At 45.8% G+C, this 215,813-nt stretch overlaps 1 protein-coding gene across 3 annotated transcripts; it reads left to right on the forward strand.

Annotated features, from left to right (window-relative positions):
- Positions 1–33,572: 33,572 nt before the first annotated feature.
- SCAMP4 (secretory carrier membrane protein 4) lies at positions 33,573–154,765 on the forward strand. 3 transcript variants are annotated; one of them, XM_077273035.1, is made up of 7 exons: positions 33,573–33,718; positions 68,981–69,022; positions 87,977–88,105; positions 89,480–89,636; positions 93,411–93,512; positions 124,397–124,514; positions 153,569–154,765. In XM_077273035.1, the coding sequence occupies exons 2-7, from the start codon at positions 69,016–69,018 to the stop codon at positions 153,743–153,745; spliced, it is 690 nt and encodes a 229-aa protein (XP_077129150.1). In that variant the 5' UTR covers positions 33,573–33,718; positions 68,981–69,015; the 3' UTR covers positions 153,746–154,765. The 3 variants fall into 3 exon arrangements, with proteins under 3 accessions (XP_077129150.1, XP_077129168.1, XP_077129159.1); XM_077273053.1 differs by lacking the exon at positions 33,573–33,718 and adding an exon at positions 33,736–33,766; XM_077273044.1 differs by lacking the exon at positions 33,573–33,718 and adding an exon at positions 33,989–34,008.
- The last annotated feature ends 61,048 nt before the right edge of the window (positions 154,766–215,813 follow it).

Genomic DNA, 215,813 nt, shown 5'->3' on the forward strand with positions numbered 1-215,813 from the left:
TCTGTACAGCGTTCATGTTTATACTGTCACTGGTGATCGCTTCGCTACCTGTACACTGACACTATACATAGAGCATTGGTGTATGTAATATATAGGTAATACAGTCATCACCAGTGACATTATACACAGGGGCTCTGTATATAGTGTCAGTGTACAGATAATACAATGATCACCGGTGACATTATACAGTACACAGGAGCTCTGTATATAGTATATAGTGTGCAATGTACCTGTAATACAATGTTTTACCACTGACGTCTCTAGTTAAAGTAATTCATCTTCACTTTTCTTCTTCATCCGGTGTAGACCTCTATCACTTCACTTCTTCCAGATAGGACTTATCTCTTCAGAAAATAAGACACAGTTATCTATAGCTGACCACTTCTAGAGCACATTCCCACTTTTTCCCTGACTTCTACACTACATAGAAAGATGAAGAAAAAAGTGACATAGTGTCTCCCTCCACAGTAACAGGACCTCCCTTTTGTTTCCTTCATGGAAGATAATAAACTCAAAAGTACAGTAAATTATATTACAGCAGTAATAATGTCCCTCACTTGACAGCATAAACCAATAATGTATGTTCCTCATTCTGGCACCCATACAGCAATTACAGTTGAAACCAGAAGTTTACATACACTATTTAAAAAGACACATATGCATGTTTTTCTCAATATCTGACATGAAATCAGAATAAACCTTTCCCATTTTAGGTCAATTAGGATAACCATATTTACTAATATTTGCCAAATACCAGAATAACGAGAGAGAGAGAGAGAATGTTTTAAGGCACTTTTTTTTACTTACTGTAAAGTCAAATGTTTACATACACTAACATTACTATGCCATCAAACAATTCTGAACTGCCCATATGATGATAACATGTAAAAGAAAACTGGATCCGCGCTACAGTGCTGCAAAAACAACTCGAAATATGCACTAAATATACGCTTAGATAATGCACAGTAGATAAATCCCCAGAGGGATGATTGCTTCAATGCCCAGTAATACACAGGACACCTAATGTGTACAAATACCACGACCCGCTAGTCAGAGCTGCGACCTGAACCAGCATCAGAGATGTACCTGGAGAGCCAGTGAAAAAGATGCCGCACTAACCGTTATGATCCAGTACCCGGTAAATGATGATGGAGGTGGGTCCGGTAGAAGGTGGTGTCCTGTCGGGCTGGTGTGCGGGCAGATGGACGAAGGAGCAGGGTGCCGTGCGGAAGAGCTACGCAGTACGCCGTACTTTCTCCAAGCTCAGTGACGTCACACGCTGAGCCTTGTGCCAGCGAGCTCCTCCCTTGGTCAGCTCCCGCTCGTATCCAGGGACGCTACCGGCCGGAGTTGTCCCTGGCTCTGCGTAGCTCTTCCGCACGGCACCCTGCTCCTTCGTCCATCTGCCCGCACACCAGCCCGACAGGACACCACCTTCTACCGGACCCACCTCCATCATCATTTACCGGGTACTGGATCATAACGGTTAGTGCGGCATCTTTTTCACTGGCTCTCCAGGTACATCTCTGATGCTGGTTCAGGTCGCAGCTCTGACTAGCGGGTCGTGGTATTTGTACACATTAGGTGTCCTGTGTATTACTGGGCATTGAAGCAATCATCCCTCTGGGGATTTATCTACTGTGCATTATCTAAGCGTATATTTAGTGCATATTTCGAGTTGTTTTTGCAGCACTGTAGCGCGGATCCAGTTTTCTTTTATATTGTATTCTCTTACTGACAGTTGTTCTGTCTTGGTTCCTGCGGCTCAGTGCCTCTGGGAGGTAGCGCTGGTGTATTCTTTTACATTATTTTCTGATGATAACATGTGTTTGGAAGCTTCTGATAGTTTTTTTTTGCAACATCTGAGTTAATTAAAGACAAATCTGTGGATGCACACCTGAAACACACTGCTTCTTTGTGTAGCATCAAGGGAAAGTGCCAAGAAATCAGCCACGATATCAGGAAGAGAACTGCGGACTTGCACAAGTCTGGCTCATCCTTGGGTAGAATTTCAAGATACCTGAAGGTGCCTCATTCATCTGTACAAACAATTATAAGCTAGTACAAACAAGACAGGAATGTCCAGCCATCACACCGCTCAGGAAGGAGATGGGTTCTGTGTCTCAGAGATGAACGTGCTTTGGTCCAACATGCACATATCAACCCAAGGACAAAAGCAAAAGACTTTGTCAAGATGATGGCAGAAGCTGATAAGATCGTGTCAATATCCACATTGAAACGAGTACTGTATCAATGTGGGCTAAAACACCACTCTGCCAGGAAGAAGTCATTACTCCAAAAGAAACATAAAAAAGCCAGATTAATGTTTGCAAATGTGCACAGGAACAAAGACCTTAATTTTTGGAGACATGTCCTGTGGTCTGATGAAACTAAAATTGAACTCTTTGGGCATAATGACCATCGTTACGTTTTTAGGTAAAAGGGAGAAGCTTGGAAGCCTCAGAACACCATCCCTATTGTGAAACATGGGGGTGGTAGCATCATGTTGAGGGTTGTTTTGCTGCAGGAGGGACTGGTGCACTTCACAAAATAGATGGCATCATGAAAAAAGAAGATTATGTGATAATACTGAAGCAACATCTCAGGACATCAGCCAGAAAGTTAAAGCTTGGGTGGAAATGGGTCTTCCAAATGGACAATGACCTGAAGCATACTGCCAAAATGGTGTAGTGCAGCGGGGTTGGTGCAGTGCAACAGTTAGGCAGGGATCACATGCAAGTTCAAAGCAAGAGTTTTTAATGTCCAAAGCAACTCACAAATGGAAAGCAAATGGTATCCTCTGGATCACAGCTGGGGTGTCAAAACAGTCCATATCCGAGACCTGTTCCATGGGTGACTGCACCACCGTGTCATGCTGAGGGGCACTAGGTGTTTGCTTCTCTTGGCTCTGTTTTACCTCACACAAGTCGGCTGTGCAGAGCCACCTGCTGTGCATTAAAGCAAGCAAACACTTGCACACCCAACCTTTTGATGCAGCATTTTTAAATGGAATCTGTGGCTATGGGCCACTTGTAAGACCCAGCTGGAGGGAGCGAATGACCCACTACCATCCTGTAGTTTGCTCCATAAATAATAGCCCATGCCGGGTTTTCTTAAATCTGCTTTGCGCAAATGTCCAAGACCAAAGTTACTTTTATTCTGCACTGCAATCACAGCTATCTCTGTGATTGAAATGCACTCCAGTGGCCTTAATATGCTTCCATGCGTATCCTGGAGGATATCGGCCCTCGCATGTGATCCCCCTCACTGCCTCAAATATCACCCCGTTCTGTTCAAACTTTTGGGGTTGAACATTTGCCACCATACAGGGTGTCCGTGACAGGACATCTGCTTTTCCCTGCGACTTCCCCGCCCGATATTCCACTGAAAAACTGAAGTTTTGTAGGGACAGGAACCATCTGGTGACCTGAGCATTCCTTTCCTTTGTATTTCTCATCCAGACAAGGGGTGAATGGTCCATTACCAAAAAAACTGATGCCTGAGCAAATAGCAGCGTAGAGATTCCATGGCCCATTAAATCGCCAAGCACTCCATCTCCACTATGCTATCATTTTTCTCTGCTGTGGTCAGTTTCCTGATCAAGTAGGTGACTGGATGTTCATCCCCGTTCACCTCTTGCGACAGTACCGCTCCTAGGCCTACCTCTGAGGAATCTGTTTGCACGATTAAGGTTTTCATGAAGTTGGGGCTGATGAGGACTGGTTGTCCACACAATGCTGACTTCAGGGACTAGAATGCTTCCTCTGCTCGAGGATTTCACCAGACCATAATTGACTTCTTACCCTATTACAGGTCAGTTAGGGGTGCTGATTAGTGATGAGAGAGTGTGCTCGTTACTCGAGATTTCCGAGCATGCTCGGGTGTTCTCCGAGTATTTTGGGCGTGCTCAAAGATTATGTTTGAGTTGCCGCAGCTGCATGACTGTGGCTGTTAGACAACCTGAATACATGTGGGGGTTGCCTGTTTGCTAGGAAATCCCCACATGAATTCAGGCTGTCTAGCAGCTGCAAATCATGCAGCAGCGGCGACTCAAACATAATTTCTGAGCACACACAAAATACTCGGAGAACACCTGAGCATGTTCGGAAATCTCAAGTAACGAACACACTCGCTCATCACTAGTGCTAATCTCCCAGAAAAAATTGGGTATAAACCGGCGGTAGTATCCAATGATGAATAATGAAAAGTTTGGGCCAGTTATGGATGGCCTCAACCATGTTTATTTGGGGTTTGATAACCCTGCAACCAACCACGTATCCTAAGTACCGAGCTTCCGTGAGTACTATCACATATTTTCTTGGGTTTGCTGTTAACCCCGCGATTCTGAGAGAATCCAGCATGGTTTGTACCTGGGACAGGTGGGTATTCCAGTTGGTACTAAAGATGACTATGTCATCTAAATATGCTGTCATGTACTTCCGATGAGGCTCTAACACTATGTCCATCAACCTCTGGAATGTGGTCAGAGCCCCATGTAATCCAAAAGGCAAAAAGACATAGTGATAGAGACCCTCTGACGTTATAATTGCGGTCTTTTCTTTTGCTGATTCTGTCAGTGGGACCTGTCAGTAACCTTGAGATGAGATTGAGCATGGTGAAGTACTGGGCCCCCCCAGTCTCTCAATTAGCTCTTCCACCCAGGGCATTGAATAGAGGTCAAACATTGATACCTCATTCAATTTCCTGAAGTCATTACAAAAGCGTAATGACCCCTCTGGCTTCGGAATTAGGACAATGGAGCTAGCCCACTCACTCTGGGATTCCTCGATAACTCCTAACTGGAGCATTTGCTTCACTTCAGCCACGATGGCTTGCCTCCGGGCCGCTGGCACTCAGTAAGGTTTCATCTGTACCCTTACCCGAGGTTCAGTGACAATGTCGTGCCACAGCATCGAGGTCCGACCTGGCAGTTCTGAGAATAGCTCTGTATTCTTTTGCACCAAATCTCGAGCCTCCCATCGCTGCCATTTTGTGAATGCATCATTTATCTTAAACTCACCCCCGGCCATGTCCTTGGCCAGTGACAGACGGTTCCCTGTTGGTACAACTGAGGTCACCTCCATGACCAAACATTCCTGGTCCATCCAGGCTTTTAGCAGGTTTGGTATAGTTGTTCTGGTTTTCTCTTTCCAGGCTGGTAAACTCTATAATTCACTTCTCCCACCTACTTCTGCTTCTTTAAAGGTCCTGACCATGGCTCTTTTTTATATGTGTGGCTTTGTTCGGCCTGGGCATCCATCAGATGCTCCTTTACTATGGGTCTCACTGCCGCAATCCGGTCCTGCATGCGTGCAACATGCTCGATTACACTCCGATGCAGATTTGGCTCCTGTTCCCACGTCTCCTTAGCTATGTCCAGAAACCCCCTAGGATGCCTGTCATACAATAGCTCAAAAGGACAGAAACTTGTGGAAGCCTGTGGTACTCTGTGGATAGGGCAATAACATGTCCTTTCCACCAACCAGTCGGTTTGTGGGTGGTACACCAATGTGCATAGCTGTTTAATCTGGAGCAGCTTACATATCTCCTTGGTCACCTTGGACATAAAAGGAGTCCCCTGATCTGTAAGGATCTCCTCTGGTAGCCCAAGGAGATAAAACATTGCAAACAGCTCGTGGGTTATTCGTTTTGCCGAGATGTTACGAAGGGGTATCGCCTCTGGGTAGCGCGTGGCGTAGTCCACTACGACTAGAAATTGTTGACGGCCATGGGTGGATTTCACAATAGGCCCCACCAGATCCATTGCTATCCACTCAAAGGGTACCTCGATAATGAATAAAGGCACCAATGGACTTTGGAGCTTCATAATGGGTGTGGTAAGTTGGCCCTCGGGACATGACTCACAATACCTTTGTACCTCAGCATAAATCCCGGGCCAAAAGAACCTCTGCAGAATATGTTCTTGGGTTTTCTTTACCCCTAAGTGTTCTCCCAGCATGTGTGTGTGTGCCATCTCTAGCACGGCCTGAGGGTACGACTGGGGCACCACTAGCTGTTCTATCACGTCATCTCGGATTTTATTAATCCTATAAAACAATTCTGGTTGACAGCCAAGTGGGGAAAAAACATTTCGGCACCTGGGTGCTGAGCCACCCTATTTATTTCCACCACCCTTTCTCGTGCCCAGGCCAAGGTGGGATCCTGTAGTTGAGCTATCCCAAACATTCCCACAGACACTACCCGCTCTGGGATCGAGGGAGTCTCCTCGACCTCTCCTGCCAATACCTCTAAGGGAAATCTATCGGGGTTACACTCTGCCCCTAAGTTGGTGACCCCTACGGCAGGTATCCCTGACTCAGGATCTACGGGTTCCATGCCCTGAATAACCTTTACCCTAGAGGGTTAACTCTGTTCTCCTACAGGGACCAAAATGAGTGAGTCAACACAGTCCCATAAGGAAGGGTCTTCACCACTCCCACAACACGTTTTATCTCCCCACATGGAGTGGAAAAAACAACCTCCACAGACGGGTCCTCTCGGAGGTCCCCATGTACACACACCACCCCCACCTACCAACCATTGTGGTTGTCCCTGGCAACTAGTGACCCATGGACCAGATTCACTAAGCTCCCCGAGTCCAAGAGAGCCTCCGTCTGGTACCCATTGACGTGTTCCTGGCACAGTTGGGGTTCACTGCATGCAGTGCCTGTAGATGCGCTGGGCATATATAAAGACCCTGCGCATAAACTCGCAGTCCATAGGTTCAGCCATCAGGGGGCAGTTGGACACCACAGCCCTTGGCATTGCCAGTACCTGATAGTGGAGGCACCGTTAGTCTTAGAGACTGTTTTGGGGGAAACTGGTCTCCTGCCATTCTCTTTCCGGGTACCCCCTTAGTATGGACTCAGGGCCGACTATCCCCAGCAAGGGAACGTGACCCTTTTCCCGGCTCCTGGGCTTGCAGAGTCCGGCGTGACAAAAGCAATGGGGCAGAGTCCTGTATAAAGTCTTGAGTGGCTGTGTACCACTCAATCAGTCCAACCACCTGGTAAAGAGTGCCCGGGTCCCCTTGCCCCACCCAACACTGTATGGCTGCAGGCAGAGCTTTCACCAGTCGGTCAACCACCACTATCTCCACCATCTGGTCCAGAATCAAGGTCTCAGGCTGGAGCCACCTTTTCACAGGCTGCAGTAAATCATAAACCTGAGAACGGGCAGGCTGGGCTACCACAAAAGTCTGTGATAGAAATGTATACATTTCATATAGATCTCACTTGCATATATACTCATATATAGTCATATATACTCACAACTAATACATACACTATAATCAATTGCTTAACTTGACCCCATGAGCCAGACCAGCTCAAACCAGACAGTTCCTTGGTAGACACCAAAAACAGGAACCAACACCAGATGTCTTAAACTAATGTCTAGATTTTTGCTGAAATAGCAGGAAAAAGGTGACATCTACTTTTAGAGTGCTAAATCAGCTTGTTGCTAGGCCTTAGCCAGAATATTTTATGTATTCAGACAACCAATAACATAGCAGTTTAATTGTATGTTAATTAACTAACCACCTTCTTTTCTTTTCTGTATGCACCTATAAAACCATGTATGAACGATTAACCGCCGGATATATTGGTGGAATGTTATTCTGTCACCTTCGTGCACAGTGTCATTCTTCCTTGAGCGCTCAATATATTCCATCTGTTTGGGAACGGCTGCAGCACACACAGGGACAGATTCATCCCAAACCAAATTTCCATAACATCTGGTGCCCAACGTGGGGCAGTGGATGAAACGAATGGGGACCCTACTGACCGGAAGGATGAGGGTGGCGACCGCGGTTCACGGGATGGAGACTGTAGCTCCATCAGAGTTAAGTAAGAAAATCTTGTCATCTTACCTGAATGTCCCCTGTGCCCAGTCCAGGCCTATACCTTTTGCCGGTTAGGTGTGGTCACCCCCGCATTCCCAGGTAGTGTAAAAAGTCCACACCCGTATCCTAACCCTGGGATATAAGCCAAGGTGTCTGCTGTGTGCCGTGTATGTGCTTTATGTCTGTGTAGATCCGGGAGATAGTTGGAACAGTGACTGTTTTGTTTGTGGTTGCTGGGAAACAGATAACAGGAAGTCAAATCGCTCGATAAGTTATCACAGATTCCCGTGCATAGGAGGGACAGGAGCTCCCAGATGTCCAGGTTCAGATGGTGATAACTTAGAGGGCTTCCACAGATTCACGAAAAGGGGGGTGGAACGGAGGGTGGTGACAACCGGAACGGAGGGTGGTAGACTTCCCACCTGTCATGCAGGCAGCCCAAGCATTTCAGTGCTCTGTGTTACTGACAGTTATCTGTTACCAGGACAGCCTGCACGTGTTACAAAATAATAAAGAGGGCATCGAATTCTCCCGGACATCTGTTTATCTGTTCTTGTTCATGTCACGTACTGTTGCTTTAAATGCATAAAGTTGCAAAAGAAAGTTTTTTTCTCTTATCCACATTTCTCCTTTTGCTGTTAGCAGGGAAATATCCCTTGTAAATCACACTGTCACATCTGTTTTTGCTCTGTTTCCTGTTTCTGCATTCTGAGATAAGTGCTAGCTACAGTGAAGGAATTTTGAGGAAGTGAAACTGAGTGATATCTGTGACTACTGTTGTGAGATACCTGTTTTTAGATATGTGACTTTAGTGACTTTGGATACACCAGCATAAGAAAGGGGAAGTGGGTGTGTCTGACTGCGTCTGAGCACCGACAGAGGTGTTAGAAGTTGTACCATCCTTTTGAAGTTGTTTTGAAGTTTTTCTCTGCTTTTGAAGTTTTTTTTCTCTCCATTCCCTTTTTTAAGTGTTACTGTTTGTATTTTTGTTCCTGCCATGGGGAATAAGGTGGCCAAGAAGCAGGAGGGCCTCTTACTTCCCGAAGAGAAAACAGCCCCAGAGAGCGGCAGAACAAGAAGGTGTTAAATATGTGAAGAATTACAGGCAGCTCATGAAAATGTGAGATATCCACCAGGGAGGCAGACTTCAAGCTGCAGAATGGCATAACATTTTGAAAAGAAAGAAAGGGAAACTAGCGGATGCTAACATGTTGCACGCTGCAAATGCATGGTTTAAGGTAGCAGCAGAGCTACATCGTCTAGGAAGCACTGAAAGATATGTGAACCAATCAGGAAGTGATTTTTATGTGTACAAGATGGGAAAAGATGTTCAGCCATCAGCACCTCCGCCATACGGGGACAGGAGATATTGGACTGTGCAGTCTGCTCTCAGCAGAATCCATTGTATAGGAAGACTTACGCAGCATGTGGTGCACCCCGCTCATCCCTACAGGGAGAAGTCATCATTGTTCCAACCATGCCATTTCAGGTTGCACCGAAGGGGAAGGAATTCTCTTCTTGTCCCCCTCCTCCATCTTTTTCATTGCTATCACCTCCTCTTTCTTCTCCACACCTTTCTTCACCCCCTCCTTTGTTACTCCCCTCTCCTCCCTCTTCATCACAATCTTCACCTCTCTCTCCTCCTCCTCAATCTTCACCTCTCTCCTCCTTCTCTTTCTTCACCACACCTCTCTCCTCCACTTCCTTTCTTCTCCGCACCCTTCATCTCCTCCTCCCTCTTCATCTCTTTCTCCTCCAACTCTCTCTCCACCTTCTCTTTCTCCACCCTCTTTCTCCCCCTCCTCTTTCTTCTCCACACCTCTCATCTCTACCTTCTCTTACTTCTCTGCGACACCTATCTCCTTCCTTTTTCACATTCTTCTTTTTCTTCTTCTTCTTTGTTGCCAATCGGGCAAATGCCAAATTTTAAACAGTGTCTCTGTATCCAGTGCTTACAGCACAAGGCACCTTCTATGTGCCAAGTACAGACCAGCCTTTGCCAGTCATGATATCGGGGGAAGAAGGTGACAATGCCCACAGTACAGTAGGCAACCCCCAGACACATCAGGCAGAGGGCAGCTCAGGCCTGGATGCAGAGGGGAGGGCAGACACCCTCACCTGCTGACAAGGTACAAACTCAGCATCGGTCAGAGCTGCCAACATTTACACCATCATGGAACTGTAAGCCTAATCCAGACATCCTCACACAAAAAGGCAACTTCTAAGACCAAATATCAGCCAGTCCTTGACCCCAGTATGCTCTATCACAACTATTCCTCTGATGAGGAAGGAGACAGAACATCATACATGCAGCCTAGTACTAGGAAAAGAAACCCACCAAGAATGCAGGGGCAGATAGAAGCACCACCATTACACTATGTGCACTTCATCCCACGTCAGGTGACCAGCATTCTGAACAATCTTCCAGACCCAGAGATGCATCCCATGCCATTTTACAGAAGAATGCAGCAGAACCAGCGGACATATGCAGCCACCTGGAATGATCTCTGGGCCGTAATGGAGATAAAAGCAGAAGATGCATTCTGGCCAATCATGAAGGAACACTTCAAGCTTTCAGCAGACTTAGATGTACAGGCCTGGGAGTCAGGGCCGAAGCTGATTGAACAACCCAGAGTGGGTCAAAGGCAGGTTCTCTGGACAGGCCCTCAGCTTACATGACATGAGCCAGGAAAAGACAGAGTCTGTGGAGAAGTTTCATGGGAGAGTAATGCAAGTTTTCCAAGACTTGGGCTTCACCATTCATGACCAGATACACAGGCAAATGTTGGCACAGGCCTTTGTGAATGGACTAAGAGCCAATCAGGAAACCACTGATAGTGACAAGGCTCGAGTACAGGTCCATAGCAAGGGACACTCTGCTCACAGTAGCCAAGGGGATCGAGTCCCCACCAGGAGTACGGAAGACGGCCCCTCTCATGGTGGCCGCATACCCTGATGAGCCACCACAGTATAAGGACAGAAGAAGTGTCAAATGTTACAACTGTGGCAGATTTGGCCATTTCCGGAACCAGTGCAGAGCACCTCCGCAACACAAGACCCTGCCCAGAGGAACAGGCCAAGGAAACAGCACAGAAATCAGTGAAGTACCCCGTCCATGGGACAGGCGCAAGCCAGGTCTGCAAGACACCACGCTCCTGACATGTAAAACCCCATCTGCAGGACCAATACCCCAAATTACCCTGAAAGTGGATGGCGCTGTCAGTTCTTTTCTTGTGGACACTGGTGCAGCCAGAAGTGTGATGATACATGTGGTACTCCCTGACCCTACCTGCCTATCAGAATCCTCTGTGTTTTGCGTGGGCATTGATGGTCAAGTCAGACATTCTCAGCTTACAAAGCCTCTGAGCGTGTTCACTCAGCCAGGACACTCTATCCTGTCCCAGTTTGTGGTGTCAAGGACCTGATCACTCAACCTGCTGGAGGCAGATCTACTACAGAAGCTGAAGGTGGCACCATGACACTTTCCTCACCCTTGACCCAAGAAGAGTCAGTCATGCTGGCGGCCTTACAGGAACCTCACACAACCGATGCAAGCCTACCTCAGGAGGTACTGGACATGGTACACAAGTCTATGGTCCAAGGGACCCCAAGATGTTGGAAAACTTAAAGTTGCCCCAGTACGGGTATCACTCAAGCCAGGCACCCCATACCCTCGTAAGGCCCAGTATCCCCTGTCCATAGCCCAGTCAAGCTGTCGCTGACCAACTGAAGGTCTTCCTGGAAATAGGGGTCATTATTCCCTGCACGTCGCATTGCAACACCCTGCTTTTCCCGGTCAAGAAGAAGGAGACTGTGAAAGGAGAGCCAGCCAAGTTCAGAATGGTGCATGACCTGAGGGCTGTGAACGAGGCTACGGTTTTTGAAACACCAGTTGTGCCAAATCCGCACACTCTGCTCTTAAATGTGCCTTCCACAGCAACAGTGTTCACAGTGATCGACCTGGCTAATGCTTTCTTCAGTGTTCCCCTTCACCCGGATGCCCAGTTCCTGTTTGCCTTCACACACCAGGGGGCACAGTACACATGGGCAGTGATGCCCCAGGGGGCTCAGAACAGCCCCTCACAATTCACCAAAAAGATGTCCACAGTCCTCGCCAACTGGATCACAGAACATGCAGAAGTAACCCTGCTACAATACGTGGATGATCTGCTCCTTTGTGCAGTTGACTTTGACACATCTAAAGCCCATTCAGTGTCTCTACTACTCTACCTGGTGACGAAACACTGCAAGGTCTCAAAGGACAAGGTCAAGTGGTGTCTAAAGCGAGTTACGTCCTGGGACACTGTATTGCTCACCAGACGAAACACCTGACAGATGACCAGAAGACCACAGTGGAGAAGATGCCCCCCCAACGACTCCAAAGGTGCTACAGGCCTTCCTTGGTCTAGTTTCATATTGCAGGACCTGAATCCCTGATGCCTCAGTCCTAATGCAGCCTCTATATGATTGTGTCAATGCAACCCCATTCCTCCTGTCAGATGCAGCTTTCAGCTCGTTCAAGAAGTTAAAAGACTCTGTAGTCTCAGCGCCAGCTCTAGGCCTACCTGACTAGGAGAAGCCATTCCGTCTCTACCTGATGGAAAAAGAAGGTCATGCTACGGGAGTCCTGACACAGGTTCATTGGGGAAAGCAGAGACCTCTAGGCTACTTTTCAGCTCGCCTGGATCCAGTTGCAAGGGGAGTCCCCTCCTGCATGAGAGCAGTATTTGCAGCACACGCCCTCCTGGACAAGACTGCTGACATCATTCTTGGACATCCACTGGAAATCCTGGCTCTGCATGACATCTCAGCAATCCTCAACCAAACCCAGCCGAAACATCTCTCCACCACCAGACATCTTTGTCTCCAGTGCTCTCTACTCTTGCCTGACAATGTCACCATCTCCAGATGCACAGTCCTCAACCTGGCCACTCTACTTCCACTCCCAAGGGGGGATGCGGATACGGAAACTTCAGATCAAAATCTGCGTGATACCTTTTACAAGGATCTGGATTTGCTCCGGACTGATGACCATGATTGCTACAGCATCATGCAACAGGAAACAGCATGATTACCCAATGTGGCGGATGAGCCAATGAACAACCCAAAGTTGTTCCTCTACGTAGATGACTCCAGATTTGCAGATGATGAAGGAAGATTCCACACGGGATGTGCAGTGACCAGCAATCAAGAAATCCTGTGGTCCAGAAGTCTGCTGCCTAGCCTGTCAACCCAGGAAGCAGAACTGATAGCGCTGATGAAGGCCTGCCAGATTGCAAAAGGCAAAACTGTGAACGTATCTACGGATTCAAGGTACTCGCATGGCATAGCACATGACTTTGGACCCATCTGGGCTGCAAGAGACTTCATCACAGCAAGCAGAACAACTGTAACGCATCATGGAGCCATCAGGACCTGCTGGACGCACTTCAACTTCCAAAAATGGTGGTAGTACTGAAAGTCAAAGTGCATGGAAAACTGAACACAGTAGAGGCACGAAGCAACAACATGGCGGATATGCAGCCAAGGAAGCAGCCAAAGGAAGACAATATGGAAAAGTGGGAGAGGTCGTAGAGCCAGACGGCTACTACATGGCAACTGAGGATGAGACACCAGACAAGATGACATCCTGGGACCTGCTTAAGAAGTTGCAGGAGCAAGCTCCAAAGGAGGAGAAGGAAAGCTGGATATGGAAGGGGGCAAAACATCAAGAAGGAAGGGTATAATCAATTTACTACAAACCCTGTTTACCCTGAAGCATGTGCCCTATAGTGGTTCAATGGGCACATGGGCTCACACACAGATCAAAGACACAGATGAATGATCTGATAGGTGTCTACTGGTTCGCTCCAGGGATCTCAACCCTAACAGCCAAATTCACTTGCAGCTGTTTGACCTGCGGCAAATGCAACCCTGGAAGACTGGAGAAAGTTCCCACAAATCATCTTGCCAGAGCACTGTAACCCTTCCAGAAAGATCCAGATCGACCACATCCAGATGCCGCCAAGTGGAGGTTTTGAATACGCCCTTGTGGTCGTGGACGTGTTCTCGGGATGGCCAGAAGCTTTCCCAGCAAGAAACCAGTTGGTAAAAACTACTGCAAAGAAGCTACTCTCAGAGATAGTGTGCAGACATGGGGTTCCAGAAGTGATAGAGAGTTATCAGGGACCTGAAATTACAGCAAACCTCACACGGGAGATCTGGTCAGCAGTAGGGTCAGATTAGGCCTACACACTCCCTACCACCCTCAGAGTAGCGGAAAAGTGGAAAGACTGAATGGGACACTTAAGAGCAGGATGTTGAAAGTTGCCAAAGAGACAAACAAACCATGGAATGAGACACTCCCAATTGCACTATTTAGTGTAAGGCACACTCCCCGAGGCCCAGAAAAGCTGTCACCATATGAGATTCTGTTTGGGTCTAGCCCTAGGTTAGGTGTATTCTTTCCCCAGCAGTTGACTATGCAGTATGATACTTTGTCTGCTTTGTCTGTTCACTGGCTGATGTCCATTCTCGAGTTTTCTCTTCGTTGCCAGATCCAGAATCGGTCCCCAGTACGCACTCCTTGAAGCCAGGAGACTGGGTGTTGGTGAAGAAGTTTGTGAGGAGAACACTTGACCCCAGATTTGGCGGTCCTTTCCAAGTGCTGCTGATGACACCAACCTCTGTGAAACTAGAGGGAAAACCCACTTGGATCCACGCATTGTACTGCAAGAAGGCTCCCGTACCAGAAGACACACCTAAGCCAGAGTGATCCTGTATATTCTCTGTGTGATACAGGTTCTGGGCGTGGGAGCACCCTGTGCACCGCATATGGGAGACATCACCAAAGATGGGGCCTACACTATTTTCTGGTTTCATACATCAGCCCACATAATCACATACCTGTTTGATTACTGTGATGTAGTATACTGCCCACTCACACTGCTGGACAGATTGGGAAATGGGAATCAGTATATTTGTGTTGTGGATGACTATTGGGGAGACAAATGTGATTACTGGGGGGCAGTAGCATGGAACACTGGAGAAATTTGGGGATACAAGCCCCCATCAGCCCTAGCCAGGAAAGACAAAGATGGCAAATCACTAACTGACCGCATGCGCCTTACAAAGCAGGCCTATAGGAGAGGGTGCAACACCAAGGGAGAATGCAACCGACTCATACATAGCATTGAAAATCCATCCCCAGGCGATGCCGGTACCAATGTATTGAGTAGTACTTGGTCAAATGATGAGCATCGTCCCCCCGTACAGTATTCTGGAAAATTCAAGCTGGCAAATATAGCTGACAAGCCCAATATACCACAACAGACCCCCAGTAACGTGATGGTACTGACAGATCCAACTTATGAGGAAACTCTAGCAGTAGAGACAGGGTTTGCTGAAACCAATTACTGGCTAGAATGGGTGTGGTATACAGCCCAATAGCATAAAGGGAGCGGCTGTTATGCATGTGCCGGAGCCAGACCACACCTGGGCACAGTGCCACTTAATATTCCAGAATCCCAACAGGCCTGTTTCCTCAGTATATACACTAACTCATCTGATTCTGCATCCTGTGAAGACTGGAAGTCTAAATACCCACTCATGACTAAAGATACACCCCCAGGGACAGGAATATCAATCTACCCTGGTAAGTACGCCTGTTACACATGCACAGGGACTGGCAGGAATGTAAAAAACTTCACCCAGGGGTTCTGCTCAGAATACAGTACTACCACTGTTAACCTAGCCAATCATCTGGTTTCCCTGGGTGACATATATTGGATCTGTGGTGATATGAAAATACGTAGTAGACTTGAAGGTGTTTGGGTAGGCCAATGTGCTCTGGCAAAACTCCTGATGCCCTTCCACCTTTTTCTCTACACCCATGAGTACTCACCCAGTACTTTGCTGAAGAGACCAAAAAGAGAAAGTGCTCCTAAAGGCAGTTTTGATCCACATGTTTATATAGACGCCATAGGTGTGCCTAGGGGGGTGCCTGATGAATACAAGGCCAGACACCAGGTTAAGGCAGGATTTGAGTCATTATTGCCGATAATAACTGTAAACAAGAATGTTGATTGGATAAATTACATCTATTATAATCAACAGAGATTTGTCAACTACACCCGAGATGCTTTAAAAGGTTTGGCAGACCCGTTGGGCCCCACTTCCATCATGGCATTCCAGAATAGAATGGCCTTAGACATGATTTTAGCTGAGAAAGGAGGTGTCTGCAAGATGATCAAAGACACCTATTGCACCTGCATCCCAGACAATACTGGCCCAAATGGTAAAGTCACAGTGGCAATACAGAAACTCACTGAGCTGTCCGAAAAATTGAAACAGAATTCAGGGGTTACAGATCCTTGGGATCAATAATTTGGGTGGATGAGTGGGTGGCAAAGAATGCTAGCGCAGGTTGGAGCAGACGTACTTGTTGTTTTTGTCCTTGTGATAATTTCTGTTTGCTGCGTAATCCCTTGTATCTGCAGGATGATGGAAAAGACAGTCCATGAGACGACAAATCTGATGCCACTCACTCTCCTGGATTCCGAACCTATCCGAATACAGATTCTACCTCGCCTGCCTGATGACCCCTCTGAACCTGATGACGAATATGTGTCATTGACTGAACAGGCTCCTGAATATGAGACTATGTTTGCACCAAACCCCCGTTAGGGACCGATCTCTTGACCGCCCATTTGCAAAAGACTGTACGGAGTGTGGTGTATGCGTTAGGCATGCATCAGCTCACCGGCAGCACAAAAGAGTTGCAGCGCTTTGGGACAGGAGGTTAGGCTTAGGGCAAGTGATATCTAAGGGGGGATTGTGATGGAAATGTATACATTTCATATAGATCTCACTTGCATATATACTCATATATACTCACAACTAATACATACACTATAATCAATTGCTTAACTTGACCCCATGAGCCAGACCAGCTCAAACCAGACAGTTCATTGGTACTTTCTAGACACCAAAAACAGGAACTAACACCAGATGTCTTAAGCTGATGTCTAGATTTTTGCTGAAGTAGCAGGAAAAAGGTGATGGCTACTTTTAGAGTGCTAAATCAGCTTGTTGCTAAGCCTTAGCCAGAATATTTTATCTATTCAGACAACCAATAATATAGCAGCTTAATTGTATGTTAATTAACTAACCACCCCCTTTTCCTTTCTGTATGCACCTATAAAACCTTGTATGAACAATAAACCGCCGGATATATTGGTGGAATGTTATTCAGTCACCCTCATGCACAGTGTCATTCTTCCTTGAGCGCTCAATATATTCCATCTGATTGGGAACGGCCACAGCACACACAGGGATAGATTCATCCCAAACCAAATTTCCATAACAAGTCTATGAAAACACCTGCTGGGCACGCACATACAGTACAGACCAAAAGTTTGAACACACCTTCTCATTTAAAGACTTTTCTGTATTTTCATGACTATGAACATTGTAAATTCACACTGAAGGCATCAAAACTATGAATTAACACATGTGGAATTATATACTTAACAAAAAAGTATGAAACAACTGAAAATATGTCTTATATTCTAGGTTCTTCAAAGTAGCCACCTTTTGCTTTGATGACTGCTTTGCATACTCTTGGCATTCTCTTGATGAGCTTCAAGAGGTAGTCACCAGAAATGGTCTTCCAACAATCTTGAAGGAGTTCCCAGAGATGCTTAGCACTTGTTGGCCCTTTTGCCTTCACTCTGCAGTCCACCTCACCCCAAACCATCTCGATTGGGTTCAGGTCTGGTGACTGTGAAGGCCAGGTCATCTGGCGTAGCACCCCATCACTCTCCTTCTTGGTCAAATAGCCCTTACTCAGCCTGGAGGTGAGTTTGGGGTCTTTGTCCTGTTGAAAAATAAATGATGGTCCAACTAAACGCAAACCGGATGGAATAGCATGCCGCTGCAAGATGCTGTGGTAGCCCTGCTGGTTCAGTATGCCTTCAATTTTGAAAAAATCCCCAACAGTGTCACCAGCAATGCACCACCACACCATCACACCTCCTCCTCCATGCTTCACGGTGGGAACCAGGTATGTAGAGTCCATCCGTTCACCTTTTCTGCGTCACACTAAGACACGGTGGTTGGAACCAAAGATCTCAAATTTGGACTCATCAGACCAAAGTACAGATTTCCACTGGTCTAATGTCCATTCCTTGTGTTCTTTAGCCCAAACAAGTCTCTTCTGCTTGTTGCCTGTCTTTAGCAATGGTTTCCTAGCAGCTATTTTACCATGAAGGTCTGCTGCACAAAGTCTCCTATTAACAGTTATTGTAGAGATGTGTCTGCTGCTAGAACTCTGTGTGGCATTGACCTGGTCTCTAATCTGAGCTGCTGTTAACCTGCGATTTCTAAGGCTGGTGACTCGGAGAAACTTTTCCTCAGAAGCAGAGGTGAGACTCCTGGTCTTCCTTTCATGGGGCGGTCCTCATGTGAGCCAGTTTCTTTGTAGTGTTTGATGGTTTTTGCAACTTCACTTGGGGACACTTTCAAAGTTTTCTCAATTTTTCGGACTGGCTGACCTTAATTTCTTAAAGTAATGATGGCCTCTCTTTTTTCTTTGCTTAGCTGCTTTTTTCTTACCATAATACAAATTCTAACAGTCTATTCAGTAGGACTATCAGCTGTGTATCCACCAGACTTCTGCTCAACACAACTGATGGTCCCAACCCCATTTATAAGGCAAGAAATCTCACTTAGTAAACCTGACAGGGCACACCTGTGAAGTGAAAACCATTTCCGGTGACTACCTCTTGAAGCTCATCAAGAGAATGCCAAGAGTGTGCAAAGCAGTCATCAAAGCAAAAGGTGGCTACTTTGAAGAACCTAGAATATAAGACATATTTTCAGTTGTTTCACAATTTTTTGTTAAGTATATAATTCCACATGTGTTAATTCACAGTTTTGATGCCTTCAGTGTGAATTTACAATTTTCATTGTCATGAAAATACAGAAAAATCTTTAAATGAGAAGGTGTGTCCAAACTTTTGGTCTGTTTGGTCTGTACTGTAGGTATTAACTCCCAGTTGAGCAAGGATCTCACCTTTTAGCTTTGCGTCCTGGGTGTCCTCCCGACTGAGGTCAAAATAGGTCTTTAGCGTGTCACCCCTTAGGAACGGATCGACCACTTCATGTCAATGTGAAGTTGTCAGGTTCTGCACATGGTCGAAACGTGTCGGTTTGGACCACCAGGGACCCCATTTTCGTGATGCATGTAGCCCAACATTGGTTTTAAAATACGTCTCCAATAAAATTGATGTTTTAATCCCATGAAAATCCACGCTGGAGATTTTTCTATTTTTACTATTTGATCTGGACAACGTCTCTGATCAGGGCGGCTCTGTGCATGGACGAATATTGGATTTCTTCTGAGACTGGTGAGCTGACATTTTTCCTATCTTTTTCCCTATCTTCACAGTGTATTTTAATTAATAATTTCCCCCTCTGAGCCCCTTTAATTAATAATGCCTCCCATCCTAAGCACCTATATTCCCTCATCATGGGCTCCTATGTTCCTCCATCCTGGGGCCCCTGTATTCCTTCATCGCAAGACCATATGTTGCCTCATCTTGGGCCCCTATTTTACCACTAACCTGGGCCCTTATGTCACCCATCCTATGCCCCTATGTCCACCCCGTCCTAAGCCCCTATGCTGCTCCATCATAAGCCCCTATATCCATTCATATACCCTTTTGTGGTTTCATATTCATTAAAATCGCTGCCATTCCATTCGAGGTCGTGTATTGACATCAGAGCATGGCGTATAGCAGACATTCAATGACCACCGGCCTATTAAAGGCTGCCTCTGATAGGCCCGTGGTCATTCTAACGACCGTGGTTACTGGCGGGCCCCCTCTTAGGGCCTGGGCAAAAGTATAAAGTGGGGCCCCAAATGCTAATATATTGCATCATCACAAACATTTCGGTTGTATTTACATGAGCTGAGTTCAGACCGTCAAACAAGCATGATTGACAATATTGAAGTAGTTTAACACTTGTTTCCCAGCCTCTTTACACCAGATAAGGAAGAATGACGGGTACAGAATGATCACTAGTAGATCAATCTGTCCCCATACAGTATCATGTTATCAGCAGCATACAGTGGCTTGCGAAAGTATTTGGGTCCCTGAAACTTTTCAACCTTTTCCCACATATCATGCTTCAAACATAAAGATACCAAATGTAATTTTTTGGTGAAGAATCAACAAGTTGAACACAATTGTGAAGTTGAACGAAATTTATTGTTTTTTTTTATTTTTGTGGAAATTCAAAAACTGAAAAGTGGGGCGTGCAATATTATTCGGCCCCTTTACTTTCAGTGCAGCAAACTCACTCCAGAAGTTCATTGTGGATCTCTGAATGATCAAAAACTGAAAAGTGGGGTGTGCAATATTATTCGGTGCCTTTAACTTAATACTTTGTTGCGCTACCTTTTGCTGCGATTACAGCTGCAAGTCGCTTGGGGTATGTCTCTATCAGTTTTGTACATCGAGAGACTGAAATTCTTGCCCATTTTTGACTGACTGGTTCCATTACTGCACTTGACTGGGGGCCACTGCGGTAGTTTATAATGACTTGCATATAATGCAAAATTTAAAAAAAAAAGATAAAAAAAAAAAAATAATTTAAGTAAACCAAAATTCTAATTTTTATTTAAAAAATTTAAATTTCAGTGTAATTTATGAAGGAAGCAAGAACTGCATCATTCAAATATTGTGAACAAAGTGTAGTTGTGGTACTCCTAGACTCATAAAAGCTCTGTACACAGTGCAAAGCCTGTCAAAAATTACAAGCTGGGTCATCCATACACCCTTGATGGCACCAACTGCAGTGCCTTATAAAAATGTAAGAAAGCGTAGTTGTGGTACTTCTACACTCCGAAAAAAATGATAAGTTCATCCATACACCATTGAAGGCAACATCTGGAGGGCCTCATTCAAATATTGAAGATAAAAACACTTTATGTGCTGCTGTCATCTGGTGACGTGGAAAAGTCGAGACTAATCCAGGCATTTTTATCAGAGTCAGCCTGTCAGCATTTTGAGTAGACAGGCAAAAGCGTCTGTCAGTTATGACCTCCCCCTCTCCACGGTGGCACTAAAAACCCTCTCAGATAAGGCACTAGTGCCAGGGCAGCACAACACCTCCAAGGCATAGAGGAACAGCTCATGCCAGGTGTGCAGCTTTGAGACACAGTAGTTGAAATTCAGAGAGGAATTAGGGAGCACACTGGTTATATCGGTCAGGTATTGCTTGACCATCTTGAAAATCTTTTCCCTCATTGTCAAAAATACCGGGTCATCAGGTCCTGGATGTTGTGATGGTGTCATGAAATTGGACCAGAACTTTGACAGTGTACCCCTGCCTTTCCTATAACTGGTGTGTGTCTCCCTCGCCTCTTCTCCTTGTTTGGACAAGGAAGCTTGCCCACTGTCGCTAGCGTTGTCTGATGAAAATTTTTTCAACATATTTTCCACAATGGCCGCCTCGTATAACACCATTTAAGAAGAGCTTTTCATATTAGGAAGGAGAGATGCAAGGTTCTCCTTGTGGCATGGGTCTAGTGGGGCAAACATCTCGTACTTTTTTTGGCCAAGGTGAATGTAACTTTTTTGGGAGTTTTATATACAAAAGGTAATGTAACAACTAAGCATGTTAACCTCTTTGGATGACTAATTCAACCAAGAAAAAAATTAGAACTTTGTTTTAGTTTTATATACCACCATAATGTAACACTAACCATGTTAAACTATGGATGACTAATTAAATCCATAAAGAAAGAAAAAATTTGAATCCACAAAATTAGATTTTTTTTGGAGTTTAAAATACTACCGTAATGTAACACTAACCACTTTAAACTCTATGCATAACAATATAGCCAATTTTTCACCAACTCCAAAACAATGAATGTGGTCACATGCACGTGTATATTTAGCAATGGACTGCAAAGCCCTAAGCCCTGCCTAGAGGCTGTATTCAGCCACTCTCCCTGCTCCTGCAGATGTCCCTAGGCTAAATGTAGAATGTATCTGATACAAACAGCAAAGCACTGGATTAGCCCTTAGAAGGGCTGTTAGTACACTGCTCAAAAAAATAAAGGGAACACTTAAACAACAGAATATAACTCCAAGTAAATCAAACTTCTGTGAAATCAAACTGTCCACTTAGGAAGCAACACTGTCAATTTGACATGCTGTTGTGCAGGTGGAATAGACAACAGATGGAAATTATTGGCAATCATCAAGACATACTCAAGGAGTGGTTTTGCAGGTGGGGACCACAGACCACATCTCAGTACCAATGCTTTCTGGCTGATGTTTTGGTCACTTTTGAATGTTGGTTGTGCTTTCAAACTTATGGTAGCATGAAACTGACTCTACAACCCACACAAGTGGCTCGGGTAGTGCAGCTCATCCAGGATGGCACATCAATGTGAGCTGTGGTAAGAAGGTTTGCTGAGTCTGTCAGCGTAGTTTCCAGAGGCTGGAGGTGCTACCAGGAGACAGGCCAGTACACCAAGAGATGTGGAGGGGGCCGTTGGAGGGCAACAACCCAGCAGTAGGACCGCTACCTCAGCTTTTGTGCAAGGAGGAACAGGAGGACCGCTTCCAGAGCCCTACAAAATGACCTCCAGCAGGCCACAAATGTGCATGTATCTGCACAAACGGTTAGAAAATGACTCCATGAGGATGGTCTGAGTGCCCAACGTCCACAGATGGGGTTGTGCTCACAGCCCAACACCGTGCAGGATGCTTAGCAATTGCCACAGAACACCAGGATTAGCAAATTCGCCACTGGCGCCCTGTGCTCTTCACAGATGAAAGCAGGTTCACACTGATCACATGTGACAGACGTAACAGAGTCTAGAGATGCCATGGAGAGCGATCTGCTGCCTGCAACTTCCTTCACCATGACCAGTTTGGCAGTGGGTCAGTAATGGTGTGGGGTAGCATTTCTTTGGAGGGCCGCACAGCCCTACATGTGCTCGCCAGAGGTAGCCTGACTGCCATTAGGTACAGAAATGAGATTCTCAGATCCCTTGTGAGGTCATATGCTGGTGCGGTTGGCCCTGGGTTCCTCTTAATGCAGCACAATGCCAGACCTCATGTGGCTGGAGTTTGTCAGCAGCTCCTGCAAGATGAAGGCATTAAAGCTATGGACTGGCCAGCCCATGTGGCTGGAGTGTGTCAGCAGTTCCTGCAAGATGAAGGCATTGAAGCTATGGACTGGCCCGCCCGTTCCCCAGACCTGAATCTGATTGAACACATCTGGGACATCATGTCTCGCACCATCCACCATCACGTTGCACCACAGACTGTACAGGAGTTGGCGGCCTCATCATGATCATGCCCAGGCGTTGTAGAGAGGTCATACAGGCACGTGGAGGCCACATACACTACTGAGCATAATTTCCTTGTCTTGAGGCATTTCCACTGAAGTTGGATAAAAATGTAACTTCATTTTCCACTTTGATTTTGAGCATCATTCCAACTCCAGACCTCCGTGGGATATTAGTTGTGATTTACGTTGATAATTTTTAGGTTTTATTGTTCTCAACACATTCCACTATGTAATGAATAAAGATTTACAACTGGAATATTTCATTCAGTGATATCTAGGATGTGGGATTTCAGTGTTCTCTTTATTTTTTTGAGCAGTGTATAATGGTTCAGCATCAGCACCAGTATCACCATCAGAGGACTCTTGAATCCTGAAACTGTGCACACACAGGCCTGAATAATTACTCTTTCCCTCCAATATGAACTGTCCCTGAGTTGTAAAATGACATCAGTCAGCCTAGTGCTGCGGCGCCAGCACTTTTATAACCTCTGATGAGATAATGCAGCCAGCCAATCGCAGTAATTCCACTACCAAGTTGGCTATGGCATTACAGTGACTGGCAGGCAATCCTTGCTTGCTTATTGGCTGTGTAACATGCTCTAAACATGAGGGGCAGGGATTCCAGCTTCAAATCCAAGCACAAGCCAATGCTTGGCGAGTGCCGAGCACCCAGATACTCGAGTGATAGAGATACTCGAGTGATAGCCGAGTGTCACCGAGCACGTTTTCTCATCACTAATAGCCAAACCTGTCCCTTACTTCATCTTTTGGACTTACTCAGTGGTCCTCCGCAGCCACCCACATAGACGGACATACACTGGACCTGGTCTTCACCCGTCTCTGCTCTCTAACTTCACCACCTCCCCTCTCCCTCTATCCGACCACCATCTGCTCACTTTCTCATCCCTATAAAAGTGAAAAACCGTGGCACAACCGTCTAAGTGCTCAAGTAGGGTCCCAAACCAGTGTATAGAATATAAGAAACTTGGCACTCAACTTAAGATTCTTAGATGCAGCAGTATTTTAATGAAATCATTTAGTAGTACAATCCAGAGGAACGTATCGGTCAAACCATGACCTTCCTCAGTGTCCTAGAAACATACATATGCAATTAGATATCATTATATTGGAATATAACTTACTACAAAATATCATGCAAACTCAAAATAACAGAAATTGGTAGTAAAGGGGAAACCATATAAAAATATCAAAAGATGAAAGAATAAACGAGGACACATATGGAATAAGAGGATCCCATGAATAGGAAGCCTACCCGACTGTTTGGAAGAATTTAGATCTGTTGTGGTTGTGAAATACAGTTGGTCACTTTAATTTAGATAGTCCTGCAGAAAGAGGGTGTATCTTATAAGAAATCCAATTTTGGGGAAAGGTGTAAAATAAATTCATTTCACCCACCTATTTCTATTTGAATGGGGGAGAAGTAGTCAGACTGGTAGTCAAACAGACTGGTGGTGCTGTATTAAAACATAATAATCCATGATAATGTATATATGAATTCCACTATAAATAAAAATAGAATGTCAAATAAAACATTAATAAAGGAGGACCTATTATTTGCGGTGCTATTTCTTTGAATTGAGGTGGGTGGATCCGGTATCCACCGGTTATCCTATTGGCACCATCTAGTATAGAAAGCAGGCTGGTTAGTTGGGCATGAATATACATATTGGAAGAAGATGCAGATTGCTTCTTAGGCTGGGTTCACACTGCGTTAGTGTGACCCGTTTAACGGACTACGTTACACCGCGGCATAACGCGGTGTAACGTAGTCCGTTAACGCCGCCAATGAATGCAATGGCAGACGCATCGCTAGCACACGCCCACAATGGGCGTGCGCTAGCGATGTGCCGTCATTGAGTGACGGACCCTGAAACGCGGGCTGCAGCGTTTCCGGGTCCGTCACTGCTAGCGCAGATAGAGCTCTATCTGCGCTAGCGGGATGCAAACGCCGGCACTTGCGCTAGCAGCAGCCAGTTAGCGTATGTGCTGAACGGGCTGCTGCTAACGCAGTGTGAACTTAGCCTTACCAGTGGTGACAGTGGAGATTAGGTCCTCTGTGGAGTGGAGTGCCCACCGTGGGGAATCTGGGCTCGGACTGCTGTTTATATGCAGCCAGTCTGAGCTGTGGGCGGGAAACCTTGGAGTGCGCGCGGCGGAAGAGATGCAGACGGAGATGACCCGGTCTGTGCTCCGTCGGCAGGAAGTGCATCGCTGTGCATTCCACTGTACTCCTGGTGAGGAGCTTGCTTTCCACTGTCATTGTCACCCAGAAGTGTGTATTCTTTATTAGGAATTTGAGTGGAATATAGCAAAATGTATATTGCTGTGTCCTGCGTATTATATGTTGAACATATAAGGTGGATGGCAAATGTTGAAGAAGAAAATGGGTAATATCTTGTGACCATGGATTATAGTAGTTGGCTAGGTAGAGAGATCCGTAGTGGGGACCAAGGAGACATTTGCAAGTAGGTTTTCAATATAACCGACTCTGTAAAGAGGAACATCAGAATTAATAATACAGCATAAGTAAATAGATCGATCATATGCAAAATATAACAGCTCTATCATATACAATAGAATGAGTAGTCACAGCCAAAATAGATAATGAAGTGGGAACTATCGTAATTCATGTAAAGGACAACAGGTCATATTCCCTATTTAAACCCTTAGGGCTAAGAGTTTGTAGTTCGTGTATCCAGAATGCTTCCCTCTGTTTGAGCATACGTACCCTGTCGCCCCCTCGTCTTGGGATGGGTATGTGTTCCAATACCTTGAACTTTAGTTGGGAAACAATATGCCCTGCTGCATGGAAGTGAGCGGGTAAAGGGAAAAGGAGATTTTTACAGCGAATGGTGGATTTATGTTTGGAGATCCTATCTTTGATAGGTTGAGTGGTTTCTCCAATGTAGACCAGGCTGCATGGACATTTAATGAGATAAACGACGTAAGCGGTATCACATGTTGTGAAATCCCTAATGTTGTATTTCTTCCCCAAATGAGGATGGTAAAAGTTATCGCCTCTCATGACATTATTGATGGCATTGTAGACAGGGGAAGGTACCGGTCTTTGGTATCTGTAAAAATCGTTGGGTGAATTTAGGTCTGGATCCACCAATGTCAGCTCTGACTAAGATGTCACGGATATTGGAAGATCTTTTGAAACAGGGCAAAAAAGGATTACAGAATTCAGGGCTATCTGGATGGGCCGTTTGTAGGATATTCCAATGACGTCTTATAGATTTGTGTAAAATGTGAGCATAAGGATGTAATGTATGGACAAAGGGGATACGATTCCCTGTCTTTGGGAGTTTACTTATCTCTGGGTGCATAGACTGGATGAGTAAATTAGTAGGATAGTCACATTCCTTGAATTTTGAACGTATTTCATCCAACCTTTGTGCATGGCGTGTTGTGTCCATTACAATTCGGTTGACCTGTTGGAATTGTGATTTAGGGATAGATCTTTTCACTGGGGCAGGATGGGAGCTAGTGAAGTGTAATAGACTATTTCTGTCTGTGGATTTCGTATATAGGTCAGTAGTCCGCTTGCCCCCCTCGCCCTTGCATATTAGAGTATCTAGAAAGTTGACTTCTCGCTCATTCTTCGTCATAGTAAAGTTAAGACCTGTCCAGGCAGTGTTGAGGGTATGAAAAAAGGCATCTAGAGTGTCTGGTGTACCGGACCAAATGCAAAAAAATAATGTCTATATAGAGTTTCCAGACAATTGCATGCGTCTGGAACAAGGTATTGCTATAGACAATGTCATCCTCAAATGCGGCCATGTAGCTGTTCGCATATGGAGGTGCTACATTTGAGTACATAGCAGTGCCCTTTAGTTGAAGGTAGAAATTATCTTCAAATAAAAAGAAATTCTTGGTTAAGACTAGAGTAAGAAGTCTCAAAATGAAGTCTATGACTTCTTGTGTCATATCAGTCCTGCATAATAAACGGTGTATACACTCTATGCCCAAATTATGTGGAATGGACGTATGCTTTATGATCTGGAGGAAATCCCCTGTGTCTTTCAGGTAGGATCATATCCCTTGTATAAGGGGAGTGAGAATTTTCTCTAGGAAAATCGAGAGTGGGGACAATAAAGATTCAGTGGAAGCCACGATTGGGCGGCGAGGAGGAGGATCCATATCTTTATGTATTTTGGGCAGAGTATAAAATACTGGTGTGATTGGATGATTTTTGGTGAGGTATTCACACATCTTAGCATCTATCACCCCCCTGTCAGTGAATTCAATGATGATATCTTTAATAAGGCCTCTGATCTGATATGTCGGGTCCCCATCTAATTTCATATAGATTGTAGTGTTGTTTGTCGATGAATTTCCTGTAGGTAATCTTTACGATCCATCACTACGATGGCCCCGCCTTTATCTGCAGGTTTTTTAATGATATTCTTATCATTTTTAAGAGACTGTAATGCCTCAAGGTCAAGAGCAGTAAGATTAGCGGAAAAATTCAATTTGCCTCTCTCTGAATCCTGCCTTAGCTTCTGAAAGGCTTCATGGACGAAGCCTATGAAAGTTTCCAATGCATGTGAGCCCTGTGGTGGTCTATAGGTGGTCTTTGAGAGTAGACCTAATTCCGTTATTGATAATGCCACGTTCTTAGATCTAGTGTCAGGGTTCAGGTTGGGATTGGGGCTAATCTCTCGTGAGGGAGATGATTGTGAAAAATGTACCCGTAATCTAAGATTGCGGAAAAATCTCTGTAATTCCATTTCCATGGAAAACGATCTAAATTTATATGAAGGGCAAAAGTAAAGTCCCTCTGTAGCAAATTGCATTCTGCTATCCCCAATGTCCTAGAAGAGATGTTCACAACCAGCGGACATGTACCTGTGTTGAAATTTCCTCTTCCGTTGTCCTCTTCAGGTCTTCTTCTTCTTTGTTGTCGATGTCGTTGTCCCCAAAAAACGGCCTCGAGTAGGATGCGAGTCTCGTCCTTCATGTTAGGACCCTGACGTAGAGGCTTCGGTGGAGGACCGATTGGATGATCTTGGATAGTTCCTTCTAGTATTGGTCCCTTCTTTCCAACAGTAGACACGATTCTGTTCATAGTCGTCTCTGTCCCTTTGGAATTTCTGTCTCTTCTTATCTTGTGTCCCGTCTATGCTCATCCGTGCTATTCTTGATCTTAGCCTTCAAATTATCGAATTCTTCGGTAGTACTCGAAGATGTTAATTGTGTCTCGATGTTGGCCACTTTTTCTTTGGTGGAAATGATGATTTTTGAAGGTGTTCCACTGTGAGGAGCATAAGGTCAAATGAGCACTTGTTCAATATTGTTCAAATCTAAGACAGAATTCAGGGACATCACAGAAGAGAGTGGGTCGAATAGGAACTCTGAAGCCCCTTGGAATCCATTGAGCCCGCAAATATTCAATGATGGTGGCACAGTGGAGCTCATAGTTGATTAGGTGACGTATTTCACGTTCTAGGTCCCTACCACGTGCCTCTCTTGGAGGGATCTTCAAGAAATCGCTAGAGAGATTAGAATTAGATAGGATCTTTGTGGACTCCTCTGTGTTATAATAGAAAGTTTGGAAAGTCATGATAGCCCTGGTGTTTACACGTAAGGGTATAACCATATAAAAGTGAAAAACCGTGGCAAAACCGTCTAGGTTCTCAAGTAGGATCCCAAACCAGTGTATAGAATATAAGAAACTTGGCACTCAACTTAAGATTCTTAGATGCAGCAGTATTTTAATGAAATCCAGTAGTAGTACAATCCAGAGAAACGTTTCGGTCAAACCATGACCTTCTTCAGTGTACTAGAAACATACATATACGATTAGATATCATTATATTGGAATATAACTTATTACAAAATATCATGCAAACTCAAAATAACAGAAAATGGTAGAACAGGGGAAGCTATATAAAAATATCAAAAAATATCAAAAAGATGAAAGAATAAACGAGGAAACATATGGAATAAGAGGATCCCATGAATAGGAAGCCTCCCTGTCCTCCTCACCAGTCACCCATATCCAGCAACATGCGCACCCCCGCAGAAACCTTGCACACCTAGACACCCACACACTCTCTGACTCTATCCTACCACTGGCATCCATATCCTCACTCCACGACAAAGACAGTGCCACTGCTTTCTACAATGCTACTCTCGCATCAGCTATTGACACGGTTGCTCCTCTCGTTCTTGGAAAGTGTGACGTATCGATAGACAACCCTGGCACAATAACACCACTAAAAAGCTCCGGCAAGTGTCCAGGGTTGCAGAGAGGCATTGGAAGAAAACACATTTGCAAGATGAGTTCACTGCATTCAAACAGGCAACACTCACTTTTAAATCTACTCTCACCTCTGCTGAACAGGCCTACTTCACAACCCTCGTATCTTCCCTATCCTACAACCCCAAACTGCTATTCAAAACCTTTAACTCCCTCCTTCGCCCCCCACTGCCCCCTCCAACCTCCCTCATCTCTGCTGAGGACTTTGCCACACACTTTAAAAATAAGATTGACCAAACAAGACAAATCTTCATTGTTCAACCACCACAACCCCTTTGTATACCAGACCAATGACCAAACCCCATAACCTCCCTATCCAACATCACTGAAGGGGGGCTTGTCTCCTCTCCAAATCGCACCTCACCACCTGTGCGCTCGACCCCATCCCATCCCACCTCCTCCCCAACCTCCCCACCACTCTTATCCCATCCCTAACCCACCTCTTCAAACTATCACTAACTTCTGGCACCTTCCCTTTTGCTTTCAAAAATGCCACAATGACGCCTATCCATAAAAAGCCAACCCTCGATCCAACTGCTATGTCCAGCTATCGCCCAATATCGCTGCTCCCATTCGCTTCCAAACTCCTGGAGCACCACGTCTACGCTGAACTTTCCTCCCACCTCTCATCTAACTTGCTCTTTGACAATCTACAATCTGGTTTCCGCCCCCATCACTCAACTGAGACAGTCCTGACCAAAATTACTAACGACCTACTTACAGCCAAAGCTAACGGACGATACTCTGTACTTCTCCTTCTAGACCTGTCCTCTGCTTTCGACACAGTTGACCACTGCCTCCTACTACAGATCCTCTTCTCCTTTGACATGAAAGACCTCGCCCTATCTTGGATCTCCTCATACCTTTCCAACCCCACATTCAGCGTCTCCCACTCCCACACTACCTACTCATCCCACCTTCTCTCTGTTGGGAGTCCCCCAAGGCTCTGTTCCAGGACCCCTACTCTTCTCAATCTATACACTTGGCCTGGGACAACTCAAAGTCTCATGGATTCCAGTACCACCTTTATGCATGCTGATGACACTCAGATCTACCTTTCTGGCCCAGACATCACCTCTCTGCTGCCCAGAATCCCAGGGTGTCTATCAGCCATATCCTCCTTCTTCTCCTCTTGCTTCCTCAAACTCAATGTGAACAAATCTGAACTCATCATCTTTCCTCCATCTCATAGATCTTCCTTACCTGACCTATCTATCACAATTAACGACATCACGCTTTCCCCCGTACCGGAAGTCCGCTGCCTCGGAGTAACCCTTCACTCTGCCCTGTCCTTCAAACTGCAGATCCAAGCTCTTTCCATCTCCTGTCGCCTCCAGCTCAAAAATATCTCTGGAATCCGCCCTTTCCTCAACCGTCAATCTACTAAAATGCTTGTGCATACCCTCATCATCTCCTGCCTTGACTACTGCAACATCCTTTTCTGTGGCCTTCCTGCTAACATCCTTGCACCTCTCCAGTCCATCCTTAACTCTGCTGCCCAACTAATTCATCTCTCTCCTCGCTACTCCTCCGCTTCCCCCCTCTAAAAATCTCTTCACTGACTCCCATTCCCTCTGCGTATCCAGTTCAAATTACTAATACTAACCTACAAAGCCATCCATAACCTGCCTCCTCCATATATCTCTGAACTAATCTCCCAATATCTTCTCTCACGTAATCTCCAGTCCTCCCAAGACCTCCTTCTCTCCTCCTCACTTATTCACTCCTCACCCAACCGCCTCCAAGACTTCTCCCGAATATCCCCCATCCTCTGGAATTCTTTGCCCCAACATGTCCGACTATCATCCAGATTCGGATCCTTCAGACGGAACCTGAAAACCCACCTCTTCAGGAAAGCCTACAGTCTGCACTAACCCCGCTGCCTCCTCACCACTACCGATGCTACCATCTCACCAACACCAGAGCTCCTGCAACCCTCAACCTATTGTCTCCTTCCCCACCATCCAGTAGAATGTGCCCGCAAGGGCAGGGTCCTCGCCCCTCTGTATCAGTCTGTCATTGTTAGTTTGCTTACTGTAAGTGATCTCTGTAACTTGTATGTAACCCCTTCTCATGTACAGCACCATGGAATCAATGTTGCTATATAAATAAATAAATAATAATAATAACCTAAATGGATTAAAAAAAGAAAAAAAAAAAAAAAACCTATAAGAAACTGAATTCAATTTACATTAATTGCAAAAATATCAAACTATTTTTGGAAAGTGTGGAAGATTTTTCGTTTCATAGGCATCTGACACTATGACAGATTGCAAATGATTTCTACATTTTGCAAAATGTGTTGCCCCTATAGAAATAAATTAAAAATGTATACAAATTTCATGTTATATTTTTTATGTTTTTCCCAGTGTTAAATTTCACGATAACCCCCAGAAATTATAAAACAGCCTGGAACCATAAAATCATTCAAAATATGGTCTGTGAAGCTATGTTTTTTACTTCATCCCTAAAATTAACCCCTTCATGACATGCGTGGCGCATGTCGTGTGCCTCCCTTTGATGTGGGCTCCGGCGCTGAGCCCATATCTTTTCCGGCACATGTCAGCTGTTTTGAACAACTGACATGAGCCCCTAACAGCAGCGGGTGGAATCGCGATATACCCACGGCTGTTTACCCGTTAAATGCCGCTGTCAATCTCTGACAGCAGCATTTAATGTGATCGCACTGGAAGCGTGTCACTAATCCCGCCCATCAGTGACTGTGTCCGATGATCGCGGGTCACTGATGGGTTGGCATGACAAACAGACGTTTCCAGCAGATCTCTATGGTTTTCATAGCCAGATTACTATGAGCACCACACTGTGACATCTGATCATCACCTGTGTGCAGCACAGGCGATCAGAAGATCGCAGCTTCTATTCTCCCATGGAGACTATTGAAGCAATTGAAAAGTAAAAAAAAATGTTTTGAAAAATGCTTAAAAAAAACCAAAAATATAAAAGTTCAAATCACCCAATCATTCGCCCCATTCAAAATAAAATAAAAAAAATAATAAAATACATACCGTATATTTAGTATCGCCGCGTTCAGAATCACCTGACCTATCAGGCTATAAAAATTAATCCGATCGGCAAACGGCATAGCAAAAAAAGTCAAAACGCCAGAATTACGCTTTTTGGTTGCGGCAACATTGCTTTAAAATGCAAATGCAATAACGGGCGATCAAAAGATCGTATCTGCACCAAAATGGTATCAATAAAAACGTCAGCTCGGCACACAAAAAACAAGCCCTCACCTATCCCGAGATCACGAAAAATGGAGATGCTACGGGTCTCTGAACCTAGACATGCTTGGTGTTTAAGCACTCGGAATGACCTGGAGAATCTTAATGGCAGGTCAGTTTTAGCATTTGGTGCACATGGTAAAAAAAAAAAAAAAATTAAAAAAACTTGTGGGATTGCACATTTTTTGCAATTTCACCACATTAAAAAATGTTTTCCCTGTTTTCAAGGACACGACATGGTAAAGCCAGGTGTCAATATGAAAAAAAGTACAACTCATTGCGCAAAAAATAAGCCCTCATATGGCCATAGTGACGGAAAATATAAAAGTTATGGCTCTGGGAAGAGGGGAGCGAAAAACAACTGCAAAACTAAAAAAGGGCTGCAGTGTGAAGGGGTTAACGAATTATTCTCCAAAAAATCAAGTTGTGGATAACCAGCTGATTGCTGGGGGTCCGAACACTGGGACATCCCGAGAGGCGCACATGCACACCCACCGCCTCATTCCTTGTCTATGGGACTGCTCAATACACAATTTCCAGCAGTCCAATAGACAGATGGTCGAGCATGCGCACCTCAACTACAGAGTCCTCATTTCTGGGGGGGCTCAGCAGTTGGACCCTCTATGATCAGCATGTTATCTCCGATCACTTGGATAGGGGATACCTTGATGTTTGGTAACCCTGTAATGTCTGATTGCCTATGATGACGATGCCACAGGACGCTCAGGGCAGGAACTCCACTCCCGCCTGTTCTGTAGTGATGTGACGAGAATGGAGTGAGGAACAGCTCCTCTAGTCTAGTCCTTTCTAGTCACCCCTTTTACTGCACCACTCAGCATCCTGTTACAGTCACGAGCTCAGCCGCCTGCCGCTAAGCACGCCGGGAGGTGTAGTACAACGAACTGGCCAGCGTCACAGTCACTGCCGCCCGGGACTACAAGTCCCGCCTGACATTGCGCACAGGGCGGTGCAAAGCTGGAACTGGGAGAAGCGGTGAGTTGAGCAGATAAGAGAGCACTTATGAGCTCATTAATGCAGCAGGTAGACGAGTGCGTTCACTGTCTGTGAGCACGAGGAGTTTGTAAGCATGCGTACTACTGATGTGCTTTATGGGGTGTCACTGGTGATGGGAGGCATACCTGGCATCGATAGACCAATCCGGGCTAGACATGGACCGAGGAACCGCCATGGACAAAACGTTGCAGCAGACAAGCGCAATGGACGACTCCTAGTGTGACTTTCATCTGTACATGCCAGAACTGTTCAAAACCTCCACTACACTGGTATAGTGTGAGCTCCCACAGTCTCAGTGCCACATTATCACTGGTACACGTGTGAGCTCCCACAGTCTCAGTGCCACATTATTACTGGTACACGTGTGAGCTCCCACAGTCTCAGTGCCACATTATCACTGGTATAGTGTGAGCTCCCACAGTCTCAGTGCCACATTATCACTGGTACATGTGTGAGCTCCCACAGTCTCAGTGCCACATTATTACTGGTACACGTGTGAGCTCCCACAGTCTCAGTGCCACATTATCAGTGGTATAGTGTGAGCTCCCACAGTCTCAGTGCCACATTATCACTGGTATAGTGTGAGCTCCCACAGTCTCAGTGCCACATTATCACTGGTATAGTGTGAGCTCCCACAGTCTCTGCCACATTATTACTGGTACACGTGTGAGCTCCCACAGTCTCAGTGCCACATTATCAGTGGTATAGTGTGAGCTCCCACAGTCTCTGCCACATTATTACTGGTACACGTGTGAGCTCCCACAGTCTCAGTGCCACATTATCAGTGGTATAGTGTGAGCTCCCACAGTCTCAGTGCCACATTATCACTGGTATAGTGTGAGCTCCCACAGTCTCAGTGCCACATTATCACTGGTATAGTGTGAGCTCCCACAGTCTCTGCCACATTATTACTGGTACACGTGTGAGCTCCCACAGTCTCAGTGCCACATTATCACTGGTATAGTGTGAGCTCCCACAGTCTCAGTGCCACATTATCACTGGTACACGTGTGAGCTCCCACAGTCTCAGTGCCACATTATCAGTGGTATAGTGTGAGCTCCCACAGTCTCAGTGCCACATTATCACTGGTATAGTGTGAGCTCCCACAGTCTCAGTGCCACATTATCACTGGTATAGTGTGAGCTCCCACAGTCTCAGTGCCACATAATCACTGGTATAGTGTGAGCTCCCACAGTCTCTGCCACATTATTACTGGTATAGTGTGAGCTCCCACAGTCTCAGTGCCACATTATCAGTGGTATAGTGTGAGCTCCCACAGTCCCAGTGCCACATTATTACTGGTACACGTGTGAGGTCCCACAGTCTCTGCCACATTATTACTGGTACACGTGTGAGCTCCCACAGTCTCAGTGCCACATTATCACTGGTATAGTGTGAGCTCCCACAGTCTCTGCCACATTATTACTGGTACACGTGTGAGCTCCCACAGTCTCTGCCACATTATTACTGGTACACGTGTGAGCTCCCACAGTCTCTGCCACATTATTACTGGTATAGTGTGAGCTCCCACAGTCTCAGTGCCACATTATCAGTGGTATAGTGTGAGCTCCCACAGTCCCAGTGCCACATTATTACTGGTACACGTGTGAGCTCCCACAGTCTCTGCCACATTATTACTGGTACACGTGTGAGCTCCCACAGTCTCAGTGCCACATTATCAGTGGTATAGTGTGAGCTCCCACAGTCTCAGTGCCACATTATCACTGGTATAGTGTGAGCTCCCACAGTCTCAGTGCCACATTATCACTGGTATAGTGTGAGCTCCCACAGTCTCTGCCACATTATTACTGGTACACGTGTGAGCTCCCACAGTCTCAGTGCCACATTATCAGTGGTATAGTGTGAGCTCCCACAGTCTCAGTGCCACATTATCACTGGTATAGTGTGAGCTCCCACAGTCTCAGTGCCACATTATCACTGGTATAGTGTGAGCTCCCACAGTCTCTGCCACATTATTACTGGTACACGTGTGAGCTCCCACAGTCTCTGCCACATTATTACTGGTATAGTGTGAGCTCCCACAGTCTCAGTGCCACATTATCAGTGGTATAGTGTGAGCTCCCACAGTCCCAGTGCCACATTATTACTGGTACACGTGTGAGCTCCCACAGTCTCTGCCACATTATTACTGGTACACGTGTGAGCTCCCACAGTCTCTGCCACATTATTACTGGTACACGTGTGAGCTCCCACAGTCTCTGCCACATTATTACTGGTATAGTGTGAGCTCCCACAGTCTCAGTGCCACATTATCAGTGGTATAGTGTGAGCTCCCACAGTCCCAGTGCCACATTATTACTGGTACACGTGTGAGCTCCCACAGTCTCTGCCACATTATTACTGGTACACGTGTGAGCTCCCACAGTCTCAGTGCCACATTATCAGTGGTATAGTGTGAGCTCCCACAGTCTCAGTGCCACATTATCACTGGTATAGTGTGAGCTCCCACAGTCTCAGTGCCACATTATCACTGGTATAGTGTGAGCTCCCACAGTCTCTGCCACATTATTACTGGTACACGTGTGAGCTCCCACAGTCTCAGTGCCACATTATCAGTGGTATAGTGTGAGCTCCCACAGTCTCAGTGCCACATTATCACTGGTATAGTGTGAGCTCCCACAGTCTCAGTGCCACATTATCAGTGGTATAGTGTGAGCTCCCACAGTCCCAGTGCCACATTATCACTGGTACACGTGTGAGGTCCCACAGTCTCAGTGCCACATTATCACTGGTACACGTGTGAGCTCCCACAGTCTCAGTGCCACATTATCACTGGTACACGTGTGAGCTCCCACAGTCTCAGTGCCACATTATTACTGTTACACGTGTGGGCTCCCACAGTCTCAGTGCCACATTATTACTGGTACACGTGTGAGCTCCCACAGTCTCAGTGCCACATTATCACTGGTACACGTGTGAGCTCCCACAGTCTCAGTGCCACATTATCAGTGGTACACGTGTGAGCTCCCACAATCTCAGTGCCACATTATTACTGGTACACGTGTGAGCTCCCATAGTCTCAGTGCCACATTATCACTGGTATAGTGTGAGCTCCCACAGTCTCAATGCTACATTATCACTGGTATACGTGTGAGCTCCCACAGTCTCAGTGCCACATTATTACTGGTACACGTGTGAGCTCCCACAGTCTCAATGCTACATTATCACTGGTATAGTGTGAGCTCCCACAGTCTCAATGCTACATTATCACTGGTATAGTGTGAGCTCCCACAGTCTCAATGCTACATTATCACTTGTATAGTGTGAGCTCCCACAGTCTCAATGCTACATTATCACTGGTATAGTGTGAGCTCCCACAGTCTCAATGCCACATTATCACTGGTATAGTGTGAGCTTCCACAGTCTCAATGCCACATTATTACTGGTATAGTGTGAGCTCCCACAGTCTCAGTGCCACATTATCACTGGTATAGTGTGAGCTCCCACAGTCTCAATGCCACATTATTACTGGTATAGTGTGAGCTCCCACAGTCTCAGTGCCACATTATCACTGGTACACGTGTGAGCTCCCACAGTCTCAGTGCTACATTATCACTGGTATACGTGTGAGCTCCCACAATCTCAGTGCCACATTATTACTGGTACACGTGTGAGCTCCCACAGTCTCAGTGCCACATTATTACTGGTACACGTGTGAGCTCCCACAGTCTCAGTGCCACATTATTACTGGTACACGTGTGAGCTCCCACAGTCTCAGTGCCACATTATCACTGGTACACGTGTGAGCTCCCACAGTCTCAGTGCCACATTATCAGTGGTACACGTGTGAGCTCCCACAATCTCAGTGCCACATTATTACTGGTACACATGTGAGCTCCCACAGTCTCAATGCTACATTATCACTGGTATAGTGTGAGCTCCCACAGTCTCAATGCCACATTATTACTGGTATAGTGTGAGCTCCCACAGTCTCAGTGCCACATTATCACTGGTACACGTGTGAGCTCCCACAGTCTCAGTGCCACATTATCACTGGTACATGCGTGAGCTCCCACAGTCTCAGTGCCACATTATTACTGGTACATGTGTGAGCTCCCACAGTCTCAGTGCCACATTATCACTGGTACACGTGTGAGCTCCCACAGTCTCAGTGCTACATTATCACTGGTATAGCGTGAGCTCCCACAGTCTCAGTGCCACATTATCACTGGTACATGTGTGAGCTCCCACAGTCTCAGTGCCACATTATCACTGGTATAGCGTGAGCTCCCACAGTCTCAGTGCCACATTATTACTGGTACATGTGTGAGCTCCCACAGTCTCAGTGCCACATTATCACTGGTACACGTGTGAGCTCCCACAGTCTCAGTGCTACATTATCACTGGTATAGCGTGAGCTCCCACAGTCTCAGTGCCACATTATCACTGGTACATGTGTGAGGTCCCACAGTCTCAGTGCTACATTATCACTGGTATAGTGTGAGCTCCCACAGTCACAGTGCCACATTATCACTGGTACACGTGTGAGCTCCCACAGTCTCAGTGCCACATTATTACTGGTACATGTGTGAGCTCCCACAGTCTCAGTGCCACATTATCACTGGTACATGTGTGAGGTCCCACAGTCTCAGTGCTACATTATCACTGGTATAGCGTGAGCTCCCACAGTCTGTGCCACATTATCACTGGTACATGTGTGAGGTCCCACAGTCTCAGTGCTACATTATCACTGGTATAGTGTGAGCTCCCACAGTCTCAGTGCCACATTATCACTGGTACACGTGTGAGCTCCCACAGTCTCAGTGCCACATTATTACTGGTACATGTGTGAGCTCCCACAGTCTCAGTGCCACATTATCACTGGTACATGTGTGAGGTCCCACAGTCTCAGTGCTACATTATCACTGGTATAGTGTGAGCTCCCACAGTCTCAGTGCCACATTATCACTGGTACACGTGTGAGCTCCCACAGTCTCAGTGCCACATTATCACTGGTATAGCATGAGCTCCCACAGTCTCAATGCCACATTATTACTGGTATAGTGTGAGCTCCCACAGTCTCAGTGCCACATTATCACTGGTACATGTGTGAGGTCCCACAGTCTCAGTGCTACATTATCACTGGTATAGTGTGAGCTCCCACAGTCTCAGTGCCACATTATCACTGGTACACGTGTGAGCTCCCACAGTCTCGGTGCCACATTATCACTGGTATAGCGTGAGCTCCCACAGTCTCAATGCCACATTATTACTGGTATAGTGTGAGCTCCCACAGTCTCAGTGCCACATTATCACTGGTACGCGTGTGAGCTCCCACAGTCTCAGTGCCACATTATTACTGGTACACGTGAGCTCCCACAGTCTCAGTGCCACATTATCACTGGTATAGTGTGAGCTCCCACAGTCTCAGTGCCACATTATCACTGGTACACGTGTGAGCTCCCACAGTCTCAGTGCCACATTATCACTGGTACATGTGTGAGGTCCCACAGTCTCAGTGCTACATTATCACTGGTATAGCGTGAGCTCCCACAGTCTGTGCCACATTATCACTGGTACATGTGTGAGGTCCCACAGTCTCAGTGCTACATTATCACTGGTATAGTGTGAGCTCCCACAGTCTCAGTGCCACATTATCACTGGTACACGTGTGAGCTCCCACAGTCTCAGTGCCACATTATTACTGGTACATGTGTGAGCTCCCACAGTCTCAGTGCCACATTATCACTGGTACATGTGTGAGGTCCCACAGTCTCAGTGCTACATTATCACTGGTATAGTGTGAGCTCCCACAGTCTCAGTGCCACATTATCACTGGTACACGTGTGAGCTCCCACAGTCTCAGTGCCACATTATCACTGGTATAGCATGAGCTCCCACAGTCTCAATGCCACATTATTACTGGTATAGTGTGAGCTCCCACAGTCTCAGTGCCACATTATCACTGGTACATGTGTGAGGTCCCACAGTCTCAGTGCTACATTATCACTGGTATAGTGTGAGCTCCCACAGTCTCAGTGCCACATTATCACTGGTACACGTGTGAGCTCCCACAGTCTCGGTGCCACATTATCACTGGTATAGCGTGAGCTCCCACAGTCTCAATGCCACATTATTACTGGTATAGTGTGAGCTCCCACAGTCTCAGTGCCACATTATCACTGGTACGCGTGTGAGCTCCCACAGTCTCAGTGCCACATTATTACTGGTACACGTGAGCTCCCACAGTCTCAGTGCCACATTATCACTGGTATAGTGTGAGCTCCCACAGTCTCAGTGCCACATTATCACTGGTACACGTGTGAGCTCCCACAGTCTCAGTGCCACATTATCACTGGTACACGTGTGAGCTCCCACAGTCTCAGTGCCACATTATCACTGGTACACGTGTGAGCTCCCACAGTCTCAGTGCTACATTATCACTGGTATAGTGTGAGCTCCCACAGTCTCAGTGCCACATTATCACTGGTACACGTGTGAGCTCCCACAGTCTCAGTGCCACATTATCACTGGTATAGTGTGAGCTCCCACAGTCTCAGTGCCACATTATCACTGGTACACGTGTGAGCTCCCACAGTCTCAGTGCCACATTATTACTGGTACACGTGTGAGCTCCCACAGTCTCAGTGCCACATTATTACTGGTACACGTGTGAGCTCCCACAGTCTCAGTGCCACATTATCACTGGTACACGTGTGAGCTCCCACAGTCTCAGTGCCACATTATCAGTGTTACACGTGTGAGCTCCCACAATCTCAGTGCCACATTATTACTGGTACACGTGTGAGCTCCCACAGTCTCAATGCTACATTATCACTGGTATAGTGTGAGCTCCCACAGTCTCAATGCTACATTATCACTGGTATAGTGTGAGCTCCCACAGTCTCAATGCTACATTATCACTGGTATAGTGTGAGCTCCCACAGTCTCAATGCTACATTATCACTGGTATAGTGTGAGCTCCCACAGTCTCAATGCCACATTATCACTGGTATAGTGTGAGCTCCCACAGTCTCAATGCCACATTATTACTGGTATAGTGTGAGCTCCCACAGTCTCAGTGCCACATTATCACTGGTATAGTGTGAGCTCCTACAGTCTCAATGCCACATTATTACTGGTATAGTGTGAGCTCCCACAGTCTCAGTGCCACATTATCACTGGTACACGTGTGAGCTCCCACAGTCTCAGTGCCACATTATCACTGGTACATGTGTGAGCTCCCACAGTCTCAGTGCCACATTATCACTGGTATAGCGTGAGCTCCCACAGTCTCAGTGCCACATTATCACTGGTACATGTGTGAGCTCCCACAGTCTCAGTGCCACATTATCACTGGTACACGTGTGAGCTCCCACAGTCTCAGTGCTACATTATCACTGGTATAGCGTGAGCTCCCACAGTCTCAGTGCCACATTATCACTGGTACATGTGTGAGGTCCCACAGTCTCAGTGCTACATTATCAATGGTATAGTGTGAGCTCCCACAGTCACAGTGCCACATTATCACTGGTACACGTGTGAGCTCCCACAGTCTCAGTGCCACATTATTACTGGTACATGTGTGAGCTCCCACAGTCTCAGTGCCACATTATCACTGGTACATGTGTGAGGTCCCACAGTCTCAGTGCTACATTATCACTGGTATAGCGTGAGCTCCCACAGTCTCAGTGCCACATTATCACTGGTACATGTGTGAGGTCCCACAGTCTCAGTGCTACATTATCACTGGTATAGTGTGAGCTCCCACAGTCTCAGTGCCACATTATCACTGGTACACGTGTGAGCTCCCACAGTCTCAGTGCCACATTATTACTGGTACATGTGTGAGCTCCCACAGTCTCAGTGCCACATTATCACTGGTACATGTGTGAGGTCCCACAGTCTCAGTGCTACATTATCACTGGTATAGTGTGAGCTCCCACAGTCTCAGTGCCACATTATCACTGGTACACGTGTGAGCTCCCACAGTCTCAGTGCCACATTATCACTGGTATAGCATGAGCTCCCACAGTCTCAATGCCACATTATTACTGGTATAGTGTGAGCTCCCACAGTCTCAGTGCCACATTATCACTGGTACATGTGAGGTCCCACAGTCTCAGTGCTACATTATCACTGGTATAGTGTGAGCTCCCACAGTCTCAGTGCCACATTATCACTGGTACACGTGTGAGCTCCCACAGTCTCGGTGCCACATTATCACTGGTATAGCGTGAGCTCCCACAGTCTCAATGCCACATTATTACTGGTATAGTGTGAGCTCCCACAGTCTCAGTGCCACATTATCACTGGTACGCGTGTGAGCTCCCACAGTCTCAGTGCCACATTATTACTGGTACACGTGAGCTCCCACAGTCTCAGTGCCACATTATCACTGGTATAGTGTGAGCTCCCACAGTCTCAGTGCCACATTATCACTGGTACACGTGTGAGCTCCCACAGTCTCAGTGCTACATTATCACTGGTATAGTGTGAGCTCCCACAGTCTCAGTGCCACATTATCACTGGTACACATGTGAGCTCCCACAGTCTCAGTGCCACATTATCACTGGTATAGTGTGAGCTCCCACAGTCTCAGTGCCACATTATCACTGGTACACGTGTGAGCTCCCACAGTCTCAGTGCCACATTATCACTGGTACACGTGTGAGCTCCCACAGTCTCAGTGCCACATTATCACTGGTATAGTGTGAGCTCCCACAGTCTCAGTGCCACATTATCACTGGTACACGTTTGAGCTCCCACAGTCTCAGTGCTACATTATCACTGGTATACGTGTGAGGTCCCACAGTGTCAGTGCTACATTATCACTGGTATAGTGTGAGCTCCCACAGTCTCAGTGCTACATTATCACTGGTATACGTGTGAGGTCCCACAGTCTCAGTGCTACATTATCACTGGTACACGTGTGAGCTCCCACAGTCTCAGTGCCACATTATCACTGGTACACGTGTGAGCTCCCACAGTCTCAGTGCCACATTATTACTGGTACACGTGAGCTCCCACAGTCTCAGTGCCACATTATCACTGGTATAGTGTGAGGTCCCACAGTCTCAGTGCCACATTATCACTGGTATAGTGTGAGCTCCCACAGTCTCAGTGCCACATTATCACTGGTACACGTGTGAGCTCCCACAGTCTCAGTGCCACATTATTACTGGTACACGTGAGCTCCCACAGTCTCAGTGCCACATTATCACTGGTATAGTGTGAGCTCCCACAGTCTTAGTGCCACATTATTACTGGTACACGTGAGCTCCCACAGTCTCAGTGCCACATTATCACTGGTACACGTGTGAGCTCCCACAGTCTCAGTGCTACATTATCACTGGTATAGCGTGAGCTCCCACAGTCTCAGTGCCACATTATCACTGGTACACGTGTGAGGTCCCACAGTCTCAGTGCTACATTATCACTGGTACATGTGTGAGGTCCCACAGTCTCAGTGCTACATTATCACTGGTATAGTGTGAGCTCCCACAGTCACAGTGCCACATTATCACTGGTACACATGTGAGCTCCCACAGTCTCAGTGCCACATTATTACTGGTACATGTGTGAGCTCCCACAGTCTCAGTGCCACATTATCACTGGTACATGTGTGAGGTCCCACAGTCTCAGTGCTACATTATCACTGGTATAGCGTGAGCTCCCACAGTCTCAGTGCCACATTATCACTGGTACATGTGTGAGGTCCCACAGTCTCAGTGCTACATTATCACTGGTATAGTGTGAGCTCCCACAGTCTCAGTGCCACATTATTACTGGTACATGTGTGAGCTCCCACAGTCTCAGTGCCACATTATCACTGGTACATGTGTGAGGTCCCACAGTCTCAGTGCTACATTATCACTGGTATAGTGTGAGCTCCCACAGTCTCAGTGCCACATTATCACTGGTACACGTGTGAGCTCCGACAGTCTCAGTGCCACATTATCACTGGTATAGCATGAGCTCCCACAGTCTCAATGCCACATTATTACTGGTATAGTGTGAGCTCCCACAGTCTCAGTGCCACATTATCACTGGTACATGTGTGAGGTCCCACAGTCTCAGTGCTACATTATCACTGGTATAGTGTGAGCTCCCACAGTCTCAGTGCCACATTATCACTGGTAAACGTGTGAGCTCCCACAGTCTCGGTGCCACATTATCACTGGTATAGCGTGAGCTCCCACAGTCTCAATGCCACATTATTACTGGTATAGTGTGAGCTCCCACAGTCTCAGTGCCACATTATCACTGGTACGCGTGTGAGCTCCCACAGTCTCAGTGCCACATTATTACTGGTACACGTGAGCTCCCACAGTCTCAGTGCCACATTATCACTGGTATAGTGTGAGCTCCCACAGTCTCAGTGCCACATTATCTCTGGTACACGTGTGAGCTCCCACAGTCTCAGTGCTACATTATCACTGGTATAGTGTGAGCTCCCACAGTCTCAGTGCTACATTATCACTGGTACACGTGTGAGCTCCCACAGTCTCAGTGCCACATTATTACTGGTATAGTGTGAGCTCCCACAGTCTCAGTGCCACATTATCACTGGTACATGTGTGAGCTCCCACAGTCTCAGTGCCACATTATCACTGGTACACGTGTGAGCTCCCACAGTCTCAGTGCCACATTATCAGTGGTACACGTGTGAGCTCCCACAATCTCAGTGCCACATTATTACTGGTACACGTGTGAGCTCCCACAGTCTCAGTGCCACATTATCACTGGTATAGTGTGAGCTCCCACAGTCTCAGTGCCACATTATTACTGGTACACGTGTGAGCTCCCACAGTCTCAGTGCCACATTATCACTGGTACACGTGTGAGCTCCCACAGTCTCTGCCACATTATCACTGGTACACGTGTGAGCTCCCACAGTCTCAGTGCCACATTATCACTGGTACACGTGTGAGCTCCCACAGTCTCAGTGCCACATTATCAGTGGTACACGTGTGAGCTCCCACAATCTCAGTGCCACATTATTACTGGTACACGTGTGAGCTCCCACAGTCTCAGTGCCACATTATCACTGGTATAGTGTGAGCTCCCACAGTCTCAATGCTACATTATCACTGGTATAGTGTGAGCTCCCACAGTCTCAATGCTACATTATCACTGGTATAGTGTGAGCTCCCACAACCTCAGTGCCACATTATCACTGGTACACGTGTGAGCTCCCACAGTCTCAGTGCCACATTATTACTGGTACACGTGTGAGCTCCCACAGTCTCAGTGCCACATTATTACTGGTACACGTGTGAGCTCCCACAGTCTCAGTGCCACATTATCACTGGTACACGTGTGAGCTCCCACAGTCTCTGCCACATTATCACTGGTACACGTGTGAGCTCCCACAGTCTCAGTGCCACATTATCACTGGTACACGTGTGAGCTCCCACAGTCTCAGTGCCACATTATCAGTGGTACACGTGTGAGCTCCCACAATCTCAGTGCCACATTATTACTGGTACACGTGTGAGCTCCCACAGTCTCAGTGCCACATTATCACTGGTATAGTGTGAGCTCCCACAGTCTCAATGCTACATTATCACTGGTATAGTGTGAGCTCCCACAGTCTCAATGCTACATTATCACTGGTATAGTGTGAGCTCCCACAACCTCAGTGCCACATTATTACTGGTACACGTGTGAGCTCCCACAGTCTCAGTGCCACATTATTACTGGTACACGTGTGGGCTCCCACAGTCTCAGTGCCACATTATTACTGGTACACGTGTGAGCTCCCACAGTCTCAGTGCCACATTATCACTGGTACACGTGTGAGCTCCCACAGTCTCAGTGCCACATTATCAGTGGTACACGTGTGAGCTCCCACAATCTCAGTGCCACATTATTACTGGTACACGTGTGAGCTCCCACAGTCTCAGTGCCACATTATCACTGGTATAGTGTGAGCTCCCACAGTCTCAATGCTACATTATCACTGGTATAGTGTGAGCTCCCACAGTCTCAATGCTACATTATCACTGGTATACGTTTGAGCTCCCACAGTCTCAGTGCCACATTATTACTGGTACACGTGTGAGCTCCCACAGTCTCAATGCTACATTATCACTGGTATAGTGTGAGCTCCCACAGTCTCAATGCTACATTATCACTGGTATAGTGTGAGCTCCCACAGTCTCAATGCTACATTATCACTGGTATAGTGTGAGCTCCCACAGTCTCAATGCTACATTATCACTGGTATAGTGTGAGCTCCCACAGTCTCAATGCTACATTATCACTGGTATAGTGTGAGCTCCCACAGTCTCAATGCCACATTATTACTGGTATAGTGTGAGCTCCCACAGTCTCAGTGCCACATTATCACTGGTACACGTGTGAGCTCCCACAGTCTCAGTGCTACATTATCACTGGTATACGTGTGAGCTCCCACAATCTCAGTGCCACATTATTACTGGTACACGTGTGAGCTCCCACAGTCTCAGTGCCACATTATTACTGGTACACGTGTGAGCTCCCACAGTCTCAGTGCCACATTATTACTGGTACACGTGTGAGCTCCCACAGTCTCAGTGCCACATTATCACTGGTACACGTGTGAGCTCCCACAGTCTCAGTGCCACATTATCAGTGGTACACGTGTGAGCTCCCACAATCTCAGTGCCACATTATTACTGGTACACATGTGAGCTCCCACAGTCTCAATGCTACATTATCACTGGTATAGTGTGAGCTCCCACAGTCTCAATGCCACATTATTACTGGTATAGTGTGAGCTCCCACAGTCTCAGTGCCACATTATCACTGGTACACGTGTGAGCTCCCACAGTCTCAGTGCCACATTATCACTGGTACATGTGTGAGCTCCCACAGTCTCAGTGCCACATTATCACTGGTATAGCGTGAGCTCCCACAGTCTCAGTGCCACATTATTACTGGTACATGTGTGAGCTCCCACAGTCTCAGTGCCACATTATCACTGGTACACGTGTGAGCTCCCACAGTCTCAGTGCTACATTATCACTGGTATAGCGTGAGCTCCCACAGTCTCAGTGCCACATTATCACTGGTACATGTGTGAGGTCCCACAGTCTCAGTGCTACATTATCACTGGTATAGTGTGAGCTCCCACAGTCACAGTGCCACATTATCACTGGTACACGTGTGAGCTCCCACAGTCTCAGTGCCACATTATTACTGGTACATGTGTGAGCTCCCACAGTCTCAGTGCCACATTATCACTGGTACGCGTGTGAGCTCCCACAGTCTCAGTGCCACATTATTACTGGTACACGTGAGCTCCCACAGTCTCAGTGCCACATTATCACTGGTATAGTGTGAGCTCCCACAGTCTCAGTGCCACATTATCACTGGTACACGTGTGAGCTCCCACAGTCTCAGTGCTACATTATCACTGGTATAGTGTGAGCTCCCACAGTCTCAGTGCCACATTATCACTGGTACATGTGTGAGCTCCCACAGTCTCAGTGCCACATTATCACTGGTACATGTGTGAGGTCCCACAGTCTCAGTGCTACATTATCACTGGTATAGCGTGAGCTCCCACAGTCTGTGCCACATTATCACTGGTACATGTGTGAGGTCCCACAGTCTCAGTGCTACATTATCACTGGTATAGTGTGAGCTCCCACAGTCTCAGTGCCACATTATCACTGGTACACGTGTGAGCTCCCACAGTCTCAGTGCCACATTATTACTGGTACATGTGTGAGCTCCCACAGTCTCAGTGCCACATTATCACTGGTACATGTGTGAGGTCCCACAGTCTCAGTGCTACATTATCACTGGTATAGTGTGAGCTCCCACAGTCTCAGTGCCACATTATCACTGGTACACGTGTGAGCTCCCACAGTCTCAGTGCCACATTATCACTGGTATAGCATGAGCTCCCACAGTCTCAATGCCACATTATTACTGGTATAGTGTGAGCTCCCACAGTCTCAGTGCCACATTATCACTGGTACATGTGTGAGGTCCCACAGTCTCAGTGCTACATTATCACTGGTATAGTGTGAGCTCCCACAGTCTCAGTGCCACATTATCACTGGTACACGTGTGAGCTCCCACAGTCTCGGTGCCACATTATCACTGGTATAGCGTGAGCTCCCACAGTCTCAATGCCACATTATTACTGGTATAGTGTGAGCTCCCACAGTCTCAGTGCCACATTATCACTGGTACGCGTGTGAGCTCCCACAGTCTCAGTGCCACATTATTACTGGTACACGTGAGCTCCCACAGTCTCAGTGCCACATTATCACTGGTATAGTGTGAGCTCCCACAGTCTCAGTGCCACATTATCACTGGTACACGTGTGAGCTCCCACAGTCTCAGTGCTACATTATCACTGGTATAGTGTGAGCTCCCACAGTCTCAGTGCCACATTATCACTGGTATAGTGTGAGGTCCCACAGTCTCAGTGCCACATTATCACTGGTATAGTGTGAGCTCCCACAGTCTCAGTGCCACATTATCACTGGTACACGTGTGAGCTCCCACAGTCTCAGTGCCACATTATTACTGGTACACGTGAGCTCCCACAGTCTCAGTGCCACATTATCACTGGTACACGTGTGAGCTCCCACAGTCTCAGTGCTACATTATCACTGGTATAGTGTGAGCTCCCACAGTCTCAGTGCCACATTATCACTGGTACACGTGTGAGCTCCCACAGTCTCAGTGCCACATTATCACTGGTACACGTGTGAGCTCCCACAGTCTCAGTGCCACATTATTACTGGTACACGTGAGCTCCCACAGTCTCAGTGCCACATTATCACTGGTATAGTGTGAGCTCCCACAGTCTCAGTGCCACATTATCTCTGGTACACGTGTGAGCTCCCACAGTCTCAGTGCTACATTATCACTGGTATAGTGTGAGCTCCCACAGTCTCAGTGCTACATTATCACTGGTACACGTGTGAGCTCCCACAGTCTCAGTGCCACATTATTACTGGTATAGTGTGAGCTCCCACAGTCTCAGTGCCACATTATCACTGGTACATGTGTGAGCTCCCACAGTCTCAGTGCCACATTATCACTGGTACACGTGTGAGCTCCCACAGTCTCAGTGCCACATTATCAGTGGTACACGTGTGAGCTCCCACAATCTCAGTGCCACATTATTACTGGTACACGTGTGAGCTCCCACAGTCTCAGTGCCACATTATCACTGGTATAGTGTGAGCTCCCACAGTCTCAGTGCCACATTATTACTGGTACACGTGTGAGCTCCCACAGTCTCAGTGCCACATTATCACTGGTACACGTGTGAGCTCCCACAGTCTCTGCCACATTATCACTGGTACACGTGTGAGCTCCCACAGTCTCAGTGCCACATTATCACTGGTACACGTGTGAGCTCCCACAGTCTCAGTGCCACATTATCAGTGGTACACGTGTGAGCTCCCACAATCTCAGTGCCACATTATTACTGGTACACGTGTGAGCTCCCACAGTCTCAGTGCCACATTATCACTGGTATAGTGTGAGCTCCCACAGTCTCAATGCTACATTATCACTGGTATAGTGTGAGCTCCCACAGTCTCAATGCTACATTATCACTGGTATAGTGTGAGCTCCCACAACCTCAGTGCCACATTATCACTGGTACACGTGTGAGCTCCCACAGTCTCAGTGCCACATTATTACTGGTACACGTGTGAGCTCCCACAGTCTCAGTGCCACATTATTACTGGTACACGTGTGAGCTCCCACAGTCTCAGTGCCACATTATCACTGGTACACGTGTGAGCTCCCACAGTCTCTGCCACATTATCACTGGTACACGTGTGAGCTCCCACAGTCTCAGTGCCACATTATCACTGGTACACGTGTGAGCTCCCACAGTCTCAGTGCCACATTATCAGTGGTACACGTGTGAGCTCCCACAATCTCAGTGCCACATTATTACTGGTACACGTGTGAGCTCCCACAGTCTCAGTGCCACATTATCACTGGTATAGTGTGAGCTCCCACAGTCTCAATGCTACATTATCACTGGTATAGTGTGAGCTCCCACAGTCTCAATGCTACATTATCACTGGTATAGTGTGAGCTCCCACAACCTCAGTGCCACATTATTACTGGTACACGTGTGAGCTCCCACAGTCTCAGTGCCACATTATTACTGGTACACGTGTGGGCTCCCACAGTCTCAGTGCCACATTATTACTGGTACACGTGTGAGCTCCCACAGTCTCAGTGCCACATTATCACTGGTACACGTGTGAGCTCCCACAGTCTCAGTGCCACATTATCAGTGGTACACGTGTGAGCTCCCACAATCTCAGTGCCACATTATTACTGGTACACGTGTGAGCTCCCACAGTCTCAGTGCCACATTATCACTGGTATAGTGTGAGCTCCCACAGTCTCAATGCTACATTATCACTGGTATAGTGTGAGCTCCCACAGTCTCAATGCTACATTATCACTGGTATACGTTTGAGCTCCCACAGTCTCAGTGCCACATTATTACTGGTACACGTGTGAGCTCCCACAGTCTCAATGCTACATTATCACTGGTATAGTGTGAGCTCCCACAGTCTCAATGCTACATTATCACTGGTATAGTGTGAGCTCCCACAGTCTCAATGCTACATTATCACTGGTATAGTGTGAGCTCCCACAGTCTCAATGCTACATTATCACTGGTATAGTGTGAGCTCCCACAGTCTCAATGCTACATTATCACTGGTATAGTGTGAGCTCCCACAGTCTCAATGCCACATTATTACTGGTATAGTGTGAGCTCCCACAGTCTCAGTGCCACATTATCACTGGTACACGTGTGAGCTCCCACAGTCTCAGTGCTACATTATCACTGGTATACGTGTGAGCTCCCACAATCTCAGTGCCACATTATTACTGGTACACGTGTGAGCTCCCACAGTCTCAGTGCCACATTATTACTGGTACACGTGTGAGCTCCCACAGTCTCAGTGCCACATTATTACTGGTACACGTGTGAGCTCCCACAGTCTCAGTGCCACATTATCACTGGTACACGTGTGAGCTCCCACAGTCTCAGTGCCACATTATCAGTGGTACACGTGTGAGCTCCCACAATCTCAGTGCCACATTATTACTGGTACACATGTGAGCTCCCACAGTCTCAATGCTACATTATCACTGGTATAGTGTGAGCTCCCACAGTCTCAATGCCACATTATTACTGGTATAGTGTGAGCTCCCACAGTCTCAGTGCCACATTATCACTGGTACACGTGTGAGCTCCCACAGTCTCAGTGCCACATTATCACTGGTACATGTGTGAGCTCCCACAGTCTCAGTGCCACATTATCACTGGTATAGCGTGAGCTCCCACAGTCTCAGTGCCACATTATTACTGGTACATGTGTGAGCTCCCACAGTCTCAGTGCCACATTATCACTGGTACACGTGTGAGCTCCCACAGTCTCAGTGCTACATTATCACTGGTATAGCGTGAGCTCCCACAGTCTCAGTGCCACATTATCACTGGTACATGTGTGAGGTCCCACAGTCTCAGTGCTACATTATCACTGGTATAGTGTGAGCTCCCACAGTCACAGTGCCACATTATCACTGGTACACGTGTGAGCTCCCACAGTCTCAGTGCCACATTATTACTGGTACATGTGTGAGCTCCCACAGTCTCAGTGCCACATTATCACTGGTACGCGTGTGAGCTCCCACAGTCTCAGTGCCACATTATTACTGGTACACGTGAGCTCCCACAGTCTCAGTGCCACATTATCACTGGTATAGTGTGAGCTCCCACAGTCTCAGTGCCACATTATCACTGGTACACGTGTGAGCTCCCACAGTCTCAGTGCTACATTATCACTGGTATAGTGTGAGCTCCCACAGTCTCAGTGCCACATTATCACTGGTACATGTGTGAGCTCCCACAGTCTCAGTGCCACATTATCACTGGTACATGTGTGAGGTCCCACAGTCTCAGTGCTACATTATCACTGGTATAGCGTGAGCTCCCACAGTCTGTGCCACATTATCACTGGTACATGTGTGAGGTCCCACAGTCTCAGTGCTACATTATCACTGGTATAGTGTGAGCTCCCACAGTCTCAGTGCCACATTATCACTGGTACACGTGTGAGCTCCCACAGTCTCAGTGCCACATTATTACTGGTACATGTGTGAGCTCCCACAGTCTCAGTGCCACATTATCACTGGTACATGTGTGAGGTCCCACAGTCTCAGTGCTACATTATCACTGGTATAGTGTGAGCTCCCACAGTCTCAGTGCCACATTATCACTGGTACACGTGTGAGCTCCCACAGTCTCAGTGCCACATTATCACTGGTATAGCATGAGCTCCCACAGTCTCAATGCCACATTATTACTGGTATAGTGTGAGCTCCCACAGTCTCAGTGCCACATTATCACTGGTACATGTGTGAGGTCCCACAGTCTCAGTGCTACATTATCACTGGTATAGTGTGAGCTCCCACAGTCTCAGTGCCACATTATCACTGGTACACGTGTGAGCTCCCACAGTCTCGGTGCCACATTATCACTGGTATAGCGTGAGCTCCCACAGTCTCAATGCCACATTATTACTGGTATAGTGTGAGCTCCCACAGTCTCAGTGCCACATTATCACTGGTACGCGTGTGAGCTCCCACAGTCTCAGTGCCACATTATTACTGGTACACGTGAGCTCCCACAGTCTCAGTGCCACATTATCACTGGTATAGTGTGAGCTCCCACAGTCTCAGTGCCACATTATCACTGGTACACGTGTGAGCTCCCACAGTCTCAGTGCTACATTATCACTGGTATAGTGTGAGCTCCCACAGTCTCAGTGCCACATTATCACTGGTATAGTGTGAGGTCCCACAGTCTCAGTGCCACATTATCACTGGTATAGTGTGAGCTCCCACAGTCTCAGTGCCACATTATCACTGGTACACGTGTGAGCTCCCACAGTCTCAGTGCCACATTATTACTGGTACACGTGAGCTCCCACAGTCTCAGTGCCACATTATCACTGGTACACGTGTGAGCTCCCACAGTCTCAGTGCTACATTATCACTGGTATAGTGTGAGCTCCCACAGTCTCAGTGCCACATTATCACTGGTACACGTGTGAGCTCCCACAGTCTCAGTGCCACATTATCACTGGTACACGTGTGAGCTCCCACAGTCTCAGTGCCACATTATCACTGGTATAGTGTGAGCTCCCACAGTCTCAGTGCCACATTATCACTGGTACACGTTTGAGCTCCCACAGTTTCAGTGCTACATTATCACTGGTATACGTGTGAGGTCCCACAGTCTCAGTGCTACATTATCACTAGTATAGTGTGAGCTCCCACAGTCTCAGTTGTACATTATCACTGGTATACGTGTGAGGTCCCACAGTCTCAGTGCTACATTATCACTGGTATAGTGTGAGCTCCCACAGTCTCAGTGCCACATTATCACTTGTACACGTGTGAGCTCCCACAGTCTCAGTGCCACATTATTACTGGTACACGTGAGCTCCCACAGTCTCAGTGCCACATTATCACTGGTATAGTGTGAGGTCCCACAGTCGCAGTGCCACATTATCACTGGTATAGTGTGAGCTCCCACAGTCTCAGTGCCACATTATCACTGGTACACGTGTGAGCTCCCACAGTCTCAGTGCCACATTATTACTGGTACACGTGAGCTCCCACAGTCTCAGTGCCACATTATCACTGGTATAGTGTGAGCTCCCACAGTCTCAGTGCCACATTATCACTGGTACACGTGTGAGCTCCCACAGTCTCAGTGCTACATTATCACTGGTATAGTGTGAGCTCCCACAGTCTCAGTGCTACATTATCACTGGTATACGTGTGAGCTCCCACAGTCTCAGTGCTACATTATCACTGGTACATGTGTGAGATCCCACAGTCTCAGTGCCACATTATCACTGGTACACGTGTAAGCTCCCACAGTCTCAGTGCCACATTATCACTGGTACACGTGTGAGCTCCCACAGTCTCAGTGCCACATTATCACTGGTACACGTGGGAGCTCCCACAGTTTCAGTTCTACATTATCACTGGTACACGTGTGAGCTCCCACAGTCTCAGTGCCACATTATTACTGGTACACGTGAGCTCACACAGTCTCAGTGCCACATTATCACTGGTATAGTGTGAGCTCCCACAGTCTCAGTGCCACATTATCACTGGTACACGTGTGAGCTTCCACAGTCTCAGTGCCAAATTAACACTGGTATAGAGCGAGCTCCCAGTCTCAGAGCCATATTATTACTGGTACACGTGTGAGCTCCCACAGTCTCAGTGCCACATTATTACTGGCACATGTGTGAGATCCTACAGTCTCAGTGCCACATTAACACTGGTACATGTCCGAGATCCCACATTCAGTGCCACATTATCACTGTCACATGTGTGAGATCCCACATTCTCAGTGCCACATTATCACTGGCACATGTGTGAGATCCCACATTCTCAGTGCCACATTATCACTGGCACATGTGTGAGATCCCACATTCTCAGTGCCACATTATCACTGGCACATGTGTGAGATCCCACATTCTCAGTGCCACATTATCACTGGCACATGTGTGAGATCCCACATTCTCAGTGCCACATTATCACTGGCACATGTGTGAGATCCCACATTCTCAGTGCCACATTATCACTGGTACATGTGTGAGATCCCACATTCTCAGTGCCACATTAACATTGGTACATTTGTGAGATCCCACATTCTCAGTGCCACATTATCACTCGTACAGTACATGTGTGAGATCCCACATTCTCAGTGCCACATAATCACTGGTACACGTGCGAGATCCTACATTCTCAGTGCCACATTAGCATTGGTACATTTGTGAGATCCCACATTCTCAGTGCCACATTAGCATTGGTACATGTCCTAGATCCCACATTATCAATGACACATTAAGGGTGCTCTGATTTATAAAGGACGTATTATTCTGCAACACTGCATATGCCAATGAAGCTGGTCTAGTCCAGCGGGGACGGCCAGCCTCACACTAGTCCTGCCTTGGATCTTGTAATGTCACCTGTCTGGGTGTGATTGGAAGCATTGCTGCAATCTTTAAGTTGGGAGACCCGCTGATGAAGAGTGTCTCTAATAGTCCTACTTCTTTGACATAAGCGGCACTGCAGATTAAAATTTTGTTTTTTAAACCATTCCATCTGTACTACTTAAGAGACAGAATATATGATGTGTCATAAGTACCGCTATAGTAGTGGGTTTCAACAATTATTGAACTTTTACAAGTTCCATTTAAAGGGGTTGTCCAATGGAAATAAGTTATTTCCTATCCACAGGACAGGCGAGAACTTGTCGATCATTTGCGCTCTATAATTCCCCATGGGGGTGTCAAGCTGTGCACTCAACTTTTTCATGCAGCCCCAGATAATGAATGGAGTAACATTTGAGCATCCGCCCTGCTGGTATATGTTGTAAAGGGGATAAAATTGCCTCATTCTGCTGATCGATGTTGGTCCCAGCAGTCGTAAATCAACTGACCAGTAAGCTAATCGTACAATCCCTTTAAATCTCATTTATTGCTTAATAACACTGTCAAAATAATTGTATTTTCTGAACCCTAATGATGCCAGCATGCAGTGGTCTAACAATTCCACTATGGCACAGTTCTGGGCATTATTTGATTTTGTCCAGAATACAATTCTCTCCCTGAGTACTCCATGTGTACTTTCCTCACTATAAGGCCTCGTGCACACATAGTGTATTTGATGAGTTTTTTTTTTACCTAAGTATTTGTAAGCCAAAACCAAGGGTGGAACCAGGGCCGCCATCAGGGCATTACTGCCTTTACTGGCATACGGGCCTGGTGAGCAGAAGTGAGGAAGGGTGGCACGGACAGAACCCTCCCCTCTTTTTGCTTCGGCTCACCGGATCCCAGGGGCAAGATTATGCCGGTTCAGTAACTGAAAGTGCGTCCTCGTACAAACATTTAGTTAAAATCTATTGCCAAGCGGAAAGCCAATGGCTTCCTGCACTGCAATTGTTAACAGCCGCCAGGTGATCACAAGCCAGCAGCAGATGGCGGTGCACACGTTGCTGGCGTATGATGTTACTGTCAGGTGCCGGCGTATCCACGCCTCAAATGGATGAGGGAGAGGCCGTCGTTGGACACCAGGTAAGGAGAAACTTTTTTTTCTTTTAGTTTTGGTACTGAAATATGGGAAAATGATTGAGACATCATAGGGGGCAGGATGGAGACATCATAGGGGGCAGGATGGAGACATCATAGGGGGCAGGATGGAGACATCATAGGGGGCAGGATGGAGACATCATAGGGGGCAGGATGGAGACATCATACGGGGTCAGGAATGAGACCCAAGGGGGCAATGGTGAAGGATATTTTATTTTTGAAGATACTGTTTTCAGTTAGGGGTCCTGTTACTGTCGGTGTGGCACATGTCACTTTTTCTGTTCATCTGGTGTAGTGACAACACCACCTGAGAGAGGGGATCCATCCTTCAGGAACAGGAAACCTACAGATACAAAAGGGCAGCACCTCTCCCACGCATCAGTTGGTTTCCTGTTCCTGGAGGACAGGATGCCCTACAGATCGTCCATTTCTCGATCATCAGGAATCCCAGGCCGGCTGACCATCCAAGGTAGTGGGGGGGGTCTCTTACCTCGGTCAGTGTGGGGTCCCTGGAAGCGCCACAGTGGGCCCCAGGCAGGGTTCCACGACATTGTGTGGAGCGGGGTCCGGAGGGTGGCCGTCTCCAGAGCCGGCTCCGGTAGGTAAGTATCCCCCCCGGGTCCGTCCTGGTCCTCTTGGTGCCGGTCGTCCTGCGGTCCGGGCTGTCATCTGGCGCCGGCCGGGTGGTGTGCACGGAGCTGGAGTTATGCCAGGCCAAGCCTTGGCGCCGCGCCGCTGTCCTCCTGCACGTCCCCGCGTGTTCATTTGAGCACCGGAAGTGGCTTGGGGAAGCTGCTCCGGGCCGGAAGTCGGGTGCCGGCCGGCCTCTCTTGTGGGCACCGCCAGGTCGCAGCGACGCGGGAGCGAGCACGGTGGGGGCGGGGCGCAGTAGGGAGGACTGTGGAGCATTCCGAATGGGGGGCGGGATCCCTGCTCACCCAGATTCCGGGGGAGGGCTACAAAAAGCCACAAACGCTGCAGGACTGCTTTTGGCCCATTGCAGCAATGGATGAGCCGGAAGCTCCCGTGGTCCAGTTGGAGCAGGAACGTGCCTCAGTGAGGTCCCATGCAAACCCCCAGCTGAAAAATCGAGGACGAAGTGGGCAGCCAAGCCGCAAAAGTTCCTCCAGGCTGAAGGACCCAGCTTGCGCCCCCCGTGATCCGGTACCTACCGCTACTGCTTGGGTAAGAGATCTTCGTGAATGTACCCTGATGCAGTGTTTCCCTTATATTTTCTTTCTCTAGGGGAAGAAATGCTCTGGTAAAATAAAAAACAGGGAATATGCCCTTTGCAGTTGTTACTTGCCAGACGAAGAATATTCTTCAGAGGCCTGTGCCTCTTCTTCTGCATCGTCTTCAGAAGAGGACTCCAACCGTTTTTGCTTGGCCCTAGATCAAATGGACAAATTGGTCAAATCAGTAAGGTCTACTATGGGGGTAGCTGACACGAAACCGGAACTTTCAGCACAGGACCTGATGTTCGGCGGCCTAGACCCAAGGAAATGCAAATCTTTACCACTAAAGTCCAAAATTTGATAAATAGAAATGGAAGAAGCCAGAAAAAAGGGGCTCCCTACCACCGGCCTTCAAACGGAGATATCCCTTCGAGGACCCCTTGGTGAACAGATGGGATAAAGCCCCAAAGCTGGACGCAGCTGTGGCTAAAGCCTCCAAAAAATCCTCCATTCCCTTTGGTGATATGGCCTCCTTAAAAGATCCGCTGGATAAGAAAGCGGACTCATTTCTGAAAGGGACATGGGAAATGTCAGTTGGCGCCCTAAGGCTACGTTCACATTTGCGGTCAGCGCCGCAGCGGCGCCGCATGCGTCATGCGCCCCTATATTTAACATGGGGGCGCATGGACATGCGGTGCACTTGCGTTTTGCGCCGCATGCGTCACTGCGGCGCCCGCGTCCGGGCGCAGAGGACGCAGCAAGTCGCATTTTTGCTGCGTCCAAAATCAATGAAAAAAAGGACGCATGCGGCGCAAAACGCAGCGTTGTGCATGCGTTTTGCTGCGTTTTTGTTTGCGTTGTGCGTTGCGGCGCCGACGCTGCGGCGCACAACGCAAATGTGAACGTAGCCTTAGACCAGCTGTGGCTGCTACATGCACAGCCAGATCCATGATGGTCTGGCTGGACTAGCTTGAATCCCAGCTAGAGGATGGAGCCCCGAGAGAATCCATCCTGAAGTCCCTGCCAATAATTCAGAACGTCACAGCCTTCTTAGACAATGCTTTGGCAGACTCGGCAAGGATGGCGGCCAGGGCCGCAGGACTATCAAATGCAGCTCAAAGAGCTCTGTGGTTGAAGTGTTGGCCAGGGGACATCCAGGCCAGATCCCGTCTCTGCTCCATTCCGTGTGAGGGAGAATATCTGTTCGGCCCAGTTCTGAACAATCTTTTGGAAAAAGCTGGGGACGATAAAAAGAAATTCCTCAGTCTGCCGACCCTTCTCATAGATGTCCCTTCACCAGGAAAATATATTTTCGTAGAAGGTCGTCCAGAGATCGAGGGAGCTGGGATGAAAAAAGGAGAGGTACTGGATTCATGTTTGGAGGTGGGGGGTGCCAGGAAGGAGCATCTCGTGAGGCTAAGAAGCCACCCATATGACTAGCTGCACCGGAATGAGGTAGGCTAACTGCCTTCTACCCGACCTGGTCCCCGATTTCCAATAGCAGCTGGATCCTGGGGTTGATAGCCACAGGACTACAGATAGAATTTTCCTGTGTCCCCCAAAACAGGTTTATGATTACCCCACTCAGATCTTTCCCATCAAAGCTGGCGGCCCTGGAGGCCGAAATTCATGACCTATGCAGCTAAAAGGTCCTGTCAGAAATGCTGGAGGAAGAAAGGGGCAGATGTTTCTACTCCCCTCTGTTCCTAGTCCGTAAACCAGATGGCTCATTTAGGACTATAATAAATCTTAAAGCCCTTAATGAATTTCTGGTCATACGGCTGTTCAAAATGGAAACAATTCCACAATAAAATTGTTGTTTGAAAACTGCTTTATGGTGGTATTAGATCTGAAAGACGCCTACTACCATATACCCATTCATGCAGCTCACCAGCGATTCCTTAGAGTGGCAATTTATTTAGAAGGGTCGGTCCGGTATTTCCAATATGTTGCCCTTCCCTTTGGTATTGCAGTCGCCCCCCGAGTATTCACTAAAGTTATAGCTGAGGTTATGGCCCATCTGCGTGAGTCAGACATTCTGGTGATCCCCTTACCTTGATGACTTCCTTATTATAGGGAAAACAGCGGAACATTGTTTGGAGCAATTACAAAAAGTAATGTCTGCCCTGGAGCGGTTAGGGTGGCTGCTAAACATCAAAAAATCCCGGCTGCAGCCCATGAGAGTTCAGCAATTCTTAGGCCTAATCTTAGATTCCCAGATTCAGGAATGCCGTCTGCCTCCTAAACACCTCCAATAACCCAACCATGTCCCTCAGGAAAGCCTCTTTTGGTCTCTCTCTCGTCCTGTATTCCCGTGGTCCAGTGGGCCTAGTTCCATGCAAGGAAACTACAGGGCGAGGTTTTGTTACACCAGAAAATTTGGGGGGGTTTACCTAGAAGGCCAGCTGACTTTATCCCGAAACGCTATAAAATCCCTCGATTGTTTCCTACTAGCCACCAATCTATCCAGAGGGGTGCCCTGGGAATATAACATAACCTGTATAGTCACCACGGACGCAGGCCCTTCCGGTTGGGGGGCTCATATGGGTGAGGTTTTAGTCCAGGGACTATGGGAGCATCATCAGGTAGAGATGTCTTCTAACCTGAAAGAAATAACAGCAGTGGAACAGGCTGCTATAAGACTCCTTGTGTATCTACAGGGTCATCACGTACGAGTAGCCTCGACAATCAGGTCACCGTGGCGTATATCAGTCACCAAAGTGGGACTCGTTCCAGACCCCTGATGAATGTAGCAGAACGTTTGTTCCAACTGGCAGAACAGCATTTTCTGTCTTTAACCACTCTGCATATAAAAGGAAGAGAGAACACTACAGCAGATTACTCAAGCCGCAATCTTCTAAAACAAGGGGAATGGTCCTCAAAAACCTCCTTCTTTGACCTGATTGTGCAAAAGTGGGGTCAACCAGATTATATTATGCTCACCCAGGGGCGGTCCTGCTGCGGACTGTGTCCGATGGGCGTCACGGTCCGGCGCCTCCTATTTTCATACGATGACGTCCTCTTCTTGTCTTCCTGCCACGGCTCCGACATAGGCGTACTTTGCACTGTTGAGGGCAGAGCAAAGTACTGCAGTGCGCAGGCGCCGGAGAAGGTCAGAGAGTCCCAGCGCCTGCGCCCTGCAGTACTTTGCTCTGCCCTCAACAGGGCAGACAAAGTACGCCTGCGCAGGAGCCGCCGCAAGAAGTCAAGAAGAGGATGTGATCGTATGAAGATAGGAGGTGCCGGACCGCCCCTGGGTGAGTATAATATAACCTGTATTTCTTACCTTTCAGGTTACATCGGGGGCTTATCTACAGCATTACAGAATGCTGTAGATAAGCCCATGATGCCGGTGGCCTTAGCTCATACGATTTTTGGGGTGACAGATTCCCTATAAAAAGGAGAAATCCCTGGTAAAATTTAAACCCTTATAACTTCCTAACAAAACAAAATGTTGGTTCCAAGGTAAACATGTTGGAAATATTACTTATTACCGTATATACTCGAGTATAAGCCGACCCGAGTATAAGTCGACCCCCCTAATTTTGCCACCAAAAACTTGGAAAACTTATTGACTCGAGTATAAGCCTAGGGTGGAAAATGCAGCAGCTACCGGTGAATTTCAAAAATAAAAATAGATGCTCCATACCGTTCATTATGGCCCCATAGATGCTCCATATAAAGCTGTGCCACATATAATGCTCTGCACCGTTCATTATGGCTCCATAGATGCTCCATATAAAGCTGTGCCATATATAATGCTCTGCACCGTTCATTATGGCCCCATAGATGCTCCACATAAAGCTGTGCCACATATAATGCTCTGCACCTTTCATTATGGCCCCATAGATGCTCCACATAAAGCTGTGCCATATATAATGCTCTGCACCGTTCATTATGGTCCCATAGATGCTCCACATAAAGCTGTGCCATATAGAATGCTCTGCACCGTTCATTATGGCCCCATAGATGCGCCATAGAAAGCTGTGCCATATATAATATGCTCTGCACCGTTCATTATGGTCCCATAGATGCTCCACATAAAGCTGTGCCATATATAATGCTCTGCACCGTTCATTATGGTCCCATAGATGCTCCATATAAAGCTGTGCCATATATAATGCTCTGCACCGTTCATTATGGCCCCATAGATGCTCCACATAAAGCTGTGCCATATATAATGCTCTGCACCGTTCATTATGGCCCCATAGATGCGCCATAGAAAGTTGTGCCATATATAATGCTCTGCACCGTTCATTATGGTCCCATAGATGCTCCACATAAAGCTGTGCCATATATAATGCTCTGCACCGTTCATTATGGTCCCATAGATGCTCCATATAAAGCTGTGCCATATATAATGCTCTGCACCGTTCAGTATGGCCCCATAGATGCTCCATATAAATCTGTGCAATATATAATGCTGCTGCTGCAATAAAAAAAAAAAGACATACTCACCTCTCTTGCTGCCCGCAGCTCCTCAGCGTCCCGTCTCGGCGTCTCTCCGCACTGACTGTTCAGGCAGAGGGCGGCGCGCACACTAATACGTCATCGCGCCCTCTGACCTGAACAGTCACTGCAAGAGGACGGGAAGACAGAGCGGCGCCCGGCGTGTGGAACGTGGACAGGTAACTATGACATGCCTGCTCCGGCGCGGTCCCTGGCTCTTTATCCCGGACAGCTGGTCTCCGGGTGCCGCAGCCTCTTCCTCTGTCAGCGGTCACCGTTACCGCTGATTAGAGGAATGAATATGCGGCTCCAACCCTATGGGAGTGGAGTCCATATTCATAACTTTAATGAGCGGTCCCACGTGACCGCTGAACAGAGGACGAGCTGCGGCACCGAAGACCATGGGACGGGCAGGGGGAGCACCGGGACTAGGTGAGTATGCGACAGTCCTCTCTCCCCCTCACCCGCGGACCCCACCGCCGATCATGACTCGAGTATAAGCCGAGAGGGGCACTTTCAGCCCAAAAATTTGGGCTGAAAATCTCGGCTTATACTCGAGTATATACGGTAACTACTTTGTATGACATACTGTATCTCTGTAATGAAAGGGCATTAACATGTAAAATTGGAAAATTGCTACATTTTCACCAAGTTTTTTTTTTTTTTTTTCACAAATAAAAGCAAGTCATATCAAAGAAATTTTACCACTATCATGAAGTGCAATATGTCACGAAAAAACAATGTCAGAATCACCAGGATCCATTGAAGCATTCCAGAGTTATTGCCTCATAAAATGACAGTGGTCAGAATTGTAAAAATTGGCCGGGGTATTAATGTGTTAATCACCTTCGGGGGTTAAGGGTTTAAACACAAGTGTTTACCTATCAAAGTATGTGCGTTATTTAACCCCTTCGTGCCATGCGCCGTACTAGTACGGCGCTGCCGGCACTGCATTAGTGCCAGCCGCAGTACTAGTACGGCGCACCGATCAACGCGGTCTCGCACTGAGCGCCGCGGTGATCGGGTGCGGGTGTCAGCTGTATATGACAGCTGACACCCCGCAGCAATGCCCACGATCGGCGCTATCGCCGATCGCGGGCATTTAACCCCTCTGATGCCGCTGTCAATAGTGACAGCGGCATAGCATAGAGGGGGATCGCGCAGGGACGATGAGATCGCGCTGCTCCGGTGACCTGGAAGGAGTCCCCGGATCCAAGATGGCCGCGGGACTCCTTCCGGGTCATGAGATGACCCTGCTTGCCGGCGCCTGCTGAGAGCTGCTGAGTGCAGGCGCCGGCAAGCCTCTGCAAAGTGCCTGTCAGATTGGTGATCTGACAGAGTGCTGTGCACACTATCAGATCACCGATCTGTGATGTCCCCCCCCCCCCCCGGGACAAAGTAAAAAAGTAAAAAAAAAAAAATGTCCACATGTGTAAAAAAAAAAAAAGAAAAAAAAATTCCTAAATAAAGAAAAAAAAAAAAAAAATATTCCCATAAATACATTGCTTTATCTAAATAAAAAAAAAATCACACAATAAAAGTACACATATTTGGTATCGCCGCGTCCGTAACGGCCCCACCTATAAAACTATATCACTAGTTAACCCCTTCAGTGAACACCGTAAAAAAAAAAAAAAAAAAAACGAGGCAAAAAACAACGCTTTAGGGCTTGTTCACACGATCCTTTTTTCACTGCGGATTTTTCAGGTCCTTTTTTGGGAAAATCCGCAGTGAAAACCCGCGGTGCTTTTCTCCGCGGATTTGTGTCCTTTTTCTACTGCGGATTCCACTGCGGGTTTCCAACTGCAGTTTCCTATTGGTGCTGTTGGAAACCCGCAGCGGAATCCGCAGAAAGAATTGACATGGTACTTCTTTTTTTCTGCAGGCAAATCCGCGCGGAATTGCCTGCGAAAAAAAGGATCACACAGCGGATTTTGTTTTCCATAGGGTAACATTGTACTGTACCCTGCATGGAAAACTGCTGCGGATCCGCAGCTGCAAATCCGCTGCGGATCCGCAGCAAAAACCGCATCGTGTGAACATAGCCTAATTCTCATACCGCCAAACAAAAAGTGGAATAACACGCGATCAAAAAGACGGATATAAATAACCATGGTACCGCTGAAAACGTCATCTTGTCCCGCAAAAAAAAGCCGCCATACAGCATCATCAGCAGAAAAATAAAAAAGTTATAGCTCTCAGAATAAAGCGATGCAAAAACAATTATTTTTTATATAAAATAGTTTTTATTGTGTAAAAGCGGCAAAACATAAAAAAATTACATAAATGAGGTATCGCTGTAATCGTACTGACCCGAAGAATAAAACTGCTTTATCCTTTTTACCAAACGCAGAACTGTATAAACGCCCCCCCTAAAAGAATTTCAGGAATTGCTGGTTTTTGTTCATTCCGCCTCCCAAAAATCGGAATAAAAAGCGATCAAAAAATGTCATGTGCCCGAAAATGGTACCAATAAAAACGTCAACTCGTCCCGCAAAAAACAAGATCTCGCATGACTCTGTGGACCAAAATATGGAAAAATTATAGCTCTCAAAATGTGGTGATGCAAAAACTATTTTTTGCAATAAAAAGCGTCTTTTAGTGTGTGATGGCTGCCAATCATAAAAATCCGCCCAAAAAATGCTATAAAAGTAAATCAAATCCCCCTTCATCACCCCCTTATTTAGGGAAAAATAATAAAATTTTAAAAAATATATTTATTTCCATTTTCCCGTTAGGCTACTTTCACACTAGCGTCGGTATGGGGCCGTCGCGCTACCGACGCATACTGTGCAAGCGCCGCACAACGGGGGCAGCGGATGCTGTTTTTCCACGCATCCGCTGCCCCATTGTGAGGTGCGGGGAGGTGGGGGCGGAGTTCCAGCCGCGCATGCGCGGTCGGAAATGGTGGACCGTCGGCACAAAAAAAGTTACATGTAACGTTTTTTGCTGCCGGCGGTCCGCCACAACACGACGCAACCGTCGCACGACGGTTGCGACGTGTGTCAATACGTCGCTAATGTTAGTCTATGGGGGAAAAACGCATCCTGCAGATGACTTTGCAGGATGCATTTTTTCGCCAAAACGACGCATTGCGACGTATGCAAAAAAACGCTAGTGTGAAAGTAGCGCTAGGGTTAGGACTAGGGTTAAGGCTAGGGTTAGGGTTGGGGCTAGGGTTAGGGCTGGGGTTAGGGTTTCAGTTAGAATTGGGGAGTTTCCACTGTTTAGGCACATCAGGGGCTCTCCAAACGCGACATGGCGTCCGATCTCAATTCCAGCCAATTCTGCTTTGAAAAACTAAAACAGTGCTCCTTCCCTTCTGGGTTCAAAGTTCTCACAACACATCTAGATAAGTTCCGTGGGGGGTCTAGTTTCCAATATGGGGTCACTTGTGGGGGGTTTCTACTGTTTAGGTACATCAGGGGCTCTGCAAATGCAACGTGACACCTACAGACCAATCCATCTAAGTCTGCATTTCAAACGGCGCTCCTTCCCTTCCGAGCTCTGCCGTGCGCCCAAACAGTGGTTCCCCCCAATGTATGGGGTATTAGCGTACTCAGGACAAATTGGACAATAACTTTTGTGGTCCAATTTCTCCTGTTACCCTTGGGAAAAAAAAATTGCGGGCTAAAACATCATTTTGTGGAAAGAAAAAATGATTTTTTTAATTTTCACAGCGCTACATTCTAAACTTTAGTCAAACAATTGGGGGTTAAAAGTGCTCACCACACATCTAGATAAGTTCCTTAGGGGGTCTTCTTTCCAAAATGGTGTCACTTGTGGGGGTTTCCACTGTTTAGGCACATCAGGGGCTCTCCAAACGCGACATGGGTTCCGATCTCAATTCCAGCAAATCTTGCATTGAAAAGTCAAATGGCGCTCCTTCCCTTCCGAGCTCTGCCATGTGCCCAATCAATGGTTTACCCCAACATGTGGGGTATCGGCGTACTCAGGACAAATTGTACAATGACTTTTTTGGTCCAATTTCTCCTCTTACCCTTGGTAAAATAAAACAAATTGGATCTGAAGTAAAAATTTTGTGAAAAAAAAGTTAAATGTTCAATTTTTTTTAAAGATTTCAAAAATTCCTGTGAAGCACCTGAAGGGTTAATAAACTTTTTGAATGTGGTTTTGAGTACCTTGAGGGGTGCAGTTTTTAGAATGGTGTCACTTTTGGGCATTTTCTGTCATATAGACCCCGCAAAGTCACTTCAAATATGAGGTGGTCCGTAAAAAAAATGGTTTTGCAAATTTTGTTGCAAAAATGAGAAATCGCTGGTCAACTTTTAACCCTTATAACTCCCTAACAAAAAAAAAATTATGTTTCCAAAATTGTGCTGATGTAAAGCAGACATGTGGGAAATGTTGTTTATTAACTATATTATGAGATATAACTCTCTAATTTAAGGGCATAAAAACTAAAAGTTTGAAAATTGCTAAATTTTCATAATTTTCGAAAAATTTTTGTTTTTTCACAAATAAATGCAAGTCATATCGAAGAAGTTTTACCACTATCATGAAGTACAATATGTCACGAGAAAACAGTCTCAGAATCAGCAGGATCCGTTGAAGCGTTTTAGAGTTATGACCTCATAAAGTGACAGTGGTCAGAATTGTAAAAATTGGCCCTGTCACTTAGGTGAAAACAGGCTTCGGGGTGAAGGGGTTAAAGAGGACCTAGCGCCCAGTCAAAAGTGGCAATTTTTTGCTCTTCTTTTTTCTTGCGATTATATTTGAAGGGGGTTGTTTTTGTTTTTTAAATCTCCCATATGATTCCAAAGAGATGGGCCTTTTTAGTTTGTGCTATTTTTATGGCCTTTATCAAAGGGACTTTATTACAGGGTAGTAATACAGAGCCACCTAAAGACAAGAACCCCGAGAATCTTCACGGTGGGTCAATGTATGTCGGCTTATAAAAATCCAACCTGTGCATTGAGTTCCCCTCAAATATGAATCGCCGATATGGGTAGAATGTTACCTTCTAGCATCTCCTGAAGTTGAAGCATAATATTCTGGATCTTGCCCCCTCTTGGTGATTCTAATGTCGTTTTGTTGTCGGACGTGACATGACATCTCGCTTCCAAGTCTGAAGAAATAGCACCCTGACAACCACTAACAGTAACTTCAGATTAGAAGAAATTATAGAGTGGGATTTATCCCAAGTGCATTACACTGAACTTGTGAGTCCATGTGAGCCCTTACCCTGTGGGGCTGACATTTGTTGATTATCCATGGGATTCCCTTTGATAGATTTTGAATATTCAACACCCGTCTTAACTGTTGGTAAATATTCAGGGGGATAATAATTTTGCTTTGAAAAGGCTGAAATTCTGGTTCCATAGGCTTAAAATCATGGACTTCAGAGGCTTTAAGTGAGCTTGTACCCACCGTTTTGCTTGAATTCAATCTGTTAAGATTCCTAGAATTGACATTGCCTTCCTGACCAACATAGGGATTGGTGATGAAATTCCTTATCCTTAGGGAAATCTTTTTTTTTTTTCCTCATGAAGGAACATTTTCATAAGCTTTTTGTTCAGTAAAATCCCAAGAAAATATGACCATGAAGAGAGATTACCCAGTTTTTTTGAAGATTTATTATCCATGAGAGACAAGACAGGATATTTATCACTTGTTTGACCTGGGCTCGATATTTCTCCATTGTGGGTGCCACTATCAAAAGATCATCGAAATAGGGAATACAGAGAATGTCTTTCTCTTATTTTCTGCTATTTCTGCCTTGTTCTAGGTAAATATTTAGGGAACTAAAAATATTCCAAATGGCAGGACTTCGTACTGGAATTTACATTTTCCCCTCTGAATAATATTGGAACCCGCAAGAATTTTTGATAATGAGCCTTTATATTCAGGACTGACATAAAGCAGTCCTGAAAAAGAAGGTGTAGTGTCTACCTCATAGTCTCCGTCTTCATTTTTTGTATACCAGATATTTGTATAGACATTTAGGTTTATAATCATTCTTAATTCCACATTTAGTTTTTTTTTCTATAAACAAGTTGGCATGAACGGCAACAGTGTCATCAGTACAATTTTTGCAGAGCAATTTAGAATATAATGCGCATAACTTGGTTTTACCCATAGCACATTCCTTATGCTTAGTTTTTGCGGTACTCTTACTAAGTCTAACAATTTAACATAAAGCCAGCAAAGCTAGAATTAGAAACATGGAATAAAAGATTATTTTGGCTTACAGTCAACCACCCATACCCAGAATACAATGATAGAAGGGGATCAGGGGTCTCAATTAGCTTCTCCTGGACTCTCCATATTTTTAGTCCTTGTAGCCCCAATTGGTGACTGAGACTCACCTGACCATGCCTTCTTATAGTATATGTAATCACTGTGCGGCTAGTAATGATCTGGTCCTCCCATCTAACTGCAAAGTACCACTGACCTGGAGGCTGGACTGGAGTCCCATAAATCGATCTGCTCATCTCTACTGACCAATGATATTCCAGCTGTGCTGAAATTGAAATACCCCTTTTAAGTCAAGTTTAATCTTGTGTGCAAGTACTATGTGTCATGATCCAGTCCGGGGTTTGTTTCTGATTATTCTCTCCCAGGGGTGGTCATGCGGGGTTAATCTTCCTTGCCTCATTTTGGGATCCGTCTATTTCAGTCTGCTGTTACCTGTAAGCAGTGTCAGTTGTAGTTCCTGTCTCTGGCTTGAGCAGCTGACCCATTATACCCTGATTTGTCCTCTGCCCATTTACCTAGGTCCCGTTCCTGTGTTCCCCTGTAACTTCGCTCATTGCAGTTCTCGCTCTCTGTGTTGTGACCCCTTGGTATTTGACTCGGATTGTCCTCTGACCTGTGTGACTGTCTTGCGTCTCTGGCTTTCCTGCTCCCTATTGGCTCTGACTTCTTCGGCTTGTTTCTGACCACGTGTATTGCTGTGACCTCTGGTACTTCATTCCTTCTCTGTTGCTGATCCAGCTTTTTCTGACTACTCTTTCACCATCTAGTGGCTTCTGCCTGCTGCTCTGTTATTTCACTGTGAGTGTACCTGTTTTCCTTCACCCGCACCTCCTGGTGGATGTTGTGTGCTACTGCATTGCAACAGGCATTAAATTATAACTGACCAATTTATTTAGAGGGGTTTATTCATTTTTTTCTGGCTATGGATCCACTGCGCAATCTTGCTGACCAGGTGTCCAGTTTGACGCAGATTATGCGGGAATTGTCAGTGGAACATAGGGCCATACTCAATAACAGAAAGAGTTGACGGAGACTGTTAAAGCTGTGCATGGTGCCACCCCCAATGTCGTCAGTAGGTCAAGCGATTCAATAGATGTCGCCTTGCACTTTCCCGAACAGCAGGCATTACACAAAGTTTGTCCATTTAACTTGGATGCTACTTTGTAGTTGTATTTAACACCCCCCCCCAAAAAAAAAAATCTGAAGTTCTTATGTTTATATTATAAAGTGTATATATGAATGAATGTATTTATTATTCATTCCAATAGGTGTACCAACTTTTAACCTGCTGAAAGACAACAAAATGGAAGGTGAGTGTCACAAACAGTATGGATGACATTATGCAAGAGCAATTAGTGTTTTAACTGGGATAAGATAGTGGATCAATTGCATTTAGAAATTAACTTCTGTTTGTGTGGTCAATATGTATGATCTCCTTCCCCGTCTAAATACAAATTTCACTGGAGGCTGTGATCTGGTCTCTGAAATTGAGTGTTACAAAGCAGTTTTTGTATGTTCACAAAGAGCAGACACACATTTTCCACCTGTATTGTCGGTAAGAATATCCGCGGTGTAATAAGAGTATGTGAATATGCAGCAAAATCTGCAACACCAGAAAAAAAAACCACTTTGTGTTAAGTTTCTGCAAAAATAAAAAAATACTAGCGTATCAATGTGTGCTTCCGTGACTCTATTCTCTGGTTCCCTGCTGGTCTCTGTATAATGGCCTTTCTTTTTATATTATTTAGCCCAATCCAAAATGGCAAATCAGTAGACAAATCGGCATCAAAATATGCACAACATAATGTTGATTTTCTACTTCTGGTATTATTACAGTTTCTTGTGCAGTTCCTCAGTATATTTTCCACAGCAATTCTGCCCTGTTTCCCATACCTGTGACATAGATGTCAGCTAAACATCTGTCTTTCCCAACTTCACTCACATGTTTTTAATGGGGATAGATGAGAAAGCCACTGCCAGAAATATTTGGCGCTTCATGCTTATGCTATTCATCGTCTACCACGCATGCATTGATACATTTGGAGTTGCTAGTTTCTAGTGTATAGGTCTAAGCTCTTATGCCAGGCAGAGTGGCAAAAAAGTGAATGATTAGTGGGGTGCAAGAGCTAGACTTCCATCTGACTTTGATAGTCTATTCTCTCACCAGACATAAAAAAGCGACTGTCCAGCACTTGCTCTCAGGGCTGTGGAGTCTATGAGTCGTGGAGTCAGAGTTTCAGCACATTTTGGTGGAGTCTGAGTTGGAGTCGGTGTAAAATGGACCGACTCCTAAAATATATAATAAATTGGGTACAGTAGTTCAATGCAGTACGTGGGGAATATTTTTATCATAAGAATTTGGGAAAGTTATGAAATGTCATATAAATGTCTGTCCTATTCCTGATCTAAGGTCTAGACTTTTAGCTGAGATGAATCTGTGCTGCAGTTTATGTTCATGATAAGTAGTGAAGCTCCTTCTCTACAGATAAGGGGAAAAATAACAAACACACAGGGAAGGAATGCCTGCCTTTTATCTCAGAACTTCTGGAGTGAACAGGAAAGCAGGATTAAGGCAAGTACTTCTTAAAGCATATCTAAACTTTCAATAAACTGTGCATAAATCAGTACTCCAGTATATGTTGTCTCTGTATTCTTGATGTTTTAGTTTGTTTTTCCTCTTAGCTCATGTTTGGAGAAATTAGCTGCTCTGATGACTTATATACACTATACATAGAATATAAAGGGGAAAAACTAAAATTCAGAAATACAGTAACAGGATCGATGAGGACATATATATTTGTGTGCGTGTGTTCTGCAATATCATTCAGCACAAACATGCTCCCTCCCCTCTTCATAGACTGTGAAGAAATATGATGTGAAGCATTTAGTGAGCTGTACCCTGAGACAAGCCTGACATTAAAAGTTCAGCATAAAGCTATCTAACATATTTTACAACCTTTATACTTATCATCTGTCCTATTGATTTATGCAAAGATTGTTTTATTTATATCCTAAATTATACAGTGCATGATTCCCTATTCTTGCAAGACTTACAATAAACCTTATTTTTTACAGGACAATATTATTTTGAGAGCGAATTTACATAATTACAAAATGTCTAAGAAGCATCTCATGAAGTCAGCTGTATTTGAGCATTTTACAGTGACTCAAGATAAAAAAAAACATTTTGTGTGTCAGTGTATAAGTGACCCAGATGAAAACAAATGTTATGATGCCAAAAACAGGCAGTGATAAAAACGCTCCTTCAAGAGCTTCCAATCTAAGAAGACATTTACAACGCTGCCACCCAGAAGTTTACAAAGCTGTGATTGAAAAAGATCACAGCAGCACCAAGAAACCAGAGACCAGCACTTCCCACCAAGCAAAGGAGGAGGAAAGAGCGTCTTAAACATCAGTTACAAGATATTTTCTAAGTGACAGTTACTGTAACAATGACAGAAGATGTGTTTAAAAGACAGCTCATCGAGCTTGTTGTGAAGGACTGTGTACCTTTATCATTATTTGCACGACCAGCTTTACAGCTGTTAATGGAGAAATGACCCACAAACTTGATGTTTCTCTTGAAAGAGAAAGTATTAGAAAATTAGTGATTGAAGAAGCCCTTAACCAAAAGAAAGATCTTAAAAAGACTTGAGATGCTTTGTGTGTCTTAAAATGGATGACTGCACATGTCACAGAGTGAACTATTTTGCTATCAACGTTTGATATGTTTGTGACAACAAAAAAATTGTTACTAAGACGCTGGCAGTAAAAGATACTAACGCTCTTCACAGCAGCCAGTTTCTCTACACCTTAGTGGAAAAGTTCTGCAAGATTATGAACTCAAAAAAGAACAGGTTGTTGCTATTGTAACTGATAATGCTTCAAACATGATAAGTACAATTAAACTGAAGAATGAGAAAAATGAAGGTGAACAGCAGCTAGAAGAACATTTCACATTCAGAATGTTGGAGATGGTAGGCCACAGTCCTGTACCCATAACGGCAGGGGCGTAACTACCGCGGTCGCAGCGGTCGCCATTGCGACCGGGCCCCGCAGGTCAGGGGCCCCGGGCCGGCAGGTCTGAGCAGGGCCAGGCTGGCCATCGGGCACTTCTGGCAAATGCCAGAAGAGCCGATGCCAGTAGGGGCCGCTGCACTGTTCCTCCCCCGGAACCCCCCCAGTGCCGCCGCCGCCGCATTTAACTATACCGGCGTCTATGACACCGGTATAGTTCAATGCAATGATGGGAGGAGAGAGCGTCACCTGACGCTTCCTCTCCCATCATTCCCCGCTCTGCCTCTGACAGTACACTGCGGGTGCGCGATGACGTCATATCATCGCGCACCTGCAGTGTCCTGGGCAGACTGCAGCCGCCAGGAGCAGCGCGGGCAAAAGGAAAGGTGAGGAGAGTTTTTTTTTTTTTTTCTTTTTAACCGGACTGTGGGGCCATTATCGGGGGGGGGGGGGGATGGGATGAGATGAGATGAGATGTGGGCTGTGCTCTATATACCCCTGTGCGGGCTCTGCTGTATATACCCCTGTGGGGGCTGTGCTGTATATATCCCTGTGCGGGCTCTGCTGTATATATCCCTGTGCGGGCTCTGCTGTATATACCCCTGTGGGGGCTGTGCTGTATATATCCCTGTGCGGGCTCTGCTGTATATATCCCTGTGCGGGCTCTGCTGTATATACCACTGTGCGGGCTCTGCTGTATATAACACTGTGCGGGCTGTGCTCTATATACCACTGTGCGGGCTCTGCTGTATATAACACTGTGCGGGCTGTGCTCTATATACCACTGTGCGGGCTCTGCTGTATATAACACTGTGCGGGCTGTGCTGTATATACCACTGTGCGGGCTGTGCTGGATATACCACTGTGCGGTCTCTGCTGGATATACCACTGTGCGGTCTGTGCTGGATATACCACTGTGCGGTCTGTGCTGGATATACCACTGTGAGGGCTGTGCTGGATATACCACTGTGCGGTCTGTGCTGGATATACCACTGTGCGGTCTGTGCTGGATATACCACTGTGCGGTCTGTGCTGGATATACCACTGTGCGGTCTGTGCTGGATATACCACTGTGAGGGCTGTGCTGGATATACCACTGTGCGGTCTGTGCTGGATATACCACTGTGCGGTCTGTGCTGGATATACCACTGTGCGGTCTGTGCTGGATATACCACTGTGCGGGCTGTGCTCTATATACCCCCTGTGCTGGCTGTGCTGTATATACCCCTGTGCGGGCTGTGCTGTATATACCCCTGTGCGGGCTGTGCTGTATATACCCCTGTGCGGGCTGTGCTGGATATACCACTGTGAGGGCTGTGCTGGATATACCACTGTGCGGTCTGTGCTGGATATACCACTGTGCGGGCTGTGCTCTATATACCCCCTGTGCTGGCTGTGCTGTATATACCCCTGTGCGGGCTGTGCTGTATATACCCCTGTGCGGGCTGTGCTGGATATACCACTGTGAGGGCTGTGCTGGATATACCACTGTGCGGTCTGTGCTGGATATACCACTGTGCGGTCTGTGCTGGATATACCACTGTGCGGTCTGTGCTGGATATACCACTGTGCGGTCTGTGCTGGATATACCACTGTGCGGGCTGTGCTGGATATACCACTGTGCGGGCTGTGCTGGATATACCACTGTGCGGGCTGTGCTGGCACCCAACACCATGTTGCAGTGCAGGAGATTCCTGCAACAGTCCGAGGTGTATCTAGGGGAAGCGGGGCGGGGGAAGGTGGGGGGGTTGCGGGGGCGGGGGAAGGTGGGGGGGTAGGGGGGGGTAGGGGGGGGGCCCCATTTGGAAGTTCGCACCGGGGCCCATAACTTTGTAGTTACGCCACTGCATAACGGAGGAACAAACAGATATTACTACAGAAGAACAGCTAAATGATTCTTTACAATTTAGATGATCTTGTTGAAGCTGCTTCACATCTCTTTCCTATTCATCACATGTGCTGAGTTGTGCACACGCTGCAGCTGGCAATAATAGTCTGTAAGAGGGACATGCTGGAACTCTGATTAGCAAAGTGAAGAAATTGGCTATTGCTGCCAGAACCCCTAAAATTAATTCCATCTTGAAGAGACGTACTGGAAAAGGAGCAGTTGTGGATCAAGCCACTCGGTGGGGCAGCACCTATTTAACGATTGAGCGATTGCTTGACCTGAAAACCTTCCTTGTAGATATGGCCAACCCTCGGGTAACACTACATAAAGGTCAATGGACACAGGTGGCTGAATTGAAGGAATTTTTTCATCAACCATTTACAGTGACTAAAAAGTTACAAGCTGAGGATTTACCTCCTGGCATTTTTATAAAGGAGTGGAAGAATTTGTTGTTTTGCCTGTTCCAAAGAGGAGGTTTAATCGCAGATGGCATTGCTTCAATGAAACGGAGAGAGACACTGCTATTAGAAAATAAAATTCTTCTGGCAGCTGTTTATGTGGACCCGAGTCATTGTATATTGTTGGATGATCAACAGCTTACTAAAGGAAAAGAAGCTTTGATTGAGGTAGGAGTTAGTATGAGTGGGCTACAGGACGGCCAAGAGCAAGAGGACCCGGGTCCTGCCAGTGGTACTGTTGCCTTTCCTTTATCCTCATCAGATGAAGAGTTTGATTTCGACAAGTATTTGGACGACATGGAGCAGGTAAAGCGTTGCCGCAGGAAAAAAAATCCACTGCCATAGAAAACAGATTGACCATATTTCAGCAACATGTTTTACATGCTCTCAAAGTAGAAGAGTCCAATCGTTCATCAAAACTAACTGTGCACAAGGCAATTCCTTTATACTGTGAAATTGTTAGAGATGTCGCCCCATGTGGTTACTGCTTTGCCACCAACCTAAGTTAGTGTAGAGAGGTAGTTCTTTAGCCTTAAAAAAAATTAGGGCAGATTTGAGGTCATCTATAAAGGAGGATCTGATAGAGGCGATACTATTTCTCAGAACAAATTCATAGACTGCACAAATGTTATTCAGTACGTTTTTGTTGAAAACTTTTTTTTACACTTACTGCAGAGTGTATAATAAATTGTAAATATGAAAAAGTTTTTGTTCTAAAGTTGTATTCCAATAAATATATTGTATGTGCTATCTAAATGGCTTGATTATTGTATCATAATAGAAAATATTTAGAATTGAGAGTCCTCAGTAGTTGATACCTTTTAATTGTATTTTAATGGCCATTAAAAGGTATCAATCACTGAGGACTCTCAATTCTAAATATTTTTCTATCTACTGGCTAACACGGTACCAAGATATATATCTTTCCTGTATCATGTATCATAATAATGATTAAAGGCCTGATGTTACGATTTACCACAGTAAATTTGTCACTTAAACTGGAGCCATGCATGAGGGAATTGGAGTCGGAGATTTAGCCTACCGACTCCACAGCTCTGCTTGCTCTGACACCAGGTAAAAATATACATTGCAACCTTGTATTCATATTGTAGGAATTCTCCATATGCTATACAAGCATGTATCTGCATAAATGTACTTAGTACAACCAGGAGAACAGTATGCACTTAAGCTCCTTAATGACTCTACAAATGGCTATGTGGACCCATATACTCTAATCAAAAGGCACTTAGCCAAATAGGTCCATATATGCTAATAGCTTTTATTTTGAGCACTTTTCATTTGTTCTACGTTAAGGTCTCCTACCATTGAATGGGGTTATGATGTATATTTTTTTGTATCCTGATCATACTATTACAAAAAATGACTCTTTATATTTGAATTGCACTGCTTCCGCTGCACCTCTTGTTTAGACGAGGCACCTTTTAACTCCTTCATTTGTTTTTTTTTTAATTTTTAGTAAAATATTGTCTATTTTCTAATTCAGTTTAATCACTCCTTTATTCCAGATCCAGTTGATCTGGATTGTGTGTTATATACATCGATACGGAGTTTGGCCAGGTGGTATGGCCGGTTTCACATTCGCGTTTCTGTGCACAGCTTAGGCCTGCATACTTCTTTCCTTAAGATCTGCATAGATCTGCATGTGTCTTGCGTACCTATATTTAACATTGTGTATGCAGGGACATGCATTGCATGCGGATGCGTCCCCGTGCGTTGTTTTGACGTACCCTTCTGAACGCAACATGCCGTGCACAGAAATGCTAATGTGAAACCGGCCTAAAAAGGTTGTGGACTAATACAGTATGTATGCTCACTTTTTAATTTGCTACAGCATTTCTTCCTCTACCTGTTCAGCTATATTGGGAGGCTTGTAGCAAACTCCAATTAGCAGCTTTCCATTATTGCCATCCCTACACTGGTGTTAAGTTAGATTTAATAAAAATACACACCCAACCACCTTTTCTGTCTTTCCTGTCCTTTCTAAATGTAGTGTAACCCTCTATGTTTGTCATCCAGTTATGGCTTATGTCCTGCCAAGTTTCCGTAATGCCCACCACATCGTATTCTGTTGCTGACATAAGAGTCTCCGGTTCATTCATTTTGTTTGCAAGACTTCTTGCATTCGCCAGTAGACATTTAATACTATTAGCACATTTATTACTCCTTCTCACCTTCCTATGTTCTTTGCATGCCCCAGGCCCCCTAAATCCTCATTGACCCAAACTGTCTTACTCAGTCTACTCTAGCTATCCTGTGGTAGATTGGTTTACTCTGCTGCACGCCGAGGTAGTCACGGGAACACTGCGCCTTTAAGGATGCACTTGGTTTATTAGTTACAGCATAAACCAAGGTTTAAGCACCTTTTTTATTTAAAAATAAACACAGCACTCTGAGCAAAAACAGCAAAAGAAAACAGTAGGCCTTGCACTAGTGAGGGTCAGACCACTTAGGGTTAGCAAGACCACTTAGGGTTGGCAATGTCCTTGAACAAGCACCATGTGCACAAACACTCTCCTGGAGTCTTCTTCTCCAGGCTTTCAACAGCCTAGACTGTTCAGCTATTTAAGTCCAGACCATGTGACTCCTCACCCATGTGGCTGTCACATGACTGTGACATCACCAATGTCCTGTCAGCAAACGTCGGTGCCGATTCTGTTGGTGGAAATACAGTGGACTTTCTCCCCCCGATCTATGAATGTCCACTTAAAAAACAGCCCATAACATAACTTAACCCTCCCAACTCTTACTGTGCTGGAGGAAATAAAACTCTGGATTTCATATCACTGACGTCATTAGACGTAGTGAAACCTATATCCCATCCAGCGTTTTACCAATTACATATTGCCCCCCCCCCCTCTGCTCAAATCTGGGGGGGTGTGGCACCTTCACTTGCTAAACAAGTGAGTCTGGACAGGGCATCTGTGTTCTCATGCATCTTCCCTGGCCTGTGCTCGACATGAAAATTAAAATCTGCAGTGCTAAAAACCATCTAGTCACCCAGGCATTCTTTCCCTTCTTTTCCCTCATCCATCTCAGGGCGCATGATCTGATACTAATCTGAACTTAGGGCCTAGCAGGTAGTGCCTCGGTGTTAATCACCCATTTGATGGCCAAGCACTCTTTCTCCACAATGGCATTGTTCTTGTCACAGGAGGAGAGTTTCTTACTCTGGTATAGGACTGGATGTTCATCCCCATCTATTTCCTGGGACAGCACAGCTCCTAAACCAACTTTGGAGGCGTCAGTCTGGAGCACAAACTCCTTAGTGAAATCTGGTGCAACCAAGACTGGCTGTCTGCACAGGACGAGCTTCAACTCCTGAAATGCCAACTCAGCTTCAGCAGACCATTTGACTATCGTTGACTTTGTGCCCTTGAGAAGATCCGTCAGAAGGGCGGCTATCTTGGCGAAATTTGGGTTAAATCGGTGATAATATCCCACAATTCCCAGAAACACCCGAACCTGCTTTTTGAAGACTGACTGTGGCCACTTTTGGATTGCCTCCACCTTGTCTATCTGTAGCTTTATTTCACCCCTTCTGACCATGTAGCCCAAAGTATTTTGCCTCTTCTTTCCCTAGGGTGCACTTCTTTGGGTTTATGGTAAACATTGCCTTCCTTAGTGCATCCAGTACTGCCTGGACCTTCTGCAGATGATTTGCCCATTCCAGGCTGAAGATAATAATCTCTTGATTTATATAGCGCTAACATATTCCGCAGCGCCTTACAATTTGCACACATTATCATCGCTGTCCCTGATGAGGCTCACAATCTAAATTCCCTATCAGTGTGTTTTTGGAATGTGGGAGGAAACCAGAGTACCCGGAAGAAACCCACGCAAACACGGGGAGAACATATAAACTCCTTGCAGATGTTGTCCTTGGTGGGATTTGAACCCAGGACCCCAGCGTTGCAAAGCAACACTGCTAACCACTGAGCCACCATTCTGCCCCAACCACGATGTCGTCTAAATAAGCGACGGCTTACGCCTTGTGAGGGGCTAGGGATCCGGTCAATAGCCCGCTGGAAGCTGGCTGGGGTTCCTTGTAGACCTAATGGCACTCTGGTATACTGGAAGCATCTATCAGGTGTACAGACAGCCATTTCTCCTTGGCACTTGGGGACAGAAGAATCTGCCAGTACCCTTTCGTTAGGTCCAGGATGGTGATGTATCTAGCTGACCCTAGCTTCTCGATAAACTCATCAACCCGGGGCATTTGATACACGACAAACTTAGACACCTCATTTAGCTTCCTGTAATCGTCACAGAAGCGCCACTCTCCATCGGGCTTTGGTACAAGGACAAAAGGGCTGGACCAACCGCTCTTTGACTCCTCGATAATGCCCAGGCTCAACATTCTCCTCACCTCAAAAGAGATCACCTCGTGGTGACTAACTCTCGGGCTATGCTTCTGGCGGAGGAGTTTCAAAGGGGTACCGCCTCCGGGTACCGTGTTGCATAGTCCATCACCACTAGAATGTAGTGGTGCCCTCTGATGGACTTAACCAGGGGCCCAACAAGGTCCTTGGCAATCCTGTCAAATGGGATCTTTATAATGGACAATATCACTAGGGGACTTCAGAAATGGGACACGGGAGCTGTAAGCTGACAAGTAGGACAGGATCGGCAGTAGTTAATCTCCCTATGATACCCAGGCCAGTAGAATCTCCTAAGGACCCACTCTTGTGTATGGTCTACTCACATATGTTCACCCAAGATATGGGAATGGGCCAGGTCTAATACCCTACGCCTATAGGGACCCAATATGAACAACTGCTCTACCACTCTCTCAGCTTAGTGACCAGATACAGCAGTTCTCCATTTAATGCAAAATGTGGAAACCTGGTGTCAGCCCCGGCTTTTGGGCAACCCCATTTATCACGCTCACATTTTCCAATGCCCATTTTAGGGCAAGATCCCGCATTTGAGCAGTCCCAAAATTTTCACCAGAAATCCCCAGTTCCGGAATCTCTGCCTCACTGGTCACCTTCTTGTCCTTGTCACCAGCCAGGACACAAAAGGGGAACTCATGCACCTCCAACTGCGATGGGGTTTCCTCAGGGTTGAGCTGGCTTCTGTCTGTGACACTTGGTATCCCTGACTTCCCCTACAAGTCCCAGAACAGGCTAAAGTCCCACCCTATTATGACTGGGTGTAGCAAGTCCTTAACCACGCTGACCTCTTGCGACTCAACCCCACAGTTAGATTTTATACTCACTGAGGCAATGGGATAGACCTCGGTGTTTCCGTGGATACAGCGGATGTCCACGTTTTTCCCTGGGACCAACTGGTTGGGAGTGTGGCCCTTATCAGGGTCACCAAGCTCCCTGAGTCTAACAGTCCTGACACCAGCACTCTGTTTATGATCACAGGACATGACTGCGGCCCCTCTCCGGGCTGATAGTCCACAATGCAGGTGGGATATGCATAGTAGGAGCAGTTCCTTCCTAGACTGCAGTCCATCTCTTTGGAGGACAAGGGACAATGGGCGGCTATAGGTCCTGGACCATAACATCTCCAAGAAAGCAAGTCTCTCCCCATGGCACCAGCCTAGGAAGGAAGTGCATGAATCTGTCCATGAAAACCCGCTTGACTATCTGGGCTGGAGTGGAGGATTCTGGCTGTAACCACTTTTCCATGCAGCAGATCAAACATTTGGGATTTAGGTGATTTGTCCCCATAATATGCCCAGTGGGGAACCCTTTGCGCTCTCACTGAAATAGTCACTCCTGCGCGTGACAAAATTTCAGTTTTTAACTAGGCATACGCCTGCGCATCCTTTAGTGTCTAATCATAATAGGCCTTCTGGGGTTCACCAATTAAATAGGGGGCCAGCACCTCTGCCCACTGCTCTGGTGGAAGCTTCTCGCACTCCGCCTCCCACTAGAACACTGTCCAAAATGCCTCCACAGCATCAACCAGGGTCATTTTTTGCATCGCTCGTCTTACCGTCTTCCAGACGTACGTGTCGTCACCTGGACTTGGGGAAGGGACTGCTGGCCTTTCACGAAACTCCTCTGCCAGCAAGTCAAACTGCTTCTGGTACTGCTGATGCATCTACTGTATAAGCAGCTTACTTGTCTCTGGTTGCGCCATTTGTTGCTGCTGTAATTGTTGTTGGTGCTGTAATTGCTGTTACTGCTGGGCTTGAAGCAGATGTTTTAGCAGGTCCTCCATCCTGCCTGACGTCGTACGCTGGCTTGTGGCCGTCCCACGTGATCACATGAAACGCTATCCGCACTTCTAACACCATCTGTAGTAGATCGGCTCACATGGCTGCATGCGAAGGTAGTCACTGCGCATTTAGGGATGCACTTGGTTTATTAGTTACAGCATAAATCAAGGTTTAAGCGCAAAAATAAACGTGGCCCTCTGGGCAAAAACAGCAAAACAGAACAGTAGCACTTGCACTAGTGGGAGTCAGCCCACTCAGGTTTAGCAATGTCCTTGCACAAGCACCATGTGCACAAACACTCTCCTGGAGTCTTAGTCTCCAGGCCCTCAACAGCCCAGACTACCCCTGGCGTTCAACTATTTAAGCCCAGACCATGTGACTCCTCAACCATGTGACTGTCACATGACTGTGGCATCACCAATGTCCTGTCAGCACATGGCGGTACCGGCTCTGTAGGTGGAGATACGGTAGACATTCTCCCACCCACTCTATGAATGTCTACTTAAAAACTAGCATGTCATGGTTCCACCCATCAGTGTGTCTCGGATGCAGTTACTGACAGCTCGGTCGTCCAATCCGGTACAGGGGCATGCTTAGCTGTCAAGTGTGTTGATTGACAGCTCGACTATCCAATCTGTGACTGGGAGGCGTCGGTTGTCTCTAATGCTATGGAAATTTGGTTTGGATAAATCTATCCCTGTGTGTGCTGCGGCCGTTCCCAATTAGACTGAGTATTTTGAGTGCTCAAGGAATGAGACTGCACACCATTGTGACAATAACATTCCACCAATACTGATGATTTATTGTACATACATGGATTTATAATTGCATATAGAAAGGGGTGGTTAGTTAATTACCATATTGTCTAGCTCCTCTGTTATTGGTTATCTAAATATATATGGAATATTGTGATTAATGCACATATGAATGCTGATTAAGCAACTAAAGTGTAGCTCTCTGCATCTAGGACAAAGTTGAGACATCTGATCATCACTTAATACATCTGGCGTTGTTCTGCTTTTGCCTGGAAAACCCCATACAGTCTGTCTGGCTTATATCAGTTTATGTCAGCCAATTTAAGCCATTGAATATAATGTATATATTAGCTGTGAGTATACTTGCAAGTGAGATCTACATGATATATATATTTCCATCACAATAAGTGTTCACTATCCTGAGTGATTGCCATGCTGCTTAACTGAGCTGCTTCTCCCAGACCTCTGCCAGACGAACATTCAGCTTGTGAGGTTTGTGCTCCCTGTGCCTTGAGTTCTGTATGCTTGATCATTTGCTGCCTGACTTTGGACTTTGTTTTGACCGACAGTTTAACTCCTTCTGCCGTGATCCGTTATCCTCCTGGTATTCTTACCTCGGAACTTTACTTGACACACTTTTGTCTCTTCCTTCTGTTTTTGACATACTCTCCTGGCTTCTCCCCTTGGACTCCTTGACCATTCTGACCCACGGCTTGGCCATGAGAAGTGACTAGTCACATTCAATCTACTGGAGCATCACCATTCTTCTGTAATTATGGTTTTCATGCTCATTTTGGTGAATTTTCTGGGATTAGTTCTGAATGCCCTGGGGTGAAGGTCGCTGTACAGAGACTTGGGGATGTCTGGAGGGAGGTTCAGAAGAATATTGGACTGCTCAGATTCACCTAAAAGAAAAGGCAGATAGAAGATGTTCGGTATGTCCTGTTTTTAAGATTGGGGATAAGGTTTGGTTGTCGTTTCTAAGACCATTAAACTTTAAGTGCTATCGGCAATGTTGGGTCCAAAGTTTATTGGTTCATATGAGATCCTAGAAGTGATCAATCCTGTGGCATTTAGATTAAATCTTCCTCCATCCCTTCGCATCACTAACGTATTCCATAAATCCCCATTAAAGGAGTATGTCCCTTCTGCATTGTCTCCCTCACCCCTGCCTCCTCAAGCTTTCAGTATAGGGTGGCCTGGAGTATGCGGTTCAGAGGGTTGTGGATTCTCGGAGGGTCTGTAATTCCCTCCAGTACCTCATTTACTGGAGGGGATACAGGCCAGAGGAGAGATACTGGGTCCCTGCTCGAGATGTGAAGGCCGATCGATTAGTCAAGGCCTTCCATCTAAAATTTTCTGTGACACCTGGGGGTCCGGTGGCCCCCACTAGAAGAGGGGGTACTGTCACAGTTCCACCCCTCAATGTGTATGGGATGCAGTTACTGACAGCTCATCCATCCAATTCAATGCAGGGGTGTGCTGAGCTGCAGTGTGTTGATTGACAGCTCGACTATCCAACCTGTGACTGGGAGGTGTTGGCTGTCTCTCACTATCCTGGGTGATTGCCATGCTGCTTAACTGAGCTGCTTCTGCCAGAGGAACATTTAATTTGTGAGGTTTGTGCTCCCTCTGCCTTGAGTTCTGTATGCTTGATCATTTGCTACCTGACCTTGGACTTCGTTCTGACCATCCGACTGTTTAACCCCTTCTGTCGTGATCACTTATCCACCTGGTATTCTGACCTCGGAACGTTACCCGACCATGTTTTTGTCTCTTCCTTTTATATATGACGTACTCCTGGCTTCTGACCTTGGACCCCTTGACCATTCTGACTCATGGCTTGGCCATGAGAAGTGACTAGCGTCACACAGCACATAACTGAACCCTCGCAACACTAAGGCTATGTGCCCATGTTGAGTATTTGCTTCCAGAAATTTCTGCAAGGTTTCTGCATCTCTTGGCACAAAAAATGCTGCAGCAAAAACGTGCGTTTTTGATGCCTTTTTGTATGTGTTTTTGTACAACAATGAAGGCTTTTTTGAGCTAGAGATATTTTTTTTAAAAAGTTTTGTGATGTAATTTCTTGGTTCAACACTAGCTTTTTCATGCTGATGCAGTGGTATCAGAATAATGGGATTAGGGCTTGGTCTCAGCAGCTGTCATTGACACTTAGCCCTAGGCTTAGTAATGAAAAAGTGTCAGCCCACCACCCTTATTACTAAACCGATAAGTAAACACAAACATACACAAACCTACACACCCATTGTCACCAGCCTATGTAGGATTAACAGAACAAAAGTACATAGGCTGTAACCAGACAACAACTAAACAAAAAAAAATTGTGTGGGCTCCTGCACAAATTTAATAACCAGCAGAGGGAAAGCCGATGGCTGGAGGCCGATGTATATAGCCTGAGAAGGGGGTAAAACCTATGGAGCTTCCCAGGCTATTAATATCAGCTCACAGCTGTATACTTAGCCTTTACTGGCTATTAAAATGGGGGACCTCCCAAAAAATGACGTGGAGACCTCCTGTAATTAATAATCAGCAAAGGCTATGCGGACAGCTGTCGGCTGATATTAATAGCCTAGGAAGGGGTTATGGATATTGCCCCCCAGGCTAAAAACATCAGCTCTCAGTTCCCACAGAAAAGGTGCATCTATTAGATGCACCAATTCTGGCATTTAGCCTCGCTCTTCCCACTTGCCCTGTAGCAGTGGCAAGTGGGGTTCATATTTGTGGAGTTGATGTCACCTTTGTGTTGTCAGATGACATCAAGCTCAGGTTAGTAATGGAGAGGCATCTATAAGACACCTATGCATTAGTAAGCCCATAGTGATAGTGTATAAAAACACAGACATCCAGAATTAAGTCCCTTATTTGAAATAATGAGACCCCTTTAATGAATCTTAATTAAACCATACTTACCGAACGCTAAATCCACCATCGCCTTCGTTACCTGCAACAAAAATAAAATAATAAACCACAGTATTCCTCACCTGTCTGCCGAGAAAATAATCCATAATATCCCATGAAGATCCTGATCACTTTGAGAGCAGTCATCCCAGTAGTGATCCCAATCCTTGTTTTGCATTCAAATATAAGCCAAACAGGCATATATACTAGGATGTGCCAGATCAGGACTGAGCTCCCTGGCACTTTTCTCCCTACCCCTTTTTGTAACATTTTGCCAGCTACATACTTCTCTGTCCTGATCTTCCTCACCTTCATCCTCCTCCATGTCACTGGCCTCAGCCAGTGTAAGCTCAGTGAGCTCTACACTTCTCTCGAGGTTCCCAATGCTCCTGAGTGTTGCCAGCTGCACATTTAGATCCATTACCTGGGCTTCCAAACATGTAACTTGCTGATATTGAGTGCAGTCCTATTTACCCTCAAACTTCTGTTCAAGGCATGCATACATCTCACAAGATGCACATCGTGTAGCATTGTCCATGGAGCACATACTAATGAGAATAGACTGTAATGATAAAAGCAGAAAAACACCAAACTGTGCTCTCGAGTTAAACTATGATACTGTGTTTAATTATGTGCTTACATACGGCCCTGTACTTAAATGCATCCCTCTCTCTGCTCAGTAGCCCTTGCTTGGAGCCCTCCAGCCAGCAATCACAGGTGTTTTCTCCTGACTCCATATATGAATGAATCTTCAATTAGAACAGGGGTGATAGATGCTGCTAGAGGTTTCTATCATTAACTCTCCTGAGAATAGTGTCGAAATCCAAAGTGGTTATTCTTACCCCTGACAGCAGTCATCAAGGAAGTGTTAGGACAGGACACTCCCATAAATATTATACTGTCCCACCACAATGCATATTAGTTAGTTGCAGGAAATAGAAAAAAATCCAGCTCAACGAGGTGGTGAAAAAGCAAAGTCTTGGTACTTTATTCACTTCATATCAAAAAATAGAGGATAAAACAACAGCACAATATAATTAAAAACACTATCTACGCGTTTCTGGTGACATAGCACCCTTAGTCATGATAACTTTAGTGCAGCCTGTTCTATGCTTTTATACTAGCAACCGGTAGGCACACCGGTGCTATGGCTAATTACAAAAGGTAATCTAGTCAAAATGAAAACACATGATAGTGTGTGCAAGCTGCAATTAGTTGCACAAGACAGATAGAAAAAAAGCACAGAAAAAAAACAAAACAAGCAGACTACATGTATACTTTGGCTATATAAAAGGAAATACAGAATAAATATATGTCATTCCATAATAATTCGTTGTTTACAAATGAAGCATGTGGAGTTATGTGACATATAATAATAAATATCCAAAAAGTTTTTGATATATCAAATTCTTTATGAAGTAGCTGGAAGAAAATGATTAGAGCAATGTCAAAATGAAAGACCTGTTGGGTGTTTCATTTATATGTTCCAAGATAATCATTCGGAGAGAATTTTTATTCAAAGAAGATTTTTACACAGGATCTTTTGCGATCTCTAAATCGGAGACCTATGAAAATATATAAATAAATAAAGAATTCTAATTATTGGCATGATGATGGTTATAAGGATACAAAAAATGATTAAAGAGGCAGGTATTAATTTACTGAATAAGAAACCTATGGACTGCATTGAAGACATTCGGGGCAAAAGTAAACGTGAAACAATCACACTATCATGTGTTTTCATTTTGACTAGATTACCTTTTGTAATTAGCCATAGCACCGGTGTGCCTACCGGTTGCTAGTATAAAAGCATAGAACAGGCTGCACTAAAGTTATCATGACTAAGGGTGCTATGTCACCAGAAACGCGTAGATAGTGTTTTTAATTATATTGTGCTGTTGTTTTATCCTCTATTTTTTGATATGAAGTGAATAAAGTACCAAGACTTTGCTTTTTCACCACCTCGTTGAGCTGGATTTTTTTCTATTTCCTGCATTCCTCACGCCTTGACACAGTGTTTCCGTGCTCCGAGCCTCCAGGGACTACAACTATGGTGAGCTGGATTTTTTCTTTTGTCTTCATATTAGTTAGTTCCATCAACGTTCATCTAATTTGTTTGGCCACTTTAAAGGGGTTGTCCTGTCCAAATTAATATGTTTAAAGTCATTCTTTGTGACTGAAGACTTATGATTTCCTCCAGTGCATGCACTGTGCGCTGCAGGGATTCACCAGTTTCTGACCTGGGACCGGAGGATATGTATGAGTTACATATACTCCCGGCCAGGGCCGGTCAAGTGGGCGTGACCTCACTCCATACACTTCTATTAAGCAAGGCGACACCCAGTCTAGTGAAATGGCCGACCAGTGGGAATGGCTGACTAGAGGACGTGGCTTCGCTGCGTACAAGTGTATGGAAGCGAGGCCATGCCCACTGGCCGGGAGTATGTATAATACATACAAACCCTCCGGTCCCTGGTCAAAAACCATCCAATTCCCTCAACACACAGTGCTTGCACTGGGGGGATTCATAAGTCTGCTGTCACACAGAGTAACTGCAGACTTATCAATTTTAGTCAATGATCAGCCCTGCCAGTTGCCTCAAAATAGGACTGTACCAGACCACGGACACCCTACTCTATACAGTACACTTTATTTGAGGTCCTTCATAGTAGGAATTGGACTATCCATGAGGAATACCATCTGGTAGTCACATTAAGGATGTTAGAGAAACAAGGATAAACTTTATAAAGTTCCAACCCTTTAAATAAAATGCACCCTGCTTATATGTGTATGCAAAGTTTTAGGTTTATCCCTGTAGCACTAATAAATTCACATATAGTATATACGGGGGAACGTTTCTCCTTGTGGAGAGTGCCAGGTCTGTGTAAGGAGACTTATAGGAAATTAAATGATCCTCTGGAAATGTAAACATACAAATTACCTCTTCAGAGAGAAAAAAGACTTGAACTCCAGTGCCACCAATTGGATGTAGCAATCCTAAAAGTTAACATTGACACTCTAACAAGCCTTGTCATATGACTTAGAATAAAAGACAAACTAGAAACTCCATTTGCAGACACCTGTTTCTGGGTGTTTGCCTCTCATCAATACAGGTCAGGAGGTTTCATTTGGCTTGGTGGATGGCCTCTGATTGGGGTTCTAACAGGTAACATGCCAGCAAATGTGTCTGCTTTGACTTCTTATCCTAAGTCATGTAGCAAGGCTCATTAAAGGGTTGATATTGACTATTAGAATTGCTGCTTCTAATTGGCAGTGCTGGAGTTCATATCCTCTTCCTTTCTGAAGAGGTTATTTGCACATATTATATAAAATATCTACCGTATTTTTTGGACTATAAGACACACTGGACTATAAGACGCACCCCAAATTTTCAGAAGGAAAATAGGGAAAAAAAATTAATGTCAAATGGGGGTCCATCTTACAGTACAAATTCAGCTTACTGGGAGGATCGGCAGCGCTGGTGGAGCGTGGTCACAGAGGGTGTTCCGGCGTGGATATGACTCCCATCCCAGACTGGTGCTACAGGTTCGGCAGTGCTTGTGGTGTGGGGGCTCCGCCAACATTTTGTGAAAACCCGGAGCCCCCACATATCCATTGCTGCGATGCTGTGGCCTCCGGGAAAATGGCCGCTGAGATCTCAATCTGTGTGTGCGCCGCTTCCGGCAGCCATTTTCCCGGAGGCCACGGCATCGCAGCAATGGAAATAAGTGGGCTCAGGGCTTTCACAAAATCTTGGCGGAGACCCTTCACCACAGAGCACTGCTGAATACATCCGTGCCAGCCTGGAAAGGGAGTGTGATCATCGCCCTGCAGTGTCGGACCGCCGCAGAATCACCCGATTCCTCATGCCGCCACACTACTTGTAAGTATATTCCGACTATAAGACGCATCCCCATTTTTGGGGAAAAAAGTGCATCTTACAGTCCGAAAAATAGGGTATGTGAACTATAACATTATTATGGACAAAAGGCAGAAAATAATTCAGATTTCTATTTTTGCATTGCCTTTAGATCGCAGCAACAATTTTCCTCCATTGCCTAAATTCATCCCTTTGCGTCCTTGTTTCTACCAAAATTTTGAGGAAGACATCCCAGCAGAACACAGGATTTTGGTGCGGAGGATCTACCATCTATGGTTATGTATGTATTGGGAACTGAATCTATACCTGAAAATACTCCTTGGCCTACAATTCACATGGGTGATGTAGTGTAGTCACATTGTTAAATTCACCTCTTGAAACAAACTACTATTCATTTGGAGAGTAACAGAGGCAGGCAGAAGCAATGGATTATAAAAAGATTATTTAGAACATGAAAAGTAAAAATTGTAAAATGCTTGTAATCAAAGTACTATAAAAGTAAAGGTACTTATCCAATTCCTCTTCTTTCTAATGAATGCACCCTTTTTTCATTCTGATTCTTTCTCTGCCAGGACTGATTAATCATTTTCAAATATAAAATTCACAGATAAAATCTTTATTTAGGGAAGACAAACTTTTCCATTACTGAGATAGGAGATGACTTATTACTGTTATTACAGCCATGGCACCTTCTCTGCAGCAAAATCGCATGTTTTATATGCCAATAATGTTTTATTCAAAAGTTATTCAGCTAGAGGAAGGGAAAAAAAAAATCAGTTTGAAAATGGCGCCCTCGGCGCCTGCGCAGTATCTGCTATCTGTGTAGCCGTGATCTGAGAGCTGCTACTGCGCATGCGCCGGCGGCACCATCTTACTGGAAGAGAAAAATAAAATTCCTTCTCCAAGATGGCGCCGCCCGCGCCTGCGCAGAAAATAGTGACACTAACAGTTTGTTTTTTTTTTACAAAATTAACTTTTATTTCACAACTAAAATAATACAAAAGCTGGACATGTTTTGTATTGCCACAATCCTCCTGATGAGAAGAATCAGATTGCTGGGTTCTTTTTACCACACAATGTCTGATGTGAAAACAATTCCAGAACAAGGTCAGAATTGCGGTTTGTTTGCAATCTCGCCATACTTGGAAATATCTTCAAGTTTTTCAGTGCACTAATGGGGTAAAAAAATGGTGTAATTCCAAAGTAAAATCTGTCTCCTAAAAACGCAAGCTCTCATACGGCTATGTGGGCAGAACAATAAGAAAGTATTGGCTCTTGGAAGAAGGGGAGAAAAAAATAAACACTCAGAAACAGAAATTGGCCTCTTTGTGAAGGAGTTATATGCAACAAGTATCAACTTAAATTTACCACTAGCATAAAGTCCAATGTGTCAAATAATCATTCTCACTGGGATATGGAAGCAGATCCGAGTTATTACCACTTAAAGTGACTTGTCAGATTAGAAAAATGGGGTTTGGTCAAGAAGGCCAAAATTGGCTCTGCCAGGGTTGTATAATTTGCAGTTGATCGAATATAAACCAGAAGTTTGTTTATAAATTGTTTCCAATTTATTGCTGTAATTTTCATTAATAGAATGATCCAAGCGCAATTATTGAGATTCTTATGGATTTATTTCTATTTATTTTTTTTTTAGTTTATTGTCTCTCTCTTGCTGTGAATCTTATTGCATGCCTTGCTTGGTGGATTGCTGGAGGTTCTGGAATAAACTTCGGATTAGCTATTTTGTGGCTGGTCATGTTCAGTCCCTGTGGGTATGTTTGCTGGTTTCGACCAGCGTACAAAGCTTTCAGGTGAGTTCTTTAACAGAGCATGTATGCAAATAACCAATATTAGTAGATGCAGAGTAGTGGGTGGGATTATTACAATGTCTTTGACTAAGGCTGTGTTCACACTTTGTGGCCATGGCACTTTTTTTGTCTCGTAAGTTGTGGAACTGCGGCTTCTCTGCTGCAATATTGGCGAATTACAAAACAATGCATTTTTCCACAAGTACTGTAAAAAAATGCAATGTGTGAGCATAGCACAATAGTGACTTGCCAGTCAAATCAAAAAATTAGATGGGTTATGTATGACCAGCATAAGTAGTGTCCTCCACATTTCAGCCCTTGACACAATATTAAGGTATACTTTTTATCCATTCAAAGTTAAAGAAATTAAATATTGATAAAAAAAAGTCCAAATGTGTCCAAAAAAGTCTGATCTATCAAAATATAAAATTATTTAAACAAACAAAAAAGTAAATCGAAACTCCAGAGTTGCAGTTTTTCAGTCGCCACTAATCCCTAAAAAAAATTACAATAAAAAGTCATCAAAATGTCATATGTATCCCAAAATTGATATAAAAACAATTATCACTCAGCACTCCAAAAAAAAATGAAATCCTCACCCATGGAGTAAAAGATAAAATAGCTTTTTTTTGTTTTTCTTTTTTACAAGTCTTAGTTTCTATTAACTATTAAATACATAAGCTTGGTATTGCTGTAATCATACTAAGGGCTTGCTCACGCGAGCATATAGCGAGAAAACGTCATATTGCACTCTGACTAATGTTAGTAAATGAGTCAGTGCTGATCTGCAAGATTTTCCTTAGCTGTAATCGGAGTCAGGAAAAAAATCGCAGCATGCTGTGAATAATTGCCTATATCGGACGGGACTTGCCAATGCAAGTCTGTGGATGCGAGAAAAATATAAGACGGCACACGGATCATCCATATGCCGCCAGATTCTTATGCACACATCTTAACGAAGATGAGAGATAGAATAGATATATAGAAGATGGATAGATATCCTGTAGATATATATTTCACAAGACCTCTACATATTATTAAACTTGTACCCTTTAGTGCCTTTCATGTGTAAAGTGTGTTTAGTCTTGTTTAACTTAATAAATAAAAAATCTAAAAAAACCTATGTGATTCCCCCCTATTTTTGATAACCAGCAAAGGTGAAGCAGACAGCTGTGGGGTTATATTATCAGGCTGAGAAGGTCCCTAGTTATTGGGTCCTTCCGAGCCTATAAATACCAGCCCGCAGCTACTCCAGAATTGGCATATGACAGTAGATGTGCGAATTCTGGCGCTTTGCTCAGCTCTTCCAGATTCCCCCGTGTGGTTACAATCGAGGTAATGGGAGTTGAAGATGATGACAGATGTGCTTTGTCAAAATTCACATCACCAGACACCGCTATTACTAACCCAGTACTCAGAAATAAAAACACACACACAAAGAAAAAAAAAACACTTTATTTGAATAAAGACTTTCCCACACTATCTCTCGTTCACCAGTTTAATGAAAAATAAACACATTTCCATGCAGTACTGCCCTAATACACCGAATCCAATTTCGTCCAGAAATAGAAACCTGAAAAACATAAAAAGACAGAAATTAACACAAGAGACAGTCACTCGTTTACCAATTTATTGCCAAAAACGTTCCAAAGAAGCTCCAGCATAGTCCACTTTCTCCTAATCTGTCTTTATCGACTGTGAATAGCAGTAAAGTGACTACTATTCATAGGTGGCAGGTAGGGACGACAACACTCATGAGAACCACTAGGTCTTACTGAGCTCAGCGACGATGATGAGTGTTAAGTTTCTTTTATTTTTTTTTACAAATTTCTGGAACAAAAAATGCCATTTAAATAATAAAAAACTATATATGTTTAGTATCCACGTATTCATATTGACAGGTCAGTTTTATCGTATAGTGAACATGGTAAGTAAAAAATCCAAAAAAGCTTTCTAGTGCATCACAGGATAAAATGAATGGTGTTATTGAAAAGTACAACTTGTCCCGCAAAAAAATTAGCCCTTGTACGGTTATGTAGACGGAAAAAGGGGTGGAAGAAACGGAAAATAGCCCGGTCATAAAGTTGCTAAAATGTATTTTATATTTATTTACCTGACTTTTGTTTTTTTTTAGTTTACCTCTGTTGGCAAAGTTTAGGGTATTCATATGATTCAAAAAACTCCCTAAGTATAACTTTTATTAAATTACATCTAAAACATAAAACTATAGAAAAATGCTCTAAAAAAGTTTAAAAAGAGAGAGTTGCCTAATGATCAAGATGACCAGGACTGCATAACTTCAAAGGGAGGGTATGACAAAAAAAGACTAATTGTCCCTAATATGTACCTTCCTAACTGCGTAAGTTGGACCCTAGATATACAAGATGGCGCCGCCTGCTCAACGACGAATAGCCCTCTATGCCCTAATACACACTGTGGGGACACGGGGGTCAGCGGGTGCTCTGGTTCGCTAGCTTCAAACTGCATGGACCAGGGATCATCCCACCAAACACCTGCTCTCTTTGTACCACAGGCATAATGCTAATCGGTCAACACAGTGGGAGGGTAAAACAGTGTGGCAGTTCTTTATTGAACCACACAATAGGCAAATAACATGTAGAACAGTCCCAACAAAATACCCAAGATGGTGCAGAGCCTCACCCTTCCTGTGATTCGCCGGGATAAGAACAGCTATTACTTGAGAGCTTCCAGGGCTGACTACCCCAACTGTGACATGAACAAAGAGGGGGCAACAACAAGCTTAGGAAGATGACAATCCATTGTGGTACAAGGCTAGTTGACAAGAGGGTCACAACCTGGCTTCTGTAAACATCTCCATGGAGGCAGGCAACCGGCCGGTCCCATTCCTAGCCTCCAAACATTTATACATCAGGCTCAGACAACCGGTTTGTCCAAATCCTGACTACCCCAAACGTATCCATGGCTCAGCGATGCCCAGTGGAGCAGATCTGTATTCTTTCAACCAGGGCCATGGACCCCTAAGCTGGCATCCTGTAGAATAACAAATCTTTGTCCCTCGTGATGGAGCTGTGATGTCTTGGCTGCTATCCTGTAGAGCAGTGTTCCCCAACTCCGGTCCTCAAGAGCAACCAACAGGTCATGTTTTCGGGATTTCCTTAGTATTGCACAGGTGATGAAATTATTGCCTGTGCAGGTGATGCAATTATCACCTGTGCAATACTAAGGAAATACTGAAAACATGACCAGTTGGTGGCTCTTGAGGACCGGAGTTGGGGAACACTGCTGTAGAGAGTCTGTGGGTTATATTTCTCTGTTAATGGCCACAGTGTAAATGGGCACCTACACATTACACTTACACCAACAAGAGTAGTGGCCAATTTTTTCAATTTTGCTTTAATTCTTTTAATAAGTATATGGCCGTTTATTAAGTCTGGCGTTTCTTACAATAGACTTAATGAGAGGCACACAGGAGTAATTAGGAGATGCTCTACACTTAATGAATCCGGCACATCTTATTAGTAGCATATGCCTCCGTGGTCCTTGCCAGAAATGTCACTATTCAAAGTTTTTCCTTAAAAAAATCTTTACAATAGGATATTTTTTTGAGAAATTGCTCTTTATAGAAACCATCAATTGTCATTACCAATATCAAAATGTCAAATGCATTGAGGAATCAATATGACTGCACTTTTTGATGTGACTATTACAAAACAGATTTCAAAATCTCTGTATGTTTAATGACCACAATTCATTACTTGTTTTTTAACCTTAGATAACTTCTACCATTTGCCTTAGGTCTGACAGCTCATTTAATTTTATGGCTTTCTTCTTCGTGAGTGGAGTGCAGTTTGTTTTATCCGTTATCCAAGCCATTGGGATTTCAGGATGGGGTGCCTGGTAAGTTCATATGTAGCTTAGGACCACATATTATGAACGAGATGATACAAGTCTTTCACAGTCTTCCTCTGTCCACCATAGCCCATCTAACATTATTTTAATGTCTATGAACTTATATCAGAGTGTGGCAGTTAAGGTAATTTTCGTCCCTAGAAATATGGAATTGTTCTTTCCTATTGGAAACTGCTTAGAGGACATGTAGACGGTGCAGTCCATTTAGTTAAAGAATAGGTTATTTATAGAAAGGTCACAGATCTGAACTCATATTCTCCACAATGAATTTACATGTTTCTCTTCCATAGGGTCCTCCTGTATCAAAAACTCTCTGTGGAAAATGTTCCTTTACTTTTTTTAAAAATAGTTGTGCTCTACAGTGTCTTACAATTACCTTACTGCATATTTATGGCACTTACACAGTCCAGTTTATTATTCTCAAGCACCAGTCTGAAATTGTGCAAGTCCTCCCATTAGGTCAAAAACAGTAGAAAAAGACAAAATAAGGCATTGGTTTGACCATGTGGCTTTTCTCAGGCCTAAAAATACAGTCACAATACACAGACATACAAACAGTGTTTTATATAAAACAAAGTTAATGGTCTCCACCTGTTTCTCCTCCTCTGAGCCCATCTCATCAGCCATTGTAACCATCTAGTGCACATAGTAAACAACAGTATTAAAATCACTATAATATATACAGTGGGTACCGAAAGTATTCAGACCCCTTTAAATTTTTCACTCTTTGTTTCATTGCAGCAATTTGGTAAATTCAAAAAAAGTTCATTTTTTTCTCATTAATGTGCACTCTGCACCCCATATTGAGTGAAAAAAACAGAAATGTAGTTATTTTTGCAACTTTATTAAAAAAGAAAAACTGAAATATCACATTGTCATAAGTATTCAGACCCTTTGTATTGAGTAGAAGCACCCTTTTGAGCTAGTACAGCCTTTCTTGGGAACAATGCAACAAGTTTTTCACATCTGGATTTGGGGATCCTCTGCCATTCTTCCTTGCAGATCCTCTCCAGTTCCGTCAGGTTGGATGGTGAACATTAGTGGACAGCCATTTTCAGGTCTCTCCAGAGATGCTCAATTGGGTTTAGGTCAGGGCTGTGGCTGGGCCAGTCAAGAACGGTCACAGAGTGGTTCTCAAGCCACTCCTTTGTTATTGTAGCTGTGTGCTTAGGGTCATTGTCTTGTTGGAAGGTGAACCTTCGGCCAAGTCTGAGGTCCAGAGCACTTTGGAAGAGGTTTTCATCCAAGATATCTCTGTACTTGGGCGCATTCATATTTCCTTCAATGGCAACCAGTCGTCCTGTCCCTGCAGCTGAAAAACACCCCAATAGCATGATGCTGCCACCACAATGTTTCAATGTTGGGATTTTATTGAGCAGGTGATGAGCAGTGCCTGGTCTCTTTGTCTTATCAGACCAGATAATCTTATTTCTCATAGTCTGGGAGTCCTTCATGTGTTTTTTAGCAAACTCTATGCGGGCTTTCATATGTCTTGCACTGAGGAGATGCTTCCGTTGGTCCACTCTGCCATAAAGGCCTGACTGGTGGAGGGCTGCAGTGATAGTTGACTTTGTGGAACTTTCTCCCATCTCCCTACTGCATCTCTGGAGCTGAGCCACAGTGATCTTGGGGTTCTTCTTCTCCTCTCTCACCAAGGCTCTTCTCCCATGATTGCTCAGTTTGGCTGGACGGCCAGATCTAGGAAGACTTCTGGTGGTCCCAAACTTCTTCCGTTTAAGGATTATGGAGGCCACTATGCTCTTATGAACCTTGAGTACTGCAGAAATTATTTTGTAACCTTGGCCAGATCTGTGCCTTGCCACAATTCTGTCGCTGAGCTCCTTGGCCAGTTCCTTTGACCTCATGATTGTCATTTGGTCTGACATGCACTGTGAGCTGTGAGGTCTTACATAAACAGTTGTGTGCCTTTCCAAATCAAGTCCTATCAGTTTAATTAAACATAGCTGGACTCCAATGAAGGAGTAGAACCATCTCAAGGAGGATCAGAAAGAAATGGACAGCATGTGACTTAAATATGAGTGTCTGAGCAAAGGTTCTGAATACTTATGACCATGTGATATTTCAGTTTTTCTTTTTTAATAAATTTGCAAAAATTTCGAAATTTCTGGGTTTTTTTCAGTGAAGATGGGGTGCAGAGTGTACATTAATGAGAAAAAAAATGAACTTTTTTGAATTTACCAAATGGCTGCAATGAAACAAAGAGTGAAAAATTTAAAGGGGTCTGAATACTTTCCGTACCCACTGTATATGCATATAGTAGAGAAATGGGGGTGGTTGGAGCTTGCCACGCTTGTAAGAATTGGAGTCCATGGGAAGCAAAACCAGTGGGTGCCATGTCTCCAGCTGATGTGGCACTCTAGAATCTAGAACTTCTGCCTTAGAGTGTCAAGCCTGACTTGCCAAGGTGAAGAGGCTTGACATGTCAATCTTTGCAAGGAGAAACGTTACCCCTTTGATTCCGGTCAGACGCATCTCACACAGCCAAACCAGATCTCACACTTTGCACTGACGAGGGGTGGTACCCCGAAATACAGTGTCTGCAAATTGAGATTTTGGTTTTAGCTTTTATCCTAAGTCATGTGACAAGGCTCGTTAGAGAGTGGATATTGACTTTTAGGATTGCTACTTCCTATAGGTGGCACTAGAGTTCCAGTCCTCTTCCTCCTCTCTGAAGAGACAATTTGCGTATTATTTATTGAAGCACAATTATTACAGTTTTGATTCCAGTTTATTTTGGAGACAATTGGAGCACCAATGGGCACAAGATTCTTGCCTTCCCTGGCCATATTGTATATGGCCTGGTGGGAGGAAAAGTTAATTTACCATCCTTCTAACCTTTTTTCCATCCACACCTTCTTTTTGTAAATTTGTTTTGTATTTACTACTTGAGATTTACAGCTAACCCACCATAAAATCATGTTGCATGTCTGGACATTTGTCTTGTTGGTGATCGCATCAGTGGCAATGTACATACAATCTACAAGCTGTAATTCAAATCATATCACTAGAGCTATCCCCTATAGGGGATGTGAACCGTTTTTCTGCAGAAAGTAATATTGTCTATCATAGATTACGAGAAAGAGGTTATGGCAATCGTGCAATTCATAGTGGGTTAAACAAAGTCAAAAGAGAACCAGAGATCAGATCTTATTTAATACCAGAGATGCCTTTCCTGGAAATACTAATAGTGCACCGTCACCTTTTCCACATCTTGTAGCCTACAATATAACCAAATCACTAAAATCATACAAAAAAATCTTCTCATCCGTTATAAATTAAGATGACATATTTTGTAAAATTATTTCTCAGGGTTGTAGATTTGTGGCAAAGAGGGGACATACTCTAGGCAACATGCTTTGGCCTAGTTTGTTCCAGGTTGAAACAAGTTGTTTGAAACCAAAAGGTTTTTTTTCAACCCCTTAAACCCTTCACGATATGACCCGTACTTGTACGGCGCATGTTGTGTCTCCCCCTTTGATGTGGGCTCCGGCGGTGAGCCCACATCAAAGTCGCGACATGTCAGCTGTTTTGTACAGTTGACATGTGCGCGCAATAGCAGCAGGTGGAACCGCGATCCACCTGCCACTATTAACCAGTTAAATGTCGCTGTCAAACGTTGACAGCGGCATTTAACTACCGCTTTCGGCCGCGCGGCCGGAAATGAGCGCATCATCTACCCCCGTCACATGATCGGGGGTCAACGATGCATCGGCATAGTAACCAGAGGTCTCCTTGAGACCTCAATGGTTACTGATGCTGGCTTGCTTTGAGCGCCACCCTGTGGTCGGCGCTCATAGCAAGCCTGCAATTCAGCTACATCTGATGATCGCTGCTATGTAGCAGAGCTGATCAGGCTATGCCAGCTTCTAGCCTCCCATGGAGGCTATTGAAGCATGACAAAAGTAAAAAAAAAATGTTTTAAAAAATATGAAAAAAATAAAAAAAATATAAAAGTTGAAATCACCCCCTTTTGCCCCATCCAAAATAAAACAATAAAAAAAAAATCAAACATACACATATTTGGTATGGCCGCGTTCAGAATCGCCCGATATATCAATAAAAAAAAAGCATTAACCTGATCGCTAAACAGCGTAGCGAGAAAAAAAAATGAAACACCAGAATTATGTTTTTTTGGTCGCCGCGACATTGCATTAAAATGCAATAACGAGCGATCAAAAGAGCGTATCTGCACAAAAGTGGTATCATTAAAAACGTCAGCTCAGCAAAAAATAAGCCCTCACCTGACCCCAGATCACGAAAAATGGAGATGCTAAGGGTATCGGAAAATGGCGCAATTTTTTATTTTTATTTTTTAGCAAAGTTTTGAATTTTTTTTCACCACTTAAATAAAAAACAACATAGACATGTTTGGTGTCTATGAACTCGTAATGACCTGATCACAGTGGCAGTTCAGTTTCAGCATTTAGTGAACCTAGCAAAAAAGCCAAACAAAAAACAAGTGTGGGATTGCACTTTTTTGCAATTCCACCACACTTGGAACTTTTTTCCTGTTTTCTAGTACAAGACATGGTAAAACCAATGATGTCGTTCAAAAGTACAACTCGTCCCACAAAAAATAAGCCCTCACATGGCCATATTGACGGAAAAATAAAAAACTTATGGCTCTGGGAAGAGGGGAGCAAAAAACGAAAACGCAAAAACAAAAAAGGGCTGCGTCTTGAAGGGGTTAATGACCACCGATACGCCTTTTAACGGCGGCAGTTAAGGGTACTTATTCATCATCGTCGCTTTTTAAGGGCGCTGAGAAATAAGGGTATGGCGCCTCCGAGCGTAAAAAAAAAAAAAGTCAGATTTCCCATTCATTTCTCTCTCCTCTGATATGATCTAGCACATCAAAGGAGAGAGAAATGGGGTTCCCCGAGCCTCCCCTGTACCTCTGGCATCACCTGCATTCCTCTGTGATGTCCCCCAGCCCTCGGTGCCTGGCAGGAGAAAATGGCAGGAGCATGTGCTGTGCAGTGCGTCTGCAGAGATCTGCCGGCCGGCACCTGGCAACAATAGGAGAATTTTCCTATTGGTTCATTTTGATCACTGTGATAGACCCTATCAAAGTGATCAAAATTAAACAAAAATTAGTACATTAAATTCCCCTTTATCACCCCATTAGGTAAAAATAATAAAATTAGAAACATTTATTTTTTTGTGTTAGGGTTGGGGTTAGAGCTAGGGTTAGGGTTGTGCTAGGGTTAGTATTGGGACTAGGGTTAGAGCAAGGGTTAGGGTGGGGCTAGGATTAGGGTTGGGGTTAGGGTTGTGGTGTTGGGGTTTTGGGTGTGTTAGGGTTAAGGTTGGGATTAGGGCTGTGTTGGGGTTGGAGTTAGAATTGGGGGTTTCCACTGTTTAGGTACATCAAGGGGTCTCTAAACGCGACATTGCACCCACCATTGATTCCAGCCAATTTTGCGTTCAAAAAGTCAAACAGAAGCTTCTTTCTGAGCCCTGCCATGCAGTCAAATAGTGTCTTTCCCCCACATACAGGGTATCGGCATACTCAGGAGAAATCGCACAACAAATTTTGTGGTCTGTTTTCTCCTGATACCATTGTGAAAATAAAAAAAGTTTGATTCCAAAGTAAATTTTTTGTGAAAAAAGTCAAATGTTAATTTTTTCCTTCCACATTGCTTTAGTTGTCATGAAGCACCTGAAGGGTTAATAAACTTCTTGAATGTGGTTTTGCGCACCTTGAAGGGTGCAGTTTTTTGAATGTTGTAAATTTTGGGGTATTTTCTGTTATATCGACCCCCCACACTCACTTCAAATGTGAGGTGTTCCCTAAAAAATGGTTTTGTAAATTTAGCTGGAAAAATGAGAAATCGCTGGTCAACTTTTAACCCTTATAAGTCCTAAAGTCCTAACAAAATAAAATTGTTTCCAATATTGCGCTGATGTAAAGTAGACATGTGGGAAATGTTATTTATTAACTGTTTTGTGCGATATGACTCTCTGATTTAAGCGCACAAATATTAAATTTTGAAAATTGCCAAATTTACATTTTTTTCATAAATATCAAGTCATATCGAATAAATTTTACCACTAACATGAAGTACAATATGTCACGAAAAAATATTCTCAGAATCAGTGGGATCTGCTGAAGCGTTCCAGAGTTATAACCTCATAAAGGGACAGTGGACAGAATTGTAAAAATTGGCCTGGTCATTAAGTACAAAATTGGCTCTGTCACTAAGGGGTTAAATGTTGTGGAAACATGCAATATGTGCGTCTTTGCTGCAGGCAAAACAAAAATGTGTTTTTCATCTCAAGGAGACATACATCATGTTGATGATTTTGTTAACTGTGATACTCCTCACCTCGTGTATGCTATCTTTTGCAATTTATGCAGGGTGCAGTATATAAGATGCACTATAAGAAAATTAAAACAAAGAATTTCTGAACATGTAAACAATATTGTGAAAAAAATAATAATTCCTATTCTGGTGCCGAAAGCATTGTTTCTGAACACAACGGTGATCTGTCACACTTCAGATTTTTTGGGAATAGAAAAGGTCCATTATTCCCTGAGAGGAGGCAGTTGGCAAAACTGCCCTATGTTACGGGAGACATACTGGATATTAAATTTAGATAGCAAACAACCTAGAGGTATGAATTGCCTCCACTCTCACCCTCTTTTTTCCTTCATATATACACATAAACTTTCTGTATAGGAGAATGTAAAGAGAATCCATAGGGGCATACCATATATAACATGCCACAGATCCAATACAATTGAATGTAACCAGATACAAATCTGTTTTGACAGATCCATCAATAAGTCCCAAGTATCGTCTACGTGCATTAGGTGTGTGAAGTTCAGTGCGGTATTTGTATCAGCAATGTGGGCTTTACAAGCAGGTAGACTGGATTGCTACGTTATCAGCTCACCACAGCAGGTGGACGGCGTGGAGGAACAGCGGGCGATGTCACAATCAGGGGGGTCATATGACAGCATTCATGTGAATTGCCAGAGGTTTAGTCTCTCACGTGATCAAATCGTCATTAGTGCATAGGGATGACGGCGAGGATCCAAGGAGAAAGAATATAGACAAAAGAAAATTATAATTTATGTAATGGACATAAGCGATAGGTATTTAAAAAACACACTAATTAACATATATTCCCATCTCCAAGATCGTATCCCAATATGTAATAGTTGTAATAATAATATTGCCAAATATCTCCAATCAGTCATGTAGTATAGTTCTTCTGATGTGCTATGTCGCTTAACCCATGTGCAAGCTTAGGTATCCAAGGGTAAAACCACTCATATAGTGACAGTTAGTTAGCTGTAAGTGGTTGTAACCATGTAGATCTAAGCTTGTGCAATGCCCTGCACATGTGGTAAGCGACATAGCAAATTGGAAGAACTATAGATCATTTCTAATTGGAGATATTTGCTAATATTATTATTACTACTACATCTACTGTGTATTGGGATAGGATCTTGGAGATGGGAATATCCCTTTAACTGCTTTCTGACATCGGGCGTAATAGTACGCTGATGTTGGACTCCCTCTGTTTGGTGCGGCTCCTGAGCTGAGCCCGCACCTTTCCGCCTGTATGTAGCAGAGCCGATCAGATTATGGCAGCTTCTAGTGTCCCATGGAGACTATTGAAGCATGCCAAAAGTAAAAAAAAAATGTTTTTAAAAATATTAAATATATTCAAAATAAAACAATTACAAAAAAATCAAATATTAAATATATTCAAAATAAAACAATTAAAAAAAAAAAATCAAACATACATATATTTGGTATCGCTGCTTTCAGAATTACCCGATCTATCAATATAAAAAAAGAATTAACCCGATCAGTAAACGGCGTAACGAGGAAAAAAAATAAAACCGGGAGAATTGCGTTTTTTTTTTGTCGCTGCAACATTGCATTAAAATGCAATAATGTGCGATCAAAAGATCGTATCTGCACCAAAATGGTCTAATTAAAAATATCAGCTCGGCACGCGTAAACTAAGGCTACTTTCACACTAGCGTTAACTGCAATACGTCGCAAATGCGTCGTTTTGCTGAAAAAACGCATCCTGCCAAAGTGCTTGCAGGATGCGTTTTTTCACCATTGATTAACATTAAGCGACGCATTGACACTCGTCGCAACCGTCGTACGACGGTTGCGCCGTGTTGTGGCGGACCGTCGGGAGCAAAAAACGTTACATGTAACGTTTTTTGCTTCCGACGGTCCGCTTTTTCCGACCGCGCATGCGCGGCCGGAACTCCGCCCCCACCGCCCCGCGCTTCCCCGCACCTCACAATGGGGCAGCGGATGCGCTGGAAAAATGCATCCGCTGCCCCCGTTGTGCGGCGGAGACAACGCTAGCGTCGGGGACCTCGGCCCGACGCACTGCGACGGACCGAGCCCGACGCTAGTGTGAAAGAAGCCTAAGCCCTCACTTAACCCAAGATCACGAAAACTGGAGATGCTAAGGGTATCGGAAAATGGCGCACTTTATTCATTTTTTTTAATTTTAACAAACTTTGGAATTTTTTTTCACCACTTAGATAATAAAGAACCTAGACATGTTAGGTGTCTATGAACTCGTAATGACCTGGAGAATCATAATGGCAGGTCAGTTTTAGCATTAGTGAATATGGTAAAAAAAAAAAAAAATACAACTGTGGGATTGCATTTTTTTTGCAATGTCACAGAATTTGGATTTTTTTTCTCATTTTCCAGTACAGGATATGTTAACTAATGGTGTCGTTCAAAAGGAAAAGTCGTCCTGCAAAAAACAAGCCCTCACACGGCCATTATAGCTCTGTGAAGAAGGGGAGCAAAAAACAAAAGTGGAAAATGACCCCGGGGGTTAAGTATAGAATGTCCCAAAGCTATGTCAATTACGTTAAGAGGTAAAAAGCTCCCTGAAGTTTCATACATGGGACAATGTGGCAGATATCAATGTACAATAACGCATTACAAATCCCAAACACAGAATATATTTTAGAGGGTTGGGTATGTGGCATTGTCATTCTCACAGTCCCCATTAAACACTTGGTAATGAATCATTCCATAGAGAGAGGAAATAATAATGTTGGTAAATGGAGATGTAATGATTAGATAAAGGGCAGTAAGTTAGACTCAAAGTTCATACCACTGGGGTATAAAGTCCCCATAATATCTCCCTTTTCTTAACTCTCAACAGTCTGTCACCTACATCTAGATTTCCCGCTTGCAAAACATTTCATAAAAACTGGACATAGGGTCTCACAATTGAAATATCAAGTTATTGATGAGGTACTGACATTGAGACATGGCGGTGACAGACTGTTGAGGCCAGGGCTGTGGAGTCAGTAAGCCAAGCCTCCGACTCCTCAATTTCCATGAATTCGACTTCACCAAAATGGGCTCCGACTCCACGACTCCGACTCCACAGCCCTGGTTGAGATTTAAAAAAAAAGAGATGTTTTGGACTCTATCCCCCAATGGCATGATCCTTGATTGCAATTGACTGCCTTTTATCTGATCGTTACATCTCCATTTCCCAACTGGGTTACTTCCTCTCTCTATGTGGAATGATTAATTGACAAGTGTTTAATGAGGACTGTAAGTGTGACAATGCCACATGCCCATCTCTTTAGAATACAACTGGTGAAATGTGTTGAACACGTCACCAATTTTCTAACTAAATATATTTCTAAAGGTGCTATTGACATGAAATTCTCACCAGCTGTCCGTAACAACCGATCCAATCCACACAGGCAAATAAATCAAAACATGCAATAGATGTCCATAAATTATGTGTAATAATGAGAAATTACCCAGGTTAAAAGAATTGAACACATAGAAAGAGAGATGCAAAAAGCCATGGAAAGTCATGACAGCAGCTGAAATCTATCAGTAATAAGAAAGCAATCCTGCCACTTAGTGAAAATTATCAGCTGATTCAACTGATGGCCTATATAAAAGGTGATGGATAAAACCTGCGAGCGGTCTCAAGACCCTTGCAACCTTATGGTAGCAAAACATATTGATGGCATTGGTTATAGAAGAATTTCTAAACTTCTGAAGGTCCCAGTGAGCACTGCTGAGTAGTGTTGAGCATTCCGATACCGCAAGTATCGGGTATCGGCCGATACTTGCGGTATCGGAATTCCGATACCGGGATTCCGATACTTGCCGCGTATCGGATACCGGAATCGGAAGTTCCCAGATTCAAAATTCCGAAATTCAGCCAATGAGAATGATTCCAAGTGTGGGCACATCCTGTTTAGCATGGAGGGCATGAAACTACTGGCAAGGCTGTGATTGGCTGCTGAAATGATGTCATGATGCAGTTTAAAAGTCGCTGGCGCCATTTTGCGATCACTCTGCTGTGAATTCAGTTAGTGACAGGACGCTGTTTGCTGACTGAGGGACAGTTTAGAGATAGCGATTTGCTTCTTTGTGCTTTCCAAAGGCTAATTTAGCAACCGCTGTGTTCACCTACTATTCACCTTGCTTTTGCCTTGTAGCGCTGTTTTCACAGCGATCTGCAAGGTCTGTGTGTGTGTGTGTGTGTGTGAGTGCAGCCCACTCTCTAGTCTGAGTGCAGCCACATAGGCCATCCATAGCTGGTTGTATTCAGTTCAGGGAGGGTGGTTCATTGCCTCATACTGTTCTTTTTTTTTTTTTTTTTTTTTTTTCAAGTAGTGTAGTCTGCTGCTAATTTATTCAAAAAAATCCTATTAGTGTCTTTCCACCCGTCTCCAGCTAATTTGTGGAAAAACACTACATAGGATAAAGTAGAGGAGGGTTTTTGGGCCTTGCAGCGCCGTTTACGGCTGTCTGCACGGTCTCCGTGTGACTGCAGCTCGCCCTGTAGTCTGTGAGCAGCCGTAGCCTGGTTGTCTGCAGCTCAGGGTTGTTCACTGCGTCATACCGCCAAATCAATTTTAATTTTTTTTCAAGTAGTGTAGTCTGCTGCTAATTAATTTAAAAAAATCCTATTAGTGTCTTTCCACCCGTCTCCAGCTAATTTGTGGAAAAACACTACATAGGATAAAGTAGAGGAGGGTTTTTGTGCCTTGCAGCGCCGTTTACGGCTGTCTGCACGGTCTCCGTGTGACTGCAGCTCGCCCTGTAGTCTGTGAGCAGCCGTAGCCTGGTTGTCTCCAGCTCAGGGTTGTTCACTGCGTCATACCGCCAAATCAATTTTAATTTTTTTTCAAGTAGTGTAGTCTGCTGCTAATTAATTTAAAAAAATCCTATTAGTGTCTTTCCACCCGTCTCCAGCTAATTTGTGGAAAAACACTACATAGGATAAAGTAGAGGAGGGTTTTTGGGCCTTGCAGCGCCGTTTACGGCTGTCTGCACGGTCTCCGTGTGACTGCAGCTCGCCCTGTAGTCTGTGAGCAGCCGTAGCCTGGTTGTCTCCAGCTCAGGGTTGTTCACTGCGTCATACCGCCAAATCAATTTTAATTTTTTTTCAAGTAGTGTAGTCTGCTGCTAATTAATTTAAAAAAATCCTATTAGTGTCTTTCCACCCGTCTCCAGCTAATTTGTGGAAAAACACTACATAGGATAAAGTAGAGGAGGGTTTTTGGGCCTTGCAGCGCCGTTTACGGCTGTCTGCACGGTCTCCGTGTGACTGCAGCTCGCCCTGTAGTCTGTGAGCAGCCGTAGCCTGGTTGTCTCCAGCTCAGGGTTGTTCACTGCGTCATACCGCCAAATCAATTTTAATTTTTTTTCAAGTAGTGTAGTCTGCTGCTAATTAATTTAAAAAAATCCTATTAGTGTCTTTCCACCCGTCTCCAGCTAATTTGTGGAAAAACACTACATAGGATAACGTAGAGGAGGGTTTTTGGGCCTTGCAGCGCCGTTTACGTCTGTCTGCACGGTCTCTGTGTGACTGCAGCTCTATCTGTTGTCAGTTCAGCCCCCAAAAAAGAAATAAATAATAAAATTCACCAAACACACCAGTTACACCACTTTACATTTCTGTAGGCCACATTAGCTCATATTAAAGTCTAGTCCACACTTTAGAAAATTAGTGTTTCTTATACCTGTTAGGAGGAGTTGCTCAGGAATAAGCACACAAATCCGTTAGTACTTTTCTGCTTATCTTTATCAGTCAACCAAGATGAAGAAGGCAGTGAGTAAGGCACGTGGGCGTGGGCGTGGGCGCGGAGCAGGGAGGGGACGTGGGGATTCTGTGCCTGCTGCGGGCACCGGTGACTCATCAGCACCCACTTTCACCAGGCAACAGTCGTTCATGCGCAGCTTTGTGTCAGAGCGCCGTACACCGCTGCTGCGTCAAGACCAAATTGAAGCTGTTGTCGGATGGATGGCAGCTAATGCATCAACTTCCATTAGTGCCACATCCTCTCAGACACAGAGCACTGGAGAGCAGCCATCTGTCTCTTCACCACCTGCCAAATTGCCCAGGCAGACAGAGAGCCCAGGACAGGAGCCGTCTCTACTTCTGTTCTCTGAATCTCTTGGCTTGGAAACAGGGGGCCAGCCAAGCAGCATTGGAGAAATGGAAGAAGAGGCAGGGTGCAGTGATGCCCAACAGCTTTTTCTGTCTTCCTCTGAAGAGGCGGGTGGGCCAGTGGCTCCGGTCACCACATCGCAGGCCGCATCAGCTGATGATGACACTCAGGTGCCACTTACTGGTGCGTGCTCTGCTGCTGAGACTACCCAGGAGGAGCAGTTGGGGGCAGAGGGTAGTGTAGATGATGAGGTCCTCGACCCATCTTGGCGTGAGGGACAGGAAGGTGGTGGGAGCAGCTCTGAGGAAGAGATTCCCCGTACGGCCCAAAGAGGGAGAGGGAGGGGGAAGACTGCGGATCCTGCAGCCTCCGCTTTGGCACCCGTTAGGAGCATGTCTCTTCCAAAAGCCAAAAAGGGCGCTCCCAAGACTTGCAGTGCCTGGTCCTTTTTTGACACAGTTGCAGATGACATTTGCTATGTCAGATGCAACGTGTGTCATCAAAAAGTCAAAAGAGGTCGAAATGTCAGCAACCTCAATACCTCCAACATGTGGAAACATGTGCGCAACAGGCACCCGGCGGAGTTAGAAAAACACACTGAAGAGGTAGGCCAACCAACAGCAGCAGCTACCACCTCTTCAGCTCGTGTTGCCTCTTCCTCTAGCTCACACGCAGCTGGTTCGGCTTCCTCCCAGGATCGCCGTGGAAGAACCTCTGGCCCTGTTGTCCAGAGACCCGCTGTAATTCCACCCGCAGCACCACTTTCCCAGTCATCCACACACTCCCAGCCCAGTCTACAGCCATCGGTAGTACAGGCATGGGAGAAAAGGCGGCCTTTCTCGTCATACCACCCACGAGCACAGGCTCTGACTGCAGGCATTGCCAAACTGCTGTCACTGGAAATGCTGTCATTCAGGCTGGTGGAGACTGACAGCTTCCGTGACTTGATGTCATTGGCAGTCCCACAGTACAATGTGCCCAGCCGCTTTTACTTCAGCAGGCAAGCCGTCCCTGCCCTGCACAAGCATGTGGAGGGACACATAAAACACGCGCTTCTGAACGCCGTCAGTAGCAAGGTCCACCTCACCACCGATGCGTGGACCAGTCAACATGGACAGGGGCGATACCTTTCCCTCACTGCCCATTGGGTTAATGTCGTTGAGCCGGGTACAGACCGTGCGAGTGGCGCAGGACGTGTCCTGCCCACTCCAAGGATTGCAGGAATCCATTCTGTACGCATTGACTCCTCCTCTTACACCAGTTCCTCAGAATCATCGCTGCAGGAGCCGTCACAGTCCACCTCCACATGGACCCGTGATGAACGTGTACCTGTTACGACCGACATGAGCACAGCCGTGGCCAAACGTCAACAGGCCGTCTTGAAATTAATTTTTTTGGGGAATCGTAGCCACACAGCGCAGGAGCTCTGGAATGCCATCAAGCAGGAGAGCGATGTGTGGTTTGTGCCAGCGAATCTCCAGCCAGGCATGGTAGTGTGTGATAATGGCCGAAATCTGGTGGCAGCTCTGGGCCTCGGCAACCTCACTCACATCCCATGTCTGGCACATGTGCTCAATTTGGTCGTGCAGAGCTTTTTGAGGGACTATCCGGATCTTGATGCACTGCTGCACAAGGTCCGCCTAGAGTGTGCTCACTTGCGGCGTTCCAGCACGGCAAAAGCGCGCATTGCGGCTCTGCAGCGCCGACACCGCCTGCCGGAACATCGCATCATATGTGACCTACCTACCAGGTGGAATTCCACGTTACATATGTTGGAGCGGTTGTGTGAGCAGCAGCAAGCTGTAATGGAGTACCAGCTGCTTCAGGCGCAAAAAAGTCGCAGTCAGCGCCGTACAGACTTCACAACCACAGAGTGGGCCACTATGAATGACGTCTGCCAGGTTTTGCGTCCCTTTGATTATTCCACGCGGATGGCGAGTGCAGATGATGCACTAGTCAGCATGACTGTCCCCCTTATCTGCCTGCTTGAAAAATCACTGCAAGCGCTAAGGGATGATGTTGTGGAAGAGGTGGAGGATGAGGATTCACCATTTCCATCATCTTCTGGACAGTCAGCGCCACGTGGTTCCTCACAAACGCGTAGGCAGGGGACAGTTTGTGAGGAGGATGAGGAGGAGTCAATGGAGGAGGAAGACGTCCGTCCAGAGGAGGGAGTTACCGAATTGTCCAGTACTCAGTGTGTACAGCGAGGGTGGGGTGATGACGAGCGGGCAGAGATCACGCCTCCAGCAGGGGACAGCGTTTCTTGGGCAGTTGGCAGTCTGCAGCACATGGTGGATTACATGCTGCAGTGCCTGAGAAACGACCGCCGCATCGCCCACATTCTCAACATGTCTGATTATTGGGTGTTCACCCTCCTCGATCCTCGCTACCGGGACAACGTAGAAAGCCTCATCACACCGTTGAACCGGGAGCGAAAAATGCGGGAGTACCAAGACACACTGGTCAATTCCATCATCTTCTCCATTCCAACTGAGAGAAGTGCTGCTAGTGCATTACAAAGCAGCTCAGTGCGTCCAGGCAGTGGAGGAGGCTCTGCACAAAGAGGGAGCAGAAGCAGTGCCTCTGCCCAAGGCAAGACCAGTATGGCCCAACTGTGGCACAGTTTTCTGTGCCCCCCACAAAAGTCTACACCATCACAGACGGCTCCAGTCAGCAGGAGGCAACGGTTCCGTCAGATGGTGACAGACTACATGTCTTGCCCTCTTGCTGTACTCCCAGACGGCTCTTCCCCTTTCAAGTTTTGGGTCTCAAAGCTGGATACATGGCCAGAGCTAAGCCAGTATGCATTGGAGGTGCTGTCTTGCCCTGCGGCCAGTGTATTATCGGAACGTGTCTTTAGTGCTGCAGGTGGTGTACTAACTGACCGTCGCATGCGACTATCCTCCGATAACGTTGACCGGCTTACTTTCCTGAAAATGAACAAGGCCTGGATCTCGCAGGAATTTGCCACTCCTCCTCCTGATTAAATAATTAGGTCACTGTATACGTTATCCAGGTCTCCTGTTGTGTTCATCTTTCTACCACCTGAACTTAAATTCCTGTGCTCCAACACCGCCAGTTGAGGCTCAGAAGTGCCGTCTGCACAGTCAAAACATACGACCCAGTGTTATTGGGTTTCAGTAACGTCAGCTGATCCCCAGCTGTGTAGCCGGCAATGTGTCATGCGACCGCCACGCTGACACAACAACTGAAATGTAAGGGAATCTGTCCCCCCCCCCCCAAGGCGTTTGTTACTGAAAGAGCCACCTTGTGCAGCAGTAATGCTGCACAAGGAAAAGGTAGCTATTTTTGTTTAGCTCCTTGCACACGCAGAACTTAACACTTATAAAATGTGTCCACTGATACCGTAAAACCGTCCCGGAGGTGGGACTTTCCTTCGTAATGTGACGCAGCACAGCCGTCATTCCTACCCCCACGGCGCCGCGCACCGGCTCCTCAGCGTTGTTTTATTCCGTCCCGCCGGAGCCTGCGCTGTTATGTTATCCCGTGGCCAGGCACACTTAGCGCTGCCCGTCTTCTGGCATCATTTGGTGTCAGGATGGCTGCGCCTGTGCGGCCGTGCTGGCAGAGAGCCCGCCTCGCAGTGTCTTCTGATTTAATCCCACTGGGGGCCTGGGATCCATGGACATGCGCAGTGCATATCTGAACCTCCACCTCTCACTCATTTCCCTATGGCTTCTTCAGACTGTTCGGTGTCAGCTGGTCCCTAATAGCATGCCACGGCCGTGACACCGCACAGTCTTAAGAAGCCGTAGGGAGGGGAGTGAGAGGCGAGGATATGCACTGCGCATGTCCATGGATCCCAGGCCCCCAGTGGGATTAAATCAGAAGACACTGCGAGGCGGGCTCTCTGCCAGCGCGGCCGCACAGGCGCAGCCATCCTGACACCAAATGATGCCAGAAGACGGGCAGCGCTAAGTGTGCCTGGCCACGGGATAACATAACAGCGCAGGCTCCGGGACGGAATAAAACAACGCTGAGGAGCCGGTGCGCGGCGCCGGGGGGGTAGGAATGACGGCTGTGCTGCGTCACATTACGAAGGAAAGTCCCACCTCCGGGACGGTTTTACGGTTGCAGGGGACACATTTTATAAGTGTTTAGTTCTGTGTTTGCAAGGAGCATGATGAAAAGAGCCACCTTTTCCTTTTGCATCTTTTGTGCTGCACAAGCTGGCTCTTTCAGCTACAAACGCCTTGGGGGGGGTTAAAGGTTCCCTTTCGACTTTCTCAGGCTTCGGCCTACATTGTGTTCCTCTGCTTTTCCACCTGTCCCTGGGCTCCAACACCGCCAGTTGCCGTCCAGAAGTGCTGTACGCACAGTCAACAGTCCCTCCTCTGTTATTGGGGTTCAGTAACGTCAGCTGTTCCCCTGCTGTGTGTGTGGCAATCCCTCCTACCTCCTCCAACCTCCTCCTCCTCCACCTGTCCCTGGGCTCCAACACCGCCAGTTGCCGTCCAGAAGTGCTGTACGCACAGTCAACAGTCCCTCCTCTGTTATTGGGGTTCAGTAACGTCAGCTGTTCCCCTGCTGTGTGTGTGGCAATCCCTCCTACCTCCTCCAACCTCCTCCTCCTCCACCTGTCCCTGGGCTCCAACACCGCCAGTTGCCGTCCAGAAGTGCTGTACGCACAGTCAACAGTCCCTCCTCTGTTATTGGGGTTCAGTAACGTCAGCTGTTCCCCTGCTGTGTGTGTGGCAATCCCTCCTACCTCCTCCAACCTCCTCCTCCTCCACCTGTCCCTGGGCTCCAACACCGCCAGTTGCCGTCCAGAAGTGCTGTACGCACAGTCAACAGTCCCTCCTCTGTTATTGGGGTTCAGTAACGTCAGCTGTTCCCCTGCTGTGTGTGTGGCAATCCCTCCTACCTCCTCCAACCTCCTCCTCCTCCACCTGTCCCTGGGCTCCAACACCGCCAGTTGCCGTCCAGAAGTGCTGTACGCACAGTCAACAGTCCCTCCTCTGTTATTGGGGTTCAGTAACGTCAGCTGTTCCCCTGCTGTGTGTGTGGCAATCCCTCCTACCTCCTCCAACCTCCTCCTCCTCCACCTGTCCCTGGGCTCCAACACCGCCAGTTGCCGTCCAGAAGTGCTGTACGCACAGTCAACAGTCCCTCCTCTGTTATTGGGGTTCAGTAACGTCAGCTGTTCCCCTGCTGTGTGTGTGGCAATCCCTCCTACCTCCTCCAACCTCCTCCTCCTCCACCTGTCCCTGGGCTCCAACACCGCCAGTTGCCGTCCAGAAGTGCTGTACGCACAGAGCCAAACACCTCGCCAATGTGTTAGTGGGGTTCAGCACCGCCAGCTGTTCCCCTGCTGTGTATACGGCAACGTGTACTGCGACCGCCACGCAGGCACAACAAGTTAAATTTAAGGGAACCTGTCCCCCCCCCCCCCCCAGGCGTTTGTTACTGAAGGAGCCACCTTGTGCAGCAGTAATGATGCAAAGGGAAAAAGTGCCTCTTTTCGTGGTGCTCCTTGCAGATGCTGAACCTAACACTTATGAAATGTGTCCCCTCACAGCGTTCAACCGTCCGGTAGGTGGAACTTTCCTTTGTCATGTGACGCAGCACAGCCGTCATTTTTACCCCCTTGTCGCCGTGCGCCGCCTCCTCAGCGTTGTTTGAATCTGTCCCGGAGCCTGCGCTGTTAGGTTACCCCTTGGCCATGCACACATTTTGCGCTGCCCGTCTTCTGACATCATTTGCTGTCAGGCTGGCTGCGCCTGTGCGGGTGCGCTGTCCGAGATTCAGCCTCGCGGTGTCGTCTAATGTAATCCCACCGCGGGCCTGGGATCCGTGTCCATGCGCAGTGCATATCCTCGCCTCTCACTCCCCTCCCTACGGCTTCTAAAGACTGTTCGGTGTCAGCTGATCCCTAATAGCATGCCACGGCCGTGACACCGCACAGTCTTAAGAAGCCGTAGGGAGGGGAGTGAGAGGCGAGGATATGCACTGCGCATGGACACGGATCCCAGGCCCGCGGTGGGATTACATTAGACGACACCGCGAGGCTGAATCTCGGACAGCGCACCCGCACAGGCGCAGCCAGCCTGACAGCAAATGATGTCAGAAGACGGGCAGCGCAAAATGTGTGCATGGCCAAGGGGTAACCTAACAGCGCAGGCTCCGGGACAGATTCAAACAACGCTGAGGAGGCGGCGCACGGCGACAAGGGGGTAAAAATGACGGCTGTGCTGCGTCACATGACAAAGGAAAGTTCCACCTACCGGACGGTTGAACGCTGTGAGGGGACACATTTCATAAGTGTTAGGTTCAGCATCTGCAAGGACCATAATTAAAAGAGCTAAGTTTACCTTTTCCAGCATTAGTGCTGTACACGATGGCTCTTCCAGCTACAAACGCCTGGGGGGGGGTTAAAGGTTTCCTTTCAACTTGCTCCAGTGCAGGCTTCGGCCTACACTCCGCTCCCCCTGCTCCTCCTGCTGACCCTGGGCTCTAACACCGCCAGTTGGGGCCCAGATGTGCTAGCTGCACAGAGAAAAACACCTCGCCAATGTGTCAGTGGGGTTCAGCACCGCCAGCTGTTCCCCTGCTGTGCAGCCGGCATCGTGTCCTGCAAAAGCCACGCAGACACCAGAACTGAAATTGAAGGGAACCTGTCCCCCCTCCCCCAGGCGTTTGTACGTTTTTAAGGCCACCTTGTACAGCGGTAATGCTGCATGTGTGCAAGGTGGCTCATAAACGTATTCTCCTCGCACATGTGGAACGGAAAACACGTCTAAAATGTGTCCTCTGTGTGACCATTTAACCGTCCCGGTGGTGTGAGTTTCCTTTGTAATGACACGCTGCAACCCCCTTGGTAGCGCTGCCCGTCTTCTGGCATCATTGTTTGGCTGCCTGCGCCTCTGCGGCCGCCCTGACCCACACAACGCCCCTCGGTGTCTTATTTCTTGGGAGTGCGAGGGTGTGTTTGATGGGCATGAGCAGTGCATCAGTTCGCCTGTCCCTCATCTCCTTCCGCCTTCTTCAGACTGTGCGGCTTCATGGCCGTGGCATGCGATAAGGGATCAGCTGACGCCACATAGTCTGAAGCAGGTGTAAGAACCCAAGCGAGAGGCGAACATATGTACTGCGCCAGGCCATGAATCCCAGCCCCGCAGTGTTTTAACTATGTCAATACACTGCGGGGCTGTGATTCATGGGCATCGCGAACCGCACCAGCCAACATTAAATGAGGTCAGAAGATGGGCAGCGCTAACAGCGCTAGGCCAGGGGATAACACGACAGCGCAGACTCCTATACAGCAAATAACAACGCTCAGGAGGCTGCACCCAGCACCAAGGTGGGATTCTTGACATCTGTGCTGCGTCTCATTACAAAGGGAACTCGCGCCTCCAACACAGTTTGACTGTATAAAGGGCTAAATGTTATACGTGTTCCATTCAGCGTGTGCAAGGAGCCAAATTAAAAGAGCAACCTTTGACTTGTGCACCACTACTGCTGCATAAGCTGTGGCTCTTCTACTTTGTAACCCCTGAGGGGGGGTTAAAGGTTACCTTTGAAATTGGTTCGATTAGGCTTCGGCCTACACTCTGCTCCCCCTGCAGAGCCCAGGCTCCAACACCGCCAGTTGGGGCCCGGTACTGCTAGCTGCACAGAGAAAAACACCTCGCCAATGTGTCAGTGGGGTTCAGCACCGCCAGCTGTTCCCCTGCTGTGCAGCCGGCAACGTGTCCTGCAACAGCCACGCAGGCACAACAGACCCAAAGCTGCCGCCAGTGCAGGCTTCGGCCTACACTCTGCTCCCTCTCCTCCTCCTGCTGACCCCGGGCTCCAACACCGCCAGTTGGGGCCCGGTACTGCTAGCTGCACAGAGAAAAACACCTCGCCAATGTGTCAGTGGGGTTCAGCACCGCCAGCTGTTCCCCTGCTGTGCAGCCGGCATCGTGTCCTGCAAAAGCCACGCAGACACCAGAACTGAAATTGAAGGGAACCTGTCCCCCCTCACCCAGGCGTTTGTACGTTTTTAAGGCCACCTTGTACAGCGGTAATGCTGCATGTGTGCAAGGTGGCTCATAAACGTATTCTCCTCGCACATGTGGAACGGAAAACACGTCTAAAATGTGTCCTCTGTGTGACCATTTAACCGTCCCGGTGGTGTGACTTTCCTTTGTAATGACACGCTGCAACCCCCTTGGTAGCGCTGCCCGTCTTCTGGCATCATTGTTTGGCTGCCTGCGCCTCTGCGGCCGCCCTGACCCACACAACGCCCCTCGGTGTCTTATTTCTTGGGAGTGCGAGGGTGTGTTTGATGGGCATGAGCAGTGCATCAGTTCGCCTGTCCCTCATCTCCTTCCGCCTTCTTCAGACTGTGCGGCTTCATGGCCGTGGCATGCGATAAGGGATCAGCTGACGCCACATAGTCTGAAGCAGGTGTAAGAACCCAAGCGAGAGGCGAACATATGTACTGCGCCAGGCCATGAATCCCAGCCCCGCAGTGTTTTAACTATGTCAATACACTGCGGGGCTGTGATTCATGGGCATCGCGAACCGCACCAGCCAACATTAAATGAGGTCAGAAGATGGGCAGCGCTAACAGCGCTAGGCCAGGGGATAACACGACAGCGCAGACTCCTATACAGCAAATAACAACGCTCAGGAGGCTGCACCCAGCACCAAGGTGGGATTCTTGACATCTGTGCTGCGTCTCATTACAAAGGGAACTCGCGCCTCCAACACAGTTTGACTGTATAAAGGGCTAAATGTTATACGTGTTCCATTCAGCGTGTGCAAGGAGCCAAATTAAAAGAGCAACCTTTGACTTGTGCACCACTACTGCTGCATAAGCTGTGGCTCTTCTACTTTGTAACCCCTGAGGGGGGGTTAAAGGTTACCTTTGAAATTGGTTCGATTAGGCTTCGGCCTACACTCTGCTCCCCCTGCAGAGCCCGGGCTCCAACACCGCCAGTTGGGGCCCGGTACTGCTAGCTGCACAGAGAAAAACACCTCGCCAATGTGTCAGTGGGGTTCAGCACCGCCAGCTGTTCCCCTGCTGTGCAGCCGGCAACGTGTCCTGCAACAGCCACGCAGGCACAACAGACCCAAAGCTGCCGCCAGTGCAGGCTTCGGCCTACACTCTGCTCCCTCTCCTCCTCCTGCTGACCCCGGGCTCCAACACCGCCAGTTGGGGCCCGGTACTGCTAGCTGCACAGAGAAAAACACCTCGCCAATGTGTCAGTGGGGTTCAGCACCGCCAGCTGTTCCCCTGCTGTGCAGCCGGCATCGTGTCCTGCAAAAGCCACGCAGACACCAGAACTGAAATTGAAGGGAACCTGTCCCCCCTCCCCCAGGCGTTTGTACGTTTTTAAGGCCACCTTGTACAGCGGTAATGCTGCATGTGTGCAAGGTGGCTCATAAACGTATTCTCCTCGCACATGTGGAACGGAAAACACGTCTAAAATGTGTCCTCTGTGTGACCATTTAACCGTCCCGGTGGTGTGAGTTTCCTTTGTAATGACACGCTGCAACCCCCTTGGTAGCGCTGCCCGTCTTCTGGCATCATTGTTTGACTGCCTGCGCCTCTGCGGCCGCCCTGACCCACACAACGCCCCTCGGTGTCTTATTTCTTGGGAGTGCGAGGGTGTGTTTGATGGGCATGAGCAGTGCATCAGTTCGCCTGTCCCTCATCTCCTTCCGCCTTCTTCAGACTGTGCGGCTTCATGGCCGTGGCATGCGATAAGGGATCAGCTGACGCCACATAGTCTGAAGCAGGTGTAAGAACCCAAGCGAGAGGCGAACATATGTACTGCGCCAGGCCATGAATCCCAGCCCCGCAGTGTTTTAACTATGTCAATACACTGCGGGGCTGTGATTCATGGGCATCGCGAACCGCACCAGCCAACATTAAATGAGGTCAGAAGATGGGCAGCGCTAGGCCAGGGGATAACACGACAGCGCAGACTCCTGTACAGCAAATAACAACGCTCAGGAGGCTGCACCCAGCACCAAGGTGGGATTCTTGACATCTGTGCTGCGTCTCATTACAAAGGGAACTCGCGCCTCCAACACAGTTTGACTGTATAAAGGGCTAAATGTTATACGTGTTCCATTCAGCGTGTGCAAGGAGCCAAATTAAAAGAGCAACCTTTGACTTGTGCACCACTACTGCTGCATAAGCTGTGGCTCTTCTACTTTGTAACCCCTGAGGGGGGGTTAAAGGTTACCTTTGAAATTGGTTCGATTAGGCTTCGGCCTACACTCTGCTCCCCCTGCAGAGCCCGGGCTCCAACACCGCCAGTTGGGGCCCGGTACTGCTAGCTGCACAGAGAAAAACACCTCGCCAATGTGTCAGTGGGGTTCAGCACCGCCAGCTGTTCCCCTGCTGTGCAGCCGGCAACGTGTCCTGCAACAGCCACGCAGGCACAACAGACCCAAAGCTGCCGCCAGTGCAGGCTTCGGCCTACACTCTGCTCCCTCTCCTCCTCCTGCTGACCCCGGGCTCCAACACCGCCAGTTGGGGCCCGGTACTGCTAGCTGCACAGAGAAAAACACCTCGCCAATGTGTCAGTGGGGTTCAGCACCGCCAGCTGTTCCCCTGCTGTGCAGCCGGCATCGTGTCCTGCAAAAGCCACGCAGACACCAGAACTGAAATTGAAGGGAACCTGTCCCCCCTCACCCAGGCGTTTGTACGTTTTTAAGGCCACCTTGTACAGCGGTAATGCTGCATGTGTGCAAGGTGGCTCATAAACGTATTCTCCTCGCACATGTGGAACGGAAAACACGTCTAAAATGTGTCCTCTGTGTGACCATTTAACCGTCCCGGTGGTGTGACTTTCCTTTGTAATGACACGCTGCAACCCCCTTGGTAGCGCTGCCCGTCTTCTGGCATCATTGTTTGGCTGCCTGCGCCTCTGCGGCCGCCCTGACCCACACAACGCCCCTCGGTGTCTTATTTCTTGGGAGTGCGAGGGTGTGTTTGATGGGCATGAGCAGTGCATCAGTTCGCCTGTCCCTCATCTCCTTCCGCCTTCTTCAGACTGTGCGGCTTCATGGCCGTGGCATGCGATAAGGGATCAGCTGACGCCACATAGTCTGAAGCAGGTGTAAGAACCCAAGCGAGAGGCGAACATATGTACTGCGCCAGGCCATGAATCCCAGCCCCGCAGTGTTTTAACTATGTCAATACACTGCGGGGCTGTGATTCATGGGCATCGCGAACCGCACCAGCCAACATTAAATGAGGTCAGAAGATGGGCAGCGCTAACAGCGCTAGGCCAGGGGATAACACGACAGCGCAGACTCCTGTACAGCAAATAACAACGCTCAGGAGGCTGCACCCAGCACCAAGGTGGGATTCTTGACATCTGTGCTGCGTCTCATTACAAAGGGAACTCGCGCCTCCAACACAGTTTGACTGTATAAAGGGCTAAATGTTATACGTGTTCCATTCAGCGTGTGCAAGGAGCCAAATTAAAAGAGCAACCTTTGACTTGTGCACCACTACTGCTGCATAAGCTGTGGCTCTTCTACTTTGTAACCCCTGAGGGGGGGTTAAAGGTTACCTTTGAAATTGGTTCGATTAGGCTTCGGCCTACACTCTGCTCCCCCTGCAGAGCCCGGGCTCCAACACCGCCAGTTGGGGCCCGGTACTGCTAGCTGCACAGAGAAAAACACCTCGCCAATGTGTCAGTGGGGTTCAGCACCGCCAGCTGTTCCCCTGCTGTGCAGCCGGCAACGTGTCCTGCAACAGCCACGCAGGCACAACAGACCCAAAGCTGCCGCCAGTGCAGGCTTCGGCCTACACTCTGCTCCCTCTCCTCCTCCTGCTGACCCCGGGCTCCAACACCGCCAGTTGGGGCCCGGTACTGCTAGCTGCACAGAGAAAAACACCTCGCCAATGTGTCAGTGGGGTTCAGCACCGCCAGCTGTTCCCCTGCTGTGCAGCCGGCATCGTGTCCTGCAAAAGCCACGCAGACACCAGAACTGAAATTGAAGGGAACCTGTCCCCCCTCCCCCAGGCGTTTGTACGTTTTTAAGGCCACCTTGTACAGCGGTAATGCTGCATGTGTGCAAGGTGGCTCATAAACGTATTCTCCTCGCACATGTGGAACGGAAAACACGTCTAAAATGTGTCCTCTGTGTGACCATTTAACCGTCCCGGTGGTGTGACTTTCCTTTGTAATGACACGCTGCAACCCCCTTGGTAGCGCTGCCCGTCTTCTGGCATCATTGTTTGGCTGCCTGCGCCTCTGCGGCCGCCCTGACCCACACAACGCCCCTCGGTGTCTTATTTCTTGGGAGTGCGAGGGTGTGTTTGATGGGCATGAGCAGTGCATCAGTTCGCCTGTCCCTCATCTCCTTCCGCCTTCTTCAGACTGTGCGGCTTCATGGCCGTGGCATGCGATAAGGGATCAGCTGACGCCACATAGTCTGAAGCAGGTGTAAGAACCCAAGCGAGAGGCGAACATATGTACTGCGCCAGGCCATGAATCCCAGCCCCGCAGTGTTTTAACTATGTCAATACACTGCGGGGCTGTGATTCATGGGCATCGCGAACCGCACCAGCCAACATTAAATGAGGTCAGAAGATGGGCAGCGCTAACAGCGCTAGGCCAGGGGATAACACGACAGCGCAGACTCCTGTACAGCAAATAACAACGCTCAGGAGGCTGCACCCAGCACCAAGGTGGGATTCTTGACATCTGTGCTGCGTCTCATTACAAAGGGAACTCGCGCCTCCAACACAGTTTGACTGTATAAAGGGCTAAATGTTATACGTGTTCCATTCAGCGTGTGCAAGGAGCCAAATTAAAAGAGCAACCTTTGACTTGTGCACCACTACTGCTGCATAAGCTGTGGCTCTTCTACTTTGTAACCCCTGAGGGGGGGTTAAAGGTTACCTTTGAAATTGGTTCGATTAGGCTTCGGCCTACACTCTGCTCCCCCTGCAGAGCCCGGGCTCCAACACCGCCAGTTGGGGCCCGGTACTGCTAGCTGCACAGAGAAAAACACCTCGCCAATGTGTCAGTGGGGTTCAGCACCGCCAGCTGTTCCCCTGCTGTGCAGCCGGCATCGTGTCCTGCAACAGCCACGCAGACACTTGCTCTTGTACCTTCTGCTCCCCATCCTGGTTCCAGTACCGTCAGCTGGTTCCGGGCAGAGCCTTTGGCTTAGGTGCCTCCCTCTGGGTATCCGAGTTCCACCAACGTCAGGTGGTCCTTGGTAGTGCTTTCAGGCACGGGTACCTCCTGCTTAGTAACCGGGTTCCAGTAACGTCAGCTGGTCCTCGGTAGTTCCATTGGCTCTTGGACCTTCGGCTACCCATCCGGGTTCCAGCACCGTCAGCTGGTTCTCGGCACTGTCTTTTGCTCTTGTACCTTCTGCTCCCCATCCTGGTTCCAGTACCGTCAGCTGGTTCCGGGCAGAGCCTTTGGCTTAGGTGCCTCCCTCTGGGTATCCGAGTTCCACCAACGTCAGGTGGTCCTTGGTAGTGCTTTCAGGCACGGGTACCTCCTGCTTAGTAACCGGGTTCCAGTAACGTCAGCTGGTCCTCGGTAGTTCCATTGGCTCTTGGACCTTTGGGTAGCCATCCGAGTTCCAGTTCCATCAGCTGGTTCTCGGCATTTTCTCAGCCTTCTTGTACCTTCTGCTACATTTCCAAGTTCAAGAGACTAAACACGATGACCCGGAAGAACACCCCTAAGATGACGACGACACCAGAGACGACAACCACCGTGATGACGACGACCCTGGAGACGATGACCCTGAAGACCACCGTGATGACGACGACCCCGGAGACGACGACCCTGAAGACCACCCCGATGACGATGAGCCGGGAGACGACGACCCTGGAGACGACGACCCTGGAGACGACGACGACCTGGAAGACCGAGAAGCAGAAGAACAAGAGGCTGCAGAACAAAGAGCAGAAGAACATTAAGCATAACACTAAATATCAGAGCAAAAAATATTATCTAAATTATAAGCAGAAGAAGACTAAGCAGTGTATGGGGGTGAGTCCGTTCCTCCTCGTGGTGCCCCTGGATAAAGCCTGATGCTGCAGGCCAAACTGAACGCGGACAAATGTAACTGTTTTGTGACAGGCAGAACGGAAGGTGTAATCTTCAAACTTTTATAGATAACAACTACAGGAATGCCTGTCACAAATAAGAATATGATGAAGAAGTAGAATATGATGAAGATAATAGTAAAATAAAAAGAATATGAACAATGTAACCCAAAAAATAATAGGTAGAAGATGAAGAAGAAGATGAATAAGGTGAAGAAGTTGATGTCAAAGAAGCTGATGATGAGGATAATGAAGAAGAAAGCGTGGGAGAAGAAAAAAAGAAGGTGAAGGGCGTTGAAGTAGTGAAACATCAATATGTGGCATAAAAAAAAAAAAAAAATTAACATAGTCAAATTCTTTCTAACGCCGAACGTCATCCAAAAAAAAAAAAATCCTGCTATTCTATTACATTGGGCTAAACCTCTGTGCCTTTAATGTCTCCGCCACGTCCCCCAATACATCCTACATTATTCTTAGTTGTTTTCCTTCATGTAGAATGAACCTACAAGTGTATAAAGGGTTTATTTTAATTCCGATATTTTCGTCCCATTGACTTGCATTGGGATCGGGTATCGGTATCGGATTGGATCCGATATTTTGACGGTATCGGCCGATACTTTCCGATACCGATACTTTCCGATATCGGAAAGTATCGCTCAACACTACTGCTGAGGCCATAATCCAGAAGTGGAAAGAACATAATTTCACCATAGTAAAACCACAACCAAGTACTCCCAGCAAAATTTCATACAGAGGAGTGAAAAGAATTAATTATCAGAAGAGTTGTCCAAGACCAAGGACCACCTGTGGAGAGTTACAGAAAGACCTGGAATGAGCAGCTATATGCTGTACAGTAATGCATTCAACCTCCGTGGCCTGTATCCACGTGCACCATGCAAAACTGTTGCTGAACAAAAAGCATGCTCAAGTGCATTTGAAGTTAGTTCAACAACATTTAGACAAGCCTGTGAAATACTGAGAGAATATACAGCTCTGGCAACAATTAAGAGACCACCACATCAAAACCCTGTCATGGCCAGCTCAATCTCCAGTCCTGAACCCCATTGAAAACCTCTGGAATGTAATGAAGAGGATTATGGATAGTCACAAGCCATCAAACAAAGAAGAACTGCTTACATTTTTGCTCCAGAAACAGTGTGAAAGAGTGGTGGATAGCATGCCAAGACGCATGAAAGCTTTGATTAAAAATCATGGTTATTAAACGAAATATTGATTTCTGAACACTTCCTGAGTTAAAACATTAGTATTGTTGTTTCTTAATGATTATGTTTTTTTATTTAATTTTGATAATTTCTCCTTTTCAGAAAAAAAAAAATACAAAATTTATTGCTCGGAAATTCTGAGACATGTTGTCAGAAGTTTATAGACTAAAAGAACAATTTACATTTTACTCAAAATTATACCTATAAAGAGAAAAATCAGAGAAACTGAAAATTTTGCAGTGGTCTCTTATTTTTTGCCAGATTTATGGACTGGTCAGATGAGACCAAAATTAAACTCTTTGGATGCCATAATACACACCATGTTTGGAGGCCAAAAGGCACTGCATATCACCCCAAACAGTGAAGTTTGGAGGTGGGAACATCATGATGTGGGGTTGTTTTTAAGCATACAGCACTGGCAAACTTCATATAATTTAAGGAAGCAGAATAGACAAATGTACCTAGACATTCGTGATAAAAAAATCTGCAGCCATCTACCAGAATGATGAAGATTAATTGAGGGTAGACATTTCGGCAAGACAATGATCCAAAACACGCAGGTTAGGAACTCTCAATTGGTTTCAGAGGAAAAAAATAAAACTGCTAGAATTGCCCAGCCAATCACCTGACCTGAATCCAATAGAAAGTGTATGAAAGGAACTAAAATCTAGAGTTCATGAAAGAAGCCCATCCAAACTTCAGGATTTGAAGAGTGTTTGTGTGGGAGAATGGGCCAAAATCACACATGAGCAATGCATGCGACTAGATTCTTCATACAAAAGCTGTCATCACTAACAAAAGCTTTTGTACGAAGTTGTCACGATCCCACCATTGACTGTGTCTTAGGGACGCAGTGAGTGACAGTTCAGCTGACCTTTGGATTGCAAGGGCGTATCAGGCTGTCAGCATTGTGAGTGGCAGCTTGGCTGTCTTATCAGCTTGGCTGTCCTCTAGTATGTAGAGGCGTGCTGGCTGTCAGTTTTTTGTATGGGATTTTCCCTGCAGCCCAATAAGGCCAGGCCTGCTGTAAGTCCTCCAGGTGTCGACTGTGTTCACATGCTCTGTCATCAGCGGGTGAATCTGGCTTAAATGATTCAGGATCTGGCTAAGGAATAACAGAGCCTTGATTTGTTGCAAGATCCGTTGTAGGCTAAGGTAACTAGTTTGAAGATTTCCTAAAGCTCTCTGCTTGATATGCAGTTTGTTTCTTCTGAACCTATAGTTGCCCTTCCTAAGAAATTTTTGGAAGAGAAATAACAGTTTGGGGTTGTCACGAAAACCCACTCCCACAAGAGAGTCGGGGAATATGGTAATCACCCCGCCGTCACTAATCTGTGATGGTGTTTACACATTCGCAGCTCACTGGCACCCTACTTACCCTCAGGTTAGCCAGGGAAATGTACCTAGGATAAGTAGTCACCGGAGAGGCTGCCCTGTCACATGCTGGTGTCCGTCACTGCCAGGATGCCCCAATTAACACCAGAACACTATGCTGCCACCAGTTCCTTGTTAGATATAAGCCCAGTCCGTTACAAAGTCTATATCGGGTCAGAAACCAACCCCAGGTAGCGTGAATGTCTGTTCGATCATAGAGCAAAAAGAACGAAGCTAGCAAATTTATAAGTTTACTCCAGAAAAATTCGGCAGTTTTTACAAAAATTACAAAAGATATTACAAGAGACAAAATTCAAATATGTACAAACAATTATAAAATAAAAGGGATAAAGGTACAAAACTTACTAAATCTCAGTTACAGGTATGATGTGTCTCAGTCTTCAAAGGATGAGTCTCAGTGGCTGGGAACAATTATGTTTCTTCTGCAAGAGGGTCCTCAGACCTGGGCATTGTCTTAAGTTCCCCAAGTCACAGAAAAGATTTCTGTCAGTGCCTTTTTTTTACAAGATGTGATTTATGATGAACATGACACATTCCAGGTTGCAGAGTCTAAACTTAGCAGTGAGAAAAAGTCTCACGGTACAGAGGTGAGTTCACCGCAGTGCATCGGGAGAAATTTCTTATGGTGAACTGCGGTGAACTTACGGCTGCACCGTGAGATTTTTTTCTCACTTTGCTAGTGGTGATCTCACCGAGGTCACCGCAGTCCAGGGGCCCAGCAGGAATATTCTATATTCTGAGCCCCTATGGATTACCTTTACATTCTCTTATACAGCAAGTGTATGTGTATATGTTTTTATGGTGCTTTTAATGCTGTTGTTTTTTCAATGCACTAGATGGCTACAATGGCTACCGGGATGGGCACAGAGGAGGAAGAAGTGGTGGAGATCATTAACCTTGTGTTGCATGTCTGTGTACTGTGACTGTATTTTTAGGCTTGAGAAAGGCCACATGGCTGAAATGCTGCCTTATTTTGTGTCACTATCATGAAGTTTGTTAACAATTTAGAATAAAGATCAAGGTTTTATAAGGTTCATCTAGGGTGTCTCGGATTTTTCTGGATTGCATATTTACAGCAGGGAGATTAAAAAAGTTGCCCAAGGACTCACATGTTGATGACCTTCCCATAAAATAAATCTAGCTGCAGGCCAATGATATATCATTTATTTAGTGGTGTAGACAGGTACCAGTCCCCAGCTTATCCAATGGATTGGTCAACAATATGGCAGTCCCAAGCAACCTCTTCAAAGTCTGCCTTCCCATGAATGCTGTCACTTTTGCTTAGCTTTTATTGTTAAGGAAACATCATTGTTTAGGAATATAGGAATATTGTATATGTATGCCATTCATCTGAAAGGAGTTGCAGAACTTTTAGCACTTTTCACAAAAGCAACTTTTATTATTTTATTATTACTTTATTACTTATTTAGATGAATGGAGCTGTCTTTCAATCCCAGAAACCTTTTCACAAATCTGCCACTTGTGACTTTACCCGAAGAAGACTATAAACTCAAGCACTTAAGACTATGTTCACATCCATAATTTGTAGCTTCTGTTTTTAATGAAAGTGAAGGAGCAGTGCCTTATACAAAGATGGACCCATTGACTTATTAAGACAGTGCATCTGAGCTCACCACATTTTGATAAGGAGCATTGCACTGTGTTACTCATCACATCTGACAAAAATTGCAAACAAAACAAAGAGTGAACTATCTGCTATTGTAATTGTAAGATCTTTCTGTTGCAGTGGTTGGCTGGCTGCTGGATCCTTTTTCGGCACTAATGTAGGGGCTGCAATAGTGATGCTGTTCCCTGCCGTGATGTTTACGGTTAGCGCTGTGGTGACAGCTTTGGCATTACTCCGAGTAAGTACACGTTCTAAAAAATATTTTTTAGCAAGCTGACATAAAAAAATAACTTTTACCTTTTGACATTGAATTCATGACAGAACTACAAAAGTTTTGAGACTGAAACAAATTTTGGTTTCCCCACAGTTTTCTGCTTCACTGATTTTAGACGTTTTAGTCAGATGTTTCTATGGTTACGATGGAGTACAATTATAATTTTTTCATAAGTTTCTATATTTTTAAATCAAGTTTACGTGAAGATACAATATTTACAGTGTTATCCCGTATTCCTTAAAATTTCAAGACTTCTTCTATTCACCCGGTCATGCTGGATATCACCTCTTGGGTCAAATCCTGACTGATGACAATCAATTCTTGTCCAATTACAGTTAATCACAATTTCTGTGTTTCTGTTTGTCCATCTGCTTTTTGAGGACTGACCACTGACTGTCAATGGGATTGAGACCTGAGGAATTTCTTGGCTGTGGACTCAAAATTTCAATGTTTTGATCACCAAGCCACTTGGTTATCACCTTTTCCTTATTACGTTTGTCTCCATCTCAAATCTTTTGAGCATGACAGTATATACCATACAAGCATTGTCAATTTGGTTAGTTTTATACATTTGTTAAAATGATTATTCCATACTACATGCCTTTTGCATTAATCATGAATAAATACCCTAACATAAAAATACTTTTATTATTAAAACCAAGGCAAACTAACGTGACTAAAAAACACAAAACAAAACTCGTGCTCAAACAGAAAAATAACCCGAAAACTAATGGGGAAACCTAGACACCCCTAGCTTCAGCGTCTATACTCGCCCCTACCTGGCTGCGGAGGTTGACGCCCTAGGGGGAAACGTTGTGGCGCCCCCGCTCCACGACGGCTGACCCTGAAGGCCCTGATACACCCTACTGCTGCTAGTGAGAGCCTCTACCCACAGCCTAGAGGGTCCTCTAACACTATACAGAGGGCTGCCTATACTAGGGAAAAGCTGGGTCCCCAAATATGTAAAAACAATGTATGAACACTTGGCGCATATAAATTCAATAGATGACACCGAACTGTAGGAGAACACTACTATTCCAACCTGAGTGATTTGCATATCACTCTTAAAAATCCCATATAGTAGAGCAAGGATCACCAAATGACCTGTATATTCCACAAAGATAGTTGCAGTGAGGATAACTCCTACATTTGGTTAGATAGATGCGTCATTAGTTTGATCCCCTGCACATCAATCCGGTGCTGGTAGTACACACACCTTGCATATATATCAAGATATGTGGGATTCAATTATACTCATCTCAAGATGTGTCTGCGGTGGTTTCCCATACGCCAATACTAATTACCGCCTCGACGCGTTTCACCCATTAAGGCTCATTAGGAGGCCGATGCAAAGATGATATGTGTCATATCTGATGATCAGTAGCAATCTGCCAGATAGAGAGTATCTACTTTTATAACCACCGCCAACGTCACGCACAGGGCTCCTCCCTTTCATTTCCTGTGGCGTCCAGGACCATCAGCTGCGCATGTCCATTCCGGGGTGCAGGCAAAATAGAAGGCGCCTAGATCTAATCCTAACAGCGCCCTTGCACATCATTGCGCATGCTCACCTTGGACCGCACGCCACCAGGGAAACAGGGCTGTCCTCTAGTGACGCTACTCAATATCCGCTTCCGGTCCTCAGTCTCCCGTGGGAGCGGAGTACACTGAGGTGATCCGACTGCGCATGCCGCCTCCAGCACACGTTGCCTCGGCAACCATACACAATCGGAGAGCATCAGATACGCCCCCATCGTCCATGACAGCTATTGGGGCACAGGAACGCTGCAAAAACAAGCGCCGCAGATACAAGCGCCTAAGCGCTAAACATGCATAGTATCAGTGCGTCCCTTTATGTTCCTAGGCAACTTGAGACACTGCCTATTCACATTCTATTACTGTGACTCCCCTTCTGGACACCAGATCCGATCACCTATAATATTGGGCCCATTGTGGGCTAATTAAGATGCCTAGAAATATACTTTAGCGCCCATACCCATTCATAGTGACCGAATAGGGATGAAGTGTCCGCAGAGGGTGAGTCTGACCAGTATCTCGAGCTCCACTTTATAGTTGATTTAGCGGCCTGTACAGGATATTGAGAAAATGCTTAAGCATTAAAAGTTCATAATATAGACATATTGGCTGCGTATTGTACGATATCACTAGGGTACCACCTGTTAAAACTAAAACACTGGCATATATCCAATACAGTGAACCTAGAATGTCTGTTGTTCAGATTTGCCTGGTGGTTGACCCAACGTGCGGAGTAAGACGGTAAGTATTGCAGGCAGGTACATATAAGGATATGCAAAAAGACGATATTCTTATCAATATGTCATGGAGATCCATGTGATTCCCCAAGATATGGGAAATCCATCAAGATTATGGTATGGCTCATAGTCTTAGAAAGGACAAAGGGTCAAAATTTATTCGCATTTAGGTGACTTCTATCGCACATTCACAAGAAGCACATGTATGATATCTGCTCATTGAGTCCCTTCGGTTCCAGAGATTCCAACCTGAAGATCCATTCGCATTCTCGTTGGAGGATCATTCTGTCGTGGTTACCCCCCCTTGGATTCACCTTCACCACCTCCATGATCATGAATCTCACATCCGTTGGATCCCCACTATGATAGGTGTGCATGTGTTTGGCCAGTGGAGTATCTCTTTTATTACGGATATCACCCATATGTTCCCCCACTCTTCTCCTGAACTCCCTCTTTGTCTTTCCCACATAGTCTCTTGGACAGGAGCAGGACGCCAAATATACCACACCTTCTGTTTTACAATTGGAAAATTCTCGCTGGTAGAACATTTTACCCGTGGTGGAACTCTGGAACCTTTTACAGGGTCTCATCCATTTGCATAGGCTGCACTTCCCACACTTAAAGAAACCACATGGTCTCCTATTTAGCCATGTATCCCCAGGCTTCGGTCTCTGGTACTGGCTTTGCACCAGCATGTCCCTAATGGATTTTCCCTTTCTGAATGTAATGTTGGGACGTTCCCCCACTAGATCTCTGAGGTCCGGGTCAAACCTAAGTACGTCCCAATGTCTAGAAAGGATCTTTCTAATATCCTGATGTTGAGTATCAAATGTACCAATGATCCTTAGAATGTCATCTGGATCCTTCCTTGTATGTTTCTGCAGCAGGGCTTGTCTGTCTGCCTTCCTTGCAACATCATAGGCTCTATCAAGGACATGTTTCTGATATCCCTTCTCATGGAACCTATTGTACATGTCCCCTGCCTGGCTCTTGAACATGTTGTATCTAGAGTAATTCCTCCTCAGTCTAAGGAATTGACCCTTGGGAATCCCTCTCCTCAGGGGGGCTGGGTGATGGCTCTGCCAATGCAGCAAGCTGATATTGTACTTGTCGGTTTCCTATAGATACTGGTTGCAACCCCTCTATTTGCTTATTTTTCAATTTTTACATCTCGGAACGACAATTCCTTGTTTGTGATCTCAGAGGTGAACCTCAGGCCCACATCATTCACGTTTAGATGTCTCATGAACTCTTCAAATCCCTCCTTAGAACCAGTCCACACTAGAAAAACATCATCTATATACCTATACTAAATAGATATATATTCATCCCACCATCTACCGTCACCCCCAAACACTATGGTCTCCTCCCACCAGCCCAGGAACATGTTTGCGTACGATGGGGCACAGGGACACCCCATAGCAGTGCCCCTGAGCTGGTGGAAGTGTTTACCATCAAAGCTGAATGCATTATGGGTAAGGATATATGTAAGTACTTTAACCCCTTAATCCCGTATGACGTACTATACCGTCGAGGTGGGGTGGGCCTTAATTCCCGGTGACGGTATAGTACGTCATACGCGATCGGCCGCGCTCACGGGGGGAGCGCGGCCGATCGCGGCCGGGTGTCGGCTGCATATCGCAGCTGACATCCGGCACTATGTGCCAGGAGTGGTCACGGACCGCCCCCGGCACATTAACCCCCGGCACACCGCGATCAAACATGATCGCGGTGTACCGGCGGTACAGGGAAGCATCGCGCAGGGAGGGGGCTCCCTGCGGGCTTCCCTGAGACGATCGGTACAAGGTGATGTACTCACCTCGTACCGAACGTCTCCTCCCTGCAGGCCCCGGATCCAAAATGGCCGAGGGGCTGTATCCGGGTCCTGCAGGGAGCACTTCCGGGTCGGAGCAGGCTGCAGATGAAAGCTGCAGCCTGCACGGCTGTAAGTGAGATCGGAGATCTCACAGAGTGCTGTGCACACTGTGAGATCAGCGATCTGTATTGTCCCCCCCTGGGACAAAGTAAAAAAGTAAAAAAAAAAATTTCCACATGTGTAAAAAAAAAAAAAAAAAATTCCTAAATAAATAATAATAAAAAAAAAAATATTATTCCCATAAATACATTTCTTTATCTAAAAAAACCAAACAAAAACAATAAAAGTACACATATTTAGTATCGCCGCGTCCGTAACGACCCAACCTATAAAACTGGCCCACTAGTTAACCCCTTCAGTAAACACCGTAAGAAAAAAAAAAAAAAAAACGAGGCAAAAAACAACGCTTTATTACCATACCGCCGAACAAAAAGTGGAATAACACGCGATCAAAAAGACGGATATAAATAACCATGTTACCGCTGAAAACGTCATCTTGTCCCGCAAAAAACGAGCCGCCATACAGCATCATCAGCAAAAAAATAAAAAAGTTATAGTCCTGAGAATAAAGCGATACCAAAATAATTATTTTTTCTATAAAATAGTTTTTATCGTATAAAAGCGTCAAAACATAAAAAAATGATATAAATGAGGTATCGCTGTAATCGTACTGACCCGACGAATAAAACTGCTTTATCAATTTTACCAAGCGCAGAACGGTATAAACGCCTCTCCCAAAAGAAATTCATGAATAGCTGGTTTTTGGTTATTCTGCCTCACAAAAATCGGAATAAAAAGTGATAAAAAATGGTCACGTGTCCGAAAATGTTACCAATAAAAACGTCAACTCGTCCCGCAAAAAACAAGACCTCACATGACTCTGTGGACCAAAATGTGGAAAAATTATAGGTCTCAAAATGTGGAGACGCAAAAACTTTTTTGCTATAAAAAGCGTCTTTTAGTCTGGTTTCACACTTGCGTTTTTATCTGCATGCGTTTTTTAAAAAAACCGCATGTGTGAAAAAATGCATGTAAACGCGGTAAAACGCATGCGTTTTTATAGAAAAACACAAGAAAACAAGAAAAAAACAAAAATCCCTAACCCTACCCCTAACCTGAAATACGTGGCACTGAAATACGTGGCACTGAAATATACGTTTATATACGTATATACGTATATAAGTGCCACGATATTTCAGTGGCCACGTATATAAGTGCCACGTATATAAGTGCCACGTATATAAGTGCCACGTATGTAAGTGCCACGTATGTAAGTGCCACGTATGTAAGTGCCACGTATGTAAGTGCCACGTATGTAAGTGCCACGTATTTACGTGCCACGTATTTACGTGCCACGTATTTACGTGCCACGTATTTACGTGCCACAAATACGTGGCACTGAAATACGTGGCACTGAAATATCGTGGCACTTAAATACGTGGCACTTAAATACGTGGCACTTAAATACGTGGCACTTAAATACGTGGCACTTAAATACGTGGCACTTATATACGTGGCACTTATATACGTGGCACTTATATACGTGGCACTTATATACGTGGCACTTATATACGTGGCACTTACATACGTGGCACTTACATACGTGGCACTTATATACGTGGCACTTATATACGTGGCACTTATGACTGTCAGAAAATGTTCAGTAAACGGTTAGGGGTGAGGTTAGGGGTAGGGTTTCAGGTAGAATTGGGGAGTTTCCACTGTTCAGGCACATCAGGGGCTCTCCAAACGCGACATGGCGTCCAATCTCAATTCCAGCCAATTCTGCGTTGAAAAAGTAAAACAGTGCTCCTTCCCTTCCGAGCTCTCCCGTGCGTCCAAAAAGGGGTTTACCCCAACATATGGGGTATCAGCGTACTAGGGACAAATTGAACAACAACTTCTGGGGTCCAAGTTCTCTTGTTATCCTTGGGAAAATAAAAATTTGGGGGGCTAAAAATCATTTTTGTGGGAAAAAATATATGTTTTATTTTCACGGCTCTGCGTTGTAAACTGTAGTGAAACACTTGGGGGTTCAAAGTTCTCACAACACATCTAGATAAGTTCCTTGGGAGGTCTAGTTTCCAATATGGGGTCACTTGTGGGGGGTTTGTACTATTTGGGTACATCAGGGGCTCTGCAAATGCAACGTGACGCCTGCAGACCAATCCATTTAAGTCTGCATTCCAAATGGCGCTCCTTCCCTTCCGAGCTCTGTCATGCGCCCAAACAGTGGTTCCCCCCCACATAGGGGGTATCAGCGTACTCAGGACAAATTGGACAACAACTTTTAGGGTCCAATTTATCCTGATACCCTTGTGAAAATACAAAACTGGGGGCTAAAAAATCATTTTTGTGAAAAAAAAAATAATTTTTATTTTCACGGCTCTGCGTTATAAACTGTAATGAAACACTTGGGGGTTCAAAGTTCTCACAACACATCTAGATAAGTTCCTTGGGGGGTCTAGTTTCCAATATGGGGTCACTTGTGGGGGGTTTGTACTGTTTGGGTACATCAGGGGCTCTGCAAATGCAACGTGACGCCTGCAGACCAATCCATTTAAGTCTGCATTCCAAATGGCGCTCCTTCCCTTCTGAGCTCTGTCATGCGCCCAAACAGTGGTTCCCCCCCACATAGGGGGTATCAGCGTACTCAGGACAAATTGGACAACAACTTTTAGGGTCCAATTTATCCTGATACCCTTGTGAAAATACAAAACTGGGGGCTAAATTTCATTTTTGTGAAAAAAAAAAAAAAAATTATTTTCACGGCTCTGCGTTATAAACTGTAGTGAAACACTTGGGGGTTCAAAGCTCTCAAAACACATCTAGATAAGTTCCTTAGGGGGTGTACTTTCCAAAATGGTGTCACTTGTGGGGGGGTTTAATGTTTAGGCACATCAGGGGCTCTCCAAACGCAACATGGCATCCCATCTTAATTCCAGTCAATTTTGCATTGAAAAGTAAAATAGCGCTTCTTCCCTTCTGAGCTCTGCTATGCGCCCAAACAATGGTTTACACCCACATATGGGGTATCGTCGTACTCAGGACAAATTGCACAACAACTTTTGTGGTCTAATTTCTTCTCTTACCCTTGGGGAAATAAAAAAATGGGGGTGAAAAGATCATTTTTGTGAAAAAATATGATTTTTTATTTTTACGGCTCTGCATTATAAACTTCTGTGAAGCACTTGTTGGGTCAAAGTGCTCACCACACATCTAGATAAGTTCCTTAGGGGGTCTACTTTCCAAAATGGTGTCACTTGTTAGGGGTTTCAATGTTTAGGCACATCAAGGGCTCTCTAAATGCAACATGGCGTCCCATCTCAATTCCAGTCAATTTTGCATTGAAAAGTCAAATGGCGCTCCTTCCCTTCCGAGCTCTGCCCTGCGCCCAAACAATGGTTTACACCCACATATGGGGTATCAGCGTACTCAGGACAAATTGCACAACAATTTTTGGGGTCCAATTTCTTCTCTCACCCTTGGGAAAATAAAAAATTGGGGGTGAAAAGATCATTTTTGTGAAAAAATATGATTTTTTATTTTTACGGCTCTGCATTATAAACTTCTGTAAAGCACTTGTTGGGTCAAAGTGCTCACCACACATCTAGATAAGTTCCTTAGGGGGTCTACTTTCCAAAATGGTGTCACTTGTTAGGGGTTTCAATGTTTAGGCACATCAGGGGCTCTCCAAATGCAACATGGCGTCCCATCTCAATTCCAGTCAATTTTGCATTGAAAAGTCAAATGGCGCTCCTTTGCTTCCAAGCTCTGCCATGCGCCCAAACTGTGGTTTACCCCCACATATGGGGTATCAGCGTACTCAGGACAAATTGTACAACAACTTTTGGGGTCTATTTTCTCCTGTTACCCTTGGTAAAATAAAACAAATTGGAGCTGAAATAAATTTTGTGTGAAAAAAAGTTAAATGTTCATTTTTATTTAAACATTCCAAAAATTCCTGTGAAACACCTGAAGGGTTAATAAACTTCTTGAAAGTGGTTTTGAGTACCTTGAGGGGTGCAGTTTTTAGAATGGTGTCACACTTGGGTATTTTCTATCATATAGACCCGTCAAAATGACTTCAAATGAGATGTGGTCCCTAAAAAAAAATGGTGTTGTAAAAATGAGAAATTGCTGGTCAACTTTTAACCCTTATAACTCCGTCACAAAAAAAAATTTTGGTTCCAAAATTGTGCTGATGTAAAGTAGACATGTGGGAAATGTTATTTATTAAGTATTTTGTGTGACATATGTCTGTGATTTAAGGGCATAAAAATTCAAAGTTGGAAAATTGCGAAATTTTCAAAATTTTCGCCAAATATTCGTTTTTTTCACAAATAAACGCAAGTTATATCGAAGAAATTTTACCACTAACATGAAGTACAATATGTCACGAGAAAACAATGTCAGAATCGCTAAGATCCGTTGAAGCGTTCCAGAGTTATAACCTCATAAAGGGACAGTGGTCAGAATTGTAAAAATTGGCCTGGTCATTAACGTGCAAACCACCCTCGGGGCTTAAGGGGTTAAGCACAAACTCATTGTGCGCCTGGCACGTTACCGATCTTTGTTGCAAAAAATATCTCACCCCTTCTAACCCTGCTTGATGCGGGATGCTACTGTAAAGTGCTTCGATATCAATAGAAGCTAGCCACGCATCTTGTCCCAAATGCATTCCTTCTAATTTGAGTAACAGATCAGATGTGTCCCTCAGATAGGACGGGATGGAGGTGACGAAGGGACGAAGAACCTGATCTACATATATTCCACATTTCTGTGTTAGGGAGTCCACCCCAGAGACGATGGGACGTCCTTTAAGGGTATGGTACCCCTTGTGTACCTTGGGGAGTGTGTAAAATGGCGCCACCAGGGGACACTTTGGTAACATAAAATCAAATTCACTTGATGAAATCAGTTTATGGGACACAGCTTCCTCCAAAATGAGCCTCAATTCCCCCTTAAATGCCTCGAGTGGGTTACTACTAAGTACCTCATATGTTGTCCTATCCTGCAGGATTGTGGTGCACATAGTGCGATATTCAAGATGATCCATGAGGACTAGATTTCCCCCTTTATCTGAGGACTTTATAATAAGTTGGTCATTTTTCCTCAGGGTATCTAGTGCCCCTCGTTCACTCTCCGTAAGGTTGTCCTCAGTGTTCCAATCCTTCTTTCCAAGTTTCTTAAGGTCCCTTTCCACTAGTAACGAGAATAGATCGATATTTCCCGTATCTCCCTGTGGTGGCATTCTCACACTTTTATTTCTTAATGTGGTGAACGGACCTTTTCCCTCCTCCGGGGCCCTATTATTTTCCTGTAGTAGACCACATAGGGCTTCATACCCTTCTAAATCTTCCTCATTAAGTCCTAATTCATGGCATTCCTCACGGGTCTTATGCTTGAAGAATTTTTGCCATTTTAATTTCCTACAGAACAGGTTGAGGTCCTTGACCCACTCAAAGCAGTTAAAATAATTAGTTGGAACGAGTGAGGCCCCGCTGGAGTACACCAAATTCATCCCTTGAGAGTGTGTGCGAGGACAGGTTTATGATTTGACCCCTGTTCAACTGAACCGGGTTCTGAGTTGATAGCCTGTTCTCGCACTCTGCTCCAAAAAAAGAGGCAGAGGATGATGAGGAGGCCGCAGGTGGTTGAACCTGTGCTGGGTTTACTGCTAGAAACGGAGTGATCGTGCCCAAGCCACTTCTGTATGCACCTCTCCCCCTATTTCCAGATTTTCCCCTTCCACCCTGCCATCTCTGTCTTGTCTGGTGGCCCCTAAAGAACTGTGTCCCACTCCCTGTAACCTCAGATCTCTCCGTGTCAGACGTATCTATGTCTGAAAAGATGCTTCCGACGGTCTCTCTGCCTGAGGGTTGAAGACTTTTTTGGAGCAGAGTGCGAGAACAGGCTATCAACTCAGAACCCGGTTCAGTTGATCAGGGGTCAAATCATAAACCTGTCCTCGCACACACTCTCAAGGGATGAATTTGGTGTACTCCAGCGGGGCCTCAATTTCGTTCCAATGAATTATTTTAACTGCTTTGAGTGGGTCAAGGACCTCAACCTGTTCTGTAGGAAATTAAAATGGCAAACATTCTTCAAGCATAAGACCCGTGAGGAATGCTATGAATTAGCACTTAATGAGGAAGATTTAGAAGGGTATGAAGCCCTATGTGGTCTACTACAGGAAAATAATAGGGCCCCGGAGGAGGGAAAAGGTCCGTTCACCACATTAAGAAATAAAAGTGTGAGAATGCCACCACAGTGAGATACGGGAAATATCGATCTATTCTCGTTACTAGTGGAAAGGGACCTTAAGAAACTTGGAAAGAAGGATTGGTACACTGAGGACAACCTTACGGAGAGTGAACGAGGGGCACTAGATACCCTGAGGAAAAATGACCAACTTATTATAAAGTCCTCAGATAAAGGGGGAAAATCTAGTCCTCATGGATCATCTTGACTATCGCACTATGTGCACCACAATCCTGCAGGATTGGACAACATATGAGGTACTTAGTAGTAACTCACTCGAGGCATTTAAGGGGGAATTGAGGCTCATTTTGGAGGAAGCTGTGTCCCATAAACTGATTTCATCAAGTGAATTTGATTTTATGTTACCAAAGTGTCCCCTGGTGGCGACATTTTACACAGTCCCCAAGGTACACAAGGGGTACCATCCCCTTAAAGGACGTCCCATCGTCTCTGGGGTGGACTCCCTAACACAGAACTGTGGAATATATGTAGATCAGGTTCTTCGTCCCTTCGTCACATCCATCCCGTCCCATATGAGGGACACATCTGATCTGTTACTCAAATTAGAAGGAATGCATTTGGGACAAGATGCGTGGCTAGCTTCTATTGATATCGAAGCACTTTACAGTAGCATCCCGCATCAAGCAGGGTTAGAAGGGGTGAGATATTTTTTGCAACAAAGATCGGTAACGTGCCAGGCGCACAATGAGTTTGTGCTTAAAGTACTTACATATATCCTTACCCATAATGCATTCAGCTTTGATGGTAAACACTTCCACCAGCTCAGGGGCACTGCGATGGGGTGTCCCTGTGCCCCATCGTACGCAAACATGTTCCTGGGCTGGTGGGAGGAGACCATAGTGTTTGGGGGTGATGGTAGATGGTGGGATGAATATATATCTATTTGGTATAGGTATATAGATGATGTTTTTCTAGTGTGGACTGGTTCTAAGGAGGGATTTGAAGAGTTCATGAGACATCTAAACGTGAATGATGTGGGCCTGAGGTTCACCTCTGAGATCACAAACAAGGAATTGTCGTTCCGAGATGTAAAAATTGAAAAATAAGCAAATGGGGGGGTTGCAACCAGTATCTATAGGAAACCGACAAGTACAAACAGCTTGCTGCATTGGCAGAGCCATCACCCAGCCCCCCTGAGGAGAGGGATTCCCAAGGGTCAATTCCTTAGACTGAGGAGGAATTGCTCTAGATACAACATGTTCAAGAGCCAGGCAGGGGACATGTACAATAGGTTCCATGAGAAGGGATATCCGAAACATGTCCTTGATAGAGCCTATGATGTTGCAAGGAAGGCAGACAGACAAGCCCTGCTGCAGAAACATACAAGGAAGGATCCAGATGACATTCTAAGGATCATTGGTACATTTGATACTCAACATCAGGATATTAGAAAGATCTTCTCTAGACATTGGGACGTACTTAGGTTTGACCCGGACCTCAGGGATCTAGTGGGGGAACGTCCCAACATTACATTCAGAAAGGGAAAATCCATTAGGGACATGCTGGTGCACAGCCAGTACCAGAGACCGAAGCCTGGGGATACATGGCTAAATAGGAGACCATGTGGTTTCTTTAAGTGTGGGGAGTGCAGCCTATGCAAATGGATGAGACCCTGTAAAAGGTTCCAGAGTTCCACCACGGGTAAAATGTTCTACCAGCGAGAATTTTCCAATTGTAAAACAGAAGGTGTGGTATATTTGGCGTCCTGCTCCTGTCCAAGAGACTATGTGGGAAAGACAAAGAGGGAGTTCAGGAGAAGAGTGGGGGAACATATGGGTGATATCCGTAATAAAAGAGATACCCCACTGGCCAAACACATGCACACCTATCATAGTGGGGATACAACGGATGTGAGATTCATGATCATAGAGGTGGTGAAGGTGAATCCAAGGGGGGGTAACCACGACAGAATGATCCTCCAACGAGAATGCAAATGGATCTTCAGGTTGGAATCTCTGGAACCGAAGGGACTCAATGAGCAGATATCATACATGTGCTTCTTGTGAATGTGCGATAGAAGTCACCTAAATGCGAATAAATTTTGACCTTTTGTCCTTTCTAAGACTATGAGCCATACCATAATCTTGATGGATTTCCCATATCTTGGGGAATCACATGGATCTCCATGACATATTGATAAGAATATTGTCTTTTTGCATATCCTTATATGTACCTGCCTGCAATACTTACCGTCTTACTCCGCACGTTGGGTCAACCACCAGGCAAATCTGAACAACAGACATTCTAGGTTCACTGTATTGGATATATGCCAGTGTTTTAGTTTTAACAGGTGGTACCCTAGTGATATCGTACAATCCGCAGCCAATATGTCTATATTATGAACTTTTAATGCTTAAGCATTTTCTCAATATCCTGTACAGGCCGCTAAATCAACTATAAAGTGGAGCTCGAGATACTGGTCAGACTCACCCTCTGCGGACACTTCATCCCTATTCGGTCACTATGAATGGGTATGGGCGCTAAAGTATATTTCTAGGCATCTTAATTAGCCCACAATGGGCCCAATATTATAGGTGATCGGATCTGGTGTCCAGAAGGGGAGTCACAGTAATAGAATGTGAATAGGCAGTGTCTCAAGTTGCCTAGGAACATAAAGGGACGCACTGATACTATGCATGTTTAGCGCTTAGGCGCTTGTATCTGCGGCGCTTGTTTTTGCAGCGTTCCTGTGCCCCAATAGCTGTCATGGACGATGGGGGCGTATCTGACGCTCTCCGATTGTGTATGGTTGCCGAGGCAACGTGTGCTGGAGGCGGCATGCGCAGTCGGATCACCTCAGTGTAGTAGCGTCACTAGAGGACAGCCCTGTTTTCCTGGTGGCGTGCAGTCCAAGGTGAGCATGCGCAATGATGTGCAAGGGCACTGTTAGGATTAGATCTAGGCGCCTTCTATTTTGCCTGCACCCCGGAATGGACATGCGCAGCTGATGGTCCTGGACGCCACAGGTTATGAAAGGGAGGAGCCCTGTGCGTGAGGTTGGCGGTGGTTATAAAAGTAGGTACTCTCTATCTGGCAGATTTCTACTGATCATCAGATATGACACATATCATCTTTGCATCGGCCTCCTGATGAGCCTTAATGGGTGAAACGCGTCGAGGCGGTAATTAGTATTGGCGTATGGGAAACCACCGCAGACACATCTTGAGATGAGTATAATTGAATCCCACATATCTTGATATATATGCAAGGTGTGTGTACTACCAGCACCGGATTGATGTGCAGGGGATCAAACTAATGACGCATCTATCTAACCAAATGTAGGAGTTATCCTCACTGCAACTATCTTTGTGGAATATACAGGTCATTCGGTGATCCTTGCTCTACTATATGGGATTTTTAAGAGTGATATTCAAATCACTCAGGTTGGAATAGTAGTGTTCTCCTACAGTGCGGTGTCATCTATTGAATTTATATGCGCTAAGTGTTCATACATTGTTTTTACATATTTGAGGACCCAGCTTTTCCCTAGTATAGGCAGCCCTCTGTGTAGTGTTAGAGGACCCTCTAGGCTGTGGGTAGAGGCTCTCACTAGCAGCAGTAGGGTGTATCAGGGCCTTCAGGGTCAGCAGTCGTGGAGCGGGGGCGCCACAACGTTTCCCCCTAGGGCGTCAACCTCCGCAGCCAGGTAGGGGCGAGTATAGACGCTGAAGCTAGGGGTGTCTAGGTTTCCCCATTAGTTTTCTGGTTATTTTTCTGTTTGAGCACGAGTTTTGTTTTGTGTTTTTTGGTCACGTTAGTTTGCCTTGGTTTTAATAATAAAAGTATTTTTATGTTAGGGTATTTATTCATGATTTCTAACTTTTTCCTTGATAGTATATATTCCTTTAAGCATGCCTTTTGCATTACCCTGCAATATACACGTCTTTAGGTATTAATAAATGGGCTGTCCACCTTTGGGGACAATATTGTTCTTACATCAAGGGAACCTATCACCAGAAAAAATGCTATTAACCTGCAGATATGGGGTTAATCTGCAGAATAGCGTTAATAAGCTGCCTGACGCCTGCATTTACCTAAATACCGCGGGGAGAAAATGAACTTTTTCTGGCAGCCTTCCACTTTCAGTCACAGGGGCAACGCCGGTGCTGGATCAGTCACCGCTCTGAGCATACAGAGTGGCAGCTGTAACTGCGCCCCCGATCCTGACTGACAATTAGCCCCAATACAGAGGGAGTGTTAGTCAGGGCCGTGGGTGCGGTTACAGTAGGCTCTCTATATACTCAGAACGATGACTGAACCTGCGCCAGTGCAGCAGTGCCGTCACAGGGGGAGTGCCCGATAGAGCGCGCCAGGAAGGCGGCATGCGCACAACACTGGAGAGACCATGATGAATGTGGGCAAAGGAAGGGCAAAGTGTAATATGTGAGGTAAAATGAAGTATAGCGCTGCAAGAAGGCTGGATGACAACGAGCAGGGGGAAGGATAACGGCATAGATGCTGACGAATAATATAATGCAACAACAAATGTAAAACAAGAAAAAGTGAAGAAAAACTGTACTGAAAAAAGATGAGTGAAATAACAGTAAGTGAAATGAGTATGACGTGAAAAATATGTGAGAAAAAAATATGACACGTGAATGAAATGGTAATCATGAATAAAATTAGGAATTATGCTAACTTATAAGTAAACAAGAGGAGTCAAGAAAAAACAGGAAAAGAAAGGAAAAAGTGCCTGCAGGAGGATTAGTGAAACATAGGGTATGAAGTGTGACTAAATGCAGTATGGAAATGATAAAAGTAAATGATGAATGGGTGAGTGTGGAATGAAAATAAAAGTGCTATGCAAATATAAAACAAAATATGTAAGTACAACACTTGGAAATGGTGAAAAATAAAGAAAACACTATCAAATAAAAGTGGCAAATGTACAAGAGGACTAAAGTAGTGAGAATGAAAGAGATACATGAATTGCAAAAAATAGACAATTGTAATGCGGCCACTGAATGAAAGCGATGAAAAAACTCAAATAATAAAATCACACATCAGCAGCCAAAGGACGAAGAACCCCTGAAGGGCAGTATGCGGAAAGCCGAATAAACCGTATGGGGAGTCTACCACGGAGATGAAATGCAATACAAATGCGAAGACAATTGATTTATTATATTATCCACAATGTAATCCGATGGACAGTAAGATGAAGACATGGATGTGAAAATCTGAGATTAGGAGACCCAAACCAGCCAGCAGCAGCCAAATGACAAGAGTCATGATGAATAAAAGAACAAATGTAAGGCCAGTGATCTATGATGAAACAGACACAATACTGGTCAAAAAAACAAAAAACGTTATGTGTGTGTGGTTAAAAAGCCTAAAAAAGCTGTGTGTGTGTGTGGGGGGGGGGGGAGTCATATGAGGAAAGAGTATAAAAAAAGGAAGATAAAATGGACCAGAATACAAATATGAGCTGCAAATTAAAACTAGTTCCCAAACTCAATATAACACAAATAGAATCAGAACAATAACCATCATAGGAAGCAAGAAAAAACCATTTGTCATTGAGACCAAAGGGTTTAGGAGTTTCATAGTCCTGAGTATGGTTTTTCAACAACATTCTCTCTGAGCAAGTCTGTTCATTAGGTTACCACCCCGAATGCTACTGTGGATGCAGTCAACTCCCCTGATTTGTAACAAAGGGAATCGTTCACCTCATTTGACCTAGGTAAACAATTATTATGGGCATACAAGTTATACACCATGTTCCAAATTATTATGCAAATGATATTTTTCTCAAATAAAAATCATCACCCGTTAGATTATACATCGAATATTATTGGAGAAACCTCCCAATGATAACAGTATAATCTCCAAAATGAATAAAAACTGAAAATGCACTGGTCCAAATTATTAGGCACAGTAGAATTTCTAAACATTTGATATGTTTTAAAGAACTGAAGATGCTCAATTGTGGAATTTGCAGCATTAGGAGGTCACATTCACTGAACAAAAAAGCTATTTAACTCCAAAACATCCCAACAGGCCAAGTTACATGTTATCATAGGAACCCTTCTTTGATATCACCTTCACAATTCTTGCATCCATTGAACTTAAAAGGGAAAATAAACTCCAAGCAAATGTGGCGCTAAGCACCTACGGATTTTTTGAATGCATCCACTTCCAGTGAAAAAAACAGGAACAAATTATTAAACCGTAAGGAGTCATATTGGATATATAGGTTACAAAGCCTTTATCAAAATGGACTTAATGATGTAGTAGAGAATGTGTAAGGGTTTGTCATAAAAAGGTCAGTCGTTTGCGTATGGGTTAATATAACAACAAAAGTTTGATTTTCCCTTTTTCAGGGGAGGAGGAAAAAAAAAGGGAAAGGAAGAAGAGAAAGGGAAAGAAAGGAAGGAAGGAAAGAAAAAAAAATCCTTTTTTGGGGTTTTTTTTTTTTTTTTTAAAGGACTTTTTTTTTATGGGATGAATTGATTCATGTAGAGATGATAATAGTAAAATTGATAAAGTATTAGAGTGAATCATATTTATAATTCCGTGTATACCTATACTTATAATGTTATGTTTGTTCGTAACAATGTAACACCATGTATTTAAAAGCTCATTTTGGATAGAATAGAAGTACTAAATTGCTCTTTTATTTATATGAGAAAAATGAGTCTCTTTAGAGGCTACCATGTAGATATTCGTCAGGAAAGGAGAACCTGATCCCCGGTCCCACCCTGCTAATCCATTCTAGGAACCCTCATAAATAAGAAAACTTGGAGGTTGTAACATCACTTTATAGTGCTTATATTGTATGTCTGTCAGCCGAAACACGTTGTACTGTATTTTAAAAATATTTAAAAAATATTTTTTATTTTTTTTGTTTTGAGAAAATAAATGAATTTTTATTAACATTTTTCACTGGAAGTGGATTCATTAAAAAAATCCGTAGGTGCTTAGCGCCACATTTGCTTGGAGTTTATTTTCCCTTTGAATTCGCCACCTATGTGGATCCGAAGAAGGATCAACACATAGTTCTCCAAAGTGAGCTGCACACCTTATTGGATTATACAACATACGGAGAGGAGTTGCCTAAAAAATTGATTCCTTGAGAATCTCAACGTGCATTTCTTACCGATAGAAGGTGAGCATAACCACAACTAAAAGAATTTTTTTAACTGATGGTAAAAGCGTATTAGGCTACTTTCACACTAGCGTCGTACTCGGCCCGTCGCAGTGCATCGGGCCGATGTACCGACGCTAGCAGTGAATGCGCCGCACAACGGGGGCAGCGGATGCTGTTTTTCCACGCATCCGCTGCCCCATTGTGAGGTGCGGGGAGGTGGGGGCGGAGTTCCGGCCGCGCATGCGCGGTCGGAAATGGCGGTCCGTCGGCAGCAAAAAAAGTTACATGTAACGTTTTTTGCAGCCGACGGTCCGCCACAACACGGCGCAACCGTCGCACGATGGTTGCGACGTGTGGCAAAGCGTCGCAATGCGACGCTAATGCTAATCAATGGTGAAAAAACGCATCCTGCAAGCACTTTTGCAGGATGCGTTTTTTCAACCAAACGACGCATAGCGACGTGCAGTGCACGGCGCTAGTGTGAAAGAGGCCTTACGCTCAGAGGAAGCGCCGCACTTGTCTCTTTTTTTCCCTCTTTCCCTTAAACAGGGTATTTCTAAATCCATTGAACTTGTGAGTTTTTGGAGAGTTTCAGTCAGAATAGCCTCCCAAAGCAGCTGCTTTGATGTGAACTGCCTCCCACCCTCATAGGTCTTTTGCTTGATGATAATCCAAAGGTTCTCTATAGGGTTGAGGTCAGGGGAAGATGGTGGCCTCACCAACCATGAGTTTATCTCATTTTAAGGCCATAGCAGCCAATTCTTTGCAGCATGAGATGGTGCATTGTGATGCATGAAGATGATTTTGCTCCTGAAGGCACGTTTCTGCTTTTTATACCATGGAAGAAAGTTGTCAGTCAGAAACTCTATATACTTTGCAGAGGTCATTTTCACACCTTCAGGAACCTTAAAGGGCCCTACCAACTGTTTCCCCATGATTCCGGCCCAAAACATGACTCCTCCACCTCCTTGCTGACGTAGCAGCCTTGTTTGGACATGGTGGCCATCCACCAACCATCCACTACTCCATCCATGTGGACCATCCAGGGTTGCTCGACACACATCAGTAAACAAGACTGTTTGAAAATTAGTCTTCATGTATGTCTGGGCCCACTGCAACCGTTTCTGCTTGAGAACACTGTTTCGGGGTGGCCGAATAGTAGGTTTATGCACCACAGCAAGCCTTTGAAGGATCCTACACCTTGAGGTTTGAGGGACTCCAGAGGCACCAGCAGCTTCATATATCTGTTTGCTGCTTTGTAATGGTATTTTGGCAGCTGCTCTCTTAATCCAATGAATTTGTCTGGCAGAAACCTTCCACATTATGCCTTTATCTGCATGAACTCTGTCTGTGCTCTGTTTCAGTCACAAATCTCTTCACAGTATGATGATCACTCTTAAGTTTTCGTGAAATATCTAATGTTTTCATACCTTGTCCAAGGCATTGCACTATTTAACGCTTTTCAGCAGCAGAGAGATCCTTTTTATTTCCCACATTGCTTGAAACCTGTGACCTGCTTAATAATGTGGAACATCATTTTTAAGTAGTTTTCCTTTAATTAGAATCACCTGGAAAACTAATTATCACATGTTTAAGATTGATTTCAGTGATCCATTGAGCCCTGAGACACAATACCATCCACGAGTTTATTTGAAAAACAAAACAATTAAATCTTTGACACAAGTCCAATTTGCATAATAATTTGGAACACAGTGTAGACTGCTGAGGAGAGTCCTCCCTGTGTGTCTCATATCAGCTGTGTTGTTGTTGAGAAATCATCTTTTAGCATTTTATATAAGTGACCTCTTCCAGCCTCCGGATGGTGCCTGGAGATAACTGCCCTCTGAGCTTCTTTTTCATGAAGGAGATGTTACCAGTGTGAGACAAATAACCAACACATTACAAGAGAAATTCAGGCTAAGTGCACACGTGGCAGAATTGCCACGGAAATTTCCACGGCAATTCTGCAACTCCTGCCACGGGTATATCACATGCGGAATTGGCATGCATATTCCTGCTAAAAACTAGGGTTTTGCAAGCATAATTAGCTTGCAGAATGCTAGAGTTTTCCAAGCGATCTGTAGCATTGCTTGGAAAACTGATTGACAGGTTGGTCACACTTATCAAACATAGTGTTTGACAAGTGCGACCAACTTTTTACTATTGATGCTGCTATGCAGCATCAATAGTAAAAGATAGAATGTTAAAAATAATTTAAAAAATTCTTAAAAAATGGTTATTCTCACCTTCCGAAGGCAGCCGATCTCCTCAGCGGCTTCCGTTCCTATAGTTGCCTTGTGTGCAGGACCTGCGATGACGTCACGGTCATGTGACCGCGACGTCATCGCAGATCCTTCACACAACTCATCCATAGGAACGGAAGCAGCTGCGTGCACCGGTGAGAGGCAGGAAGACTCCGGGGCCATCAGAAGGTGAGTATATCACTATTTTTTATTTTCTGGGTTTTTTTTTTTTTTTTTTTTTAACAATTATATGGTGCCCAGTCCGTGGAGGAGAGTCTCCTCTCCTCCACCCTGGGTACCAACCGCACATGATCTGCTTACTTCCCGCATGGTGGGCATAGCCCCATGCAGGAAGTAAACAGATCATTGCATTCCTAGGTGTGTGGAATCCTCACGATTCTGCAAATTTAATGAACATGCTGCGTTTTTTTCTGAAATGCGATTCCGCTTAGGAAAACAACGCAGCATGTGCACAAAAAATGCGGATTGCATTTTATTAAATAGGATGCTTAATGAGAGCAGGTTTTTTTTCACGGTTTTATTGCGTTTTTATAGCGAAAAAAACGCGAAAAATCTGCTCTCATTTTGGGGTTTTTTTGTACTGAAAAAGTGTCTTTACTTCCAGGTTAATGATCAGTACCCTGAAAAGTCGAATGTCCTTATTTAAATTGAGCACAAAGTAACAGATCATTGAGACATGGAAGCAAAATGGAAGTAAATCAGAAGTCTTCTGATTTGCATCTGTGTTTCATGAATTCCCGATGACTTCTATGACCGAGTATGATCCACAAACACAGATCCGAATACAACATGCTCTGAGTCTCATGAATCTCACACTCATATCTGTGATTTTCACATTTGTATGAATAGATCCATTCAACTCTATGGGTCTATATGTGATAAAAAAAATGTGTGAATGTTGTAAACTGATGTGAATACAATCTTAGCAATAAATCAGTGAAAAATGGATGAACAACAATTTTCAAGTCTTGTCACAGATTCTCAATGGAATTTAAGTATGGACTTTGACTGAGCCATTCAAACACATGAGTAGCTCCATCTATTTTCCTATTCACTTAAACCATCTTTCCTGTCCCTGCTGGAAGAAAAGCATTCTCAGACCATGATGCCACCATGTGCATTGATAGTTTTCCATCACACACGGTACTTTGCATTTAGCCCCAAATTTTCTAGTTTGGTCTCATCTGACCAGAACACCTTCTTCCACCTGCTAGCTGTGTCCTCTATATAGCGTTTTGCTAACTGCCAATAGTACTTATGGCTCTCTTTCAAAAATGGCTTTCTTCTTGTCACTCTACCATAACAGGCAGATTTGTGGAGTATACGACTAATAGTTGTCCTGTTGAGAAATTCTCCTAAATGAGCTGTGGATCTCTGCTGCTCCTTCAGAGTAACCAGAGACCTCTATCTGCTTCTCTAATTAGTGCCCCCTTTGCTTGTGATATCAGTTTAGGTAGTTGACCATGCCTTAATAGGTTTGAAGTTGTGCCATGCTCCATTTTTGTATGATGGATTAAACAGTGCTCCGTGAGATGATCAGATGTTTGGCTAATTTTTTTTTTTATAACCTAACACTGCTTTACTTTTCTCCACAACTGTATCCCCGACCCGTATGGTATGTTCCTTGGTTTCCATGATGCTGTTTGATCCCTTCATGTTCTCAAACAAGTCTCTGATGCCTTCACTGAACAGCTGTAGTTATACTGAGAATAAATTACACATAGGTTTACTCAATTTACTTATTCTGTGACTTCTGGTGGCAATTGGTCATTCAGGATTTTATATATCTGAAAGTATTTTAATGAGAAGGAATGATAAACTGGTATGAAAGTGTCTTCCATATCAGCATTCACCAATTTTTTTGTTGATGTCTTTTGTGCATTCTCCTTCGTTAAAAATTTAGTTCAATAGTTCCTGAAATACTTTTGTAAGAACTTCAGTTAGGCCGCTTTCACATTTGCGGTTGTGTCCGCAGCGTTTCTTCCGCAACTATCCGCATGCGTTGTGTATTCCTATATTTAACATTATCGACGCATGCGTTTTTCTATGTTCGCGTTTTGCCGCGTTTGACGACGCATGCGTCGTCTAGCCGTCTGCGTCTTGGCGCGGAAATGCAACATGTAGTAATTTTTAGAGGCGTCATTTTTCCGCCTGGAAACGTATGCGGCTGATTGCGCAAGGTTTGCGCCCAAAAAACGCATTGTAGTCTATGTAAACGCATGCGTTTTTCAGTACATGCGTTTGCTTGCGTTTGCCGACGCATGCGTCTCAATTGAGAAAAACATGTCTAGACACTGATAAGCCACCCCCCACATACAAGGTGATAAAGGGAGGGTGTGGACAGTTGCAGGTCACTACTCATCAGACTGCCTTGCAGACGAGACGCCCCACAGCCCCTTGGATCAGCAAACAAGCCTCAGAACTATGTGAGTATATCCTATCCAATGCATTTCTTTTCTATAATCTGTGTCTATGTGCCCTAATTTCTGTCATTCCTTTCTTTCTGCACACATCAGAATGTCTTCTTCTTCTGATGAGGAAACGCCTGGGCCTGCACAAGGGGAACATGTCAGCGAAGTGAGTATTCACCTCCTCAGATTGTATTCACTGTCACATCTACACATATGACAATGTATATTTTCCCTTTTTCAGACCACTTCTTCTACAGCGGAAGAGACTGGGCAGGAGCAGCGTAGTCACGGCCGGGCAAGACGGCGGCATCGTGTAAGTATAGCTGGCTGAATGTGTATTGTATCCTCACTTTATAATTCTTGAATCTTCATTTCTTTCTACTTCTCTCTTTCTTTCCCTTTTGCTTCAGCACCAGTGTTTTTTTTTACTTCAATATTCATGCCATTCCTCTGATTCTGTTTTCTGTCTTCCGTATGTGAACGCCTCCTATATTAATGTACTTTTTGTTGTTAGGTTCCAGAGGAGGATGAGGACCTAATTGAGAATGAACATCTCATCTCCCTGGTTCACGAGCGAGTCGCATTGTGGGACACCCGGGATCCACTGCACGCCAACAATGTGACGATACGGAGGCTTTGGAATGAGGTGGCCGCAGCGTTGTGGGATGGCTGGGCCAATGCCCCAGCTCGGGTCCGTTCTGCATTTGGTAAGTATCGCAATGCAGTGTGATGTAGTCAATACCTTGGCCATGCTCACACAACTGTGTATGATGTGAGAAAGTCATTACTTTTTCACAGCACATACAGTTGTGTGACCATGGTCAAAAGACCATTGTCCTAACTATTATGTTTTGTTTTGCCAACAGTGTCAAAAGTGAAAACACGTTGGAGATCGATGAAGGACCGCTTCAACAAGGACCTGCGCCAAGAGAGCCGGCTTCCAAGTGGTTCTGCAGCAAGGATACGCAAATACAAGTACCACCGCATCCTTGCGTTTTTGAGACCAGTCCTTGCACGAAGAACGTAAGTATATTGGTTAAAAAAGAAAAAAAGTGGTGTATAATGCAATTTTTTGTGGGTCATTATTTCAAATCAGTATTTGTAATCCCAAACCTTGAGTGATTGATAGATGCAGCAGTGGGGTACGTGTTCTTTGAATACTTTCCCTCACATAGTTCCTCTCCAGGTTTTGGCTTACCAATACTGATTTGAAATACTGAGCAAATACTGAGAGTGTGACGGCAGCCTGCACAACAGATCTATACTCAGCAAGTTAGGTGTCAGAAATAATGAATTCAGGATGCCAATGGCTCCTCAATTCATTTTTCCTGACACTTGTCCTGGTGAGTATACAGGTGGCTTGTATGTCCTCTGTCGTCAATTCGTATTTCCCATCAGTATTTGTAATCCCAAACCTTGAGTGATTGATAGATGCAGCAGTGGGGTACATGTTCTTTGAATACTTTCCCTCACATAGTTCCTCTCCAGGTTTTGGCTTACCAATACCTTGTATAGAGATATGGCTTGTATTGCCTCCATCGTCTCTTCATAGTTTACATCAGTTTTTTTAATCCCCAAGGACTGGTCGATGCATGCAGAAGTATAGCATGTTGTTTTATGAAACTTTTATTCCTACTGTTGAACTCCTGGCTTGCAAATTCTGATGTAAAATTCACTACAAATAGTAGTGTGACCTTTCCCTATCTGAATGTGTATCTAACTGTTCAGTTATCTTTTTGTAAATGTTTTGTAATATTTTTTTTTTTTCCGCAGCACTTGGAGCTCCACTGTTGGCCCAGGTTCTGGAGCGGTCCTTCATCAGTCAGCCACGGACCCGTCCCAGCCATCCTCCAGCGCTGCAGCAAGTGGGCCTGCCACACGACCAGGAAGCTGGTCCATCAGGTGTTCCCCTTCCCCAGTCCTCTGCCTCTAGCCAATTTTTTATGGGCTCCTCCCGGCAGCGGCAGAGGGCCGCGGACAGGTCACTCATGCCCGAGTTTTTGCACTTGAGCTCGGTCTTCCATGAGGGACTCAAGGCGATGGGTGACCGACTGGATACTGCCATTAGTCATATGAGCACACGTATCCAGGAGGTAACCACAGCCCTTGCCCAAGTGAAAGCCGACCTCCAGAGGCCAGCACATCATTTTTTTAATCAGATAGAACAGGGCATGTCGGAACACCTTAGTCCTGAGCTCCAGATTACTGTTATGCAGGCCTGCAATGCTGCTTACGTGCATGCTATGCAGCAGAGTCGGTATTTTCAGCAGACAGTGGGGGCATTTCCAACAGTGCCCACACTGTCACGCTTTACATCAATGCCGACATCTGCTGCATACCACTGCACGGCCACCTCCATTCCAAACACTGCCGGACCGTATTATAGCACCACCACCATGCCCAGTGCAGTGGGTCAGCCCACCGCCACCACCATGACAACTGCTGCTCCTGCTTGGGCCTCCTCCACTGCCACCAGCATGCTGCCGCCGCAGGACCCTGCCCTGGCACCACCACCAGACTGCCGTTGCCGGACCCTGCCCTGGCGTTCCCTGCCACCACGAAAACGAGCCCGCGCAAAACAAGGAAGGGGAAAGGCAAAAAAAAACAAAAAACCATAGCTATCCCTCCCCCCTCACCTCCCAATGTGTCTGTAATGTCTGGTTTGTCTCACCCTTCCAGTGTGTCTCAACCCTCTCATGTGTCTAGCCCTATCCCTGAATATCCTGACCCCAGCAGTTTCATTGCGCCTTCTCCTGCCACCCCTATGTCGGCTACAGTAAGCCAGACCTCACAACTCAACACCCCACAATATCGGCACTCAATCCCAAGCAGGCGCAGTTAAGTTTTTGGTTTGTGTGTGTTTAATAAACCTGTGTTTTGCCCCAATAAGGTTTGGTTAATTGTGTATTTCGCCGCCGTCACCACACAGCATGCGCCAATAACAAATAATGCGTCAAACACTTTTTTGGGGGCCACCTCCAACCTCCAGTACCTACTTAGCAGAACACTGAAGCTTGGTGTGTGTTTGGTTGAGAGATATGAGGTTGCCCCCAAAAATAACACTTGTATTTTCTCCCAAAACAGTTCTTTCTGTTTACTCCGTGACTTTTGGTCGCACACAGAAGACAAAATGGTGGTAATACACAGCACAACTATACTCAACAGGTCGTGTCTTATCAGAAACATTATTTATGACCCCTGACCTGCTGATTTTAGAAATGCATTGTATTACCTCCATTTTATCTTATTGGTACATATACATATATTTCACACAAAGTGAAGGAACAATGTACGTCATACATGGCATATCTATACTCACCCGGACAAGTGTCAGGAAAAATGAATTCAAGAGCAAATAGCATCATGAATTCATTAGTTCAGACACCTGACTTGATGACTATAGATCTCTGGTGTAGGCTGCCGTCACACTGTCAGTATTCGCTCTGTATTTTACAGCACTATTTGTAAGCCTAAACCTGGAGTGGAACTATGTGAGGAAAAGTACATTAAACAGATATGCACCACTAAAAGAATTTAACTACCGCTCCTGGTTTTGGCTTACAAATACTGATGTTAAGTACTGGACAAATACTGCGACAATAACGGACATCGTCTATACAGTCTGCGGCAAATAGCTAATGGTGAACCAAGACAGGACTCAATTACGTCAACAACCTAAGCCCAAAAACCGAAAGTGGTTTGTTAAGGAAATAGATAGGAGACATGGTGAAGAAAGTAAATCACAATTATTTTATTTGAAAAAACATTAACATTCCAAACATAAATTTGCAGACCCGAAACCAGCAGTACATTTTACACCATATTGTCCTGCCATGGCACACGTCCAATGTCAGAATCAAAAAACGCTGCAAATTGGTCCCGCATGTGGCCTACTTCAACTGTTGACCGCAGCGGGTGATGACGGTAATCAGGCAAAGGGTTTGCAACAGGTTCATCAAGTTCTATGGTGGTCAATGGTCATCCACTGTCTCCATTTTTAGATTTATTGCAGTTGCTAGAATGCGCCATTTGGACACCATAATCCCAAAGGCACACTCTACTGTTCTGCGTGCCCTGGTTAGTCTGTAGTTATAGATCCGTTTTGTGCGGTTCAAGTCCCGACTTGAATAGGGCTTCAGGAGATTTTCACTCATCTGAAAGGCCTCATCCCCAACCATTACAAATGGCAGCGGTGGGCCTTGAGTGTAGGGGAGTGGTCGTGGCTGTGGGAAATTAAAATTTTTGCCATAAACACGTCGGCCCATATCAGAGGTTTTAAAAGTCTGTGAATCGTTGTCACGGCCAAAAGCACCAATGTCCACAGCAATGAAGCGACAGTCCGCATCGGCTATTGCCATAAGAACTACTGAAAAATATTTTTTGTAGTTGAAGAACTGTGATCCCGTTCTGGCTGGTTTGGTAATCCGGATGTGCTTCCCATCCACCGCACCCAAACAGTTGGGAAAATCACAAACAGTCCAAAATTTGTCAGCAATTTCTTTCCACATGTCCTCCGTGGGTATGGGTATAAATTCCTCACGGAGAATGGTACATAAAGCCTGGCAGGTTTTAAAAACAATTCCGGACAGCGTGGAAATCCCAAGGCGGTACTGGAAATGAAGGGATGACAAGCTCTCTCCAGTTGCAAGAAATCTGTAGTAAGAATAAATAATTTACAAAATACGCAAAAAAACATCAGACCTGCAAAAAATTTTGGGTAGCTTTTGTTTAGAATTATTACGTACCTTAAGGTAACCAGGAGACGTTCCGCTGGTGGAATGGCTCTACGGACCTGTGTGTCCTGTCTCCGGATGGCTCCTTGGACACGATCAAGCAAATCCCGGAAAGAGTCTTGTGACATCCTGGTATATTCCGGGAATTTTTCTGGGTTCTCATTGAGCTCACCATACAGGGTGTGATATGCACCACGGCTCTCACGCAGTTCTACAATGGGGTGTTGCCAAAACCGCCTACGCCTTGTCCTTCTCTGTCTTTCCCGGTTTCGGTGTTGCTCCCAAGCAAACGCACATGCCAGAAAAATCTTGATGCTCAGATCCAGTTTAAAGTAATAGCTATCCATGTGAAGATCCATCTTCTCACAGGACACAGGAGCAAAATCTGAAGATTTCAGCTGTCCTAGGGTCTATATATAGATTTCACATAATACACGCCCTCTGTAGTCCCATTGGCTGGTTCTTCCATCTAGAATTTTTCTCTGGTAAATTTTTGCGACATGCGCACAAAAAACGCAAACGCATGGAAAACGCAAGCAAAAGCATGTAAACGCTGCGTTTTAATGACGCATGCGGTAACCGTAAGCGTTTTAAAAACGCTGCGTTTACACGCGTTTTCATGCGTTTTTCGTGTCCTTGCGTTGGCGGATTAAACGCTGCAGATTAAAACGCTAATGTGAAAGTAGCCTTAGTCTCTTTGTAGCTTTCTTCATTCTCCCAGGTATTTAATTTTTTGCTACTGCTACAACTCTATAACCTTTATCAACTGGTCAATGGTCATACAATCATGATGGTTTTAATTTTCCATATAGCTTTTCTCTCTTTTTAGAAAGATTATTCTGCAGTTTGAAGATTTCATGTTGCAATAGAAAGTCTTACAAATAATTTGCCCATATACAGTTCTTATTTGGAAGAAGTGAAAGATCTATTGGTTATATCAGTGGGCTTTTTTCTAAAACGTATATTTTTTTGTATTTGATAATATATATTTTTTTACAGAGACATGTTGTGTCCATGAAAATGTGTTTCTCAAATCCCTTACAAATATCAGTCATATTTTACTGGGAAGAAAAGTTCTTATTCTCTGACATTAATCCATTCTCCCTACATATCAAGCGATATGGTTGTTATCGTGACTATATGCTACTGGTGTGGTTGGGGGCACAAAAACAGGCAAATATCTTGTAGAATACATCAATGATAATCACTAACTTAAAATGTATATGATATTACGGTAAATTTGTTATACAATATCATATTTACAATAATACTTCTAGAATACATGTTTTGGTTGTAACATTATAAGGTGATAATAGGGTAAATGTTGATTATCTTATCTACAAGCCATGCCACCCACCCTATATAATTTGAAAATATTCTAATAGATAGGGAAATTGATTTGTTCAAAATGCAATTGTGCAAATGCATCTGAATTGTCAAGCTACGCAACTCAGGTTTGCACTACATGACAGAAAGTGAGGCTGTTAAAATTGGTGTTAAAGCGCAAATAGCATTGTAGGGCAGATTGAGAAAAAAAACATATTACATAGCTCAAACTATACATAAAAAAGCTGAAATATTGGTAGTATATGCAACAATGGCGAAACACTTTGAATCAGGCCCATTAAAAGAAATAGCAAAGATTATTGAAAAAACATATACCAATGCTATCTGAAGGTGAAGAACTACATAACATATTACAACATGATGTTAGGTATGTTTGTATAAAATCTTCTACCATAGGCTCTATTTTAACAATTAACTGGTTTTCAAATAAAAAAAAAATTATTAATACAGTAGGGTTTTACGGTTGTGTGCAAAATACACAAATCTTATTATCAGTGCTTAGCTCATTCGTAAGGTATCTGATCACACGAGTTAAATTTAACAGAGTATGTAGTATGCACAACAGAGACCCTCAAAGTTACTATCAAATGACATTTGTCCAACTCTATCAATCCAAATCCCACTGGAACATCAACTGTCTCCAAGCACTTTGCAGAAAAACATGGTGGTAACATGAGCTCGTTCTCATTTTGCAGCAATCATGGAGCTAGTTTGTAATTGCTGGTATGTGTTTTTTCAAAAGGTACACCGTCTGTACAGAGGGGCAGGTGGAAGCTTCCAGAAAGCCCAGGAAGAATGGCATAGTGGGACATGGAAAAGAACACCTAGCCATGAAGAGCAGTACTCTAATTTCACTGGACCTACGTTGCCCCAATACCCAACAGTGCCAAGCTATCCTTCAGGAGGACAATGGCAATGACCTTCATTTTTACTAATGAGCTGCAAGGTCTAAAGGTTGTTTATAGCTCATATCTTTGCCAAAAATGACATCTCAAATGAAATCAGTTTACAATGGTCCATTTTCTGTACAAATTATTCTTTTCATAAGAAAACCTAATGAATGCTATTTATATCACCATTTTTCTGTATACATTCCAAATTCAAGAAAACTGTTAACTATGGAAATAAATCATGCTAGGTCTTCTTTTAACATCCCTAGTTTTAAATACTAAATTCGTACTCCCCAAAAAATATATTGTATGTTTACTCATAGGCCCCCAGTTCATCATTGCTTTTGCATTTGTTTTTTGTCTAGTTTTGTGCCTTTTTTGTTTGTGTGCACACAATTCATTATTCTATATGCACATTTTTAGAAGTCTATTTAATGTGTGCTCTCCTGGATTTTTTTCCTCTCTTTGGGAGCGGAGTTTAGAGTTTCCAGATGTTTTAGCCTGATTCATCAATGGTAACTTTTTAAAAAGTCGCAAAATTTGGCGCCACTTCACTCCAGTCACCCCCTAGTGTATATTTGAGTACACCAATATTTTGGCACAATTTTTGTGACTTTTTTTTTAATTGCGCCAACATGTGACTTTTAACGCCACAAGTCACAAAAACAATTGAAGACAGGGAAAAAGCACATTTTTGACTTTGTGCCAAATTTATGAATCGCATTCGCCATTTTGATGAATTTTGCACCAAAAATGGCAACAAGGCAAAATAGGAAAATGACTTAAAAAAAACTGCAAATGATGAATCTGTGCCTTAATTTGGTACTATTTGAGAACATTTTTTTTTCATAATACAAACATCACGAATATCATTTGCTGCATTTACCATGGTTATACCTATTAGTGCCTTAATACATACGAATAATACTTGCATGGGTTGGAAATTGAAATAATCTGTAACATTCTTTTTTGTGTTTCTGAAAATTATTTCTGGAATTGCTTCAGAATTTGCTACTTGTTTCAATAAACTAATAAGTTTAAAATCAAAATGTTGTGTTTTAGGCTGTTTATATCAAGTAACTACTTTTTAGCACGTAAACTATGATTAATAGCAGTAACATATAGAAAAAAAGAATGGATAAATTGGTTTATATGACCATATTTCAGATTGTGAGGGCTACAAATGTAGAAAAATACATCTGACTTACAGGAAAAAGCACTTTGCAGCTAGAATCATACAAGTGAAGTAACGGTTCTGCTTACTTCTTACAGAAACAACACTCCTATCACAGATAAATAGTGATAAGCATATGCAGCTCCGTCTCTCATTTTTAACGAATAAGTTCCAACATCCATTGCGATCCAGTAGAAATAAGTTGTTATAAAAAGGGAACACTGCCTAATGATTCTAGAGCAAAATTCATAATAATGTTTGAATAAAAGTTTATCCTTTTTATGACCTACTTCAAAGTAGTTCTGACTCCACTAGGTCAGTATACAAATAAATATAATGTAAGTAAGTGGAAAAAACAAGAATACTTTAGAAATACCTTACAATCTGCTTCACACTGAAACTATTCAAAAATAGCTCCCTCATTTTATCCTTACAATAAGGACCTTTCAGCTCATTTTACATACTGGCCGAATCACGATGAAATGGCTAAAGATCGAAATAAAACATTTTTAGCAGGAGGAGTGCAGGGAAGCGGACGCCGGGCACCGGAATGTGAGTATGTGGTTTTTTTTTACATTTACGCTGGTAACCAGGGTAAACATCGGGTTACTAAGCGCGGCCCTGCGCTTAGTAACCCGATGTTTACCCTGGTTACCAGTGAAGACATCGCTGGATCGGTGTCACACACACCGATCCAGCGATGTCTACGGGAGATCCAGCGATGAAATAAAGTTCTGGACTTTCTTCTCCGACCAACGATGGCACAGCAGGATCCTGATCGCTGCTGCCTGTCAAACACAACGATATCGCTATCCAGGACGCTGCAACGTCACGGATCGCTAGCGATATCGTTTAGTGTGAAGGTACCTTAACACCCGAGCATAAGACGTTATCAGAGCACGTTCATTCTTCACTAATGTTGACCAATCATAAGCAGGAGATGTAATACAGCAGAAAAAATTAAAACTCCCCAGAAAATGTCAGAACTGGCTCCTTCCTGTATTATATGACAAGACTGATGCATTTAACCAGATTACATATACAGTATCTAACTGCCAGCAATTACTTTGCCATGGGAAGAGAGCAGAGCTGTGTGTCATTACAAACACCATATCCCATGTATCGGCAAATAATGACACTGTACCTGGAATTAAGGCAGGCAAGTGTATTTGTCAAGTGCTGATTGCACGCTACACCTCATCTTACAGCATGACAGCGCTGTGAGATGAGAGCTGTATCCGAGGATAATGCACCAGTACCTGGAATTAATTAATTAAGCGTAATTCCCTTCAGAAGCCTTAGGGTACGTTTTAGAGCATGAAGAACAAATCTAGTATTTAAAATATTTTACTCCATTAAAGATTAAGGCAGTGTTTATAAAAAGGTATAACAGATGTTACAAAATGAGACAATTGAAAACGTGCAAGGTAATTATAAAATAAAGGGATTAAATGAGAAAAGGTAACACTCACATGTTCTCAGGACATTGCAGGCAAAACCATGCTGACCGGCAGAGCTCCCAAATGTCCCAGTGCATAGTACAGCTCCTCAGGCAAAAAACTCAGACTAAGACTGAAGGCTGGGTTAAGGGTAGAGACTTATATACTGCAGCCTCGGGGCATCACTAAAGGGCTGGTTAATGATATTCACTGAGGTCAGAGATATTTACCTTCTCAGACCCTGGAGACAAAGACATTCCTGACTGAGAAGGGAAGAACCACAGGTGGCTTTGCAGGATTGGTCACCTGCAGTTTAAAGCCACACCCTGCTCACACACTAGCTTCAAATTACCCAGTGTCTACCATAGGGCTGGTTTGTTGTATTCAGGGGGGAAAGAGAGAGGGTTTTCAGCTGCCCTGTGTTTTCAGGACCATGGTCAGAAGGGCAAAAATCCCTCAGCTATGGTTTTTACATTATCGTGACATTTTCCTCACACCTCCCCCTTCTGGTGTGTGCTACGGAGGCAGGACCACTCGGTGCTCCTCCATGCGCACCTCAACAGGTTCTCCCCGGTGGGACAGTCCATCTGCATTACCATGCTCCCTGCCCGTTTTGTGTTCAATGGTGAAGTCAAACTGCTGAAGGGCAAGGCTCCAGTGTAGCAACCTGCTGTTGGTTCCACACATGGCGTTTAGCCAGCGCAGAGGGTCGTGGTTGGTCACCACGGTGAAGGTGCGACCGTACAAGTAGGGTTGCAAGCGCTGCAAGGCCCAGACTATGGCCAGGCACTCCTTCTCAATGGTGGAGTAGGCCACTTCCCTCGGCAAAAGTTTCTGGCTCAGGTACAACATGGGGTGCTCTTGGTTCTCCGAGTCAACCTGGCTGAGCACAGCCCCAAGGCCAAACTCGCTGGCGTCGGTCTGTACCAAGAACGGTCGACTGCTTTCAACACAGGGGCGTTGCACAGTGCTGTTTTCAAAGCCTGGAAGGCCCCCTCACAGCCATCGGTCCAGTTGACGATGTGGGGTAGCTTCTTCCTGGTGAGGTCCGTCAAAGGTTTTGCTAGGCTACTATAGTGCTGTACGAAGTGCCTATAGTACCCTGCAGTGCCCAGGAAGGACATCACCTGTTTCTTGGTCCTGGGAGTGGGCCAGTCCACGATCGCTACCACTTTCTCAGGCTCTGGCTTTAGGGTGCCTCCGCCTACCCGGTGCCCCAGGTAGTGGACCTCCCTCATGCCCATCTGGCACTTTCCGGGCTTGATAGTCAGTCCTGCTTGGTGAATTCACCTGAGCACCTCCTCGAGATGCTGCAGGTGTTCCTTCCAGGAGGAACTGAAGATGTCAATGTCATCCAAGTATGCCACTGCATACTTCTCCAGTCCCTGAAGCAGGAGGTTGACCATCCGCTGGAAAGTGGCATGACCGTGGACTCGTACAGTCCAAAGAGTGTGATAAAGGAGGACTTCTGCTCCTCGGGGCTCAGGGGAATCTGCCAGCATCCTCGACTCAGATCCAGTATTGTCAGGTATTTTGCGCCTGCTAACCTCTCAAGCAGCTCTTCGATGCTCAGCATTGGGTGCGCGTCGGAGGCTGTGATGGCGTTGAGCCCCCTGTAGTTGACGCAGAACCGGGTGGTCCGGTCCTTCTTTGGCACGAGAACTACAGGTGAGGCCCACGCGCTCTTTGACCGTCGAATCACCCCAGCTGTAACATCTCATCGATCTCCCGGCGCATAACCTGCTGCACCTGGTCGGAGATTCGATAGGGTGTTCGCCGTAGTGGGGCATGATTCCCAGTGTCCACCTCGTGGATGGCTAACTCAGTCCTTCCAGGTCGGTTGGAGAACACGGCCCGGAAGGGTTCCAACTTTGTCCGCAACTGCGACCGCTGGGGTTCAGTTAGTGAGGCGCTTACCTCCACATCCTCGATGGACCCACCGGCCTTGGCTAGGGCCAGCATGTCCAGGAGGGTGTCTTCCTCCCCGTCTTCGGGTAAGCTGCAGACCGGTAGGACTAAAGGTTCACGTTCGTGATGAGCCTTCATCATGTTGACGTGAAAGGCCTTTCGCCTACCCCGAGCGTGGTCAAGCGTGACCACGTAGGTGACCGGGTTGAGCTGTTGGTGGACAACGTACGGGCCCTCCCAGGCTGCCTGAAGCTTATCCGTTGGTACGGGGACCAGCACCCACACCTTTTGACCCAAGTGGTAGGTCCGCTGCCGGGCTTTCTGGTCGTATCAGTGCTTCTGGTCAGCCTGAGCCTGCGTCATGTTGTCATGCAGCAACTGCGTCAAGGTCTGCATCTTGTCACGGAAGCGCATGACATACTCAGCTATGGACACTTTGGAAGGGTTTGGCTCCTCTTCCCAGGATTCTCTGGCCAATGCAAGGGGTCCCCGGACTCGCCGGCCGTACAGGAGCTCGAAGGGGCAGAACCCCGTCGAGGCCTGCGGAACCTCTCGGTAAGCGAATAGCAGGTGGGGGAGGTACCGCTCCCAGTCGCGCCTTTGGGTCTCAACCAGCATGCGTAGCATCTGTTTGAGGGTACCATTGAAGCGTTCACACAAGCCATTGGTCTGTGGGTGATACGCACTCGATACCAGGTGCTTCACCTGCATTCTCTTACAGAGAGCCTCCATTAGGCGAGACATGAATTGGATCCCTTGATCAGTAAGCATCTCCCTGGGAAATCCTACACGTGAAAAGATAGCCAACAGGGCATCCGCCACTTTATCTGCCCTAGTTGAAGACAGAGCTACTGCCTCTGGGTACCAGGTAGCGTAGTTTACCACAGTAAGGATGTATTGCTTTCCAGAGCTGCTGGAGATGGCCAGCGGGCCCACAATGTCCACCGCGATTCTCTGGAAAGGCTCCTCTATCACTAGCAAAGGGATCAGGGGAGCCTTAAAAGCAGGCCCCACCTTCCCCACTCTTTGACAGGTGATACTGGAGCGGCAGTAGTTTGACACATCTGTCCCCATCTTAGGCCAATAGAAGTGTTGAGACAGCCGGGCCTTAGTTTTGCTGATCCCCAAGTGTCCAGCTAGCGGGATCTCATGGGCAATCCGTAACAACTCACCCCGGAATTGCTGCGGGTCGACCAGCTGTCTTTCCCTCAACCACTCCTTTTGCGATTTTCTGGGTACTGTCTCCTGGTACAACCTTCCTCGTTCCCAGAACACCCTCTCCTTATCAGTCACGGAGGTGGGCGTCTCGGCGAGTTGTCTCAAACTCTCTAGGCTCGCATCTGTGTGCAGAGCGGCCTGAAACTCCTGGCAAGGGGAAGCCAGAAGCGATGTCAGGGTCCCTTCCCCACGGGAACCCTCTGGGACCTGCTCTGGGTCCACCTCTGGTTCAGTCACAATGATGACTGAGGAGGGTCCGGAAGGCAGACAGTTATCTGCGTTCCGGGCACTCTGACTGCGGGTGACAGCAGCTATGTAGGCTGTCTCCCCGGGGATTTCTACAGACCCATCAGTCGACACTGCTATGGGCTCTACCTCCCCATCCACCCCCATTACCTCAGGAGCATTGCTTCTTATGGGCCAATTACCTTTCTCGGTGGCACTGGTCAATTGCATGGCATCACCTTCCTCATGGTTCCCATGCATCTCCCCAATTCCTGTAGCACCGACACTTGCCCCTGCTAGGGGTTCCTTAGCCGTCTCACTCCGCAGAGCGACGTGGCTGAGCACTCCTGTACCTATGGACACATCAACTTTCACAGAAAAATCATTATCAGGTTCAGTTGGCACAGGTACAACATTTTCACCATCAATCCTAGGGAAAAAATGGTTATCAGATGCATCATTACAAGATAAAGTATGGTCAGGTAACACATGTGATTTCCCATCATCATCATCATGGTTAGCGTTACCCTTATTAGCAGATTGGGGAGGGGTGTCAGGGACGTAGTATGCAACCATCCTCCCCAAATCAATCCCCAACAAAACATCAGTGGGCAAATTATCAGACAGCCCCACTTCCTTCACCCCGCTCCCGGCACCCCAATCAATATAAACCCGGGCCATTGGCAAGGGACAGCTGATGCCCCCAATCCCAGTGACAGTTAGGGTTTTCCCCGGAATGATTTCTCCTGGGGCCGCCAGTTCGGGTCGGATGAGGGTTCGTTCAGCCCCGGTGTCCTTGAGGCCTGTAGCAACATGGCCTCCCACGGTGACGTGCTGTACGTTGTCACACCCTCCCAGCCACACCACCCACCAAAAGAACTGCATTAGGCCCTGGGGCCTTGGATGAGGGGTTCTTCGGCTTGTCTGGACAGTGGGGAGTGATATGACCAGTCCGCTTACAGATGTAACACTGGCGAGGTTCGGTGGTAGGTCTGATGTTGGCCACGGGGACAGGACCTCTGGTGTGTTGGCTGGCAGGGGTACTGGCATTGGTTGCAGGCTTACCCCCTCTCCAGCTGGTGGTGACTGGCTTCCACACTTCCGATCTACGGTTGGCCTCATAGGCATCGGCAATCTGCGCTGCTTTCGTCACGTCTTTGGGTTCTCTGTCCATCACGAACTGTCACACCTCAGCTGGACAAAGATGTAAGAACTGTTCTTTGATCATCAGGTCTCGCAGCTGTGCAAAGGTGGTCACTGACAGTCCTTGGGTCCACTGGTCAAAGTGGGTCCCCAGTCCATGTGCCACATCGCTGTAACTGTCGCGTGGGCCACGTTGGAGGTTCTGGAACTTTCTACGGTACACCTCGGGTGTAAGCTGGTACTTGGCTATCAGAGCCTGCTTGATGGCCTCATAGTCACCATCTTATTCTTGAGGGAGGGCAGCAAACGCCTCCAGAGCATTGCCTCTCAGCCCTGGGGTCAGGTATCGTGCCCATTCTTGTGTAGGCAGCTGGTACTGCCTGCAGGCTTTCTCAAAGGCCCACAGAAAAGTGTCCAAGTCCCCGTCCTTTTCCATAACAGGAAAGTGATCGGGCCGGGGCTTCGGTATCTGAACACTGCTGGGCTCACGGCTCTGGGCAGTGAAGGGCATCCCCCCATGCCGGAGCATCTCCAGTTCATATTCTCGCTGGGCTTGGTGCTCAGCTCGCTGGGCCTGGGCCTCTCGCTCGGCTCTCAGCCTCTTCGAATTGCAAGACCAGCTGCAGACGTCTCTCTAGGTCATCTGCGGAGCATTGTTGCAGAGCCAGCTGCAGGCGGAGGTCTGCTCTCCCCTGGTTGCAAGTAGGGCCGGCATTCAGTGGTTGAACCTCTGCTGCAGCACCACCTCTGCTCGTGCTGGCTTCTGCAGCCCCTGGGCTCTGTGGCCTGGCTTGGTCTGCTTCAAATTGCACTAGGTCAGCGACCATTTGAGCCTTGGACTTGCCCTGGGAGTTCAGGCCATGGTACATACATATCCCAGCAAGAGTGCCCTTCTTCTGCTGGGCATACCAGGCTTCTCCTTTCGCAGCCATGGTTGCCAAATAAAAGATAGGATAGAAAAACAAAGAGAAAGGGAGGGGATAATTACCAGTACACACAATTGTCTCAGGACTAATAAACACTGAGTTCGTACTCCAAACTTATTTGCTCGCAAGAACTTTGCTAGTTTTTAGTGAGAGGAATGATTGCTCAAACCAGATCACTAATGCTCTAAAATCCCACCGCCTTGCCACCAATTTGTCATGTATCCCACCGCTGCCACCAATTTGTCACGAATCCCACCGTGACCGTCACCCCTACGTCACGGATCGGGGTGACCTTAGGCCAACAGATGGCTATCACATGTGCAGGGGGCTTATCCTAGTTATCCCTCCACTGCTACAATGTCATGAAAAAAAAACACACACAAGGCTATTGACCTCCTAGTTTACAGCAGTGGCTTATTTTAGGTATCCCACTGCTCTTCAATATACCACGAGCTGCAGACATTTATGTATATTCCGCTTTACAGCTCTGCTTGAACTTGCAGCTCTCTGGCACCCCCCTTACCCTCAGGTCAGATTAGGTACTGCACCTAGGGTAATTAGTAGCCAGAAAGGCTGCCTGCTATGTACTGGCTATTGGGCATGCTGCAGCGAGGCGATATAACTACTCCCACTCAGGCAGGAACAATAATTATCAACGCCGCAGTCACTACAACGACACCCAAAGGCCCCGCACACGGTATGCTGCCACCAGCTTCGATTAAACTGGTCTCCAGTTTAAAGCCACACCCTGCCCACACACTAGCTTCAAATTACACAGTGTCTACCATAGGGCTGGTTTGTTGTATTCAGGGGGGGGGGGGGGGGGAGAGAGAGGGTTTTCAGCTGCCCTGTGTTTTCAGGACCATGGTCAGAAGGGCAAAAATCCCTCAGCTATGGTTTTAACATTATCGTGACATACATTTTCCTCACACACGTAATCTTTATGTTTTTAAGTGCGCTGAATCTGAAAATGACCTCCGTTTTGTCATAGGACATCACGTTTTCTGACAATTTAAGTAACTGTTAAATAAGACAATACCTCAAAATAAATGAAAATAGACTCATAAAATTAATTTTTTATTACAAATGTTTCATGAAAATCATTTTTTATCTGCAATGAGCTCACTAACACACACTAAAATCGATTCTTCTTCCCTGTGAGGCTTCTCTTGGTACATGCTTGTGAGTAGCATCTGGAATGTCTCTCTGAAGTGTCCAACAGTAGTCTGCCATCATTGTAATGCTCCATCTTTCCTGGTATCTTCTTTCCATCTCTTTAATGTCCTGGTGGAATCGTTCACCTTGCTCTTCACTCTCAGCTCCCAAATTTTCAGGAAAGTTGACAAGGTGGGAATGGAGGAAATGTACTTTCAAACTCATCAGGCAACCTAAAGCTTGAAATGCTTTCAGCATTCGCCCGACGATTTTTTTGTAGTCAGGGTCTTGTTTATCTTCAGTGCATTGATGTGAATTAATTAATAGTAATTTTGACTTTCAAAATCCTAAGATAAAAAAATACCAAAAATTAAGAAAAATATACTAAATTTGAAGAGAATTTTGCATTTTGTGGCAAATCCTGACGTTCAGGATTTTTTTCAATATTTTTTTCACACCATCAAATAATCAAATAGTATACTTTGGGATATGAACATAGGGGTGTAACTCGGGAGGGGGCAGGTGAGGTATGTGCTAAGGGCGCAGTTTTGCATTCGGATGCCAAACACACAGCAGACTGAACATACATAGCACCTCTCAGCAGAAATCATCTGCTTTTAGTAGCAGTAGACGTAAAACAGCATTACAGAAGTAGGAAGTTAACGAACAACTAAAGCTTCACTCTAACACTATAGCATGCGAACATGAAATATATGAAATTGGAATTGCATTACTGCTCTAGAAAAGAGGTTAAAAAGAAGATACTTAGCGCATAACTTGGCCAATTCATGTGTGCCCAGTAGCCAATGACAAGGCGATCTTCTTTGCGAGGAACCTAACCTAATATGATACCTCTCCTGGGCTAATTGCCCACAATAATATGGGTAGGTACGATCCTGCTATGATTAAAACTGCGATAGGCTGATGGGTGGAGTCCTCGGTCAGAGAATCTATGTATAAATATCACAGACTGACCATCACTTTCAAGCAGAAAACAGGTGTGAACAGGTGCAAACTACAAGTAGCCACCTCCATTTATAACAAATAAAGTTGATCTCTGTAAGGCTATAGCATGCAAACATGAAATACATGAAATTGGAATTGCATTTCAGAGTGCAGCTTTATTTGTTAGTTATACAGTATATGGAGATAGTTACTCTCAGCTTGCACCTGTTCACTCCTGTTTTCTCTTTGGATGTGACGGTCAGTATTTGATAATTATTAGGAGTAGGAAGTTGTCGGCAGTTCTGTTTGTGCTCTCTCTCAGTTGTCCATAGATCACTCTTTATCTGTTTCTGACCCTTTCACTGCTCTCCTGAGATCAGCAAAGCCAAATGACAGATCTATTAAATAATAGGTTAGGAAAAAAAAAAGGATATGTTTCCAGCCCCACGACCAGTTAAAATGAAAAAAGTTTATTTGGACATGATTAAAAATAAAAAAAACAACCTGACGCGTTTCTGGCGCAACAATGCAGTCTTAGTCTTAGAATATAGTGAGAACATACAGACAGATATAAAAGGAACAAGCACCAATGACAGCAAAGAGAAATAATTGATTAATGAAATGCAGCAGCTGTAACACAAAACAAATGAGGACTGGATGTTGAATGGTTAATACAATCAATAGATATAGAACAAATTGTTTTTATAATTCATTCCCTTGGGGAATTTCGTATCTAGGCGCAATATCCAATAAGCTTCCCTCATCAATAAATGTTTATGCCAGTTACCTCTTCGTCTAGGACAACAGACCTTTTCTATGGCAAAATATGTAAAATTAGTGAGGTCGCCCTTATGGATAGAAACAAAATGTTTTGTTGCTCCAGAGTAGGAGCTATCATTGGCGCTGATATTAGCAATGTGTTCAGCGATCCTCTTTTTGAATTTATGGATTGTGCAGCCGATGTATCTGACTTGGCATGAAGAGCACTGAAAACAGCACACCACGGATTTGGTATCACAATTACCATTTTTTTCGGACTATAAAACGCACTAGACCATAAGACGCACCCCAAATTTTCAGAAGGAAAATAGGGAAAAAAATTAATCAAATCAAATGGGGGTCCGTCTTACAGTCAATTCAGCTTATCGGGGGAGATTGGCAATTCTGGTGGAGCGTGGTCCCAGGCTGGTGCGGTGGCCTCCGGGAAATCCCATCCCAGGCTGGTGCGGCAGTGGTGCTCTGTGGTGCGGGGGCTCCGCTGACATTTTGTTAAAGCCCGTAGGCTCCCGCACATCCATTGCTGTGATGTGGTGGCCTCTGGAAAAACTCATCTCCCGAGATCTCGGGACAAGATCTCAATATGAGCATGCGCTGCCCCCGGCGGCCATTTTCCCGGAGGCCACCACATCGCAGCAGATTGAGATCTCGGCAACAAGATCTCGTCCGGGATGAGATCTCGTTGCCAAGATCTCAATCTGAGCATGCACCGCACCCAGCAGCCATTTTTCTGGGGGCCACCGCATCACAACAATGGATGTGTGGGGGCCTCCGGGCTTTTATAAAATGCCAGTGGAACCCCTGCACCACAGCCGAACCTGCTGCACCAGCCTGGGAAGGGAGTGTGATCGTCGGACCATGACCACCACAGAATCGCCCAACTGCTGCTGATGCCTTAGTATTTGTAAGTATATTCCAACTATAAGATGCACCCTGATTTTCACCCAAAATGTTTTTGTGGAAAAGTGCATCTTATAGTCCGAAAAATATGGTGAAAAAGTGCATATCTGATAATTTATTGTGAGGGATATCCGAAATGTTTTTTTGCGGTCCAACGCAAAGGGGCATACATTGCACCTGGTGCCGCCACAAATGTGGAAGCCTTTTACTGTTAATCAATTAGAGGTGGAATCAATACATCTGGGAAAGCTGGGTGACAACATGTTGCCAAGGGTGACGCCTCGTCTGGCAACACATCTATATCCTCCATCAATTATATTGTGCATTGTATCATTGTTTACTTTGGGTGTCATCGACCATAAACCCCAAAGATGGTTACTACCTGACTATCCCATAATACCCATTTTCCATGGTCTCAAAACCCATAAAGAGGTTTAGTGACAAACACAGTTGCACTTTTGTCACTAAATCACTTTTGTGGTACACGCACACCCACATTTGTTTTGTAATTTTACATGTGGGTTTCCTTTGCATATTACTGAATCCAGACAGTAATGTATGTGACCAATAATGGGACAACCCCATATATTTCTGTTAACAGATGATGGACCTGTTAACAGATGATGAATATTGCTTTTTGTGGCTTGAGTTGAAGTTTTAATCCCTTAGTGACCACCAATATGTCTTTACTGACCTCACATATCAGACCATAGCATTTGCCGATTGGTGAAAATGCTGCAGCTTTTGACTGTATACTATAGCTGACACCTTGCTGTATCAGCCTTGAATGGAGTTGGCACCAACCATGGTTTTTAACCCCTTAGATGCTGCTGTCAATTGTCACTACGGCATGTTACAAAGTGTGGGGGCTCCCTCTTTAACCCCATCAGCACCCCAAGATCATGATTGTGTGGTTCTGAGGTTTGCCATGGCAATTCACGGTCAAATAATGACCTTAGAATCTGACAGCTAGAGTAGCCTGTTCAAGAATTAGCAACATTTAGGTGGTAAAAATAAAATTTTTCCTTCCTGTCATGCAACTTTGTATTAATTCCTGAAAAGCACCCAAATAGTTAATAAACTACCTGACAGCAATTTTGAATACCTTGAGGGGTGCTGTTTTTAAAATGGTATCACTTTTGGGGATTTTATAACATATAGGTCCACCAAAGTTACTTTAAAAATGAATAGGTACTGTAGGGATTTCACTCACTCAGGTGCGGTGGCTGACACTTCAGGAGGCACGTTCCTTTAAAAAGTTCATAGGTTTATTACATCATAAACCATGTGGCAAAATAACAGCAATCAAATAGCCTTTAGTTCAGGAAAAGGAAAAACAAAGTGTCCAGTCCACCAGGCTCAGACCTGGAACTTTAACACACTCTGGAAGCTAGCAGCTCCACACATATCCACTGTGTTAAGTAATAGGCTTTCTTTTATAGGTCTAACCGCACCCAGAACCCATCACATGATCAGGCATGTGGTTGTGACATCACCACAGGTCCTGACAGACATATAGGTAGCTATGGCTACATCACAGCGGCAAGCCATCTATGCGACACATATCTCCCGTCGATTTGACACCCTTTAGCCACACTACATACCTCCCCCCTCTGCCTAAAGCCGTGGGGCTTGGCACTTTCCCCCACTAGACAAGGGATTCTTGACAGGGCATCAGCATTACCATGCAGCTTTCCGGCCCTATGTTCCACATGGAAACAAAAGTCCTGCAGGGCTAAGAACCAACGGGTGACCCTAGCATTTCTACCCTTCGTTTCCCTCATCCACCTAAGTGGGGCATGGTCGGATATCAATCTAAATTTACGTCCCAGCAGATAGTACCGTAATGTGTCCACCGCCCATTTTATGGCCAAGCACTCCTTCTCAACGACTGAGTAGTTCTTTTCAGACGAGGACAACTTCCTACTCAGATAGAGGACAGGATGCTCCTCCCCATGTAGCTCCTGGGAAAGGACTGCTCCCACCCCGACATCTGAGGCATCTGTCTGAAGAATAAACTCTTTTTTGAAGTTTGGGGCCATCAGAACGGGTTGCTTACACAAAGCCTCTTTCATTCCTTGGAAGGCTGACTCTGTTTCTTCGGACCACTTAACCATTACTGATTTTGTCCCTTTTAGCAGGTCAGTCAGAGGCGCAGCCATCGTGGCGAAGTTTGGGATGAACCTCCTGTAATATCCCACGATTCCCAGGAAGGCTTTAACTTGCTTCTTGGAAACTGGTTTTGGCCATGTTTGAATTGCCTCCACTTTACTGATTTGGGGTTTTATTTCTCCACGACCCACTATGTATCCAAGGTACTTAGCTTCTTCTTTACCCAAGGCACACTTCTTCGGGTTTATTGTAAACCCGGCCTCTCTTATAGCATCAAACACCGCTTGGACCTTTTCCAGATGACTCTCCCAGTCCGGGCTAAAGATGACAATATCATCCAGGTACGCAGCAGCGTATGCCTTATGGGGTGCAAGGATTCTATCCATAGCCCTCTGGAAGGTCGCCGGAGCTCCCTGTAGGCCAAACGGCATCCGGACATACTGGAAACATCCATCTGGTGTAGAAAACGCCGTCTTCTCATTGGCTTCCTGTGCCATGGGGATCTGCCAATACCTCTTCGTCAAATCCAAGGTGGTTATGTACCTGGCAGGTCCAAGCCTTTCGATGAGCTCATCAACGCAGGGCATGGGATAAGCGTCAAACTTGGAGACCTCATTCAACTTCCGATAGTCGTTGCAAAACCTCCACTCTCCATCAGGTTTTGGGACCAGGACAATTGGGCTCGACCAACCACTCTTGGATTCCTCAATGACTCCAAGCTTCAACATACGCTCCACTTCCTTGGAGATAACTTCTCGACGAGCCTCAGGAATACGATAGGGCTTCAAGTTCACCCGCACATGTGGCTCTGTTAGGACCTCGTGTGTCCTGGCAACTCTGAAAACAGGTCCCTGTTTTTCTGGAGTAACTCCCGGCACTGTTGTTTCTGGGTCTTCGATAGCGTCTCCACTATAGTAACCGCTCCAACCTCACCTTCTGGGTTGCTTAACAACGACGGAGTTACTGTCGGCTCTCTATCTTGCCACGGCTTGATGAGGTTGACATGGTATACTTGGAATGGTTTCCGTCTTCCTGGTTGGTGAATTTTATAATTTACTTCACCAAGTTTCTCGACAACCTCATATGGCCCTTGCCATTTGGCCAAGAACTTGCTTTCGACCGTCGGAACTAACACAAGAACTCGGTCTCCCGGATTGAACTGCCTCACTCTTGCAGACCGGTTGTAGATTCTGGCCTGAGCTTCTTGTGCCTGGAGGAGGTGTTCTTTCACGATAGGCATCACCTTTGCGATCCTCTGCTGCATCAGGGCCACATGCTCAATGACGCTTCTGTGGGGTGTAGCTTCGGCTTCCCAGGTTTCCTTGGCTACATCCAGGAGTCCTCGCGGATGTCGGCCATATAGAAGCTCAAACGGTGAGAACCCTGTGGAGGCCTGTGGAACTTCACGAATGGAAAACATCAGATAGGGTAAGAGACAATCCCAGTCTTTACCGTCTTTCTCTATAGCTTTTCTCAGCATGCTCTTCAGTGTCTTGTTAAATCTCTCAACAAGACCATCTGACTGGGGATGGTACACCGAGGTCCTCAACTGGGAGATTTTCATGGCTTTGCATAACTCCCTCATCACCTTGCTCATGAAAGGTGTCCCCTGGTCAGTCAGGATCTCTTTCGGCAGACCTGTCCGGGAAAAGACATGGACCAACTCACGGGCTATACTCTTCGAGGAAGAATTTCTCAAGGGAATTGCCTCAGGATAGCGTGTGGCATAGTCCAGGATGACTAATATATACTGATGGCCCCGGGCTGATTTAACTAAGGGACCAACCAAGTCCATGGCAATTCTCTCGAATGGTACCTCAATAATGGGCAGTGGCACAAGGGGGTTCCGGAAATGAGGAGTGGGAGCAGTTAGCTGACATGTAGGGCAGGACCTGCAATAGTTCACTATTTCTCGGTGACACCCAGGCCAATAGAATCTCTGAACAACCCGTTCCTGCATTTTTTCCACCCCTAGGTGTCCACCCAAGATGTGTGAATGGGCCATGTCCAACACCTTCCGTCTATATGGACCCGGTACTACCAACTGCTCTACCAACTCCTCCCTTATTTTCGTGACCCGGTACAACAACTCCCCACTCATCAGAAAATGGGGAAACCTTGTGTCTGCCCCCGGCTCCTGTACCACCCCGTCAATAACTGACATTATTAAAGGCTTCCCTCAGAGTGGGGTCCCTATGTTGGGCAGTCCCAAAATTTTCACCGGTTACCTCTAACTCCATAGTGTCAGATGCAGGGGACACTTCCTCCTCATCCCCAACCAGCACACAAAAAGGAAACCTGTATGTCTCTGGGTGTGGTGACACCCTTCCAGGGCTCACTGGTTCCCTACTCTTGCTAGGGAGCTCAGAACCTTTTCCCCACAAATCCCAAAACAAACAGAAATCCCGGCCAATAATTATAGGGTGCAACAAGTCCTGCACGACGGCGACTATGTGGGACTCAGTGCCACATGCCGTTTCAATGTCCACCCTAGCCACAGGGTAGTCCTTTGCATCACCATGGATGCACCGCACGCCGACCTTCTTTCCCGGGAGCAGGTGGAGAGGAAAAGTGGCCCTCACCAGGGTCACTAGGCTCCCCGAGTCTAACAGTGCCGTTACTGCTCGACCGTTCACCTTTACGGGACACGCTTGAGGTCCCTCGTTGGGCGGAGAGTTCACACTGCAGGCTGGATACGCATAGTATGAACAATGGCGTCCCATGCTGCAGTCCATCTGCTCAGTGGTCTGGGAACAACGGGCAGCTATATGTCCTGGCCCGTGGCACCTCCAACAAATAATATCACCCGTAGGGACCTTGGGCACCACCTCCCCCGCCATTTGTGACCTTGGACGCACCACCCTTTTTTGGGAGTCCGCTCTCTTCTGGGACCCCCAGTATGGCATGGGTTGTCTCCCGGAGGAGCCTTCCAACCCTTGGTATCTCTCAACCAGTCCGATCAGTTCGTCGGCATTCTGGGGATCACCCTGGGCAACCCAAGTCTGTATGGACCTCGGGAGGGAATGCACAAACCGATCCATCATCACTCGTTCTACCATCTGTGCAGGCGTAGAGGACTCTGGCTGCAGCCATTTCTGCACCAGGTGCAACAGGTCAAACATTTGGGAGTGAGGCGGTTTGTCCCGGTGATAAGCCCAGGAATGAACTCGCTGTGCCCTAACAGTCAGTGTCACCCCCAAACGTGCGAGAACCTCGGCTTTCAATTTGTCATACTCCTTGGCATCCTGCAAGGTCAAATCATAGTATGCCTTCTGAGGTTCCCCCGTCAGGTAAGGTGCCAACACCTCTGCCCACTGCTCTGGCGGAAGTTTTTCCCTCTCATGGACTTTCTCAAACACCGTCAGGAAGGCCTCAACATCATCCCCGGGAGTCATTTTCTGTAATGCACATCTTACCGTCTTCCGGACGTGGGTGTCATCAGCCATACCTGGGGTTGGGGCGCTCGTCTTGCCCTGGATGGCGGTTGCCAGAAGCTGCATCTGCTGCCGTTGCTCCTGCTGGCTCTGCCGTTGCTCCTGCTGGCTCTGTTGTATCTCCTGCATCAACAGCCTGTTGGTCTCTTGCTGTACCTGCTGCCGTTGCTCCTGCTGTGACTGCAACTGGACCAAGTGTTTCAGCAGTTCCTCCATTTTCCCCGGTTGGCTTACAACAGACTTGACCCAGGACATTCAATAACAGACTTTTCGTCTCTGCTGGGAACGCGGCCCGCACGTCTACCACCAATTGTAGGGATTTCACTCACTCAGGTGCGGTGGCTGACACTTCAAGAGGCACGTTCCTTTAAAAAGTTCATAGGTTTATTACATCATAAACCATGTGGCAAAATAACAGCAAACAAATAGCCTTTAGTTCAGGAAAAGGAAAAACAAAGTGTCCAGTCCACCAGGCTCAGACCTGGAACTTTAACACACTCTGGAAGCTAGCAGCTCCACACATATTCACTGTGTTAAGTAATAGGTTTTCTTTTATAGGTCTAACCACACCCATCACATGATCAGGCATGTGGTTGTGACATCACCACAGGTCCTGACAGACATATAGGTAGCTATGGCTACATCACAGCGGCAAGCCATCTATGCGACACATCTCCCGTCGATTAGACACCCTTTAGCCACGCTACAGTACCTAAAAAAAAAAGTAAGTTTTGTAAATTTCTTTGAAAAAATAAAAAATTTGCTGCTACAGTTTTAAACGTTTTAACATCTTAACAAAATAAAAGGATATTTTTAAAACGGTGCTGATATAAATCTGTCTGGAGGAAAAGGATAATCACTCAAAGTTTGAAAATTGCAATTTTTTTAATTTTTTGACAAATTTCTGATATTTTTTAAATAAACACAGAAAATATCGATATAGATGTACTATTAACATAAAGTAATAATAATTTTATTTATATAGCGCAAAAATATTCCGCAGCGCTTTACAAATTATAGAGGGGACTTGTACAGACAATAGACATTACAGCATAACAGAAATCACAGTTCAAAATAGATACCAAGAGGAATGAGGGCCCTGCTCACAAGCTTACAAACTATGAGGAAAAGGGGAGACACGAAAGGTGGATGGTAATTGCTTTAGTTATTCGGACCAGCCATAGTGTAAGGCTCGGGTGTTCATGTAAAGCTGCATGAACCAGTTAACTGCCTAAGTATGTAGCAGTACAGACACAGAGGCTATTAACTGCATGAAGTGTATGAGAACATGATACGAGGAACCGGATTATGTTTATTTTTTTTTTTAATGATAGGCCACACAGGGATAGTTAGGTTAATGCGTTGAGGCGGTAGGCCAATCTGAACAAATGCGTTTTTAGGGCGCCCTTACAACTGTGGGGATTGGGGATTAATCGTATTAACCTAGGTAGTGCATTCCAAAGAGTCGGCACAACACGTGTAAAGTCTTGGAGACGGGAGTGGGAGGTTCTGATTATTGAGGATGCTATCCTGAGGTCATTTGCGGAGCGGAGGGCACAGGTACGTTGGTAGACTGAGACCAGAGAGGAAATGTAGGGTGGTGCTGAGCCATGGAGTGCTTTGTGGATGAGAGTAGTAGTTTTGTACTAGATTCTGGAGTTGATAGGTAGCCAGTGTAATGACTGGCACAAGGTAGAGGCATCAGTGTAACGGTTGGTGAGGAATATGATCCTGGCAGCAGCATTCAGGACAGATTGGAGAGGGGAGAGTTTGGTAAGAGGGAGGCCGATTAGTAGAGAGTTACAATAGTCCAGACGAGAATGAATAAGTGAAACAGTAAGAGTTTTTGCAGAGTCGAAAGTAAGAAAAGGGCGAATTCTAGAAATGTTTTTGAGATGCAGATAAGAGCGAGCCAGTGATCGGATGTGGGGGGTGAATGAAAGCTCCGAATCAAGTATGACCCCAAGGCAGCGGGCATGTTGCTTTGGAGTAATGGTGGAACCGCAAACGGAGATGGCAATGTCAGGCAAAGGTAGGTTAATAGAGGGAGAGAACACGAGGAGTTCAGTTTTTGACAGGTTCAGTTTCAGATAGAGGAAGGACATGATGTTAGAAACAGCGGTAAGACAATCACTGGTGTTTTCTAAAAAGGTCGGCGTGATAACAGGAGAAGTAGTGTATAATTGGGTGTCGTCAGCATAGAGATGGTACTGGAAACCAAATCTACTGACTGTTTGTCCAATAGGGGCAGTATACAAAGAGAAGAGGAGGGGGCCTAGGACTGATCCTTGAGAAACCCCAACAGTAAGGGGAAGGTGAGAGGAGGAGGAACCAGCAAAAGATACAGTGAAGGAGCGGTCAGAGAGATAGGAGGAGAACCAGGAGAGAACGGTGTCCTTGAGGCCAATGGAGCGGAGCATAGTGAGGAGGAGCTGATGATCCACAGTGTCGAATGCTGCGGACAGATCCAGGAGAATTAGCATGGAGTAGTGACCATTAGATTTAGCTGTTAGTAGGTCATTAGAGACTTTAGTGAGGGCAGTTTCAGTAGAGTGTAAAGAGCGGAAACCAGATTGAAGAGCGTCGAGAAGAGAGTATTCTGAGAGATAGCGGGTAAGACGGGAGTGGACCAGGCGTTCGAGGAGTTTGGAGATGAAGGGAAGATTAGAGACAGGTCTATAATTAATGGAGAGACTTGAGCAAACGGACCAACAAGTGTTTCGTGACCTCCTGCAACTCCTACAGGAAAACAGCCTGGATGATGGTAAGAACCCCTGTTCATTCAGGAATAAGTCCAGTGTGGCTCCACCTTTCTCCCTTGTTCCTGCCATTAGGGTGTTTTTTTAGCTTACTAAGAAGGACATTATGGCTTTGACCCGTGCACCTCCACCCTGAGCAATCTCGGTGGAAAGGAGAGGTGTGCTCTTAACGACCTTGGAGCCAATAACGCCTTCTCTATAAAAGAGGCGAAAAAGGGGGGTAATGTGGTCTTATAGCCACATTCACTCTACCTGGAGGAGGCACATCGCCAGCTGGGCAATAGCCGGTTCTATAGGAGACTCCCGTCGAATCCTACGGTTTGCAGTCAAATTCAGACAGCTTTTAGAAAGGGCCAGGGACTTAGGTATTATTAGCCATTATGAGTTTGAATTCATGTGGGTGGAATCCCCTATTACGGCTACTTTCTATATGTTACCGAAAGTCCACAAAGATTTACAGAGACCGCCGGGCCGGCCTATTGTAGCCGGCATTGGCAGCCTCTGTGAGAAGGCGTATGTATATGTGGACCATTTCTTACAGCCTTTGGTCAAAAACCTGCCCTCATTTGTTCAGGATTCATCACACTTTATCCGGATTTGCCGTGGAGTCTCTTTACCCTCTGACTTTCTATTGGATACCTGCGACGTTGAATCGTTGTATTCAAACATTAGTCACGAGGATGGGATTACAGCTACTTTGCACTTCCTTGATCAACTAGGACATTGGGACAGGATGCACGATTCTCTAGTGGTCGACCTTCTGGAATTCATGAAGCACAATTTCTTCCTGTTTGATAGAGCCTATTATCTCCAGACCTCAGGTGTGGCCATGGGGGCGAGGTGTGCCCCGGCTGTTGCCAACCTTTTTTTAGGTTGGTGGGAAGCCACTATGGTCTATCCCCTTGAAGGGTTTAGGAGGTATGTACGCCATTGGAGTCGTTATATCGACGACATGTTTATCTGGACAGGCGGCAGGGAGGAGTGTTGTAGCTTCATCGAGTCCTTGAATAGCAACTCCCACAATATTGTGCTCACATATTCTTTTTCTCCCATAACAGTGACCTTTTTGGACCTTCAGGTGGTGGCTAGTGATGGCTCTCTCTCCACTAAACTATTTCGTAAGCCGACTGCAACAAACAGCCTTCTGGACTATAGGAGTTTTCATCCAATACATACGAAAAATGGAGTTCCAATTGGACAGTTTTTAAGGATCAGAAGAAACTGTACCTCGGATGAGGATTTTTGTCAGGAGGCTCGTAAATTTAACAAATCGATTTAAGCAAAGACATTATCCACGGAGGAGTATCAGAACAGCTTTCTAATGGGCCAGGGCCCATACACAAGAGTCGCTCTTGACACCTCACAATAAGGTACAGGATGGCAAGTCAAGGTTCATTACCAATTACAATAACAATTGGTCACAAATTAGGGCTATCCTTCAAAGGCACTGGGGCATTCTTACCACCGATCTCTGCACTTCTGTGGTAGTGGGAGATCGACCACAACTTACAGCCAGAAAAGCCCCCAGCTTTAGGGATCTCCTGACTAAGAGTCACTACAAGGGACAAACCACCAAGCTTCATCGGGGGATTGAAATTCGGGGGTCTTTTGCGTGTGGCAATTGTAGCATCTGCCCACATATGTCTCCAATTGGGGACTTTTTGTCTATGCCCTTATATGTCCATGCCAACGTGTTTATGTTGGCCATATGTCTCAGAAATTGCGACCTAGGATACAAAAGCATCTGTCTACCATTAACCTTGCACGATCTGAGTCTCTAAAGGGTAAGGCGCTTACCCCAGTGGCGTCGCACTTCCTGGCCCATCATGGTGGTCGGGTTTCCGGCACTAAAGTTGTTGGCATGGATAAAGTCCAAATGTCCAACAGGGGAGGGGCGTACAAGCAATTACTGTTACGTATGGAGGCAAAATGGATTTTTAATCTTGGCTCTGTTGCTCCCGCAGGTCTGAATGAGGAACTACTATTTACTGGATTTCAGGGATGATCATCTTCCTCTTTTACAGTCGACCGTGATTTGGGCCTGAAGGGATGCCCTTTCTCTCATCATCTTTGGACCTGAAGGAAAGCTTTTCCTATTCTGTTGTGATTTTATTCTGGATTGTGGTCATTTCGACTGGAAAATATTAATTATTGATCCATACATACCTGGTGGTGCTCCTGGTCTGTGATGCTTGGGTCCCGGTTGCGGTCATTATATTAATGGCTAGCTTGGTTTGTGGGTTCCATATTTAGGGGTGTACCTATTTTATGTACAATTTTTGATCCAGCATTTGTTCTGGGTATATGCTTGACTGCATTCATACATTGGCTCAGGAGGTGGTGCACTTTGGTCTGGCTCATGAGGAGGGCTGTATATTACTATGGCCTAGGGTACTCTCTGGGACAGTTATCCCCTTTCTCTTATGTTTCATTGCTACTATGTCATGGGTGTTTATTCGCCCATACTACTTGATCATACTGAGGTCCTATTCTTCACTGCTTATGGAACTATTTATATATTGTATATTATGTGTTATGTTTGTTTGCATAATAAAATAATAATAATAAAAAGCTTTTTCTCAAACATTATGGACAAGTTTTGGTACCGTTTGCCATCTCCTTTTGTTCTTGTACATCTGGGTCTGCATGATTGTGTGTATGAGTGCCCCCGGGGGACGGAGTAGATGATCTGTGAGGCATGTATGTGGCCTACTATACACCTATATGTCTTTACCCTTGGGTTGCATAGGGGTTTGCGCCTATATGTGCTACACGCACAATAATATGTTTACACCAATTATAGGGCATTGTCCCTTGGTTGTTTCTTACACTTTATTGCCATGGTTTTATTTTACTCTATTGGCATCTATGTGTTCTTCACCTTAATTCCCTCTAGGTGATGTACCATTAATTATGGGCTCGTCTACGGGTGTATTTGCACCTTGTAGTGTCCCTTTTATTACGTCCTTCTTTTATCACATGCAAACTCTTTTGCTTCTGCTGGCATACCCTGCCTTGGTGCCCGGGCTATAGCCCCGATGTAGGACCCTCCGTTGGTTCCTGCTCATATTTTGGCTCCTTATGATGTTGTATACGCAGGCGCCTTGTTCATGGCCTCTAATTCCATGCGCGGGTGCCTCGGCCGACGTTTTTCTTTCTTCACATGCGCGCTTTGGATTTATGCGTTTCATCTGGTGCAGGCGCTGTCTACCTTAACAGTTACCCATGTGCGGATACCTTGGCCTTTGCTTCCTGGGCATGCGCGTTGTTGAAGCTTGGCGTTCCAGTGTTTGTGGACACTGGTTATTGGTACTTCCGACCATGCGCAGTCCTTTCCTCTGGGTGGCACGGGCCCCTTCAGGCGGTCCTGTGCTCACACACACCGGTCTCTCATGAGTAACTAGGCTCACTATATTTATAGCTGTTGAACAATTCAGATGACATCTTCCCTGACGAAGCCTGTTCGCAAGGCGATACGCATGGGCATCGCTCCATCACCAGGTTGTATTCTTATGGGGGTTTTCCTCCATATATACTTGTGAGACATAGTAAAATATCTCCATATATAGGTGACCCTTAAGCCCTTTTGGCTGGTCTAGCCCTATATTCTTTTGGGCAATTGCTTGTTATGCTCTACATATGGTTGTTCCATGTGCACACATGAACTATGCATTATGCTGTTGTCCAAAATAGGGGTTTTGTGCATCTCCTCATGAGCCACTAGGTTATACTTGGGTCTTATTACCATACTGGGCTGCGGTCTCTATTACCTGTGTGTATTGGATGGTGTTTGTATTTTTTAATATTTTTTAATACTTCGTACTACGGAGGACAGAGAATGAACTTCAATCCAATATTGCAGCCAGCATGCAGCCAGCGGGTAAGGAAAGGGTGAATCAAACAGCCGAAAACCCCGCCTCTATGGCTGAAAATTGTTCCCTCCAAATTCAGGTGACAGAGTCCCTTTAAGTAATGGATGTATGATGGCATGCTTAAATGAGGATGGAAAAATACCGGAAGTGAGAGAAAGGTTGAATATTTTTGTTAGGTGAGAGGTGACAGCCGGGGAAAGGGACTGGAGGAGATGTGATGGAATGGGGTCACTGGTGCAAGTGGTTGGGCGAGAAGATGCAAGGAGCCTGCTTACTTCTTCTTCTGTAACTGGTTCAAAGTCAGAGAGTGAACTAGATGCAGTGGGGGAGGGAGGACAGTGCATGGTATGAAGAGATTGGGAGATGATTTCCTGTCAAATGTGGTCAATTTTTTCTTTGAAGTAATTGGCCAGATCGTCAGCGCGGAGATCCATGGTTGGGGCCTGCACTCTTGGGTTGAGTAGGGACTGGAAAGTGTCAAAGAGACGTTTAGGGTTATTGGATAGTGAGGTGATGAGGGTGTTGAAATAGGTTTGTTTGGAGAGGTGAAGGGCAGAGTTGTATGTTTTTAGCATGAACTTCTAATGGATGAAATCTTCGGGTAGATTAGATTTTCTCCACAGACGTTCGGCGCACCTGGAGCACCGCTGTAGGAAACGTGTTTGCAACGTGTGCCACGGTTGTCGCTGTCTGTGCCAAGTTGTTCTATGTATAGGAGGTGCAGCTTCATCCAGGGCACTTTGCAGGGTTTCATTGTAATGCTTCAGAGCAGAATCAGGACATGAGATGGAGGAGATTGGGGCCAATGAGGACTGCAAGTTCTTCATAAGTTTCTGTGTGGAAAGTGGGGGTGACCTGAGCAGGATGGCAGTTCTTGATAGAGAATGAAAGAAGGTTGTGGTCAGAGAGCGGGAGAGAGGAGTTTGTGAGATCATCCACTGAGCAAAGCCGGGAGAAGACCAAGTCGAGGGAGTTTCCATCTTCATGTGTTGGAGAGTTAGTATGCTGCAAGAGGCCGAAAGAGGAGGTTAGAGATAAAAGGTGAGAAGCAAATGGGGAGAGGGGAGAAGCAATGGGGATGTTGAAGTCACCCATAATGAGGGTGGGGGTGTTACGGGAGAGAAAGTGTGGAAGCCAGGTGGCAAAGTGATCCAGGAACTGATGAGAGGGGCCTGGAGGACGATACACCACCGCCACTCGCATGGAGAAGTGGATGTAGAGTCTGACAGCATGGACCTCAAATGAAGGGAAGACAAGGGAGGGTACTTGGGGGATAACTTGGAAGGTACATTTGGGTGAAAGGAGCAGACTAACGCCTCCACCTGCTCTGTTGTCCGATCTTGGGGTATGAGAAAAGTGTAGTCCACCATATGAAAGAGCAGCAGCGGTCGTGTCTGACTGCTGGATCCAGGTTTCAGAAAGAGCCAAGAGGTTAAGAGAATTAGAAAGGAAGAAGTCAGGGATGAAGGAGAGTTTATTACACACAGAGTGAGAATTCCAAAGGGCACAATTCAAAGAGACAGAAGGCATGCATGGAATATTAATAAGGTTAGAGGGGTTTCTGAGTGTAGCAGTTGGGAGGTTTGACTGGCTATAACATGGGGGGCCGGGGTTGGGAGAGATGTCTCCAGCGACTAGGATGAGGATAGAAAGAGTGAGCAGATGGTTAAGTGATTTGTGAGAGCGTCTCTTGTGATGGATGGTGGGATTGAATGGATCTGTGCTGTTAAGCAATGTGAACAGAGCGTGAGTGCTATACATAGGAGAGGCAAGGATAGAGGGGCCGATATAGAAGGAGTGTAGAGAGTTAATGCAAGGGCGGTGAAAGTGTGTGAATGCGGCAGCCAGGATATAGATTATACAAATACATATGGTGAGTATCTGTTCTGTTCCAAATGAATAGGGAATAGATTTAGATTATCTTACCTGTCTCATGCCCTGTCTAACTGCCATGTTATAACTGCGAGTACTTAGAAAAACTACTTTGAATAAATGTACATAAATAATAGTGCATAAATGCACTCCTGCACCACGAATGCTTCCCCAAGCTATGTCTACATTTATAGAAGGCTAGCTCTTAGGTCTCACTTTTTTTCCCCCTCTCGTTTGCAATCAATCTAACTCAGTTGAGACAGCAGGACACAATAAATGTAGTGAACAGATAAACAAATGTCCAGGTCTACATGGATCATAAACCGCTTTGAAACAGTTCTCTCTGCATAAGGGCAAGCAGAAGTGAGTTAAATATCTATAAACAAAAACAATTGCATACTAAGATGGCTAACAAACATAGATATAAGCAGGAATCAATGCCGAAGATAGAATGACTCAGATACCATTCAGGCTGCTTGCTGTCAGGGACTGGAGCAATAGACATTCAGGGTATTTCAGTTCAAAGAATGAATGATAAGTTTATCATTCAGGCTGCCTGCTGTCCGGGACTGGAGCAATAGACATGCAGGGTATTTCAGTTCAGAGAATGAATGATAAGTTTACCATTCAGGCTGCTTGCTGTCAGGGACTGGAGCAATAGACATGCAGGGTATTTCAATTCAGAGAATGAATGATAAGTTTACCATTCAGGCTGCTTGCTGTCAGGGACTGGAGCAATAGACATGCAGGGTATTTCAGTTCAGAGAATGAATGATAAGTTTACCATTCAGGCTGCTTGCTGTCAGGGACTGGAGCAATAGACATGCAGGGTATTTCAGTTCAGAGAATGAATGATAAGTTTACCTGTATGAAGAGAGAAGAGATGCTTGTTATATACTGCCATGTTATAACTTTGAGTACTTAGAAAAAGTACTTTGAATTAATGTACACAAATAATAGTGCACGAATGCACCCCTGCATAAAGTACAATGTGTCACGAAAAACCAGTCTCAAAATTAATGAGATCTGTTTAAGTGTTCTAGAGTTATTACCACATAAAGTAACACTAATCAGATTTGAAAATTTGGCCCGGTCACATTTATTCTGGATTACCATCTAAATCTAAAAAATATGTGATGCAGATGAAACCTCTAAATCCATTAAAAAATATATACAGGTCCTTCTCAAAAAATTTGCATATAGTGTTACATTTCATTATTTACCATAATGTAATGATTACAATTAAACTTTCATATACTATAGATTCATTATCCACCAACTGAAATTTGTCAGGTCTTTTATTGTTTTAATACTGATGATTTTGGCATACAACTCCTGATAACCCAAAAAACCTGTCTCAATAAATTAGCATATCAAGAAAAGGTTCTCTAAATGACCTATTACCCTAATCTTCTGAATCAACTAATTAACTCTAAACACATGCAAAAGATACCTGAGGCTTTTAAAAACTCCCTGCCTGGTTCATTACTCAAAACCCCCATCATGGGTAAGACTAGCGACCTGACAGATGTCAAGAAGGCCATCATTGACACCCTCAAGCAAGAGGGTAAGACCCAGAAAGAAATTTCTCAACAAATAGGCTGTTCCCAGAGTGCTGTATCAAGGCACCTCAATGGTAAGTCTGTTGGAAGGAAACAATGTGGCAGAAAACACTGTACAACGAGAAGAGGTGACCGGAACCTGAGGAAGCAGTGGACTGAGTCTGGTGTGGAAACATCCAGAGCCACCGTGCACAGGCGTGTGCAGGAAATGGGCTACAGGTGCCGCATTCCCCAGGTAAAGCCACTTTTGAACCATAAACAGCGGCAGAAGCGCCTGACCTGGGCTACAGAGAAGCAGCACTGGACTGTTGCTAAGTGGTCCCAAGTACTTTTTTCTGATGAAAGCAAATTTTGCATGTCATTCGGAAATCAAGGTGCCAGAGTCTGGAGGAAGACTGGGGAGAAGGAAATGCCAAAATGCCTGAAGTCCAGTGTCAAGTACCCACAGTCAGTGATGGTGTGGGGTGCCATGTCAGCTGCTGGTGTTGGTCCACTGTGTTTCATCAAGGGCAGGGTCAATGCAGCTAGCTATCAGGAGATTTTGGAGCACTTCATGCTTCCATCGGCTGAAGATGGAGATGAAGATTTCATTTTTCAGCACGACCTGGCACCTGCTCACAGTGCCAAAACCACTGGTAAATGGTTTACTGACCATGGTATTACTGTGCTCAATTGGCCTGCCAACTCTCCTGACCTGAACCCCATAGAGAATCTGTGGGATATTGTGAAGAGAAAGTTGAGAGACGCAAGACCCAACACTCTGGATGAGCTTAAGGCCGCTATTGAAGCATCCTGGGCCTCCATAACATCTCAGCAGTGTCACAGGCTGATTGCCTCCATGCCACGCCGCATTGAAGCAGTCATTTCTGCCAAAGGATTCCCGACCAAGTATTGAGTGCATAACTGAACATTATTATTTGATGTTTTTTTTGTTTGGTATTAAAAAACACTTTTATTTGATTGGTCGGGTGAAATATGCTAATTTATTGAGACAGGTTTTTTGGGTTATCAGGAGTTGTATGCCAAAATCATCAGTATTAAAACAATAAAAGACCTGACAAATTTCAGTTGGTGGATAATGAATCTATAGTATATGAAAGTTTAATTGTAATCATTACATTATGGTAAATAATGAAATTTAACACTATATGCTAATTTTTTGAGAAGGACCTGTATATACAAGTAAGTGTTCAGCGTAGAGTGCAGGATAAATGTGAGCTGAGGTTTACTGCGATCTTTGGGAGGCAGAATGAACAAATCAACAGCAGTTCAAGAATTGGATTTTTTTTACACCATGTGGTATAAGTGATTCTTCGGGTCAGTATGACTACATGGTGGCCGTGTTCAGTCTCTTGGATGCATGTGAATCACATGCACCGACATATCCCCCTAAGTACCATTGTAACAGACATCTCAAATATTTGAAAACCAATTGGAAGAACACCTTTGTTGGAAGTTCAGCATCAACATGTTGGTACACCAGCCAACATGTCTGCATATGCTGACGCTGTGCGATTTGTCTCATACTGAAGGTGGTGATGGTAGCCAATTGTATGGCCACAACTCATACAAATGTTGCACAGAGGACTGGCCCCTCACCTAACTCTAGTATGAGTGTAGACAGCCATGCAGGCTATAATTATTCTAAAGAGTTTATTTATTTTACTTACTTATATAGCGCCATTAATTCCACAGCGCTTTACAGACATTAGCATCTCTATCCCCTTTGGGGCTCACAATCTACATTCCCTATCAGTATGTCCTTGGAGTGTGGGAAGAAACTGGAGAACCCAGAAGAAACCCAGGAAAACACAGGGAGAACATACAAATTCCTTGCAGATGTTGTCCTTGGTGGGATTTGAACCCAGGACCCCAAAGCTGCAAGGTTGCAGTGCTAGCTAGTGATGGGCGAGCACTAAAATGCTCGGGTGCTTGTTGCTTGGGTCGAGCAAATTGGAATGCTCGGGTGCTCAACCCGAGCAACGAGCCCAATGTAAGTCAATGGGAAACTCGAGCATTTTTCTGGCGGCCCTCCCGGCGGTCTGCAGAGGGACTAGAAATTGCGGAAATCAATGGGAACAGTGCTCAAATGACATAGGAAGACCACTGGAAGAATTTATGACTCCCAGGTCACTGCTGTGAACAATGTTGTCAGAGTCTTACGCCACTTTTACAGACTCACAATAAAACATACAAAAACTAAACCAAAACTTTCCTGGGAAATATGTTAAGGAACATCCTTTCCAGGGTAGTGACTTGTATAGAAAGCAGAATAAATAACCAAAAACTAAAATGCTCCTCCACACCTTGCGCTATGTTCACATGTAGCGTTTTTGATGCATTTTTGAACTTTAGCATTGCTTTCAACCAAGACAAATGCATTCACTGGGAAATGTAATTTCAACATTTTACAACCTTATCTGGCCATGTGGTGTGTGACATATCATCAGACATATCCTGTTTCATTTATGAAGGAGGGACTCTCAAAGTCACAAAGCCTATTTTTATAGGGCCAGGCGGCCTTTAATATTTTTAAAGGGCCAGCAGTCGGCCCTCACTATTCTTAGAAAGCCATCAGCCGGCTATGCTTTGTTGTTCCCATTATTAAACAGTGGGTCTCCTATACTGTTATTGTATATGCAGAGAGTGGCAGGGCTGCCCAAAATTTGGACGCATCACAATACTCCTTTGAAGAGATGTACAATAGGGCCTCCTGAAAACAATGTTCCCATTATTAGAAAGTGCATCTCCCATACTGTTTGCCTATGCAGTGAATGCAGGGGCTGCCAAAAATTTGGAGGCACGCCAATCCCCTTTGAAGAGACGTAGAGGAGGGCCTCATGAAAAAAATTTCCATTAGTAAGTGGGTCTCCCATACTGTTAGCCTATGCAGTGATTGCAAGGGCTGCCAAAAATTTGGAGGCAATCCATTGCCCCTTTGAAGAGACGTATAGGGCCTCATGAAAAAATGCTCCCATTATTAGGAAGTGCGTCTCCCATAGTCTTTTCCTATGCAGTGACTGCAAGGGCTGCCAAAAATGTGGAGGCACTCCATTGCCCCATTGAAGAGACGTAGAGGAGGGCATCATGAGAAAATGTTCCCATTATTAGGAAGTGGGTTTCCCATAGTGTTTGCCTATGCAGTGAATGCAAGGCCTGCCAAAAATTTGAAGGCACTCCAATGCTCCTTTGAACAAAAATGTAGAGGAGGGCCTCATGAGAAAATGTTCCCATTATTAGGAAGTTGGTCCCCATAGTGTTTACTTATGCAGTGAATGCAATGGCTGTCAAAAATTTGGAGGCACTCCAATGCCCCTTGGAAGAGACATGGAGGAGGGCCTCATAAAAAAAAAATTCCCATTACAAAGGAGCAGGTCTCCTATACTTGTAATGCCCATGCACTAAGTGTATGGGATGACAAACATTTACCCCTGGGGGGGTATACATGAACATATTGTATAGCAATTTTTTTTTACAGGCATCATAAACATCCTTTAAGAAAATTATGTGGGTGTTGCATCATGGACCATGGTCACTCTAGTGATATGATGGTGGAGGATGAGAAGGAGGAGGACAATAGCAAATGGCCAAAATCAGGAAGCATAGACCAATGTGTGGGTGTGAAGACGTGCATGGGAATAGACCTCCCAAAAAAAAGACAATGGATTTGAGTTTATGTTACACTGCTATCATTCGGTGGTGTTTAGAAGTCTGGCCCAATCCAGCCCTTGTTCATTTTTATAAGAGTCAGCCTCTCTGCATTTTCAGTTGACAGGTGGATGCGCTCATCAGCTATAATTCCACCAGTGGCATTAAAACCGCGCTCTGACAAAATGCTAGCGGCAGGGCAGGCCAAGACCTCCAAGGCGTAGAGAGCCAGTTCCAGCCACGTGTTCAGCTTGGATACCCAATAATTATAAGGCACAGAGGAATCACAGAGGATGTTGGTATGGTCGGCAAGGTACTTCCTCAGCATCTTCCCAAACTTTGCACTTCTTGTGAGAGTACCCCGCGCCTGAGGGCCTGTGCGATGGGAGGGTCTGAGAAGACTCTACCAGAGCTTTGACAGCGTTCCCCTGCCTCTGCTGGATTGGAGTTGTGTCTCTCCCCCTGTACTCCTTGGTTGTCCAACAAACTGTGACCTCTGCCAACAGTGTATTCAGATGGGAATTTTCTTAATGATTCCTCAACAAGGGCTTTCTGGTACTGCCCCATTTTAATAGACCTGTCCACCTCGGGAATAAGAGATACAAAGTTCTCCTTGTAGCGTGGGTCTAGAAGAGTCACCAACCAGTATTGACTGTCCCCAAAATTTAAAGAATGTGAGGGTCATGGGGTCATGGGAAAGGCAGTGTAACAAACACAGCCATGGGTGCCAGACTGCTAACAAGCAAGACTTCCATGTCCTCACCAAGAGGACGGACTAACCATTCTCTCCTCCTCCGTCCTCCACGCTCAACAGACGGTATGACAGTTGTGCAGGCAGTACCGTCTATAGCGCATGAAACTAGCCCCTGTTCTTACTCCTCCTCCTTACTCCTCCTTTTCTTCATTGTCACCCAATCCAATCCCAATTGGGATTAGATGAGGCTGGGCTGTGTATAATCACCCTGTATGGTTCCTTGCTCCATCTCATCGTGCTCCGCCTTCAATGCATCCTCTTTGATTGTGAGCAGAGAGTGTTTCAGATCACAGACAAGCAGGATGGTGACGATAATTATGGCGTCATTGCTGCTCACCATCTTGGTGGAGTCCTGAAAGTTTAGGAGGATTTTAGATATGTCTGACATCCATGTCCACTCCTGAGGTCTTATGTGTGGAGTCTGAATGCAATACCAATGGCCTTGTTGGTGCTGGTAGTCAACAACTGCCATCTTCTGCTCACAAAGACTTTCCAACATCTGCAGTGTAGAGTTCCATCACGTGGGGACATCACACACCAGTCGTTGAGCCGGAATCTGCAAACGATGCTGAAGCACGGCAAGGGCGGCGGAAGCTGTAGCTAACTTTAAAATGGGCACAAGGGTTGCGTAATTTGACAAGCAGATCCGGCTGCTCCGGGTAGGTTTTGAGAAATGCTGAACCACGAGGTTAAGCGCTTGGGCCAGGCATGGTATGTGTGTGATCTTGCCTCGCCTCAGAGCCACCACCAGATTCCGGCCATTGTCACACACGACCATGCCTGGCTGTAGGTTCAGTGGTGTCAGCCACAGTTCTGCCTGCTTTCTCAGAGCTGTCCACAACTCTTCAGCATTGTGCGGTTTGTCACCTAAGCATATTAGCTTCAGCACAGCCTGTTGCCGCATGGCTGAGGCAGTGTTGCAGTGCTTCCAGCCTGTGACCGATGTGGTTATTTTGGACATGGAGGCTGAAGAGGAGGATGAGGTGCAGGAGCTGTAGACTGTAGGGGCAACCCTGATTGACATAAGACCCGCAATCCTCGGTGTCGGGAGGACGTGTTCCATCCCAAGGTCCAACTGGGTCCTGGTTTCCACTATGTTAACCCAGTGTGCTGTCAGCGAGATGTACCATCCCTGCCCACAAGTACTTGTCCACTTGTTCGTGGTTAGGTGGACTTTCCCAGTAACTGCATTGTTGAGGGCACGGCTAATTTTGTGGGACACGTGCTTGTGTAATGCGGGGACGGCACATTGGGAGAAATAGTGGAGGCTGGAGACTGAGTACCGAGGGACGGCCGACGCCATCAGGTTCCTGAAAAGTTCCATCTCCATGAGCCTAAAAGGCAACACTTCGAGTGCAAGCAGTTGCGAAATGTGGGAATTTAGTAGTGTGGCCTGTGGGGGCGTTGGCTGTGTATTTGCGCAGGATGGGGCATGGACAACTGAATGCTGCGCTGGGACAAGGACTTGGACGTGCTTGCTGATGGTGCTAGTTGAGTGTGTGCAAAGACAGGTGCAGGGCAGGAGGCAACTTTACATGCACCATGGACAGGGGATTGGCTTGCATGTACAACTGCAGAAGAAGCAGTGCTGTCACCCACAGACACTGTTCCTAGACCCTCGGGTTCGGCCCACAAAGTCGGGTGCTTTGTTGCCATGTGTCTGATCATGCTGTTGGTGGTCAGGCTGGTAGTTTTGCTACCCCTGCTGATGCTGGCCTGGCAGGTGGTGCAAATGGCCTTTTTGGGGTTATCGGCAGTCTTTAAAAAACCAGACTCGGGAAGACCTAACAGTTGGACTGGCAACTTCTGTCGTGTTGATGTTATGGGGAACGGTTGCCCGCCTTCTGTCTGCAGCCACCACACTGCTTCTTCCTGCCTGTTGCGGTGATATGCCCCCCTCCCCCTGTGTGCTGCTGTCCTCGCTTTGCATGTCTTTCTGCCAGGTTGGGTCAGTTACTATGTCATCCACCACCTCATCTTCCATTTCCGCACCCTGGTCCTCCTCCTGACTTACTGGCAATTGTATCTCACTACCGGGTGACCAGGTATAAATGATCTCCACAGTGGTACTTGGATAAAATCAATTTATTTTTTATTATTAAACAAGGTTAAAATATAGATTGAACATAACAAGAAGGGTACATAATCCAGAAACAGAGGGACTACACTTCCATAGGATATTTCTAAAACAGTGGCTGTATATATAAGGATCAAATGCCAGATTACCATCAATGATATGCCAAAATAAATGGCAGGTAGTAATATTATCACTGCCGATATGTAACGAGTTCCTAAGCACAGATGTCTCTATTGACTAATGTTTGGGTAAATCTAAATTTATCCTTAATATATCCTGAAGTATAATGAGCTGTGGTAATGGACACTCATGCGATAGATTAGTAATAATAAATAATATACCTCACAAACAGCCATGTGAAATTCCTCGGCGTCCCTCTGCCCTGATGCGCGTTTTGCAATGCTTCTTCGGGAGGCGTGTCAGGGCAGGGGGTTTGCCGGTTTAAATAAGATGAACAGTGTTGCTAATTGGATGGAAAACAGGAGGAAATTACAATCAGCTGGGATAATATGTTAAATGCGAGTATTGTTGGCGCATGTGCCTAAGTTAAAAAAAAATCTCCATGTTGTTTTACGAAGACCGGATGTACTTTCCTAGGGATTGCCTACCAAGCCGCTGTACAGAACAAGTCACGTGGATGAGCATGTCGGCACTCACGTTGATAAACAGATTCCTGTAACATACGGGGAGTCAGATTGCGGTCATGTGAGCGGAGACGCCAGGCCGTCAGTAAGGACAACACAGGAGTCCCGTCCCCCGATTGACCGCTAGCCGTCCTCCCACAGGTCTGCGATCCACGCGTGCGCACTGCTCATGGAGTGACGTACATTAATCTAAAGGAAAATAAATAACTATTATAGAATGTGTGAAAATTGTGCTGTGTTTCACTGTATTAGATGTAAAATGTTGTATTAATACTCCAAATGGAATATTAAATTTAATTGATGATCAAAACACTTAATAATAAAACGATATAGTGTCTATGCTTATATATAGTTAAAAGCTGAAAAGTGTCCATACTTATTAATGTGAAAAACCTAAACAACAATGTGTAGAATAATACTAATGTGCTAAAAATAGAACCGTGTATTCTTGTGTACCGGATACAGGATAGTGTAATATTAACCCCTATACTAGTGGAGTGAACTATCTGTTATGGTCCGCCATAACACTAACTTGTAAATTATTGCATAATCAAAATTGTGTTTTATATCACAGTATATGGCAATAAATCTTGTATATTTCAGTAAGGTGGGCTACTTGTGCGCTGACATATATCTTTGGCTAAAACAAGCCAACATAATATATATAGCCCGCTATAACTTTATGCACATTAATTGGCGTTAAAATATAACATATTGGTAATAAGCCACCTATACATAAAATGAGTGAGATGCAGTAAAAATATTACAAAAATAATAACCATTGACAATCTACAATATAATAGTGAAAGTCCAATGATTAAAACACGCTAGATTCATATACATGTATAATATACAAATAGTATTCCCTTAAATAGCACCCCCGTAATAGTGACTTATGAAATATCTAGACGCTCCAATGTTATTCCTCACGTAAGTCCCACTAGGTAGAGATGATACTTTTTGGAGCCGTCCTCCCCTTGAGTGGATTTCAATACGTAATTCTTTAGCGGATAATCAATTTCTCCCAATAGCCGCTTCAACTTTAAAGTGGAAGCATCACATGGATAATGTACATTGCTAAAAAGATATCAAATAAATAGAATAGAAACAACAACAGCTAATACTAACATAAAAATAAACAGAGTAATAATAACGTATGTATAATTAACCCCCTGCCATACTACTTCCCTGTATATATTTATAAAAAAAAAAGCACCAAAACTTTCATTTAGACACTGTGGGACCAAGGTTCCCAGTCTATAAATCCATTGGCATTCTTTCTTAGCCAACCTTTTGCCAATGTCTCCACCTCGAAGGCCCATATCCAACATATCAATACCTCTAATGGAGAGTAGTCTAGAGTTACACTGATGATACCTCTTAAAATGTCTTGGGAGAGTTTTAAGCGTAGTGTCATCCGTTACTGTTTTCGCCTTGTCTATGTCTAAGCAATGCTCTCGCACCCTAATTTTTTTACATGGGCATTCTGCATAGTATATTATTCCCTTGTATGAACATGTTATATGTGCCAGAATATCGAAGGTCCTGGTTGTCATGAACCCCTGACCGCTTTCACCAATATGTCAGGGATCCACACCGTGACCGTCACCCCTACGTCACGGATCGGGGTGACTTTAGGCCAACAGACGGCTATCACATGTGCAGGGGGGCTTATCTTAGTTATCCCTCCACTCCACAATGTGATAAAAAGACACACAAGGCTATTGACCTCTTAGTTTACAGCAGGGGCTTATTCTAGGTATCCCACTGCTCTTCAATATACCACGAACTGCAGGGACTTATGTATCCCGCTTACAGTTCCACTTAACACTTGCAGCTCTCTGGCGCCCCCCTTTCTCTCAGGTCAGATTAGGTACTGCACCTAGGGTAATTAGTCACCAGAAAGGCTGCCTGCTATGTACTGGCGATTGGGCACGCTGCAGCGACGCAATAAACTCCCGCTCAGGCAGGAACAATAATTATCAACGCCACAGTCGCTACAGTGACACCCAAAGGCCTGCACACGGTAGTGCCGCCACCAGCTTCGATTAAACGGGTCCGAAGCTAACCCAAAACAGTAGCGTAATTCCCTTCGGGAGACGGTACGTTTTAGAGCAGGAAGAACGAACTAGTATTAAATATTATACCCCATAAATGATTTTCAGGCAGTGTTTATATCAAAATATTTTACAAGGTTGTTACAAAAGAGACAATTGCAATTATGTACAAGGTAATTATAAAAAAACAGAGAATAACATGAGAAATAACACTTACATGTGTTCAGAGCATTGCAGGCAACCAGGCTAATGGAGTTTCCATCTGTCCCAGTGCATTTAGGACTCTGGGTAGGAACAGCTCTTCACTAGAGTTGAGCGACTTTCATTTTTTTAAGATCGAGTCGGGTTTTGTGAAACCCGATTTTGTCCAGAGTCGAGTCGAGTGCAGTCGGCCGATTATCGCTAAAAGTCGGGGATCGACCGAAACACGAAACCCAATGCAAGTCAATGGGGAAGCATAGTCGGCAGTGAGTGGAGGCCAGGAAAACACCTACAGTGCCCATTTTAATGCCAAAAACATCCATTCTTGTTTCTGAAGCTTGTCAATCTTAATTAACTTTATAATAATAGTTGGGCATAGGGAATTGGGGGTCATTTGGCAAAAGTTGTGGGGGGAGTAGGGCCGGCTCAAGTTTTTCGTGGGCCCAGGAAATGCGGACTACGTCACGGCGGTGTTGCAGGGAAAGGTAAGTATTTCAACGTTGCAAGTGCTGTGATCCTGAGCAAGCAGGAGGGGCCCACTCGTTCGCATTGGCACTGGCACAGGGCCCCTCAAAGTACAGCGATGTGTGTTTGCATGGCGGGGGCGCCTCCCACCAGCAGCGACACTTTTGCGTACTCTGAGGGGCCCTGTGCCAGTGACGTCGCCAACGAGTATGCCCCCCCACCTGATGAAGGAACCTGCACTTTCATCTGCACCTTCCTCTCTGTCCCTGTGTAAGGTGGTATAACATGCGGGAAGGGGAACCTTACTTTCAGCAGGGTCAGATTCTGGCTGTGTAGAGTATAAGGGGAATGTAGTGGTCTAGGTCAATGTACCAGCAGACTCATCTAGCAGTGGCTGGGCAATGGGCAGGATGAGGAGGAAACAGATATAGGGCCAAAGAATAAAGTAGGCTAAATGCAGTTCAAAATTGGTAACAGGACTAAACAGGCGGCATTGCTTTGTTCAGTGGAGTAGCAAACCCAAGAGCAGCAGACACTGTTTCAAGGGCATAACCACACTAGTAGGCCAAATGCAGTTTAATATCTGATAGTATAGGGCGAAAGCCAGAATGTGGAAGCTCAGCTTTGTTCAGTTGAGGACAACACCAGGCAGGGGCAGACAGACACCTTTAGTAGGCCGGAACAGCCAATTGCATTTTTAAAAATGGTAATTTGGAACTGAAGGTTGAAGCTCAGCTTTATTCAGTTGAGGACAACACCAGGCAGGGGCAGACAGACACCTTTAGTAGGCCGGAACAGCCAATTGCATTTTTAAAAATGGTAATTTGGAACTGAAGGTTGAAGCTCAGCTTTATTCAGTTGAGGACAACACCAGGCAGGGGCAGACATTCACCTTTAGTAGGCCGGAACAGCCAATTGCATTTTTAAAAATGGTAATTTGGAACAGAAGGTTGAAGCTCAGCTTTATTCAGTTGAGGACAACACCAGGCAGGGGCAGACAGACACCTTTAGTAGGCCGGAACAGCCAATTGCATTTTTAAAAATGGTAATTTGGAACAGAAGGTTGAAGCTCAGCTTTATTCAGTTGAGGACAACACCAGGCAGGGGCAGACAGACACCTTTAGTAGGCCGGAACAGCCAATGGCATTTTTAGAAATGGTAATTTGGAACAGAAGGTAGAAGCTCAGCTTTATTCAGTTGAGCACAACACCAGGCAGGGGCAGACAGACACCTTTAGTAGGCCGGAACAGCCAATGGCATTTTTAAAAATGGTAATTTGGAACTGAAGGTTGAAGCTCAGCTTTATTCAGTTGAGGACAACACCAGGCAGGGGCAGACAGACACCTTTAGTAGGCCGGAACAGCCAATTTTTTAAAAAAACAGCAGTTAGTAAGAGGCAGAAGGTAGAAGCTCAGCTTTATTCAGTTGAGGACAACACCAGGCAGGGGCAGACAGACACCTTTAGTAGGCCGGAACAGCCAATTGCATTTTTAAAAATGGTAATTTGGAACAGAAGGTTGAAGCTCAGCTTTATTCAGTTGAGGACAACACCAGGCAGGGGCAGACAGACACCTTTAGTAGGCCGGAACAGCCAATTTTTTAAAAAAACAGCAGTTAGTAAGAGGCAGAAGGTAGAAGCTCAGCTTTATTCAGTTGAGGACAACACCAGGCAGGGGCAGACAGACACCTTTAGTAGGCCGGAACAGCCAATGGCATTTTTAGAAATGGTAATTTGGAACAGAAGGTTGAAGCTCAGCTTTATTCAGTTGAGGACAACACCAGGCAGGGGCAGACAGACACCTTTAGTAGGCCGGAACAGCCAATTTTTTAAAAAAACAGCAGTTAGTAAGAGGCAGAAGGTAGAAGCTCAGCTTTATTCAGTTGAGGACAACACCAGGCAGGGGCAGACACCTTTAGAAGGACGGAACAGCCAATTTTTTTAAAAACAGCAGTTAATCAGAGCCAGAAGGTAGAAGCTCAGCTTTATTCAGTTGAAGACAACTTGAATTAGGGACTGCAGACAGACTTTGCAGGCTGTCCCCTGTGTGGACCATGCATCCAATACATTAACCCATTTAGCCACAAAGGACACGTAACCTTCCGTGGCCAGGCCTACAGGTCCATGTGTCTGTTGTCAGGTATACCTTTGGACTGACAAATTGACAGAATGCAAGGACAATGCGGTCTTTAACATGCAGGTGGAGGGGTGGGATGGCTTTTCTCGCAAAAGAATTGTCAACTGGGTAGCTCATAGCGTGGTATATCGTAGTTCATCCTGGCTTTATTAATATTAAATTAAATAAAAAAATAGGCTCTAGGCACTTTATTATTGGTTCCAGGGGTACACGGGCAGCAGTGGTCAGGTGAGTGGAGGCCTAGTGGAAGGAGGGACCTTAGACAGGCTTCGAAGGCCTAACATAATAAAATGGGCTGGCGGTAGGCACTTTATTATTGGTTCCAGGGGTACACGGGCAGCAGTGGTCTGGTCAGTGGAGGCCTAGTGGAAGGAGGGACCGCAGACAGGCTTCAAAGGCCTAACATAATAAAATGGGCTGGCTGTAGGCACTTTATTATTGGTTCCAGGGGTACACGGGCAGCAGTGGTCAGGTGAGTGGAGGCCTAGTGGAAGGAGGGACCTTAGACAGGCTTCGAAGGCCTAACATAAAAAAATGAGCTGGCTGTAGGCACTTTATAATTGGTTCCAGGGGTACACGGGCAGCAGTGGTCTGGTCAGTGGAGGCCTAGTGGAAGGAGGGACCGCAGACAGGCTTCAAAGGCCTAACATAATAAAATGGGCTGGCGGTAGGCACTTTATTATTGGTTCCAGGGGTACACGGGCAGCAGTGGTCTGGTCAGTGGAGGCCTAGTGGAAGGAGGGACCGCAGACAGGCTTCAAAGGCCTAACATAATAAAATGGGCTGGCTGTAGGCACTTTATTATTGGTTCCAGGGGTACACGGGCAGCAGTGGTCAGGTGAGTGGAGGCCTAGTGGAAGGAGGGACCTTAGACAGGCTTCGAAGGCCTAACATAATAAAATGGGCTGGCGGTAGGCACTTTAAAATTGGTTCCAGGGGTACACGGGCAGCAGTGATCTGGTCAGTGGAGGCCTAGTGGAAGGAGGGACCGCAGACAGGCTTCGAAGGCCTAACACAATAAAATGGGCTGGCTGTAGGCACTTTAAAATTGGTTCCAGGGGTACACGGGCAGCAGTGGTCTGGTCAGTGGAGGCCTAGTGGAAGGAGGGACCGCAGACAGGCTTCGAAGGCCTAACACAATAAAATGGGCTGGCTGTAGGCACTTTAAAATTGGTTCCAGGGGTACACGGGCAGCAGTGGTCTGGTCAGTGGAGGCCTAGTGGAAGGAGGGACCGCAGACAGGCTTCGAAGGCCTAACACAATAAAATGGGCTGGCTGTAAGCACTTTAAAATTGGTTCCAGGGGTACACGGGCAGCAGTGGTCTGGTCAGTGGAGGCCTAGTGGAAGGAGGGACCGCAGACAGGCTTCGAAGGCCTAACACAATAAAATGGGCTGGCTGTAGGCACTTTAAAATTGGTTCCAGGGGTACACGGGCAGCAGTGGTCTGGTCAGTGGAGGCCTAGTGGAAGGAGGGACCGCAGACAGGCTTCGAAGGCCTAACACAATAAAATGGGCTGGCTGTAGGCACTTTAAAATTGGTTCCAGGGGTACACGGGCAGCAGTGGTCTGGTCAGTGGAGGCCTAGTGGAAGGAGGGACCGCAGACAGGCTTCGAAGGCCTAACACAATAAAATGGGCTGGCTGTAGGCACTTCAAAATTGGTTCCAGGGGTACATGGGCAGCAGTGGTCTGGTCAGTGGAGGCCTAGTGGAAGGAGGGACCGCAGACAGGCTTCGAAGGCCTAAAATAACAAACAATAGGCTCATGGCAGTTTTACAGCGGTTACATGGATACACGGGCAGGCAGCTTGGTGGTCAGTGGAGGAGTATTTAAAGTAGGGACCGCAGACAGGCTATCAAAGGCCTAAAATAACAAACAATAGGCTCATGGCAGCTTTACAGCGGTTACATGGATACACAGGCAGCTTGGTGGTGAGTGGAGGAGTATTTAAAGTAGGGACCGCAGACAGGCTATCAAAGGCCTAAAATAACAAACAATAGGCTTATGGCAGTTTTACAGCGGTTACATGGATACACGGGCAGGCAGCTTGGTGGTCAGTGGAGGAGTATTTAAAGTAGGGACCGCAGACAGGCTATCAAAGGCCTAAAATAACAAACAATAGGCTTATGGCAGTTTTACAGCGGTTACATGGATACACGGGCAGGCAGCTTGGTGGTCAGTGGAGGAGTATTTAAAGTAGGGACCGCAGACAGGCTATCAAAGGCCTAAAATAACAAACAATAGGCTCATGGCAGTTTTACAGCGGTTACATGGATACACGGGCAGGCAGCTTGGTGGTCAGTGGAGGAGTATTTAAAGTAGGGACCGCAGACAGGCTATCAAAGGCCTAAAATAACAAACAATAGGCTCATGGCAGCTTTACAGCGGTTACATGGATACACAGGCAGCTTGGTGGTGAGTGGAGGAGTATTTAAAGTAGGGACCGCAGACAGGCTATCAAAGGCCTAAAATAACAAACAATAGGCTTATGGCAGTTTTACAGCGGTTACATGGATACACGGGCAGGCAGCTGGTGATGAGTGGAGGAGTATTTAAAGTAGGGACCGCAGACAGGCTATCAAAGGCCTAAAATAACAAACAATAGGCTTATGGCAGTTTTACAGCGGTTACATGGATACACGGGCAGGCAGCTTGGTGGTCAGTGGAGGAGTATTTAAAGTAGGGACCGCAGACAGGCTATCAAAGGCCTAAAATAACAAACAATAGGCTCATGGCAGTTTTACAGCGGTTACATGGATACACGGGCAGGCAGCTTGGTGGTCAGTGGAGGAGTATTTAAAGTAGGGACCGCAGACAGGCTATCAAAGGCCTAAAATAACAAACAATAGGCTCATGGCAGCTTTACAGCGGTTACATGGATACACAGGCAGCTTGGTGGTGAGTGGAGGAGTATTTAAAGTAGGGACCGCAGACAGGCTATCAAAGGCCTAAAATAACAAACAATAGGCTTATGGCAGTTTTACAGCGGTTACATGGATACACGGGCAGGCAGCTGGTGATGAGTGGAGGAGTATTTAAAGTAGGGACCGCAGACAGGCTATCAAAGGCCTAAAATAACAAACAATAGGCTCATGGCAGTTTTACAGCGGTTACATGGATACACGGGCAGGCAGCTTGGTGGTCAGTGGAGGAGTATTTAAAGTAGGGACCGCAGACAGGCTATCAAAGGCCTAAAATAACAAACAATAGGCTCATGGCAGCTTTACAGCGGTTACATGGATACACAGGCAGCTTGGTGGTGAGTGGAGGAGTATTTAAAGTAGGGACCGCAGACAGGCTATCAAAGGCCTAAAATAACAAACAATAGGCTCATGGCAGCTTTACAGCGGTTACATGGATACACAGGCAGCTTGGTGGTGAGTGGAGGAGTATTTAAAGTAGGGACCGCAGACAGGCTATCAAAGGCCTAAAATAACAAACAATAGGCTTATGGCAGTTTTACAGCGGTTACATGGATACACGGGCAGGCAGCTGGTGATGAGTGGAGGAGTATTTAAAGTAGGGACCGCAGACAGGCTATCAAAGGCCTAAAATAACAAACAATAGGCTCATGGCAGCTTTACAGCGGTTACATGGATACACAGGCAGCTTGGTGGTGAGTGGAGGAGTAGTGCAAGGAGTGTCTGTCCCAGTACTCCCAAAATATAAATAGATGTTAATGTCTCGCAAAACAACCAAAACAAAAAAAAAGGTGGCATACTTAGGTACAGGGGTGGGCTCATCTACTGAGTTTCTGACATAGTAATTTGGCAGTAACTATTTAATGGTGCCAATATAGGACACAGACACAGACTACTTTAAGTTGCATCATAGATGTCTACAAATTTGTATTGTCAGTGCCAGACATTGAATGATGTCAGCGAATAGACTAAAGATTGGTGGAGCTGTGCGACATAATTTTGCACGTGGTAGAGCACATTTTGAGCTGGGGTAGGGGGGGAACTCTCTTGAGGCCGGCGGGACCGCCCCAGGGCCCCTCATGTTACAACGGTGTGTCTGACGTTGGGTGCGCACCACCACCGCCAGAGACACTACATTGTACTATGAGGGACCCAGTAGCAATGCCGTCAACCAAAAGCGAGCACACCCACCTCTTCAGACAAACAGCAGTCTCACGGGTGCTTGCGCCAAGTCGCGATACCACGGCCCCGTGTGGGGAGTTTTGCCATTTAGGGAGGTGTAAACATGTCGTATGCTGTACAATCAGCTGCAGCAAATTAGACATTAGAAAAGTAATTCACAGGCAAGAGCTTTTCATAGGAAAGCTAGGTGTCGGCCGGGCAAGGTGGGGCAAAAGATTTCGAAATCCAGTTGTGGTTCATTTTAATGAATGTTAGATCGTCAACATTTTGGGTAGCCAGACGAGTCCTTTTTTCGGTTAATATTGAACCTGCAGCACTGAATACTCTTTCTGATAGGACACTTGCTGCCGGGCAAGCAAGCTCCTGCAATGCATATTCTGCCAATTCTGGCCAGGTGTCTAATTTGGAGGCCCAGTAATCAAATGGGAATGACGGTTGAGGGAGAACATCGATAAGGGATGAAAAATAGTTAGTAACCATACTGGACAAATGTTGTCTCCTGTCACTTTCAATTGATGCAGCAGTACCTGTCCTGTCTGCGGTCATAGCAAAATCACTCCACAACCTGGTCAGAAAACCCCTCTGTCCAACGCCACTTCTGATGTGTGCACCCCTAACACTCCTAGTCTGCTGCCCCCTGGAGCTCGTGTGAGAACGATCACGTGCGCTGTGTGCTGGGAATGCCTGAAGCAAACGGTCAACAAGAGTTGATTGTTTGGTTGCTAATATTAGTTCCAAGTTCTCATGTGGCATAATATTTTGCAATTTGCCTTTATAGCGTGGATCAAGGAGGCAGGCCAACCAGTAATCGTCATCGTTCATCATTTTCGTAATGCGTGTGTCCCTTTTTAGGATACGTAAGGCATAATCCGCCATGTGGGCCAAAGTTCCAGTTGTCAAATCTCCGGTTGTGATTGGTTGAGGGGCAGTTGCAGGCAAATCTACGTCACTTGTGTCCCTCAAAAAACCAGAACCCGGCCGTGACACGCAACCAATTTCCTGTGCCCCCGGGAAAGGTTCGGCATTAAAAATATACTCATCCCCATCATCCTCCTCGTCCTCCACCTCCTCTTCGCCCGCTACCTCGTCCTGTACACTGCCCTGACCAGACAATGGCTGACTGTCATCAAGGCTTTCCTCTTCCTCTGGTGCAGACGCCTGCTCCTTTATGTGCATCAAACTTTGCATCAGCAGACGCATTAGGGGGATGCTCATGCTTATTACGGCGTTGTCTGCACTAACCAGCCGTGTGCATTCCTCAAAACACTGAAGGACTTGACACATGTCTTGTATCTTAGACCACTGCACACCTGACAACTCCATGTCTGCCATCCTACTGCCTGCCCGTGTATCCTCCCACAAATAAATAACAGCACGCCTCTGTTCGCACAGTCTCTGAAGCATGTGCAGTGTTGAGTTCCACCTTGTTGCAACGTCTATGATTAGGCGATGCTGGGGAAGGTTCAAAGACCGCTGATAGGTCTGCATACGGCTGGCGTGTACAGGCGAACGTCGGATATGTGAGCAAAGTGCACGCACTTTGAGGAGCAGGTCGGAGAACCCAGGATAAGTTTTCAATAAGCACTGCACCACCAGGTTTAAGGTGTGAGCCAGGCAAGGAATGTGTTTCAGTTGGGAAAGGGAGATGGCAGCCATGAAATTCCTTCCGTTATCACTCACTACCTTGCCTGCCTCAAGATCTACTGTGCCCAGCCACGACTGCGTTTCTTGTTGCAAGAACTCGGATAGAACTTCCGCGGTGTGTCTGTTGTCGCCCAAACACTTCATAGCCAATACAGCCTGCTGACGCTTGGCAGTAGCTGGCCCATAATGGGACAACTGGTGTGCAACAGTGTCATCTGCCGATGGAGTGGTTGGCAGACTGCGTTCTGTGGAAGAGCTGTAGCTTCTGCAGGAGGACGAGGAGGAGGAGGAGGAGGGGGTGCGAACGCCTACAGCCAACTGTTTCCTAGACCGTGGGCTAGGCACAACTGTCCCTAAATTGATGTCGCCTGTGGACCCTGCATCCACCACATTCACCCAGTGTGCCGTGATGGACACATAACGTCCCTGGCCATGCCTACTGGTCCATGCATTTGTAGTCAGGTGCACCTTTGTACTCACAGATTGCCTGAGTGCATGGACGATGCGCTGTTTAACATGCTGGTGCAGGGCTGGGATGGCTTTTCTGGAAAAAAAGTGTCGACTGGGTAGCTCGTATCGTGGTTCAGCGTACTCCATCAGGGCTTTGAAAGCTTCGCTTTCAACTAACCGGTAGGGCATCATCTCTAACGAGATTAGTCTAGCTATGTGGGCGTTAAAACCCTGTGTACGCGGATGCGAGGATAAGTACTTCCTTTTTCTAACCAGAGTCTCATGTAGGGTGAGCTGGACTGGAGAGCTGGAGATCGTGGAACTTTCGGGTGTGCCGGTGTACATGGCAGACTGAGAGACGGTTGGAGACGGTATTGTTTCCGCCGGTGCCCTAGATGCAATATTTCCTCCTACAAAACTGGTGGTTCCCTGACCCTGACTGCTTTTGGCTGGCAAAGAAACCTGCACAGATACTGCCGGTGGTGCGGAAAATGGTGGCCTTACAGTGACGGAAGGGATGTTGCGTTGCTGACTAGCTTCATTGGCCGAGGGTGCTACAACCTTAAGGGACGTTTGGTAGTTAGTCCAGGCTTGAAAATGCATGGTGGTTAAGTGTCTATGCATGCAACTAGTATTTAGACTTTTCAGATTCTGACCTCTGCTTAAGCTAGTTGAACATTTTTGACAGATGACTTTGCGCTGATCAGTTGGATGTTGTTTAAAAAAATGCCAGACTGCACTCTTCCTAGACTCGGATCCCTTTTCAGGGATTGCAGACTGAGCTTTAACCGGATGGCCACGCTGTCCTCCAACAGGTTTTGGCTTTGACACGCGTTTTGGGCCAGATACGGGCCCGGCAGATGGAACCTGTTGCGATGTTGATGCCTGCTGCGGCCCCTCCTCCACCTCCGCTTCTGAACTACTGCCGCCTGCACCCTGTTCCCCCAATGGCTGCCAATCGGGGTCAATAACTGGGTCATCTATTACCTCCTCTTCGAGCTCGTGTGCAACTTCGTCTGTGTCACTGTGTCGGTCGGTGGTATAGCGTTCGTGGCGGGGCAACATAGTCTCATCAGGGTCTGATTGTGGATCTGTACCCTGAGAGGGCAATGTGGTGGTCTGAGTCAAAGGAGCAGCATAGTACTCTGGCTGTGGCTGTGCATCAGTGCACTCCATGTCAGAATATACTTGTAATGGGCATGGCCTGTTAAATGTTTCACTTTCTAAGCCAGGGACGGTATGTGTAAAGAGCTCCATGGAGTGACCCGTTGTGTCGCCTGCTGCATCCTTCTCTCTTGTTGTAGTTTTTGCTGAGGAGGACAAGGAAGCGACTTGTCCCTGACCGTGAACATCCACAAGCGACGCGCTGCTTTTACATTTACCAGTTTCGGAAGAGGAGGCAAAAGAGCTAGAGGCTGAGTCTGCAATGTAAGCCAAAACTTGCTGTTGCTGCTCCGCCTTTAAAAGCGGTTTTCCTACTCCCAGAAAAGAGAGCGTTCGAGGCCTTGTGTAGCCTGACGACGAAACTGGCTCCACAGCTCCAGACTTAGGTGGAATATTTTTATCCCCACGACCACCTGATGCTCCACTACCACTACCATCATTACCAGCTGACAATGAACGCCCACGACGACCTCTTGCACCAGACTTCCTCATTGTTTTAAAATCTTAACCAAAGTAACTTTATTTGTTGCTGTCAAACAACTTACACGGTGAGCTATAACTTCAGTATGATTTCAATATCCCTTAACAGGTTGGTGAGACCACAAGGAAAATCAGGCACAATGTTACACACTCTGTTTTCTGTGGCACAAAATCACAGAGATGACACACACGCAGGACTGTCACTCAAGCACTAATGTCAATATTAATCTCCCACCTAATTTATTTATTTATTTTTTTCAGGGAGACTTTAGAAACCAAATAATATTAAAAAAACCAAAAAAATAAATAGCCTTTCTATGGCCCACTGAATGAGAGAGAGAGGTGGCACACCCAGGAGTCAAGACTGGCACACAAGCTGAAAGGGCAATATTACTCTCCCACTGTTTTTTTATGTATTTTTTTTTTTTTAAGGGAGACTTTAGAAACCCAATAATATTTAAAAAAAAAAATAAATAGGCTTTCTATGGCCCACTGAATGAGAGAGAGGTGGCACACCCAGGAGTCAAGACTGGCACACAAGCTGAAAGGGCAATATTACTCTCCCACTGTTTTTTTTTTTTTTTTTTTTTTTCAGGGAGACTTTAGAAACCAAATAATAAGAAAAAAAATAAATAAATAAATAAATAGGCTTTCTATAGCCCACTGAATGAGAGATAGCACACACAGCAGTGGCACACAAGCCCTGACTGAGGCCAATATTTTTCTCCCACTGATTGATGTAGTGTTTTTGTGTTGAGGTAGATTTTAGAACACAAATCAAGGAAAAAAAAAAAAATGCTTTCTATGGCCCACTGAATGAGAGAGGTGGCACACCCAGGAGTCAAGACTGGCACACAAGCTGAAAGGGCAATATTACTCTCCCACTGTTTTTTTATGTATTTTTTGTTTTTTAAGGGAGACTTTAGAAACCCAATAATATTTAAAAAAAATAAATAAATAGGCTTTCTATGGCCCACTGAATGAGAGAGGTGGCACACCTAGGAGTCAAGACTGGCACACAAGCTGAAAGGGCAATATTACTCTCCCACTGTTTTTTTAAGTTTTTTTTTTTTTTTTTTCAGGGAGACTTTAGAAACCAAATAATATTAAAAAAACAAAAAAAATAAATAGGCTTTCTATGGCCCACTGAATGAGAGAGAGGTGGCACACCCAGGAGTCAAGACTGGCACACAAGCTGAAAGGGCAATATTACTCTCCCACTGTTTTTTTTTTTTTTTTTTTTTTTCAGGGAGACTTTAGAAACCAAATAATAAGAAAAAAAATAAATAAATAAATAGGCTTTCTATAGCCCACTGAATGAGAGATAGCACACACAGCAGTGGCACACAAGCCCTGACTGAGGCCAATATTTTTCTCCCACTGATTGATGTAGTGTTTTTGTGTTGAGGTAGATTTTAGAACACAAATCAAGGAAAAAAAAAAAATGCTTTCTATGGCCCACTGAATGAGAGAGGTGGCACACCCAGGAGTCAAGACTGGCACACAAGCTGAAAGGGCAATATTACTCTCCCACTGTTTTTTTTTTTTTTTTTTTTTCAGGGAGACTTTAGAAACCAAATAATAAGAAAAAAAATAAATAAATAAATAGGCTTTCTATAGCCCACTGAATGAGAGATAGCACACACAGCAGTGGCACACAAGCCCTGACTGAGGCCAATATTTTTCTACCACTGATTGATGTAGTGTTTTTGTGTTGAGGTAGAATTTAGAACACAAATCACGGAAAAAATACATAGGCTTTCTATGGCCCACTCAGTGAGAGATGGCACACACAGGGATGGCACTGTAGCAGAAATGCCAATCTTAATCTCCCACAAAAAAAAAAAAAAAAAAAAAAAACAGGGACTGTCCTACAATTACTATCTCCCTGCAGTAATCTAAGCCAGGTATGGCAGGCAGCAATAGGAGTGGACTGATGCACAAATTAAATAAAAAGTGTGGACAAACAAAAAAGATAGCTGTGCAGAAAGGAACAAGAGGATATGTGCTTTGAAAAAAGCAGTTGGTTTCCACAGTGGCGTACACACAGCAATACAGCTATCACGGAGCCTTCTAGGGCAGCCCAATGAGCTACAGCGCTGAGGAAAAAAAAAAAAAAATAGCTTCCACTGTTCCTGCACACCGAAGGTGGTGTTGGACAGTGGAAATCGCTACAGCACAAGCGGTTTGGTGGTTAGTGGACCCTGCCTAACGCTCTCCCTGCTTCTGACGAAGCGGCAGCAACCTCTCCCTAAGCTCAGATCAGCAGCAGTAAGATGGCGGTCGGCGGGAACGCCCCTTTATAGCCCCTGTGACGCCGCAGACAGCAAGCCAATCACTGCAATGCCCTTCTCTAAGATGGTGGGGACCAGGATCTATGTCATCACGCTGCCCACACTCTGCGTTCACCTTCATTGGCTGAGAAATGGCGCTTTTCGCGTCATTGAAATGCGACTTTGGCGCGAAAGTCGCGTACCGCATGGCCGACAAGCACAGGGGTCGGATTGGGTTTCATGAGACGCCGACTTAGCCAAAAGTCGGCGACTTTTGAAAATGATCGACCCGTTTCGCTCAACCCTACTCTTCACGTCAGGCTCACATAGGCTCCAGCAGATAGACTCCCCTTGCTGGAGTCTGGCCAAAAACTTATAGCTGCAGCCTGTGACCTCACCAAAAGGGCTGGCTTATCCAGACCCTCCTCTCTCTTCAATCTGAGTAATTCAACCTTAAATTTGTCTACTTTCTATAACTCCACGACAAAACATGTCATAGTCATAACACACCCAGCATTCATCTCGTATTAACGCTGGCATTCTAATGAGATCAAATATGTCCTGTGATGAATATTTACAGAGAAATCCCTATTTCTTTACCAGATGGAGTTAGAAGCCCGTGTTTAGAGTGATGGATAGATGCTCCGAGGGACATTAAGAATATATATTTTCATGTTCCTATCTTACATGGTTGGCCTAATATCTTACAATAATGGAACAAAAGACTTCCATGATTCTGGAAGTTTCCATACCAGTTATAGCTGGACAAGAGCTTAAGTCTTCCCAAGCGATCGTAAAAATTCCTTTGGGAAGGGTATGAGGGATTTGGGAGCTGAAAGTCAGGAATGTGCAGCAAGAAGCAATAAACCCTTCTACACTCATTGACAAGACAAGCGAAAACAGAGTGAAGGGGGGGGTCAACGCCCACCCTGTGTGTGCTGGCAGAGAAACTAAACTTATGATATTTCATACCATATCGTGACACCTCCCCCTTTTGGCGTGCGCTAGGGAGGTAGAACCCCATGGTATGCCTCCATGCGCACCTCAGTAGGTTCACCCTGGCGGGACAGTCCATCTGCATTCCCATGCTCCCTGCCCGCTTTGTGTTCAATGGTGAAGTCAAACTGCTGAAGGGCAAGGCTCCAGTGTAGCAACCTGCCGTTGGTTCCACACATGGCGTTTAGCCAGCGCAGAGGGTCGTGGTCGGTCACCACAGTGAAGGTGCGACCGTACAAGTAGGGCTGCAAGCGCTGCAGGGCCCAGAATATGGCCAGGCACTCCTTCTCAATGGTGGAGTAGGCCACTTCCCTCGGCAAAAGTTTCCGGTTCAGGTACAACACGGGGTGCTCTTGGTCCTCCGAGTCAACCTGGCTGAGCACAGCACCGAGGCCAAACTCGCTGGCGTCAGTCTGTACCAAGAACGGTCGACTGCTGTCGACTGCTTTCAACACAGGGGCATTGCACAGTGCGGTTTTCAATGCCTGGAAGGCCCCCTCACAGCCATCTGTCCAGTTGATGATGTGGGGTAGCTTCTTCCTGGTGAGGTCCGTCAAAGGTTTTGCCAGGCTACTATAGTGCTGCACAAAGCGCCTATAGTACACTGCAGTGCCCAGGAAGGACATCACCTGTTTCTTGGTCCTGGGAGTGGGCCAGTTCACGATCGCGCCCACTTTCTCAGGCTCTGGCTTTAGGGTGCCTCCGCCTACCCGGTGCCCCAGGTAGTGGACCTCCCTCATGGCCATCTGGCACTTTCCCGGCTTGATAGTCGGTCCTGCTCGGTGAATTCGCCTGAGCACCTCCTCGAGTTGCTGCAGGTGTTCCTCCCAGGAGGGACTGAAGATGGCAATGTCATCCAAGTATGCCACGGCGTACTTCTCCAGTCCCTGAAGCAGGAGGTTGACCATCCGCTGGAAAGTGGCAGGGGCATTCTTCATGCCGAAGGGCATGACCGTGGACTCATACAGTCCGGAGGGTGTGATAAAGGCGGACTTCTCCTGCGCCTCAGGGCTCAGGGGAATCTGCCAGTATCCTCTACTCAGATCCAGTATGGTCAGGTATTTTGCGCCAGCTAACTTCTCAAGCAGCTCCTCGATGCACGGCATTGGGTGCGCGTCAGAGGCTGTAATGGCGTTGAGCCCCCTGTAGTCCACGCAGAACCGGGTGGTCCGGTCCTTCTTTGGCACGAGAACTACAAGTGAGGCCCACGCGCTCTTTTACCGTCGAATCACCCCCAGCTGTAACATCTCATCGCTCTCCTGGAGCATAATCTGCTGCACCTGGTCAGAGATTCGATAGGGTGTTCGCCGTAGTGGGGCGTGATTCCCGGTGTCCACCTCGTGGACAGCTAACTCAGTCCTTCCAGGCCGGTTGGAGAACATGACCCGGAAGGGTTCCAGTGTGGTTTGCAACTGCAACCGCTGTGGTTCATCTAGCGAGGCGCTTACCTCCACGTCCTCAATGGACCCACCAGCCTTGGCTTGGGCCAGCATGTCCAGGAGGGCGTCTTCCTCCTTGTCTTCGGGTGCGCTGCAGACTGGTAGGACGAAAGGTTCACGTTCGTGATGAGCCTTCATCATGTTGACGTGAAAGGCCTTTCACCTACCCCGAGCAGGGTCAAGCGTGACCACGTAGGTGACCGGGTTGAGCTGTTGGTGGACGACGTACGGGCCCTCCCAGGCTGCCTGAAGCTTATCCGTTGGTACGGGGACCAGCACCCACACCTTTTGACCCATGGGGTAGGTCCGCTCCCGGGCATTCTGGTCGTACCAGTGCTTCTGATCAGCCTGAGCCTGCGTCATGTTGTCATGCACCAACTGCGTCAAGGTCTGCATCTTGTCACGGAAGCGCATGACATACTCCACTATGGACACTTCAGAAGGGTTCAGCTCCTCTTCCCAGGATTCTCTTACCAACCCAAGGGGTCCCCAGACTCGCCTGCCGTACAGGAGCTCGAAGGGGGAGAACCCAGTCGAGGCCTGCGGAACGTCTCGGTAAGCGAACAGCAGGTGTGGGAGGTACCGCTCCCAGTCGCGCCCTTGAGTCTCAACCAGCATGCGTAGCATCTGTTTTAGGGTACCATTGAAGCGTTCACACAAGCCATTGGTCTGTGGGTGATACGCACTCGATACCAGGTGCTTCACCTGCATTCTCTTACAGAGAGCCTCCATTAGGCGAGACATAAATTGGGTCCCTTGATCAGTAAGCATTTCCCTGGGAAATCTTACACGTGAAAAGATGGCCAACAGGGCATCCGCCACCTTATCTGACCTAGTTGAAGACAGAGCTACTGCCTCTGGGTACCGGGTAGCGTAGTCTACCACAGTAAGAATGTATCGCTTTCCAGAGCTGCTGGGGACGGCCAGCGGGCCCACAATGTCCACCGCGATCCTCTGGAAAGGCTCCTCTATCACTGGCAAAGGGATCAGGGGAGCCTTAAGAGCAGGCTCCGCCTTCCCCACTCTTTGACAGGTGACACAGGAGCGGCAGTAGTTTGACACATCTGTCCCCATCTTAGGCCAATAGAAGTGTTGAGACAGCCGGGCCATAGTTTTGCTGATCCCCAAGTGTCCAGCTAGCGGGATCTCATGGGCAATCCGCAACAACTCACCCCGGAATTGCTGCGGGACGACCAGCTGTCTTTCCCTCAACCACTCCTTTTGTGTTTCTCCGGGTACTGTCTCCCGGTACAACCTTCCTCCTTCCCAGAACACCTTCTCTTTATCAGGAGAAGCGCATCCAGGCGAGTTGTTTCAAACTCTCTAGGCTCGCATCTGTGTGCAGAGCGGCCTGAAACTCCTGGCAAGGGGAAGCCAGAAGCGATGTCAGGGTCCCTTCCCCACGGGAGCCCTCTGGGACCTGCTCTGGGTCCACCTCTGGTTCAGTTACACTGATGACTGAGGAGGGTCCGGGAGGCAGACAGTTATCTGCGTTCCGGGCACTCTGACTGCGGGTGACAGCAGCTACGTAGGCTGTCTCCCCGGGGATTTCTACAGACCCATCAGTCGACACTGCTATGGGCTCTACCTCCCCATCCACCCCCATTACCTCAGGAGCATTGCTTCTTATGGGCCAATTACCTTTCTCGGTGGCACTGGTCAATTGCATGGCATCACCTTCCTCATGGTTCCCATGCATCTCCCCAATTCCTGTAGCACCGACACTTGCCCCTGCTAGGGGTTCCTCAGCCGTCTCACTCTGCAGAGCGACGTTGCTGAGCACTCCTGTACCTATGGACACATCAACTTCCACATTTTCACCATCAATCCTAGGGAAAAAATGGTTATCAGATGCATCATTACAGGATAAAGCATGGTCAGGTAACACAGGCGATTTCCCATCATCATCATCATCATCATCAGGGTTAACGTTACCCTCATTAGTAGGTTGGGGAGGGGTGTCAAGGACGTAGTATGCAACCATCCTCCCCAAATCAGTCCCCAACAAAACATCAGTGGGCAAATTATCAGACAGCCCCACTTCCTTCACCCCGCTCCCGGCACCCCAATCAATATAAACCCGGGCCATTGGCAAGGGACAGCTGATGCCCCCAATCCCAGTGACAGTTAGGGTTTTCCCCGGAATGATTTCTTCAGGGGCCGCCAGTTCGGGTCGGATGAGGGTTCGTTCAGCCCCGGTGTCTTTGAGGCCTGTAGCAACATGGCCTCCCACGGTGACGTGCTGAACGTTGTCACACACCCTCCCAGCCATAGCACCCACCAAAAGAACTGCGGCATTAGGCCCTGGGGCCTTGGATGAGGGGTTCTTCTGCTTGTCTGGACAGTTGGGACTGATATGACCAGGCCGCCTGCAGTGGTAACACTGGCGAGGTTCGGTGGTAGGTCTGGTGCTGTTGGCCACGGGGACAGGACCTCTGGTGTGTTGGCTGGCAGGGGTATTGGCATTGGTTGCAGGCTTACCCCCTCTCCAGCTGGTGGTGACTGGCTTCCGCACTTCCGATCTACGGTTGGCCTCATAGGTATCGGCAATCTGCGCTGCTTTCGTCACGTCTTTGGGTTCTCTGTCCATCACGAACTGTCGCACCTCAGCTGGGCAAAGATGGAAGAACTGGTCTTTGATCATCAGGTCTCGCAGCTGTGCAGAGGTGGTCACTGACAGTCCTTGGGTCCACTGGTCAAAGTGGGTCCCCAGTCCATGCACCACATCACTGTAACTGTCTTGTGGGCCACGTTGGAGGGTCCGGAACTTTTTACGGTACACCTCGGGTGTAAGCTGGTACTTGGCTATGAGAGCCTGCTTGATGGCCTCATAGTCACCATCTTGTTCTTGAGGGAGGGCAGCAAATGCCTCCAGAGCTTTGCCTCTCAGCCCTGGTGTCAGGTATCGGGCCCATTCTGGTGAAGGCAGCTGGTACTGTCTGCAGGCTTTCTCAAAGGCCCGCAGAAAAGTGTCCACGTCCCCATCCTTTTCCATAACAGGGAAGTGATCGGGCCGGGGATTCGGTATCTGAGCACTGCTGGGCTCACGGCCGGACTGGGACGACCCCTGCATTTGCAGTTGGGCTAACTGCAGCTGGTACTCCCGCTCCGCTTGCCGCTCGGCTTGCTGGGCCTGGGCCTCTCGCTCGGCTCGGGCCTCGGCCTCCTGTCGGTATTGCTGAATCAGCTGCCGACGTCCCTCATGGTCATCAGTGGGGAATTCTTTCAAGGCCGCCTGCAGGTGGGGGTCCAATTCGCCCTGATTGCTGATAGGGCCAGCATTCCATGGTTGTACCTCTGCTGCAGCACCACGTTCGCTGGTGCTGGCTTCTGCGGCCTCTGGGCTCTGTGAGTGGTCTAGAGCGGCTTCTCATTGCACCAGAACTTCGACCAGTTGGGTTTTGTTTTTGCCTGCAAAGTCAATGTGCTGTAACTTGCAGAAGGCCACAAGGGTGTCTTTGGTCTGCTGCTCATAAAAGGTTTCTCCCAGCACAACCATGGTTGCCAAATAAAAGATAGGACAGAAAAACGAAGAGAAAGGTAGGGGATAATTACCAGTACACAATTGTCTCTGGACTAGTAAACACTGAGTTCGTTCTCCAAACATATTTGCGCAGAGTCCTCGCAAGAACTTTCTGCAAGTTTTTAGTGAGAGGAATGATTGCTCAAACCAAATCACTAATGCTCTAATATCCCACCGCCTTGCCACCAATTTGTCAGGAACCCCTGACCGCTTTCACCAATATGTCAGGGATCCACACCGTGACCGTCACCCCTACGTCACGGATCGGGGTGACTTTAGGCCAACAGACGGCTATCACATGTGCAGGGGGGCTTATCTTAGTTATCCCTCCACTCCACAATGTGATAAAAAGACACACACAAGGCTATTGACCTCTTAGTTTACAGCAGGGGCTTATTCTAGATATCCCACTGCTCTTCAATATACCACGAACTGCAGGGACTTATGTATCCCGCTTACAGTTCCACTTAACACTTGCAGCTCTCTGGCATCCCCCTTTCTCTCAGGTCAGATTAGGTACTGCACCTAGGGTAATTAGTCGCCAGAAAGGCTGCCTGCTATGTACTGGCGATTGGGCACGCTGCAGCGACGCAATAAACTACTCCCGCTCAGGCAGGAACAATAATTATCAACGCCACAGTCGCTACAGTGACACCCAAAGGCCTGCACACGGTAGTGCCACCACCAGCTTCGATTAAACGGGTCCGAAGCTAACCCAAAACAGTAGCGTAATTCCCTTCGGGAGACAGGGTACGTTTTAGAGCAGGAAGAACGAACTAGTATTAAATATTATACCCCATAAATGATTTTCAGGCAGTGTTTATATCAAAATATTTTACAAGGTTGTTACAAAAGAGACAATTGCAATTATGTACAAGGTAATTATAAAAAAACAGGGAATAACATGAGAAATAACACTTACATGTGTTCAGAGCATTGCAGGCAACCAGGCTAATGGAGTTTCCATCTGTCCCAGTGCATTTAGGACTCTGGGTAGGAACAGCTCTTCACGTCAGGCTCACATAGGCTCCAGCAGATAGACTCCCCTTGCTGGAGTCTGGCCAAAAACTTATAGCTGCAGCCTGTGACCTCACCAAAAGGGCTGGCTTATCCAGACCCTCCTCTCTCTTCAGTCTGAGTAATTCAACCTTAAATTTGTCTACTTTCTATAACTCCACAACAAAACATGTCATAGTCATAACACACCCAGCATTCATCTCATATTAACGCTGGCATTCTAATGAGATCAAATATGTCCTATCTGTGATGCATATTTACAGAGAAATCCCTACTTCTTTTCCGGAGTTAGAAGCCCGTGTTTAGAGTGATGGATAGATGCTCTGAGGGACATTAAGAATATATATTTTCGTGTTCCTATCTTACATGGTTGGCCTAATATCTTACAATAATGGAACAAAAGACTTCCATGATTCTGGAAGTTTCCATACCAGTTATAGCTGGACAAGAGCTTAAGTCTTCCCAAGCGATCGTAAAAATTCCTTTGGGAAGGATATGAGGGATTTGGGAGCTGAAAGTCAGGAATGTGCAGCAAGAAGCAATAAACCCTTCTACACTCATTGACAAGACAAGCGAAAACACAGAGTGAAGGGCGGGTCAACGCCCACCCTGTGTGTGCTGGCAGAGAAACTAAACTTATATGATATTTCATACCATATCGTGACACTGGTGTCATCATGATTGTTAAAGGTAAAGCATCTTTTCATATTTGCACATCCCTTGCACATACCACAGGAAAAGAATCCTTTCCTCACTGTCGGCCTGTTGTCCCTAGATAATCTTTTTGGGTCATATGAGCTGTGTGTGAGGATATCGCGTAGACTTGGAGCTCTTTTGGATACAAGAGACGGACGTTCAGGCAAGATTTTCTTAGTTATGGGGTCCGTAAATAGGATCCTCCAATATTTTTGTATGATACTTTGAAGATCATACCATTCATTGCTAAAGTTGGTTATAAACCTTACCTGATTAACTTGCTCTTCCTTTCTTGGAGTGGGTTGGTTCTTATGTAGCAGCTGTTCTCTAGGAGTATTTTTAGCTTGCCAATATCCCCTCTGTATGGCCCTTCGATTATATCCTCTATCCTGAAATCTTTCCCTCAGGACTCTTGATTGTTTCTCAAATTGTTCCTCTTCAGAGCATATTCTCTTAACACGTAAATATTGTCCAATCGGTATACTGTTGATGGTAGATTTAGGGTGTAGGGAGGACGCATGTAGTAGCGAGTTGGTAGCAGTCGGTTTGCGAAACACTGTCTTGGATAGATGACCATCTGGTAATACGGAGATTAAGAGGTCCAAAAAGTAAATCTTTCGTCTGAACTTATACGTCAACTTTATGTTTCTATCATTTTCATTTAGTCTCGTCATTAAAGTTTTTAGTTCAACTGGTTCCTCCCAAATGAACATGATGTCATCTATGAAGTGAATCCGATTGTGGATTCGCGCCATACCCCGAATTTCATCTGTCTGGAATATGGACCATTCCCATGCTCCCATGAATAAATTGGCATATGAGGGGGCACATGAGGCCCCCATTGCCATTCCCTGTAGCTGTAAATAAACCTTCCCTGCAAACATGAAGGCGTTATGTGTCAGAATTAATTTTAGCAGTGTGAGGATGAACTCCGACATGTCCTTCTTCATATTACTATGTGATAAGTATCTTTCTACTGCCAGTAGACCATCCGAGTGCCTGATAGATGAATACAGAGCCTCCACATTGGCCGTGACTAAGACCATGTCCTCCGATAATTGAATATTTTCCAAATGGCCCAAGGCGGCCATAGTGTCTTTTATATATGAGGGTAATTGGAACACCAGGGGCTTAAGATAGTGTTCTACCACATCACATATTGTCTCACAAAGTCCCTCATTTGCAGCCACTATTGGCCTACCTGGTGGATCCTTTGGATTCTTGTGTACTTTGGGCACCAAATAGAATGTCGCCAGCCTTGGATTCAGTTTAACATGTGTTTTCAAGAACTTTTGGGGATGACGTTGTCCTCATAGGCTACAGTTAATATGTCAATCAGTTTCTCTGAATTTAGTCATTGGATTGAAGGTAAGCAACTTATACTCTTGGGTATTGTGTAGCAATTTCTCTGCTTGAGTTTCATACATTCGATTAGGCCATATTACTATGTTGCCCCCTTTATCCGCCATTTTGAAAACAATGTCACCCCAATCCCCAAGTTCCTTCAAGGCTATCCTCTCCCTCCAAGTCAAGTTGTTACTGGCAATTGTGTCTGATCATCGTCCACCTCTGGTGACAATTTCCCACCGTCGCCTTCGTGTGACCGTGGCTGTTCAAATATTTTGGCATCACTACATGTGATCTCCTCTTGCCCTGCTTCAAGTGGACAGGGCGAGAGGCCCAAATCTATAAATGGAAAAGTGAACAGCTCTTTGGAGTTTCCAAGTGTGGGATCAGTTGTCTCCGGGCACTTGGCATGGGGGGAGATACCTATTAGATTGTGGTATACCTACACTAACTAAGACACAAGCAAATATCTCCCTAGCTCAGCAGCAACTCTCCCTACACTGCCTAATTGTGGAGTAGACTGTGACTAACATGGCGGCGCCAGGTCTGATATAGACCTGATGATGCTCTGCGGCCAGCCAATCACTGCAATGCCACAACCAACATGGCTGCTACATTACAGTGTATGGCAGACAATCCCTGCATGTTCATTGGCTCTCTAAAGAGCGCCAAACATGCAGGACAGGGACCCAAGATCCCGCCAAGCAGCCCCAGAAATACTCGGTGAGCTCCGAGCATCTCGAGCAGTGAGATGCTCAGGCGAGTACCAAGTAGTGGCGAGAATGTTCGCTCATCACTAGAGCTAACCACTGAACCCAGAGTTGTTTTTTTACCTTGAGTGTACAAACCTATGTAGCTGTGTGGTGAGCACTTTGAACCCCCAGGTGCTTCACAGAAGTTTATAACAGAGCCGTGAAAACAAAAATCAAATTTTTTCCACAAAAATGATCTTTTAGCCCTCATTTTTTAAATTTTCACAAAGGTAGCAGGAGAAAATAGACCATTAAAGTTGTTGCACATTTTCTCCTGAGTACGCAGATACCCCATATGTGGGGGAAAACTACTGTGCGCACGGCAGGGCTCAGAATGGAAGAAGTGCCGTTTTGGATTGCAGACTTTGATGGAATGGTCTGCAGACGTCATGTTGCATTTGCAGAGCCCCTGATGTGCCTAAACAGTGGAAATCTCTCAAAAGTGACCCCATTTTGCAAACTAGACCTCCCAAGGAATTTATTTAGATATGTGTTGAGCACAGTAAACCTTCAAGTGTCTCACAGAAAATTATAACATTGAGTCGTGAAAATAAAAAATCTATCTTTTTTCCACAGAGGTAACAGGAGAAAATAGACCACTAAAGTTGTTGCACATTTTCTCCTGAGTACGCCGATATGTGGGGGGAAACCACTGTTTGTGCACACGGCAGGGCTCAATGGAAGGAGTTACGTTTTGGATTGCAGACTTTGATGGAATGGTCTGCGGACATCATGTTGCATTTGCAGAGCCCCGATGTGCCTTAACAGTGGAAATCCTCCACAACTGACCCCATTTTGGAAAATACACCTCTGAAGGAGTTTTTCTAGAGGCATAGTTTTATAGTAATAACTATAATGCTTTTGGTTTTAGTGTATGAATTTATAATGTGGCGGTATGTTTAAGATGTGCTCGGTACATCAGATTATAGATGTGTTGTGTCAAAAGGGTATAAACTAATTTTATTAATTTGTGGAAGTGTGGTACGCTTTGAAACAATCCTTAATGCAAAGGTCAGGTTTCACAATGGTAAGTTGTGTCCTTTTGGATTCCCCTCTTGGAGCATACTCTGCACCGTTTTTGTGACCGGCCTGTCCTCGCTGCTTGGGGAACCTGTCCTGGGAAATGTTGACCTGGGACAATACGGGCACTATCAGATTCAGAAGTACTGGGGCCCTCACCTCTCCGAGTGCCAAACATTAGGGCCTTGATGACTTCCTCCTGAAACTGAAAGAAGGTCCCCGTATTGGCTGCAGATCAGAATAGCACAAAAGCATTGTACATTGCCATCTGTACAATGTGAACGGACAATTTTTTGTACCATACTTTGGCATTTCGCATGGCACTGTATGGTTGGAGGACCTGATCTGAAAGATCCACACCCCCCATGTACCGATTGTAATCCAAGATACAATCTGGCTTTCGGACTTGTGTTGTGGTCCCACAAACAGTGACAAGGGTGCTGCTGTCACGGTGTATGGTGGTCAAGACAAGGACATCCATTTTGTCCTTATACTTGACCACCAGCATGTCGCTGCATTGGGCTCTGCTTTCCCTTTTTCTATCATTTGCCCAATTAGCGGCTTAGGGAGGCCTCGCTGATTTTTCCACACGGTGCCACATGCAGCTGTACCTCTGGCAGAGAGTGCCTTGAAGAGTGGGATGCTGGTGTAAAAGTCATCAATGTAGAGGTGATAACCCTTATCCAGCAGTGGGTGCAGCAATTCCCACACAATTTTCCCACTCACCCCCAGGACGGGGGGCATTCAGGGGGGTTAATTTGGGTGTCCTTCCCCTCGTAGACCCTAAATCTGTGGGTGTACCCTGAGGTACTCTCGCACAGTTTGTACAGCTTTATTCCATACCTGGACCTCTTACTGGGCAGGTATTGTCGGAATTTTAGCCTCACTTTGAAGTGAACGAGAGATTCATAAATAGCGATGTCCCTCTGGGGTATGTACGCCTCAGCAAATTTTCTGCTGAAGTGGTCAATGCAAGTTATATCGAAGAAATTTTACCACTATCATGAAGTACAATATGTCACGAGAAAACATTGTCAGAATCACCAAGATCCGTTGAAGCGTTCCAGAGTTATAACCTCATAAAGGGACAGTGGTCAGAATTGTAAAAATTGGTCTGGTCATTAACGTGCAAACCACCCTTGGGGCTTAAGGGGTTAAATAAACGATTTAGCAATTTTAAATTCTGTTGGTCTGTTGAATTTTGTGACCTGCTTGACTGTTCCAGGGTTTGCTGTACGATTAGCATGTCGCAACTCAATATCTGTGTATGAGACACGGAACGATGCTCTCAAAGAGCATCTCTGAAAGCTTGTGATCGTTACTAGTGATGAGCGAATATACTCGTTACTCGAGATTTCTCGAGCATGCTTGGGGGTCCTCCGAGTATTTTTTAGTGCTCGGAGATTGTTTTTCTTGCCGCAGCTGAATGATTTACATCTGTTAGCCAGCATAAGTACATGTGGGGATTCCCTAGCAACCAGGCAACCCCCACATGTACTTATGCTAGCTAACAGGTAAATCATTCAGCTGCGGCAATCTAAACTAAAACTCCAAGCACTAAATATTACTCGGAGGACCCCCAAGCATGCTCGAAAAATCTCGAGTAATGAGTATATTCGCTCCTCTGCTTTTGACTGCCAGGTCTTGTCCGACCTTTGCGTTGATCGTGAGTTGTCCCTGCATGGGGAACGGTTATGATTTTGTGCTGGACACAAGACGGACCAGCCCGAGGAGTTCCGAAAGGATCGGAATCAAGTTTGGTTACGCTTCTTGTAAGTGCGTTTAGGTTCA

This window comes from Ranitomeya variabilis, chromosome 1, assembly GCF_051348905.1.
Source record: "Ranitomeya variabilis isolate aRanVar5 chromosome 1, aRanVar5.hap1, whole genome shotgun sequence".
Lineage (NCBI taxonomy): Eukaryota > Metazoa > Chordata > Amphibia > Anura > Dendrobatidae > Ranitomeya > Ranitomeya variabilis.

Bases quoted from the DNA above. Each gene is read 5' to 3' on its own strand.
- SCAMP4 (XM_077273035.1), top strand. The intron at 88,106-89,479 runs GTATGTATTGGG...TTTTTTTTTTAG, and splicing joins GATCTACCATCTATGGTTAT to TTTATTGTCTCTCTCTTGCT. The intron at 89,637-93,410 runs GTGAGTTCTTTA...CATTTGCCTTAG, and splicing joins CCAGCGTACAAAGCTTTCAG to GTCTGACAGCTCATTTAATT.